Source organism: Psittacula echo (assembly GCF_963264785.1).
Source record: "Psittacula echo genome assembly, chromosome: Z".
NCBI lineage: Eukaryota > Metazoa > Chordata > Aves > Psittaciformes > Psittacidae > Psittacula > Psittacula echo.
Genome location: NC_137742.1, coordinates 37,704,800 through 37,993,157, shown reverse-complemented (window position 1 = coordinate 37,993,157; position 288,358 = coordinate 37,704,800). Strand labels below are relative to the sequence as shown.

The window sequence follows — 288,358 nt, the reverse complement described above, 5'->3', positions numbered from 1 at the left end:
AAGATAAAAGCACCCATGTCATAAGGGATAGCAAATATTCATTTAATTCCTCTATTGCATTAGAAAATACAGTGAAAAACTGCCATTAGGGAAGCAATCATAGAATCATAGAATAGTTAGGGTTGGAAAAGAACCTTAAGATCATCTAGTTCCAGCCCCCCTGCCATGTGCAGGGCCACCTCACACTAAACCGTGCCACCCAAGGCCTCATACAATCTGGCCTTGAACACCACCAAGGATGGAGCATTCACAATCTCCCTGGGCAACCCATTCCAGTGCCTCACCAACCTCACAGGAAAGAATTTCTTCCTTATATCCAATATAAACTTCCGCTGTTTAAGTTTGAACCCGTTACCCCTTGTCCTCTCACTACAGTCCCTGATGAAGAGTCGATCCCCAGCATCCCTATAGCTCCCCTTCAGATACTGGAAGGCTGCTATGAGGTCTCCACACAGCCTTCTCTTCTGCAGGCTGAACAGCCCCAACTTTCTCAGCCTATCTTCATACGGGAGGTGCTCCAGTCCCCTGATCATCCCTGTGGCCCTCCTCTGGACTTGTTCCAACAGTTCCATGTCCTTTTTATGTTGAGGACACCAGAACTGCACACAATACTCCAAGTGAGGTCTCACAAGAGCAGAGTAGAGGGGCAGGATCACCTCCTTCGACCTGCTGGTCACGCTCCTTTTGATGCAGCCCAGGATACAGTTGGCTTTCTGGGCTGCGAGCGCACACTGAAGCTGGCTCATGTTCATTTTCTCATCGACCAACACCCCCAAGTCCTTCTCCGCAGGGCTGCTCTGAATCTCTTCTTTGCCCAACCTGTAGCTGTGCCTGGGATTGCTCCAACACAGGTGTAGGACCTTGCACTTGTCATGGTTAAACTTCATGAGGTTGGCATCAGCCCACCTCACAAGTGTGTCAAGGTCCCTCTGGATGGCATTGCTTCCCTCCAGCATATCAACTGAACCACACAGCTTGGTGTCATTGGCAAACTTGCTGAGGGTGCACTCAATCCCACTGTCGATGTCACCGACAAAGATGTTGAGCAAGATAGGTCCCAACACCGATCCCTGAGGGACACTGTCACGGAATGGACTCAGTCGGAGATCAGTGTGATCAGACAAAAGCCATTTATTATAGAAAAATAACTCTTTATGTACTATTGCTTAAAGTTGCTTACAATAACTTGGCCCATTGTGATTGGATACATATCTTTCAGGCCCTTAACAACTAACATATAATTGGTTAAGCACAGGTGTGAGAACCTGAGCTTCAAAGCTTGCCCACAGTCCACAATTTAGCAACTCAGTAAATTCCAGCTCCTTCTTATCTTGCTGGGATTGTTACTCCCAGCACCTCACTCCCATCCTCCTTCACCTTTAGCTGTCCCTTGGTTCATGTCGAACTCCACGTAGGCACTTGCTGATATGGGTATGTGGCAGTTCTTTGCCAGAAAATCATCCACAGGACACCACTCGTTACCAGTCTCCAGTCGGACATTGAGCCATTGAGCACAACTCTTTGCGTGTGGCCATCCAGGCAGTTCTTTATCCACCGAGTGGTCCACCCATTAAATTGATGTCTCTCCAATTTAGAGACAAGGATGTCGTGTGGGACAGTGTCAAAGGCTTTGCACAAGTCCAGGTAGATGACGTCAACTGCTCTTGCCCTGTCCATCAGTTTCGTAGCCCCATCATAGAAGGCCACCAAACCGGTCAGGCAGGATTTCCCCTTAGTGAAGCCATGCTGGCTGTCACCAACCACCTCCTTGTTTTTCATGTGCCTTAGCATGCTCTCCAGGAGAATCTGCTCCAAGATTTTGCCAGGCACAGAGGTGAGACTGACTGGTCTGTAAGTCCCTGGGTCATCCATTTTCCCCTTCTTGAAAATGGGGGTTATATTTCCCTTTCTCCAGTTGTCGGGGACTTCACCTGACTGCCATGAGTTTTCAAATACGATGAACAATGGCTTAGCAACTTCATTCGCCAGCTCCTTCAGGACCCGCAGATGGATTTCATCAGGTCCCAGGGACCTGTGAATGTTTAGGTTTTTAAGATGGTCTCGAACCAGATCCTCTCCTACAGTGGGCCTAGGGTCATCATTCTCACAGTCCCTGTGTCCGCCTTCCAAGACTTGGGTGATGTGCTCAGAGCATTTGCCAGTGAAGACTGAGGCAAAGAAGTCATTAAGAATCTCAGCCTTCTCCAAATCCTGGGTAGCCAGTTCTCCTGATAGCTTCCGGAGGGGGCCTACGTTGTCTCTAGTCTGTCTTTTATTCTCTACGTACCTATAGAATCTCTTCCTGTTATCCTTAACATCCCTAGCCAAGTTCAAATCTAACTGGGCCTTAGCTTTCCTAACCTGATCCCTAGCTTCCCGAGCAACATCCCTGTATTCTTCCCAGGCCGCCTGTCCTTGCTTCCACCTTTTATAAGCCTCTTTTTTCCTTTGAATTTTCCTGAGCAGCTCCTTATCCATCCAAGGAGGTCTCCTGGCCCTCCTGCTGCACTTCCTTCTAGTTGGGATGCAACACTCCTGAGCTTGCAGTAGGTGATCCTTGAATATCATCCAACAGTCTTGGGCCCCCCTGCCCTCTAGAGCTATATCCCATGGAACCTTACTAAGCAGGTTCCTGAAGAGGCCAAATCTGCTCTCTTGAAGTCCAGGGCAGTGAGCTTGCTGCACGCTCTTCTCACTGTCCTGAAGATCTCAAATTTGACCATCTCATGATCGCTGCATCCAAGGCTGCCCTGGAGCGTCACATTTCCAACGAGTCCTTCCCTGTTGGTGAGCACGAGGTCAAGCATGGCACCTCTCCTTGTCGGCTCCTCTATTACTTGCAGAAGGAAGTTGTCTTCCACACAATCGAGGAACCTCCTGGATTGCTCATGTGGGGCCTTACCGTCCCTCCTACAGACATCAGGGTGGTTGAAGTCCCCCATGAGAACAAGGGCCTGCAAGCATGAGGCTGTTCCTATCTGCCTATAGAGCGCTTCATCCACAGATTCCTCTTGATCAGGCGGTCTGTAACAGATTCCCACAGTAATGTCCCCCATCGCTGCTCTCCCTTTAACCCTGACCCACAAACTCTCTGTCAACTGCTCACCTGTCCCCAGACAGAGCTCCATACTCTCCAGCCTATCCCTAACATAAATAGCAACTCCCCCTCCCCGCCTGCCAGGCCTGTCTTTTCTAAAGAGCAATATGTGGTATTTTGCAGTTGTCAGAAAGACATAAAAATTATGCATATAACTTTATGCTTTAATATAAGCTTTAGTGTTAATGCCCCTGGAATGAATACATATATAGGTAGATGACTTTTTAAGGGCAGATCTTTCTTGCATGGAATTGAACTATAGAATCATGGAATGGTTTGGCCTGTAAGGGTCTTAAAGCTCATCTAGTTCCAACTCTCCTGGCATGGGCAAGGACTTCTTCCACTAGTCCAGGTTGTTCACATGACAAACCAACCTCGATTTGAACATTTTGAGGGATGAGGCAGCTACAACTTCTCTGGACAACCTGTTCCAGTGCCTCAGCACCCTCATAGTAAAGAATTTTTCCCTAATATCTACCTAAATCTCTTCTATTTCAGTTTAAAACCGTTGCCTTTTGTCCTGTCACTACCCCAACTCTCTCAGCGTCTCTTCATATGGAAGATTGAAGATCAAATAATCTTTCTAGAATAATGATTTTAGATCTACCTGGAAATACAGCTGAGCTTCGTAGACCTATTTCCTCTTCATTCTAGGTTAGAGTGGTCTGTGCTTCAACTACAGGCAGAGAAATAAACAGCAATCTGTGCTGCAGCTTATCACTCAGATAGCTCTTCCGCTCATTACTTTTAATGAACAGCTTGTTTCTGAATTAAGCAATAAAGATAAATGGTTAGAGGAGACTGCCTCTTGAATCATGCAAGTGATGCTTTACTCAGTGCAATTATCAAGAAATTGGCTGAGTAGAGAAGAACGATTTGTTGTTATTAAAACAAAACAAAACAAAACAAAAACCTGTAAACCTAAGCTGAGTGCCAATCTATTAACACAGACAAGAGGATAAAACACCTGTACCACCTCTACCGTTGTAAGAAGTCTGGAAGAGACAGTCTTCTGTTTTTCTCCCTCTCTACTGTTTATGACACCCAGGAAGGCATCTGCAGCTCTTCATCGAGGTGGAAACATGTAAAAGACTATTCTTTCTTTAATGGCAAGAGGCAAGAAAGAACTTGTGTGTCTGGGAGATACAATGAATATGAAGAAGTTTACCTGTTTAAGTCAGTAGAAGGATTAAGGTCATATAATGATTACAATTTGGAAAAAAATACTTGAGTATGATTTATGGAAACAGGTGTAGCAGTATTTTTTTTCTTGAATTATAACCATTTTTATTGATTTCATGATGATTGTAATATGTTATGTGTATTTTTGCAAAAGTGATACATCTCAATGGCACTTCAGGCCAGTTTTTCAGAAGTAATAAACGTTGCCACTAAGTGAAAAGATTTCATCCTATGTTATGCATTTTATATTATTGTTCTTACTTAATTTACTTAATACTGTCATAGGTGATAGGGTTTCTTTTTTTTCTCCCACTGGCAGTACCTCCAATCCAAAGTTGCTTAAGCAACATCAAGGCATCCGAAGAGTTTGCTCATGTGAATAATTGAGCTCCACTTAATTTATGATTTTTTTAAGCCTCCCAAATACCTGTATGTTGAACAAAAACAAAGCCCAAAATAGTGTCATAAATCTGCCTGTTCATCAGATTGACAGACTGGGAATGAAGCCAACCACATAGCAGTGGCTGCAACAGCAAAACAAAAGTAGAGCCAGATCTCAGACTAAAAAGTAGTTTACCTGACCTCTTCATCAAGACATAATCACCTACAGAGAATTGCCTTTGCAATGACAGATGTTTGCACACGAGGCTGGTGAGACAGCAAAATAATAGCTTAACACTAGCTTTCACCAAAATAAAATCAAAGACAGGAGCCAGACACAGTCCTAGTGCTAAACTCCTCTATTATATGGCCTCTGTTATATAGGGAAAGAAAATGGCAGTATTTTAGAGTGCTTTTTGTTTTCTCTATTAATTTCTCTACCCATTTATTATCAGGATTCAGACCTCTGCTTTGCTGGCATTGATACTAATTATTGCTCAGTTACTCATAAGGGGGAGAAGAGTATTTCATCCAATTATTTAACCTGTTCCCATGTAGGTATTTGTATTTACTTGGCACTTGCAGTCCCTAAGTGAGATTGAGGCCCCATTAAATTAGCAGTGTATATGCTATATGTATATTAAAATACACATAGGTATATTGATGCATATATGTGTTTTTTAATACGCATACACACACATATTTTAATGATATGACATCTCTCCTTACATCTGAATGGTCAAGAGAAAGGTGAGGAGAAAGAAAATATTTTTCCTGACTCAAAATAGGTGGAGAAAACTTAACTGACTTTTGGAAGTATAAATCATGACAAGGAGACAGGATGGCAATACTACTCAGCAGGTCTCTGACCTGTCATTGAGAGTGTTATTTGGAACATGTTACACAGAACATGTTCTTCCACTGCTAAAATACTAAAAAAATAATTAAAAAAAAACCTTTGCAACTTTTCCTTCTAAATACTCATTATACTTCCTGTAGACTTTTCGAGGAAGAGGGATATAATATATTTAAATATCCATCTGAAATAAAAAGAAAGTAGAGAAAAAAAAAAAGACAATGAAGTCATAAGGCAGAAAATGAAAGTGGTGTCAAAAGCATACACAAGGGGGAAAACCTTAAAAACCAAATAATGATGAAAGAAAACTTCTCCTACAGAATAATTATATTTCAAGATTTTGAAGAAACTGGTGCCTAAGAATGACCTTTTCAGCATCCCACCCTCTCTCTCAGAATTTATACACAGGAAAGGAGGAACTTAAGAACTTTTATCATGAATGCTTTTGGCTTAATACAACTTGGCATCATACTATTGTGCACCAGCACTACCTCCTGTCCTCAGTGTAATCACCTTCCTTTACAGCGAAGAAAAGTGGTCAAGAACAGCATGCAACTTTTGGACAAAATGGGTGAAAAATTTCCTCGACAATGTCTAAAAGAGAAAATGTCCTTCAGATTTCCTAAGCAGGTTCTAAAGCCCAGACAGAAAGAGACTGTCAAAGTGGCCATTGAAGAGATCTTCCAACATATCTTCTACATCTTTAGCAAGAATCTAACTCTAGCTGCTTGGGATAAGACAGCTTTAGGACAGTTCCAAAATGGACTTTATCAGCAAATAGAGCAATTGGAGGCATGTGTAATCAAGAAGCAGACCCAGTATTTTTGGAGTAAAGAAGCCAACAGGCTGAAACTGAAGAAGTACTTCAAAGAAATAGACTGTTTTCTTACAGACAAACAGTACAGCCTGTGCTCCTGGGAAATCAGCCGTGCAGAAATGAGAAGATGTCTTCAGTTGGTTGATAAAGTCATAAGGAAGCTCAACAACTAAGGTACAAAGATTTTGACCTCTCATAACTTTAAAAATATTTGTATTTATTATTTGTTCTATGATCTATCTTGTGGCAGTGCTTCTTGTTAGTTTTGATTGTATTTAAATAATTATGTTGCTGAAATTTAATTTCGCAAATGTAATGCATTTAAGTAAATGCTGTGCTTCCAATTCACTTTAACTTACTTCACAAGCTTCTTTGAAATAACTTCTCTGAAGTATCCTAAAGCCACATCGGTTTAAGCATCAGGTGAGGAACCACTTTAAAACTTTTCCTGATCTCCAACCATTAAGAAGAGTATCATTCGAAGTGGTGGTAGTAAAAAGGTACATCTAAACAAAAAATTGACTGGTAGGAACAGCAGCAATGGCATGCCAGATCTAAGGTACCATACCTATGACATGAGTCTCTTTTGCAGGTGTACATACTCTACCCACTATCATTCATGGATGCAAGCTAAAGAAGTGACAAGAGACAGAGGTATCGAGCCTGAAGCTGAAATAGCAGAAATAAAGCCAGCTAAGAACTTCACCTTGGTCCAGAACAACAGAAAAGACCAAAGAAGCAGAGCAAAGAATAAGAGCCGTTTTTCCACCTGGTGACACCCTGCCACAAATATTAAAACTAAATGTGCATTTCTTGGGCTTTGTAACAAGCAGCACTTGAAATGGCCCCACTGCAAGACTTTTTCAGTATTATTTCTGCTGCTTGTTTGGTTCTTTTTACACCACTTCAAGGCTGTAAAAGCACATTCAGTCTACTTATCTACGTATCTTTCTGGTTCTGCTCTCCTAGTTTCAGTGCAGTAAACTGTTACTGAAATGGCCTCATTTTTATTATTATGGAAATAACATAAAATATTTTCAGCTGCTCTCTCATGAAGAATCCCAGTTTTTATTGCCTCACTTGCCTGCAGTGGGAATTCATGGCCCACTAATTGTTCTTAGCTTTCTTTCAGTTCATAACTATCCTTAAAAATCTCATTGCCAAATAAAAATGTTTTGATGTATTTTAGTCAGTGCAGGAAAAAACCCAGAATGGTCACTAGAGGGCAAACTGAAATTATAGACAAGTGTAAGAATTGTAGATGAATGTATATATATTTTGGAAAGACAGTGTTTCAGCTCTTTATAAGCGTGTTGCTTATCAATAAACTGCTATTGGGTTCACAGGAAGGACTTGAAAGAAAAATGAACTATTACCAAAAGAAGGAAATTTCAAGAGATGATAGGCATGAACTCATAAACCAGCATCTGATTTCACTTACTTTTTGGGCAGTTGTGACCTAATAGAAATTACTTGTACTGAGACAGAAGACTCATTTAAAGACGGGGATCCTGGAACAAAGATAGTTGCTGAGCACATAAAAAGGAAAAAGAAAATAGCAAGCCAATATATCTTTGTTTTATTCTCACTTTTTCCAGAAAGGTTAAGAGTCCTTAAGGTAAATGAAGAAAACTGAAGGTGAAGATGACCCTCTCTCTTCTTGCCATTGTAACATTTTGGCACTATCTGTATTTCATCACTGTCATGTTACCACATTGGCTGTATATTATACTTCTGGCTAACTGAAACTCTCTGTTATTTTTTTTTTCCAGTTAATTTTTTCCTAGAAGTTAAACAAATGTAGCAAAATACAGGTTTTGCATACATAATTTTCAAATGTAAATGAGTAAAATAGCGAACATGAAGTCTCAAATCCTGGTTGAAAAATTAACAGATGTGAAGCAAAATCCTTCCAAGATGGGACTGCTTGTAGGTCAAAAAGGTGTCATAAATTTTCTCGAAAGATTGGTGCGGCAGTACTGTGCTGCACAGGTCCCAATCCCAGTTGCAGCTGTTCTCATGGCTAGTCTCACTGCCCTTGTTTACATGTGCTGTACTGCACTTTTGGGGAAACTGCACTAAAATTAATAGAGTTTCATCTACACAGAGTGTTTTCTGGAATGGAGTTATGGGATTGGGGTCAAATGTCTTGTACCCCACATGAAACTTCAGAATAGCTGCAGCAGAACTGAAGAATGCTTGTTCCAGACTTTAGCCTGGAAAAAAATATTTACAAGTCACAGTCAGCTACAGCTTTCCAAAGCAATTCTTCCCTGGTTTTGCCCTGTTCTGTCAGCTCTGGCTTTACTACATTTTTAAATTGGGGTTAAAAAAACCAAAATCAACCAACCAGCAAAAACCAAAACAAACCCAAACCCAAAACAGATTAAAAACCCAAAGCAAACCAGGACAAAAGTCTTCGGAAATAACTCTCCACATAATCATTCAGGATTAGCCCATGTTGCTGGGGAGGACAGCTGTGAACTCCTTCCGAGCGCTCGTGAGGAAGTTGTCCCAGTGCCTGTGGTGGAGCAGGCAGATCAGGCTGAGGGTGTGAGTCAGGAGAGGATCAGGAACTGCTCATGGGGAGACAGTGCCCACAGACTGCTGCATCCTGCCAGTCCTCACCTCAAACCCAGCCTGCCCCTCATCAGAGGTGGTCCTGAACTGTCTTTCTTCTCCCAGTTATGGAATAATGCTGGGCCCTTCCAGGAAGCAATTGGAGGGTAGACCAAGAAATGAGGGTGACAAGCATACAGTTTTCACTAGCAGAATGAATTTACTTTGTTTTAGAAATTTAATGCAAAGCACAAAAAGGTGAACAAAACAAGTAAGATTGCATTTGATACTTCTCAGTAAGGTGACTGTGCTTTTTAATATCCAAAAATCTTCCTGCTAAGCCTCATATAGGCAAGGATGACTCATTTATATCAGCGTTTCCCACATTTCAACTGACATAAGCAAATTCTGGTAAGGAGCAAGAACTTTTCAGTGCTGAGGGTTCCTAGAGGAGCAAACTCTGACAGGGAAAACGAGGACAACCTTTCTTCTCAGCCAGCAGATGTGCAAGTGCTACAGCCCATTCTGCAAACTGGAGGGCAGCTGCACTCCTGCCACTCCTGCACTCCTCCCACTGCAGCAATGTGCTGCCATTTGTTTCCAAATGCTATTTAAGCTCTTCATTGGTTGTGCCCTGGATGGGCTCATTTTGTCTCTGTACAACATTAAATTTGAAGTCCCCAATTCACGTGAACTGGCAACTCTCTGCTTAAATTTCAGGGGAGCCTGAGTGAGGGTGAAGTGGTAAGTGATGAGTATGAGTACAGAAAAATTCGTGTCCTGCCTGAGTTCTCTCCATTAAGAGGTTTCAAGGTAGATTAATTTTCCAAGACCAACCTTCTTGAGCCCAACTGCTTGCAATTAGGATCCTAAACCTCAACCTAAACCTACTAGCTGCTTTACCTTCAACAATGAAGAATTCAATCTTCTAAGCAAATAATACAATCTGCTTTTGTAAGTGTGGAAGTAAACACAGGTAACACTCCTCTGTAGAAAATAGCTGTTAAAACATGGTAATGCATTTGCAAATTCAAAATCCACATTAAGGAGATTAAATACTGAGATTTCAAATATTGCATCTCCCCCCTGCACACCAGTTACCACCATGTCTACTCATTGTAACTCTTTACTGCTGACTGAATTCTTCAAGTTTCTTATCTTGTTAGGTCAGAACCAACCAAACTTCCTCTGGGCTTAGCTGGGCTACTGTGTGTTACAGTTCATGTTCCCAGAAAGGAAGTATCTTGACAGAGAAATTTATATAAAACAGGGAGCTTTTCTTTGGGAGGGGTGTGGGGGGAAAGTGCCTGTTTGACTTCAGATATTTTAGAAATGTTTCTCTCTCTTTAAGCAATTAATAAACTTTCTCTTCCAGTCTCTTTTGGTTCAAGGTGGGCCCAGTTCTGTTCTTCAGATTTGGCTATATCAGAGCTTTTCTTGTGATTCTAATTTTGTAATAGATAAAAATAAGCTTCTGCTGCTTGAAGCAGAACTCATACTGTTGTTCTTGGGACAAGCATTATATCCTGTCACAGCTACTCACATGTATTTAAAAAAGATTTATGCTGAATGTGATTAGTGGTCACTAGAAATATTTGAAGATACTAAAGCCCTTCATTTTCCTTCTTTCAGGTTTGGGTTGTGTTGTTTTTTTTTTCCTTTGAAAAATAGGGCACATCTCTCCTCTTTCCCAGTGCCTCATAGCACGGTAGCAGTCACTATTTGTGCAAACCATTACGCTCATAGAAAATATCAGACACTTTTATCACAAATTCCATTATGAGCGACTCGGTAACGGTTAACACTTAAAAAAGGGAACTCTCCCAACCATCAAGCAATAACTCCTCCTTATTATTGTCGTGGACGGAGTCTTGGATGACATGGTTTAGTGTGTGGTGTCTCTGCCCATGGCAGGGGGTTTGAAACTAGATGATCTTAAGGTCCTTTCCAACCCTAACGATTCTATGATCTATATTTGATGGGCCCATGGGTCTCATTCAGCAATGAAACAAAGTGCAGTGAACTGGGAGGCACAGAGACTGTAGAAGAATGTCTTATTTCAGAACTGCATATGTCTTTGATACTCAATTCTTTCACTGCATCCTTAGCAAAACTATTGAATTTCCCACTCTTCTGAAAAGAGACTGCTTGAGAATGAGAAGAAAGGACAGGAACTGATACTGAAGGGTAAAGGACATTAAAAAAAACCCAACAAAACTACAAGTAAAATGAGTGATGCTTTTTACAATTCTCCCTATAAGAATACTAAATTGTAAAAAATTGTTACCCTAAAAATTGGATTATATTGTCCTTGAACGTGCAGATTAGAGTCTTCAAGAATAGTAGAATCAGTTTATAATGATCAGCCTAAAAAGAAGCCATCCTTCACATCATAAAAAATAAGTTGCTCCCAAGTAGAAACAGTTTTATGAAAACCAGGATTAAGGTATATTACAGAAACATTTTTATCCTATGCTGAGAGCATATTCAGTAGTTTTATTTACCCCTACCTGCAGATTGGGGTAATATCACAGAAGATTTTGGTTAGGGAGGGGACTTTAAAAATTATCCAGTTCCAACCGCCTGCCATGGGCAGAGACACCTTCCACTAGACCAGGTTGCTCCAAGCCCTGTCCAACCTGGCCTTGAACACTGCCAGGGATGGGGCAGCCACAGCTCTTCTGGGCAACCTGTGCCAGCGCCTCACCACCCTCACAGGGAAGAATTTTTCTTAATGTCTAACCTCAATATCCCCTCTGTCAGTTTAAAGCCATTCCCCCTTGTCCTGTAACTACATGTCCTTGTAAAATGTCCCTTTCCAGATTTCTTGCAGGCCCCCTTTAGGTACTGGAAGGCTGCTGTAAGGTCTCTCATGAGACTTCTCCAGGCTGAACAGACCCAGCTGTCTCAGCCTGTCTTCATAGGAGCTACTCTATTTCTCTTTATTCTTCCCAAGTGTCCTGGGTTCAGCAGAAGCAGTCGTTTTTCTCCTTCTTAGTAGCTGGTGCAGCGCTGTGTTTTTGACTTTCGGCCTGGGGACAGTACTGATAAAGCCGATGTTTTCAGTTGCTGGTCAGAATGTTTACCCTGACCAAGGACTTTATGAGTCTCATGTTCTGCCAGGGAGGAGGGGAACCCAGGAGGAAGCAGGGGCAGGACACCTGACCCAAACTAGCCAAAGAGGTATTCCATACCACAGCACATCATGCCCGGGGATGTAACTGGGAGTTACCTGGAAGGGCACTCTCTGCTTGGTCGGGCTCGTTTTCAGCAGGTGGTATTGTATTCTCTTCCCTTGTTATTTCCCTTATCATTATTATTATTGTTGGTAGCAGTAGTGATTTGTGTTATACCTTAGTTACTGGACTGTTCTTATCTCAACCCGTGGGAGTTACATTCTTTCGATTCTCCTCCCCATCCCTCCAGGAAGGGGGGGGTCGGGGAGTAGAAACTGCATGGCTGACTTGCCGACTGGCTTAAACCACGACACCAAGCTACCCATCCTAGCTTCCCCACTCTGTAGGCCTCCTTTTTATGCTGGAGTTTTTTGAGAGCTCTTTGTTTATCTATGCAGGCCTCCTGGTGTTCCTGCTCAACTCCTCTTTGTAGTCTGGGAGATCAGTGCTTGAAAATGATGAATCCCCAAAATCAACGTATTCCTACAGAGCTGTAGGGCTGATTGTGAGTACAGAAGCCAATCTAGAGGCCAGATGATGTGCTCCCTCAAAGACTCCCAGGAAGTGACAAGTAAGGAGAATAAGGCTGTTAACATCTCCTCCAAATGACATTTTGGGAAATCTGACAGAAACTGCCAGGAGGTTCTTGTCTGGCTTCGCTCATCCTTCCTCTTGTCCTGCTCCGGCTGCCACCAGCCTGCCTTGGAACTGAACTGCCCTGAAAGACGGTAAATGCAACAGATCAGTCATAGACCGATTATATTGTCTTTTGCCCAAAGCCAAACAGACTGACTGGGATTTTTTTCCCTCTAGAAGCATTTCCACTCTTCATCCATTTTTCACCTGATGAAATTGTAAAGCTGAAACTCCTGCCAGCTCTGTATCTGTTTGGTGAGCCTTTGGGGCACAATGTTCATTCACCCCGTACTCCTGTCCTCATCCTAAAGGAGCCAGGAATTTTGTCTGGTGTGACTTTGTTAGAGGATGCCAACAAGTCAGCTTCAGCAAGGCAGGACCTGTTTGCAAGCCAGGGGCTCTGCTGAGTTTACAGAATGGCCAGGGTGTACTGAAGCTGCCATGGCTGCTGCTTCCTCTTTTGCCCAGTTTGAGAGTGTAGACAAAAACATTGACGCTCTTCCCTGTTACTTGCTTGCAGTGTGGAGGTGACTTTGCTTTCTCTGCTGCCCCCGCACAGCCTTCCTTTTCTCACTGGCAGCACTGATCACACAACTTAAACACCAACCAGCACTCTGCAATACTCTGCCTGCTAGTGAGAAGTAAGAGTGTCCCATACTGCACCACGTTAGCCCCATGGCGCCTGACAGCCCAGGATTTACTCCTTTAACTGAAGTTATGCTGGAGTGTGTGCTTCCAATTAAGTATGTGTTCAAGAGCTGTGATTTACCAGTGCTTAAACTAGCGTAATCCACTGGAAAAAACAGACTTGAATTCAGGTAGCCAAAAATTCTAATCATGGAGGAAAGGAGACATAAAGTTACCAGTTAGGAACATTGAAAATTAATTTTAAGACACATGGTTTCTTTTCCTAAAACACATCTGCGTAGTGTTTGTATAGCAAGGGTTTGGAAACAAAAGCATAAAAGGAGCAGATGTTTCATTCTGGTGATGTTTCTTCTTAAAGAGAATGAGTTTCTTTCCATTTTGCATGAAACATTTCAGGGCTGCTGTTAATTTTCTGCATACAGCATCTACTTGCACTGGTTCCTGACACAAGCACCATGCCCAGACAGAACATGTTTTTTCCCACCTCATGACACAAAGAAATCAAACATGGTTACAAGCCGTTTAGATTTTGAGAATCAGGCTTAACACATGCTGAACAGTCCTGAAGCTTGGCTTTTTTTTAGAGAGATGCTAGCAGTTACAGACAAGTAATTATTTGTTGCTGGTGAAGTAGTTTCTATATGGAAGTTTGTCAGCAAAAGGAGTTGCTGGAGTAAAAAAACCAAGGTTTATTTTTCAAAAATAAAAGCTAGATTTTTTCCTCCAGGGCTTACTCTAGTCTTCCCATATTCAGCTTAACATGTATTCCACTATTGTCATTTAATATTTGATTTCATCTGAATGTCTTTGCAGCTTACAAAACTGTTAAATGTTTTAAGCATAAAAGCCTTTCTACAAATCCTGTGTGCCTGAAGTGTTCCCACTTCTATCTACTCTAATAAAAAAAGCTGTTACCTCTTGTTACCAATTTTCCTTTCTCATACCTTCAAGCCATCGCACTACAAAACCACCACTGCAAATCACAGAGCTAAAGGGTCCTTACATGTGTTTTCAACTGCAAACTGTACATAGAAAAAAAGCTTGTATTTCAGAGGAGGATTCTGTTTCTAAAAAAAAGGTCTGATTGGACAGTTCCACTACAGCCCACTGCCTGAGTTGAATTCTTCATCTCCCAAAAAAGAATTTCAATATCCATTTAATAGTGGTTTTACAAGCCTCGTACTTTGGCTCCACGGCTGCAGTGCTTTGCCACTCAAATGAGCGTACTTATAAATAGTTCAGGTCAGAAGTGCACCTTTGGAACAGATTTTCTGGTTATTGTCCCTTGCAGTGTCTTGTTCTTCATCACCGGGCAGGCTTGGAGCACACCAGTATCATTCCTTTTGAAGGACAGCATCACTCCTTTCACATGCCATCGCAATGTATTCTTTTTCAGCAAGCAATGGGCATCCGGTCCACCGGGCCAAGCTGCTGGCAAAGAAAATCCTTCAAAATGCTCCCACGGTGGGCACCACCTCCTCAGCACAAGTTGCTCTGCTCTGGAGCCTTTCCTGGGTCAGGGTGCCAGTGGCTGGCGCAGGGTCCCCACTGCCCAGCGGGCTGCAGGCAGCCAAGGCAGCCCCAGCCTCCTGCCCGGCTGTGCCATAAGAGGGCCAGCAGCACAGGTCAGAACTGGTATCCAGCTCACCAGCTCTTGCAGGTGTTCCCATTATCCATGGGAGCTGTAACTTGCCAACTGCCCACAAGAAGGATTTTGCACCTCAGAGCTAGGAGAGCTTTTGTTGCTTTTAGGTATTTGCCTGATGTTTGTAAAGAGTTATTCTTCCTGTTGCTGGATCTTGTTACAGTTGTGAGCTCAACTCCTGCCAGTATTAGTCACACCAGTTGTCCTCCCAGAAGCACGCAGTGTGGGAGCTGTTTTGCAAGAGCTATGGGCTGAGCCTTTCAATAGCTGTTTGTTTAATTGCTTAACCCTTTATTTAAAGCTGATTTATTATTTCCTCCAGAGAAGGAAATAGTCTTTAGCCTAGAAAATGATGATGTTTCATAAGCAGTAAAAGTGAGATGCTGCGCCAGCAGGAAAGCCAGGCATAAATGCATGACCTTTCTGTGAAGGTCCCAGCTGGGAGGTATAACCAAGAAAAACACGGCATCCCACAGTGTTTTTGCCAGGAAACCATCCACCTGTAAGGGAGGCATTTCTCACCTTTCCAGGACACCACTAGGATTGGAGATGGTCTTGCCAAGAGCTCAACACCACTCACCGTAGGGATGAGACTCAGTAGGGCAATTCCCCCCCCCCCAACTTTTTGTACTCACATAACAGCCTATGCTCATTATGACCTTCTTCAGTCATAACATCACATTTCAAGTGTCACTGTAGAATGGGATGTGCTTTCAGCATGAGTGACAGCAGGAAAACTAACTTAGTGGTAGAAGGAAGTTTGTAAACATGTTATGACATTCTTCATCTGATTTATGCTGAGATATCTCAGACACGTAAGGGCAGATGTAAACTATGATACATTTTCTCTGCCAGTAGTGCCCATATTTCACAGACGCATGAATAAATAGACATTTCTAGATAAGAAGTGGAAAATTCTCTCCTCTATGTATCTGAAGTAGTTTAGAGTACTCCTTCAATGCTATGCTCCCAGCCTTCCTTATCATTTGATTGTGTTGTCAGCGTTGTTGTAGTGCTGAAGATTTAAACAGAAGAGAAAAAAGAAGAAATTAATTTTGCATTTCTTCTCTCCAGTAATCCTTCAAAATACTGCTCTGAGTTCAGAGACAAAGTTAGTGGGATTTACAGACCAGCTTACTGGAGCAACAGCAAGAAACCAATTTAGGTTAGGTTAGCTCAGGCTGGGCTAGGCTGGACGAGCAGCAGGACAAATGGGGTGGAGATATTTGGGGTCAGAAACTCCATTCTCGGGAAGTGCAGTGTTTTTTCTGCTTAATGCTGCATACGGTGACGTCGTTCGGTGGGGGGAAGAGGAAAGAGGAGGAGTGATCTAACAAACAGCTGCTGCAGCTGTAAAGAGGAAAAAGGAGAAAGACCAGGAGCAGCAGCAGCAGCAGTGCGACCCCCGCAGCAGGTAATGCCTCTGCAGCGCATGTGACCCACCCTGCTCAATGCATAAAGAAGGGACAGAGAAGTGGGGCGGGATGTGCCTGTGTGAGAAATGTACGTTCTGTGCTGCTGCTCTGCAGCGTTCTGCTTCCCGAGCTCTACCGCTTGCAGTTGTCATCGGGGTGGGAAGGGGTCGAAGTTCAGACCTGTGTGACTGAAAAGGAAACCGTGTCAGTGGAAGGGCTTTTCTAGCAGACCTTTCCTGCAGGAGAAAACCCAGAAAGGAGCACTGCTCTCTGGTTTCAGTGCGAGCGTTGCTTCCTCATGTGTGGCCAGCCACTGTGGGCACATGGGGAGGCAGCAAGAGCTCTGAAGGCAGGGAAGTGCTTGGTTTATGCAGGCCTGGCTGGGACGCCCTGTGAGAGGGACCTGAGTGTGGCCTTCATCCTGGCACCTTGCAGGAGACAGCTAGCCAGGGCAAGGGCTGCCCTGAGCTGGGTGCCACTGCTGTGCTACCTGCCACATTAGCTTGTGGTCCTGACCCCCTTCAGACACTGCAGGCACCTACCCCTGTGCTTACCTCAGGTGATAGCAACCACCTGAGGACCTTCATGCTAGAAGTAATACAATGTAGCAGTTACATTTATGTGACTTTTCTGCCTGTGGCAATACATCAGGCTGGCAGCTCTGGGGCCGTGATCAGCCCTCCAAGTGACACCGGCACGCTGCCTGCCAGCACATCTCTATACTTCACTGGGAGTATGGGGCCCTTCATAAATGCCGACAGAGTGCACACATTTCAGTAGTCCCCAGTACATTTTAAAGAAGATGAGTTCTAACATGCAACAGCTGCCATATTTTGCCAAATTGTCAAGGTGAAGCTGCATTTACAAATGTCTTCTTGCTTACACCCTTTTTAGCTGAGATTAAGCAGTTTAAGAATTGTAAAGACAACAATTTTCTGGCTAGCCAGTGGAGGAAGAGTTAAGAAAATAAGCCCAAACCACTGAAAGACAAGTTCTGAGGGTGAGGGACCAATGTAGCAAACTAAATTTCAGAAGGAAAGAGAAACTGTATGCTCAGCTTGCATTCTGTGCAAAGCCCAAATGGCAGTATCAGTCCAAAGAGAACGGTGAAGGTGCTGACTGGAAAGCCTTAAGATTTTATAACTGTTCCTGTAACTTTCATACGCATTACAGTAATTCCTATCCATCCAGCAATAAGGCTGTTTCTTAAATCAGAACAATGTATGTTCTTAATTTTTTTCCTTTTTGTAATGTACAGTGTCCCATGTTTTTCTTAACACAAGAGAGAACAAAGTATCATTCAGTAAATAAGGCAGATGGGATCTGGGTTCAATATTTACAGAGCTCACTGGAATTTAGTACAATTCAGTTGTATCATACTTTTCCCAAAAGGAGTATTTATGGAATACATTCATTTTTCTGGGTCCTCATATGTCTTATTTTCATAATATCAAAGGCTACTGCTTTCTTTTGGGAGGTAAATTATGTGAACAAATCTTTCTGTGCTTATGGAAGTATTTGTATTAATAGTGGCCATCCTGCAAGACAGGAAAAGAGGAGGAAAGGCATTTTCTACGACCTCCCTGGGATAAACTTAGATCAAAAATTTAGAAGACCAGTTTAATTTAAATCAGTTTATAGAGGTGTGTATTGTTATTTATGGTTGCGGTCCAATAGTGGGAATGAAGTGTGTGCATTTATCATATTTAGATGCTTCTAAACACTGTGTTTGTTAACGCACAGATACAAATGAAACAAAATTTGATGGCAGAGATTTGATGGCACATACCACATGAACACACTGGATCAAGGGGCAATTTAAAGAGCTCTTGTTACTTATTGGGTCAGGAAGTTAATTGCTTAAACACTGGAGATAAATTCTAGTACAAAATTCACAAATTCACCTCCCAGAAATGTAGACAGTTCTTTTGATAGCTGGAGGACAGGCAAGCCTCTCTCTCTGGAATGAATCAGAAGACAGGACATTTATGAAAAATGGAAATTAAGCATCTCAGGAGCCTATAAAGTTTTGCCAAAGGTCAGATAACCTATGGAAATTGGGTTAGAAGGGCTCCAAAGGTTAGTCTTATCAAAAAGGAGAAGATTCACTTTATTAAATGCTACTTAAAACAGAAGCTGTGCAGAAAGACAAAGACCCTAATTTCATGTTTATGTGGAAAACCTGTAGAGCCATTTGGTTAAAAAGGGGAAAGACAGATATCCTCCAGAATGCATGAAATAAAAACAGACTGAAATGTGGCTTTCTTTTCAATTTCTTCACCTACATTTTTATAAATACTTACAACTGCTGTCTGCTGGAGACACCGCAAATTATTTGCATTGTACTTTTAGCTGTCTTGAGTGCATGCTAGAGGCATGTCTTCTGGGAAGGACAGGATTTACATCACCCAGATGGAGAAATCCCAGGGCTGGTGCCTGTGGGAGTCCAAGGCCCTCAGCAGGGCTGCTGTGGGTGCAACCACAAGCAGTCCTTTGAGTCTGGTCACACTGTCAAGACAGAGCCAAACCAACGGGCTCAGGCTTGAATCCAGCACTCAATGGAGTGTGAATCCAGCACTCAATGGAGTGTCTTTGTTCACTTAACTTTTCCTCTGGAGGCACAGATCACCCTGATCACTGGAGGAAACTCAAGAAAATTTTTCTGGGCATATCCTAGGTATAACAACAAAGGGAGCCTGTGATCCACTTGGGAGAATACTGTTTTCGTGGCCACGGGCAGGCACAGTCAGTTTTCACTGATCTGTTTGTATTTCAGCTGTTTTCCTTTGTTTTACTCACATGTCCAAAGAGGGTGCAATTTCTACAGGTCAGAAAGTTTGAACACTGTAGTAAGTCATACAGTTTGCTGTATCATTTTCACCTCCACAGCTTTACCATGAACACCTACCTCTTCATGTATGACTTGATACAATTCTGTGGACACTCCTGGATATTTACAAATATGATCATCAGGTTCATGTCATTTGGAAAAGGTAGGATTCCTTCTTTGTTTTCCTTAAACATTTCAGAAGGCAGTAACACACAGAGACACCAAATTAGAGATAAACTTGGGATTCTAGATAGGTGTATGTCCAGTACTGGGGCTAAAATTTCAATTAGAAAAACATTGTTTCTTCCATAAAAAGGATGGAGAAATTTCTCGTACCTACATTCTGCTTGTACGACATCAGGAATAAAGTTCTTGTTTTCCTAATGACCTTTAATATTCAGCAGCATCCTAGTAACATTTGACTTAGACATAGACCTAAATGTGAGTAGGTTCAGTCATCAGGGTGTATATTAATCTTACTGAAGCCACTAGGAGAGAATATCTTTGTAGATATTGCGCATCAGTATCTCCAAAAATATTACACATCATTCTGTTTCATGGGGTTAAGGCACAAAACCAGAAACCTAGAGACTAGAAATTTAAGATGATTTATAATCATGGACAGTAGGCATATAAAATACCTACTTTGTGGTCTTCCTCTTTTTGGAAGTGCTACGTGTACAGATATACGCAGGAATTCAACATTTCCTCATTGTTTAAGCATTCCTCATACATTTCCTCAACGCGTCCTCATATTGAGAAATATCCTGAAGTGATACCCCTAAACCAATGCATCCTGAACAGTGTTTGCCAATGCATCAAGTGTAGGGGATCCTCTTCTTTTCTCAGCTTCCTGCCTCTGTATCAGAGTCATACACACAGAGTGGGCTGCCTCTTCCCCTCCATGAAGCTTAGTGTCTGCTACCCAAATGCTGTATGAGCTTTATTTCTTGTCATCTCCAGTGGTGATAGGGCAAAAGCAGACCCTAGCTGGTTCAGACTTTTACTATATAACCACCCTCTAATTTTCCTCTTCACTTTGTAGATTCACTGGCAGACACCTTCTACTCCATTGGACTTGTGATGCGCCTTTGCCAGTTGTTATCTGTATTGGAGATCCTACACATCCTCATTGGCATTGATAAAAGCCGTCTCTTCCCCAGGGTTTTGCAGGTATGTTGGATTCTCGAGACCCTCCTTCCACAACCTACACACTTCAGACATGGCTGCGCCTGGGGACATGCCCTGTACTACCCTGAGGGGTCCACCTGCACCCTTCCTTAAGGACCTTGGTCTGCTGATGGTTTCTTAACTGCAGGAAATGAGCCCTCAGAAGTGGGTTGGGAAAGAGCTGCTTTCAAATGAAACTGAGCAGTGAGTGCCCCATGCCAGCCCACAACAGCAGGGACCTGAGGAGAGGCCACCCGCAGAAAAGGGGCAGACCCCATTCCTGCCGTAGGTGGCTGAGGATACTACCTCCCCAGGCAGCTTGTTTACAGCCAGCAGACAACATTTCAGAGCCGAAGTTTCAGTACCTAATTCTTTTCCATGCCATTTACTCTCTGACAAGTGTGTATTTATTTTGTAGACAAGCACAATACAAGATTTTGTGGGATAGCAAAGGGATGACACTTGAGAAAATGACCAGCACAGCAAGTCTCCTGAAACAGGGTTTGCTGGCAGTCATGGAGTGTGAAGGGAAAGTAATTGATAGAGAAATTAAAGGACTGAATAAGAACTAATGCTAGGAGGGGAAAGAGGAGAATTGTCATATTCTTGCTGTAAGGGTCTCTACCCTCTCAAACCCAGATATGGGCAAATTGTGGTAACATCCAGAAGTTCTGATGCTGTTAAGGGTTTTAAGGGCATATGTTCAGCTGTAGGCAGAAAACCAGCTAGAAGATCAGAAAACAAGATGATTCTCTGACATTCTCCTTACCACATTTTGTTTTCTGTTGGGATTTTATCTCAGGTTTTGGTAATTTTTAATGCATTGGAAAAAGTAAAAATGTCAACTTGAGTTTACCTTCAAACCTTTCCAGTCCTTAGTATTTGAATAATGGTGAAACTGGTATTGCTCTCAGCAGTCAGAAGGTAGAAGACTAAGAGTAGTTGGTTATGTTTTTAGTTTTCTGGATAGCCCATTTTTGTAAAATGACGTATTGCATGGGTGAAGATGTTCCTCTTTTTAAATCTCCACCAGAAACTGACTAATACAGATCTCTGATCTTTATGCTGCTCACTAAGTATGGTAGCAAATTTGTCAAAATGCAATCAACTATTTTTTCCCTGCCTAAATCTACATGGTTTTATACTAACTGGGGGGGCTGCGGGGTATCCTACTGAATGTGCCTTGTAACAAATCTCACATCATCCCTTGCAGAGAAGAGCAGCCTCCTAATGCCAATAGATAGTCACTAAAGGAAGGCTTGTCCTGGCAGAGGTTACACGTTCCTCAACTCTTGCATAATCCATTCCTTTCCTACCCAGCCCAACAGGAGCAGAGATCAGGGAAGCCTGCACAAAACCTGCTCTGTGTTGCCACAAAAGACACTAGATCTGAAATGGATGTTTCTGAGCAAGAAAACTGTGACCTTTCTTGGCCAGTGCAGTTACTGTAGTGCTCTCCAGGGCAGCATGAAGAAGGCAGGTCAGAGAGCAACATGGCACAGTGACTCCAAACATTCATCTCACGATAGATTTGGATCCTTACATAGTTCTTTTCCCAAGTGTTCTCTCATCACAAACACAACTCTCTTACATTCATGTTAGCAGTAGTCTTGTGCTGCCCAAGCTAGTTACAAGCTCTTTGGTGTAGACTCTGTTTTCACTTGGGTTGCCCTGCTTTCACTGTGGGAGTACAGATTAAGCAGCTGTGTGCCAGCAGTACTCCCATGTGCCTTGCCATGCTTTCCTCCCTGCCTCTTAGGAAAAAAGAAGATATATTTTCCACAATGAACTGGGGAAGGACAGTTAGAGATGCTTACTTTACTGCCTATGGGCTATGTAGTCAGGGTGCTAGTAAAGCTGCAAGAATTTGATAGCTGCTACCCTCTTCTGTGTTCCCACCACCTGTTCTGACTCTAAGCTTAAAACATATTTCTAGATGCATCCTTCAGGCCATGCACACACATGCGTATCCATCATGAAGTTCATCTCAGGATCTCTAGGGTGAGAGAACTGGTGGCTTTGGCAGTGCCAAGGAAGCACATGGATGGAGATAGGGCCACCTTGAATAAAACAAGCTGTGAAAGCACCCCTGTGGTGGCTGGCTGTTTTGTGGGCATTATAGCAGAGATAAGATTTAAGTATTCTGAATGAAGGATTTCTGCCTAATAACCTATTTATCGCCATATAGTAGCATTTACAAGAAACACTGTGAGATACACGATACAGACAGTGGAAAAGTAAACTCAAGAGGCATTCTCTGGAAAAACCAATTCAGGATGGCCTCATTGAAGGACAAAGCCTCAGGCCACCAGGCATCTCAGTGTTAGCATCAGGACAAACACGTAACCATCGGAATGGTTATATGAGGTGCTTTATTAAGGTGCCGAGAACCAGGGGTACGCACCCAAATCTGGTTCTAACCCCGTCACATCGCGTTCGCAATTTATATGTTAGAAGTTTTGCAATAGGTATCAGGGATTACTTCATCAGTCCTTTACGACATCAGCCTCTCCTGCGCTTGCGCGGCCCCCTCTGGTGGTCGTCTGGTGGTCGTCCTGATGAAGTAAGGAGTCTTCCTCACTCTGTCCTCTTTTTACCTTGTTCTTTGGACAAATCCCAACCATTATGTGGATACGGCATTCTTTTATCTTCCTTTGGTATGTGGTTCAGGCTTAATCTTTGGTTCTGCTAAGTTGGAGTTTCTCAGTATATTCTTTTCTACATTCCCTTTACTTTACAAGGTTATATTTGTTTCTATTCCTAAAGTCACCATTGTAGCGTTTAGTTATAAAGTAGCTAGGATACAAACCAGCACAATTGCAGCATTCAGTGTATGAAGCTCCTCTATTGATTTATGATTTCTAAACACAATCGCCTACTGGAATAGTGTCTAAAATACAGAACAGCAAAGTTACAAAATTTTAACATATGTACAAAGGCTTTCTTTGCAAACTGCAAACTTTTCAAATATAATCACTGCTAGAATGGTTCCAGAAAATTTCACCCTCCTCTAACATCAGGAGGGTTAGGCAGGCCAAGGAAAAGTCACACCAAGAAAGAAAGATGAGTCCTGTGTGATGGTGCTCTGGAGGAAGGGAAGGCAAGGGAGGGTCACATAGCTGGGGCGAAGGGATGTCCCTCCAGGCATTTCCAGCTTGAATGAGAGGAGGACAGGAGAACGTGTCACATGTCAGCACTTTTCTTACTTTTTTTAAACATTCACTAAATCAAAGAGTTGTGTAGGGGTTTCAGGCACCAGGTTAGATACTGCACTGCCATGGTTATTAAAAAACCAAAGTGAACGTGCTGTCTGCTTCTGCCTTAACTTCAGTTAGGCTGATTTGCTCTGTTTCACTTGCTTCAAAAAAATGCCCAGCCTGCCTTGCAAAAATTTATGTCACTCAGAGAACTGTCTGTATCCTTTGAGAAACCAGTGCTGGGAGAGGAAGGAAATTCCAGTTTGACTTTAACAAAAGAACAAGAAGGAATGAAAAATGAAACCACTGTATTTACACTTTGTGAGGTGTCAGCACATACTTCCTTTTTATGAACACGAAAACACAGGACTTCTAGTTTTGTGGGTTTTTTTCTTTTTCTTTTTTTTTTTTTTTTTTTTAAACAAGAGAGTATCAGCAGAGAATGACATATTTTCATTCATGCAAGAACAGATGATCCATAGAAGAAATGAGCTGTGGCTGATTTTTTGCTTTTCTTCATATATATGCTTTTCTTATATCTATGTATGTGTGTATACATATGCATACACATATGTACATGTGTGTATATTGATATGTGTACATGACTCCATGTGTATATATATACAGATATATGTATATACGTGTATATATGCGCAATATCAACAGCCATTTACTGGAATTTCCACTTCTTCAAGTAGCACCCTGCCTTGTCACTTGCTGAAAAGGTCCCCAGCCTCTGTCCAACCCATGCATCTACCTTGGATTTGTGTGGGTTACCTGAAGATGTAAGTGCTATGAGCACAATGTCTTGAAGGGGAATAAAGGCATGCAAGCAAGCAGGCAACAAAAGAGGTAGGATGCTACTCTCTGTCCTCCTGAGGACATCACAATTGCCCTGAGGAGCCAGTCTGTGTCCTGCCCTGCAGGTGTGCTCCACAGCAAGACTACGGGCAGTTTTCAGGTCCAGTTCCCTACTCTTGCAGGTGCTTAACCTACTTTACATAATCAGTAATCAGACTTCCATCATCTGCAACTAGTGTGGCTGAGTGCTCCACTTCCCAAACATGAATCCTTTAATGGAGGAAATCTGCTGAACCCCAGCTAGGTGATACTCACTGCCCTTTGTGCATCTGCTTATGCCCTGGGAAGAGAAAGAAATCCACAGCCATGAGGCTGAATTGTGGGTCTTCATAGCCACTCTGTGGCTCATCCTTTTGAAATGTGGGATGGTAGCCACTGATCTACTGCTTATCCTTTTATTTCACTGAAATGGGATCAGCTCTTGATCACGTGGCCCATGCTGCTTTCTAGCACTTTTCCACTCAGCCACCTCTTGAAGAGCAAGTGGCTGTTTGGAAAATCTGCCTGCCAGCTTTCACATCTGAAAACACCTTTTCATTATCATGGTGAAGCTTTGGTCTCTAAGTGAGACAACTCCCTGAAATATCTCTTAATAACTATATCACAGAACTCTCTCTCCACATCCCAGTCTGATTTCAGGGTTGGTAACAAAATGCCCATGACCACCAACGCTGCACTCCCTTAACACCCTTCACCAAAATGATTTTAATTCAGGTTCTATTTTCTGTATTCTCTCCACACAATCCCACTCAATGCTCATACTGTTTTTCCTTTTGTTTTGATTTCCCTCTTGTGATGATTGTCCCACCATACTTCTTCTAAGTCGGTTGTATCTGGTTTCAGATCCTGCATCAACATTTACAGTTCTTCAGTTTCTTTCCAAGTTCCTTGGCATCAGTGTGCAAACACAGGACTTAGTACCTCTCACTCTCCATTTCCTGGCCTGTCTACACAGAAGACTCTCAACATCTGACCTTCTTAGAAATCAGTTCCTCAGTTAGTGACCAATGGGATCAGCAGCACAAGATGAGAGTCAGGGCAGGGTGAGAGGCAGCAAAACCATTTTTATCTGTTGTGGCCTCTCAGTGCCTTTCAAGATGAGGAACCAGATCCCCGGGGATGGAAAATTGCTCTCACGTAATTTTGCTGAATAGTGAAGTGATGATTGCTTTATCTGACAGATGTGGTCTGAAAAAAAAAAAAAAGTAATAAAAGAAATCTCTAGCCACAATGCTCCATGCAGGAGCTGGTAAAAATTATGTAGCAAAACTGTTCAAGGTAGGACTAAGGGGAAGGGGGAAACCAGTGAAGGAGAATGGCTGAGCTGATAAAAACCATTTTGGCAATCTGTTTTCGTTTCACAACCTTTCACTGACTTGACATCTTAACCCATAAAATTATTAAACATAAGGTACCTTATGGAAGAGATACCAGTGTACAAAAACCCAAACAAACCAAAACAATGAAGCTATACCAGTTCATACCAACTGAATAGATGCATGTTTTCTTTTCCAGCACTTTCAAATAGACTGTAAATTACAGTGAACTGGTACTCTTCTGGGAGAGTTCCACAAGCAACTGTTGGCAGTACTGAACACTACAGATGTATTTATTTTACAGGGCAGGGCATGGAAAACTTGTCCAGGAAGGACAAACTTGTTTTTAATTTCTTGAGCTCTAATATTGCCAAAGTATTTTTGTTTTTAAGCAGAAGATACTGTGTGTTTAATCCACTTTTATATCTTCTGATTTGTAAAGGCATAGCTTGTGGGTCAGGTTAATTTCAATCACTAGAAAAATATTATGACTAATATTATGGCAATAATTCACATAAACTATAAACTTAAACCCACTTCTCCTAGCCAGGAACATGAAGGAAAGAAAAATAAGGAATTCCTTCTCCTTTCTGCAAATCTTACATGAGAGAGACATATTGGGTTGCAGATGTTGAGGCTGTGGCAAGCAGAGATGGGACTGTGAGATCAGCATTGTCTGGCATTCTATGCACCCAAGGGCCCTCTGTATCCCACACCTTCCTGTGCAGCCTAAAAGGAAGCTTACTTCCATGTGGGGCTAAGTTTCTTTGCTTGTAGGCTGCAGTCCTTGCTCCCATAACCTTAGCCAGTTCATCCACAGGTTTCCTGGGCTACAAACCCAAGCCATCCCCATCGGCAAGCAAACCTCCACCCTTACCATAGCAGACCTATGCTGCTGCAGCCAACAGTTTCCAGCTGCCTGAGCTGCAGGCCAACAGGGTCTGGAACAAAAGCAGGCCAAGAAGCAAAGTGATCCCTGACGTATTTGTGCAAAGAAAACTGGATTCAACCTGTGCCCTGCTATTCAGTGAGAGTTACCAAAGGTGCTAACTCACAATTCTTTTTTTCTTTTCAGATCACAGAGAGAATAATTGTTTTATTTGTTGTGATCAACAGTCAGGAAGAAGTTCAAGGGAAGTACATCGTGTGTGTTCTGTTTTTTCTTTGGAATGTATTAGATGTGGTCAGGTAAGAAGTAAATGGCAAAGCCATGAGGGAAAAATGAGTCATTTTTGTGAGCAGAACCTCACCTCTACCGTGCTGCAGGCTCAGTTCATTATTTCAAAACTGGTACAAAGGCATATTATCTATTTTAAATAAAGGCTATTTACTGATTTTTACAAAAATCCACATAGCTGAGAGGCAGAGTGACTTAAAGAAGTAAGTCTTACAGGCTTACAGTGCATCAACATGTGTAGCTCAAAGGCTTTGATCTTTTTAACAGAAATTTAGAAGGATATCACAACTGCTGTCCAGGGAACAGCAATTTCCAAAATAATTTACAAATCTAAAACATTTATTATTTATTTACTTTCTAACACCTTACTTGGATCCAAGACTGACAGCACAGGCAGCAGTGGCAGAACTTCTTACCAAGACAGAGACTGTTCTGGCTTATTTGCACTGTGCGGTACAAAAAATCAAGAGCTCCTGCTACAGAGACTGAGTATTTTTGTGTAGTAAGGCACATATTACGCTGCAGGGACAAAAACATGGGGCAAAATGAACACGAATACAATTCAGGACTTTTATCTCAAAAATTTTGTATGGTGAAAATTCCACATTACTGACTCTTGCATCAATATCTAAAGTCAGTAACATTTCTCAAGTGTAACTTAAGCTCTACTGCCCTCATTTTGTAAACTCACAGCAGGGAAGACATACGGAATTAAGAAGCATTTTAACAAGACATAGCCCTCACTGCAACCTCTGTAATTTTTTTTTTTTCTTTATCTTCTTTCTTTCTGCTCAAAGAGTAGTTTCTGCTATTTTAAATACACTGCTTTGGGGAGCGACTGGGGACTATGGATTCAGGAAGCTTAGGAAGTATATGATATAAAAAAGATCTGAAAAAGGAAACTGTCAGTATTAATAAGAAAGGCTTTAAGTCAGTTTCAAAGCATAGGTACTATGTGTGTTAAGAAACCACTACTTGTATTAATTATTTGGATTATTGCTCCATTCCATTTCTTTTTTGTGTTTGTAAAGCTGAAAGAGTAGAACTTAACTCTAAGCTTTCTATGCAGCTGAAGAGAGGCCAAAAGCATAAACAAGACTGGCTGTAAAGTCCTGTCAGAATAGTTCTATTGCATCCAGTGCACCACTATTTTCTATCTTTGTTGAAGTACACAGTCCAGAATCATAGCAATAACACTTGCCATTTAATAAGCAAGATACTATAGTCTGCGGCAGCAAATGCCCAATCCAAACACATGGTGCAACTCACACAAATTTAGAATTCTTACCTGATTTATTTTACAATTCCTGTGCCATGTCCTAGCATCAATAAGAGGCGGCCATGTCTTAAAGCATACAGGAATCCATCCCAACCCTTAGCCGACTAGTTTTGAAGTATTACAAGTTCCTCCACATAATACTCTGTGCATTATGGCTAATGATACAGTGAGCGCAAATTCTGCAAGGTTTTCTATATCTGATCTTTCCTGCTTATACCATAAGCAGCCAAAGAATGTGTATTGAGAGGAAGTAGCTGCATCCCTTTTGCACTGGGTTGAGATTATGCCTCAAAAGCAATAATAAAAAAAAATGGAGGCACTCCTGAGGTTGCAGAGGGCAAACTTGAGAGTAGATGGTACATTTATAGCCCATCAAACTCCTCGCAGTCCAGGTATGATGCAGAACTATACAAATGAATTAATAAGAAGGGAATACAGGAAGTTTTGTTTAACGCTGGTTCCATCTGCTAGAAACACTCCTGGCTAACAGTGGCTTAAAATTTCTTATTTCCACCTCTCTAGCAAGACCACCGGCCAAAAGCCTTTTAGTTGACCGAAAATGTGATCAGACTTCCATTGTTCCAGTGTTTGGAAAGCTGTGCACCAGTTTTAGATGAAACTAGCTAGCATTAGCTCACCTCCTTGAGTGAAGTCCTAGGCATTCTGGCCTCCCAGTGAGCAACAGTAACAGCAGAGTAAAACACTGCAATACACTGGAGTGCAGTTGCTTTCTTTTGCAGCTACTAACCTTCCTGAGGTCCAAGGGAGGGGCAGCCATACCACAGAACATTTAAGTACCTGCAACTACCTTTACTGTTTAGCCTTCTCCAGCAGTGCTTTAAGCAGTTCAGCAGTCACAAATCAGTCCCAAGCAACAGTTGTGTTCTGCGTGCCCCTCTCAGTGGTAATATTCCTATCTGAAATCCATTTTTCTGATAGACCAATATAAAATCACACTGGTTTTTGATGGAACCTTCCAGCTAGCAGGCTGTTTTTCTGTCTACCTGCTGGCACCATAGACAAACCCCTCTGAAACAATGAACCATCTACTTCCAGCCAACAGAGCCTAAACAGAACTGTTGAAGTATTGCTCTGAAATGCTCTCAGATCAGCAGCTCCAAGCTCTTCTGCAATTCCCCTGGATTGTTCAATACTGTATCTTTATTTTAAAGACACAATCATTCCCTCTAAACTCATCTGCTGTTCCTCTTGCATCAGGTACACTTACAACATGCTAGCAAGGATGGGAATATACTACCTACCACTGACCTGGCTCAACTTCTCACTGTGCATCCTGCTCTATCCTCTTTCAGTTCTGGCTAAAGGTAAGGAGATCGGAAAGGTACCAACAGTTTGCTTCCTTAATTTTCTTCAATAAAATATGATCAGTTCAATTGTCATTTGTGCTTAAGATACTTTTTTATTTTTTATTGCCAAAGTAGACATGTATGTTTATATACTGTCAACCTGTATGTCACCTATCTTCCTCTTTCTGTACTTCTTTCTTTAATAGGGGTACTCTGGGGCTTGTATGTCTTTCTTTTGTTTTGCTTTTTCTTTTAACAAAATGGGAGAACATTAGTTTTTCTGGTACCCCCAGAAAAAAAAACATGGATTCTCCTGTTCCAGACTGACCATCTTAGACAGCAAATCCCAAAGCTGCCTTTTTCCTCACCAAGTTTGACCTTACTGTCACAGGCCATACTTTATATATATGGGACTGAGAATATGCTGATTTATGACTGCTGAACTACCTAAAGCAGCTTATCATGCTTACAACAGGAAACGTGCCCACTGAGATCACACTGAATGATCATACTCTGTGCAACCACAGGAGTGACAGAATTGTTATGGAATAGGAAATACTTGATGATTTTAGTATTAAGAGCAATTAGAACCTCAGACCTACAAAACTGAACTTAAGGAGAAAATGTGCATATGCATACAAATGGCATGGTAACTTTGGCATATAATATAGCTATCTATGCTTTGAAGGTAACTGACTTTTACATGAAGCTTTTTGATGATCTTCCATGTCCTTTTGACTAAATATTTACCATGTTATTTTACAGCATTTGCAATTTGTGTATCACTGCCTTATTTTGAATCCTTTGGCACATACTCCATCAAGCTGCTATTTCCATTTGCCTTCTCAATCTACTTCCCCTATATTCTGAAAGCGTATCTGCTAGTGCTCTTTATAGGTAAGTATCTCATCTTCTAGAAAGCTGTGTCTCAACACAACTTGGATGCCTATGGCAACAAAAAAAAAATCAAATCAGTAAAGATTCTTTCACAAACAGTAATTCTTTGCCACATCTCCTGCACACCACTGCAGGAAAGCTCATCACCAAATGTTTTGATTTCTGATGTCACAAAAATACAAAACAAAAATATAAAAATTGCCTTTGTTGTATCAGTTCCCATCTGATCATACCTTCATTCTGTGCAACCTCTCCTCACTCATTCCTTTTAGCTGGTATGAGAAGTTATATCTAAATGAAGACTTCTACAGCTTGCTTATTGAAAGTGGTGAAAAAAGAGCCACCCCAAAACCTGCATATAAATAGACCCCTTCTCAAAAAACTGCATTTGAAAATTTTGAACTGAATTTGGCTGCATTACAGCCAAGTTTTCATTCTATCATTGGCCTTAAGACCAATTTGAAGGATCTCGTCTTTGTGATACAGTGTTCTGTTCCTAAGTTCATTTAAGGAACTATGCAAGTTTCCAGATGAAGGCTTACACTCTTCTTTCTGCATGAACTGAAGACACTTTGGACTCTACTCCCTTGATCTTACAATGTTTTGTGTTTTGATTCAGGTATGTGCTTTATCATCGAGAACCTCTTCTCTGAAAGGAAGGCACACTTAGGGACAGGCAACATCAAAAAGAAAAGAAGCTAAATTAATACATTGTTTGGAAATAAGAAGTATATTCCCAGTGGGCTGCTGCATAGCATAGGTTAAAAAGAAGTTAGGCAAAGATTTCCGATGCAAAACTCCTGTTTGCATGTTCATCAACTTGTTATTGAACAAGCATAGGATTTTCAGAAAAGGCAGCTCTCCTTAATGCACCTCAGAAATGGAAGAACGCCTCAAAATAACGAGTTACTTTTTAAAGTTTTGGTTTCAAATGCAGGAAGTACTTTTGAATGGATATATAAAACAAATATATTTTTTCTAACATATATTAGAGAACTCTGAAAAAGACTGAAGAGCGTCTCTACTCACAGTCACGCTAACAACCCTGACTTTGATGTTAGCTCTTGCCTCTTTAGCAACAGATATTCTGTAATGACAATGCCATTTAATCGATAAGATTATTTTATATTCAGCCAACATGTATGTGCCTTATATATATATATATAAAAATGCTAAATTAGCTAGAACTGGAATCTCTCAAGGAGCTGAAGCTGGAAACTTTGCAACCTATGCAATTCACATGCTAAATAGCCCCAGGCATTCACAAAGGATCCCTCACATTCTGGCCCAACCTTCACTTCCGCAAACAAGATTACAGAAAATCCAGCTAAACCACAAAGGCAAGTGATCAGGTACTCATGTACTATGTATTCTAGGGGATATTTAAGGCTCAGAACTAAAAACTTATAACTGTGTGTCTGGCGGACATTAAGAATCTCCCACACCGATTTTCTCCCATGCTGAACAGCAGACAGATATGCAAAAGAAATGTGATGTTAGGCCAAATACATGTTATTTAAGGGGAAGTGAATGACTATCAGAAGCCAAATGCAAAATTCTAACCATTCTACTCAAGTGCATTGCTCCTCATACTTCTGTAGGACTGTGAGAACGCAACTAGAGCACAGTCTCTTCAAAGGCTGGGGAATGAAGAATATGGATAGCAACCAAGTCGACTGGCAAAAATGGACAAACAATTGCTTTGAGGCTGGCAGTGGCTTTTCTAATGTTTCATCCATATCGATTATCACCTACATTTGAATTCAAGCAGGTGAGGGAGAAAAGTGAAGATGTCTTTTTGAGCATGACTGAAAACTGGGGGGAGAGAAAAGACTATTGTTGGAAAGAAGAAAATATTTAAGGGGAAGTGAACACTATCACAATATGAAGAGGGTTTGCATGTGTGACTTTCTAAACCATACAGCCTAAGAGGGCATACTAGGAAGACTGAAGCTGAACTAGTTTCTTATGAAAAGGTCACCTATAATTTTTATTTATTCATTTAATATATGTGGCAGGCAGTGCATTCAGACTGTTGTGACCAATGGAGTATTTGCAGACCTTATGCAACAGTAGAGAGTAAACCCCAGATTTTAGGTTTTTTTTCCTGGAAAGCATTACAAACAGAGGTAGGACTTTGGAACTCATTAAAGAAACAGAAGTACTTCCACTTTGGACTTGGGTGTGACTCAAACTGATTTAAATGTGGGCTATATGAAGAAACAGAGAGCAGCTGCACTTCAAATTATATAACATGTTAAGGTCAAACATTGACATTTTTCCCCTTGGAAATTTAATGTTTATCATCCTGCCTGGAGTTAAAATACCTTGTTAGAGAAAACACGGCATTTGCTAGTGTATTGGGTCTATGTGGCAAGGCTTTGGCAGTGGGGAAGCTGCAGTGATAGCCTTGGTAAGAAGAAGCCAGGGGCTTCACCCATGCCGGACATAGCTAGTTCCAGCTAGGCTCCAAAACAGAGCAAATACGGGACACTGCCAAGAGAAACTGCAGAGCTGATGGCAGCTCTGTGAAAACATACTTAATAAAAGGTAAAAAAATGCTATGTGCAGCTGTGAGACAGAAGAGTAAGAAAATTGTGAGACACCAAGGTCAGTGGGGAAAGAGAGGAGGTGGTGCTCCAGGCACTGCAGTAGATGCCCCTGTGGTCCATGGAGAAGACCAAGATGGAGTGGATTGTCCCTCTTCAGCCCACGGAGGACCATGCCAGAGAAGATATCCAGACTGCAGAGTGGGGAGAACCCCGTGCTGCAGCAGGTGGATGTGCCCTGAAGGAAGTTGCAGCATGGAGAGGCCAAACAGGAGCAAGTTCCCGGCAGGAACAGTTCAAAGCTGCAACCTCTGAGAAGAAATTATATTGGGACAGTTCATGAAGGACTGTATCCCATGGGAGGGACCCCGTGCTGGAGCAGGGGAGCAACATGAAGAGGAATGAGCAGCAGAGATGAAGGTTTATGAACTGACTGTAATCCACATCCCCTACCCACCCTGTACTGCTTGGGGAGGGAGGAGGTAGAAGAGTCAGGAATGAAGAGTAAAGTTGAGCCTAGGAAGAAGAGAGGGGTGGAGGAAAGTTGTTTTCAGTTTCGTTTTTGTTTCTTACCATCCTACTCTACTTTGAATTGGCAATAAATTATTACTCTTCCTCAAGTAGAGTCCAGTTTTGTGAGAGTAAATGAGCTACCTCATCCTATCTTCTCCCTGTCCTGTTCAGGAGGCAGACAGAGGACCTGAATGGGCATCTGGCATCCATCCAAGGTCAAAAATACCACACATATTTGTATTAAGCCATATTTATGTGATTATGTTAAAAAAAATTATCAGTATGTGGTGCTCCCCCTGTGCATTGATTCTCACAGCTGGCTGAAACACTGGAAGGAGATATATTCTTTAAAATTCGCTATGGGGAGGCCCCCAAAACCTAAAGTGCAGGCAAATGGCATGAAGTTAGGGACAGAAGACTTTCCCACCTCCTTCTGGTGCACAGGCAACTTGCGACAGGCAACTGGGAGATCTAGGGAATCAGCCTTACCATGTGTGACCACAGCAGGCTACTAACTACAGGTCCTACGCCTTACCTTAGTTTTCTGGAAAAGCTCAGGACTGAACAGGAAAAAGTGCGCTTAAGAAGTTGCCTGAGTCTTTCCACCTTTGGGAAGTTAAATCTTTATTAAAATTTCTATGAGCCTTGAGAACCCAGATCATCTCCATTTAGATCTTCTGATACTGGAACCAGGATAAGTGTTGATCTTACATATCTACATAAACATAGGCAAAAGTATGTACTGTATAGGCAAGGATGAAGAAACATCACTAAGAAAGTGATATATAATTGAAAGTGGTTAGACAATCTCTTTAGGAGCATCTTATGTAGTCAGAGGAGTATCTGACTACATTTGTCTGAAATTTAAAACCCTGTGGAGACATGGTTAGCAAGCAAAGGTCATGTTCCCATGTCTGAGCTTAATTAAGCACAGATTCTGTGAAAGTGAGAAAAAAACACCAGTTGTGTACAGTTGCCAGCAGTGTAAAAACCCTGGAAGTTAACCAATAGAGATAGAAGACCAGCTGGCCAACCTTGTAGCTAAAAATTGTCTGTGAACTAGGAGCAGAGACCTTGAGAGGAGGATGTGTATATGAGCTGGGGAAAATCACCGAGATGCACCTGGAATGTACCCAATGCTGTATATGCCAACCAATCACTACGGGAAGCTGTGTGTACGTGGCAGTTTGACACTATATATACCCATTATTTGAGCACAATAAACGGATCACTTTTATCAATCATATTGATTGCGCATGTGTTCCCTCCGTGCGCGACGACAAAACCCCACTAGTTTTCGTAGAGCTTAGGCACTATGAGACTGAATTCATAAAATATGCATATGAAACACATACAGTGTAGAAAAGAATTACATCTAACTGCTAAGGATAGCAAAAAAAATACCCCTTCTCTTTGCACACAGAACAGCTATGCTGAATAACAAGAACGTGTCCTACCAGTACCTTCACCACCAGCTTTCCTTTGCTGCCTTTCCACTAATCTACAATGCAGTAGCAACTAACTTGCCCACTTCAGTCCTTGAACTGTCTCCAGAGCAACATACTACTCTGAAAGATCACCTAGAAATAAGCCTTATTTGTTTGTCCAGCACTAACTCACAACAGGAGGAATACTCTCTCCATCACAGTTCATCTGTATACTTGCAGGTACAGCAGCCCAATAGGAATGGAACTATAGGGTGAAATGATTTACAATGAGGACCCAACAGCCAACTTACCTCCTTTTAGAGGGTTTTACTTCACATCACCTGTAGTTTATTCCTGTGGGCTGAATGCAGAGTTGTAGAGTACACTAGAGTATTTAGTGCAGAACAGTTCCAGTTGGAAGGTACATACAACAATCTCCTTTGCGTTCCATCCCCCTCATCCTCACCAGAGGTTCCCAACCACATTACCCATAACTCTAAGGGCTGTACAGTCAGAGCTCTCCCTTAACAGACAATGCAACTCCTCCACCTTGCCTGCCCTGCTCATCCCTGCTGAACAGCTGCAGCCCTGATACAGCACTCCAGTCATGGCACTCATCCCACCAAGTCTCACCAGTGACATTGCAGCTCTGGGAACTGACCAACATGTCCAGTTCATGCTGTTTCTCATACTCTGTGCATTGGTGTACAAGCATTTCAGTTACGCTCCTAAACCGCAGTGCTCCCTCGATCTGCGTTAGCATTGCCACCTTCTGGTGGTGCTATGACATCTCTTGGCCTACCATCTGTAAGCCAAGATATGTAATACCTACTGTGTATCACAGAATCATAGAACAGTTAGGGCTGGAAAGGACCTTAAGATCATCTAGTTCCAACCCCCCTGCCATGGGCAGGGACACCCCACACTAAACCATATCACCCAAGGCCTCATCCAACCTGGCCTTGAACGCCGCCAAGGACAGAGCATTCACAATCTCCCTGGGCAACCCATTCCAGTGCCTCACCACCCTCTCAGTAAAGCATTTCTTCCTTATATGCAATCTAAACTTCCCCTGTTGAAGTTTGAACCCGTTACCCCTTGTCCTCTCACTACAGTCCCTGATGAAGAGTCCCTCCCCAGCATCCTTGTAGGCCCCCTTCAGATACTGGAAGACTGCTATGAGGTCTCCACGCAGCCTTCTCTTCTCCAGGCTGAACAGCCCCAACTTTCTCAGCCTACCTTCATACAGGAGGTGCTCCAGTCCCCTGATCATCCCTGTGGCCCTCCTCTGGACTTGGTCCAACAGTTCCATGTCCTTTTTATGTTGAGGACACCAGAACTGCACACAATACTCCAAGTGAGGTCTCATGAGGGCAGAGTATAGGGGCAGGATCACCTCCTTTGACCTGCATACTGCATACCTGCATACCTGATATACTGTATCAGTATAGTTTAACTCAGAGGTTTATATACTGTTCCACTATGCAAACTAAAACACAGCATGTGTGCATTACCCAGAGATTATCTTTAAAATAAAGGCAAATTTTAACGTGAATTAAAAGGCTAATGCGCAAGCAAACTCAGGTGAGTAATGGTGTAAGTTAGCTTGAAACAGTGCACCAGAGATGGCACAATGAAAATGTGACATATTTGGCTTTGTTAGAGGTTACTTAGGAGTGAACACAAATGTAAATGTCACGAGACACTGACTCTGTGACAACTGCTTTTCAGTCAGTCCTTCTGTATATTCACCTGTAGACTGTCTTCTCAGTATACATCTGCATACAGAGCAGTAGATTACCATTACTATACACTACTTTGGGAATACAAGTAAGTACTGTGTTAATCCTCCACACGTCTAATGTCTGAAGAAATGTCTGATCACTGTGGGAAGCTCACTGCCATCCCACAGTAAACTTCTTAAGAGTGGTGAGAAAAACCCATGAAGAAGTCAGAAGAGAATTTATTCCACAGAATATGTTATCCATCCTGAAATGAAGAGAATTCCTGCATTGGGTGGTGACTGCAGATTGTAGTGTGGTAATGTTTCATGCAAACTGGTCAAAATCAACAATGCTTTCATTAGTACTGCTTTGGAAGACATTCACTGACCAGTACCCAAGCAATTATATTCAGTTAATTTTTGTCTACACTAGGTGAGGATTACTAAATACAAAACCACTTTAAAGGTCTGTCTCGAGAAGACTGCAAAGTAGAAAGTTTCTGTATTCCTTCATAAAGAAAAGATTTTTTAATAAGGAAAGTGGCAGGGGCTACTCTGCTTAAGATGGCAAAGGTTGAAAAGAGTTGCTATATTGTCACTTTTGCCTAGAGGCAGAGAAAAGCTCTCCTTATGTGCAAATGACAATAAAGGAGACAAGAACAGTCATAAGTGGAAAGAAAACTGCAACTGCCTTGGAGCTGGGTACATAGCAGCCATTACAATCATTAATTTATCTCCATTATCTTGATTTGTTTCAAAGATCCTGATACAGCTCTTGCAAAATGGACAAGCATATCACCCATTTCATAAACCCCGCTCAGGTTATATAACTTCAATATGCTGAAAGTGTTCAATGTATCTTCTTGCACTACTGTCCAAGAGCATCATGATGTAACTAAAAAAAGGGTTATCAGTTAAAAAATAACGCTCATTTGGAAGTCTGTTACACTAAAACATTAGGCTGAATCCAAACTTTTATTTTTTTTCACTTATTAGCAAGCTTCCATGAGTTTTTCAGACTCCAACTTTTGAGGCTCCCCAGGCGTCACTGAAACAATACAACTGAAACAACTGAATGCGTATTTCTCATTCAGCTTCAGCACAGCACAAACCACGCTAAGTAGTTTGTAAAAGACAACCACCCCACCAGTGAAAAAAACAAGTACTGTTTTTTATCTTGCGAGTCTTCAAAAGGAGGTATAAGAATTAAACCAAACCAAATCAAACAAAAAAACAACCAACCAAAAAAAACCACCACACACACACAAAAAAACCCCAAAAACCAAACCAAAACCAAACCAAAAAACAAAAACAAACAAACAAAAAAAAAATCAAAAACCAAAAGCCAAAACCTCATGATAGGAAACCTCTTTGAAATTTGTTTTCTTGATGCCTGAGTAATGTTATGCTTTCAAAGGATGTGCATTTTTCTTCACTGGACAAGATACACTTTGCAGTTACCACCCATAAGCTCTGGTCCACACTGCTTTCTTCCTGAACTCTGCAACAGACCTCAAGGCCAGAAGTGTAACTGTGAAGACAAGGACAAATTACATTAATTTGTGCAGTCCAGAAAGGACATTAGAGTATTCTCCCTAGTCATTTTACTAACACAGGTATAGATTCAGTTCTCCTTTTCCTGAATCTTTTAATGACTTTTCCACTTCCTGGCCTGACAGTTTCTATCCCTTCCCCACAGTTCAGTCTTCAGTTGCACATGAATAAATTGTTACCTGATTGCTATTCCAGTAATGGAGGGTTTCCAAATAATATGTTGCATTTTATTTTTAAAGGTAACTCAAAAATAATTGACAGATCTATCACTTAAATACGCTTGTATGGCCATATGTACCTTTAGGTCCTTTGGATCTTCAATAGTACATTTTAAGTGTCAGCTGATGAGACAGCAAATAAAAGATGATACAGGAATGCTAATTTACCTGTGAAGGTTTTCTTAAAGGCAAAATATAGCTCTCCTACACATGCTAACAGTATAGATTCATCTCACTTCTTTTAACAACTGGATTTTGAGCTGTACTGTCATGGAAAAATAAGGACCCAACTGAAAATATCCTACCTTTCAGCAGGTCCATAGAAGATTCTGATAATGCTTCCTTAGGACTTTCCATCATACTGATCAGCCAGTCAATAAACTAAACATTGAAATATAAAGGAAAATCTGAATTACAACAGCCTCTGTATCAGAACACCACAAATTCTTTCAATTTTTGCAGCCAACGTCTAATTGAAGCTAAACTCACAGTTATCTATCAGAGGCAGTGGTCAATCAAGCTTCTGCCCAAACTATCCAAATGCCCTAGAGTACATCGTACAATTTCTGCCACAGCTGGATCTGAAACTCCCTTTGTTCCATCTCATTACCTAAGCAGTAATTCTTTGTAATGAAGACAGAACAGTAAATACTTTCCCTTCATCTTGGCTGTTCATGTCTTTAGCATGTTAATATGATCCTTTCTTATCAGGGTCTTGCTCAAATGTTTGACTGCAAATCCTCAGAACTCTTAACTGCCTTTGTCCCTCTTTTGACCTCTCTCATTTTTCACAGTCTTTCCAGCAGCACAGGGTGCCTGGAGGACAATGTGGTATTTCAAACTTATCAAGATGATTTTCAGCGCACAGTCTCAATTCTTTTATTAATTAATTATTAATTATGTATTTGCATATTAACAGCCCACTCCTGCTTTCTTCCCACATTCTGAATTCTGACTTCAGTGGTAACTCTGAGCACAGCCGTGTACAGGAACCAGTCCTTAACAGATTCTGGTTTGCACAAAACAGCTATTAATCTATAGGTTTATAACAATATTTCCACATCTTTCCATCACAAGCAATCTACAATGCCAAATTATGCGCAATTTTCCACATTTATTTAAAAATTATGCTTGACACACACTATAAACAATACAGATCTTTGATAGCCCTAAATTGCCACCATGGAGAAGTCCAACTGCAGAGGGTTTGTCGTTCAGTGTTTAGAAGACTGACTTGCTACCAGCAGCTGCCAACTCTCCTCCTATCCCATCTGTATCCTCTTAAGAGTTTGACTCCCCAAACTGTAATGATTTTTGTTCTTTGCAATTCTCACATTACTTGAGAAACGACATTCATATCTGATTACAGATAAAGAAATACAAGATCACAAGTCACATGCAACAGATATAGAGAAAACAACTATTCCACTGTAGACTTGAGCTGACTACTAAAACCAGGGTGTTTTCTGACCCTTGGAGAATGCTTACTACTACGTGCAATTTTACCTTCTGCGTTTGTTCTTTCCAAGGCTCTTTAGCCAGCAAAAGGCAAATGCTGCTTGGAAGGAGAGTGAGAGTCTCTTGCACAGCAAGCTTGTCAATGGGGTGCTTGTCAATGTGATCCTCAGATAATTCTTGTAATACTGCTTGCTGCTTCCACGGTAACCAGTTAGCACTGAGGCCAAGCAGTAATGGTGCACCATGGTCAGCCCAAGCCACCACAGATGCTGCGAACAGCCACAGGAGAAAATCTATGAACTAAAAAAGAAAAAGGCAAAAATGCAAACTGAAAATCCAGATGATTTTAAATCCAGATGCTCTTTAAACCAAACATCTGAAAATTCAGCTAACATCCAAAATGCAACAAATAAATATATCTTAATATTCTTTTACACTTGAAGAAACATAAGCCTTTTTCTGAACTCCCAATCAAACTAAAATGTCTACAGAAGAAAAAAGCAAAACCACACTTCTAAAAACCATTGTTTAGATTAATGCTGATATACATTTCATTTAAAATGAGGAAATAACTTCTTTACAGCAAGCTGACTGTTAAGGGAAATTAGAGATGGTCACCCTTGTGGTGCTACAAATGGTTGGGAAATATTGAGTCAATGTAATTAATGCTTTTTTGATCTAAACAGCAGCTTGTTTTATGTCCTCAACCAGAACAGCTGAACAGATGTAAGAATAAACAGCTGTTTGTTGTACAATAAACAATATGAGTTCCCTAAAACTGTACAAAACCTCTTAGAAATGGCAGCTGCACAGTTCTGAACTGCTTAGACATTTCTACTGGTGAATTCCAATTTCTCCTTTAATTTTTCTAAATACAGTAAATTTGAAGTAATGATTTCCTTTAGTTGCCTCTAGCTTCTATCATAAATTAAATGCCATGGATATTTTAAAGTATGAGTTTTAAATACATATACATTTACAAAAATTGAGAGTTTCTCTATGGAGGTAAGATGACAATCACCTAAAATATAAAAGCACGGGGAACGCTACTTATTGCTGAGCTATAATTTGAAATACATTGAAACCTGTTTTCCTGAAAGCTGCAAATTATTTTCACAGTATGTACCTCTTTAAGATTGACATTTTCTAAGGGCCTTGACTTGTATGCTAAATTTCTGATGTAGCCCATCAGCTCTAGCATCCAGTCCATTCTTTTCAGCACTCCTAGAAGGAGAGCAAGAACATTGATTCACATAAAACACTGGAATGAACCATTTTTTCATTACAATCAAGCACAGGGTATCACTATAGCAACGAAGCACTGACTGTGGAAGAACAATGATCATGAATACCACTATCACATTTGATTCATGGTTGCCACTGGCAGAAGGAATGTGGGCAATTAAACAGTACAAACCCTTTGCTTATAATACAAGCAACAGGCTGTACACACAGAAAAAGGAATGCTGAGCAATAATTATTTCACATGACAGCCTGCAGGTCCCATTAACCCAGTCTGCATATAGGACCACTACAGAATCTTAAAGCCTCCCTGAATTTTTTGTCACAGTACTTCATTTAAGTCTAGCACTGATGTCACTGTATATTGGGCAACAATGTGGGGAGTGCTGTGAAAATCCTCCTACAGTGCAGAGAGGACCAGTAAAATACAGTCAAGGTATATAAATAAAATCAACTCTCAACCTAGGGATTCTGCTGCCCAAAACCTGTTCTACCTCCTACAAACTAGTAACAGTCTTCACTTTTGAGACCACATTACATCATACACTACCATTTCCTTGTACTCTTTACATGTTGCCTCCTCTTTTACGCGAAGAAGCCTCACTTCACACATTCAAAACCCACTACTGTTTGAAGTTCTTCAACCACAGCTTGCAGCTAAGCATCCAGCAATATAATGCTTTGAAGCAGTTCTGTGAACACTGCCAGCCAAAAATCTTTCTGCTATGAAAATGAGAAAATCTCATTCTTGCCTCTGTTGTTTCTTACTCTTTTATCTTCCTATGTGATTTTTACTAGTTCTCTTGCTCCAGTGCTTTATCAGAGCCTTAGCTGACCCAGCCCAACTCATTAATCCACCAGATACTATCTGATGTGGTTCAAAGATGCAGAAGGGCAATGTTTTCTGTGTTGACTCAGTACAAGAAGCTCAGAAAAACAAGCTGTCTCCTTGGTTCAACCTGTCTTATGGTAACACACCCCTACGTACTGTGTCACACACTGGTAAGTCAGATACCAGATCTGACAGTTATCAGAGTTGCACTATGACTGGTCTCCAATGTGCCATATACATTTCTAACAAACACTATCGTACACTGAAAGTCTATGAATATTAGGAGATACGGATCTAGTCAAAGCTAGATTAAAATCTAGGCTGCAAACCACTCATCTGACATAAATAACTTGTAGCTAATCCACAGAAACAAAGAATCGGAGAAAAACATACAAGCGATGTTTGACACAAGTATTTGACACTAATATTTTTTTCAAATTCTTCCCACATTCTGAATTCTGACTTTAGTGGTATTTGACGAGTATTTAAGAGCACGAAAATTCTGCAGACTGAGTAGTTTCTAGTATGGAGAAATCTGGAAACCCTTGGGTTAAACCATATTAAAATTATTAAACTGTGCATAGATACATCAATATCTATTAATTTTGTTACTGATTCTTCTTTAAACCTGACCTTACCTGTATTTTCATGGCTTACAATACGAGCATGATAGAAACTATGCAACAGCATCCATGAAATATTTTCTTTCTTGTGATATACTGCCACAGTATCAATCACAGCACGCAAATTCATTAGAGGCAGTTTGCCTTGAGAAATTAAATACACCTTCATGAATGTGGCCTTCTCCATATTGCTCTGCAAATGCAATTAAAAAACTTGTTAGATTAAAATGTACCTTTACCATGGAAACAATAGATGTCGTATTCCCTTTTATAGAAAAGGGGAAGAAAATATTTATCCAGCTCATTTTGATTCAAGAAAAATTATGAAACAAAAGACTGTACATAATACTTTTATGTGCTTCTAAATAATCCAGCGAAGTACAACTCAGTATATTTTTACCATTTTCATACTGCTTTAAATTTCCCTTTAAATTGAAATGAGCCAGCCTGACAGTTCTGGATAGGCAAGTCTTTCTGCAAAGACAGATTCACAGCAGTGACAAAAATGGTTTTCTTAAATGGCATTTTCCAGTATGGAAATAAGAGCTCAAAGATATAAGGAAATGACAGTTCAGCTTCCCTAACCTGTTTAAATGCTTGATTCTCTAGTGAATCTGCCAGTAAACAGCACAAAATAGGTTTATATCATCGATTTTTTTTTTATAACAACCTCATTTAAAACCATCAAGTCCTTCCACACATCATTTCCTTAGCACTTCAGCTGCTAAGTATTCCACTGCTAACTGATTCCACTGGTGAGCTAGAAGCTGAAAGCTTTCTATTCTGTTGTTATTCTTAACCATCCTGTCCACCAGGAAACATTCTGAGTGTGAACACAAATATAGCACAGTAAGTCAAGACTGAAAGGTTGTTCAGTCGAAGTATTTCACATTTTTAACAGAAGTGAGGATCCACCAATTTAAGCATATCTAAACACTGGGATGCATTTACAATCTGTTTCAGGTAAGTGGTTATGTTAACCAAAAAGGACTATGATTTGCTGTTTTCATCACTGGTCTGGGATTCAGAAGATCTAACAGCATTTATGTTGTGCTAACAGACCCCTGCCTGAACTTAACCAAGTTACTTAAGACTCCGCAGTTCAAAGCTCCAGGTGAAATCTCCCTGGAGAAAGTTTTGGATATGAGCTCTTACAACCTTTGCTTCTCTCTGCTGCCTGCAAAATCAAAGCCAGAACACTCTTACGTGCACGGCAGATAATCTACACTCCCAATGAGCTAAAACACTCTGGTGACCATAAAAATGGTAAGGCATACTTGTTTCACACAGTTTAATGGTGAAAGACCAGGAGTAAAACATAATTACCTGAGAAATCTGGACAATGCGATCAATCTCTGAATCGGCCATTTCCGAGATACACTTTGCTACATTGACATACATCTCCAGTTCACTTCTCTGGAAACAGAAAAGCAAATGCATATTGAGATGTAAAATTCCAGGTTTCTTCATCATTAAAACTGGTGAGTCTAGGATATTATCATTTTGTTAATTATCATGATGAATATTTAATCTAGCCTCCAGCCCTGTTCTACTTTTGATGGAAAAATGGCCTTCTTCCTTGGAGATGTTTTCTGTAGCTAGACAGTTTTTTTTAAATCACTGTGAGAAGCTGAATATTCTGTGAGGAAAACCCCCCATAGCTTTCTGGTTGTATTCTGCTTCTGTTTCCGTACAATTTATTTCAGTATTCATACTGTATTTTTCCATTACCAAATCATTTATGAGGGAAAAGTGTACACTAAATTTGTTTCACAACTTAGTCATATTCTAAAGAATATCTGAAAGTAACTTAAATTGAAATGACACAGGCATCTTGACTACTATCACTAAAATTTTACATCTACTTCATATTTAAAATCTGATGGGTCACTGCAAAAAGAGGGGACTTAACATCAGTAAAAATATTCAGTTACGATGTTCATACCTCTCATGATTATTCCTTACCTGAACCTCATTTGGTAGAAGTTTAAATATTTTCTCCACAGCCTTGCACAGAAAGCTCCAGCAGTACTGGGCAAGGTCTGGAAGTTTCATTGCTTGCATAAGACCCTGTAAAACACACTGGCAAATTTCTGGGTTTTTTCTGTGGTTCACTCCGAATTGTTGTATCAGAAACACTTCTGTAAAAGACTGTAGTTTGTCTTCTGCAACATGTTTCATCCACAGAGAGAGGGACATGAAAAGGTATTTCTGGGTTTTCATCTGAAAAAGGAAAACTTCTCCTCAGTTTCAGATTCTAGCTCTTTAATGACCTTCAACTACTGTTATAAAGGATGAAATTACACAAAAGTAACTCAAACCACTTAGAAAAGCATTCAAAGTCATAAATACTTCTCAACTCTTATTCCCTCTTTTGATGACTTGCTTGAATTAATAAAATGTTCAAACATGTCAATATTCTATTTTCCTTAAAAACTGAGGAACTTTCTTTCAATGAACCTTGCATCTCTGTACTAGCAGGACAACTGTTATTTCCCTACATGGTGCCCAGCGCATTCCTACATAAAGCATATGGACTGACTAGACAACCAAGGACAGAAGTATGGTACCCCCTAGCACCACTAACACTGCTAGCTATCAAGGAAGAATAAGTAATTGCCTTAGAGGAATCCAAAGCTTACACTTTCTGTTGCCAACCTCATTTTGTGACCTTTAATGCCCATTACAGTGAGAAACTCGTGCTCATTTTTTGTTTGGTACCTTATTAATAACGTATCTTAAAATTGCCACCAAGTGTTTGTGTATCTGTGAAGACTAACGAATTAAAAATTACAAGACAAAAATACCCCTTGAAGTACTGGAAAGATCACAGAAATCCTGATCCTCAACTTGTATAAACTCAGAGAACTGCAAGTGTACCAGGGGATTTAGGGAGATTGATATACTGTATCATGGTGTCTACGTTTTACTTCTGTAAGAAGAACCGCACTGTAGTGGAGGATAAGCCCAAATCTGATCACACTATAGGTTAGTCTATTGACTGTCTACAGAATTAATTCAAGATTTTCAAGAAGTAACACATTGGACTAGATCAAGAGACATTGCTGGAAGAAACAGGTAAGATTTTTGACAGGTGGGAAGTTTTTCTAAGACTCTAAATTCATGTAATAAAAACCACTTTTTCTCCCCTCATGCTATGGCTTCTTACATCTCTAAGTTATCAAAACTATAGCAGGAAAAGAGAGAGAAGAAAAAAGTCTTAAGCAATCTAAGTAAAACCAGTGTAGCAGATCTGCTACTAAATTCAGTCTGCTCCGAATTTCAAGGCCCCAGAATAGCCTTTCTCTCACTGTAAATACAGGCTAACCAGTATTTCTGCAGAATTCTGAACCCAGCAATCCCTTTTGGGTGTGACATCGTAAACATCATCACTGATCAATCTTACAGAAAAGAGGTGCTGAGCTCCCATAAATTTTCTGACATACATACACTGAGACTGTAGACAAGGGGAGATGCCACCCACATCCCCAAAAGCATTGCGGCATTTTGAGATGACTGGGCCTGTGTCACAGCCAGCTGAAGGCAGAGATGTTTTACCTCATCACCTATGGCAGAAGAAAACAAACAGACATTATGAAGAAATTATTTTCACTTTAAATTTGTTCTCAAATCATATAATAAAGGAGCATTACTGTTCTACTAGAGCATGACATTAAAATCTCATTTTCTAGAGACGCTAGTAAAGCTTTTAACACATACATGTTAGAAGTCTCCTCTTACCATTCAAGCACTTTCAGCAAGAAATCTCCGGATTTGACCAAATTAATTTCAATTCACTCAAGAATAAAAATATGGGCATGGTAAGAAAAGTAAGAGTAAAAAATAAATCCCTGCCAAATAAAGAGAAGATTTAATCTACAGCAGGAGAACTGAGTCAAGTATTCCTTCCTGTTGAATGTAGGAGTAATTAGCATTTGTTCACATGTTTCTACTCTTCCATGTACCCCATATTGATCTAGTGTGTCACAGAACAGAGGTTAGTAAATGTTATTGCTGTGGGTGCTTGGTTGCAGCATTCTCCAGGTTAACAGATGTGCCTCGAGGTTATGATGTTTACGGGATCCTTATTGGTTTCTCTTAAAGTCACCTTAATGACTGGTACAGCCTGTTTCGTAATAGAATCACTAGTCATAAATATGTTGAAGAGGTACTTTGAGCAATGGCATGGCTTCCATACAGTTCATAATTGCTACAGCAACATAAGCACAAACAATTTAAGTATTATACCAGCATTCGACCCATTAGACAGAAGATACATTACTGTTAAATGTCAGCATAAAACTTACATTGCAAGTTAAAATGTTTTTTCAGTAATGAAAGTGGCAATCTATATAGCATGACTTTTATAAAGTTTACCAACATTAGTGCATGAACAAAGCGAAGATTTAAGAGTCTAGCATCAGGCTCTTTGAAATATAATATCTTATATGAAAAGTCATTTGCAGAATGTGGAAAGGGTGAAATTGTTACAAGATACTTTGGTAGCCAATTCAAGAATTACCTCTCACTTATTTGGACTGCTAAGACCCAGATTATGATTTGCTTATGACTGTTCAGTCCAGATATCTACTGAAAAACAATCAGGTACTACTTCAATCACATGATATTGTTTCTGCTCAGCAACAACTGCAATAAACCTTATGAGATGGGAAAGCAAACTGTTGTCTTCAATATGTTTACAGATGAACAAATCTTCACAGTAGAATTTGTGAAACATTTAAAGCTCACAAAGAGACATAAATTCTCGGACATGAGTAACAGTAACCTAGAGAATCTGAGAAATTGAGCATATAATCTAATTTTCATCAAAAAAGCAATTTCTGTTCCAGAAAAACTGTTAAGAGTGCTACATTTCCAGGTGGACTGTTAGGTCATAATACAACTCTTCTGCATTATGCTTTCCAGTACAACATGAAAATTGCTCACTAGCACACAGCAAGACCTACTTCTGAATGGATATATAATCACAGAATCATAGAATGCTTTGGGTTGGAAATGACCTTAATCATCCAGTTCCAACCCCCATGCCATGCCTCACGCTAGACCACTTCACCCAAAACTCTGTCTAACCTGGAAGGGTGTGCAAATTTCACAAAACTACATAGTCAAGAGAAATTATGCATAAAAATGTAGGCTATAATGCTGTTTGAAATCAATAAAAACAGCCATAAATGCCAATGTACTGTTTTTTCTGGAATTTCCCTGATTTACAAAATAAAGACTCCTAAGTGAAAAACAGAAATAAGAAAATCCCCCATACATTTAACAAGTTTCAGCTATTCATAAGGTTGCATACAAATTTGCATCAGCATGGACTACAGAGCTCAGTATAGGAAATTTTTTCACTTATTCTTACAAAAGGCTGTACAATCATTTCCAAGAATACCAAGTAGAACAGAAGCTGCAGTTCAAGTACAAGAAAAAACATTTAATATGTAGCTAACCTTTCCTGTATCTAGCACGTAGTTGATCCTCACAGGACAGTTCAATGTTTTCTATATAATATACTATAATAATAATATACATAATAATATATATAATATATAATATAATATAATTATTATATAATATATAATAATATATCTATAATATACAAGCACTATGTATAAGTAAAATAAACACTGGAAAGGAATAAGAACAAGCTTCCATATCCTGGGCTCTACAGCACATCAATTTAAACACAACAGCACTTGCCCAACCTACAAGGCCAGTAATAACAGTTACATAGATCAGGAGAAACAAAACAGGGAATATGGAACTTTGCACAGCAGTTTGTTGGGGTTTTTTAAGGAAATGAGTTTGAAACTCAAACATTTCTATCAAGTAAAACAGGCACCGACAGATATCCTGAGTAGAAAAGTATTACACAAGCTTTCCAACACAACACTTCAGTATCAGAGCTACTTTCCAACACAAAGAAAAAATACTCTTAGAAGCATGGGTCATAATGGAAAAAGGGACATGCTTTTCTCCGTCACACAGTGTAATTTAGCAAAAAAAGTGTATTTCACACCAGTGATAGAAAGATTAACTACAGAGCAACTCAAACTGGTGATAAAGCTGCCTGCAGTCTCTAACACAGGTATTAGACCAGCATTTAACAGGTACTGAAAATAAGATACAATTAGTTAAGTTTCATGAGGGGCTCTTCTTACTGTTCCAATGAAAAATTTGATCCAAATTCACCAGCATTTTAGGGAACTTCTAATACTGCTCAAAATTCTCATCTCTGGTCTTCTCCTGCATTAAAACAAACTGTCCAGATGGTGATCACAAATACATGCTTGCAAAGATTAAAAAGTTGGTCTTGAAAGTATAGTAAACACTTCAACCCCTGCAGTAACTTTAGAGCCCTGAAGCGGGCTCTAAAGTGAAAGCTGCGTCAGTAAAGAAGTTTTGTGACAAGTACAAAAGACTGAAAACTATTAACCTTACCAAAGTTTAATCTCATCAAAGGAGAAAGAATGGATGCCCAGTTTACAGGTGGATACTGATGGTTTTCTCCAACTAATGCAATGGGTGCCAAGGCTACTTTTACCAGCTCAGCTGGGACAGATTCAGGGCCTACAACAGAAGATCCAATCATAGTCTGAATTTCATACACACACATTTTGCTAAGCAGCTCAGGGAAAATGTGTTAACACTGCACTGAAGACCAATACGTAGTAAAGAACTCAAAAACATTATAAAATTACTGTTATATCTTTTTTTTATCTTAAACTATCTCTTGCTTATAATCCACAATTGTATTTTTAACATTAATATCCTATCAAAAAAAGCTTTTTGTTAGTAATAAACTTTTCTTCTCCTTGAGTTAATTTATGGATTAATTACAGCTAATCTTCATCTGATAGGATCGTATTTTTGCTTTTGTTAGGAGAACAGCAAAGTTTCCTGACACTGCCCTCCTTCCCCATCCTGTAGGTGCAGGACACAAAAACTGTCAGACAGATGTTAACTTTTGTTATGTACTGTGTTACTTAAACACAGGGATTCAACTCAGTCCTGCTGGAGGCAAGGCATGGGCTCCTAAAGCATGGGAGTTTCTACCTCCACTGAAAGCAAAGCCTGCTTCATAGGACAGCAGTGAGCTCACTTAAATCCACACAGGAATAATCTCCTCTGCTTTATGCCCCTCAACACTGTACTCAGAGACACCTTTTTACTACCACTCCTCATGTAAGAGCATACTTCCTTCAGGTTCCTCTGCATTTATCAGACAGAAGTAACCTATTTGAATACCACTCTGTTACAGAGAATCTTAACCTAAGATCACTGAAATAAGGGGCAGCATAAAGTTTGCCTGATGATAGAGTATTCCTGACGATATACAGGAACACTTAAAGTGAGTTGACTTTCATTCCAACAGGGAAGATTCATCCTCTCACAGACACAGAGAGAAGGGGAAATGGAAAGTTTTTAAAAACTCATGAAAATCCAGTGGAGAAAACTAAAGCCTAACTATGTAATTCTACCTTATCTTTTTATGTGTTATTAAATATTTTGTTTAGAGATTAAGTATCTCACACTAGTGAAGTTCAAATTAGTATTTAGAAAAGTTTCGGCAAATAAAAGCAGGTTATTAGTGTCACCTTTTATACTCATAACAAATTTCCCAGTGGGATATTTGATCCCTTCTTACCTTTTTTTCCACTTTCAATGGCAAAGTCAATGGCTGCCCTAATAAAGCTGGTTTTAGGCAAGTAGCCAAAATCTGGAGGAACTGTGAAGACAAAAAGTCTCTTTATATACTAAACTGTGTTAGCAGAAATTACATACTTCAGCTCCCATGTAAGTTCAAAGACCAAATTGAGCTATGTTTGGCCTAATTCTGTAGGTGACTCAAAGTGTTTAGACCACAAGATAGATGTATTGGCCTTTCCACTAAGGCAAGTTAAACATTTGTGTTGGCGAGAGGTGCCAGGTCTAAAAAAGCAAATTCATTGACCAACTGAAATACCAGTGATAAGAACTTTCTTAATATTTATCAGCCACTAGGCTTTAAAAAGGAGAGCTTCAAAACCTTAGTAAGTTTAATACAACAGAGACATTCCGTATCCACATAATCTCACTTTATACAAAAGTAGAAATTCCAAGAATCATTCTTCTGTGATGAGGTATTTATCTACATTTCATATTGTTCCAACTTGGTTCACACTGAAGGGAACAGCTTCCACTTCATTAGTTACCTCCTATTACTGGTACTTCATCAATGGTGTAATTCTGCCTTAATTTTACCAATGGATATTGAAACAACATCAGAAGGTAATGATGTGTTGACAGAATATGAATTTCTATGCTAATTGCTACACTGAAAGGGTACAGAACACTGGTTTTTGACTTCAGCTAACCAGAGCAGATCTCTTTTAGAAAAATACTTCTAAAAGTCAGCTTGCTCTTGTTACAGATCAGTTTTTAATTGTTAGCTTTTTTATATCGGAGGAAGTACTAAAAAATATATATATATATATAAAAGGAAGAGTAGATTAATCAGTTCTCAGGGCACAAATACTGTAGATGTCAAACACATGTGCCATATGCAGCATAAAACTTCTTTACAGTTTATTCTATAAAAGAACAAAGACAGAAGCAATATACAAATTTGACTAGAACAACTCAGAACCTTATTTTGATACTGCAAGTAAAAGCAGATGGGGAGAATCCTATTCAGCACATTGATTCCTGCTTCATGTTCCAACCTTTATGTATGGCACACAGGACCATGACAGCCATTAAAAAGCTGTCATGTAATTTCGTAGGGCTTCAGGGCCTAGCCTATATTATCTGATGTGTCCCTTGCTGCCTTTTTAGCTAAGTGCTACCTCTATATGTCCTTTAAGCAGCATCTTACCCGATGATAGATGATAAAGCATCTTACCCAATGCCCTGTTCTGGGTAGAAGACAAACATGACATATGAAGGCGTCCCAAAAGTCCTGCTACATTTGTCTGAAGGCCAATCTGCCCTGAAAGACTGATTATCTGTTAGGACAATAAACGACTAGTTAGACAGAGTTCCCTACATTGCCTCAACTCAAGCTGGACACAGACATTGTGCAGTTTCTTTAAGCAGATTTGGCCTGGTTGCTCAAGGTGTCACAGTACAGTATCCAAAGCAGGAAACAGAGGCTACCTTCTTACCTGTGTAAGGGTTCTGATGACTTCATTCAGCTTACTTTGAAACTGGGAGGACTGAATTCTCTCAGATTTCAGCTGCCAAAGAAAAAAAACGGGGGGGGGGGGGGGGGGGGGAACCAGTGAATTTTATAAAGGAAAAAAAGAAAAAACAAAACAGAGAGCAAGTGTGGAAAAGACAGATTACATTTGCACATACGCCTTTTTGTGGAGGGGTGAAGGAGAAAAGGAGAAAGCCTACATGGCTGTAAGCTTTTCCCCACTGGCACTGCACATGGGCCGTATTATGGCAAAATGGAACAGACCTCATTTTACACATTGTAATTCTATCCCACTTGGTTTATACTCAACATGACTCAGTAGTGCATAAACGTGATGCCCTGGTATATAATCCCTTCTCTAAGGATGCAGAACACGTCATTCCAACTTACCTTCTAGCCAAATTTCTAGAAGAGATAAAGGTATCATTTGCTTGCATGCTCTCACCTGTATCACGCCTCCTTCAGAGCCCACCAGTGCAACCAGCCCACTGACAGCAGCCAGACGCTGCATTGTTGGAGAACCCTAGAAGCATAATTTGGGATCAGCAAGTCAATGCGGTCACACACAATACTGTAGGACAAAACACTTGTTTCTTCCAACTTAAAACCCATGAGGCTTGTCACTTGTACACCCCTCATTCCAACTACCTTTTCAGCTGCAATCTTTATGTGTAAGTTTAGACTTTAATTTCAAACACTCGATTTTTTGTTACAATGAGGTAAGTTAAAATTATTACAACAACTGAGCCACTATAATGTCCATTCTGTTAGTTTAACTTTGTTAAGTAGCACCTAATATCACAAGGCATCTTCACTTAATAACCTAGATTTTACCCTTGGATGTTGTTCCAAATTAGTAAAGATGTACAAATTATGATCTCATTAAGATAAGCACACGCAGAAGAGAAACATTTGTTTTTTAACTTTAGCAAACAGCCCAAAAATGTATTTTTGCTTCCAAATATCAAAAAGCATGTTTGGATAGTCCTAACTTTTCCTAGCATCACTCCTGCAGAAGCAAGGAAAATTACATCCTTACTGTTCATTTAAACTATGCACTCTTCCTCTCCCCGCAAAAAACAGAATATGAATTCCAACTCCTTTACCTCTGCAAGCACAACTTTTATCCAGGCTGGCATTAGTCTGTTACTCAGGTCTTCAGCCTTTCCATGACCACAAGCTGACAATCCGTGTACTATTGCACCTAGAGCTAAAGCAAAGCCATGTGTCTATAAGATGAAAAAGACACATTAAAAAACAGATCTTAAAAATTATTCTGTAATCTTTTAAATATTATTGAAACATTAATTTTTATTTACCTATAATTAGAAGGAATGTCTTTGTATAAAATATTGGATACTTTCTTATTTCAAGTATTTTCTCATGTCAAGTGACATAGTATTTTCTGAGATTAACTACTGACCTTTGGCATATAGATTGATCTGGAGCCTTTATTTTAGACCGCTTTCTAATACAAAATAAAAATCTGCAGCAAAGGTAGCTTGTTTTGACTTTCTGTTTTCCACACAAACATTCTAAACAGTTAATTAGTATAATAACAAGCTTTGACTCAAAATGGTTGCTTCGTGGTTTTTTGGTTCCTTTTTTCTTTTTTGAGATTTTATGCTTGTTTGTTTGTTGGGGTTTTTTTGTTTGTTTGTTTGGTTGTTTTTTTTCCCTTGGCAAGCATGTAACAAAGAAGAACATGCACTGTAATTTGGAGATAATGGAGACTATTTTTGGAATTTTTACAGGGTTACATTAGGAGACTAGGGATGAAACAAGACACCTGGGGGAAGCTGTGGCTGTGGTTATGATGCATTGTCTGGAGGCCAGGGGGAAGCAAAAATTCAGTAGACGTATTTTCCTGGTAAGAAAAAGAATCTAAAGAAACATGTTACAAAGGGGACAAAAACTGGCATGATGCAGAGACTAAAGACATGAGTAACTCAAAAGTACCGACTTCCCTTCTAAATGCAATCAAACCTATAAAATCTATTTTTATTTCACTGTCTGGTAATAGCTATACACCTGTAGACAATGCATCAGTGGATCAAGTGGTAGCCTTGGTTATTGCATGGTATGCACAACACGCTCAGTGTTAGTTAATGCTAAAAGTTAATCCACAACATGCTCAGTGTTAGTTAATGCTAAAAGTTAATCAACATGATTTTCTTGGAAGTTAATAGTCTGGATAAAGCAGTATCCAATATTAAAGAGATCAGAGAAAACCAGCACTGAAGCAAAGCCCGAGCACTAAACTATGACCTGCTGATTATTTTCAACTAAGGTCCGTAGCTTGTTCATGGCCTCCTCAGCCTCATGTGCTTCTATGATGTTAACACTGAAAGCAGAGACACAGGAACAGGCCACAGAATAGGCAAGTACCTGAAAAATAAAAATATTTAATTCTGTTAACTGGTGAGTGATCACATTAAGTGTAGCAGTACACGCTTGGAGCAAGGTGCCAGCATGATAAAATGCTATGACGTTTTCTATTTCTACTTTCAGATGTTGATATCCTCTGAAAGATTCTTCATTGACACCATCGTGAAACAAATACAGCTAAAGCTTGAAAGTACTTCTGGTTTTATGTAGGCCAAACTCCTGGTTTTCCACACAAATGTAGTTATTCTTCTCAACACAAGTGTCTAATTGTTATTTATGTGAGCATACACAGCATGCCGTGATCCTATCAGGGCTACAAGCAGATCCACAAGGCCAGAAGATGAATGTGTAGTAGAACTGTCTCCCACACACAGTGCACTACTACCCTCATGTCCTTGCAGAAGGATTCACAAGTGACACTGCTTTTCTGTTCTTCAGACTTAGATGTGGAGAATAAGAAAATGAAGTTTGAACTTTCAACTGCTCCAACTGGTTTACATCCTTTGCATCAAAGCTAAGCAACAGAACAACACATGGCTTTAAGTGAAATTACGTACGGTGCAGGACTGACAACAAACTGACTTAGAACAAGCAATGCTCAGATTGTACCTCTTGTGGCAGCATGCCAAAGTTACCTCTCAAGTACAGGATTATATCCCAGTTGCTTATAGCTCTCAAAGAGCCTCTTGTGCATTTCATAATATAGTAGTATTCATCCTAGGGTGCTGGTCAAATTTTACTCATGTAATTATCTGTACAATTCCTTCAGAAGCTTTAATTGAAGAGGGTAAGTTTTGCTTCTCATACCAAAGTATCTAATGATGTTAAACAGCTGCTGCCTTTCATCTCAGAAGTTGCTGTAGTGAACCCAGTTTAAGTTCAGTAAAGCACTTTGAGATCTCTGAGGAGAGATAAATGATTTCATAGCTGTAAACCATTTTAATGCATGAACCATAAACTGCAAAAGGTTTTTTAATTCCCAACACACATGTACTGCCAAAAAAAATTAAACTTCATGAATGAAGACCTTTAATAAAGAGCTTTCAGAGCAGTGCCAAGGGAGAAAAAGAATAATACTACCAATCTCTGCTAACTCCCTTAGAAAAAAACAGAAGATTAAGCAACTCGGCTTTTCAGATGCTGCAGGCTTACATACATCAGGTACAGGGTTGTTTCTTTTTTCATGCAAAACACCTGCTTACTGATTCTTTGTTTCTGTTGTAAACTCCAATTCCATCAGTTTTCTTTCTTAAGTTTTATGTCAACAAGTTTACAGACTTAGTGCACAGACCACATCAAAATTTACAGGACATATCTTGGCAAAATAAACTGAAACAGATGTGCAAACTTAGCAGAAGTCAGTTTAATTCTTCAAAACACAGAAAGAAAACAGCACATGGGGCCCTAGCAAGCACAAGTGCAAGATTCACATTAGCTAGAGACAGCAGCTTTCGAAGAAGGAAACAGACATATGAAAGGAGGAAGTATTTGGATTAAGGTTCTCTCTGACGGAAACTTACTATCTGCTTTCTAGTAGATCAGATAAAGTAAACTGAATATTAGACAGACCCATATCCAGTTACTTGGGACTTTCAATTTCAGGTTAAGGAATTAAGTAAGCACTTGAAAGAATGATGTCTGTTAACTTTTTAGGCAGTTTCTTAATGTTTGTGCGGTATTACAGGTTATTCTATTATTATCATTGTTTTATTCAGCAGATATAAAACCATATATTGTGAAAGAAATAACAGAAACCAAGTATTCCAGTACCACAGGTACAAAGCTTCAGTAAAAGTCTATAGTTATTAAAGGGAGGCAATAAAGTAAAAGAAGGTTTATAGTTTACGATAAAATATGTCATACCTCCTGGACCCATCTGCTTTGGTCCTCACTGCTGTCCAGGTATTTGCAGAGTTTTCTCAATGAAGCAGAAACATGCACTCGTGACTCTGTTTGGCTACTGTGACTCATAATCGACAGAACAAGTCCTACTCCCAAGATACATCCAGTGCTTAACGAGAAGACAAAAAAAAAAGGATTAAGTATCCTGTGGTAAGTATGGCCTGGCCTGATAATCAGCCCTGTCGATAATTACTACCACAGTCAATTTTACAGGTGTTTTTTATTTCACACATAGGTGGACGCTTTTCAGGAGACACAGAATGAAAAAGGAGCATAAAAAGGAAATGTGCATTAAAAATAATAAATCCTATACATAGAGCTTCGTTATTTCTTCTTCTGAAGAATTTTTTTCTGATCCCTGAAGAACCAATAGCCCCATCAACAAGCACATCAATTGGTATGAATAAGTATGGATCCAAACTTCTGCATCTGATTTATACCAACACCTCAAACTCTGATATCACAGTTAAAAATATTAATTGCAGGTCCGCTGGCTGTATTAGGGTGTGTTGCCCTCAGATTCCTGCAAGGGGAGGAGGGCAGGGGGGTGAGTGAGCAGCTGTGTGGTACTTAGTTGCCAGCTGGTTTTAAACCATGACAGTCCCTTTTTTGCACCCAGCAAACCAGCAGACCAGCTTTTTGCACCCAGCGGACCAGCTTCAGCAGGGCAGATGTATTCAGCAAAACTAACAGCTTGATGCTGAGGATACTTAAAATTGCAACAAGAACAACATAGCTTCTTGTACATGATTTAACAGGGCTGCTGGCATAAACAGCTTCACAGTCCCTGCCTGTTTTTCAGATTTGACCAGAAATTCCATTCTGGACCAGAGAACTCTTACTAAATTCAGTGCCTGTACTCCCACAGCATTTCAGTTTCCACAGGTCATCAGTCATAATACTGAAGGCCTGTGTCAAGTATTCGCAGTTGTGGCTGCCATGATGAGATACTAAAAGCATAGCAGATACTCACTGCCCTGAAGATAATCTCTCACTGACATGCATATACGATAGTTTAAAGCAGCAGCTTTTATCTAAAGTTGACTTTCCCCTCATGCATCTCCCTGAGCATGCTAATTTCAGCCATCCTATATAGCAAGCAGTCAAATAAATGAGACTAGGATCTTAAGCATTCTTCTAAGCTTCTGCTATCCAACTTAAAAATGGGAAGAGTTATCTTTTTTACTCAGCTCAGTAAAAAAAGAAACTTCTGAAATCAACTTTGGTCATATTTATAAGCTAATGTTTTTCAGCAACTGGGGATGAAGAAGATGAGCATGCCTTGACCTGGATTGGTGTCTTGGCAATTGTGTCTCTTTTTCCAGCAAAGACGATGAAACAAACTTTTGGAATCAATATTTTTAAGTAACTGGCATATTTGAATTCATGAACAGTCAACAAAATAAGGACGTGGCTTACACAATAGTTCTATACACAATTCTACACTATTGTTTGGTGACAAAAATACACATGTGCAGATAAGATGAGCAGCCCTGCTCCTAGAATTGCTGGTATCTTCCCACTGCCTCTCAGCAAGACTGTGCAGTTCTCTATACATGCCCATGGTTTTTACCAGTGTGTTGGCAAGGATTACCTGTAGTGGTCATTGCTTCTTTTCACCTCATAGTAGGGACTGTATGGAAAAAAAACCCTGTGTGTGTTAAATACAGGCACATATGCATACACTCATGTATGTTCATATATAAATATTATACATCTACTTATATATGGACACACTCACTTAGAAGAGATGGTACAAAAAGGAATAAACCAGCAGAAACATCCTGAAATTCAAGAAGCACCAACTCACAGTCCTGCACCTGGCAACACACAGGCTGGGACCAGAGGGGCTGGACATCAGTTCTTGGCGATAGCGCTGGCACTGATGGGCAACAAGCTGAGTCACAGTCAAACATGCACCCAGGCAGGGATGAGGGCTAGCAGTGTTGGGGGAAGACACCAATAAAACCGAACAATTTCGTGGAAGGCTATGGAGGCATTGAGGCTGGAGACCTTGCATGAGAGCAGAGGCTGTGGGACCACAGCTAGTTCATCTGTGAAAAGGGATGGCTTTCGGGGCACCCAGCAGCTTCTCTGATACTGACAGTGCTCACAGCCAGGTTGGACAGAGCCATTGGTGACATGGTCTAGGCTGAGGTGTACCTGCCCATGGCAGGGGGCTGGAACTTGATGATCTTAAGGTCCTTTCCAAGCATAAGCATTCTATGATTGAGGAGACATAGCTGGGCTCTTGCACAGTGAGAGGCTGAGAGGCAGTGGGTGCGCAAGCTGAAACATCAGATGTTCACACAAGGACAGCCCCAAAGTGGAGCTAGGGCCTAGAGATATACTATCTCCAGTCTTGCAGGTTTCAAACACTGACTGTAAAGACGTGGGCAATGCAGTCAAAGTCTATGGCCAAATGTTTAGGGAGGGCATGTACCTCAAAGCCCTTGCTAGCCTGCACAAGTTGGTGATTCTATGGAAGTACTCAGCACAGGCTCTCTTCTTACCCTATTCCTATACCCTTCCGTGTAAAATTAGGGAATACGAGCATAAATTGAAGAAGTGGATCTCAAAATACAACAAAATATCACCTCTAATGAAGGAAATTCACCTGTACTCCAGACTAGTGTCAAAGCAGGAGTTTTCCAGTGCATCCAGGGACTTCATTAGAACCAAGTTCATTTGCTGACCGGATACATCACTACAAAAAAACCCAGAAGCAAACAAACAAACAAAAAATCCAAAACACAGCTCTGCTCTTTAAATCGTACAGGATATTAAATCTCCTGCTGAGACTGACAGTGCCAGTAAATACAGCTCTTTTCTTCCTGTAACAGGTTCTGATACTAGGCTGTAAGCAATAACTGTAAGACTGGTCATGTGTGTCACATTCATATAAACAAACTCATATACAAATTATAAAAACATATTCAGACCTTAACTGGCAATCATTATTGATACAACTCCCAGCACCTAGGATTTGTGGAACATGCCTGACAGAAGGAGGAGGTTACTGATGGAACTTGATCAGAAAATGCATGGTATTTTAAGATACCAGCTTCATCAATCTCTTTTGCCACCTTGCTGCTTAACGTACTGATAAAAAAAAAGAAAGAAAAAAAAAAAAAAAAAGAAGGCATTTACATCTCACTCCAAAGACATCATAGGAACTCCCTCCTACAAAACAAGTAGTTTTCTTAATGAACAGGATATTAATGCAAACTAACTCTATGATTTGATATTACTTATAGCTACACCCCTACAAGTTTTGCTGTTGTTGCAAGTCAATGTTTGGAAGGATGTCTGAGATTAAATTTTGAAATTACACAGGGCAGCAGAAGAGCAGCTGAGTCACAGGCAGCACAGCATCAAGATGCCAGAGCACAAAGATTAGAACAGAACAGTGCTGCACAGTGTTTTAACAAAGGCATGTGTGTTGGAAACATTAGCCTCACTAAGCAAATTAATAACTGACAGCCAAATCCATTTGACACCTGTGCTTGTGCATCAATTAAACATTTATTACAGGTATACAGGCAGACAGAATCCCTAGTGGCAAAGAAGCTGGAGGAGTATAAAGCCAAACCTGCTTCTCAATTTCTCTGGAATCATCAGAAGTTTGCAACTGTAGCTAACCCTTCTGTAAGGAAGGCCTTTTTTACTAACTTCAGAACATTGCTTTGTTGCCAACATAGCTGTTAACAGCACACCTTAAGGACAGCGCATTACTTCCTGTAGCTCCATTCCCATATGCATAACTCACATGATATAAGTGGACACTATCACGTCCCCAGAGTACCACTAAGAAAGGAATGGATGAGAACTGTGAATTATTTTACAACTAAGTATCACAGTATCACAGTATGTTAGAGATTGGAAGGGACCTCAAAAGATCATCTAGTCCAATCCCCCTGCAAGAGCAGGAACACCTAGATGAGGTTACACAGGAAGGTGTCCAGGCGGGTTTTGAATGTCTCCAGAGAAGGAGACTCCACAACCTCCCTGGGCAGCCTGTTCCAGTGTTCCGTCACCCTCACTGAGAAGAAGTTTCTTCTCAAGTTTAAGTGGAACCTCTTGTGTTCCAGTTTGTACCCATTACTCCTTGTCCTACCATTGTTTGCCACTGAGAAGAGCCTGGCTCCATCCTCGTGACACTCGCCCTTTATATATTTATATACACTAATAAGGTCACCCCTCAGTCTCCTCTTTTCCAAACTAAAGAGACCCAGCTCCCTCAGTCTTTCCTCGTAAAGGAGATGCTCCACTCCCTTAATCATCTTAGTTGCCCTGCGCTGGACTCTCTCCAGCAGGTCCCTGTCCTTCTTGAACTGAGGGGCCCAGAACTGGACACAATATTCCAGATGCGGTCTCACCAGGGCAGAGTAGAGGGGAAGGAGGACCTCTCTCAACCTACTGACCACCCCCCTTCTAATACACCCCAGGATGCCATTGGCCTTCTTGGCCACAAGGGCACAGTGTTGGTTCGTGGTCATCCTGCTGTCCACTAGGACTCCCAGGTCCCTCTCCCCTACACTACTCTCTAACAGGTCATTCCCCAACCTATACTGGAACCTGGGGTTGTTCCTGCCCAGATGCAGGACTCTACACAGCTAGTCCTGCTATTAAGCACTATGTGTGGCTTTTAAGTGTATGTGTGGCTCTTCTAGATGACTGTTTTGTGCAAGTAGCTAAGGATATTATGAAAATTAATCATTCATATTGAAAGAATGGCAAAATATCCATGATAGCACCGGGGCAGGGGGTGGTGAAGACTGATAATAAAACACCCCTTTTAAGAAATGTTACAAAGCCCCTCAAGACTCATTGGCCTATGACTTGTATATACTTTGAATTCTTCAGAACTTAAGACTACATGCAGCAAAAAGAAGAAAGCTATTTGCACACCTACATTACATATGGTAATCATTACCTGACTTTTTCTTCATACAAACGTGAGATAAACATCCCCAGCCCAAGGCCCATATGGATTTGAACAGCTTGAGACTCATCAGCATTTTGTTTTCCAGGCAACCTTTCAGTCAGCATATCCAGGACCTCCTCAACCTTCTCCTTGCATGATACAATGAAAACCGGTACCAGGAGAGACAAAGCAGTGGCCGCACAGGAACGAGCTATACTACTAGCAGTATTTTCACCTGAATAGGATTTCTATAAAAACATAAAAAGGATTTTTATTTTCTTTTCCTCTTGGGAGAGGGAAATAAAATTCTTTTCCAGGTAATCACACTCAAAACCTCAGGAATTTATAATAAATACCTATACAGCAAACAGCATCACAGATGTATTGCAATCTGTCAATAAACAATGTTTCATGGAATTGCTTATGGCAACTTTCCCATTTGCCTTACCTTGTAAAAGCTTGAAACTAGGGTATTGCAGAATATAATTTCTAAGTGAAGATTGCTAAGCATGACATTGTAAACAAAGGATAAAGCAGGGTGAATTTAATAGCTACCCTACACATAAATACATTGGTCTATTTAAGTTTTCACCTTCCTTGTTAAAATATCCAGTAGGGTGATCAGAAGGGCAAACAGAAACCAGCCATGATATTAATGTACTTCTGTAATTACAACACACCAAGGATTTAGTGAGTTAAAAAAAGCACTAACTTAAAAGCATCTAGGATGCCAAAATGTCATAAGATCATGCAAGATAACAGGTAGAGATGCTTTCCAGAAGGAAGATCCATTATGAAGGTTTTTAATTCCTTTCCATTTTGAAATGGAAAATCCATACATCTACCTCTACTTATATAGCAATGAACTGATTCTAAGTAACAACCTAATGTATATTTATTACGTCCACATGCAAGTCTGAAAAGGAGCAGAAAAAAAATCCCATCAGGATTCAAGGCACTCTGTAAGACAGCAATTTCTATTGTGCGCCTTAAGAGTTTTACAGACATAAGATTTAAATTTATTTGTTTATTTTTAAACAGAGTGAATTTTACAAATGCATCATTGTCACATTGTTCCATCTCAAAAACACCTTTGTTAAACAGCATTATTTTCAAAGGCAGGAGTCACAGAACAATTCAGCAAGAACTGCCAGTGCCAAACAAGTAGTTGAATCACAGAATCATAGAATCATAGAATAGTTAGGGTTGGAAAGGACCTTAAGATCATCTAGTTCCAACCCCCCTGCCATGGGCAGGGACACCCCACACTAAACCATGTCACCCAAGGCCTCATCCAACCTGGCCTTGAACACCGCCAAGGATGGAGCATTCACAACCTCCCTGGGCAACCCATTCCAGTGCCTCACCACCCTAACAGTAAAGAATTTCTTCCTTATATGCAATCTAAACTTCCCCTGTTTAAGTTTGAACCCGTTACCCCTTGTCCTGTCACTACAGTCCCTGATGAATAGTCCCTCCCCAGCATCTCTTTACGTCTAATCATTCATTTAACACTATAGTTGATTTGGTGATCTACATCCCCTATCAGTGACGGCAGGGGCCCCATGCCATGAAGTAAGAATTACTGGCTCCATAACTATTAGGTTTTGAGAAACGTATTCATTTCAGAGCTCTGAGGAATAGTGTCACAATCAATCAAGCATTTGACAGTGTGGTCTGAGGACAGCCTGCTCACATTAGAAGGTTTTGTTTTGTATATACATGCCAAATATTCCAGGTTTTGACAGAGTTTTGTGTGGTTTTTTGTGGGGTATTGTTTTTTCTGGGGTTTGTTTTTGTTTATGTTTTTAATTTCCTTCATTCATGTATCCTCACAGGTAGTTTTTACTATTCTGGTAATAAAGATAAAAACTCAAGGCAAACCCAAATATAAGCAGAAAACACAATGAAAGAAAAAGCAAGAAAGTTTTAATTCTGCTGTATTACAACTACTACATGGCAAGCAGGACCAGGAAACTCCACACTATAAACTCCAGGTATGAAATACAGATACGCTTTCCTGCCTTTAAGATCACAACACGTACCTGATAGAACCATGGAAGGACTTGACCTCTGGGGCGATAGCGGCTGTTCACAATACTAAAGAGGGTCTCTGTGACCATAGAAATCCAATGTTTTGTGGGAAGAAAATCAGGTTCAGTCTGCAAAGATCAAACCCAAATATTTTTTAGATTTTTTTCTTAAATCTGGTCCTACGTGAACAGAAGCTCAACAGCTGATGTTCCAGTTATGATCCATCAGGAATGAGATTATTTATCATTCTTATGTACAGCAAGTAGAACGATTTGTTTGCCAGTGCTGATCCTTGGGACACTATTTTTTATCAGGTACTATTCAGTGCAATCAAAAATGATGAGAAAGGAGGCTAGCTGGCTTTCTGTGCCCACTAGACCCCTATCTCATCTGCCAAAACCAAAAAATAAATGTGCTGGTCTGGCTTTTCATGTGCTTACACCCTCTGCCTCCTTTTGTGTAGATCACACAGCAGCTACCAGTTGACATTCACTGAGTAGGGTGAAATTTGAACTTCAAAATGCGAAGTACTTCACATCCACTTACCAGCCCACCAAAAACGCTTCCTTACATTCCACTAAGAGAAGAGAAACCTTTTCCCACATTGACTCACCTCAGGCATCCCTTCAATATCTGAGGAAAGGCTGCTTTCATATTTGGCTACAGCAACTGCAAGACCAGTTAAGGCAAAAATAGAGTTTCCTTTCACCACTGGGCTGTCTCTGGACAGAAAAAGGCAAACACGTAAGAAGCATAACAGAGGTGCAGGCAACAAAACATGTATCTTAGTGCATGGAAATTATGCTACAGGTGGTCCAGGAGGAAAGGCCTTTGCACCTAGCAACTCTATTGGGCTGTCTTCTAGCTCAGCAGAAGTCTACTCCACTTCATCTTCAGGAAATAGAGAAAGAATGGGGGAGAGAAGCGTTTCAGTCTTTTTTCTTACTTGTCTTTTATATAAAGCCTAGCACAGAAAAAGTCGTATAAAAACAGAAGCTTGCTTCCACTGTAATGAGGACTGCCACCCTGCAGAGCAAGCAGCACCCAGAAATGCACCATTTGGTCTTAGGTAGTACCATCTCTACATAGGACAACAAAAAAAAGCGCTTCAAACAGAGAATGCTAGACAGGCAGGTGCTGCTTTACTGCAACAGCATCTGTTCAGGAGATTTAGCAGAGCAGCCATCACTGAAATCTCAGTTTCAAAAAATGTTATGAATTACTTTCTTACGCTATGAAAACATTAACATAAAAGGAAAACAACAGGTTTCAAGGAGTACTAAATTCTACCATGATGTAAACCTTTACTTTCAGTACTCAAGAAAAAAAAACCACAAATCTGCCACCTACGACTAAGAGAGAGAATTTAACTTGTGTTCAGTCTCACGAAAAGATAGATGTCAATATCACAGTTACTCCCAGAAAAACATATTGCAATATAATCCTGCTGGAACTTAGTTGTTTTACAATAGCAGCTGAACAATACAACTGTATATCTCTTACAGTCTTATACTAAACCAGTATGCAGTGTACTACACTTTTTGCACCAGTCTTCCATTTCTAAGATCTTCCTCAACTGTTGCTGTAAAAATGTATTTATTTTTCATTTATTATTTTAAATTTAATTTTAAAAGTGAAAATTTTGGCATTTGTTTCCAATCCAAACCCCACCTGATTTCTGGTTTGCTTTTTAAAATAGGACACACAAGTCCTAATCAACTGTCACTGAACTCTCCTGCTTCGAACACCAGAACTATTTCCTTTCAGGTAAGAGATACCTACAAGTAATTACAACTAGGTGCTTAGTTCTTTTAAATCTCCCCATATCTCTTGCCTTAAATAATTACCCAATCTATGTATAGAACATTTGAGTTGTTGGCCTTTTGACTTCAAATAGGTTATATTTCATCAATCCATTTGGAAGCCTGTAGTCACTGGTATTCCCCAGGGATCAATACTGGGTCCAGTCTTATTCAGGTTGTTTATCAATGATCAGGATGAAGGGATAGAATGTACTCCCAGCAACTGCTGATGATATGAAGCTGGGGAGAGTGGCTGGTACACCTGAAGGCTGTGCTGCCATTCAGCTGGACCTTGATAGGCTGGAGAATTGGGTGGAGAGGAACCTAATGAGCATCAACAAGGGCAAGTGTATGGTCCTGCACTTGTAGGAAGAACCCCAAGTACCAGCACAGGTTGGGGGCTGACCTACTAGAGCAGTTCAGCTGAGAAGGACCTGGGAGTATTGGTGGATGACAAGCTGACTATGAGCCAGCAGTGTGCCCTTGTGGCCAGGAACGCCCATAGTATCCTGGGTATCAGAAGAACTGTGGCCAGCAGGTCAATGGAAGTGATCCTCCCTCTCTACTCAACCCTGGTAATGTCACATCTCAAGTGCTGTGTCCAGTTCTGCGCTCCTCAGTACAAGAAAGACAAGGAGCTACTGGAGAGAGTCCAGTGAAGGGCTACAAGAATGATCAGGGGTCTAGAGCACCTCTCTTACGAGGAGAGGCTGCAGGAGCATGGCATGTTAAGTCTAGAGAAGAGAAGACTGAGAGGGGATCTCATTAATGCACATAAATATCTAAAGGGTGGGTGCTTGGCTGAACCCGAGCCAGAGGTGTACCCAGGCAGCCAAAGCGGCCAACAGCATTCTGGTTCATATCAGAAATAGTATGACAAGCAGGACTAGGGAAGTAAAGCTACTCGAGGCTGCTAGTTAAAAAAAGACCTAATAGCGCACATAGCACTACCCAGGTTTTACTCAAAACATTAAGCCTCAGCCTTTCTAATAGACACAATTTGTAGTAAAAATCTCTTGGCACAGGTTGGGGAAGAGTTCCTTTCCTAAACAGCAGTCATGTGAAATAATGAAACTGGCAGATAATCAATTGCAGAAAATATTATCTTACATCTTCTGCACAAAACAGAACTCATTCTCATCTGTAACAAATTAATAGTTCTTACTTGGAAGCACCTTTGATGATATCAGTCAACATATCTCTGACCCTGCAACAGAAACAGAAATAATTTACACCATGTTCATTAAACTGTAGCATGAACTCAGCTGAATTCCCCTTATGCCTTACATATGTCCATTTTAGGTTAACAAATACCTCATTTTGCTATCAGAAGACTTCACACAAATTAATCACAAGCACTGAAAGTGTAAAAGTGCTAATGTACCACCAAACATTTCTTCATTGTCATATATTCTACCAGTGTTTTATAAATGGCTCTGATTTGACTTCATACAACATTTTGTAAAATACAGGTTCTTACAATAGCCATAAATGTGTCCATTGACCTGTTAACATAAGATTCTAGATCACTGTGCTATGTCTTACCTTAATAAAATGAAAATATTTTACCATGATAAGCATAACAATTTATCCAACACTTACTACACTTCTGGAAGCTACTATAGGCAGTTATGCTATTTGGCATCCATTTAAATGAAAGCCATAGGAGTAACTAAAATTTCTTACGCATTACTGTAGCTGATTTATAATAGGCTACTTGTCTGCCTTTGTTTAGTTTTGCATTCCTATCAAGACAGAAGCAGAGATGTAGTGAATCTTCTATATTGCAAAGTTTGGGGGAGAAAAACAGATCCTCTGTCACTATAACATACAGTATCAGCCTTGCCATGACTTTCACCCAACAGAAAAAGATACACTCCAATCACAGGTCCACAGTATGTGATTATGCATGCCTTGTAAAATAGGGCTGTATGTTGTAAGACTGAGTTATTCTCAGGCTGTAAAAGAAACCTACTCAGGCTTCCTTCATAACCACATTGTACTTGCACAGAGTTTCAAACCCATCTACACCAGAAACACACCAACTTAGCAAACATGAATGCAAAATTTCACAGTACTTGCACAACAAAGCACTAATACTGAAGTTTATATCAAGCTGTCCACAATCAGGTTAAACCCAATGAGTAACACAAATGCTTAAATGGTACTGAAGTTAGAGCCCTGAAGCACCAAGCAATTATAGGGCTAGAGTAAGAGATATGAAAGCTAACACCAGGCTCTGCATTCACTTACTGCTTTGATTTCTCTTCTGTTACAGGGAATTCTTTTCATTTTTTATAAATCTTACATTCACACTATTAAGGAAATACAAACTAATACTTTTATGAAACCCTTTAATCTAGATTTAGCTGGAATAAAATGACATAGAATCACTGAATGGGTTGGAAGGTACCTTAAAGTTCATCTATCTAGTTCCAACCCCTCTGCCATGGGCCTGGACACCTCCCACTAGACCAGGCTGCTTAAAGCCCTGTCCAAGCTGGCCTTGAACATTGGCAGGGATGGAGCATCCAGAGCTTCTCTGGGCAACCTGTTACAGTGTCTCACCATCCTCATAGTGAAGAATTTCTTCCTAATGTCCAATCTATATCTACTCTTTTTCAGTTTAAAGCCGTTCCCCCTTGTCCTGTCACTACATGCCCTTGTAAAAAGTCCCTCTCTAAATTGACTGTAGGCCCCTCTGGTTTTATATTCCTGTTGAGTGTGACTTTAGTAACACCTTTTTGCCAGACAGGCAAAGGCCATTTGGATTTGTCTGTATGTACTTTGTTCCAAATGCACTTGTGAACAAGCACAGTTAACAAGTATTTATACTGTCCATGGATATGTAGCTCTTTCTCTCCCTGAAGCCTCCACTTCCCACCTTGTTCCCCAGGCTATGCACATATATGGCTAAATCCTGATAGACGGAGACACTCCTTAGCTGACTGAAACTGAAGTAGTTGAGGATATGAATCAGGGTGTGCATCACTCGGCTGGTTTTAAACAATATCCTCAGATTGAACACGGCCAGCTTACCATACGAACTCAGGTGTGTCTGAGTTCAATACAAAATCCATACCATAGCTTACATTTCTTTTATCAAGCCATTTTCAGTAAGACAGCTCACTTAGTCTCTACAAGTAAATTCTGCTTGCTGCATTTGTTTTGTCACCTTTAATATGAGACAAAACAAACACAATTTTCCATTCCTTCCAGTTGCTTACTCTACAAAGTTTCAGACACTGTAGAGGGGAAGGTACCTGTGAACCCATGTATATGGAATCCTTGGAGACAGTTACCCAGTAGCTTCTTCCCAATCCCCCTGCCCTTCGGCCATTGTATCTAGCGTTTGTTTTGTTTTGCTTTTCAATAGTGCTCATGCAGTCTTCAAACCTGCAAAACTAAAACCTTGAAGTCTTGCCCTTCTCTACCCCTTCACTTGCCATTACAAGTGATGAGAACCAAATAAGCACTTCCTTACCAGAGCCAGGCTGTAAATTGTTTGTATTGCACCTCTTCAGGATTCTCTTTTCCATGTTTTAACTGCATCTCCAGCTCTGCCTGCCTCCCCTGCAGGATTACAGAGTAAGTCAGATCTTCCATGGCAAATCATCATAATAACATTTCCTCAGAGAACACTTAGGTAACAGATGTAGTCTTTCATCGGAGGGCTACTTCGTAAGTGAACTTGACTGCTTTTCAGATGTAATATACAATGTATTAGGTAAAAAATTCATAATTTTTTATTCTGAGTGAGGAAAACAAGCTGCAGATGGCACAAACAGCCACAAATACTGAGACATCTCTCCTAGCCCATGCAAAGATACAAGTTCCCTTGGAAAGGGGTACAACGAGCAGGGAATAAGATTTAGAAGCTTGCTAGCTAACATGGATTGTAAACAGCAAAACATCACTTTTTTTGATTCACTACTTAAAGCAGAATTCCTCATCCTTTTCCTTTCTATCATCTAACCTCCCTGTTACCTCCTACAACAGTTCTTTTTGTACTTTAAAGGAGAGTATATGGATTCTGGCCTCTTAACAATTGTTCTCTAAACATATTAAGCAGCTTTGTTTTAATGTTCAGTCTCCATCTCAATGCAAATTACATCTCAACTTGTTTAGGTTGTCAGTTACTGCTCCTTAGTAGATTATTAAGCTTTAACTGAAAAAAATATAGCCAGGTTCAGGTACTGAACACTTGCAGTTTGGGTATGCAAAAATACCTGAGAATACAACAGAGTCTATCTTGTAAATTTGTATGTCACCCAAAAGGTTACAGAAAGTCTCAAAAACATGCTGAATGCACAAACTGGTGGAAGTGCTTAAGCATGCGAGTAGGCAAGAGGACTTTCAGGTGTCCAAAGGGAAAAAATCCTCAAGCAAGTGTTTTGGTGCACTGGACTCTGTGAATGTCTACCTCTAAATCGTAGAAATGATTACTAAGCTGTTCAGAAATACTGAATTGCGTACTATCCAGACTACTCATACTGCAGTCTCTTCTGTCCATCTCAGATGATACATATTACAGAAGCAAAGGGAGTAAGTAAAGATACTAAATAAAGATACTAAATAAAGATACTAAATAAAGATACTAAATAAAGATACTAAATAAAGATACTAAATAAAGATACTAAATAAAGATACTAAATAAAGATACTAAATAAAGATACTAAATAAAGATACTAAATAAAGATACTAATAAAGGGAGATAGTAAAGTGAGGGACTTCAGAAACAACAAAAACAGGCTCTATTGCCCAGTGAAATGGTACAAGATCCAACAGACGCCTTCAGAAACAAATCTGGTAAATGCCAAGCTTCCTATGTCTTGACTCAGAGGGGAAGTAAAATAAAAAAGTAATTACATGCAAGCAACAATGGCCCCCTCTGTAGTTACAACCTAAAATTACAATTTAAATAGCTGTTGCCTGCGTTGTAATGGGGCTGGCTCACTTAGAATATGGTATTTTGCTGATGGCCAATACAAAATTTGTTTTGAAAATGTGAGAGCAGATGATGTTTTGCCGCACAGCAAAAAGAGGAACAATCAAAGCTTCTAGAATTTGCTCTGCAACCTGAGATGCTCACACTGAAAATAGCTGATGTGGCCTGGAAATACAAACAAATAAGACTTTCTAGTAGCACAAAGAGAGCCTTCTACAAGTCAGCTGTTTGTTAAAAGCTTTTTTGATAATTTTCATGTTGAAAAACCAAATGATACTACTCTGCTCTAGATATCAGGTCAGCTAACCTAATGAAAGAGAGGATTTAAAGATATTGCCTAACCATTAGATAGGAAAAAAATAAAGATAAAAAAATAAAGAGATGAGTCCCTCATACTGTGACAGCATTATATGCTGATGAAGAGAAGTTCTATTTAATGAATCATTCCTTGATAGCTTTTGTCTCCCTTGTGGTACCCTAATTACAAAATTCTTACTCAAAATAATAGGTTAGAGCTCTAGTTAAAATTTCACATTCTAAAAATTCTAAGAATTGGAACATTCTGCAGCTTGACCCAGGAACCAAACGGCACGAACCTAAACTGAAGCAGAAGTTATACTTCTCCAAAGTATCCCAGCTTGTACTGACACTATAAGGCTCATCTTACTTCTTTTTCATAAATTTTACCATTAAACACCTCAAGCTTATTGTAACTTGCGAGAATGCTCTTCCTGGTAAAAATAAAACTCATACCACTTGAATGAGTATTAATGTTCACAATATTATGAACCTCGAAATTACCTGCAGGATTGCACTGTAGGTTCGACTCATAAATCCTAACCAGGACTGCGGCAGCAGTATGGAGCGGTGCCATTCAGAAGGTTGAATGTTAACCTGTGCGACACCAGAAAGGGTAGAATTGGTTACATTAAGTCTAACATAGCAGAATGTATGCACTCTGTGATTTGCAGGCATTCATTTTAAGAACAACCCTATAGGCTCACACCTATGGGATGTTACACATGGGTGTAGGAAACTAAAATGATAATGTACTTTGTTATCTTTCTGGTTAACACACTAAGTTAATTTCAGCTTCATTACCGATGGTTGCTTCAAGTAGGTCAGATAATTGATCCCAGAGAGAGTAGTGGAATTGTCTGTGGCAATAAGCAACACACTTGCCACACTTGGCAGTGCTGGCAGAAAAACACAGAACAAAGATGATGGTGCTGCTTATGTATGTCACAGTTTTTGTAAATCTTAGGTGTTTTTAAAAGCTTTAAACAGACATAAAATAAATACAAGTAGATGACTATCAAAATACAGGGGCGATTATTTAAATTAAGTTAGTGTGCGTGACTGGGGTATACAGAATTATGTTCAAATACATAGTTCAAACTTCAGTTAAGGAAATTGTTAAAAAAAGAAATCAATGACAAGGTTTCCTTCTAGGAAGCACCAGCATAGAATTCACAAGAGAAAAACAAGACCATCTCAGTTATAATTTAAAGAAGTATGCAGCAGCTCTCCCTGCCTGCCTTCAAATCAGGTATGATGGCCTCAACTTCACAACAGAGAAACAACTCAGTCAACTACACAATTTGATAGAGGTGCACAGACCTTCCTCAGGAGCCCAAGGTTGGTCTCTTCAGTAAGTACCATAGCAAACTAACGGAAAGACTTTTTCATGCATGTTTAAAAATAAAAATGAAGTCAAGTGATCTCAGTAACAAGCCATTTCCCAGCCCTTGAAAGCTTAAGAAAGTAATTACAGGTCTAAGGGAAATAGAATGGGTCACAAACTCAAGGCCATTAATGAAGTTTTTCCAGACATCAGAGATCTGCATAATGTATGTCCACTTCTCCCCACTATTCAAATATTATCCAATTTATAAATCAAAATATATTAATTAAAAATTGCGTATCACAACTAATTAGAAGAGTCTCTATTTCCCTCTCTCCATGACTGTCCTAATTGCAGCAATATTTTATTATAGTAAGAGTACAGGTGTTCTTTCCTTTTAAACTGCTATGTTTTCAGACCCAAAACCAACATAAGCTCTGTAATTAAAATGATGCGTGTGCATTATTATATCTCGTATTCAAAGGTGGGCATACAGAATTATTTTTCTTGCTACTGTCCAATTATTTCTGCTTCTACCAATAAGATGCAAAAAATGTCATCATAGCCGTTTAGACTCCACTGAAGTAAGTTACTTAATATCATTGGTTTCCAGGGTAATCAGTACTTAATAAAGGAGAGGCAAACATGTCAGGCTGTGGTGAGATGGATTATTTCAGTATCCACTGCTTAAGCCTTCACATTTTATTTCTAAATTAGAAGAACATGACAGACTCCCCAGGTAATGGAAGAACCCTGTGACCAGAAATTGTGCAAAGCCCACTTAGAGTAACTAATCTTGCCAGGCTCAATCCCAGAAGGTTATTATTTTTCTTTTTTATTCCTCCTGTTTTATTATGGAGACTAGTCACTGTTAAAATGTAAACTACTCCATGCCTCTATATATGCAAAACCCTCCTTTCCCCATCATGTGCTCCACTGGCCTCTCTGTATAGACTGGTTAACCAAGATAAACAACTGAACTCCCTTTGTCTGCTAAGTACCTTCCTAAGTTTTCCTGGTTCATCTTCTCTACTTTATGCCCCTTGTGATGTACATAAAGCAGTCAACACTCTTTTTTGACATGGATTTTATAACAAAAAATATAGGACCATGCTAAAACTTTATGCCCATTGTTAGTGGTAAACCTAAAACGATTTTGCATAAGTACTAATACATCTATACAAATAAATTAAATCTAAAAGTCAAACTATCAAAATAATTACCTACCCTACCCCACAGCCAACGTGATCACACCCTGCAGAAAAAAAGAAATCTCATCTTTAAATGAGTAACATTGAGTAAAGCCAGTACTTCCTTTTTAGCCAAAATTTTATTCACACACCCCTCTCATCTCTGCTCATCAACACAGAATCACAGAATGGTTAGGGCAGGAAAGGACCTTAAGATCACCTAGTTCCAACCACCTTGCCATTGGCAGGGATACCTTACACTAAACCAGGTTGCTCAAAGCCCCATCCAACCTGGCATTGAACACTGTCAGGGATGGAGCATTCATAACTTCTTTGGGCAGCCTCTTCCAGTGCCTCAGCATTCCCACAGTAAAGAATTTCTTCCCTGTATCTAATCTGGAGCTCCCCTGTTTAAATTTGAATTCATTACCCCTTGTTGATAAGCAGTCAAGGCTCTAGTCAGAATTGTGTACCTCAGGTTCCAGAGGCATCTGCAGCAACTCCAGCCTTTCCCTTTGTCTCTGCTCTGGAACTATTTTAGATTTGTGCATTCAGATTTGTCTCATTGTGATCTATGAAGCTCACTACATAATCCATAATTGTGCATCAGAACAAAAACAGGCCTTCAAAACACTTCAGATGCTCTGGCAGGAAATACAAAGCTTTGGGTGTATTGTTACATTTAAAGCAAATTAAACAATATGGTCTAATAAGGAATGCATTATGAGCAACTTGCACATCTTACCTAAAGTTTGCAGATATAGTTGATGACCAGCAGAACTGTTGAGCAACTTTTAATTATTCGACCTTCTTCATGTCAGTAAATATTTACAGAAAGTGGAGTGAGAGGAAGACAAGATGGAATATAACATCTTCACATGACAAAGAACACTCAAATAGATTTCACCTATGACTGAAAATGACTGGATATAGTGCTGAAACTTATCACATAACCAGTGCTGATACCCGCTGTTTCAGTACAGGAAAGCAGCAGTCTTTACTCCTCCTCTATCACTGGATACACAATGACAACAACAACTACATTAAGCATTCATTAACTAATACTAGCAAGTACAGACAAAGCTGACAGTAAGTGAAGTTCAGATTTATCTGAGTGTGCAGTTTATGTGTAAGAAGATATTGGGCAAGTGGGAGGCACAGGGAAGGAAGGTTAAGTGACTTTTGAACCAATGAGTGGTAGTGAAACACTGCCAGACTGGTCCTGTGATGTTCTCAGGAGGCAGCACAGCCAGGCCAGGCTGCTGAGTAGTTTTCAAGGACGACCTGCAGCCTGATACCTGAGGCAATAAGAAACTGCACGAGCTAGGACCTAGTAATATGAGCCTGTTGATCAAAGCTTAAGAGCATGTCTCCCTGAAAAGACACACAAGCATAGACTGAATTGGCCAAACTGCAAGACAGGGAATGCTGGTAAACCACAGGAGATCCTGCTCCTGTACTTCAACACTTCTGAATACACATGGCTCAAATTTTGCATGCTTCTGCAAGACTGAAAAATAATATCAAATGAAACCAGAAGGTCGTTTCCCCTCTCCAATGCACTCCAACTGAAAATCAAACACCATGGCAAGGTTTCTTTCAGCACTGGTACCATTGTGTTTGCCAGTGATCTTTGTGTATTGCTCAGTTGTTTTGCACTGATGCACAGCCAGCAGAGGGCACATGAAACAAATTTAGGGAACAGTGAAATTAAGCCTGTTTCTATCATTTCCCTGGATAGCTAATAGAGAGAATACTGCCTACAGAACTTAGAAATGATCATATCAGTAATACTCATGGCCGATCTTAAAACCTGCTGTAGAGCAGGGAGACTGGGAATCCCAGTGACTTCTTTTACTAACTACAACAGTTTTCCACCTCAGTAGCCCTGCCAACTCACTTGATTCCTAATTTCAATCATCTCTAACAAATGTGTGGGTGTGAAAACATGTTTTAAACAATACCCATATGTCATTTAAATGTTTAGGCACGTATTTAAATGTCCTTCTCATATACGTAGCATATAAACTGCAGCCTCAGTTCACAAACGAGGCTAGCATTACATATTCACATCAGTGAAACAGTGAAGCAGCATCTCTTTTAATTTTGAATTTTGCTTAGAGGCTCTTTTTTAACATACTTGCATGCATGTACTTTTAAATCCTCTCCCAGCATTCTTTTGTGAGAAAAAAATTGTCTGAGTTTCTCCAAGGCACATTAGACTGAGGAGGAAAGCAAAAACCTACAGATTACAAACTTACTTCCTGAATACTGTTTCATGACTGGAGGAGATAACATTCAGTAAATTCAGGAGTGAAAACCAGCACAAAGTAGTTCATAATCTGAACTACATCCACAGAAATACCTTGGCACAAATGAATACACTACATCGAATTTTGCTCCAGGAAATCCAATTATCACCTTAAGGTACTTCACATATAAGGTTTAAATAAGGCCATAAATCTCTTGATCACATCAAAATGAGATCAGGCAGGAAATGTACACAAGGAGTTTCCCACTTCAGTGCTCAAAGATGCATGTCGTGGCAGCATATCTAATGAACACACTTCAAAACAGAAGCAGGGAATGCTCTGTGAGTATACAGAGCACCTAACATGATCATTGTTTGTAGAACACGATTTAATACTGTACAACTCATCACTGGCACCCAATTTTGCAATTGTGTCTGTAAATATTACTAATTATTAGGGCAAAATAACTGTGCTATTTTCAACACAAAGAAAGCACTTGAATATTGAGAAACATGTGAAGGCAAGACAATCCTTCATTCTAAAAGCACTGCATTGGTTCCAAATGTCAAAGACACCATACACCTCATCTGTGCGCCAAAAGAAGGCTGCTGTTTTTTCATATAGCATGAACCATTCTGTTTACCTCCATTACAGAAAGCAAAGATAGGTAGCTAGCTGAAAGCCTAGTAACTTTAACCCAAAGCATACATTTACAGAACCATCAAAACATATGGTACATGATGTGAACATCTGTGACTATTAATCCTAATTAATTTTCACAACACAGAAAAAGTGAAGCTGGTGAGAAATTATTCCTGTAAGCTCCTAGATTTACTCCCAAAACTGAACCAGACACAGGTATTTATTAGCTAACCTAGCCCAGGTGGCTGTGATAACCTTAGGGGACTTCCTGTATAGTTGATCCAGGCAGCTGTAGAGAAAACAAAGCAAACCCATGGCCTGTGTGATTTCTGACCACTGTGACTACAGTAGCTTACATGTCCTCTCAAAGAGAGGTTAACAAGCTCTATTTAATAATCAGTTGAACAGCACATCCCCATTTCTGGGAAAGATGGTCCTCCTCTTTCAAGTCACTAGTAAAGAGCAATACAGCATTTTAAATGCACTACTGTTTATTGAACGTATGTTCTTCCTCCTGCGAGATACCAGTCCAAATGACATCAAAATCGTCTTCTGCACCATCTTAATCTGATTTTGTTGACAGGTATTACAGCTGTATGCACTCCCTCATCTAGAGTAGCACCCAGGAGATAGAATATTTCTGGCCAATTAAGGTTTAATAGTAAATTACCTTTCCATTACTGCTGTTACTGTCAGATCTGAATGGCAGCTAAACCCATGTAGTTGTTATTTGTATGCTTTATAGACTTCTAAACACGCATGCTATGCATACAGACCTCTCACGCAACTAATTTTTTTATTTTTTGGCAGCAGAATCTCAGGCATCACTCTTCTGCACATAAAGAATCTTACAAAAATGAACTGTATAAATATACATGCCATTACTAGCTGATGCTAATACCTAATTAGCATAAACGAATGAGGTAGTAAGACAGGGAAGGAAGCATAATACTTCTGAACAGGAAAGAAAACCAGCAACTTACCTCATGAATGAGGGCTACCAACATTTGCTGGAAATTACGGCCCCTGCTGGCCAGAAATCGATTAATAGGCTTGCCATCTTTGCCCATATGGACTGGAAGGTCGTAACAAGACAACATACCAGCTTAAGGAGGGAGAGAAGGGGAAAAGAAGGGTCAATACCAATACTCATGGTTAATAGTTCGTAAGTCTTGCATAAGTCAGGGGAGAACCCAAAGCAAAGTTAACAAAGCCTTCAACTTAAAAAGCCTATGTAATCATAGCAAGTGGCATAAGACATTGTTTCTTGAACTGATTAACTCTCAGATTCATAGAAATATTTGAGTCAGAGCATGCATATTTGTCTAACTTCAAAAAACTGACAGCTTACCTGCAAGGCCTGGCGTCATGCCTGGTTGTTTGTTCCTCTCATACATTTTCAGCAAGAAGCTCGGAACACCTGCCATGGCTTTCCCCTGGTCTGACCGTGTGGTCCCTCCTCTCAAGGCAGAATTATAGATACCACGGGGCATGTTGGTCATCTCCTGTTTCACAAGTGATGTCGCAAACTCTTCAAGTGCTGGACGAATTGCAACAAAAACAAAACCAAAAAACCCCAAACAAACAAACAAACAAAAAAAAAAAAAAAAAAAAAAGAAGAAAGGGAATGTCACAGACCATAATGACTAGGACCCAAAACAAACCCTGGAAACCCAAAATGATACCACTGCTTCATGGGAGATAAGCTTAGATAGGTTAGTCATGTCAAATATCAGAACTCTTAGCAAGTCTCTCTGACACCACTGCAACACCACACTGTAACTTCAAGAGGCTCTGAGTAAGTCAGATACTAAGGCAGGGAAGAAACATGGTCTTAACTATACTATGAGATATTGATTGCCTTCTGACTACCAAATAAAACTGGCACAAGCCGACAGAATGACAATGAGAAATAAAACTGATATTTACCAACATAGTGAAAAATACTGTCTCTAAAACCAGGTTCTTCTAAAAGAGATTTAAAAGAAGCACAATGCAAAGAAGGTAGATGGAGAGGGAGTGTATATATGCAAACAGCGGATACAGAGAGAAGGAAGAACTACCTTGACTTCTGTTACCATAGCTGTACAAATTGTTAAAGTTCTCTGCTCTCAAGCTATGCATTTTATAGTCTAATCAGGTTTAACACTACACAGAATTAATATTAATTTATTGTTCATTTGTGAAGTTAATCTCAAGCAACTTCTATACACACACATTAGAAAAAGACATGTTCTGTACATGTTCTGCATGTACAATATACGTACATATATACCTGCAAGATATTTGTTACCTCATCACAAACAGTCAGCATTGTACCAGCACCCTGAAAACCTTGTATGTTTAAAAATCTGTTAGTGCTTTTGTTATATAACTGAGTTTTAAGAGGATTTATAACAACTGTTTCACAGTAGGCTTGAAACTTTGGCATACAAGTTCCCAAATTACATGCAGTCTTGCTTTGGCTAGAAACTTGAGGACAAAGGAGACAACAAGGTATTCATTCATCCTTTCTGGGTCCAAGAAATTCCTATAGAAGCTTGGAACAAAATAGTTTTACATGTTTTCATTATGTGTTTTTATACCAGTCGCTGTGGTTTAAGCCTAGCTGGTAAAACTCAGCACCACGCAGCCACACTTGTTCCCTTCTTCCTCCCCCACTTTGGCCGGGATGGGGAGGAGAACTGAAAGAATGTAAACTCCACAGGTTGAGATAAGAATAGTCCAATAACTGAAGTACCACACAAAACTACTACTACTACCACTAATAATACTACTAATAAGGGAAATAATAAGCAAAGAGAATGTAAAACTAAAAAGCGAAGTAAAAACAGGCAATGAACACAAGTGATGCGCAACACAATTGCTCAGCACCCACCGACTGATACCCAGCCTGACCCAAGCAGTGATCTGGGCCTTCCAGGTAACTCCCCCAGTTTATATAGTGGGCATGAAGTGCTGTGGTACAGAATACCCCTTTGGCTAGTTTGGGTCAAGTGTCCTGCCTCTGCTTCCTCCCAGCTTCTTGTGCCCCTCCTCACTGGCCGAACATGAGAGACTGAAAAGTCCTTGATCAAGGTAAGTGCTACTGAGCAACAACTAAAACATCGGTGTGTTATCAGCATTGTTCTCAGACTAAAGCCAAAACACAGCACTGCACCAGCTACTAGGAAGGAGAAAAAATAACCGTCACAACTGAAACCAGGACATCAGTGAATACTAGCTACTCAGCCTGTTCTCTCCAAAGTCCATTTTGGTTTCCCGTCTTCCTGCTAAGTTGCCTATCTCAGCATCCATTACACAGCTTGAGTTTTCTGCCCAGACACATCACTATCTTTAGTTGCTGTATGTTATGTCAGTCTTCCCCACAAAGCTTCCAGAACTTGACAGTTAGCACATCTATCACAACACAGACCCTGCAGGTGAGACTGCATATACTCCAGACTCCAATGCATAGAATATCGAGTGAATGGATCTTTCAGTGAGCCCCCACTGGGAGAAAATACTACAAAATACTATTACTATCCCATGGCCATGTTTACAGGTTACAATCACACATCGACACCTCACGTATTATACAAACAGTGAAATAATCATACTTTTGTCCAGGCACTAACGTAACAAGCTTGTAACTGGAAATGAAAGATAACATTCATGAGAGTAATCAAGTGAACATTCAAAATCCCAAATACTAAAAGTGATTCAACTACACAGGTGTCAAAAAAAGTGCATCAACCAGAGATCATTTGTTGAAGCATATTTTAAAATCAATATGCATCACTAAAACATTAAGCATAGCACTGATCTCTCTATTAAATAGATTTTTGTATACAGCATTGGTTTAATACTATTGATATTCTGTTTATAAAACATTATGGGTTTGGGTGTGAGTCCATGCTGGGCTAAAATACAGAGCTGACTTTAAAAACATCTGCTCAGACTTCCTTATTGAAGTTGACTTCAATGAAACAATGGACACTTGAAGCAAGTAACAAGCAACTGTCTTTTCCTATACGACAGATAACGGATTTTTAACACCATGTTATAAGCATTTTTTCCACCATCAGGACCTCTGACCCACTGTCTTCCTAAAAATGGGTTGGGCTTTAGTTTTCCTCTGAACTTTTGCTTTAATATTTTTCCTGTAATTTGGTATAACATTCTCCAGCTGCACTTTAACATGACACTCCACTATAAAAAAAGTAACCTCAAATACTGAATATAATATACCTCTTAAAACACAAGCTGGTGTTAGAGACAACAGCTTGATGTATGAAGAGCCTGGAACAAAAAGATCTTCTTCTTCTTCATCCATGTCCACCTCCTCTGAAGTGTTTACTTCTGGTCGTGCCTGAGAGGTTTAAAGAAAAAAATTAATCAGCACAAAAATTCAAAATCTATTACCTTTCATGATTCCAAGTGTCAACAAAGTGTCAAATATACAAACTAAATATAAGAAGTTCCTCATTTCATTAGTTTCACTCCATTTTGTTAATTTGAAACTAAAAGAATAAAAGCTTTTCTTCTACCTGAAGGAAAGGCAAAGCTGGTTCATAAAAACCAGATGAGTATGCACATCCATATTTATAAAAGTAAAATTTCTCTCTAAGTGTCAAAACTAATGAACTAATATTACTAAAACTTCATTTTCTGATTCTTCTTCAATTAGAGAAAACCAGTATTTTATATTGACACTTTGGCATACACACGGCGCTTGTGTTAGGCGTTATTATCCTATGCTAGTTTTCAGAATTTGAAAAACTGCAACATATTTACAATGCTTTCAATGAAAATATATTTACTTATTTTCTAACAAGTGTAAAGTAACAGCATCAATAAGAGCTGTGTACTATTGTGAGAAATCTAGTATTCCAGCGATGTTTAGATTTCTCTCATTCTATCTTGTGCTTTTCCATGCAAAATACGTTTTTCAGCTGTTATGTTTGTACTAAAATCCTCTCGTTGATTTATACAAAGCAAGAACGTTTTTTTAATTTTAAGGTTGCTTATTCTGACCTTTCATAATAGCTAGTTACAACACACAGATGGTGCCAATCTTATAATAATGCCAGCAATAAAAACTTAAGTATTTACTACGCCATAAAGTACCAACAGACTACAGATTATTGCCAAGTCTGTCTTAATTTTTTTTTTTTTTTCCAAAAATAGCACCTACTTTTCAAACTGACTTGCCCATTTCAGGAACAAAAGCACTAAGCATGAGGGTGACTGCAACAGATGAAGCAGTAATCAGAAGTGCTGCATAGTGTCAAGACTCAACTGCAACCAATAACAGAAAGGCTTAAAAGGCAAATCAGGTGACCAGAAAATAACGTGCTGATTTAACTAATGCATTAAAAAAAATTACTTTCTGATTGCTTACACCTCACTCTCCATTTGTGCCCTCTCCTAAGTCCTATTTATGCTAATCATACATACTACTATCCCATTTCACCAGCAGTAGCTCATATTCCTTCTATACAGGAGGATGGTTCTCTGGCACAAACCTTTCTCTCTTTTCCAAGAAGATAAGAGGATACAACCCATGTAAAATGCTACCTGTTCAGGAAGATGAAGAATTTTATGTTCTTCACAGCCAAATGCCGAGAGTGATTTGTAAGCTGAAATGGCTACAACAGCATCCTAGAAAATTAACCAGAGGAAAAAGAAAACTGCAAGCACAGCATACAGTACTGCTATCGACTGGAAACTGCACACACAAAGAGCCTATCCACTAACTACTGAATGCTGAAAAAAAACCTTTAAAATAACAATGTTTTCCTGAGGCACATTCTCAATTGCTTACTTTATATACACAATGCAAACTAGGAGGATCCACTACATAAGCTGGATAGTAAACGTCTGACTGCTAAACGCCATTACTGCTGGAAGGGTAGTTTATGTAGCAACATCCAAGCTATGTTTAAACTAAAATAATTTGGTTCCTCCAGTCCTATGGTGATGATGCATTACAATATCCCAGCAAAGAATTCAGTTAGTTCTCATAGCTGCTGTTTTGCCTAGATGCTTCAACACATCAAAGCTGAAGTCCACCACTGGAGTTCAAAGTTGTTTTCGTTACAATTCTCGTTGTGAGTGGTAGATGTTAGGACCACCAGTTACCACCTTTCATGTGCATTACATTGCTTCACAAACAGCATTAAATGATCAATAACAAGAAGAAACCCTATTAGAAATGAGACCCCTTATGAGATAGATAACCTTGTCTTGACAGAAAGGTATAAAACAATATCCAGTTGCTGACACCAGGAATTAATGGTTTTGGCTGTATCACCTACCTTGTTTTGTGTGTTGTTCCAAAGGAAGCTGACAACTTGAGCTTTAAATTTCTATAAAAGCAATCAAAACAGACATTCAGATTTTCTTTAACCAAATAAGCAGCCGAAATAGAGACAGTTACCTGAAACAAACTGCTGCCACATCAACTTGCACTGAGCTAGGAAAGTGGAAAGGGCACATGTTTAAACTTTAGACGCATTCACATATCCCCACATTCTGGGAGAGGGAAAATTGATCAACCTTGCACTGGGATTTCCCACCTATCTCCCATGATTCACTAATGCAAGCTAAAATTGTGAAACTGTATGGAAACATGCATTATGATTAACCTCAATTAGGCAGTGCGTACTATTTAGATACTAAAACCAAGCAGGTACACATAAAACACACATACAAAGATGCACGAAGAGACTCACCTTATTCCATGAACACATACCTCATGTTCGCTTGTATTCACTGTTAATGAGGGAACCAGGGAAAACAACTCATTCAGTGCCTTTAAAATGAGGGGTCTTGTATCACAACTCAACTTTGGAGACAGAGCACTCCATGTAGAACGGATGCAAACAACCTGAAGAAGATTAGGAGGCACCATTGCTAACAGCAAACCCAACTTTATCTAAACATCTCTTTTCAGCACTTGCCACCTTTCTTCCTACTTAGGAACAGGAATTATAATATTCACAAAAAAAAGCAAGCATGTCAAAATTTTATCTGCATTAACAATCTCACAGTATATTAATTGACATCATGCAATAATACTGCACAACAGTTCACCAGATAAAGCAGCTACCACAAGAAGTAAAGAGGATGCTGTTAGCAACACACACAAAGTTGTAGATGTATCTTTATGTAATGTTACTGGTCCAATTCACTTGTGCAGCTTAGTTTAAAAGTAAGCTCTTTATGGGCGTTCAACAGGATGAAAGCAGAAGAAGCTACTGAGGAAACTATGTTTCCTGGGAGCCCTCCAAAACAAAATACTCTTAATCTTTAAACATAATCAAATCCAAAGAGGTCTGCAGAACAGAAGACGACTGTGAAACTGCAGGAATACAACAATTTTGGGGAAAATGTCAAATTAAAATAAACACTAATACCACAGCTTCGTAACCCCTCCACTACGCAGGTCAGTTCTTACAATTTTCAGAGAGAGAAATCACTTCAATGAACAAGAAACATAAGAAAAGTAACTCTGTCAGGAAACCACAGTAGCATTACGCTTCCAATTTTTAACTCGGGAAAAAAAAATATATAATTTGTTTCTATTGTTAATAATGAATTTGGAGTCTTGACATTTGCTTTCCAAGTCCTTAGAACATAGTAACTTCAGCCTTTTAAATCTGCCTTTGCAGAAACCACTTACTCCAAGCCCAAGACTGGTGTATCCCCATGATGAAGAATTCAGGCAAAGGTCAGGAGACCTGCATGGATGAGCAGGGAGCTCCTAGCAAACCTTACACTCAAGAAGGAAATTTATGGGAGGTGGAAAAAGGGACAGGCCAAGTGGGAGGACCATAGGAACATCATCAGGGTACGCAGAGATGTGACGGGGAAGGCCAAGGCCGACTTAGAATTGAGCTTGGCGAAGGACATCAAGGGCAACAAGAAGGGCTTCTGCAAGTATATCAGCAGCAAAAGGAAGATAAATGAAGATTCTCCTGGAGACATGATTCACTTTTCAGAACTCAGTTAGATAAGGCACTCCACTTTTTGCCTAGATTTAAATACACGAACAGTCCACTGAATACAAGATCACTTTTTGTGCTTTATGTACACGATTATCTTTAAGCACTTTACCAAAATACCCTTAATTCTAAGTTACGAGTCTCTGAAATTGTTAAGCAACTTGCCATCAAGGCATTTGAGATACTGTGCCTAAAACATCAGTGCCACACACAATCAGCAAAAAATTTTACAGTATATAGAGAAAAGAGTAATCTTTTGTGTCATATGAAAAGACGAGGAAGCAGACAGAGGATTTTTATTTTGTTGAAGCTTTGGAAGAAAGTATAGGCTTTGAAGTCTCTCAGTGAAAAAAAGAATACTCACAAGGGTGATACAGATTAATTGTTAGAGAAGTATTTTGATTTATTCAGACAGAAGGTTATCCTGAAGTAAAGGTATTACTGCTGCGCATCAATACCAGAGCTGAAATCCAAGCTTTTACTTTTCTCTTTTTCCTGTGAGTCAGCACAGCATGAATATGGTAAGTACACAGGGATTTTTTGCAGGCTGAAAGCAATTACACCCAAATGAAAAAAAACAAAAAAAAAAAAAGAAAAAAAAAAAAGAAAACCACAAAACCAGCACTGTTCCCCTTGAACCAGTAGTTTTTCATGCTCAGCTTTATTTCCAAGAAAACATGGTTCAAGCTTCAGAAGACAACAAAATCTGCGTTATTCAGTGTACTTGCACAGAAAGAAGTCTCCTTAGAAATGTGAATATTTCCACTTAGGGATGCTAAAGAAGTCCTTTCTGTCTACTGCTTATATTCACAATAGTATTTTATGAAGAATAACAACAGCGTACAGGAAGACCTCAGGCTAAGCTGTGACCTGCCGTATAGGTTCTCCTTCAAGACTCAAAATGATTTGAGTACTTTATGCACACTGGAAATTCTTCAGACTCTTCCTCACACCAATCCAGATGTCCTAGAAATCTTGGCACAGTCAAAGCAAATGGCCTTTCTCACCTTGGAACCTGATGAAAAGTGTTCAAGTAGTAAGAGTAATTTTGGTCCTTTTGGAAAGGGAAGGGGACCCAATGAAACACTTGTTTTCAAGTCCAAATCCATTCACAGTTAATACTATTCCCACTATACTTCCCTCATTTCTTCTTCAGTAGGAACAATTTACACTGCAAAACCAGCTCAAACTAACAGTTTAACTTATCCACCTGTTTGACGGTCAAATAAGTACCTTCACGTTCCTCCATGTACTCTTAGATGAGAGCTTCTCTTAAAAAATCATAGTTACTTTACTACTCTGATTCCATCTATACTGATTACTCCTTACCATGAGACCCAAGGTAACAGGCAGCTACTAGATTGACAATGCACCAGATCCGTTCATCTCACAAATAATCTTTTTTGTATGCTCAGGTGTTGCATTCAGCTTCCAGAATTCACACTGAACCCCAAGATCCCTAGTGAAAAGGTCAGCTTTTGTTCTGCAGGAGGACACAGTGATTTCAAAAGCTGATTGCACCAGCTGCTGCAGTGATTCTTTGGTGAGGAAAATAGGGATGCTGCACAAGCCTGCTCTGTATCTGCTCCTTCTGGTGTAGCGCTTCTCAATCTCTCTTTCCCTCTTCCTTTTTTTTCTAAACCATTGATGCATGCTCTTTATTAAGTATAAAAAATGTTATTATTTATCTCTAGGACTGATGCACACTTCAGATGGAAAAGGAGCCTTCTATGTATCAATGCACCCATGTTTCAGAACATCCATACATTCAGGAAGACATTACTGCCTCAGACCCCATTCATAACATTTGGGGCTAGGTGTTTAGAATGTTTTTAAGGGTTAGAAATTATGCTTCTGTCATCAGTGATGTTTTCCACATCCATACTACCTTCTACAAAGCTGAAAGACTATTAGGCTGTAACTGCTACTTATCTAGGTTTTCATAACAACTTAACTCTGTATAGTGAAGAAACTAATGACTACATAGCTAAGAAGAAACTAATGACTACAGCACAACAGCGACACATAATTGGTCCTACTTAGCCCTTCCCGGATAAAAAATAAGCCTCTACTGGCTCATCTTCACCCTTAAAGATCTGTATTGCTCAATGAGCAATCAGTACAATATTTTGAATTTCTAGGCACTGAAAAACACCTATAAAATGCTCAACCAGTGTTGCAGTTCTAGCTGAAGAATTACAGAAAAGTCACAAAAAGAAGTTGTCAAGTTGCAAAGGAAGCTTGACTAAACAGTATTATTGGTTTTAAAACTTTTTTCTTGAGAGACTTTTCCACTTGCTCCTGCTCTCTCTCTGTAAGAAGCCATGTATTCTAGCAAAAACTTAGGTAATTCCCCTGACGCATTTCATCAAACCTCACACTACTCCCTCAGGAAAATTTCACTTTTCAGAATCTGCCACTGTATCTAAAATAATTTTGTCTGGAACTTATCTGTTGCTACTGTTTGTCTCTCAGTTTTCAGGCTCCACTGCAACGAAAACAGCGCGAAACAGGAGGAGCCACAAAGAAAAATAAAAGAGAAAAACAAGAAAACAAAAAACCCCAAACCAACAAACACGACCACCACACCAAAACCACCAAACCACAACAACAAAACCGACAAAACAAAGAAACATACCAAACCTGTAACAATGCAGGCATAGAACCAAAGTCTAGACAAAAAAAAAACAAACCCCAAAATAGCTATGGCAGAGTTAGGTGTGAATTTATATACTCAGCCTTTTAAAGGGGAAAACATACCGGAGCTGCAAACCAAAACTCTTCTTTAAACTATCTGAGCCACAATGTCATGAAAACTTCTTCCAGGTCTATGAAATTAATGCAAAGCAATAGAAGACTCAGTCAAAGATAGATACAAATCCATCTATGTAATGAAATCACATGAAGGGATGTTTATGAGCATATTACACAAAGGCATTGAGAAATATGGTTTTACTGTTATTCTGCACTGAGAAAAAAAATCATCCTCAGTATCACTGAATTCAGGCAATTGCTTAATTGAGCAGTAAATTCAGTGAGTGCAAAACACATTTCAGAGTGCAGTTTAACAAAAACTGAAGATGCCTTTTGAGTTGAATCTTTTTCAGGAATAGCAAACCCATGAGTATGTTTCTATGGTAACAACCATGATGGCTAGCAAGACCTAATTTGATAACATTCTGAGTGAAAATTATGTCTCTCTTTTCCATTTTTCAAAACACACTGTTTGCAAGAACATGAAAATATCTCTTCCAGTATTCAAAAAGACAGACAGCACTTTTTAGCACTTACTAAACTAAACTACCTAGACATTTTAACTTTGTAATGAGCTGGTTGTCTGGAAACAGAAAATACACCTTGTACTAATACGCAGAAAAACAGATTCAAGCTGTTGTGTCTGCATGGGGTCTCATCTGATACTGTTATTTAGGAAGACTTTGAAATTACTAGATAGACAAGATGGTTTAATGTCATTCTTTTCTATGGTATCACGCACATTCTCCGATTTCAGCTAACAGGTGAAAAAAAGGCCATAAAAAATAGTGAGCAATTTAACAGAAGTTTCAGATTCAGCAGATATCCACACCATGCCTAAGCAATGGCAAATTGCACTTTTGATAATTGTTTGGAACAACTAGACATCTTAGCATTTTCAGCATTCAGCATTTTCATCCACAGCAGATGGACCTAAGTCAAATCTGCAGGTACGTCATATATCAAATGTCTTTTTACCAGCTACACTGAAACAACATACTGGTTTTGGACCACGTATATTTGGTATGCCAAAACCACAGACATTAAGTCACATATCCCCAACAGTATTACAACAATCAGATGGTCTCTTATACACTGAGGATTGTTTTCAGCTGCTGCTGAACCCAGGACAGTATCCACCCCTTATTCCATACCATTCACGTCATGCTCAGATCCCACATTTTCCATATACACATAAACATCATACACGCTAAATGCAGTACTAAGTGCCATATAGGATCTAGTACTAAGCATACTGTAGTGAATAAATAGTATTTCAGTAGTTTAGTCAACACCAATACTTTGACTAAAAAAGTGAAATTTTTAAGATTCTTTTTCTTTTCAAAGGGCTTAATTTCTTTATGTACAAAAACATTCATAAAAATGGCAGAGATTATATTAACACATTACTGATTTTAAATCTACTGATATATATCTTCTTGAGAAGTGGGAGGTCCAACAGAAATTAAATTTTTCTAGCAGCTAAAAGAAACATCATGGGTTTCCAAATGCTAAATATTTTATTGAAGAGTATAGGCATCATCTACTCACAGAAAGATGATTCTTCAGTGCAATATACATATGCCAGCACACGCAACTTTTGACCGTTTTGTTTTTGTGATCAATGACTTGCCAGTCTCTAACATGCTCAACATGTGCTGAAACGTCTTACTTAACTGCAACTGCCAATATACTCTCTCAGTCGATATCATGGTATACTAAACATGACATACAGTCCCAAAATACACCATATCTAACAAGTTACATTACTTGAGAAAATAACTCCTTAGGAAAAACAAATCAATCAAACAAAAATGTTAAAATTACATTCATACTTCTTTTGTGGATCCTTTCGGCCTTTCAGAACCAGATGTTTCAGTTTCCTCACTCACCACTGCTCTCGTATTGTTCTTGAGAGCAAAAGGTAAAGAACACCATTTTATCTGCTCTCTTTATTTGTATTTAAGGAGATTGTTCGTTAAGGTTTGTTTTTAAAACAAAGGGAGGTCCAAAAAAATGAAAGTGCTTTAGCCATCAAAAAACTTTGCCAGTGAAGTTTCAGACTTGACCCTTCATCATAACACTGCCACTATCCAAAGCCCTAAAGCAGGGAAAAAAGGTATGAAAAAGGATCTTCATTTTGGATCAGGTCTTCAGGTACTGGCCAGGCACTGAGACAAAATCCCAGATGCAAAGTACCAGCTGCTGCCTGAAATCCAAAGCTGCACAGCTCCAGTCTTACATATGTTATAAACTCAAAGAATTGAAGGCTCAAGTCCTGCAGAACATTTGAGATGCTGGCAGGATGAGCAGCCCAAAGGGTCTTAACTGTATGACAGAACATGGATGTTTCCATCTAATGTATTCTCCTGTCTTCTCAGTGTGTGGCACTCTGGACCGCTACTGGACACAGGATCATCTTCACCACAGTCCCATTAAATAGCTGTGTATGAAGCTAAACAACACAGCTAAGAATCAGTGGAATTCTTCAAAGCCAGTGTTTTCTCAGATTGGAAACGCATACATTACTGTAGCAGCTAGTTAAAAAACTCTGCATTGAGAAACTGCTCACATTTCTAGGATCCACAACCACACTGAGAACACACTGTTCTGAATTCAAACCCCATTTCGCATTCAATTCAATGTAATTACAAAAATAAGCATCAGTCTACATCAAATTCTTCATTCGATGAAACCACAGAACTACAAGGACATTACCATACTTTAAGTAATAATATTTTCAGTTCACAGGTATTCAATTAGATAATCACAATTTAGAACCATTAAGCATGGTTAATTAATTAAAATTCTCCTACTGTATGACGTCTCTGATCTTTTAAGAGCACTAGTAATTTGATGGAAATCCAGAAACTTATCAACACCTTCCAGAATGCTTCTGCTTTTGCGAAGAACACTTGCAATAGAGTTCCCAGCCTAAGGCAGATGGTCCTGTAAAGATGCCTTTGACAGCTGACAGCTCAAACATGAAAACTTAATTCAATAATCCAACACCCAAGTGTCAGATCTAAAAAAGTCCCAAGCAAATTCTGATTCTCTGCAGTTACGGTAAGAATGTTTGAAAAATACCATTGGTACATCCAGAAATCAAAAAATACTAACATTTTGGAAACTACAGGTCTTCAAGAATGCAAAAGGGAAGGTTTTCTAAGTATCAAAAAATAATTTAAGAATAGTGCAGGTGTATGTTTGTGTGTTTAACTCCTCAGTGGATGCCCTTACAATGAAAAACATCCTTCAAATCATTACAGTTTCTTCTGCTACAATAAGGCTTATTTGCATGCCTCCCAAGCAAAAGATTCTTATTAGCAAACCGGAAGACAAAGTTAGAATTCTTTTCTAGCCTTGAGAAAGCAACCAAATGAACTGTCAAAATACATAAAATGACAAAGATTGGGAATAGAAAGAAGAAAATAATGTTAGCACCATTTGCACTACACTAGTATACCACACATCCTAATCAAATGATAGAAAATGAAGTTGCCACTGTAATGAATGTTTCCAAAATGAAGAGAGTTTGGGTGCAGAGACAGGTGCAGAAGGAGAAACTGTTTGTGACTAGATGATTTTTAAAGGTCCCTTCCAACCCAAACTATTGTATGACTTTATGATACAACAATGCATTTGCAAAAGGAAAAAAGTACATTTACATTGCCACAAAATCTGACATTTCCAGTTTTCAAAAATCAGAAATTTCACCTTTGATGAAGGTGCACTGAAATAGATTTTGGTAGATGAGTTGAAGTGGAGGTGGAACCACAGTTTTCAATTCAGATGTGTGTGTGTGTGGGTGGGTGGGTGGAAGGGAGATTAAAAAAAAAAAAACAAAACAAAAAAACCACAACACCAAACCAAGCCAGAATTAAAAAAAAAAAAAAAAAAAAAAAAAAAGCCAAAAGCAGCAGCAGCACTTTTAGGAGCAGTAGCAGGTAATCAGGATAGCAAGTAAAACGGCAAATATTCTTACAGTGGGTGTTCACCAGACGAGTCAGACTGAATGCAGGCCAAGAAGGTTCCAAGTCAACTTATTTTACTCACTTATTCAGTATGTGGAAAACTCCTTACTTATATAAAGCCTGTCAGTTCCTTTCAACAGCAGTCCTACACAGCTAAGAAATTGCACCTACACTACGGGCTAAAGAGTTCGAATAGGTATTATGATGTTAACTACGCACAAGGCCGAGGATATAAATTAAGGCAAAAAGAGAATGAGGAGTAAATGTGACCGGAAAATATCTCAACACAAACCCACCATTGTAAAAGTACAGTTTTACGGTTTTAAACAGCATTCAGCTTTGTAATTCCTACTTATGTTAAACTCAGCCAACATCATTTGTTCTCTCGCAGCTTTTCAGTTCCTTGTATTATTCTGCTATGCAGGTTTCCTTCTGGTCAATAAAATGATTAAATGTGGACTGAGAGAATAAACAGCAAGAAACCACTTCCAGAAAAAGCTTGGAAAGTGGTTCTAAAAACTATGCTTATAATTTTTGTTTTTGAATTTTTCTTAACTTGCATACAGTACTTGGTACAAGAAATCGATTAAATGCCAGAATAGATGTCCTCATAGGAAGTTCACTGGTTTCCGTTGAAATTACTGGGAAAAAAAACCAACAAAATATTTGCCTAGAATTAGGAAATGTGGCTTGGCAAGAACCATGTGTATTTTACATTTTTGACATGCAAGTCACTTGTGCACTATTCATTAAAAGCTACTAGAAAAAAAGAGGGGAGAGCAGCCCTCCTTGTGAGACCCATTAAAACTAAGCTAATATTCTTAATGCTGTTCAACAAAAAAAAAAAAAAAAAAAAAAAAAAAAAAAAAACCACCACAAACCAAAACCACCAAACACAACAAAAAAGCCAAACACAAACCAACAACAAAACAAAGTTACAGCACATTTTATTATAGCATTAGTTTCATAAAGAAGCTTTTCTGAGACTCTCAGAACTTAGCTAACTCAGCTTTGACAAAGCCACATGGTGTATAGGGTTCTATCTTCAACTATGTCAACACTATACATACGAAAACATTAATTTGTTATGCTGGTGCAGAAGTTGACTGAAAATTAGGTGCTCACAAAAATTCTGCACCTAAGCAGCTGCACCCTTTCCCATGGTTGTTTATTAAGACAGTTGTAGAGGGGGAAAGCACCAAACCAAACCCCTCTGACCAACTTCTATGATTATGCCCTTTAAGGTTACTGCACTGAAGACTGGAGTCTAATTACTAAACAAGAGACAGACTGCATTACTTAGCCCAAATGGTTACCTACTTTACCAAACAACAAGAGAATTCTCCATTAAAGTTTAAGTATTCCCAGGTGGCAGATCTGAAAATGGGGAAGCAAAACAAGATGAGAGAGGCATGGAAGAATTAGGACAGGAAAAATTGGTACCTGTCCACTAAGTGATTCCTTCTTTCTTTCCTCCCTGAGTTCCTATTGCTGTCTCAGCCTATCACTTCTCAACAGGGGAACAGAACGTCTGTTCCCAAATGAGGTTTTCGTAGTAGGATGTGACATTTGTCATAGGCCTAGCTCCTGCTTCTTTGCAAAACAAAGTCTAAATATAATCCAGCCTGAGAAAATACTGCTTAAACACTAAACTGCTTAAATACTGAATACTGAGGCCAGCATTCAAAGAATCTATGTGAAATTAAGAAGAGCCAAATTCCACACCCAAAGCAAACACAGTGATTACGCTAAGTAAGCTGGTTCTTATTAGCCTTTGTCTGAAGCTTTTTAACTATATTGAATACTAATGTCTGTGGACTGCTAACCATTTACCATGTTGCTTTTAAACTGCTGACATGATTTCAAACGTATGGCAATGGCTGGATTTTGTTGGATTGGCCTTACTGCAGTAAACACTGCATTAAAAGTGAAGAAGTGGATAAACTTAAAACTGCTGTTTGACAGAATGGATAATTAAATATTCCTGCAGGCTATCATTAGTCCACTAACTGAGATGGCCTGCATAGTCCACAGTTCGTCTATAGTGGGATTCACAGCATGTCTGTGCCTGTATCACCACATCTGGTATGCCACTGTGGAAACAAAGACCCTTGGCTCCTAACTCAGTGATATCATAGGATCACAAGACAATCTGGGTTGGAAGGCACTCCAGGATATTTCTAGTCCAACCTCCTGCTCAAAGCAGGATCACTATGAGATCAGACTCAGTCGCTCAAGGCTGTGTCCAAAAGGAACGTGAAAACCTCCAAGGACAGTGACAATACAATCTCTCTGGGCAGCATGTTCCAATGCTTACTTGCCCTCTTCATCAGTAAGTAATGAATGCATTAGAAAACATAAAACAAAGGCCTCCCCACTAGAAGTGATTTGACATCATATGGATAAGGCCCAGTACAGCAGGCCAGTAAGAAGGTATAAAAAGATTAGATGTTTTACATATTTTTCAGCCAATCAGAATTACGTGCCAAACAGCTGTTCTTTTCAAATCTCATGGAAAATACATGAAAGGATGTCTCTGAAATAGACTGCAAAGCTGACTGAAAATTTCAACCAATGCACTAAAGGACTGTCCTGCTGTAGTAGAATTTCACAGTACAGTTTCCCAGGAAAAAATATACTGATCTTGGAAGAGAGGAATTAAATTTGTCAGAAAGAAGGAAAAAAAATAATAAAAAAAAATTAATCTGCCACAATCCAAAGTACTCTTAAAACAAAAGCCAACTAGGAAAAAAGTCCATGATCCACAAACAGAACAAAACACAACGGCAAGCCAAATTCTTACCTCAGCTTCGCAAAGTGCCTGAAGACCCTGTAACACTAAGGCAGCAGGTGAAGCTTGATCAGGTTTTGTGCATTCATTTAATACCTGGGAAATTGCGGCCAACATGTCTGCTCCATGCTGGTATGGCCTAAAAGAAAAAAACTATGAAGATACAAGCCAATATTCACGCATATGCACAAGTTCTATTCTATACACAAAAACTCATTATGTGTTGCTTTTGTTTAAGTGACAACTAAGCCACATTAAAACTGGGAGGTAAAAAAAGATACAAAGGAGGATATGATAGAAAGCTCTAAAGGCTGAGTGACCTGGAGAATTAAATCAGCACACATTAAAGTGCCAAACAGAACATCACAAAGTGATTAAACAGTGGAAGTTTTTGTCCAAGGATGTTGTGTACACTAAAAGATAACGTCATTCAAGAATTGACTGAGAAGGAAAATCCAGAAAAGCACCCAATCTTTCTTTGGATAGAAAGATAGATTATTAGTTGTTTCTTCTAATGTTTCAACATTCTCTTTTTATAATTTGAAAGGCCTTAATTTTCTACTTTGGATCAGTACAAGATGCATGTTTTGCTTCAGGATGAAGAGATTTTAATTTAACTTTATTTATATGTGTTTTCTATTAGTTATAATATAAACCCCAAACCTTACTAGTTGCTGGGATTAGTAATGTGTGAGTCAGTATCTCATACAGCTAGAAAAATACTACTTGCAATTAATACAACAAAGTAGGAAAAAATAATTATGCAGCTTTTCTGGGGGGAAAAAAAAGTTCGTTTCACTTAAAAAGATGTAAATGGATTACACTTGTGCTTACCTCTGCCTGCATATATCTCTTATACAAGCAGCTTTAGCAATCAGCTTTTCCCATTGAGCATCTTTGTCAACAGACAAAGAAGGCATATCAGACATTGCCAAGAACTTTTGCAGTTCTGGATAAATTCGATCCTAGAAAAGATTAAAATTTAAAGTTATCATCACACCTTTGAAAGCTGATGACAGCATTTTATTTCTTAGCACTTTAATATGATCTGTAAATACCTCTTTTATTGTATACCATACTTGCTTTTCTCCATTAGGAGAACCTAATGCTTCACTGAGATATAAATGGCTTCTGCAGACCAAATCTCTGTTGCTATTTTACGAACATAAAAGCAAATTAATGCCATATAACTAAGGTCTTGTTCTTACTGTACATCATGAAAAGCAGAAAGGTGTCCTTCAAACAGCCGGTCTAAGAGCTCATGAAATGAAAAGCAGGTTACATGAGAGACATACTACTGAAATTTTTCACTAAAACAGTCAGTACAGGCGCCACTCCCACCACTTACTTATTAACACTGATAATGAGCTACCAGTGTAAGCAATATTACAAAATTAGTTTCCTTTCTTGGTTAGAGGCAACTAGTTTTTCAACCACACTTATCTTAGGAACACTACAAGAATTTTCTAACCTGTCTTTCCCATAACGATGTCATCAGCCGCAAAGTAACTGCTCTAAGCTTTGGCACACTCCCCAGCATGTGTATGGCGCGTAGAATTTGAGCAACACAAACCTGAAAGAAAATTTTTAACCAAATTTCACTGTTATTTTTTATGTCTGAGAACAAAGTTTAATCTACAAATGATTATTTTATGACCAAGTACAGTAAGGAGATAACTGTCCAACTGCAATGTCAAATTAATTTTCTGAAAAACTTCAGTGCAAGTCCAAGAACATCTTCTTATGACATATATATAATGATACAGTACAGACAATACAGCATAATGTACATTTCACTCTAAAACAAACGTCATATCCCATCCATGATATTAGAAAGTTATGCTGAAGAGTACAAATCAGTTATTTTAAGTAAGCTATGCTTTGCTCAGTCTAAATAATTTTTTACAAAATAAATGACCTCTTATTGATAGAGTTTTTCTTTTACTAAAAACATTCATTCTGACCTTGTGTACACCCAGTGTAGGCAATGTATACAATACATCCCTGTAAAGTGCAGGCTCCAAAGTTCTTCCCAATTTAAATATCAGAACTGGGATCAAATTTGGGACCTAAATAAAAGAAGAAAATAAACTTGGAACTACGCTGCCAACACAATGTCATATATAAGACAGTGATCTTGTCAGAACATATTACAAACTCCTACCCTTTTGCATTAGTTCTTTTGCTAATAGGAAAGAGAAAGGAAAATTCTTAAGTCTGTAATTTCATAGGATTAACAATTTATTTCCCTTCAAATTATCATTTTACAAGCACTGTGTTAAGTATGTTCATCTGAAATCACTGCAATAATCCGCAAGTGAATTTTTACTTGAAATTACATTACAGGCACATTGAAAGCAACACATAATTGGAAGTGGTACACTAAAATCCATACCAAATGAATGAAGAAACTATTCCAATTCAGTTCCGCCATTACATAGAAATTCCAATGATGATACTATCCTATCACACGAACCTGTCACATACGACTATATAATTTACTGCATTCTTTAATATATGGTACAAAACTCCCAGAAAGCAGTCCCTGAAGTGACAAAAAAAGACGGGAGACATTCACATCCATTCCCTCTTTATTTAGACCAGATTTTCAGTATTTTCATACCTGCAGGTCCTCCAGTTTTTACTTGGGCACATTCACATCATTACCCTGTAAAACTACTTAGGATTGCCTTGCTTTTCCCCCTACTTGATTTCATGGATACTTATAATTAATTACATAGTACTGCTTTACATTCTGCCTTTATACAGTACTAATGATTTTCACTTAGCCACATGGCTTAGTCTTCCACAGATAAAACTTGCGTGAAAAGATAACGTATTCAGCAGTAGAAAGCAGACAAAATTATTTTTGGGTCTTCTGGCTTTCAGAAGATTATTTTCCTTTTGTGGTGAACAGGATACAGAGTTCTCCATTTCATTTCTAGTGTTCACTTCTGAAGTGAGTCACCCCTGGAAGAGATTTTTTCCTCTTTAACCTCAAATTACTGTAACTTTAGAAAACTCATTGAGTAAGGCCAAGACTGGAGGCTTAAAGCAAGAGAACAAACGTGTACTAAATTCTACACATACTGGGCTGAGCTAAAAGACCAAGAAACTCTCAAACCCAACATTTACAGGATTGGATCCAATCTTTAATTCACATTCCTACACCTCCGAAAATTCATCCTGGTAAAACTGCCCCTTTATATATATGTGAGTGGTTTAAAAATACAGCAGTTAAAAAAAAAAACTATTAATGGGAAACTCGCTACAGCAGTCTCTCAACATGCATTTTTACATGAGCAGATGTCTTCAGATGGTAACATTTCAGTGTACACAAGCCTGTTTCAGTACACAGAAACTACAGAGCAAGAATAATGAATAACAATTTAAGAGCTCCGGGATTTTGCTTCTTTCTGTAATTACTGGTTCCAAGTTACAGACAAAAAAAAAAAAAAATACTGTTTGTTCTACAAGACATCACTATCTTTACAGTTGAACAATCCAAATTTGGACCTCCAGAGACCTAAAACCTTTGTCCTGGAATCTGTATTTAATATCTAAGGAAATATCTATAATACTTTTTTTTTTTTTTCCTGGTTTTGCAAATACTACTTGACATTCTTAAGTAGAATAAACCTCTTTATTCTATTTATTCCCCACATTTTTTACTAATTGACTAGTCTCCCTCCCTGTTTTTCAAGGTTGCTGTCGACCATCTGTAGAGGCAGTCATCAGTTCATAACCTCCCTAGACAGATGATTGGCTTTACTGTAAATCTTTCAAAGCAAAATCAATTAGTATGCCTGAGAATTTAAGGTAGTATTCATTTGAGCAGACTCTCACACCTAGGAGCACTTTCAACACAAGACTTGCTCTGCTACCTGTTTATTCCAAACTGAACACTGAAAAACAGAAAAATGAAATGTTCACCCAAACCTTGAGATTTAATTTGCTGACTTACCTTTCCTTCCCATCCCCCGATTGTAATGATTTGTTTAGGCTAACCTATGCACAATGCAGTTGTAGTCCCTGCAATGACTGTAAGAAAACTATGTTCATTTACTACACAGGATGAAAAGTAGAATTAACTTTCTGATTAAATTAAATAGAATTGAATAGAAGAATTGAGTACCAAAGGCTAAACATCTTCAAAGCCAGGACATGGTTAAATCAAGCCTTAGGGAAAGGGAAGCTTGCAGAGAAACCAAATAATACAGGAAGAAAAAAAAAACAACCCTAAAGCTAGAAGACTTGATAGACACAAGCAGTTCTATTTCTGGGCACCTGTTGTACCTTGAGTGTCAAGGAAAAAAGTATCACCTGATTTGCTGTTACCTAAATCTATGAATGACACAGGGTGAATTGCAGGGTGACTAGCAAGCAATAGACATTCCATATCTCTAGGGGTGGGGGCAATCATTAACACTAACACAGCAACCTGCGTCACCATTTTAGAGTCCCAAAATAATTAGGGAGGTCATGCATCCTCCTCTGTTGAAATGCGTAAGTTCTCCACAAAAGTGTTAAAACAACGCGTGAACAGTGAAGAAATGTCTTATAATATTATCCAGACAGTTTTGTATGTAGCAGCATGGTTGAAATATTCTCAGCTCAGATGGTAAGAACATTTTGTTAATTCTTTAAACCATACCCATCACCGATAAATGTTGTCATCGGTTTATCCGTTGCTGGACAAATAGGCTACATAAAACATGAGTAGAGACATCAGATATGTTGTTACAGTAATCAAACTCATTACCTAAGTTTGTTCCTTCAGATCTCTCCCCACAGTAACTCTTCCTTTTGCCAGAGACAGGGTCTTATGCAACTCCATTTGGTCTTAAGCTAGCTCTCTATTCAACAGGCTACTTCCTGTATTCTCAGCTGTAGCAACATTGGACTATACATACAGCAATGAGACTGAATGACAGTCAAAATAAAATACAATCAAAATAAATTATATTCCTAATACTTAGTTATAAAAGCATCCAAACCCTTTAAAATCAGTCACATCAAGCCTAGTTTTTTATCAGCTGTGATGGTAAGCTCATTCTAACTCCTGTGTTGGCATTAATTTTCCAGTTACAAACTTTTTCTACACTAAACAGGTATTAAATGAAAATTCTACAGTGACTTTTACACTAAAATCAAGGAAACAGATACTAACGTTGATTTACAAAATTCTCAGTAAAAGACTAAGCACATGCTTAGTTACATAATTCCTTAAAGGTATTGTCTTTCAAAGTGTACTTGTTTTGACCTTTATATTCACATAGTAAGATAAGGAGGCAGATCAAAATGTTCTAGTAGAGCAAAGCTGCTCCTCTCTCCATCTGCTTCACGTAATGGATAAACAATGCTGGGCCTAATTTCAACATTAAATTTATGCTATATCTTCATCAACGGCTCAACAGCTCCAAAACGCAGACATGATGACTCATTTGCTTCCAGTAGGTAGGAAGCAGCTCCAGAGGTGAGAGAGGCATACTGCCTGGCAACACTGCCTTCTGCATCCCCTACACTCCCAGAGGATGTGTCAGTGAGGTCAAGTAATCAAATACGTATTAACACATAATTTTAAATTCTAGATGTTGGCTATCACTTCACCTTATTCCCACCATACTTTCCTTGCTTGCATGATTATCTTGCTTCTGTCTTTTATTCAGTTCTACATAAATAAATGGTAAATAAGTGGTAAAACAGTGATCAGAATATCCTTTAAGAAAGAGAAAAGCTCATTACAGCAGACTTTTAAAATATTTTGATTCTTCAGTTCCATAGAGCACTTTCTGAAGGATGTAGTGAAATGTGGTGTGAATATATTAGTTATTTGGGTCAATTTTAACAGTAAAAGATCACTCCAGGCCCCCCACAAAAACCCAACCAAAAGGCAGGAAACAAATGTCACTACAAAGTTCCAGGTTTTATTTCTGCAAGAGAGGTAGCAACAATCTGGTTTCCCCATAGGCAAGGCAGTGACATGAGCAGGTTTTCAAAAGCATTCAGTACTCTGGCATTTCTCGCTCCAATGAGCAAGAGGGAAGTATCAAACAATTCACACAAATGAAGGAACCAGTTTTTCAAAAAACTGCACAAATGAAATTCACTTTCTGTTTATAAAAGCTATAAAATAAACTGTTTTCAAAAATTGGAAGCACTTTTTAGAGAACAGAAGCTAGATTTTCAAAGGTTTCATGTAGTGTGGCAGGATCCTAACCAGTAAGTTTCAACCATGAAGATATGACTATAATGTGATTGTTTCCCTACTGCTACTCTCCACAGTACACATAATCAGACATAGAACAATATCATCAGACACCACCTGAGCGAGCCAAATCCAGCTCAACATGTAAACATGTTTTCTACACAAATAAAAACGCATTTTACATTTTGTTTTGTTTTTACACACACTCCCAACCCCCAAAGAGCACAAAATGTATCTTTAGATGGATTTCCCAGAAGCGTGTCATTTACCACTAAAATATTTCATTCCAGCAGTTGAAAGACCATAAAAGACCGGATGTCCTCTAGAGCCTCATAATCCTCTAATAATGGTAATACATCTTCCGCTACTATTCACCAGTGACCTCTCAGTCAGACGATTTAATTTCTTCCCCTTGTAGCACAGCTGCTTTCACAGAGAGTGTAATAACAGTTTTTGCACAACAAGAAAATTTATTTGATTAGAAAAACTGTATTAAGTGTTTCACGAACATCATGTGTCAGTGCACCTTCTGCAGTGATTTAAGACAGACTAAAAGGCCATGTACTACTCTTTATTCCTCAGCCTTTTAAAAAGATTTTTTGATTTTCTTCTACAGTGTTTCAGATCATTACTCCAAAATGCCTCAGCTAAAACTGGATCTAATACAATCATTAACCTTGCACAATAAAAAGGCTCTTACTCAATGGGGAAGGAGAAGATACATACAGAGAGTCCTCTGTAGGTTCCCTTCATGGAAAGGGTAAGAAAATACAAAAATAAAGCATAACCAGAACAATGTCTGCAAAATCAATTACAGTAATTATTTTTAAACCTAGCAAGGTTTTTAAAATGCTCCATTTATTTACTGCAGAAAAAATAGACTCTTTACATGAACACTCAGTGTAGGAATGGGAGATACTGTTCGTGACCCCCCCCTGCGGAGCTGTAATAAACATGAAAGCAATGACGATAGCATTCTCAATGCACATTTTCTTCTGACCCTGTTTTGTTTTGACACACAATTCCTCAGCACAGATTTTGCATGTCAATCACCCTTTTATTCAATTTTCAATTCACCACCCAAAGCTAGAGCCACTAACCATTTGAATCACACAGCAACAGAATTTCACTAATAGCAGAATTACTGATTAACTTCATCACTCTAAAAAAGAAAAAAGAAAGAAGAAAGGAAAAAAAGCAACACATGATTCTTTTTATGCTATGACCCACACCAGGATATCCCAGCACTTCTATATATATTGCTGTCGTACAAGCAGTCTACAGTTTGGCTGCAAAGTTGACACTTTTTCATTTTGCCCTTCAGACATTTTACTTACATTTTGCAGGGCTAAGTGCCAAGATTCTGCTAGCCCAAGTTTACTTTGATTTGATCATGAATCAAAGACATGGAATTCTGAAAATATCTGTATTCACTTGGTTAGACTATCCTTCCATTACAAACACCCAGGTTTAAATCGGGTATTCAAGTGCTACTAACACCAAAGGAAGAGATTCAAGTTAACAGGTGACTGTTTAAAAATAAGCTTGAGATTAACAGTCATTTTTCGTTCTCTTCTTTCCACACCGCCTTTCCACTGCATCCTTCAAAAAGTGCCCTATGAAACTGAAGACTCAAAATATTTTAAAAATTTGCTGTGATGAGCTTTTCACTTTCTTAAAGGAAATTCTGATCACAGTTTTATTTATGTAGAATTTATTTTGTAGAACACTTATTTATGTAGAACTGAATAAAAGACAGAACCAAATAAAGTAACTCCTGAAGTATAACTTTGCCATCAGTATGGTAGTGGTTGTTGCCATCACACCGCCCATTGAGTTTATTAAAGTAATTGGTTGTTTCCCCCATCCAAGAGCTTCAATGCTTTCTCCCCCTGTACTAACTATTGCAATGGCAAGACTGAGACCAGAGGTAATTCCTCATGCCTTAGAGAGAGCATTGCACCTTCAAGAAACAACATGATAATTTTTCAGTGCAGTGCTGTGCCACAGTGTTATAATCTCTGTGGGCCCATTAAGCAGACTGAGAACTAAAATAATTTGTCTGAGCAAGACAGATGCCAGGTGATCCCAAGATCAATTCAGCCAGACTGTAGGTCCCAGTTTTAAAGTGTTAAGGTCTTCTGGAATAAAAAATGTAATTTAAAAGGCAGCAATGTATTAGATATTGCTAACCAGAGCATATTTAGGTGTCCTTGGGTGCACTTAACTAAAGACTGAGAAGGGAAATACCCCAATTAAGCAGAGTATTCTTTTCATGCCAAATTTCCAAATATTACCCAGCAGAACTCCTGCTGTATTACTAATTATACTGATTGCTTCATGTTATAGTATTAAAAAGAAATGAGAATACTCTATATATTTTGCAGAAACGAATTTTAATACCCACAGTAATTTAAAAAACTAAAAGCTCACCATTTACAGTCCTTGTTAGCAAAGTGTGAGCAGTTAGATGATATCAACTGATTGTCATTTTGAGTTCTGCATTTTAAACAACAGTTTCTAATTCACATGGCCTTCTGCTAATCATTAGGGAAAGAGAAAATAAGATACAGTTTGAACTTCACTTTCTCACTGCATTTGGGCATGAGCCATTTTTCCCAAAGCCAGGAAGGACTTTTTCGCCAGTCTCAAGGGATTCTTACTTCTGAAATAGTCAGTGCATCACAGTTAGCTCGAGGCTGCTCCCATCAATCTTACTTACTGCATTGGTGAATAAAAGCTTTGCCTTCAAACAGGCAGAACAAAGGAGGTAAATCCACTCATGTCATGCTAAATATCAAGAAGTTCAGGATAAATTCCTCTTTTGCATGTCTAAAGCTTTGTAACTCTGCTGACTTGCATTTAAATTTGTCTCTAACACTTTTCATTTAAAGTCAGTGGAGTTATTCCAGATTACTCCAAGAGAGTTCAGAAGAGATTCACTCTGTTCATCTGCTAAGATGCCATATTCTTCAGTAATTTTTTTTGTCTGCAATTTATTTCTTTTCTGAATTACTATCAAATTGTATTTTGAACAACTATATCAAATAGTTAATAAACAAAGCATTATGCCTCTCTTCTTTCTGTAATATTCATCATACAACTGATTCATCATACCCTGATGCATCATACAACTCAAAGACCTAATGCAGCAAACCAAGTTACAGACAATCTACACACAAAACCAGGACAGCCACGATAAAAAGCCTGGAGTTACCTTAGCACTTTTCACACCACTAGCTAAGTTAATCACAAGAAGGAAACTGCCTTACTTGCAGCAGTATGGATCAGAACCAAAGAAAAGTTTCATAGGATATAGCAGAGGTATGTCTACTGCAGGTGTTGCAACATGCATTGGTAACTTACCCTTTTTCCTAGATGATAACTAATTCACTTACAGGGCCTGGTTACAGGCTATTTAGTGAATCTGTCAGACTACTCATACTACTTCTGAACGTTGACTTATAGAAAGAGATTTTGAAGAAATATTAAATTACTAATCCCTACAAGCCTAATTACAACACAAAAACATTGAATATAATACTTGAAAGACAAAGAAAATGCAAAATTCTGTCAAATTGACAAAACTATTTTAAAGAAATCACATACTCCCAAAACTATATCAATTTGAGTGCATTATAAAACACACCCACATAAGAAAACAACAAAAGACCACCCTGAAAAAGGTTAGAGAAGAGACATAAAAGGTTAACAGCAGGCAACCCACAACAGATGAAGCTGTCATGTGGTTTAAAATCTTCTCTGGCTTAAGAAATACAGTTATCTCCAAAAGCACTGTATAACACGCCTAGTTTAGCCCAGCATTTCAGTATGTATTCAACAGCAAGCACATCCTAAACTGCTTCCCTGGATCAGACAGTGCTCAGCACTGCAAGTCATCAAGTGCATGTACTGTAAGCTCTATACAACTATTGCGCTGCAGAATATGATAACTCTTTGAGACAGACAAAAATTAAGCAAATAAAGCCTGTCTTTATGGCATGCCTGAAATTCGAAGTAACACTTCCCCCTTACCTATATTCTGTTTAATTTTTCAAATAAGATGTGACTGTTTGTGTATAATGTCTCATGCACTATCTATTATTGTTTCCAAATAGCACCATTTATCTTTCCAGGTTATGTGGATAAGTATATGCATGACGCGTAATTCTAGCTTGAATTCAGTACTGAAGCAGACAAAGACTATGCACATATTTTTAAGCAGCAAGTACACAAATATCGTAAGGGACTTCACAGCCTTCCAATAACCACAAAAGAACACAGAGAATAACTTAAGAGGTCACCAAAAGTCAGAAATGGTTTAGTAGCCTCTTTTTCACTTCATCATTTTGCATTTTCATAGTTACTAGATAATATTAACAAATAATCCAATCTTTTTTTCCTAAGCCTAAACAATTTAAAAAATACTCTAAAACTGAGACATAATACATATTTTGATGTAGAGGTCCAGCCAGCGTGGGGAATACACATGTGCATACGTATGTGCGTGTCTAAGGGTGAGACCACAGTGGAAGTGTCTACTTAGGGGTGAGGGGAGTCCCAGAGAGCAGTGGTGCTCCTAGGGGCAAGAGATGAGTGTAGGGGTGCATTTGTGTGTGTCCGCAGGATGGGTGGGACAGTCTGCACCAGCAACTGCAGCGGAGCTGAGGCCTCAGAGGTTTGTACGTCCAGATGCCAGCAACTGGTGAAGAAGTCACCTACTGTGCACACTAACTGTGTATTCCCCATTGCTGGAAAGCTTCATATTGTATCTATCATACATATCTGTACGTTGTACATATATTCCCACTAGTAGACCCCCATCCTGCTCAGCCAGAAAGTGAAGCAGGATAGGACCTCACGTGCTGTACTGCATTCTTGTGAGTGCTCTGTGCGCTTGCATTATATACATACAAGCACAGGTATGCGGGCATACAGGCACAGTTTTACTACTTGTCAGATCTGAGGTCATGAAGCTGTGGCAGAGTTCTGTCTCTCAGGCTGCACAATCCATCCCAACTCCTGTAACAAAAATCGAGTAACAGTTTTTACCTGAGAACAATCAGCCTTGACTATTTCTGTAGTAGCCTGGAGTACATCACGAAGACTGTCTCCATCTTTTTGGACCAACAGATAAGCCAGCAGAAGAAAAACATGGGCAGGGACTTGCGTGGTGACAGGTAACAGTGATTTAACTGAAGATAACCAGTTAGTAACTGCAGACTTCTCTTTCATGAGCTCTATCATCTTCCAGGTTGTAAACAATGAGCTGTAAGAGCTGGTTATGGGGTAAAGGAGTTTACAGGATACCTGAGAACAAGTGAAACAAAAAATTCTCAATCAAACAACTAAGGCACCAAGAAAGATCAAACTGAAAAACGTAACTAATCCAGTTCTGTTATCCAAAACAAATCCTTTTTTTAGAGTCCTATTACAATAAACGTAAAGAATAAATTGCAATACATTTCTTTACAATTATTTATATGAATTATCATACTAAGGATGATTGAATGGGTTGCCAATTCCCTATTCAGGAGTTTCTCCTTCATTTGGCATCATTCCTGTTCCTTCTGGTAACTGCAGTGCTACTTCCTCACTAAAGTGGACACAGTAAGACAGCAGTACATTAAAAGCTCCTGCTCCTGACAAAGACAGGTGCATCACAAAGTGTGACTATCATCTACGTTATTCTAAGGAAATTCTTCTAACTTTTTATAGTACTTAACAACTCAGTTTTAGGTAAACTGTTTCACTTCTCAAAACAAAATGTTTTACAGATGCAGTCAGAAAAGGTAACATCGTAAGCAGGAAAGTAGTTAAATACCAGTGAGAAATCCTCCTAACTCAGATTTTTATATATGTAAAAGTATGCATATTACAAAGCTCCTGCACATTAATACAAAAGTTCAAAGTTTTTAATTAAAACAATAAAGTTTAATCCAAGAAAAACAATTTCTTTACTAGCAATTTTTTGTTTTCTTAGCAAATGCGCTATTTTCAGAAATGCCTTTCAATTATCAAGAAAGTAGTTGGCAGGCAGTAATCAGATGAAGAATGTTCATATCAAAATCATGGTTAAGAAATTAGTTAAAAAGAGGTCTCCAAACAAACATTAAAAATGGAATTCAGACTCCAACAGCACAGGGTCAACTCACCTTTAAATTACCAGGGAAAAAGAGATTTTGAGTAGCAAAAGCTGCTCTCCATAAAATCACAGAATTTCACTGTTCAGCAATGTAAATTTGTTTTGGTTAATGGAAGTTAGAACACCTCTGTTCTTTAAAACTGACTTATTCCATTACTTACACATTACAACCACCATACGTGAAAAAAAAATCAGCAATCTAGAATGCCAATCCTGTTGAATCATCCTCCTACCTGCTCCAAAAGAAGGAAAAAACCGTGTAACTTTACCAATTCCTTTTTATCCTTCACACCTTCCTCTTGTATAAGTTCCAAAAGGTTTACAGCCAGCTGCTGCCTTGTAATTCCAGAATCATCCTCTGATAGGCAGTCCCCAACTGTTGTAGAAGTTAAGATCTGTAGCACAGGCATCACCAAAGTAAAGGCTGTGGTTGAGATGCTCTGGGTTTCTGAACAGGAAAGGAGCTTGCAGGCTATTTAGGAAAAGGTGGGGAAAAACAAAGATCATATATGGAAGAAAGAACTAAGAATATTTGTACTTTGAGGCATAACACAAACATTTCTATGAAACACACTGGTCAAGCAAATAACAGAGTATGCACATACTAGACCTAAAGTGCAAAAGATTTTTTTATAAAACTCCAACTCTGTTTAGAGACCATACATTTCTGTTGTTTATAACGAAGTACCTGATGGCAGCAAGAAATACAACAATGGAATACAGCACAGTCCTTTGCTTTTATTGGAATAACTCCACTAATCCAAACAGTTAAATCAAAAGCTCAGCCAAACACTGCCATGACTGTCAGGCCTGCTCTCTTAAGATCTGTCAAAAGAAACCATTCAGCAGGCATCAATCTCAGCTGAGAATACCCTATTGTTGACTCAAAACCAAAGCAGATAAGCTTCAAGACAGCCAGGAGCTTAAAATACAGTAACATTCATAAAAAAAGTTAGTGTAGCAGGAAAATTTATTTTTATTGCCATTACATAAAATGTTGCTTTTTAAACTCAGGGAAAACCCTGCTTACTAAAAAAACAAACAAACGAACAAATGAAAAAATCCCCCACTATTTCATCACCCAATCCAACTTCCAACTTCCAACTTCAGGGGAATGCAGCTTTTGTATAAACATAAACATGAAGAAACAACAGACACAGTCTTAAAGAGTGTAGATTCCTCTTTGACAAGAAGAGCTTTACCTAGACTCAGAACAGACTTTTGCTGACTTTTTGGGGTTTGCAGCAGTAGAAGTGCTAGCTCAATTATACACTGTTCCACTGGAAATGCCTGTAAGGAAAAACAGAAGTGGTTCGAATCGCCTTGATTTTTCAGTGTGATTAAACAGTAGAAATGCAGCAACCAAAACTCTCTAAGGAGTTTCTTCATGAATCATAGTGCGTGCACACTGACACAGCACATGTAATAAAGAACACAAATAGCGTAAAAATCATATTTTAAGGGAATAACTACATTTTAATTTGTTACTTTGTTCAAACCATTTTAGCTCGGTTTAAATCAACTCCCATACTAAACAGTTAACTGACATGTACAGAACCAGTTAAGTTTTCACCTTCTAAAAGTCTTCAGCCAAGGAAAAAAAAAAATTAGAAACTTCTCAAACAACACTGGTCACTTGCAGAAGAATGTCACATACCAATGCCACTACTGGGTTAAAAATGACATTCTCTAAATTTAATACAACTACTAATTTTTCCCCCCTGAACTCCTACCTCTTTTAAGAGCTCAAAGTTGTCCTCTATTAACGAGATCAAAGATGAGCATTCTCCCATTACATTTAAGCACACTTCACAGAAGCATAACAGTTGCAGACAAAACTCAGATAACTGAACTTTCCAAAACACGGAATAACGCAGTAGACTGAGGAATAGCTCTTGCAGAAAAAATGAGGCTTCTGTAACTTGCAGTAAGTCTTTATGCTGTAGAAAGGAAGTTAAAAAAAAAAAAAAAAAAACCCAAACAAAAACACATTCTGGTTTAGTTCCACTCCCTATCCACAGAGAACTTCCCAAGTATAGAATTAGTTCTATTAGCTCTGCAATGCTTCCACTGCAAATACTACCAAGGCTTTGAAGAAACGCATTTATAAACTAAACCCAGGAATCTTTTATTCAACTTCCCTGAAGAAGCAATAGATGAACTGCTACTTAATATTCTGAAGTAAAATTAGAAACAAGTGAAAGAATAAAAAGATCTCTTGGTAGCTGTTGAGAAAAGTCCCTTTTTCTGCAAAAGCAATAGCAAATAAATTCAGCTCTCAGGGTTCTCTCAGCAACATAAATCAAATTGCGGGCATTTAATATCTTGTAATGGAAACTTCCTGCTCTAGGGTATTTCCTCTGTAACATAATAAAGATACATTAATATGTGTCACAAAAGACAAAGGCAGTGGTATTTTCTGCTTTTGGAGCAGCACATAATCTACCTACTACAAAATGAAAAGCTGAAGTGTAAAACCCAAAACATTATCTCTGTACCTGGAAGCCAAGTAAAGAGACTTCAAGAAGCAGGCTGCCTCTAAATCCTTATGTGTTAGTAGAGAGCATTTCTGCTCTTGAAAAACACTAGCTACAGATCCAGTTGTTCCAATCCAAATGCTGGAGCCAGCATTAAGGGAAACATCATAATTTTTAGTCCCTTAGAACAAATTCCATGAATAATCTGCTCTAACCAGAAGCCTAAATTCCACCAACTTTTTCATTAGGAAAGTCTGCAGGTGACAAGCTGTACCTTTGACAGCTTGGTTGATATCATCAGACAAAATGACTAGAAAACATTACAATACAGAGGATTAAATAAGGCTAAGCTTAAAAGGATAAGGAGAACCCAAGGTTCAGAGAAAGAGGAGAAGGAATAACATTATAAATCAGTTCATCAAATGGGCTTCTTGAAGTACTGTCCATTGTGAAAGTTGTATCTCAGACAAGACAAAAACATTTAAGTATTAATCCAAGTTTAACAAAAGCCGAACATACTTCTACTAAAAAAAGAGCCAACAAGCATGGAGGAAAGAAAGGTTTGTAACTAATTTGTAAGTCTTCGGTGCCATTTTTATGGCTAAATGTTACCAAGTCAGAAGCTTGGTCATACCTTCAGGACACAAAGTTATACTGAAGTTCAGGTATAATAAAGACAAAATCAGAAATACCCTGTGACTAGAAAAAGTCAGCATTTACCTATCATCACAAAGTGTAGACCCAAATGAAGATAAATGTGTATAATCAAAGTTATTATTGGTCAGAAAGATGTGAAAAGTAGCTACTAGTGGAAAGTAGACTTTACTAGTAAAATTCCTCAGAAGAAAGATGCTACCAAATATCCTCATCAAGCCTGTGTAATAAGGCTTGATGTAAAGCTAAATGCTTTACATTATTGATCTTATAAACTATCTCCCTATGGCCATAATATCATAGCACCTCATGTTTGAGTCACTATAGTTCACACTGAAGATGGTGCTCCAAAATTAAAGAGGATGAAAAAGATATAGATGTACAAAAAAAAAAAGCTTCACCAATGTCACAGTAAAGCATGAGTCAAAGCAGAACCATGAACTTTAACCACTACCCCAAACCCCTAACTGAAAGGGACAGAAAAGATTAAATCCCTAGTCCTAGCAAGTATTACATATTACAACATATTACAGAAGGATTAAGTTTTGTCTTCATATCCACTAATTCCTCTGTTACAAAGAGTGAGAAAGGAATATCTAGGAACACTTGAATTGTGCTTCTCATATAGTTTGTTTCATTTTAGTATTATCCATGCTAAGTTAAAAATTGCATGTTTTCACGAATATTTTAACATTTAACAAAATTATCTCTCTCATGGGTATCTCTACAACTTCACTGTATGTTTACTGTTGCAACTAGAGACAAATAATTATGGTAAATGTGTTTCAATTTATGCCTCATAAGATGTATCAGATTTTAACAACTGAAGAGCCAGTTTGTTAGATTTCTGTACTACCAAATCAGGCCTATAAAAAATGGAAGAGAATGCTGTATTTGCACGCTTGAAAGGCAATAATACTAATAACAGTATCTTTACTTTGATAACATATCTTTGTAAAAGTTGGGGTCAGGCAACTTTTAATGCAACAACTGTACCTGAAGGTGGGGAACCACATCCCACAGAAGTTGAAGAATCTGGCATTCCAGCACAGAGGGTGCTTCTTTGTGCTTCGGACCATGGGGCTGAAGTAAGATCTTAAGTAAACCCATTCGCAGTTCAGCATATTCCCGTAACTGAGATGGTTCGCAATACAGGTATCTTAGAAATGGAGCCATTATGCCAACACATGAACTTTGTGCCCTGCAGTTCAAGAAGCAAGTTTGCCAAGACTGCCTTCTACTGTATACTTAACAAATAAAAAGGAAAACCCAAGCAGTGTAACCTTACCTGAAATAATTTACAGGACACAATAAACAGAAAGGTGTTATGGAAGACACTAGTAAATCTCACAAAAAAACTTGTTAGCACTTGCTAGTATGAAGTACTGTCATGAGACCTTATATAGCAAGGACACAATGAAGTGCAATTAACAAATATGAGGGAATCAAAATTAAAAGTCAGTTTTAAACAAGACTTAGTCCTGATGCAAAGCTTTAAGAAGAACCGGCTAACACATCTACATCAATGTATGGGGGTGGTGCTTGTTGATGTGGTGCTTACATACACAGAATTAGGTTACAGTTGGACTCGATGATCTTAAGGGTCTTTTCTAACCTAAATGATTCTATGATTCTATATTCTCAGCCTGGAATGTATTCCACAGAAACATTTGCACAAAAAGCAGCAAAGAAGTTTAAGATATTTTCCTTCTCAGCAAGAACAATTTCCGTTTCAATTTTAAGCAAGCTACCAGGAAAAAATCCACAGTTCATTCCATTGTTCAGACATCTGACAGGACTCTTCACAATTCCGAGATTTAGTAGCTGAGTGGAAGAACAAGTCTGAAAACAATATTTTAAAATTACTCTGATGAATTAAATAGAACAAAACACACTTTTGCATCAAAGCCTTACTGTGGATCATGTAGTCTAAGACCACTAGAAATTTGAGAGATTAATAAACTTATTTGTTTAATCAGAGCAACAGAATACAGAAGTCAATTTCACTGTAATATTACTCTGCTGGATTTGTATGAGTCTTCCAGAAAACAGAAGAGATACCTTTTATCTGAAGAGCATACATACAGGTATAAAATCAGTGAAAACAGTTGGCACCTAGTCTGCTACGGCATTTGGTATCTGCTACTGAAGCTTCACTGGACAAGTTCCTTCGAAATAAGCACGAAGAAATGTTGAAATTGGTGGCAGCTTTGTTCATTGTTACAGATATTTTATATGAAAAAAACAGTGGACCAGCCTAATTTTTTTTTAATCAAGAAGCATACATTATTTTTAAAGACTTCATCCTTTATGCTGAGATGTAACCATCTCTGCTTTACCTTTATCATCTCACTATTTTGTATAGGTAAGTTATACCTGCATAGCAGTCAAAATATTGACAAAGCAAATACTCAAAATTGCTCGGTGTTATGAATTTCGCACACATTTTTCCACATTCATAAAAATTACATCAACATCAGAGTTTAGAAAAATGTATAAAATATTTGTGATGGATTATTCTAGTACTTCATTCTATTCATTCATTCTATTTTTAACCTTTAAATGGTCTCATTAATTTTTATAATTATATTTTTCAAAAGACTGCTCATTGCAGCTGCCTTCAAAAAAAAGTTACACTCATACAATCCAGTTGCCTACATCTGCTATTTTTTAATTATTCATTTACTTACTTCTCTGGACACTGATGGAAAAATACTGTTATCTGCTGCAGTAGAACTGGCCAGCAATCAGGTCTGTTTTCAAGGACATTGATTAATGGATGAGGATTGTTCCTGAAACACAAAGAAATCACATTTACATCTATAATGCAGAAAGCAAGTGTGCAAAATTACTATCTTTAAAATAAAAGCAGTGTAGAAATAGACAACTTAACCTTCTGGTATTAACTCCCTCTATCAAGTCTGCCAGAACTGCTATGCTGTCAAAATAGCATATTTTATAGAAACTTCAGGAAACAAGACTGAAAAAAAGAAATAAAAAAATCTGTATTTGAAGTCCTGCTCTGATTTTTCTAATTTTTTAAATAAATGTTTAAGGATCACTCTTCAAATGTGTGGCCTGATTCCAGTCATTGGCAGCAGCACTACGCCCTAGCAGTGGGCTCTAAGCAACACCCACAGAAAAATCTGAACCATGTTGACATGCCAGTTCAGTCTTTCAAGCATAGGTACAGATCTTCAGCACCTCACAGCAGTCAATTTGACAATCATCCCACTTACTACTTTAAATCTTACTCCAACTTCTTGCTTTTACTTTTTTTTTTCCAGGCAGCAAAAGAAGCAGGAAAGGAGAAAGGCTGGCATACTGCCAGCCTGGAGATCTCCACTCTACTGCCATCCCTCTAACATTTGAAAAGGTCACTGATGCCTACCCATCACCAACACCTTCTCCACCTCCAAAGTCAATCACTGAAGGCCATCCACACCTCTTAGAAGTGCGATGCTCCTGTAAAAGAGTAACTATCCTTGCACAGTAGCAGGTGGAAGAAAAGCTAGGCAGGAAGAGAAACCTGATACTTCATATAATTTGTTCTGTTATAAGAAAAGAAATGTCATTTGACAGAAGTAAGTCAGCATAAGAAAGGAAAGCAGAACATGAGAGTCTGGACACTGAATTTCCTGGAGATGTGAGAAATTGGGAAGAACTGGTGATGTGAAGGCAGATTCATCACTACCTCCATCACCTCCTTCTGGAGTTTACCCCACTGTTCTTGCTATGACTGGCCCACCTATTCCCATCTAACTGCTAAATGTCTCTGTTTTCTCCCAGCTTCCTTTCCTGCTTCATCCAACTGCATATTCTCTGGGATACCAACAGCTTAACAGCAGACAAAATGATACTTCCCTGCTCTCAAAATGGAAGCAACTTTCCTAATAGCAAGTGAAAAAAGTTGGAAGAGTCTTGCCAATTGACACAGATCTGCTAGAAACACTTGAGAGCAGGGCTGTATGAATAAATGGAAAGGCAACAAATGCATTCCATATGAATACCCCTTTGGCTAGTTTGGATCAGGTGCCCTGTCTCTGCTTCCTCCCAGCTTCTTGTGCCCCTCCCCACTGGCTTAGCATGAGAGACTGAAAAATCCTTGATCAGTGTTAAGTGCTACTGAGCAACAATTAAAACATGGGTGTGTTAACATCATTGTTCTCAGACTAAAGCTGAAACACAGCACTGCACTAGATACTAGGAAGGAGAAAAATAACTGTTACAGCTAAAATCAGGACACTGTCTTTCAAGTAAGTTATTAAAAACATGGAGAAGTTTAATTCTTCTCATGGCTGTCTCATGAAGACATGGAAAAACACATGCTAATAAGCACATTATTAAGCTTATTAGCACAAGATAATGAAGATTAGATTAAGGGATATTGTCATTGCAACCCAAGTACCTTCACTGAGAACAGAAATTTCATAAAGCAACAAATGTCAAGTTAGCATACAAGAATCAGAAGCTGGTAACTGAAACTGGCAAATTCAGATTGAAAAAATAAAAAAATAAAAATATATTTTCACTGAGGAAGAATCAGCCACTGAAACTATCTATGAAGCTCAGACTTTTTTGTTTTGTTTATGGATTTAGGTTTGTGGGGTTTTTCCGGGGGGGGGGGTGCGGGGGGAAATAGATTCTTCTGTTTTGTTTCTGTTTGTGTTTTTTGGTTGGTTGGTTGGTTTGTTTGTTTTGCTGGGGTTTTGGTTTTTGACAGTACCATTTATCGGGCAGCAATCCAGAAGTACTGTTCACATACCATGCCAGGACCTTTAAAGTCCATAGCCTTGTACAGATATCCAGAGTTATAGCAGCGGTTTATTTTAGTAGCTTTGTCATGTTTTTAGAATTAATTACCTTTCCTAATGAAAAGAATGTAATGAGAAGAAGTCATCTAAACGTTGCTATGACACTGAAGTCAGTCAGCACATGCGACGTATCAAGTCTGAAATGAAAATTACTTACTATCCAGAAAAAAAAGGCAAGACTTTTATGACAGATTATGTGTGCTCTAAAATTCACAAAACTGAACTGAACTGGCTGGTGAAAAAAATAAGCCAAGTTCCATATTGAACACTGATTGATAATGAAATGCTAAAATGTGCTGCCTGAAAAAGTTACATTTGGTAATGCTATTTGCAGTAGGAAAAATCAGGTGTGTAGGTATAATTTATCATTAACACTAACTGAAGATTCATAAAATGCACATCTTTAAATAACATTACAGTGCTACTACCCTAATTATTGCCAAAAATATTGGGCTAAGGATAAAGCAAAAATCACAACCAGACACAGCAGCTATCCACCAGTAAATACGTAAGTGTTTAGGGAAACAAAGTTATGTAACGGGCAACAATAAAACAAAAATTACTTCTAACATCATCTAAATGTTCTTGTTACATCTCTGGACAAAAGAGCGCTCCAACCAGATTCAAAGCACAAATTCAGTGCCAGATTGCTTTTTCTGTATGAGGAAACAATGTCTGCTATTAACATATGCAGCTTTGACCCTGGTCCTTTCAGAAAGATGGAACAATACTTTATCAAATACGCATTTTAGAAGTATTTTTCTACCTGCTCTGAATTAATTTTGATTTTCAGAAAGTTTCAGCTCTCCAGAATTTTTAGACAAAACCATGTGTAATCACATTAAGAAGAATGTATAACACTAGTTCATTTAAAAAAAAAAGACAAAAAGAAAGAAAAAAAAAAAAGAAAGACATTAAATAGCTTTCAGCAGATTTATAGCCAAAGCTCTGCACTGACAATGCTGACAAGCACTCCTCAAAAACTCCTCTTCCCTGTCCTCCCACTCAATTCAGCCTGAGCTTAGGTTACTGGACAGCTACATTAATACACATAGAAAATATACAGCTTTATGCCATGCAATAAATAAATCCCCTGGGAATGCTCAGTTCTAGTCCACAATGAGACCAACTTGTAAACTACTTCTGTCTCTGCTACAGCACCTCCTAACTTCATAACAAACAGTGCTGATCATTCCATACGCAACTTTAAAAATCACATAAATTTTTTCATGCATCCTTAAAAAATCCCATCAGATTTGCTTTGGTATTTATCCACCGCTGGAATGCTACTTACTGAAAAAAAAAAAAACCAACCAAACAAAAAAACCCCCCCACAACAAAACCACAACAACAGCAACAAACAAACACAAACCAACCAAACAAAACACAACAAACACACAACCCCAAAAACCATAACAAAACCCAATGAAACAACTAGCTGCATTTACACAGGTTATGGAAACAATTAGGAGTTCCAAAATTCAGTGATAGGAATGGCAGTTTTCTACTGACTTACATGGGTAAAAGGAACATTTCCCACTTCCTGAGCAACAGAGGTAATCAATTCCCTGTTTTCCTTGGTTAATTTGCTTACAGAAAGTGGAGAATCTCAGGATTAGAACTACAGAGGCTTACCCAGATGAAATTGGAAAACCTACCCGGTGGGTTGACTTTGGCTGTCTACAGGTGCTCACCAAAGTGCTCCCCCACTCCCTCTCCTCAGCACAGTGGGAAAAAAACAATATGAAAAACTTGTAGGTTGCGATATAGGCAGATTAATAAAGAAAAAGCAAAGGGCACATATGAACGCAAAGTCAAACAAAAGGATTTACTCTCTATTTCCCATCAGCAGGTAATGCCCAGCCACTTCCTGGGATATGTAGTAGGGCTTCAGTACATGTCTTAACAGCATCTTAATAATGAATGCCCCCCATATCCCCAACTCCTTCCTCTTAGCTTTTACTGCTGAGCACTATGTCCTATGCTATAGAATACCCCTTTGGGTCAGCTGTCCCAGCTATGTCCCCTCCCAAAGTCTTGCACACTCCCACCTTACTGGTACCCCTTTGAAGGGCTGGGGGTGGGCTAGAAAAACAGCACTGCTCAGTAGAAACCAAAGTACTGGTATATTATCAACACTATTCTAGCTGCAAATACAAAGCTCAGCACTAAGATGGTCGCTATGGGAAAAGCTAACTCAACCAAACCTCCCCCAAAACTACAGACATTATTTTCTCTTATTTCTTTTCAGGAACTGTTCATGATACTACATTGTATCAACAGGCAGCATTTTAAAAGTAATTCTACTGTCCAAAATTAACATTAGTCTAAACCAAACTTATTTATTTATTATCCTGTAACACTGGTTTTAAAACGTCCCAACAGAGATCACAATAGAAAACTACTTGAGAACACACTGGTGCTTTTTGATTCTTTATTGATGATTTTTGTATGGAATACTTCTGCATAGTTGATAGCATAATATATTAACACTGCAACAGGAGGTTACTGTTGGTGAGTTATGGTATACATTCTTCTATTTCTTCCAGAAATCAAGTTTTAATGGCACTTGATAGAACACAACTACAAAAATTGCTATGTAACAAGTCACTGAATAAAGACAGACCTTTCTGTACACTAAAAACCAATAGTCTGATCTCAAAATCACATGGCATTGACCTCCTAGATATTCAGAACCAAGCCAAGAAATCTGACTTCTGAAACAAAAGGAAAAGCAAAAATGTACTGGCTCAGTGTTAGTCTGCTGCTTATTTTCAGTTTTCTATTATTTTAAACTATTCTGGATGACCAAGTTTCACCTGCCTTATGTTTCCAGCAATTTTTCTTTTGGTAGCTGCTGGAAAACAAAACAAAAAGTAGTAACATTTCTTCACCTTACTGGGAAGAGGCCATTTCTTCACTTCAGTCACATCCTACTACCTTCTTTTTCACACAGCGCCTGTGGATTGCTTGAACTTAACCTCTTCTACCACAAGACTTTAAATGAGTTTATTTACTATTAAAGTTTCCAAGAGGGTTCCACCTTACTACCCACCCTTCACTACTTGCCTTTTCAGTTATACCTGTTTTATAAGACAGTAGAATTTCTAGAAAGAACTGATACAGCTAGAAAAACCGAGGCACACAGGATTTCACAAATGCAAGCACATCAAGTGCTCCACAGTCTGTTTCATTTTAATTCAGTATTTCATTTTGCTTAAAACACAAGTCCTGTCTTCCAAATAGTGCCTTTTACACCCTTAAAGCGTTATAGTTACAGCCTGCTACAATGATACCTCTTAACTGCATAAGAAGCAACTTGAAAAATGCTTATGACATCTGCCAAGTACATACAATAATGGCTGTTAATGTCAGCACTGACTCCTGGTTTTTCAAGAGCTAGATGAAGTCACCAAGATGTCCCCTTAAGAAGGCTGCCACCACCTGACAAGCAGCTTTATATGAGAGCTCTGAATGCATCTTTAAATCATTTATTTTATACGGCAACTACTTTAACAGTAGAAGCATTTAGGAACCTTATTTGGTAACTGGAATAAATAAGGAAAAACAAGTGAGAGGGAAGAGGTCCACAGTCTTAAAACAAAAGACTTATTCAAAAGGACTGCTAGCAATCATCGAGCTACTATATGTGAACAAGTAACAGCATTTATTTGTTCTTTCTCACACTCAGCCTTCACGTTACCATTGCCCCTTTTGAGCTTATGGTGGCAATCTTACCCCTGTACTACAAAAACTCCTTGAAACTTTCAACAACAACAACAAAAGCAGATCTCAGAATTAGAAAATCATTTAGCTTGGAAGGGTCACCACTGAACAATCATTTAGGCTGGCCCAGGAACACATGCAATCAGGCTTCAGTATCGCCAAGGATGGAGATTTCACTATCTCTGCAGGCAACCTGTGCAGTGCTTACCTACCTGCACCGAATAAAACCAAAAAGAAACCAATCAAACAAAACCAAACCAACCAGCCAAAAAAACCCCAAACAACTAAAAACACAAAACCAGAAAAACACAGGCAGAAAGCCAGTGAAAAATCAGATAAAAAATTATTACGGTATCTAAATAAAACCAACGTGAAACTAACCTGACGCCATAAAGATTCCGGACAGCCTCATTTCCATCTTCTCCCAGTTGAATGGCTTGAATTTGTAGTAATTTCAAAATAGTTTTTACTAAACCATGTACATTCCTGTTGATAAAGAGAAATACATTACTGTCACTTGTAGTTACATTAGTTGATTCTTCCATAAAAGAAGGAATCCAGGAAGAAAACTGACACTCCAGAATCCTAGAGTTCTCCTTAAGGACTTCCTCACATCTGCCTACACAAGTTGTAAATCCATGTGTCTTTGTTCTCCTTTTCATGTAACGAGCAACACAGGAGAGAGTATAATTAATGCATCAACTAAAACTTTTGATGGTTTGATTCTACCGTATCTTACAACTGTATTTGCTGTTTCCAGCTTAACTGAAACTGGTGCTTTTAACATGCTAAAAACTTATCTCTGAATGCAAGTATATAGGTAAACATCACAAATTTCCACCATTCCACTGTCTAGCAAGCAAAAGCAAGAGAAATCACACTGTCAGAAAAGACACTTGAGACATCTAGTTTGTGCTGACTTTTGATCTCAGGAGCCAAGGACTATAAAAAAAAAAAAATACATACACAGCTACTTTATCTTCCTCCTCCTATCTTGTTTAATTGAACATTCAGGAAAATTTAAGAAACAACAGTATTTCTGAAATTTTGATAGGAATTTCCATATTCTGCTGGAGAGACACTAATGAAATTAATGAAGTCCACCACAAGGGGGGAAAAAAAACCTCTGTGACCATGCAGTAAAAAGCTTAAGTATTCAGCTTACTACTGCTTGGCTGAGCTTACATGGACAAAAGGACAACTATCAAAATTTTGCACTCTTCTTCATAAAGTGCTTTTTCACACCTTTGCAACCAGACCATGCCAGATCCAATACAAGACTCTCAAGAAAATAGCCTGGATTCTATAATGAAACACTTTTTGCAAGGTGAAAATGTAGAAGCAGAGAAGTAGAAAAAGTCATGGTCAATGCTCTGACATTTCATCTAGAACATGTTATACAATTGCATCATCACCCCTTAAAAATCAATTAGACAGTATACTACTAAAAATAAACAAACCATAATTACTCCTCACTTTACTCAAATAACAAGCAGAAAGAGCTAATACAATTTTAAGAGATAGTTGTGCAACAAAAAGTTACTTCTATGACACAGTGCACGATAAGGAAGAAAAAGGAGAATTGGGTGCTGGGTTTTTTTTTTTTCCCTGGGGTTTTGGGATTTTTGTAGGGGTTTTTTTTGGGGGGGGTTGTTGGGGTTTTGTTTGTTTGTTTGTTTGCTTTGGGGGGTTTTGCCTTTTTTTTTCAGTTGTTTGATTCATTGATTGAGACTTTTTCCCTTTTTGCTGCTCCCCCTTCCTTTCTTCCTACCAGGAAAAAAATCTGAGAAATCTATTTTTTCTGCAATTCCAATTCTCCATCAATGAATGGAACACTGCGGGAACTCCTCAGATGACAAGCTGTAAACAAGAAACTACGCAGAATTTACGTAACCCTCTCACAGGACAAACAACCATCATACTCATTTAAGACATGAGAAAACAGATATATTGTTAGTTGTTTGACATACAGTGCAGTATACTCTACAATTCCTAAGTTATGAATTGATATACATACATTTAGACTATGTAATACGTAACACAGAAATCCCTCCGACAATCTTAGAGATTACAATGTTTCACAGGTTTTTAATAGATTGATTTAATTATTTATGCTCATTCTTCATTGAATACAGACCACAGTTTTCCCATCATCTTCCACATAGAAAGCTGGAGACCAATCTTAAAAATGTGTAAAAATGTGCATATGTTTACATGTGTATACATATTTTGTATACATGCATACACACACAAACACATATATAAATACTATGTTCCATGAAGTTTAAACTGTTGGGGCAACAAAGAAAACTGAACATTGGGTCTGAGAGACAGTTATGGTACAACAATGTACCAGAGAGGTAAGAAAAGATTCCCATTTGTAAAATGAACAGATAGCATTAATCTTACAAGAAGTCAACTCAGATAAGCACTCAATATTCACCTCTATCGAAGCAAATTGTCTTCCCTAGCACACAGAATTTGACAGACCTGACAAAATGAAACCCACCAGCTGCACTAAGTCCCTGCAAAATTCACCATAATGGAAGAGAGGCAAGAACACAACATGAGTAGTCTTTGCCAATAAAACATTCACCTATCTCCATTCAGCGTTAAAATATGCTCAGCAGTTCCAAATGCCTGTCCACTGGCTGCTAATTTCATATTTACTTTATTTTTACAGACACAGTGCACACAGCACTGTGAAGACACAGAGCAAACCTGGATGAAAATTTGGCAGGGGGAACAGAATGAAGAACAGCAGGCTATAATTCTACGAGTCAATACAAAAAAAACCCCAGTATCAGCACTGAAGTGAACCAATCTGAGGTTTAGTCAGCTCCTGAGTCTACATACATTTTAAACCCACAAACATCCACAGCAGCTTGGGACTGGGATGGCAGCAGAAAGAAGCTGAAAACTCATAAAATGTTCCTGGGTAATTTAACAGCATGTACTAAGCAATCACTGATATGCGTTGGTTTCACATATGGAAAAGATCTAAGAATGATATAGAAATGCCACATATCCAAGCCCATTCATCATAACTTTGATTTTGTTTTTAAGGTTAACTCAATCCTTAATATCCAATTTTATACTTTTTATTTTCTCAAGTACAAAACTGTATTAGCATTTCATTTCCTTACAAACCACTAATGCTGTAACAAACCCTTAGCTGAACAGGAATTTCACATTTCTTAGTCTGCAAGCCATAGCTAATAAACCTTCCCTCCATTTTACTCCACAGGACTCAGGTTTCCATAGTCTAAGCAGAGGTGCTTTTACTTCTTTGTTAACAATGGAGATTCTTCTCTCAACCCCAAACTGAACTAGTTTTAGTTTTCTAAATTTTCTAATTTGGAGGACAGTGCTTTGCAGAAATTATTCATATTATGTAAATATATTTACAAAACCTTTCCTAGGCATCCATAACCACCTACTGGTTGTTACTGTGTCTACTAAGCGGAGAGACAGTATCATCACAGCAAGATCCTAGCTGTAAACAATCAAGTCACAAGGAAAGAAGCAATCGCTTTAAAAATACCTTGTTTCTTAAGCATTTCACTAGTTTACTCAAACCTAACCTCACCTCTGGCTCAGAGTGACCATTAGAAACCTCAGACTAAAACTGATGATGTCAGGGTTAGAAGAGGTGAAAAACATGTCTTGAACAGCATGCTTCTTGCAACCAGCTGTTGAGCCCACCAGCATAATACATCACAAGTGTAGCACCAACTAGCTGGCTTGGCTAAAACTGACTCCAGCATTCTGTAGGAAGTGAATGAGAAAGCTTAGTGCAGAAATCCAGTTAGCTGCCAAAAATCAGAAGAGAAAAAGATAACCCCAAGGAACTTAGTAAGATTGGTATATCTGAATGGAAACATCTTCCCAATCATCACTTGACTTCCCATTTTAAATTTTGTGTGCAGTGTCTTTTTTCCCCCACACCTACATTCTCTCAGTATCTTCCACAGGCCAGTCTAGCTCAAAACACCATTGTGAGATGCAGACATATTTACAGAATTTTGCAGAGCTAGGTAAACTGATTTCTTCCTCAGAAGACACGGAAATAAAATATAGCGCTCCTTATCCCCACTCACAGTCTTACGGTGACTGTATGTGAGCAACAGTTCTAATTTCAGAGCATTAGTTTGAACAGCTAACAATTTCAGCCAACACATGTAGGATACTGTGAGTTTGTAAGTCAGACCCACAGTGACAAACTGCCAAGATGAAAGCAACAGCCTTTGGCAGAGTAACAGCCCAATGTCAGTCCTTAATGCCACAGCTTATCTGAAGACTTTGTAATTCACAGAACCTTTCTTTTTCCACTGTATTTACAAGGGAAAAGCAATGACTGATAACCAGCTGACAAAAGACACAAGATTAGGCAACCACGCATTACCTTGCTGAGGGAATTAGGTTGAGAGCTCCATGAAGAACATACTCTAGCTCAGCATGTTTCTCTGCAACAAGTGCCACCAACCCCTCAGAGCAGGCTGTTCGCAAGACAACGTTCTCACTGCAGCAGTTCTCCCAAAGTAAGTTCAGAGCAGGAGTCTGAAGGCAAAAGCAGGAGAGAAATGCAATGAGAAAGCTGACACTGATTTTTTTTTTCCACTCATCTTAAACATACTTCTAAATAAAAACTGAAGCCTCAGCACAAGTGACGAAGCTGGGTTACAGGCTCGACACCCAAGCAAGGTTTTCCCAGGACAGCTCCCACTTTCCTGCCTCCTCCTGCCTGTGTCATAAGTAGGGACAGGAGTCTCTCAGAAAAGGGTAAGGCAAACAAATTTCTCAACAATTTTACTTTCTTTAAAAAAAATCAAGATGTAATTGGAAACAACTCAGCAACTACTATGTCAGCTCTGTCTACAGCAAGATGTATTGTGGACAGCTACAGGCAGGCATACAAGGGGCTATCCAAAGGTAAGTTGTCTTTACTCATGATACAAAGTTCTCTTCATTCGTTAGCAAGCACAAAGATTTGGCTGTATCCGATAAAACTGTTGCTTTAGTTTTTATACTAAATTTGTACTCACAGGTTCTTTTGCTGACTTTGTAGCTTCCAAATGGAGAAACAAGGGACATTCTGAAATAACTGAACACTGCAAAATACTCCTGTCTAAGAAGAGTAACTAATGTCTAAGCAGCACAATATTCTACTTCTTAATGTTTCAGAAGGTTTCGCTGTATTTCAGCGTAAAACCTTTATGGGGCAGCATAATGGTAAGAGTCAGCTTGTATCTCAGAATAGAATGTCATTTGGGAACACGATCCTGGACTGTTACAGTAGTTTCTGTTAGAGAAACTACACACCCCCTCAACATTTCCTCACATCAAAACTCAACACTTTCCAGGTTTGAGTTTGCTAGTTGGGGATTATTTTATTTATTTTTTAAGGCTTCAGACTGGGAGGAAAAAACCACAAATGATCTTCTCCTCCTTTCTGTGCAAGTTAGCTTTTGGTGAGGAAAAACGGAAGAACAAATCCTAACTAACACTTCTCCTATGTTGCTGTGACACTTCCAAATGCCGGTATTACATATGCCTAGCTTGCATATATACATATATATGCAAGCTATGCATAGCTTGACTCATCTAAAACAGAAAGTATGCCTTTGCACGATGCTTTCTCTTAAAGAGATATAAGCTCTCCTTAGCTAATGTTAAAAATAACACCAATACAGGTACGTGAAATGCCATAATTTTGAAATTTTTATAGTGATGTTAAACACTTTCCTACTTAAGGGATAATGTCTCACCATATGGCACTTCACTTGCAGTAATGTAAATAAATGCAAATAAAACTCTCTTAAACTGGGCAGAGCTAGGTGTTGGTATTCTGCAGAACTAAGACTTCTGCCATTAAGACTTCTGATGGAAGTGAAACTGCTCTTCTGATCACAGAGACATGCTATTTCTATCTGTCCACCTAGACACATATTGTTAACTACTTAAGTTAACTTCTAGGATTTATTACACAGTGGGGAATCAGAAAACATAGAAAAAAATGTAAGCACACATGGATAGGAGAGGAGATAGAAGTGAAAGAATTTCACAGACCTGGTCAGACGCCTGCCTGATTTTCTCTGAAGAAACATTTTCTTTCAGTACTGCAGCAAGCAGATGACCCACTGCCTAAAAGAGAAAAAGAAATAAAAAGAACATACGCAGATCAAGCATTATTTTTTAATTCTCAAATATGAAGAATTTACACTGCTGTTGCATACAATCATTTCACTTAGGCAGTTTATATATTCCCCTAGCATATCTACTGCCAGAAACACTTTATTTACTTTAAACAAGGCATCTGAAGTTAACAGTATTCCTCATAAAGCTATTCAGTGGCAGAGATCATTAACAAGATCTAAATTTTCAAGGTCCTCCAAAAAAATGCTTCTCAGAACAGCATATATTTGTTCTTTTGAAGTTTAAGAGTAAGCATTTCATTCTATTATGATAAAAGGAACATATGATTTCCTCAAGCTGCTTTTAAAAATGTAAATGTGGACTGAGATACTGGAATACTCTGAAAAGGTTCAAGGTGTTTCAATCCAGGCATTTGTTTCCTGACTAATCTCTAATGCCTTACTCTGTCTCGTTTCTTAATTATCGATACTGATACACAGAAAACCCTCTCTGTGAGAGACAAAGACATCTTTTTACAGTAAGAGGACAAAAATGTTTCAGATTATCACTGTACCCAGAACAGCAGCTGCATTTACTCTACGGTAAGGACAGACGCTTACTTTTGGAAAAAGTAAACTAGGAAGTCAGCCAGAAAAAAAGTAATAGCGACATTCCTGGTTTTTTTAGTGTATAAAAAGACACGAACACATTATTTTAAATGTTTTCACATTCCTTCTCCTTTCAGGATTTATTTACACTTCATTTAGATACTAGTTGCTAAGCTGACATAACAAACAATAGTACTCTTGAGATAACAGTTCTCATTTCCAGGAAAGATGACACTTTAAACCGTCCTCGATTATGAAGATTATGCCTTTCAAAGGTCTGGATATGTATTCTAACACTTTTGACTTAAAAAGACTGGTTCTTATTTGAGAATTTTACTATTCTGAGAACAAAATTAGAAAATGGGACAAAGTCAGATATGTGTATCTGTCTCTCTGCAGTTATCCCATTGCAAAAGCAACAACAGCAACGCGCTTCCCAGGCAGACTAGATCTTTTTAGGGCACTTCAGAAAGTGGATCTTCTATTATTTTTAATTTTTCCTGCTTGTAAGGACATTCAGAAATTAATTCACACCCACATTCTTAAAACATTCTCGTTATACTGGAAAAGAGGCTTATCAATACAGTGGCTTTTGCAGTGAGCTATACAGGAAAGTCAAAACGTAGATTAGTCTAATGCACTCCAAAAACCTCATTTCGAATAGAGTGGTAAATTTTTTTGACCTACAAATCATGTTCAAGTTTCTCACTTTGCTGATCCTTGTCTGTGCAGATTACGTGCTCTGCAGAGCAGATGTCTTGGTCTCAGAAAGAGAAGACATCTGCCATGAAGCTGGATCCTGGCCTGATGACAGTTTGAAGATTACAGCACGCTTTTCAAGGGTCATAGAATATAAATGGAAACTACCAAAACAACCAAAGCACAGCACAAAATCAACCAAAGTGAACCAGTAGCCCTTAATGATGTGCAGCTGTTGCGATGAACCAAGACACTTCAGCAGTACTTGTAGCATGGTGATATTCTTCCACACTGAAGAAAAATAATCTGGTTCAAAGGTGCAAAATCCTACGCTTCGAGGCTAGTAGTGATGTGAACTCATAAGCAGTACAAGACACTTCACTAGACCTTACATGAATCCTAGCATTCAGAGACATGACTTCCTTTCCTAAATGCCAAACTGATCACAAGAGGACTTCTCTGTCTCTCTTTCAGACTTAATTACTGTAAAACACTGTAGACTGAGCTGAACTGAAAAGGCAAGAGAAACACCAGGTTGCACAGACTACATACACATCAACTTATTCCATCAAACAAATGGCTACTTATTTAATCCTGAATTCAAAACAGGAAAAGGAAGAAAACAGCGAATTTACCAATGAGCTTATAGCAAAAGAGAGATATTTTTAATACTGAAATGAGACATGGTCAAAGCAAAGAAGGTACATTGTTTAAACAGAGTCTATTTTTTTCTTTGTGTCCATTAAAAATGCTATGGTAAACACTTCATGCACATGAGAAAATTTCAGGTGATTATGACCAGGAGGCAATGAAAATGTATGACCATGGCTCTGAAAATGTTTGTGTCGCTGATCACAGTGGAGGTGAACACAGTTACTCTTTGATGTCAGATAAGACTACAGTAGTCCATCAGCTCTCATCACACAGGAAGAAAGCAGATCAGTTCTGAAGACAGTTCTGTAAAGTACTGTCAAGTATTTTAACCTCACACATGGTATCTGGTAACTCCCGGCTTCTCTCAAGATCACAGGGTCACTAAAAACCATTTGCTTCACTTAAACCTTCCAGTCACAGAAAGTTCCTGATTTTCTTGCAGAGACTTTACAGTGATGAGCAACTATGTCCAATGTCTGGATTACACAGAGAAGGCAATTAGTATTTGTTTATAACTTAAGAATACCCTACTTCTAGGGCTTTCTGCCTTTGGAACAAACCCCCACCCTCCCCAGCATCTTCTTTATCACCTTTTTACAGGCAGGCAGCAGGCCTTGGAACAAAGGTTTCCACAGACAATTCAATTTGCTTAATGTTTTAAAAAAAAATTACCTGTGATTGAATAACTGCATTAGGAAATTCAAACCGCTTCTTAATGTCATCCAGCATTTTGGCTCTGTCATATGACACCACCTCTCACTCTGCAAAAGAGATTCAAAAATATACTTAGGACTAGGAAAGGAAGTACGCTACTTGCCACAAAAAAATACTATACTTAACAGCAGATATAAACTCTAAAGAGTTTTCTTCCCCCTCCTAAGTCTACCATATCACCTCGCTTTATGGGCTTTAACCCATGAAATGCTGAATACTCACTGGACTTGCACAAAAAGTGGGTGATCGACACTTCTTGTTGCTGGAGCAAAATTAAAGTTCCATAAGGCATAGCATATGTGTAGTCTGAGAGCATTTATTGTTGAGAGCCTTTTAGGGATACCTCATTGCCTTGAAAACTGGACAGCTCAGGAGTGTTCACAGTTTCTAAAACATTTCTAAAATGCAAGATTCTCCACAAATTTTTCTATTATTTCATGCAAAACCAGAAGTAAAACAAATAAAACACCCACCTGTGAGACTGTAAGTTGTAATTGTAGTTGGAATACTTGACAAAAAAACTTTTAATCTGGAATATGCAGGCACCCAGAAATACACAGGAACCTCAAGTATTGTGAAGAGGGAAAAAAAAAAAAAAAATACAGCTTACTTTTAATGCATTGTTATACCATCTATTTTCCACACTTACTTTTTGACAGGTACAAAGAGCAGAAAGTTTTTTATCTCAAATACATACTTAATAGAGTATCTCTTTGTAACTACAATGTCAAATGCTATTATTTCACACTAGTAAAATACAAACATTAAATGCTGTTTCACAGTTCTGCTAATCTATGCATATGATTTCATAGTTAATCATCTGTGCAAAACCAAGTCTTTCATAACACTATAAATTATTTGGAATGCTTACTTTTCTCTCTGCTGACTTTGCCCTGCACAGAAACAGGTCATGGAAGATGACTACTGGCAGTGTTATCAGACTACCATTAACATTTCATTCTTTCGAGAAGAGGTAAAAAGTTCACAGAACACATTCAGCAAATTTAAAATCAGCAAAGAAAGGCTGTAAGAAAGTAGTACCCAGTCAAAGGGTGGTGGCTAATGTTCTTTGAAAGCTTTGAAGAGACACGCTTTCACGTTACATTCATGTTGCCATCTAGAGTCATCTGAATTTCGCAGTTCAAGATTTGAATCAGAAAACAGCTATGAATTGCTAAATGCATTCTTGAGCTGGCATACCTCCCCACGATGCTATTTATTAATTTATATCCCACTTCTCAAAGTGTCATTTCCAGTCTTCCCAATAGCAACCTACATGGAAACATCATACACTTATTTGAGCACTCAGACTGATGACAGAATGAGACAAAGCCAGGAAGAACATGTTTAAGAGAAGCACAGCTGCTGTTGTAGTAACTGCAAAGCCAAAAGATAGTAAAAATAATTTCAGAAAATTCCAAATATGATTTATAAAATGGAACCTAAGCACTCCCTAAATATGGAGATAGTTAAAAAAAAATAAATCCCACAACACAAACACTTCTTAATCCAGCGTCTTGTTTTTTTGGCACTGAAGATATGAAAGCTATCAAGATTACGTCAAGACTTAAGACACTGTGAAAAGAAACAAGTAAAAACAAAAAGGTGAGGGATTTTCCCCCCTTCTTTAGTTTAGATAGTTACGTTAATTTGGAGACCACTTTCCAACAATTAAAAACCTAAGATTCTGAACAACTGTTTTGTTACTTTTAGAAACCATGGTTACTGCACACTCTTGTCAATATGCCAAGCCCCTTCTCTACAAAAGTGTAAGCATCACTACTTCTTGCAGTCCCTTTTCCTCTTTCCCAGGAATGGCACAATTTTCACACAATCTGAAGAACTGGAAAAGCAACAGCAAAATAATGTTTCCTACTCTTAAACTGTCTTTTATGACAAAAAACCAAGGAGGGTCAGGCTCGTGAGAGCTGGCAAGTGTTTACAGCAAGTCTTTACAGCCAAGTTTTACAGCCTTGAAAACAACTGGTAAGCTCTACCATAGCTTACAACACTCCGGAGAGCATTCTGTCTCAAAAAAACACTTAACAGAATCTTCTTTAACCTTGAGATACTTGGTCTAGTGGAAAGTGTCCCTGTCTGTCTCAGTGGGGTTGGAACTAGATGATCTTTAAGGTCCCTTCCAATCCATACCATGATATGATTCTATAATGAACAATTTCCAGCATTCTGTAATTTATTTCCAGGTTGCAGCTGACAGCGATATTATTAGCATTATACAAAATAAAATCTTTGCAAAGAAAGCAGCATCACTCTGACAAAAATCTATCCATCTCCAAAATAAACTCCATGCAAGCAGTTCCTTCTCATTTTTCTGCCTCCAGAAGTAAAAAACAGTACAGGAATACTATGAAAGTAAATAATTATCTTGCAGATTCTTATAGTAGTCCTCTCCTAACATACTGCAAAGGGCCCTGCCAAAATAGCTGGTCTCAGCAAGCATACACTGGCTACTAAACATCCCAAAACTTACTCCTATGTATGTCAGCAGCCTACCTAGCTATAACTAATTACACCTCACTCCTCCAGAGATCTTTTTTATTTGTCTGTCCTAAACTTTATTTTTCCTATTCTCATTGCTGAAGTGGTACTCTACACCATCAACCACACAGAAAAAAAAAAACTCACCTCAGACAAAAACCCAACACACTGTCGTGGTTTAAACCCAGCCACACAGCTCGTTCACTCACTCCCCCCTCTTTCCTTCCCTGCTCCTGGAGGGATGGGAAGGAGAATCGAAAGAATGCAACTACCACGGGTTGAGATAAGAACAGTTTAATAACTAAGGTATAACACAAACCACTACTGCTACCACCAATAATAATAATAATAATGATAAAGGATATAACAAGAGAAGAGAACACAACACCTCACGACCCGTCGACCAATACCTCGCCCCCACCCAGCAGTGAGCCAGCCCTTCCGGGTTACTCCCAGTTACATCCTGGGCATGATGTGCTGTGGTATGGAATACCTCTTTGACTAGTTTGGGGCAGGTGCCCTGTTTCTGTTTCCTCCCGGCTTCCCTTCTTCCCTGGCAGAGCATGAGACTCATAAAGTCCTTGTTCAGGCTAAACATTTCAACAGTAACTAAAAACACTGGTGTTATCAGCACTGTTCTCAGGCCGAAACTCAAAACCACAGCGCTGCACCAGCTACTAGGAAGGAGAAAAAATGACTGCTACTGCTGAACCCAGGACACACACACATACAGGTGTGTGCACAAAAGATAAATTTAAAAAAGGCAAGGTATAGGAAAGAGACGCCTGCTTTCCCAACATACTCAAAGTTAACGGTAAGCATCTGTGGTGGGTTGAACTTGGCTGGCTACCAGGTACACTCCAAGCCACTCTATTACTAGCCCTCCTCAACTGGAAACTGGACAAGAGGAGAAAATATAAAGACAGGCCTACAGGTCAAGGCAAGGACAGACAGAGATCACACTGATTACCATCATGGGCAAAACAGACTCAACTCCAGGAAATTAGTTTAGTTTATTACGAATCAAATTACAGCAGGGTGATGAGAAATAAGAATAAATCTAAAAACAAATTCCCTCTACTCCTTCCTTCCTCCTGTGGTCAATTTCACTCACTCCTAATTTCCCCCCCAGGCAGAGCAGGGGAACAGGTAACGACCTCTGTGGTCATGCCCTTTCTCTGCTCCAACAAGGGGTCCCTCCCACAGGAACCAGCCCTCACAAACTTCTCCAATGCCAGTTCTTCCCATGGGCTGCAGTCCTTCATGAACTGCTGTAGTGTGAGTCCTTTCCATGGGTGCAGTTCTTCAGGAACAGGCTGATCCAGTGTGGGTCCCCCGCAAGGTCACAAGTATTGCAGGAAACCTGCTCCAGCATGGGGTCCTCTCTCCATGAAGCCACACATTCTGCCCAGAGCCTGCTGCAGTGTGGAGTCCTCTCTCCATCGAGCCTGGCAGGAGCCTGCCCCGAACAGTAGCCTGCTGCAGTGTGGGGTCCTCCACAGGCTGCAGGTAGAAATCTGCTCCATTATGGCTCTTCATACACTTCAGCGGAATTTCTGCTTCAGCACCTGCTGCATCTCCTCCCCCTTCTTCTGCACTGATCTTGGTGCTCTACCAAGCTCAGTGATGCGCCTGGCTTTGGACAGAAGTGGGTCTGTCTTGGAGCCAGCTGGCACTAGTTCCATCCAACATGGGAAAAGCTTCTGGCATGTTCTCACAGAAGCCACCCCACACCTACAGCCCTCATACTGTCACAGCCTCGCCACTTAAACCTAATAGAGCATCCTAATGCTAAGAAGCCCAAACATTGCTAACATGACTGAGGCAGACATGGGGTGTGTCCTGGTTACTAGAAGTTGTCATTGCCTCACGTTTTCAGATCCTGTCCATACCACCTTATCAGAAGTAATTACGACAAGGTAAGCTATGGTAAATTAACAGAAAATGATCACTAGAAGCAATGAGATCACATTTCCTACATTAACTGACTTTTGCTCATTGTTCAGGACTCCCAGTTCAAACCGGTGCTCCTTTCAAACCAGCAGTGACACCATCTGCAAACACTCCCTCCCACCGCTTGTGTGTCACAGGTGCAATAATTCAAAACTCCTCAAAATAACCAGGTTTAAAGAAAATAAATTAAAAGCCAACCAACCAAAATCCCCAAAATCAAACACACACACACACACAACTTATTAATGGCAGCAGTTGTTATTTCTCTGCTGGCCTGACGCCGGGCCGCTGTGTCCGCCGCGGTGACATCCCCTGCGAGACTCGCGGCCTGATCCAGTACGGCCACATCGCGGCCGTCGCCGAAGAGGGGCCCCGGGAAGAGAAGGCCGCGGCCCCTCACCGCCCAGGCGCGGCGGGACTTCAGCGCCTCCCTAAGCCTCTGCACTAGCTGCGACGCCGGCGCCGGGCCCACCCGCTCGGCCAGCACAGCCGCCTCCCGCCGACTCGCGTCCTTCAACTCACCTCGCCTCGCCCTGTCCCGTCCTGCCTCGCCGATCAACCCGGCCGGCTCCAAAGACGCACCCGCCCCACTCCCAATGAACACGGAGCGGAACGCCAGCGTGATACCCGGCACCCCAGCGGCGAAGGCGCCTGCGCGGCGAGTGACGCATGCGCGCTGCCCGGCTGGAGGTCGCGGCGGGGCGTGGTGGGGGTCCGGGGTCTCTCGGCGCTAATGCGGGGTTGGGTGCGCGGTTTCGGGAGTCTGCCGTAACCAGACGGGGCTGAGTTACCAGGATGATCCTCTGTGCCGTGCCTGTGTCAGCGCACCGTACGGCCGCCATGGCTCCCGCCGCCCAGGCTGCCTCGCCGAGCCTGCCGGCCGTTCCTCCATCACAGGATTTGGCCGGGTTTCTTGCACTTGTACATAAGGTGCTTTGGGCAGAGGCCTGTATGCAGGATGTGAGGTGTGAATTAGGCTTCTAGTACTGGGCCAGCTTCAGACTGTTCCTTACATCCAAACTGAAATGGCGACTTAAATCCAAAGACTTAAGCAGAAGCATAGAATCACAGAATCTTAGAATGATTTGGGTTGGAAGGGTCTTTAAAGCTCATCTAGTTCCAACTGCCCTGCTATGGGCATGTACTTGCCACTAAACCAAGTTGCTCAAAAGCCCATCCAACCTGACCTTGAGCCCAGGCAGGGATGGGGCAGCCACAGGTTCTCTGGGCAACCTGTGCCAGAGCCTCACAACCCTCATGGTGAAGAATCTTTTCTTAGTATCTAAATCTCCCCTTTTTAAGTTTAAAGCCATTCCCCCTGATCTTTTCACTGCATGCCCTTGTAAAAAATCCCTCTCCAAATTTCTTGTAGGCCCTTTAGGTAATGGAAGCTGGCCTAAGATCTCCTCTGAGCTTTCACTTTTCCAGGCTGAACAAGCCCAACTGTCTCAGCCTGTCTTCATACAGGAGGTGCTCCATTCCTTTGATCATCTCTGTGGCCTCCTTTCTTTGGACTTGCTGGAGCAGGTCCATGTCCCTCTTGTGCTGGGAGCCCCAAAGCTGAATGCAATACTGCAGGTGGGGTCTCATGAGAGAAGAGTAGAGGGGCAGGATCACCTTCAATCTGCTGACCACACTCCTTTTCATGCAGCCCAGCACAAGATTGGCTTTCTGGGCTGTGAGCAACTGCCAACTCATGTTGAGCTTCTCATCAAGCTCACCCACCCCCTCCAAGTCCAACCATTTCTGTTCCTGAACACAGAAGCAACAGGCAACTTCTACAAAACACGTAGAACTGAATCAGAATGGCTCTCACTAAAAATTTATTCAGAAAAAATCACAAATATTTTGAAAGGAATTTGCATGAAAAGGGCTAGATTATTCTCTAATGTAAATCAAGAGTATGTACTGTGAGTTGGTTTTAGCTGAAAGTAGTGAAATGCTGACAGATGTGAAACAAAAGTACATACAGGCAAGTCTATCTATTTTTTTAACAGTTTCTTAGTTTTAAAATATTAGGGAATTGCTTAGCATCTTAATGTATTGGTTCCAGGTTCACCAACTAAAGCTAAAAATAGTTTATGGCATCCAAAAAGTCCTGCCCCTGCTTCCACTGAATTGGTGGGAAAGCATACACTGACACTTCAAGAGTCAGAAAAAGCCCAGAAGTGACTCAGAGGATGTATTTGCTTGACCTGCCTGTATGTGTGCATGCACAGTGAGGATACCATAGTCAGATATCATAGATTATGCAGATTGCTTGTTTTCCTATATAAATTCCCCACATCATTAACATTTTGTAAAAAGGCATGTACAAGTATTTGTGATGTGGCTTTTGGTTCAATACACTTGAGCCCAAGATGGGCTCACAAGTCCGCTTGCTGCTGGAGCTGCAGTATCCTAAAATTAGATAACAGGACCAGGAGGAACTTTGAGAGTCATGTATTTCAGTCTGTCTCTAGGTGACTAAGTAATGCATGAATCAAGATGCAGCACTCAGTCTTCTCCTTCTATTCCATCCTTTCTGCTTTATCTATGCTGTTGATAGGTTGTTTTGTTACTGATGTGCTGTGTGATACTTTGAACCTCATATTCTCCGTTTAGTTCTTGAGACAAAGTAAAACATACATTGCTGTCTGAAGTGGCTTGGGCCTGATTTATGCTGCTTGGTAGCCTGTTCTGTCAGTAATTTAAGTGACAGCTAGACTCAAAATATGTTGAATTGGTCAGTGAAGTCACTTAATCTCAAATATGTGTAAAAGTCTTTGATTGGTGTTTTATAAATAAGTATAGATGGCTATATATTTGAATAGTTAGAAAGTCTTTGTGACTTATTACTCAGTTAGGCTAGAGAAGTAAAAACTGAATGGAAAGGGAGAGTCTGCAATAAACCAGGTAATAATTTTGGCCTTTGCTAGTTTTACTTGGAAACCAATGAAAAATACTTTCAGTGGATTTGACTGTTTTCAGGGTTTTGAGATCTTCACATGCTGACCAGACTGAGGGACAACAAGGCATTTATTGTGGGAATCTTAGTGTAGGTTTCCCCCATCACAGTAAATTTGACTTGGTGGAATCGTTGTACAGCTGAGCATTTTCCCAGTAGTGGAGGGTGTGATTTGAGTGCCTGCCTTCTGTACCAGGGAGTGGGGGGCAAGGTGGCTGAGAGAGGTGGTGTGGGGCTCTTTCTACATCTCAGTAAGAAATGCCCAGCAGCAAATGGTGTAATGAAATAGCTATACAACAGAAAGAGGAATGTAGATAGCAAATAACTTCTGTGTCCTTTCAGATAGTGTGAATCCTGTGTTTGTGCAGTATTGGACAGACCACAGATGGATTTTCACTTGGCACATGTGTGCAGCATAACACAGGCCTGAAGGGCACACTAGACATGCAGCGCAGCGGAGTCCAGCACCTGCTCAGGTCAGCTCTGATGTGGATTTGTGACTCCTCAATAAAAATAGTCTCCTGGTAGAATCAATAGATGCCACCCCTTGATCCACATACATGTTCCCTTTCTCAAAGATACTGTAAATTACAGATTATATAAATAACACATGGACTTCTCAGGCCTAAAGCATAAGGTCCAATAGAGCAGACATGGCCTATTAAAGATCACTGACTCCTGACATACAGTGTCTTCTGCAAGACTCACAAAATAACTTGTCAAGTCCCTGCCTGTCATGGGGGAGAGAGTGTGTCAAGTCCCAGCTGCCACCACATCCACTCTTGCAGCAGGAAGACATAGGGAATGTGGATGTGTTTGGTATGCTGCTTTGTTGTTGTGTTTCCCTTTTTTCCTCCACATTGGTAGAGACTGGTTTTGTTTGTTGCCATGTAGCTATGTGTTGGCTGTATGTTTATGCCCAAGAGAGGAGACCCCTGATCTCTAGAGGACAGTGCTAAGTCTGCTGTTGCCCAAATGAGTATTAGCAATATGCATTTCAATTAGATGAAAATTGCAATGAGATCCCTGGAGGATATGGAAGCAGATATCTTTCTGAAATATTTTGATGCTGTCAGTTCTGATCTTGTTGATACTGTGGAGCATTTTACCAGAGTGTCTTCATGCTTGGCATCAGGGTGTCAGGGATATCATGTCTATTCCCGAGATTAATCGACTCTGATGCCTAATTCCTAGCACTCTTTCAAACCCTGAGTTTCATGCAGGTCTTCTGCGAACATTGACGAGTGACTACATTGAGCGTACATAACCCAAAACGCTCTTATCAGAGAGCTTTGGTAGCTCTAGAGACTCAGTCTTGGCTTGAGACAAACAGAATCCATCTCATACGTATGAAACTGTTTATTTTTCTGTGGTCTTGATCTGGTTTAATATAATTTTTTTTCTGATTTCCCTGAAATGGTGTCCCTAGCTTTCAAAGTCTTCCATTAATGTAAAAGAAATACTTTGGAGTAAGAAGGCAGCATCGGTGCCAAAGTCATAACTGGGTTTGATTCGAAACATTTCATACCAGCTGCAGGTTATGCTGCAAAATCTGCTTTCAGTAGTCAAATTTGTAAGAAATTTGACACTTCTGGTGCCACATACTGCCACATATTTCTTGTTGGTCTTAATGTGGCCTATCTGTTGTACAGGAAGCAGCAGAAGTAGAATTCCGTTATTTTGGATTGGGCTGCCAAATAGGCTTACTACGCTTCAGTTCCTGCAACAAGAATGTAAGGGTCTGACTGGAGAAAACACTGGTGCCAGACCCTGTTTCAGTTTGTGATCCCAAGAGTGAAATTTAGACTCAAACTAGGTCAAGTACTGTAATCAATTTGTAAGTTTCATAGAATCATAGAATAGTTAGGGTTGGAAAGGACCTTAAGATCATCTAGTTCCAAGCCCCCTGCCATGGGCAAGGACACCTCACACTAAGCCATGCCACCCAAGGCCTCATCCAACCTGGCCTTGAATGAGGCCTTGAATCCTCCACCGCTAAGGATGGAGCATTCACAATCTCCCTGGGCAACCCATTCCAGTGCCTCACCACTCTAACAGTAAAGAATTTCTTCCTTATATCCAATCTAAACTTCTGTTGTTTAAGTTTGAACCCATTACCCCGTGTCCTGTCACTACAGTCCCTGATGAATAGTCCATCCCCATCATCCTTGTAGGCCCCCTTCAGATACTGGAAGGCTGCTATGAGGTCTCCACGCAGCCTTCTCTTCTCCAGGCTGAACAGCCCCAACTGTCTCAGCCTGTCTTCATACGGGAGGTGCTCCACTCCGCTGATCATCCTCATGGCCCTCCTCTGGACTTGTTCCAACAGTTCCATGTCCTTTTTATGTTGAGGACACCAGAACTGCACACAATACTCCAAGTGAGGTCTCACGAGAGCAGAGTAGAGGGGCAGGATCACCTCCTTCGACCTGCTGGTCACACTCATTTTGATGCAGCCCAGGACACGGTTGGCTTTCTGGGCTGCGAGTGCACACTGCCGGCTTATGTTCATTTTCCCATAGACCAACACCCCCAAGTCCTTCTCTGCTGGGCTGCTCTGAATCTCTTCTCTGCCCAACCTGTAGCTGTTGGATTTACCCAACCTGTAGCCTGGGATTGCTCCAAGCCAGGTGTAGAACCTTGCACTTGTCATGGTTAAACTTCATAAGCTCCGACCAAAGTGTAGGACCTTGCACTTGGCGTGGTTAAACTTCATAAGGTTGGCATCAGCCCACCTCACAAGCGTGTCGAGGTCCCTCTGGATGGCATCCCTTCTCTCCAGCATATCAACCGAACCACACAGCTTGGTGTCATCGGGAAACTTGCTGAGGGCGCACTCAATCCCACTGTCCTTGTCACCGACAAAGATGTTGAATAAGACTGGTCCCAACACCGATCCCTGAAGGGACACCACTCATTACTCTTCTCCAGCCGGACATCGAGCCATTGACCAAAACTCTTTGTGTGCGGCCACACAAAGTTTTTTATTACAAAAAGTTATAAAAAAGGGAAATTATTGTAATAAAGGGGATAGCGATAGGACAGATTGGAAAAAAGGTAGAAAACGAAGCAAGGATTTGGGGTGCAGAGAGAGAGACAGATACCACCAGGGATCCAGCGGTTTTCCGGGCATCTGTTGTCGTCGTCATTAGTGGTGGGAGTCCTTCAGGGTTTGTAGTCAGTATCAGAGCAGAGTGTCCCCCAAGAGTCTGTAGTAGTCATCGGAGGTGGGTATCCTCATGGAGGCATCCTTCTGGAGTCATCCCTTTGAAGGTATCCTATGGAGGTGTCCTGATGGAGTTGCCTTTGTGGCGATGCCTCATGGAGGGTGTCCCTCAGGGTCCATAGTAGTCATTGGTGGAGAGTGTCCTCACAGAGGTGTCCTCCTGGAGTAATCCTCACGGCAATGGCTCCCTGGCGATGTGGCTCTTGGTGATTAACTTTTCCCCTTTTATAATGAGTTGAGGGGAGTACCTCTGTTCTTCATGTCACGTATTACATGTTCCTGGTGGACCAGTTTCCCTGGTCTTGCAGCCATCTCTTCAGCTGCGCACACACACACGCACACACGTGTGTCTCCAGCAGCTCTTGAGATAATGGGTAGCAATTGTCACACCAGTCCTTGAAGTCTTCGCTCTTTCCCACTCATCCGTCAGGCAATGAATGGCGGAGTCCCAGTCCTCCCACCCTTCTCACAGGCAATGGGTATTGGAGTCTTGTCTCAACTCATCTCACTCATCTCTGAGATAAAAAATAGGTGGAATTCCATCTCAGCTTCTCAGACCAGTCTTTGAGACAACGGACAGTGGAGTCTGATTTCAGATCAGTTTCTCACAAAGAATTTTTGCAAAGGTAGTAAATGCATAAAAACTGCCTTGTTCACTGGCCTGTGAATTCTACAAGAATCCTTGTCTCAAGTTTCACTTTTTCTAGTACATTCTGAGTTGTTTTATCAGGGGACAGTCATCCTGTGATGGGTGATCCACTGGTTATACTCTCCAAGAAATGCCAGAAGGTTCTTTTTGCAGGTTTTGTGATTTGCTGTGAGGTCTCCCAGTGAAGGTTATTATCCAAATGAAAATCATACAGCAACCACACTGATAATGACCAAATCTGTGTATCTTGTTTCTTATATGGAGTTTTATCCAATCCAGAAAGCAATTCTAGTTTTAAAAATGAAGGAATGGAATAAAGAAAGTCACTGTTTAGAATATATTGCAGAAATCAGTAGTAGCAAAGCCTGCTATTTAATTTAAATCTACAAAGACTGATAAAGAAATATAGTTTCAGCAAATAGGCCTAGTCAGCTAGGTCTTTAGCCTTTATTACTAAGATTAAGACTTATTTAAAACTCATTAAACTTTTATATGCAGCTGCTTTTACTGCAAACAGTAGTCAGCTATGGAGGGTTGTTGCTCCACACACACAGAACTTTTGTGCACTTCAATAGAAGTTCAGTGTGAGGGTAGAGTTGAGAAAAAAGTCCCTGATTTGTATCCTCAAAGCCTCTTGAGATTAACAGGTGTTGCAATTGCTTAACACTTGCTAGGGAGTGTTCTGCAACTCACAAGATGAGGCTTGAAATGCCTTACTGAACCTTATCCTGTAGCAGTTCATAGATAAAAAGTCTGTTTGGATTGGTGCAAGCAAAGCCCACAGAATAGCTAGGGTGACTGTAACTATACAGCACTTGCTCTGCTGAAGGGTAATGTGGAATGTTTGAGATGTATCCCTGGAAAAGACTAATTGCTATCACTGTTGGAGCATTTCACTGTCACCCTTGATGGTAGTGAGTGGCAGAGAGCATCAAGAAAGCAAGGTATTAAACCCTAAATATGCCAAACTTTTCTCTAAAAGAAAACCAAACCCAAACCCAAACTCCAAATTGGTTATCTTGTCTATTATTTAACCTGATTGAGCTCTCTTGGCTGAACCAACATGAATTAAAATGCATGCATTTATGATTTTTAGTTTTAGTTTAGACATGCCTGTAAGCAAATGCCAAATGACATTATTTCAGCCCTTCCTTGGTAGTTATGTGTAGGAGTATATTTGATCATCTTGTGAGCAAAGGAGTAGTATTTCTTAGTTTCCAGTTCCTCTTTCATGCTCACCAGGGTTTTTTTCTTCATCCAGCCATTATTTGGTCTTAGTTGGGAGCTGACTGAAAATGGCCATTGAACCACTAATACAGAGTTTACCCAGGATTCACTCTGTTAAAGATCCATTTTTGTAACTGAAATGAAATAACTGGTTGCACTACAGGTGAAGGTTACTTAAAGGACCATAGTACCTCTTATATCAAGCTTCCTACATTTCCAGACTCATGACTGTCATGGTTTAAGCTGAACCCAGGACATTCCTCACCCTACTTTCCTGGGTGGGTGTCCTGGGTTCAGCAGTAGCAGTCATTTTTCTCCTTCTTAGTAGCTGATGCAGTGCTGTGGTTTTGACTTTCAGCCTGGGAACAGCTGTGATAACACCAATGTTTTCAGTTGCTGCTCAGTAATGTTTAGTCTGACCAAAGACTTTCTGAGTCTCATGCTCTGACAGGGAGGAGGGGAACCTGGGAGGAAGCAGAGACAGGACACCTGATCCAAACTAACCAAAGAGGTATTCCATACCACAGCACGTCATGCCTAGGATGTAAAACTGGGGCAGTTACCCGGAAGGGCCAGATCACTGCTCGGTCAGGCAGTATCTGAAGGGGGCCTACAAGGATGCTGGGGGATGGACTATTCATCAGGGACTGTAGTGACAGGACAAGGGGTAATGGGTTCAAACTTAAACAGCGGAAGTTTAGATTGGATATAAGGAAGAAATTCTTTACTGTTAGAGTGGTGAGGCACTGGAATGGGTTGCCCAGGGAGGTTGTGAATGCTCCATCCTTGGCAGTGTTCAAGGCCAGGTTGGATGAGGCCTTGGGTGACATGGTTTAGTGTGGGGTGTCCCTGCCCATGGCAGGGGGCTTGGAACTAGATGATCTTAAGGTCCTTTCCAACCCTAAATATTCTTTGATTCTATGATATCGGTAGGTGAGTGGTGAGCGGTTGTATTCTCTTCCCGTTTTGTTTCCCTTATCATTATTATTATTGGTGGTAGAGTAGTGGTTGTGTGTTATACCTTAGTTACTGGACTGTTCTTATCCCCACCCATGGGAGTTACATTCTTTCGATTCTCCTCCCCATTCCTCCAAGAGCGGGGAGGAGGATGGGTGCGGGGAGTGAGAGAGTGGCTGCGTGGCTCTGATTTACAGCTGGTCTTAAACCACAACAGTGAGGTATTGTTTTCCTCCTGGTTTTGTTAATGGTGGCTGTAAAGTGCTGCTGCATTGATGAAGGGCTTGACTGATCAAGTAGAACTAGAACCAGTAGAGTTCTTCCTGATGGACTTCAGACGATTAATGAAGCAAATTATTAATGGAGCAAAATTCAGACTGAGTACATTTCTCTGTAGATTTCTGTAAAAGTAGCCAAACAGCTGTGTGGTATGTAAACCAGTAATATGATAACATATATAAATCAATAATATAATCATGACTGATTATTTTACACCCAGGAAGTAGTGGCTGAGGATCGTGGGTTGTATATTCAGATTTAATGACAAGACAGGAAAACTGGCCTTCAAATGCAGACATCTTGCACTTGGGGTAAAACAGCTTTGGATTTGGAAGCATACTTGTACTGACACCTTGGCTCATGGCCACAAGATGGTTAGTGGTGGGAGGCAGCAGTTTGTTTACCTGGAGTTGTCTAGCCTGATCCAGTTGTAGTGTCTAGTGGGGGGGTCATACACTCACCCAGCCTGTCCTGCCACAACACCTTATCTCCGTTTATTAGATACTGAGATGTTCTGTACAACACAGTTCCGTGTCACATACTGTGTGCAGACTTTAACCTTTCTTGTTGCAGTTTGGGTCTCCTACCGTTGCAGCTCCTTTAATTAGCAACAGGAGAAAGAAGCTTCTAATTTGCAGAGACTAATTTAAATCAAAAAAACAACACAAAACCGAAACTAAAACTTGACAGATAAAGCCCAAACTCTTTTGGAATGACATACGTGAATTGAAAAGAATATTCAGATATGCAGTATTATATAGTTTCTGTTTGCTGGAAGTCCAGCAGTGTAACTGTGACTACATTTACAGTCACATTAAAAAAGATTAACCCTCCCTGGAAGATCCTGAGCACTGTTATCTGGATGCAGCTGAGGATATTTGGCAGTTCAGAGGAACAGCTCAGTCAGTTGAAAGAAGGCTTTACATCATACCACAGAGCAGCTGGAGCAGTGTCCCACAGCATCTGGACAGGATCAGCTGGAAAGGCCAGTGGGGTGGACAGGGTCAGCCACCACTCAGCAGTCCTGGGGCAGCAGCCCCTACTGATGAGCAGTGTCAGTGTCTGGGACCCAGCCAGGAAGCTGAGCCTTTGGGTCAGTCTGCACCAGCACAGTACGAGGCCAGGAACAGACTTGGCTCAGGAGAGCCCTGGGTGAGGGCTGTACTTAAGTGCAGCTCCTAAGCAAAGCAGTGAGGCTCCCACTGAGGGTGTCACACAGCAGTTCCCAGTCAGACCCTGTAGCAGAGCTTGAGTTTGTAACCCCTGAGGAGCAGGAAGGACCTGGCTTATTCTACATGGATGTCTGCTCCTTTATTTGTGTGATTTGTCTTTAGATTTAAGGGTGCCTGGGCATTGTTAAATCATTTATCTGTCTGAGCAATCCCCTGGTGTTTTTACATTTGCTGATTTGTTACTCTCATTTTGGTTTTGAACACATAAAAATTAAAATTGCAAGCAGATTTGGATTGTTGAAGCATAACTAGTTAAAATAAAGGGTTCTCAGGAAGCTTTTAATATTGTGCGAGTTCACTGTAAATATTTCTGCATTTTGAAGTCCATTATTCTTAAAAAACTCATGTTTGATTCTAGCTTTCCTGTTTGTAAAGCTGTGTTTGGCTTTGGAAGCCCATGGTGGCATCTCTGAAGAGTTTTAAATATCCTAATACAGATTTGCTTTTTTAACTGAACTTGCACAGGTCATTCTGCTATTAATGTCAATTTTTTTAAGTAGTTGCTTAAACTTGCTTGTTAATAATTAAATAAAGCTGTCAAACCCAACTATCTTCAGCTGCTGCAAAAAAAAAATGTATTCCTGAAGAATGTATTTCTGTGGAACATCTGTGTCTTTCTCTGTAATCTTAGAAATGCCTTTGTGCATCATGTCACAAGAACTATTATCTATGACCTGACAAACAAAAGCTGGGACTCTTCCCAGAAAAAAGCTGTGACTCTCTCTCTGTTTATATCAGGGCCCTCCAATATGTGGGATCCGAAGCACAGTTATGGTTCATAGCTAAGATGGGGAAGTAATATTTAATGGTAAATTTCAAGACTGCTGTTCAGATACTAATTCTAGTATTTTTATCCCATTTCACAGGTAGGAAACTTCAAGAAAAGAGAGAAAAAGATTTGCCATAACTTCACAGTGAAACTACTGCAAGACACAGTGAAGGTCAGAGATTTGTGTTAGTTCCATATATGTTTGATCCTGACTTGTGCTGAGAGTTACACTGAAAGAGGTGGGTGCCCTGGAGACAGAGGATATAAAGAAGGCAGAGGTGCTGAATGCCTTCTTTGCCTCTGTCTTTACTCCTGCAGACTCTCCCCAGGGGCCCCAGATTCCTATAGCCCCAGAAGGAGTCAGGATAAAGGAGGAGTTTGCTTTGGTAGATGAGGATTGGGTTAGGGATCAGTTAAGCAATCTGGACATCTATAAATCGATGGGTCCGGATGGAATACACCCACGGGTGCTGAGGGAGCTGGCGGAGGTCATTGCTAGGCCACTGTCCATCATCTTTGGCAAGTCGTGGGAAACAGGAGAGGTGCCTGAGGATTGGAGGATGGCAAATGTCACGCCAGTCTATAAGAAGGGCAAGAAGGAGGACCCGGGTAATTATAGACCGGTCAGACTTATCTCCATCCCTGGTGATGGAACAACTTATTCTTGACACCATCTCTAGACATATCAAGGATGAGGTGGTCATTAAGAGTAGCCAACATGGTTTTACCAAGGGGAAATCATGTTTGACCAACCTTATAGCCTTCTATGAGGAAGTAACTAGGTGGAGGGATGATGGTAGAGCGGTAGATGTGGTTTTTCTTGATTTAAGTAAGGCATTTGATACTGTCTCCCACAGCATCCTCATAGATAAGCTAAGGAAGTGTGGGCTTGATGATCAGTTAGGGAGGTGGATCAAGAACTGGTTGAAAGGAAGAAGGCAGAGAGTTGTGGTCAATGGGGCAGAATCTAGCTGGAGGTCTGTGACTAGTGGAGTCCCTCAGGGGTCGGTGCTGGGACCAGTGCTGTTTAATATTTTCATCAACGACCTGGATGAGAGAGCTGAGTGTACCCTCAGCAAGTTTGCTGATGACACGAAACTGGGAGGAGTGGCTGACACACCAGAAGGCTGTGTTGCCATTCTGTGAGACCTGGATAGGCTGGAGAGTTGGGCGGGGAGAAACTTGATGAAATTGAACAAGGGCAAGTGTAGAGTCCTGCATCTGGGGAAGAACAACCCCATGTACAAGTACAGTTTGGGGGTTGACCTGCTGGAAAGTAATGAAGGGGAAAGGGACCTGGGGGCCCTGGTGGATAGGAGGATGACCATGTGCCAGCAATGTGCCCTTGTGGCCAAGAAGGCCAATGGCATCCTAGGGTGCATTAGAAAGGGTGTGGTTAGTAAGTCAAGAGAGGTTCTCCTCCCCCTCTACTTTGCCTTGGTGAGGCCACATCTGGAATATTGTGTCCAGTTCTGGGCCCCTCAGTTCAAGAAGGACAGGGAATTGCTTGAAAGAGTCCAGCGCAGAGCCGCAAAGATGATTAAGGGAGTGGAACATCTCCCTTATGAGGAGAGGCTGAGGGAGCTGGGTCTCTTTAGCTTGGAGAAGAGGAGACTGAGGGGTGACCTCATCAATGTTTACAAATATGTAAAGGGTGAGTGTCAGGATGATGGAGCTAGGTTTTTCTCAGTGATGTCCAGTGATAGGACAAGGGGTAATGGGTGTAAACTGGAGCATAAGAGGCTCCATGTGAACATCAGGAAAAACTTCTTTACTGTGAGAGTGACAGAGCACTGGAACAGGTTGCCCAGGGGGGTTGTGGAGTCTCCTACATTGGAGATATTCAAGGCCCAGCTGGACAAGTTCCTGTGTGATGTACTCTAGGCTACCCTGCTCTTGCAGGGGGGTTGAACTAGATGATCTTTTGAGGTCCCTACCAGCCCTTGGGATTCTGTGATTGGGAAAGATCTTTTGAGGCTCTATGGTTAGCAGCATTTTCCATTTGGGATATTTGGGTGTTGGGAGGGTGCAGAAATGTGTGTATGTTTCACCAGGACATAATGCGTGTACTGAACATAAACATATTTGTCGCTGAAGTTCACATTTAGAAACAAAATTGGCTTTGCTGAATGAGTAATTTTGCACTTACTGTGTGGCTAAAATGGAGTAGGCAGACTTGCAACTATACTGAGAGTTCCTAGTACATTTTCAGAAGAGGAGAGTACTGACTGGGTGATTCCTACTGACAACAAGAATTTTTAAGGTTGAATGGATATTCTTTTGTATTTCTCCAAAATACATAAATGATTTCTATCTCTGCTTACTATTATCCAGACTGTATCCCATTAGCATGATTTTAATTGATAAGTAGAAACACTCTGTACATATATTAATGTGTCAGAAAGTGATATCCATTGCATTGTTTTGCACTGCTAGCCTCAAAGGTTTATGATCCACAGCACCACACCTAATTGGAGACCAGTCACTAATGGTGCACACCATGCACCATTTAGGCACAGTACTGCCTAAATTTTTCAAGACTGACCTGAATCTCATTTGTTCTTGATGGTGATTAATAATTATGGAAAGTCTTTATCTGAACATCAAAATCCAAGTGGGAAATTCAAACTTGGTAAGTGATTTTGAAAAACATTTTACAGCTTTAAGCTGTCAAGTGTTTTGAATATATTTCTGCAGATCGTTGAGACTGCCTCACTGACTACTTTTACATTCCCATCAGTTTATGAAATGCCCTAAACATGTTATTTTATAATTATATTTCATGTAATGGCAACACCTTAATCAAAAATGATCTTCTAGATTCTGCTGATGCCTGGTGGTCACCTTGTAACGTTTAGTTCTTGGATAGCTCATCAGAGCAATATGCCTGTGCAGTTCTGCAAATCGCAACTATGTATGTCACAGGGGAGAACTGTTGTGTCTGCCAGCATAGGCATTTCAGTTATCAGAATCATGCTCTGTGATTCTCTTCCAAGAGCAGCAGAATCTAATCAGTTTCTGTGTCCAAAGGTGAAGCGGTATTTGAGTATTAGCGGAAAGGCAAAATATGTAAAGAATGGTCTTTGTTCCTGTGTGCTTGAAAAGTCCTATTAGGTGGATTAGTTTTATGGGTAGCTTCCAACTTGGGGTAAAGGACAATATTAAGAATTACTGTGATGAGCACTAGTCCCTAGGTCAGGTTTTATACCAAAGACAGAAGCGACAAAGATCTTCAAATGCAGACTTCCTGAGTGCTGTGCCACCACTTTTCTTCTATGCGGTCAGAGTTAGGAAATCATATGGAAGACAAAAATGTGGGTGATGCTTGTAGGGCACAAGGAAGCATTGATAAATGGGAAGGATTAAGTTCTCCTTAATCCTTCCAGTTAATTCATCTTTGGTGGAAGACCAGCTTTCAGTTCAGGACTTCTTTTTTTTTTTTATACAAACTCAAGCCCATTAAACTAAACATTTATTTAAATGGACATTAGTGTGAACCTTTCTTGACAAGTTTTGTGAGTACTTCTTTTCACATAGGCAATGCTTGTAATATGAAAGGGAGCAGCAGTATGAGGGAAGACTAATGACATGAGTGATCTGACTACTGAAAAAAATGTTCAGTGAAACAAACTATTTTTTCTTACTGCATGAGGTGCTTTTGCATTTCTGTCTTTTGCCTGGTAATTATTTTTTCTTTCTGCTCTATTTTCTATCTTTTTTTTTTTTTTTTTTTTACAGCAGTTTACACTCTTAATGGATCTTTTATTGCTGTGCTTCCAATGGCTTTTGTTTTCTGAGCTCACTGGAAAGTTTCCTCTGGTTCTGAGGGAGCATTCTGGAACCCTCGAGATTTTTATCTCATTATTAATAGTCACTTCTACTGAAACAATTTCCAGTGTTTGCAGTAAGATCAATTATAGCAATTTAAACACTGCTTCAACCCAAACTTTCCATCTTTTGATGGTGTTAGGGGAGAAGCTGCTGCCTGAGCATTCATACATCCCCTGAAACTTTTAACTTCTAGGATTGGAGTCCCTTGGCAGCAGGTGCCTCCGGTGAGCTGATGGATGCTCCTTTTGACTCCTCATTCACACACACACTTAACTCTTGACTGGGCTTCCTCCTCCTTCCTGCTTGAGCCTGGGTTTCCTGCAGCAGAGTTTCAAATGTTCATTTCCAAGAAAAAAATAATTTATAATTGAATGGTACAGCAATCAGGACAGCTTAAGCTCGGTGCCTCTGGGAATGGACTCCAAACAAAGAAACCCCTGGGCAGTCATACCTTTATAATTTATGCACTGCTCCCTCACATGCTCTTTAACATCCCTTTTTAGTCCAGTGATAGTATTTGGTTTGGGGTCTTCTAACATTTATGGGATTCTTTCTCCATCTCCATATAAGCAGGCTGTTAACTGTTTTTATCTTGTTGAGTTGCAGCTTCTGCAGAGGGTTGTAGCCTGCTTACCCTCTGGTTTGCACTTCCTGTGCACCTGCTTGCCAGCAGAACATAAGAAAATAAAAAAGTCTTAATGTTGGAATAAATGTTACCCAGCAACAACCAAAACATCAGTGCCTTCTCGTTCTTACAGTAAACACAAACCCAGTACTGTACCAGCTAGGTACTAAGAAAATTCCTAAGAAAATTAACTCTATTCCATCCAAAAGCCTATCTAGGCCAAAGTCCACAGCTGGCAGCCTAAGGCTTCAGCAAATCCAGCTACTCTACACTAAGCAAGTAAAGCTAAGCAAACAGCATATTAAACCTGTCATGGTTTAAGCCCAGGCCGTAAATTAGAACCACGCAGTCTACTTCCCCCCCCACCTTTCTTCCCTCCGCTCCTGGAGGAACGGGGAGGAGAATCAAAAGAATGCAACTCCCTCGGATTGAGATAAGAACAGTTTAATAACTAAGGTATAACACAAATCACTACTGCTACCACCAATAATAATAATGATAACGGAAATAACAAGGAAGAGAATACAACCGCTCACCAACCGGTACCTCACCCCCACCCTGCAGTGATCCCGCCCTTCCGGGAACTCTCAGTTCTACATCCTGGGCATGACGTGCTGTGGTATGGAATACCTCTTTGGCTAGTTTGGGTCAGGTGTCCTGTCCCTGCTTCCTCCCGGCTTCTCCTCCTCCCTGGCAGAGCATGACACTCACAAAGTCCTTGGTCAGGGTAAACATTCTGACCAGCAACTGAAAACATCGGCTTTATCAGTATTATTCCCATGCCGAAAGTCAAAACCACAGCGCTGCACCAGCTACTAAGAAGGAGAAAAACTGACTGCTGCTGCTGAACCCAGGACATAAACCAAACAATATTATAACTCTAAGTGACTTATTCTATTTAAAACTTATTTAAGTTGAACAACTAATATCTCTCAACAGTTGTCCCTACAAAGTGCCTGTGAAACTTACTCTTGCTGAAGGGAGGCTTTAAGGACAAGTAGATCTTGACCACTCTTTCTCAAGACCTGGACTCTGAAAGAAAATTATTTATGATCCAAGTACTTCCTCAAAAGACTTGCAGATATCCTGTGAGAAACTGATCTGAAATCACTCCACTGTCCATTGCCTCAAAGATTGGTATGAGAAGCTTAGATGGAATTCCACCTATCTTTTGTCTCAGAGATGGGTGAGAGAAGTTGAGATAAGACTCCAATACCCATTGCCTGTGAGAAGAGTGTGAGGACTGGGACTCCACCATCCATTGCCTGGCGAATGAGTGGGAATGAGCTAAGACTCTTTAAGTCCATTACCTGGAGGATAGGTGTGAGGAATTGCTACCCATTATCCCAAGAATAGCTGCAGATATGTGCAGTTGAACAGCTAGCTGCAAGACCAGGGAAACTGGTCCACCAAGAACATGTAATATGTGACATGAAGAACAGAGGTACTCTCCCCAACTCATTATAAAAGGGGGAAAAGGTAACCACCAAGAGGCACATCGCCAGGGAGCCATTGCCGTGAGGATGACTCCAGGAGGACACTTCCATGAGGAAACTCTCCTCCAATGAGTACTATGGACCCTGGATAATAAAATCTATTGAGTTCACTGGACCACACAGAGCTTATACGGAAAGGCTTCTGAAATCTGCATGACAAGTCAGAATATGCAGGCTACAACTCCACTGCTCCCCCTCCAGCAGCTGGCAAAGCATTTCCACCACTTTAATGCTGCTTTGCTCCCCTCTGTGACTTCATAAAAATTACCTTCAGCTTCTTTGCAATGCTGCGATTACTAGCTGCCTCCTAAACATGCGTATGTTGAGCAGTCTTGCTTTACAGCTTTCTCATGTGCAATAGTAGCTATTTCTCATTTGTATGGTTTCTGTTTAGATTTCTGAATTATGCCATTCTAGCTCCTTATGCAAATATAGACTTATGCAAATATATATGTAATATATTCCTCAGGTTTTGCAGTGTTCTGCCAAATTCCACTTTTGTCATAGCATTTCTTATTAATTGTTGACCCAGCTGTGAATTTCAGTCTCTCTGTTTTCCCATATTACCTTTGTATACACTTCTTTCCCCCATTTCTTCATTTTTCCATTCTTTTCAGGGTCAAACTTTGTCCCCACCGGGCTTAACTGCTTGCCCCACTTCATGCCTTATTTTGTTGTGCTTGTCAAGTCAATCTCTGGGTTGGTTTTTTTTTTCAGTTCCCCATCCATAAAGCTGGGCTAAAACTGCCTGTTGAGTCACAGTGAGGGCATAATCAAGAGTGCATTGAAAATGAGGACAACTAAGACCCTATGGTTGTATGACTACTTATCATTGCTAAAGAATTCTGCTTTTCCCCAAGAGTTTCTTGCCAAGTTAATGCTAAGCTATTACAGCTTCTCACTTACTTTCTGGTGATACTGGGAGTAATGAAGGTTTGGCTGATTGATAGCTCTTGCTACAGAAAGTGTGAAGGTAGCGTACTCAGCCTTTCTGATACTCATGTAACCAAGCTATAGCATAAGGTAAGTAGTAGTCTATGATGAAGACATACTGAGCATCTTATGTATTAACTCCTGTCTTGGATAATGGTCAATTTACATAACTATTACAGTGGTCAGCTCAAGAACCTGGTGCAAAGTGAGGGTAATCACACAATTCCTTTATACTATTTGGCTGATTTCCAGAGGGGAGATCTCTTGTCAGGCCAGGAACCCTGACCACTGATTTTGGTAAAACGCCTTGCACATGTGATCAGACTTTGCCCTGGCTATGGTTGCAGAAATCCAGAACAGGTTCTCTGAACTAGGTCATTGCACAGGCTTAAACTGAGTACAGAACTTGACTGTGTTTCTTTGGAAATACAGGAGTATTTCCTCTAGGGCCTACACCATTTTGAGGAAATAAAAACCTAAATTCTTCCATGTAGGTCTCTCAGAAAGGCTTTCCTCTCTGAACAGATTTCCTTATTCATCCCTAGAGGCGTTTAAACAATTTTTTTCTTTTCTTTTTTTTTTTTTTTTACCTTCTATGTAATATTGTGCATAGCGAAGACTCCCTTTTAGCATTTCTCTTTTGTCATTACTACATGCCTCTGAGGTTGTTGGTTGTGAGTTATAAACTATTTTATATTGTTTTCTAAGGCATGCAGCACTTGTTCTGAAAGATCTTTTCCACTGACTAGGGGTTTAAAATGTTACAAACTCAAGCACTTCTTTTCTATCTGATTTGTGATTAGAAATGGACAAGCCAATAAAATGTCGCAACAGGCACGCAGCTGGCTGAGGCTGCTTGGAATTTGTTCAGTCTATGCAGCTAACTCAAGAAAAAAAGCCAATCCAAGGAGAATATTTTGCCATTAGTTCCTGGCAGCTAGAGTGTCATTACAAAGCAGCGTATACATATTCTTTATCGTATCTGTAAGATCAGCTGTAGGCTCATTTTAAGTTTTGGCTGTGGTTCAGGCCAGCATCTTAACATTGTAATCGAAGTATCTGGCTTGGATCAGACTGATGATGTATTTTAAAGGCACTGTGGTTTCCTTTATAGCCAGTAATATTAGCTGTTTCAGCTAGTTGGTTGTTTTAAACATTTGAAAACAAGGCCTATGTAAAAGTCAGTCAATATATTTGTGTCACAAAATTTGAACTTCAAATGGAAATCTAAAACAGCTGTGTTTGAAGCACTGAAGACAATTCTGTGTGTCCAAGTGAGCTGGGAAACGGTCTCCTTTTTTGTAACATGAGACATACTTGCCATGTATAAGAAAACAATACAGAAAGGCAGCAATTCCTTCCAGCCATGTGCGGAAATACCAACAGTATAGCTATGAAATACAGCTCTTGTTAGGTCAGGTGCAGTGCTGCACTAAGACAGCTATGCTGCTTCCAGACTTAGCTGTACGTTGGGCAGAAATGTTGACTCATGTTCCATCTAAGTCAGGGATCTGAGGTTCATGCATCACACTTCACAGCATGATGTAGGTATGTCTGAAGGTGTCTGAACATTGGGACTGGTGCCTACTGGGAACCCTACAGCTACATCAGTTACTTCAGCAGACATAAAATGTGCAGGCACTTTTAGCATTGCAGGAGCTGATTACATTAAACTTTACCTAGTTAAAACCTTCAAGAACAGGACCCGAATGTCTCTCATTTTCCAGCAGCTGTATAATTATTCTGTGGTAAACCCTGTTTTAGCAGGAATGGATAGTACTACTAGAAAATTGCCTTTACCTTTACAACTCTGTAGTTCTTTGAGCCAGGGTCTTTGCATTTCATATGCATGTAATTGCATCCATCTGCTGTAATGACATCACAGAATGTTTATTTTAACTGTTAATCCAAAATGAAGGAAAGGGTTGCATCAGTTTGTCACTTAACCAGCTCAAGAACGTTCTTTGATTCTGCTCCTGTCAGCTGAAGACATTTGGATCTTGTGAAATGGATAGATTTTTAAACAGCTGTAATTGCATCACAACCTCTTCAGCTTGAATACGAATGCTATTTTTATTTTGGTTTTGTTTAAAAATCAACATTGCTTCACAACTGACATATATTAAATAACTCCCTTTTTTTTTTTTTTTCTGAATTTGAGCCAGAAACTGCAGATGTTTCAAAGTAATCATTACTCAATTGAGTGGTATCGGTTCTATTAGAAAGAATAAGATGGGTAATAGAAGCGTTTCCACTCTTATACTGTTATTATAGGAAAATGGTTTGTATTGATTCAGTCCTGTTTTAAGTTGAGGGGAAAATACGTTTGTCCGAATAGATAAGAAATAAAAATCAATATAGAAGGACTCCAGAGGACTATCCAGCTCCATTCCATCCTATAGAATCTTGAGTTAGGGAGATAAATACAGAGTGTGAGCCTGTGCCAGAAAACTCACCCTTAATGGATTCTGGAAAACAGAATTGTCCCACTGGTATCTGTTAAAGAAGAACTGAATTTTCCAGTTACTGATAACTCTATTTCATCTTACTCTCAAGCATGACACAAGCTAGAACTATTGAATTAAAAACATCTCCGTTCCACAAAGGAACTCTTTTATTTCCTGTTTCTCCTATGGATAAAATTAAAAATCCAGCAATCCTGATTACACAGCATAGCAGAGACTGTTTACTTCTTGGACACCTTCTCACTTGATAAATAGGTTCAGATATGACCAGCTCTATTAGAGCTACTGTTAAAAGCCAAATAGCTACTCTGTTTGCCTATGCTGTTACCAAAACTATGTAGAAGTGGCCTGAATGTAAAAGCTGTTCTGCTCTTCTACACTCCAATTCTGGTAAAACAAAAATGCAAAAGATACCATAAAGTAACAGGACAACCATTAAAGTGATTATAGTTTTGTGGCTTTTGGTAAAAAATCCCCAGAGATTCAGAAGGGACTTTGGTTTCTTAAGTTCAGCATAAAAGCTAGCAGGAACACAGAGACATAGACTTTGTGGAGACAAAAGACAGTTCTTCTTTCACTCATCTGAGTTGTTCTCTTTTGAAGTATGTACATTTGATGCTGCCAGGCCTAGAAGAACCCTTCCTTTCTCAGAAATCGGTATATATCGGTAGGAAAGAAAGAAACCAAATCTTGTCTTCACAGCCTTCTGAGAAAAGCAGGGCAAATAAAAAAATCTGTTTAGAATTATATCTTGTATAAAAACACGTTGTCATGGCTTTTAATTTGCAAGATGGTAATCATCTTTGCAGACCTTTAAGATGGAGCACATGCTTCCGTCCCTACCATGGACCCTGCCAAATGAACATGCATTCAGGATCTGGCCCGCTGTGGCTTCTCTGTAGCTATAGCTATGGATCATTTGTGTTGTTATACAAAAGGAGAAATAAGAATAAACTGACAGAAAGGCTATAAGGTTGTGATTGTATTACATAATAATGATTTCCACAACAAACTAGGGAAGACTAATTCAAATCTTTGCAGAAGATGAAAACTTGGAAGGAAGTGGACAAGAATTAGAAATATTCCAACTTAGAGTGATGCTTTTATTTTTGTGTTTGACTGCTTTGATTGTTTGCCTTGTTTTTACTGAGACAAACAGGCCTGTGGGGTGATTCATACATAGAAATTGTCCGTGCTATTTTTTCCATTCAACTTGAGTTTAAAAAAAAAGTGCTGTACCACCATAACAAAATGTAATGTATGTTTTACACAGAAAGATGGTGTCTCTAACTCCTGCCCCAGAATAGGAAGCAAATATATTCTTCACAATGTCAAACTATTATGAAAATAAGGAAGGAAAACACAAACAGGCAGTCGAGATTTTTGACGAGTTGTCTAGAAATGTAGAGAGATAATATAAAAGAATTTACTTTCTAGCTAGCAAGATATATTGAGTTCATATATAATAGTATTTTGAACCGCAGTGATTCTGATATAAATTTCCTTAATAAAATAATGCCTGTACCTGGATATTTCAGGACAGCATTCTGTAGCCTCCAGTCTTAAAATTGTGGGTACAGAGAGTTAAAGAAGACTCTTATGGCTGATACTGTAGTCACTGAATATGGAAATAATTCCACAGACCCATTTCAGTAACGAATCAGTATCACAGAGCATGTTTATGCTTTCGGCATAATTGCTTTCATCAAGATGTTCAACGTATTCAAAATATCCATGAAACTATACATGTATGAGCTCAAATACCCACAGAGATATATAATTTTAGTTCCTTATGTTTAAAATCATATAATCTTTATGGACTATCTTCAGGTTTGCCCTTTACTAATTTAAGTATGTTTGTTTAATTTTTAAAAGGCAATCATAGAATCATAGAGTCATAGAATTGTTAGGGTTGGAAAGGACTTTAAGATCATCCAGTTCCAACTCCCCTGCCATGGGCAGGGACACCTCACACTAAACCATGTCACCCAAGGCTCTGTCCAACCTGTCCTTGAACACCACCATCAGGGATGGAGCAGTCACAGCTTCCCTGGGCAACCCATTCCAGTGCCTCACCACCCTAACAGTAAAGAACTTCCTCCTTATATCCAATCTAAACTTTCCCTGTTTAAGTTTTAACCTGTTGCCCCTTGTCCTACCACTACAGTCCCTAATGAAGAGTCCTTTCCCAGCATCCTTGCATTGTAATTGTCATAAAACATGTATCTGCCATGCCAAGAATGAAGTGGTGGCACTGTTTTGATAGCAGAGAAGCACATCTTCAATTTTTTCACTGTGAATTTTATGCTCAGATTAGCAGTGTAACATGTTGGAATGTAGATGATGGGGTGGAAGAGGGGTGGTTTGGCAATGATTTAAATAATAATAAAGCCCAGTTACTATTGTAAAACTGTCAGTGCTTCAAATTTATTTGTTGGAGTAAGAATTAAACAGTACTTCCAGGAGTTGCATTACTTGATAATGAAAGGTCACATACAGTTTGATATTAAATATGTGGCAGTAATGAAAGGCAAAATAGTTTTAGTGTATGTATTATTATTATTTGGAACATGTTCCATCCTCAATGCTACACTAACATTGAACAATACATTGTAATTAGGAACCAAAAAATTAGTGTCTTTGAAACAGCAAAACCCTTCACTGGCTCAAAAATGCTTAAGATTTCCAATGAAACTGAAGGGATTTGAACAGCTACATGCTCTTGATGATCCATTCTCAATCCTTACAAGACCATTAAGTGACTGAACACTCAAGAAAGGCAACTCAGCCATAGCAAAAATGAACCATTCTAGGAGAGATGCCGGGGATCCTCAGCCTGCGGGTGCTTTGTTCAGATAGGCCCTGACACCTGGAAGCTCACTGCATTTAGAGTAGTAGTAGTCCAGCCTTGCTGTCCTTGCTTGTGCACATATTCCTGACTCTAACAAATAGCATCAGTATCTTTTTTTTACTCATCTTGCATATACAAAGTTTAAAGTTATCAGAATCAGCTTCAATGATGGGCTCACCAGTTGTTCTTACGCATGCTGACTTGCTGACTAGATCACTGCAAGATTAGTAATGTGTGACTATTAGATCTGCACGTAGCAGTTTTAAAAGATGGCTATTCATATACATCAGGGCTTAATGTTAATAAATTTCAAGTCACATTGTAACTTGTGGAATTTGTGCAGATTGTCATCATCCTTTTGAGTTGTGAGTACTGATTTTATTCATTAAGGCTTACAAAAGCTGTAGGAAAAATATTATGCATTCGAGTGTAATTATTAAATTACGCTAGAATTTCTTTAATGTGCGTTTTTCTAATTCGGAAGTGAAGGTAGGAGTAGTGGTCGGTTCTTCCACAGTGATCAGAGACTTCTGGAGAGGTCAAATGAGGACATTAGCGCAAGGACTGCGCCATCTCTTGGTGAAACCTGGGGCGCCCAGGGAGGGTGTTCAGCGGTTTGCCTGTACGTGCACTTCTCTCGACAAGGATCGCTGTTGGTTGTCTAATGGCTTGTGTTATTCTTACCAGAAAAAGTATAGGAAATATAATTATCGAACAGACAAAAATAGTTTTCAGTGTGGCAAAAGTTACAAGTTTGAGCAATTTTATGGCTGTCAGAAACTACTCATCTCACAGGGTCAGTACCATGATCTAGGAATTCCCAGTAAATCACTGCCAGCTTCTCACTGACATCCTCCTGTGGCGTGAATCAGCATGTTACCTCGTGTAGTACGGGAGGAATGTGGAAATTGTTGACGTAGTACTGTTGTTTTAGAAGAGCATCAGCCCGATAAGGGTAGAAGTGGCAGTCGGTGCTACAAATACACGTTAGATAGCCCCGAGCGAGGGCTCCTGACTGCTGCCCATCACCACTTGGCATTCCTGTGCAACTAGGAGTTTGTTGTTCGCCCTTCGTTTTGGCAAAAGGATTTACTGGGGACTCTTCGGAAATGTGCCTTTATGACTGTACACGAGGCAGAGGCTGAGGTCTGGGGAGGAAAGTCCTTGGTTCTCCGCTCTCTCCACCGGCCGAGTTTAAGGCCGCTACCCCGTTTCTCTTTTGTTCGTTAACTGTCCGTGCTCAGTTTCCCTTCCTGCTTCAGCAAGGCGAGATCAGATGCCGCCGCTCCCCACCCGGGCCGCGGCGCTAACGGGGCACGGCCCCTCCCCGTCCTCCACGACGCGGCCCCCACAACCACTTACTTTAAGGACCGGCGGGAGGGGCGGGGCCGGTCGGAGGGGCTCGCGGCCGCGCCACCGCACCCCATTGGCTGGCCGTACCGAGCCGCACACTGTTAATGTCTGTGTCTCGGTATCGGCCCGCCGCGCATTGCGCATGCGTGGCGGACGCTCGGCCAGCCGGCGGGGCCGCGGCCGGGGCTGCCGCGGGCTCCGTGTGGTGCGAGGGAGGGGAGGAGGCGGGACGGCGATAGACAGCGGGAGCAGCGAGGCGGAGGATGTCCGCCGCCCGCCCGCCGCTCCTCTGCGTGCACGCCGTCACCTCCACGTCTTCATGAATTAGTGTTGAGGGGCAGGGGCTGGGGACAGGAGCCAGCGCCCCAGCGGAACCGGCGCCCCAGGCATGGCGGGCTCGGTGAGTGCCGCGGAACCGCCGCATTGGCCCCCTCCCCTCGCTGCCCGGCGCCGCCGGGAAGGGGCTGGCGTGACGGGGAATTTCTCCTTGTGCGCGGCTTTCGTTGCCTCCCGCTGCCTATCCGCCGCTCCCGACAGCGGTGCGAAGCAAGCACGCACCCGTGGAGAGGCGGCGGTGTCCCCTTAGCGATGTTCTTGCCGCCTCACCGGGAGGACAGAGCGTGGGGGCGCCGGGAGGGGGTTCGGCGCGTCCCTGTTAGTGGTCCCCGGCTGCCCGCGTCCGCAGGACACCACCGCGGCCGCGCCTCCCCGAGCCCTGCCTGTGGCAGGGAGAGCTCTTCACGTCCTCGCCTGTGGGGCCGGTTTTCGGTTGCGGTCGTCCCTTTTTAGTTTTGTTCCTGGTGCCGAGTGTATGGTACCGTTTTGTCCGTGTGTCCCGCTCTCCGCCTGCGGTGAGGCCGGTTCTCCGTCGGGCACCCGCTCAGCCCCGCTTCCTCGGACCCTCACCGGCAGCTCCCCGCCTCTCCCCCCACAGTGCGCCGTTCAGGTGAAGCTGGAGCTGGGGCACCGAGCCCAGGTCAGGAAGAAACCCACAGTGGAAGGCTTCACCCACGACTGGATGGTGTTTGTCAGAGGACCCGAACACAGCAACATTCAGCACTTCGTGGAGAAAGTAATCTTCCACCTGCACGAGAGTTTCCCCAGACCGAAAAGAGGTAGGTAGGGCCTGCCGCGGGTGTCGTTGCCGGGACCCGCGTCCTGCGCCTTCCGCAGACGGCGGGGTCTCTGCCACCCCAGCGCTGCCTACACGGCTCGGAGCGGACGCAGCTGGCGGGTCTTTACCGGTCTCTTTTAGGAGAACAAAAGCGGCTGCCTATGCGGTAGTGGGTTGCCGGTGGCCCTTCCACTGCCTGCCCTGGGGCTGCCTGGGCTCGCAGGGAGCCCCTTTCTGCCCTTCTCCAGCGCTTGGTGCCGCGGAGATCTCCATTCGTGACTGCAGGCGGTCCCGGCTCCAGGGCCGGCCGTGGGTCTGGATCCCGCTCTTCCCGGTCTCTTGCTTGTGGGTGGCATGGGGCAGGCTTCTGCCTCGGGGTACCTCTGCGCCGGAGGTTTTTGCCCACGTGTTGCTCTCTCCCAGTGTACTAAATGCCTGACCGGATAGATGCCTGGAAATGTGTTCCTGCTCCGATTTTGAGTTTGGACGCACACAACCGTTTGTTTTCTGCTTAGTTCTTTAGCTCATTGTCAGGGATTCACCCTTTCCTAAGTACGTGAAAATGTCTCGAAAGGTGTGATGCATGTGTACCCATGTAAATTGGGCTGGGGGAGGTACAAGAAACCTAATGTTTTCATACTTTATTCCGTTACTGCCCTGATTACTGTAGTTGAATTAGTAGAGGTAACAGTACAAGTAAAAAGGGAGCAGGTTTATTTATCTGTGCAGACACTATGGTTAGTAGTTGGTTTTTATTTGATATGTAGTCTTGATTGCCATCTGGAACTCCGGCAGTTCCTTAGAACAACATCATCATAAATCTCATTTTCTTGGAGCCAGGTTTGGAAAAATCTAATGTTCGTAGAGCAAAAGATGGTGTTTTTCAGTGTTGAGGTGATAACGCTTGCTCTCTTTTTCTGGTGAGGTAAAAACTTGTATTTTGATTGTTTCTCAGAAACAATTGAAGATAACCAAACTGTGACTTTTTACATCAATTATTGTGTTTGTTCTGAAATATTTTTCTTCCCTTAAGCAATGGAGTGTAAGAATTGCAGTTTTTTAACTACTGAGGTTATCTTCATAAGTACAAGCTGTTAATTCCCTTCTCTTATTATAGAATTAAATTTTTAAATCTACTGTAAACAAGCACTGAACTGCAGAGTTTTTAGTGTATTGTAGGTAATGCTGAAGTATCTCTGAGAAATTGCCCAGATTACACTGTGGAATTTTCCACCTGTTTATTTAAATTTCTTGTACAGAAAAACATGACTTTTAAGCCAAATCTGAGTAGTTTCATAGAGAAACTCCTGAGAACAGCTCTGAGTGATCTAAATAGGTGAGACAGCATTATCTGTATCCAGTGAATTAGGTGATGCATTGAAGTCAGTGGCAGAAACTTATTTTTTTGAAGCTCTGTTAGCATAGGGCAGTTTGTGATGTGCTTTGCTTTTATTATCCACGCTCTTTTTTATTCATTTATTTAGTTGCTGTCTGCCCTCAGGGAACATGACTCTGCAGCCCAGACTTGGGGTTGGTTGCTAGGTGTGATGTAGAGTTTGCTAATAAGAATGTATTTTAGGAGTTTTGTAAGTGAAAGATGCATGGTTTGCCATGGGAGTGCTTTGTGTCTCCAGCTGCTGAGTTTAGTTATGCAGTCACTTAAGCCATTGTTTTAAAGTGTTGGGTTTTTTTTTTTTTGTTTTTGTTTTTTACTTTTTTTTGGGGGGGTGGGGGTGGGTATTTATATGCATGGGTTTTATGATGTGGCAACTGCTGGGAAAGATGCCAGCTTATATAGCCTGGGAGGGGACTTGTCATACTGTGGTTGCACATGACTTGGATTGTAGAACACCGCGGCCGCTCCCATCCAGCACAGCGTAAGCCCAGATGGCGAGCACTACATTCACTTCTGGGTTCTGCTTAGCCTCCTCAAGCTACAGCAATGAGTGAAAAATAGAGGCTGAAGAAGTTTGAGGCCCATGAAATCACAGTGGGAAAGATGAGCACTGTGCTGCTGAGAGCAGTCTGTGTATGAATTCCCTAGCATGTTTCCTGCTGTTCACAAGTGTTTAGAAGAGTGGTGGTGATGTGTGCCTTGCAAGTGAGAGCGTTTTGTTTGTCTTTCTCGTCTACAAATACAGTTAAAATTTTTGACAAAAGTACTCTAGGTTATCTTGGCTCTGTAAATCAGTGCTGTTAGCTTGTTGACCTTAGATGGCCTTCAGGGGGGTGGTATCTTAAGTGTCACGTAATTAATAATATACTGTGCTTATAGCATAGTCAAACTACCTGTTTTCCATCACTTCCTCTGAAGTTTTATACTTCATTATTTCAGTATAACATAACTTACCACTTGGTGATACTTAGTGAGTTTTCAAACTACTCCTGAAACCATGGGCTTAGCAAGCTGTAGTAGGTGTACAGTATTAATCTAAAGCAAGTACTAGTATACTCATTAGCCATAATAATGCTTAGTTTTCTGCTAAATGATCTTTTTATCTTTGGATTCATGCTGTGAATGGCTGCTCTAACATACATGCTGGCTAGGAGGAGTTCTAATTCATTAAGTCTGTAGAGCTCACAGTTCAGTTTGAAAATAATAAATAGCCTATCATAGGTGTTAGCTAGCTCATAATGTGCTTCTGTTGCTAGATCGCTTTTTACTGGGGGCATAGTCATTTGAAACATCAAAGGAGGCAAGGGAAATGGAAGTATATTCAGTGCATTTGCTTTGCATGTGTATGAGAATAGCTGGAAGAACTGGCTACCATTCTGACTTTACGTGATGTGGCTACAGTAGGGATTTTGGAAATACTAGAGGTCGATTTTGCGCTTGCGAAGGTGTCTCCAAATATTTGTTCTTCTTACAGTTGCTGCAAAACAAGCAAAGTCCTGTACCTCAAATTTGCATCAGTTTTAAGGTGGAAGCATAGCTGGGAATAGTGCTCAGTTGCTGGAATGCAGGGCAGGTTGGTTTGTGTGTGTAGGTAGGATGGGAAGGTAATGATGATTAACAGGAACAAATAGTTTCCTCCATCTTTCATTGTATCTCACCTTAAAAGCTTAAGCCTTTTGGTGGTTTTATTGTTTGCTAATTGCCTTATGGTAATTGACGGCTTCAGTTTATCCTCGCATGGTAGAGCATACAGGCAGTCATAGTGACTGGTTCCCCATCCTTCCTCCCATTTAATGGACTGCTCCTGCCATCTGTCTTAATGAGTGGTTTCATGGTGGGTGGCTACAGGACTGCTTTTCATGTTGAAAAAAGACTCATGGCCAGACTAAGTTTTCAGTATTCAAGACAAATGCTCTCAAAATCAGCATGCAATCACAAATACTGCTATTTTCACATCTATTTTGTGATTCTGATGTAAATTGTTTAAGGGAAGACTTGGAGACTTTCTAAGATTCTAGCTTTATTTCGAAGTTGCTTACCGTTCACTGTGTGAAGAAAATAGTGCTGTGTGTAGAAGTGTAGTATTTTAAAACATGTCTGTGTAACCGGATTTGTCACCAGGCTAGGGTTAGTTTTGATCCACTATGATACTGCCTCTAAGAGGGGAACTGTTGCTCTTGGCTGATAGTCTGTTATTTCTTTGAATGCTAAGCCATGCAGAAATACTTTCTTCCTCTTCTTAATGAATGCTTGTGCTCTGCAACAGCAATCTGACTTACTATTTCTCTTACAGTATTTCATGTGGATAAAGAAACACACCTCTTGTGTTTTAATGACTCATTATAAATACATGTCAAAAACTACTTTGGAACCAGTGTGGCTTGAATGATGAAGTTTGTGTTAATCAGTGGTGCATTTTGTCAGCAAGGGTTTTCTCGTAAAAAAAGGGGTGGGCTAATACTTCTGTGGTAATATCTTAGTATGAAAATGGTGGTTTGGACAGCTGAATGCTGTAAAAAGTAGTAAGTGTTGCTTTCCTCTGCAGAGCTGAAGGACAGTGCTTACTACAGCTCGTAGTTCAAGAAGTTTTACGATGATATGGCAAAGCGATGGAAGTCTATAGGTTGCTATAGGATGGACTGATGTGTAACAATCTTATAGAAAGTCCACATTTCCCATATTGTTTGTTTTCATTAAGGCTGTCCCTTAGTGCAGGATGAGACTTTAGTGGACCATAATTTTTGAAATAGACTTGGCTGCTGTAAAAGGTGTTAATGATTCCTTCTTAGTAAATGCGTTCTTTCTCTTTCCATATGAAAGCTTTTCCAGTTCTGTTTCCACAATTAAGCTAGGTCATTTTCTGAATAGTCTTTGTTGAGAAGTTAAAAAAAATCACCTTTTCTGAATCTGTTGTGTTGTAGAAGACAGTAAGGAGCAAGAAATATCAAAAGATGCAATCCCTATTATCGTTGGCATTTTTTTTATATTGTTAGTTTTAAGATATCTATGCCAGAGGGCACACTGCTTTGGGCCTCAGCAAAATAAGAATCTTTTGGTGTGGGAAGCATGGCATGAAGATTGGTGGTGTGGAGTATACCTGTGGGTCATGGTGTGTGGTGACACATGCTGTGTAAGTTCTGTTTCTGCCACCCTTGTTGCACAGCTGTGCAGTTGCAGAGTGGAAGTTGCATTAAGAGCGTCCTTCAGTTTGCTTGTAAGCTTTTCTTGGGAAAGCATACTTGTGTAGATAACCCCTAATACAGTACACTATTTTATTTAAGGCTTGGAAACTTCTTTTTGATTAAAAAAACCCCCAACCTTAATGGCTTTCTTGTGGTCTACACATGATCTTGAAATGAAAAAATGCCAATCAAATGCTGCTTCTTGCATTTGGATTCATTGTACAAAAACTGAACCAAGTTGACTGCATCAATTGCTCAACTTGTGAAGGACAGATCAATGCAGTTTCAAGATGTAGATAGGCTCTGCCATGGAGATGTTTTGCTCCACCACTTTAAAGGAATATTTAAATTTGGACAAATTTTTCACAGTGACAGCTTAATCCTCTTGTGAAAGCGTATCTCATGCTATATTTTAAAACAGTCTCTAGTGATTTATGTTTTGGCTGTACAAATGCTTCATGAGCCTCCCTAAAAGTATTGATATTATGCTGGCCAAGAAAATCAATGAAATGTCTTATAATGAACTTTGATTAGGAAAAATGATGCAGGTCTTTTTTCTTCTCTTTTTTTTTGTGTATAATTTGCTTTTCAGATGCGTGACTGAATTGGGAGCCTTGTTAGTGGAAGGGAAAGGAGAACCTTAATCTTTCTTTCTTTTCCTAGCTGCATTTTACTAATACGTTGTCCACAAAGCAAGTGCTCTTCTTTAAGTAGCTTTCATGTTGTCTTGTAAAATTTTAGAGAAAATGGCCAAACAATACTTGCTTACTGTTATTGCCTCCCCCCCCCTTTTTTTTTTTTTTTGTCTCTCCATTTAAAGTCAATGAGTGACATATCTCTATTAGTTTTAGTAAATGGAATGGTGTGAGGATATGGACCTGCAAGCAGATTCTTAGCGCATTACTTGAATTGGGCAGATTAAGGTCACAAAGCAGATAGTCAGTTTGCTGCTGGATATTTAACTACATTTGTAAGAACTTAGGTTGATTGTAGGTCTGTTTCATTTGTTTTTTCCTTTTTTTTTTTTTTTGCCTAAGCCTACCCCTCTAGGTATGTTAGGCATGTGAGAATTTCTTTTCCCATCAGTTTTACTGGTACAGGTTTGATCTGCACCTTTTAGGACAGATATTTCTATTTTAGTTACAAAATGGTTGTTATTTGGCATGGATTTACTCATCACTGGATTTCAGTTGTGGCCAAATGAAACTTTTGATGTCTAGTGAAGGATTTTGTTTAACAAAAAACTTTTGAAACAAAAGCAAATTTAATGTTGGTTCTACTTTAATAGAAGGCTCAATAACTTCAGAGTACAGGCATGTTTTCAAGTGCACTTCAGTTCAGCATAATGGGAATGCTAAGGGCATTTCACAGTTTGTTGGGTTTGTTTTTTTTTTTCAGAGTGAGAAGAGTTTGAATATAGGAAAGCTATCAAATTTCATCTTTACACGGTGCCACCAGTAAATAATGCATGGCTTTGATGGTAAGGTGCTACCTGTACAGAAAAAGCTGTTTCTAATAAATATTTCTCCTCCCTGATGCATCTTTAATAATTATCACGTTAAATGTCAGTCCTTACGCTTTGTTTACAAGATACCAGTGTAGTAAGGAGATGATTCTTAGCTAAGGCAATATGCATCTGTTTCATGAGTATACAAATCTGATGATCACTTTCCATCAGAAGTGATACGCTGTCTGTAAAGACTTCCATTGCCAAAAAGAAGTAAAAAGCAAACTGTGAAGTGTGACAATGGGCTCTTACGTTTTCTTAAGATAGGTAGTGACTGTATACAGCCCATAAGTAGCTCATTGTGACAAGATTTGATAACAAGGCTGCTCCATCCTACAGTGTCACAAGCTTACAGTTTTAAAAGCTTAATTGCACTCTTTATTTGTATTTGTGGTTTGTGTTCAGCATGTGTTTTGTTTCATTCTCCTGTGTGGTATGTCTAGTTTTGTCTAGATTTCTTCCCCTCCCAATGTGTTTCTGCAAAGGCAAAGGCTGATTTTTGTCGGAAGTGCCAGTGAGTTCTGACTCTAATTTCTTAACTCTTACAGGATGAATTTATCATGAAGTTAACTTTGAGTAGCACTGAATTGCTAATACAGTATTTTTAGTTTTAAGAAGCTGTGTTTACATCTTTCTAAAGCTACAATATTAATAGTCTGTGATTGTAAATCAGTTTTAGATGGTAGGAAATTAAATACAATTTCAGGGCTATCATACCTAAGATTTTTGAACAGCTGTAGAATAATACTCACTTGAAGTACAGAAAACCAGATTGTTGTGTGTAAGATTACGTCTATCTCATTAGTAAGATGATGGGGAAGATACCTCAAAATGTTTTAATCAGTAGAGAAGTGAACTTGTTAGTATTTGAGAAAATGAAGACAGATGGTTTGTTTGCTGTTTATTGTTGTTGCTGTTACTTACTGCTGTGCAGTTTTTATTGTTAGAAAAACAGATGCGTAAGAAATCTTTAAACCACATAGTATTACAGGTTAGACAATCTGAACTGCGGGTATAATTATGTCTGTTAAGATTTTTCAGCACTGTGTTAGTAAGTTGTAAGATCTTGGAAATTTGGTTTGTTATTTTTTGTAGTGGTGTTCAAGGTGTGAAGGCTATTATTTTAACAGTGCTGTGCAGTATGGTTAAGGTGGTTTTTTGTTTTGTGCTTTTTAAAATTCAAGTTTTGAGGAGAACTGTTGGAGAGTGCTGTTCTGTCCTTGTTCTGATAGAATCTGTGGGAAAGATTGACAATTTGGTAGTTGCAACATGTAAAGCCTGTTGTTGATAACGATTGTGATAGCGGGGAAAGTACAGATTTGTTTATAATTGTTTGATCCAGAAATTTCGCTCATGTGTGATCATTCTGTTTCTTCTCTTCCTGGCAGTGGTTGATAGGCATAAATGAAAAGAAAGGGAAGAGTGAAAATCTAGCACTTTTGTATGTTTGCTTGAAAATTAAGGTTCCTCATCTTGTCACAAAACACTTGGCTTCTAATTGAAAATGTTGATCTTATGTGACTTGGCTTTTTGCTGTGCTTTCTAGTGCATAGAGGGAAGGAAGAACAGACTGGTATTTAAATTATTTGTATGCTTATTTAAATCTCTGTGTGGGAATCCATTTTAAAAGTAAATGTATTATGTTGCCTACTATTAAAAAATATGGCCAAGGTACTGATTTTTGTAATGTAGAAAATAATGTAAAAAACCTGTACACTGCTGAGTACAGGTGAAACTTGTCCAGTACCTGTTAAAAAAATTGTTAACTTCTTTCTGAAGTGCCATTTATTTAAATGGTATTAGTGGATGAGACTCTGCTACTACCATGTGGAAGCAGTTATCAGGAGTTTCTCATCAGTATCCTTGTGATGGTGCTCCCAAGCAGTGTGCCAGTGCTTAACTCTGTCCAGTGCTTGCCAGCTATAGGCTTTGTCATGCTGTTAATCCTAGACCAAACTCCTGCACTGGCTCTGGCTCTCTTGAGGAGCTCAAGTTTGTTTCTTTGAGTTACCTGGACAAGCACAGTGGTGCTGGATGAGTTTGATTTTTTGAAAATATGTGGCATACTGGCAACAGAAGTCTCAACAGCTGTAACATGCTACTGGAGGACAGAAGTTTTCCTGAGGAGTTTTGATTGATAAATATTAAATGGGTAAATAGCACTTGAATTCCTTTTGTGATCCAGTGCCAGGATGTATAAGCAACAGAAAAAAATATTTGCACATTTCACCTTACATAATTTAAATTCTGAATCAGTATTTTGTTGAAGCATTTGGTAAAACCATTAACAGAATGTCTGTTTTTAAGTCATCACAGCACTAACGTCCTTCTTTACTGGAAGGCGGGAGAGAAGAGGATTGGGCTTGAAAATGTGTGCTGTCTAAACATGGAGGTACACAGATCTGGCATAATATTCAAGGGCAGTTTTTAAAAATAGGGTACTGCTTGATGATTTTTATGTGGAGTTTTTTATTTCTTTGGTTTTGTTGTGTGTTTTCATTTGGTTGTGGATTTTATTTTGTTATTTTCTTTCATTCACAACCTGGGGGCACACTTATTTCTGGACATGCATGATGACTTGAAACAATTTAATATTACTACAAGAAAAGACAAAACTGCATGAAAGAGTAAAGTATATTGAAAAGTGAATGCTCATATTAGTGGGACAGAAACAGTTTCAGTCTGTTTGTAAAAAAAAAAAAAAAAACAACCAACAAAAACCCAAAAAACTTAATGAAAATGACTGTTAGAATTATTCCGAAGTATTTCTTTAAATATGATCAAAAGTATAAAGCTGAAGAGCTTTCACTTTTAAATGAACAGCATGCCCCTGAAATATTTTTTGAGCTGGTGTTGTGATGTTTTGCCTCTGTGAGAAGGTAAGATTTTTACTTGGGGAATAAGCACAGATTTTTTTACTTTTAGTCAGATGCAATGCCGAGCCTTCTTCAGCCGATATCCAGTTGATGTCTTTCATTAGGGGACCTCCTAGAACCTGGAGGTACTGCTCAGGGCCAGGGCCTGCATGGGGTGTGCGCTTGCTTGACATGGTCTGCACTTCCCTTGGGGTTTTGTTTCGCTGACCACTGGCTGAACACGCTGTGTGCTCTGTAGTCATATTCACGTGCACCACAGGCAATGCAGGAGCATCAGGCAACCTGTTCTCCAGTAACAGGGACGGTGGGGAGATAGATCTCTATCTACTGCCAGTGGATGACTGTATGAGATCTGTGTTGGAGTACTTAGGAAATGGGGAGGAAGGCTGTGGAAGGGTTTTGGTCTGTCTAAGGACTGAATGCCAGAAGTATTTGTGCAGATTGTTCATTAAATTTAGTGGCTGACCAGGGGATGGAAGTCCAGTTGTAATAGATCAATAATTGGCCTCGCACAAAACAGAAAAACTTCTGTCATCCAATAAATAATGAGTCATGGCAAGTTGTGAGACAGAATCTAATGATGAGAGGAGTGTCTAAAAAGCATGTACATATATTTTGAGAGGGGAAAGAAGGGTGTGTTTTGTAAACATACTATTTTGCTTAGCCTTTAATTTAAAATACAATCTTAAATTTGTATGTTACATGAGAGTTAGAAAATATTATTCTTGTGAATTCCTTAGTAATATGGGAGAGTCCCTTTCTGTTTTGATGCTGCTACTGTTCAGGTTATGCCACATGGAGCTGCTAAGGTCTGCTCTTATGTGTGATATAATCCTGTACTATCAAGACTTTAAAGCTTTTTGACAGCCAAGTTGTTATTTCTTTACTTGGCTGTCACTAATGTGTCTACAGTGTCTTGTAAGTGTGTGGCTTATGTGAGTCTGTGAGTATTGCTCACCATGTGAATGCTTCCGTTTGTATCTAGCAAATACTCCAGAAAAATGTTCAGCTATTTAAATTTGGTGAGACTTTTTTTTTACCCCTTTCAGTTCATTACAGTGAGGTTAATAGAAGCAGTTGCACATCCTCATTATCTAAAGAATAAGGATACTTTAGGAAGTTTGACTTCTCAGAGTGTAAATAATTATTTTTTTTTTTTATTGGCCTTGGTGTGAGAACCAGTGCACTCCCTTGCTTAATACAGAGGCAACTAGAACACATAAATTTATTCTGTATTTTGTGGTCTTAGCCTCTTCTGCCTCTTCTGTGTAAGTATGGGGAGGTGGTAGCCCTTAACTAGTCTCTTTTAATTTACCATTCTTTCTTATAAGGATGTTGGCTTTAATTATGCTTTAGTGCTATCCTGTCTATAATGCTTCCCTAGATACAATTTTTTTTTTTTTTTTTTTTAATAAAGAAACTGGTTGAATCTGACTGTTACAACTGTTGTAAGGTATCTGTGTGTAAATGACTGTGAAGCAACTCCATACAAGTTCTTTGGGTGCCTGTGGCAGTCTTGTGGGAATACATCAAGACCACCCCTTGAACCTAAACCAAATAAGGTAGCCCAGCAACAGTAAAACGCTTCAGTTTGCTTCTGCAGGCAATGCTGCGCTGTCCTAGCACCGCTCCTCCCAGCGGGTGGCTGGAAACACTGAGGTATGAATTCCCTCGATGGTCTGTACTGCAGTAGAGGTGATGATGGAAAAGGCTCTCCAATACAGTGGTGCCCGGAGGTAGAACCTGCTTCACTGCTGGGGTGAGTTGCAAGTAATTCCAGGGAAGCAGCAGTGACCTGAGATCCTCAGGCTGGACCCAAGCGAACAGATTGTTCTGAGTGAATCCGGTTACAGCACCTCTGTAGCTCAAACCTAATAGGAGCAAAGACCAAATTATTTTAATGGGAGGCTAAACTTCAGGAGCCCACTGCAGACAAAACCATGTATGTGCATTTGTGCACACACACTTCTTGCAAATACTGAGTGCTACACAGACATGGAATGGTGTATCTGTGTGGATTCTGTAGTTGTCCAGCACTTTGAAATGTGGTGTACCTGTGTTTGAATGCCAGTGCTTTAGAAAATTGAAACTGTTTGCACTGATGTTGCACTTAATCAAAGGCTGTTCCTAAAATGGTAGACATCAATTATTTTAGTATTTGGTTCACGCTTTGTTGTTAAATGTTGAGTCATCTCACACTGAATTTTATTTTTCACTTACAAAATTCTTTCCAAACTAACTAAATGTCTCCATTATGTACAGGAAAATGAAAGTTAATATTTGACAAAAATAAGGTTGTCAAACAGTGGATGACTTCTAATTTTGTTATCCTTTATTGCCTGGAAACTAGAAACAAACTGGTTTCTGTGAAGCAGATTTACAGTAGATTGCTTCTTTGAATTTTGGGTGTAATAAGGGCAGAGTTAAGCAACCACTGTAGATGCTGCAGGTTTTGTAAGAAAAATTTAGTTGGTTTAGTCTGTTAATCTTAGTCTGCAGGGATATTTCCTGACGTTTCCATCTTGTTGCCTGACCTGCAGTTGTACAGGAGCTGGAATACCGGTAGACCACTTGTAGATTGACATGTTGAGTGTGTAGTCAGCATTATCTATTTAAATAGTTTTGGTTTCTTTTTTTGTGTGTGTGTGTGTTTGAGTAGCTTGAATCTGGGAAGTTGCCAATTTGCGTGCCTAGGCAATAGAAAATTTTGTGTTTTGGTTTTAGTTTCTTCATTTGTGGTCTGTCCTGAAGTCTAGATAATAGTAATTTTTTGATTGAAATCTAAACTAACCTCTGTTTTTTGAATGCATTTTTTAATGATGCATTTGATATGTATATATTAAGCCATATAGCTAGGATATCATCTGTAAATGTGTCTATTGTAGTTTTATAGGCATAACAAACTTATTTTTTGTTAGCTTTGGAATTTGATGAAGTGGTAAGATCAGTGTGTTTGCCTTGAGGCTTCAATCACAGTCTAAAAAACCTCAGAAAATATCTACAATATTCTTTTTTTGGAAATAAAACTATTCAGTAAGAGAAAATGGGCATCTCTTCTTTGTATGAAAAATGCTGAAACAAAGTAAGCATGGCTAAGACTGGCATGCAGGTCAAGCACTAAAGATAAAGCTTTTTCTTCCTCTTCCTCCTGCTCTCCCATGAGGGTTGTTTTTTTCATCCATTTTATGCAGCCTCTTATACTGTACATTAATCTTATAAAACTGGTCTCTAAACCATTTCTATGGTAGTATTCCCGAAGTCAGTGTAGGGCCTGATGGTTTAACTGCAAATTAGGGATACAGATTACTTCCAGCCAAGCCAAGTGTGGGATTAAAAGGGGTTTTGCCACAAGGGAAGAATAATGGATTTCAGAAAATGATGCAAAATTCTAAATGATCATGAGAAGCATGTTTTTTCGAAAGTGCCACAAAAGAATAGGAGGAATCAGGAAAAGGTATGGATTAAAGGTTACTTTTCCTTTTTTGTTTATACTTTATTGACTGTTTCCCTGCTAGAGATTGCTGGGTTGTTGGCTATTTTTACAAATGAGGAGTTAAAACAAAATTTGGGATTTTTCCTTCTTTTTCTTTTTTTTTTTTTTTTTTTTTGGGCTGACGCTCAGTTAAATATAGTACCTTTAGAGCCTGTGAGGCTTTCCACCACAAACCAGCAGCACTGAAAATATGCAAAGAGTTTAAGGGTGTTTTGGATTCTTTCATGTATCTTTCAACTAATTTGTTTCATACTACTCTGATAAGGTTTTTGTTGGCCAACATGGAAGTTTCTCTCCTGCAGAGAAAGGTAGTAATGAGTCTTCAATTTATTCAGTTTCGTGTCTCTAAAATTCTGGGTCACTTGAGAGGTAAAAGCATTGCTGATGCTATTTAAAGGACTTAACAGTATTGTCCACATGCCTCTCTCAGAGGTGTTTCATGGCTGTCATCAAGAACTAGCTCTCCCTGCTTATGTGAGAGGAGGACTCTTTCCTAATAGAAATAACAACACAAAGATAAAATACAGCTATATAAATCCTCAGGTACTTGTGATAGTTGACTTTCAATGTATTTATAATTTGTTCCTGGCAATATCAGTACCTGAAAGGCAAAGATAGTATCTTTGCTTCATCTTCAAGCTCAGGCAGTTTAGCTATTTGCCTTTACTGTTTATGATTTCTGACTCCTGTCTTTGCCATTCACACAAAAATGGGTGGGAGGTGAATACTTAAGCAGGAAAATGTGCTTCCCAACTTGCAGTAAGTGCTGGGGAATCTGAGGCAGGTGTAGTATGCTCCCTATACTGCTTTTTCAAATTCTGTTTCTACCTTCTGTCAAGCTATGTTGATTTAAACTGTTGCTGTATCTTAACTAATTGTATTTGCTCTGAGCCACTTTCCTTTCAAACATAACCATCCTAGTGCTAAGATTTTGGTGTGTTCATGTTTGAGCATGTGGGGATTGAAATGCTTCATTTTCCCTCTGTCTTCTGGATTTTTAGCATTGCCCTAAGATGTCTTTGAAGCGCTATGGACAAGCAGAGATATCAAAGGGCTACAGGAATTCAGCCATAATTGTTTTATAGCTTGCCAGAAATCAGACCTATTTGTATAGGTAACATAGAAAATAGCTGTGATTTGACAATTTGGTGCCATTTATATCCACCATAAAAATAATGAAAAAGTTAAAGGAGTATTTTGGAAGCAGGAACTGAGCTGTAAATGCAAATTGCTTCTCCATTTTCTCAAAGGAATGAAAAGGCAACAGGGTTTAGGAAGCTTTGTATTGAAGTTGACAGGGACCCTGTACACTTTAAGGATATTTAATGTTGTACTTGCACTGTGAAACTGCACATTTGTGTGTTCCTTTAGTACAAGATCACATTGTCCAAATAGTACAGATTAGAACAAACATAAATATTAATAAACAAGAAGGAAAATTCATGTTAACTTCTGCAGCAGCATAAGTAGTCCAAGTAACCTCAATTCTGGAAAATTGAAAATAGTTCATTTTTCTGTCGTGAGCACAAGCATGATGCCCTTGCTGTCTTCTGAAAGTCTTGCTTCCCGTTACTTGTCCAGGTACCATTCGTGACTGAACAGTTCTGTGTGCAGACCTGAAACTCTAGTGTAGGATACTTTGTCAGTTGCTTGGAGAAGCCATCTTGGAAATGCGTTGGCAGTCTCTATTTGAAAATTAGGGGTTAGGAAGCACTGGATCCCCACAGGGAATTTTTGGGTGTTCTGCTGCTTTCCAATATGTTGATAAGCATATGGTGACAGTAATTTATTGCGTTTGTCTTGCTTTTCACTTGACTGTACAGAGTACTTTGAACAGGTGAGTATGTTTGTGGGGCTATCCCAATGTCCTGTGTTGAGTAGTGTTGTAGGGAAGATGTGTTCTCAGAGCTATGTTCAGTGGCTTGTGGTAATAGCAAGTGCTGTTAGACCTTCTTTTCTTAGGAAAAAGCAGCATTTGAAAGGTATGAAATTGGTGGTGTCACAATTATCAAGTAGGAGAACCCATCACCATGTCTTCTTATGTGTCTGAAGAGATCTGAAGCTGCAGGTCATTTGTGAAAGTGACAAAACCAGTTGTTAACTGATGAGAATTCCAGTACAAGTACAGGAGTGTCATGGCATTAGTATTGCTCAAAGTGTGGTCTCTTGAGGGTGGTTAGCGTTTAGCTGGCAATAGCCTCTACTCTGTACATTTGGCAGAGCATATTGAAGGTGCTCCAACTTAAAAATGTAAATCTGAAGCCCAGAAAAATGAGTGATTCAGTATGCCATGCTGTGCATATGTCCTGGGTTCAGCAGAGATTAGAACTACAGAGGTTAGCAGTTCTGTTACAGCAGTCTTCCTCGTGTTGATCTTGGTGAGCCTGCTGACACCCAAGCTATTTTCATAGATCAGTTCACATCTGATTTCTTTGTCCCTGATCTCTTTCTAGTTGTTGAAAGTGCTAATGTCCATCGGTATGCTAATATTGTTTAACAAGCTGTGCTCGAGTTTCAGTTCCTGGGTTTGTGACTGAGCTACCTATGTCCTTGATGAGATGGGATTACTCTACAGTAGCTGGTCAGTTTGGATTCTGTGAGCTCTATATGGCAGTGAATGTTTATCCCATTTCCTTTTTGAAAAGTTTTGCCAGAAATTAAAACCATAGTTGATCTAAGATGAACGCCAAATAGCTGGTGATTTCTATGCAATGAGATGTGAGCAATTGCAAAACTTACTGCACAGTTTGATTTGTAATGTGATTGCCATTCAAGTTGTGTCTTCAGAGGATTAGCACTTCAAGTGACTTGAGTGCAACTTGGAATATGGTTGGTTGAGCATTGTATACCTTAAGATGGTTTTGTTTCTTGTCTCATTTACATTCTAAATTGCTATGAAGTCTTTCAGTTGTGGAGCAGTGACCAAGTGGAGACTTTGGACAACAGACTTGTGGCACACCAAAGTCAACTGCCATATGAACAGAGACTCTGCAGCTGTCTTCTCTAACAGCACAGCTATAGCCATTTGACTTTGAACAAGTTTCTGGCAATAAATATGTTTGATATCTTATTTGGGTCATGAAACAGAATTTATTTAAAAGGTGATGGAGTTCATTGCAATTTGTGGGCATCTCTCATTTGTAGCAAGTCCATTGGAGAAGAGGAGTTGCATCTGTTGAGTATTTTCTGCTATATGTGCTCTCATGATCTCATGTGGTTTCTTTCTCTTTCTGCTTTGTGTGGAAAGTGGCCAAGGAACTCTACACAGCATGTGGTAGGTGAAGTGCCTTTGTGAGTTTTCCGTTCCATAGTCTCCCTATTCTCAGCTTCTAAACCAGCAATAATGTGGCATTTCTTTTTATCTTGGTATCTGTGCACTTATTGAAGCATGAGAGGAGCTCACTTTCCATTTGCTAGTATGTGTTATCCAGTTGTGCACAAGCAGTATAGTTCTTAGGGAAGAATCTGAAGTGCATCTGTTCTTACTGGAGCTCTAGGAGTGCCTGAGAAGCTTTAAATGGTAATAGGTCCTTACAAGAGGTATTATTTGTACCACTCCTTTTACCATGCTGCTGCTATGTCATTATTTCTTATGTAAAGTTTATAGAAAAAGGAACATGATCCCTTTAAAACATCTATAAAACAAGATGTCTACCTGTAGAAAGTGGATTTGCAGCTTGTGAGCTTGTCTGCCAAGCTGAACTCACCCTGTATGGCGAATCTTGCTGTGCCTTAATTGAGGCTGAAGGTAAACTTTTTCAGAGTTGCTCACCACCTCACTTAATGTAGTTTGTTCTCCTTTTTTCTGAAGGACCGCTGCCCCAGTTGCTATTTTTATTCTTGGAGCTCTGTTGAATACATTTTGATTCATACGGAAAACAAACAACTGACTAGAATGCAGTTACATGGTATGTCTTAATAGATCTGGGTGCAGCCTGCTGCCAGAAATGACAATGCATCTCTCATTTGCGTGCTGCTGCAGTTTTCCATGTGACACTGATGTGAGCTGGGCCAGCACCCTGATTCAACAGAAGACAACTTCCAAGCCTCTCTTACCTATTCTGACTCTCAACTCTGAAAAGTTAATTTTCTGTTGGATCGCTAGGCTGAACTGACTCACTCTAGAGCTACCATGTCATCCAGTTCAAGTAGGAGAGTTGGCAGTGCATGTCAAAGAGTGGAAGGAAAAGTTAAGACTTTCAGTGGCGGCTTGCAGTCACATAAGATGAGATACTGCGTTAAGACAAAACACATCCTTAAGAGTTCTTGAATACATAAGTATTGCTTTGAAACTGTGGTTAATATATTATGGTCTTGGCTTTGACACTTGTGCCTTTGGGCAAGGTCCTTTAACTCACTGTTGAACTGTACTCTTGGTAAATTTCACTTACTTGTAAGTGCTGTGGACTTTGCAGCATGTTTGGGAGGTAAATGGCACTGCAGTATTATTTTTTTAAGATCCAATGGAAATTGCAGAGCTTGAGGAGAAGTTTACATTCTGTCTGATAGAAGGAACCAACTGGGAAGCATGCGAATGTGTAACAAAAAAAGGATATAATAGAATGCTTTATTTTTCATTCTAAAAGGAAACAAATAGTATTTTTAAAAATTTTTGCTCCTCCAGTAATACATCTTGTTTGTCTTTTATCTCTACAGTTCGTGCAATTCTGAAGGCCAGTGAATTCCATCTTGGGGTTTTGTTTGGTTTTTTGAATGCTCGGAAGTTTACCTGTATGCAAGGCATGCAGTGGTACTCCAGAAAACTGTCCAACTCAGAGAGGGGTTTAAAGAGAAACTGTCTAAATAAGCTGAGCTTACTACTTCATATATATGTATGCGTTATCTGTGCAACTCTGTTCTGGCTTGTTATGTTCTAAGTACATCCTTGGTGGGTTTTTTGTTTGTTTGTTTTTTTTTTTTTTATGATAGCATTTGAACTATCTAATTGGTTTCTTGACTGGTAATCTTGAAAACCCAAATGAATAAATCAGACCACTGTTTGGGTTTGGTATTTGCAGGGAAGAGAGGAAAGGACCCTGACAATCTTTTGTTCTACAGTATTTAACCAAAATGAGCAAGTCTTTATATCTTGTGTCTCCAGAGGCAAAACTTCACAAGGCAAAGCTCCACAGGCAAAAAATTCACAGAGGTGGATTACTGCAGTGAGACTTGAAGATATGCTGCTTACTTTGATACACTGTTCGAAGACCTTCTGCTTGGGATAGTGGCAGTCATAACAATGTTCACCAGCTGAATGGCTTAGTAGTCATAAAAAATGTTCTTCCTGCCCAGCTTCAAGAATTCTCTTTGCTGCAGGCCTGTAGGCTTTTACTTAAAATACCAGGCTTTTACTGTGTTTTGGTTGAAGGTGGACATGTAATTAAAATGTGACAGCTCTACTGATTTGGTATGTCTGTGATTATATTTACCTGGATGCAAACTATAAAATTTTTCTTTAGATGTTGGTCTCTTAAGAGTAAACAGAAGAGGTCAGCACTGACTCAGGCTACTTCTCATGGTCTTGACAGTTGTGTACCAAAACTGTAGACCTTCTACAGAGGAACTGATCCATACAGAACTAACTTTTCATTTTCCTACAGAAATTTATAACTTGGAAACAGTCCTGGCTTCATAAAAGCGGTACAAACATCTTTATATCTAATAGTATTTTTATTGACAACTGACCACTTTGACTCATCGAATAGGCCTGAGTTTGGTGGAAATCTAAAGTTGAGAGGTTCTCAATTGCTGTCAGATCTTTAAAAATAAAGAATTGCTTGCTTGCTTCTTCTGCAGAAGAGTATCTTCCAGATCCAAGTAAGTAAACCAAATTTTTGGTCTTTAATCTGCAGGACGTTAAGATGTAGTGCTTACAGTGCTGCCTCTGGCACTTGTGGCACTATGTCAGGGACATCTAATGACCCTTCCACAGTATTCCAGCCAAGGAGCGGCATTGTCAGGAATCCTGGGGTGTTTTTCAGGTTGCTGGCAATGGTAGGACTTGAATGGACTAGAGTACTGTGGACACTGTTCCTTCATGTAAACCTGAGAACTTGTGCCAGTTGGTTGGCAAAAACTAAATGCTCTTGTCAAATTGCAGAGCAGCAACTGTTTACTACACTTGCTTCTGTGTTTACCAGTCCAGAGGCCTCTGCCATATTTATGCCTGTCTCAGAATGCATGATTTGATGCTCCAATAAAATACTTTTTTGAGAAAAGATGTGGCCTTCTCTTAGTTTAGTTGCTGTGATCTTTTAGCTTAGGATTTTTGTTTCTTCACTAGCAACAGAAGAAAAGTCTTGACTTCTGTTGCTGAGGGTAGGCTCAAGTGCTGGGACTGTTTTCTATTTAGTGTGGGCAGCTTTTATCTTCAATAAGTATTAGAATAGGTAGAATAACCTGTTTCCTTCCCCTTTTTGCTTGCTCCAAGCTTATCAGTGTTCAAAAGACTGTAATGTGTGACATCAGTCCAAAGCTGAGCAATGGAAATTTCTGGTGACATCAGGATGGGGTTAATGTACAAATATGGATGCAGAGGTGCTTCATTTAAAGGAAGGTGGAGGAGAAGAAAGCATTTTAAGTCTCATGTCTAACAATTTCTGTCAGAATGGTAAATCTGCTTATTTTGCATCTATAGTGATATGAATAGGGCCAGATGCAAAAATTTGACAGTTTTTCAAAAGATCTGTTTAAAGTGTTTTTTATTCAGAGAACAGTTGAACTCATGTAATCCTTCTCAGTTTACAGCAAAGTAATTTGAAATTTAAGCTTCCATCATACAAGCCCTTAGAATCCACCTGTCCATAAGGCATGGAACTGCATTTATTCCTTTTCAGCATAGCAGATAGTTGGAAACAAATTGATAGGACTGTTCAGAAATGAAATACATGGAGTGTCAATACAACCAAACCCCCTTACCAGGCTCTTGAATGGATTAACTTGAGAAGGCATGGCCTTGGAATAGGCAAGAGTGCAGACAAAAAGAGGTGGAGGAGGTCTTGGTTGTCCAAAACATGGGTGGTCTGCAGTGGTTAGCTAGTGTTGATCTTCCACTTTTCAGATTTTAAATGTCTGGGGAAAAAAAAAACCAAAAAACAACCAACCAAAAAAAACCTCCAAAACCCCCCCATTTGCTGGCTTGTAGAATTGGCTTAGATAAGGTAAGGGAAGTGATGGCCGTTTTTATGGAAGTGTGTATAGTAAATGCTTGTACCTTCTATATTTCCTCCTTCATTCTTGTCCTGGGTTCAGCAGTGGCAGTCAGTTTTTTTTTTTTCCTCCTTCTTAGTAGCTGTTGCAGCACTGTGTTTTTGATTTTTGGCTTGGGAACAAAAAACTGATAACACCGATGTTTAGACTGACCAAGGATTTTGTGAGTCTCATGCTCTGCCAGGGAGGAGGAGGGGCCGGGAGGAAGCGGGGACAGGACACCTGACCCAGACTGGCCAAGGAGGTGTTCCATACCACAGCACGTCATGCCAGGGGATGGAACTGGGAGCTACCCGGAAGGGCACGTCCCCTTGTCGGTCAGGCTGTCTTTTCCGGCGGGCGGTATCGTATTCTCTTCCCTTGTTATTTCTCTTGTCGTTGTTATTGTTGGTGGCGGCAGTGGTGATTTGTGTTATACCTTAGTTATTAAGCTGTTCTTATCTCAACCCATGGGAGCTGCATTCTTTTGATTCTCCTCCCCGTCCCTCCAGAAGCGGAGGGAAGAAAGGTGGGGGGGGCAGTAGACTGCGTGGTTCTGATTTACAGCTTGGGCTTAAACCACGACAATTCTCTGGAGGGAAGGCATACTGTGTGCATTTGTCAAAAGCTGAATGCCAGGTGAAGTATGTGTGTGTGAGAAAAATGGTGGGCACAGACTGATCAGTAGAGTAGGGAGACCGGGAGCTTCAGGGTTGGCACTTTTTCCTCAGTGTTAGGTGCAGCAGTCTTACTTAGTTGTTTAAGGAGTGGTGGGTATCCTTTGACTTACATGGCTCTGGATTAACTCTCCTGTAAGAAGCAGAAACTGCTGTGGCTGTCTACAACCGTTCCTGTGGTTGTGAACTTGGTTCTTCTGTGATGAATATGCCAGTTTGATGGGGAGAGAGAAATTTCTGCAAAATTTTAGAAATTTGAAACATTGAAGAGTAAGAAAGTGTAGAAGACAGAGTGATGGAAAGGTAGAATGAAGATTTCCTTCGTTAGATCCAACTGGTTGTTCCTTGTCCCAAACTTTTACCTTCTAGAAGTGAAAATACCGGGCATAATGATGAGATAACCTGGTCCTAGGACGGAGGGAAGAAAGCAGTTCCACAGCAAAATTGAATGGTGTAAATTAACACTTCTTAAGCAGATTTGAGTGTCATGAGGAAATCCTCTTGCAAAAAAATGACACAAAATTTTGTTCAACCATTTTGTATGTTGTGAGTACTTCAAGCAGATTCTTCTTTCACTTGCTTTGTTCTAAACAGATGTTGTAATTTCAGGTTTTTAGTGAGGGGAGGGGGTTTCTTGGTGGTGTTTTTGTTTGCTTCCCTCACCCCCCAAAAAACCCCAACAACAAACCCCCCCAAAAAACCCCTTAATACTTAAGTTATTTTGGCTTTTTTTCTGCTTTGGAAAAGATCAAAACTGTTAACATCTGTGTGTGGTATCAGTGGCAACACTGTCTCCTACATAGAATTGTCAGGCAGGTTGTTCATGCTATGTGTGTGACTAATCCTGTTTTCTGATAGTTAAGCTTCTGTAAAATGGGAGTCTGAATTGCCTTTTCTGAGGTTATGGGCTGTTGTGGGCAGCAGCTTGAATTCAGTGAGAATTGTACTTTGACACTTGGATGCTGTTTTGAAAAATCAGCAGCCCTTCCTCCCTTCTGCCTTCCCTCCCCACCCCCCCACCCCCCCAAGCAATCCTAAGAGGCTCACACAGTGAGTTCGTACTTTTTACTTGTTTTGAGAAATTTGTCAAAAATGCTGTGGGGTTTGGTTTTTTTTTTTTTTTAGTATTATTAACTTACTGAAAACTTGTGTGTCTTTATTCACATCATCTGCTTCGAAACATCAGGTTTCTTTTAACTCAAAACCAACAAAAATCCCAACACCTTAGGTCCTGAAATTACATATTCTTGAACATAGCAGTAAAACCCTACAAGTCGCTTGCATGAAGCTGCATACTTGCTTAAGTATTTGCAGGCCTAAAGCTTTTGTTTTAGAAATTGACATGTGTTCCTCTGGCCTTGCCTTAGATTCTACCGGTAATGGCACTTAAGTTTATTCTCACAATGCACTATTCGGTAATTTACTCTGTTTAATTTCTATAAAATACGTAAAAGATTTTAAACAGCTTGTTCTTAATGGAATACCTAGACATAGTTCAGGGTTTTTTCTTAGCCCTCTTCCAGTACCAAAAACCCGTCTTTAACCTCTTTCTGAAATCTGTTATTTTTGAGGTTATTCTGTTTCTTACCTGTCTTCTCCTCACAGTAGTCTGATGTTAACAGGAGAGAAATAATGTATTATTACTGAATTTTCAGAGAGAGAGAACTCTGCATCACATTTCATTTCATACTTACCAGGCATCTTTGAATTGCCTGATTTCTTGGAAGTTGTTTGAGAATAATTATGATATAAAGATAATTTTTGTTGCTGAAATATTTAGAGTTTACATTGTTGATGTAGTTCTTGTTGTGTTCATCTGTTCAGCCTATTTATTTGCTACGAGATACCTAAGATGTTGGTTTAGGCTTTGCCATTATAGTACTTTAACAGGAAGGAAAAATCCATGTGTATTATGTCATGGGTATGTTTTTGTATATCTAACAAATAACTGGAGTTCATGGGAGGCAACCCTTCCTAGAAAGTTGAAAGTATCTGTATATTAAGTTTCATTTTGTGGCCTTGATGGCTGAAGGTGTTGGCATTAGCCTTAATGTATTTAAAACAGTTGTTGACATACAGTTGTTGACATACATGTTAAGTTACAATATATTGTAACTTAACACCATTCAGTGCTCAATGTCTTTTAAATTTAATCGCAGAAAATGTAATCAAGGTAAGGGAATGTAACACATCATTAACAGAGAAAAATACTTCTGAATGCTTTCTAATTTTAATGGTAAGATCAGCATTGATATTGACGCATTTTCCAGTTTTGTTACCTTAGGTCACAACACAATAGGTGCTCAGTATTGCCCTAGGACAAGAGGCAGTGGGCACACATCAAAATATAGGTAGTTCTGTTCAGACAGCGCTTTCTGTCTTTTCGTCTCTTAAACTGTGCAGATGGACAAATGGTGGACTAGATTGCTCAGGGAGTTTGTGGGGTCTCCATCCTTTGAGATATTCAAAGCTTAACTGCCAAACTCCTGGAGGGAGCTGCTTTTGTTGGGCATGGTTATAGGAAGGGATAATGAGGCTGACCAGAATTCAGGATAAAGGAGGAAATCTTGAGGTGCCCTCCAGCCTCAACTGCTCTGTGATTCTGTGAAGTAGCAGATGTAGATGGAGGCCTGATGTTCATGTAAAAATGATGCATGCAATCCAAAGCTGTTTACCCAGTTTCACACCCTGTCAGAAACTGTAGTTTGAAATTGACAGCTACAGTATGCTATGGATGTCACAGGCTTGCACATTTTCAGAAAGGGATGAAAGAAATTGACATCAGGAAAGGTGACCAAGGGGTTACAGCATAGCAGTTACTGTTTACAATATATTATTAAATGCTCAAAATTTGCTTGTTTAAATTCTGTTGTAATTTTCAGGGCTGCTTGATTTCAGATTGGTAAAATGCTTTGTTGTTCCAGTTTTCTTCTGACATTCATTTTTGGCTACTGCCACAGAAGGGATAATGTGTCCTGCAACCGTTTGGTTTCACCAGCTATTGGATTTTTGTATTGGGTGTTCCACTGCATCAGCAGAGATCACAAGGGAAGCCTCACTTTTCCTTCGTGCTTATTTTCCAGATTTGTTCAGGCTATTTTGAGTTAGCAAGCCTCACAGTACTTACGGGTTGTGGCTCTGAATCTTAGGTATTAGCATTTCCCATTACAACTTACAGAAGAGACTCTCACACTTGGCACAGAGAAATCTCGGGTCTGTAAAAGGAACAGAGGATAAATCTGTTGCTAGAAAACTTAGGGGTTTTTTTGGAAGGTTTTCTAGGAAAAGAGAAAAGATAGGAAAAAGTTAAATAAGAAGACAGAGAAACTGGAATGTGCTGAGAAATCACATCTATAAGATGTGAATTAAGAGGCACTGCTGCCCCAGAAAATTCTTTGAGAATAGATGTAGATGTGACAGTGTCTTAATGATATTCAAGATAAATTTCCATTTTTCTTTCTTCCTTTTTTTCCTTCCTTATAACTCAGTTGATTTCAGCCTTGGATTGTATCTGTCCTGTACTTGATGCTGAAATTGACTGTCTAGAGAATGAAAGCATTTCATGTCTAAAAAGGAGTTCTCCAACTATTTAAAAAAAACCTCCTAAAATCCAAATCCTTCTTATCCTCTTTTCTTACCTTCTTCTTTTTCTTTTTTTTTTCTTCCTGCCTGTCAAAAATGGTGGTTAACTGTGTTTGAAAAGCTGCTGTTGAGATTTGCAGATATTTGATGGATTGATCCCTGACGAAGGCAAATGATACTGAATGTTGAGAGTCCCTTTACATTAAAGGAAGATCACAGGATTGAAGGGGATAACATGGAGTTGTATAGGAATACAAATTTGTGCTTGTAAGGTACGATTATGTGCATTTGTGGATGAAGATAAATCTGCCCAAATTCTTTGTGTTTCTATGTATTTTGTGTTTCTTTCAATAAATCAAGAATTGCCTGTTTGAGAGGGCTTTTTTTTTTTTTTTTTTTTCCTCTTGCTGCTTTTCACCTGGTTCAGTCAGTTTCTTGTTGAAATGAGCCTTTTTTTTTTTTTTTTTTTTTTGGCTGAATTTGGGGGGAGAAAAGCTGGGAGCAGAGTACAACTGAATTTCAAGGGAGTACCTCAGTGCTGTGTTTGTAAACAGGATCTTTGTATTTGTTTAAGTTGTCAGAAGGTTAAATCGTGCTTTATTCACTTGGTATAAGAAATCATTTTTTTAAATTCTGAGGATGGGATTAAATTAATGCAAGACAGACTGAGAAAACGAAAAAGCAAATAGTTTAGACCTTGAATGAATATACTATTGGAAAACTTGATTTAATGCAATATATGTGTGTATATGTACACATGTGTGCTTCAGCATTATATATATGAGAAGATGGCAGCAGTCCATTTTGTACTTAGTGATTAGTAGTACGTTGACTAGCATAAGCATAGCTCAAGAGTTCAAAAACTTTCCTTTTCTGGTTTGGTCTATATACTGGAATTTATTTAATTGTAGAGGAAATCTAGTCTTTTTACATTTGGTAGGGAAAATATATTTGGGGCATTTAGAGGAAGTATGGGTTTTGTGAGCCAGTATAATATTTTTGTGGCAACTTTTGGGTACAGTTGCTGAGGTTGAGCAAAATGGGAGGAATTTGGAGTGTGCAAAGTTTTGTCTGGAAAGCTAGAAGAATAAACAAACAGAAGTTAGGGGTAGATATCTACAGTGGAGTGGAGTACAACATTTTCTCTCTGAAGAGTGTTCTGCAATATTTACTACTTGGTACTGGTGTTACAGTTGTCATTGTCATTACATAATGACAGTCAAGCACAAAATCTGTTAATCCTTGCTGGTGTCAGGTCTTTGCCTCAGCAGACTGGAGATGTACTCAGGGCCCAGTGGGAGAGGAGGTAAAACCACCAGGCTTTTTGCTCTGGCAGAAGCTTGGAGACAGCGGGAAGTACTCAAGACAGAGAACTACAGACTTACGGAATCAGTCCAGAGGAAACCTGAGTTCAGATGAGAGTTTATTAACAGGACTGCTGCATGCAGGCATGCTTTGTGACCTGTATGTATTCTCCTTTGAGCTTCCAGATGTGTTGAAAATGTAGGAATATTGCAGTGTTGCTCTCCTAGACAGCATTAGGTAAATGCTGAAGCATGGAACTTACTGAAACAGAAGCGGAGGTGTAGGCCATTTTGCTTTGTTATTGATATGAAGATTTGAAGAGACCAAGCTCTTCTTGGCAATTCCTTTTTTAACTTTAACGCATAGAGAAAATTGTTCTACCTCCATTGCAGGACTGCCAGTCATGCTATGTGTCTTTTGTGCTGTAAATGGATACCCTGGACTGCAGTGACTAGCAGGTCGAGGGAGGTCATTCTCCCCCTCTACTCAGCTCTCATGGGACCCCATCTGCAGTGCTGCATCCAGCTTTTGGGCCCCTAGCACAAGGGGGACATGGACCTGCCTGAGTGAGTCCAGACAAGGGCCATGAAGATGTTGCAAGGGCTGGAGCACATCTCCTGTGAGGGAAGGCTGAGAGCTGGATTTGTTCAGCCTGGAGAAAATAAAGCTTTGGGAAGACATCATTGAGGCTTTTCAGTACCTAGAAAGGGCTTATAAGAAAGATGAGGACAGATTTTTAGTAGAGCTTTTAGTGACAGGACAAAGGATAGTGGTTTTAAACTAAGAAGGGAGATTCAGACTAGATGTAGGGAAGATTTTTTGTTTGTTTTTACAATGAGGAACAGGTTCCCCAGAGAGGTGGTGGGTGCCCCCATCCGTGGAAACATTCAGGGCCAGGCTGGATGGGGCTTTGAGCACCCTGATCTAGTTGATGTCTTTTTCGTTGCAGGGGGATTGGACTGGATGACCTGGAAGGGTCCTTTCCAACCCAAACTGTTCTGTGATTTTTTTTTTTTTTTTTTTTTTTTTTATTTTTTCTACCTAAAATCTTAGGTTCATAAAATTTTTCTTTGTTCATCTGAAACACTTAATTTGAAATTTTGGATGAAAAAGAGTTGATGAATTATCTTAGAGGATAAAAGGAGGGAGTTTTTAAGTCTGTGTTACTCTCTCTTAATAGAATAGAAAAGCCAGGTAGACCACTACTCTTACTACAAATAACCTTTAGCCAGTTAACTTTAAAAATCAAACTCCAGAGGGCATTTCATGTTTTCGGCAATAAGTTATCAGTCTTGGTCTCAACATAGGCAGTGGAACTGCCAAGACCACCACTAAACCTGGTCAGTGGGGGACTCATCTACATGGTTTGTGAACACTTTCAGGGACAGTGATCCCACCACTTCCCTGGGCAGCCTTTTTCAATGCCTTACCACCCTCTCTGTGAACAGATTTTTCCTAATATCAAATCTAAACCTCCCCTGGTGCAGCTTGAAGGCCATTACCTCTTGTCCTATCACTTGTTACATGGGAGAAGAGACCAACACCAGCTTCACTTATAACCGCCTTTCAGGTAGTTGTAGCGAGTGATAAGGTTCCCCCTAAGACTTCTCCAGACTAAACACCCCCAGTTTCCTCAGCTACTTCTCGTAACAGTTGTGCTCCAAACCCTTCACCAGCTTTGTTGTCCTTCTCTGGACCTGCTCCAGCACCTCAATGCCTCTGTTGCAGTGAGGAGCCCAGAACTGAACGCAGGATTTGAGGTGCAGCCTCACCAGTGCCCAGTACAGGGGATGATCACTGCCCTGGCCCTGCTGGCCACACTACTTTTGATACAGGCCAGGATGCTGTTGGGCTTCTTGGCTGCCTGGGCACAAGCTGGCTCATGTTTAGCTCCATCAGTCAGCATCCCCAAGTCTTTTTCCACTGAGCAGCTTTCCAGCCACTCTTCCCCAAGCCTGTAGCATTGCATGGGCTTATTGTAGCCCAGGGTGCAGGACGTGGCCCTTTGCCTTGTTGAACCTCATACCACTGGCCACAGCCCATTGATCCAGCCTGCCCAGATGCCTCTGCAAAGCCTTCCTACCCTTCAGCAGATCAATGCTCCCAGCCAACTTGGTATCATCCACATATCTACTGAGGGTGCACCCAATCTCCTCATCCAGATAATCAGTGAAGATATCAAACAACACTGGGCCTGACACTTAGCCCTGAGGGACACCACTAGTGACCAGTCTCCAGCTAGATGTGACGTATTTACCACCACTCTTTGGGGTCAGCGATGCAGCCAGTTTCCAAGCCAGTGAAGAGGACACCTATCCAGGCCATTAGCAGCCAACTTCTCCAGGAGAGCACTGTGGGAGACAGTGTCAAAGGCTTTACTTAAGTCTAAATACGCAATGTCCACAGCCTTTCCATTGTCAGCCAGGCGGGTCACCTTATCATAAAGATAAGTTTGGTCAAGCAGGACCTGCCCTTCATTGGCCCACATGTGCTTTTATGATCTCACCATAAGATCATCTGCTCCATGACCTTCCCTGGCACTGGGGTCAGGCTGACAGGCCTGTAGTTTTTGGAATCCTCCTTCCTGCCCTTTTTGTAGGGAGATGTCACATTGGCCAACCTCCTGTCCTTTGGGACCTGTCCACTAGACCAGGACTGCTGATAGATGATGGAGAGTGACTTAGCAAGTTAAGCTCTTCTGCCAGCAACTTCAGCACTCCTGGATTGAACCTGCCCAGCCCCATAGACCTGCGTATGTCTTAAGTGGAGCAGGAGGTGGCTAACAATTTCCTCCTGCATTATGGGGACTCCAATCAACTCCCCATTTCTGCCATCCAGCTCAGAGAACTGAATACCCTGAGGATGGCTGCTGTGACTATTAAAGACTGAGTCAGAGGCAGCAATTAAATACCTCAGCCTTTTCCTCATCCTCAGTCACTAGGTTTCCCCTAGTATGCAGTATAGGATGGCCCTCCTTTTATTGCTAATGTATTTGTAAAAGTACTTTTTATTTATGGCAGTGGCCAGATTTAGTTCTGTCTGTGCCTTTGCCTTTCTAACTTTCTCTCTGGATATCGTGACAACATCCTTGTATTTTTCATAGGCTGATTGTCCCTTCTTCCACAGGTGATAAATTATCTTTTTATCCCTGAGTTCAAGCAATATCTTCCTGCTCAGCCAGGCTGCTCTTCACTGTTCATTTGACTTTTTTGGCACATGGGGACCGCCTGCTCCTGCACCTTGAGGATTTCATTCTTGAAGAGTGTCCAGCCTTTCTGGACCCCTTTGTACTTCAGTTATCTTCCCCAAGGAATTCAGTCAGCCAGCATCCTAAACAGGCCCAAGTCAGCCCTCCAGAAGTCTAAGGTGCAGGTTTTGCTGACCTTATTCCTGACTTCTCCAAGGATTGAAAATTCAGTAATTTTGTGATTGCTTTACCCAGTGAACACATGTAAAGATCTGTAGCCTGTAGCACTGAAGCTAATGCACATATAAGCTCTGCCACTCACAACCATTTTGTGTCCTTACAAATATACAAGTTTGCCAACTGTCAGACAAATTTAATATGGGGCATTTCAATATAGCACCCATTTCCACATAATCATTCATAAGACCATATAATCTTCACACTACCTAACAGAGCATTCTGTTTCTGTTCATTGTGTTTCCTTTCCCCATTCATGTGTCTGAAGTCAGTTACACGTGGGTTGCTTTGTATTCAAATTTACGCTGCCTTTACAACCCTTCTCGTTCTCATAGCAAAGAAGACCCAAATGCTTGTGCTGGGTGGTTAATAAAACACCAGAATACTGCTTGCCAGATTTATGTGGGATTGCTCGCACAGCTGTCCTCTTTTCTAAGCCAGTACATGGTTTAGAAAAGACTTTGCCAGGTTTGCCAGGCAGTTCTTAGCTAGTATTCAGTATGTTTAGCATGGTGGATACAGCTGCTGGCCTGGCAGATGATTAATGCTAGCTGTTGCTGGCTCTTGGGAGGAAAGAAGGGGAGTAGTGGTGTCTTGGCGTATACCTCTCCTTTCTCATTCCTGATGTTCATGGTTCTGAATGTTTCTGACTGGAATTCTGAACAGGAGGTTGCAGTGAAGTTTGCTTGGAAGTTCAGGAGCAAGAATATTTTTTTATTAATTTGTTTATCTGAGCACAGTACAGGATAGTTGAAGTGTTGGTAGTTATCTCACTTGTCAGCTATGATTCTCTGGGGTTCAGCCATGATAATATTCGGTTCATGAATTTTAACTCTGTAAGTCAAAGCATTTTGGAGATGATGTATATCAAGTTACAGGTACGGAAATCCTGAGACACAGTGGAAAATTGTCCTGGAAGACCAGTGGCAGAACCAGGAAGAGGCCAGCTCTGCTGGGCACTGAGTCCATGGTTCCCCCTACCAGACCAGGTGAATGGAAGACCTTTACCCCATTCCCCATTTCAGTTACATGCTGCTGCAGGGTAATTTCATGGTGTTGCTTTGAAATTTTTTAAGGGAAGGGGTTGAACTGTTTTAACAGCAAGCATGAAAATACATAATCACAGGAGTTGCAAATCTTGCTAGTCTCCTACAGAGAATAGTATGTTTCTTTTGTGCATGAAACTCAGCCCATACCCATAACCACAGTTAATGTTTGTTGTGGTTTAAGACTGAGACATGCCTTGTTGTTTTGCAGTTCTGTGTTTCCTCCTTTGCTCTCAGTGAAAATGTGTTGCTTGCCGTCTGCTATTAGAGTTGGGGGAAAAGATGAAGAGCTTCAGGTACATCCTCTTATTTTGATGTGATTTATAAGGATAGGCAGTGTTCTAAACTTGCCTGTTTTCTGGGTCTGTCAGCTGAGTCTTGCCATGCAACTTTTTAGGTGCTTTGACCATCATTGCTGCAGCTCACTACACATCTGTTTAAATGAAGCTTCACATAGAACCCTGTTTCTTTGTGTCTTGAAAATGGACATTGCTCCTTTTCAATAAATATGTCTCTAAGAGGTTGGCTGGAACATCATGGTGACCTGAATGTCTGTCGCTTTCTGATTTTCATCTTCCTTTAGCTTTTTTTCTTGAAAGGGTTCTTTGCAAGACTGTGATTTAACAACATAGTGAGATGTGGAAGGCTTGTAAGGAGGCCAGGGAAAATGAAGCCAATGCCATGAATTAAGTTAGGTGTATGTTGTACTTGTGGAATCTGAACAAGAGATGTTAGTGCCTCTCATTCTTCCCTTTAAAGTGAGAGATTGGGCGTAGGGTGTGTTAAGCAGTGACTGACCAATTTTTCTTGTACCACTGACAGCTAAGCTAGTCTTTGTTTATGTGGTGCTCCCTTTCTTGTTTAGTTGTATGCTTAGAAAATATTTTCAAATATTGCTTAGGAAACACCAAGCTGATTTCACAGCTGTGAGGTCATAGTCATGAAACAAAGTTGGAACTTCTGAAGCTGTGGATATGCCATACCTTTTTCAGAGGTAGATGTTTCATATGTTTATCTTGGAGAAAGTGCTAGGCAGTACTTTGTACCACACAGTACATAAACTATATTAAGCAGACATGGCAGCAAACATATAACAAGCTCACTTGGTATACTAGTTCTTTGTTTGTATAAGCTCCACTTGGAAGGCTCCTTGCTGCTGCTTCTCCTTCAGAAGCTATGTTTGGATCTGCAAAAAGCAAGCCAAGTACTAACAGAGTAGCTTCCAAATACACACTTGTAAGGATCACAGAACATCCTGGCAGACTTTAACTCTTCCTCTAGATTCTGCTTTTTTCCTGTCAGAGTTCATGTGAATCATTCTCTAGCTCTATCAGCTACCTACCATACTTAAAATGTGCATGAGGTTCATGGGGCAGGTGCTTCCATTACACACATAGACCTTGGCAGATACATAGGCAGTCGGTCTTAGAGTGGAGTGAAAGAACTGCTCAGTCCTCCTTTTGTAGGAGTCAGCAGGACAGGCATGCCCATGAGAGCATAGTGAGGCAAGAGGAGAGTGGTGTTTGAACACATTGTATTTCTGCCATTTGATCCAATTAACCTGAGTTTTATGTCTGTAAAATAAAATTGGAAAAAAAGGTATTCTAATAAATACTGTTGTAAAATCATCTATTGTTGTGGGAAAGCTCTGGCCAAATTAGTCTCAACATTTACATTATCATATGGGGGTTTCTCATAGAAGAAAACAACTGGTGCAAAAATAGGAGTAAGGACTTTGGGGCCTGGCAGTATGAATTATCTTGAATTACAAAATATGGAGGTTTTCATTAGAGTTAATACAAACCTTCAGATTTTGCTGTTACAATTGCTACCAGTTTCAGTGTTGGTTAGGAAAATGTATTCTAGTTAAGCTTCTCTGATCCTTAGTTTTATATGTTTTATTGGTTGTAACATGAAAAGGTTTGTTAGAGATGCAAAGCAGTAATGTAGCACAGAATATGGAAAGAGGAACAGTGATAGTAACACAACAGGTCTTCATTAGTATGATCTATCCAATCTGTCCAGCTCCCCACATGTACCAGCCCATGTAGTGGCTATTAACAAAAGGTGTCCTACTGCTCAAGAGAAAAGATAGAAGATACAGGAGGTACACACCATGGGGCACCCTATGGTTTTACCTGTGGCATCACAGAGAAGACATGAGGAAGTGGGATGGAAAAGCTACCTCAGCTCTGCAGGAACGGGTATGTGAATTGAAGAGGAGAGCAAAAGTCAAGGATGATCATCCCATGAAAGCTGCTGCTTCAGTCTCTGGTGAGCAGGTTTTAAATAGAGTGGAAGAGCTGATTTTTACTCCAGCTCCTGTGATAAAGAAGACTAATCCCTTTCTACAAGACGTAAGTGGCCAATGTTGTGATGACTGTTAGAGGGGCCCTGCCTCCAGCCAGGTGGAGGTAGGGGACAATCGGATTTACTGGACTGTGTGGATCGGATGGCCTGCCACATCAGTCCCACAGAAATATAAGGCTCTAGTAGATACCGGTGCACAGTGTACCCTCATGCTCTCAAGCTGTCAAGGGGTGGAACCCATTTATATTTCTGGAGTGACAGGAGGATCCCAAGAATTGACTGTACTGGAGGCTGAGATCAGCCTGACTGGAGAAGTGGCAAAAGCACCCCATTGTGACTGGTCCAGAGGCTCCATGCATCCTATATCTTTTCTCTCAAGTAGTAGGATGCCTTTTGTTAATAGCCGATATGTGGGTTGGTACACGTGGGGAGCTGGATAGATCAGATAGAGCATCTCTCAATTGTTTGAACTCCTGGGACAGTTTTTCCACAGCTGAAATGATGGAAGGGGTGAGATTGTCTTTGAACTCCTGGAGCTGACGAATCAGTACCACCAACAGTGGATGAAATAGCTCATTCCAGGTTGTTGCTGCCAATGAGTGGGCATGTGATGGTGTACTCCGCATAAATTTCCCCCACATGCGTAGTGTACATTCAATTTCATCTGGATCTACAGGTGCATTCCCAGCATCTGGCCTATGATAGGTCATCTCTACAATGGCTGATTCCCTCAGAGCTTGGATGCCTTTCTCTGTTGTGATCCAGTTGGCTGAACGACTCATAACATTGTCCTTGTACAGAAACCTTTCTTTCACAGCTGCCAAGAGCTGCCTCCAAAGGCTGAGGGACAGTTTCTCTTTTGAAATTGCTTTGTCAATTCCCCCTTCTCTAGCAAGTGATCCCAGCTGCTTGGCTTCCATACCTTATAGTTCGTGACCATTGGCCCCATTGTTCCGGCATCAAAGCAAGCAGGTGATGATGTGCTCCCTTGGATGGCATTTAAAGTCTTTTTGGCTATTCCATAGTTCGGTTGAGGCCCAGGGTTAAGTCACCTCTTCTTGCTCTTCCTCTGATCTACATAATCATAGCTCTTGTTCAGATGCTGTCCTGTGTAGTAAGTGCATTGGTTCTTCATCTTTCATCAGTGTACAAGTTTCTTTTTGTGCCTCTTATTTGCTTTTCCCCTTGGGTACAGAGACAACCAATATTGGCATGAATTGGTCCTCTGGTTTAGCTGCAGTGATTGTTGCTGTGGTTGGAGTGGCTGTGGTATCTGCTGTCGGGGTTGGTGCAGCCGCTCTGCTTGGGGGTTGAATAACACCAGCTGCTGTGCTGTATTGCTGTCACAGTTTGAGTAGCTGCTGTACTTGTCACTGGGGTTGGTGTAGCTGCTGTATTTGGAGTTGGAGTAGCTGTGTTGTCTGTTGCTTTGCCATCAGGTCCAGACACATCTTTTTCCCTTTGAAGGTGCTGGATAGTGTTGATCAGGGCTCTGTAAGCATAGGCCAAGCCTCAGCACATTGCCATGATTTGTCCCGCTCTGGTATGACCAGGATGACAGCACACCTCATGTAAGTGTTTTACTAGTTTTTCCAGATTTTGCACTTGTTCAGCAGTGAAGTTCTAAAGCATTGGAGGGGCTCACTGGCCTAGGTACTTGCCCATACTATCCCACACACCCTGCCACTCATGGCTGTCCAGCCTTGAGGAAAATCTCTTGGTCCTCCTGTGTTGTTGTCTAACCCTAGAAAAGACCCAGACCCGACTCTACTTAATTTTCGAGATCAGATGAAATGGTCGTGTGTAAAGCACACTCTGTATGTGTGCCAACATGGTGATCCCCATCACAATCAGCAGGGAAGTCTCAAGGGTACCCAAAGGCCATTCAAAACCTTCAGAACTCTCAAACGATGCTGTAAATAGTCTGGTGGGGGAGCTGGGAGTGTAAGGGAATGTCTCCTTCACAGGTTGACCACCCGAGGAGGGGAAAAAAAAAGATGTGTAACTGCTAAACATTGCCATTATATACCTCCCAAAGCATAGAGGTGGTGACCACACTGGGAATGCAAGCCAGATCAGTTTCATGATCAATGAGTCTATTGAATTACAAGCCATTACCACAAAGTACAGGGAAACAAGAACCTTAGCCCAAGGTCCCCAGCCGAGAAACACTAACACGGCAAATACTGGCTGTAAGTAAGGTATGACATGCTGAAACTCCAAGATCAAGAGCAACAACTTTGAGAAGCAATAAATCAGCATTGTGACAAGTGAGTATTAATCCAGAACAATAAATGCTTATCACAAATACAATTAGACACACTCTGGTCAAATCTGTTGTAATCTCAACCTGTTGGGCCCCACAAAGAACTGGCGTGGTTTAAGCCCAGCTGGTAACTCGGAGCCACGCAACCGCTTGCTCACTCCCCCCACTTCTTCCTCCCCCGGCTCCCAGAGGGATGGGGAGGAGAATCAAAATAATGTAACTCCCATGGGTTGAGATGAGAACAGTCCAGTAACTAAGGTATAACACAGACCACTGCTGCTACCACCCATAATAATAATGATGAGGGAAATAACAAGGGAAGAGAATACAACCACTCACCACCTGCCGACTGATACCCAGCCCAACCTGAGCAGCAATCTAGCCGTTCCGGGTAACTGGCCCCAGTTTATATACTGGGCATGATGTGCTGTGGTATGGAATATCTCTTTGGCTAGTTTGGGTCAGGTGTCCTGTCTCTGCTTCCTCCCAGCTTTCCCTCCTCCCTGGCAGAGCAGGAGCCTCGGAAAGTCCTTGGTCAGACTAAATATTACTTAGCAACAACTAAAAACATCGGTGTTATCAGCGCTGTTCCCAGGCTGAGAGTCAAAACCACAGCACTGCACCAGCTACTAAGGAGAAAAATGACTGCTACTGCTGAACCCAGGACAGGAGTTGCAAAACATTTAAGTGATAAGCCTTTTTTTGCCTGTGGGTGACATGTATATGCAGGGTTTAGAAGGTTCTCCTTTACAGCTGTCTTTTGCTTGATTGACAGATCAGTTTATTGTTAACCATATCAGATGTATAATAAATTCAATTACTAGCTTAAAGCAAAAAGCTGCGGGGAAGTCACTGCTGCATAAAACAATAGCTGAAACAAAATTGCTGATTGACCAGTCTGCTGAGACCTAGGAACACTTGCTAGACAGTATTATCTCCACTAATTCAGGTATGTCATGAGTAATAATTTTCATCTGCCAGCAACACCAAAATGGATAGGAAGTGTAGAGCAGGGGAAGCATAAATCAGATTGGTTAAACCCAGGTAAATTGAAGTGAAATTAAAATCTTTAGAAATCAAGATGAACATCAGCCAGAATGGATTCTGAAACAATAAATCATGTTTCCATGTTATATCACTCCAGGAAAGAAATCAAGGGGGGAAGGGTGTACTGAGTTCAATATTCAGTGCTGCTGCTGCTACTAGTACTACTACTACTTTAGCAAAAAAAAATGTTTTACAATTTCATTTGGAGGTAAGGGACTTTACACAGCAAGTAGACATTCCCACCATCTTTCCTAGGTGCATGTTTATATGAGAAGTCTGCCTGGTAATTTGTGTTAACAGCAGCAGAACAGAGGTTTTCTCTCTTGCCAGAGATTTCTTAGAATTTTTTTAATTCACATTTTAAATGCAGCTTTTGTTTCCTTGCTGTTCCTTTATGTGTGGGCAATGGAGGACACATCATCTTTGCTACAGGTGCTAGCGAAGTGGTATTGAAAGAAAAATGGGGGCTTACTTGCATTGAGTAAGTGGAGAGCAAAGTCATTATTAAATAGGAGAAGGGAGGAATAAGAACAGGAGTAGAAATGCAGTTCATTGAGAAGTAATCTGAAATCAAGGAAGGTAACTACTGTTGTAAAGCATTATGACTTGTTTGGTGCTGGACTGGAAGAAGAGATGATGCGAGAGGCTTGTAAGTAGCTACCTGAAAGGCCGAATGTCTCACCGTATGAGATCTGGTGCATGGAAGGGGGTACTCAGGGAACAAGTTTCTATAGTGATTTGGCTGTATGTTGTGGTTTTCCTCCTTTCAGTCAAAAGTAGCAACAAAGACAGGAGAAGCTAGTTATGCCTTGACAGCCCATCTCTTACATGGTCTTGTTAAAAGCATTTATTCGTGCTTTGTGTCTTTCAAAATATGGTATCAGTTCTCCCTGCTTAGTTTTTCTAAGTGGCTGTGAACTGTTTTTTTCAAATTGCCGTTTTGGAAGACAGCAGTAATTGCAGTAACAAAGGCTTGTGAACCTCTAATAAAGGCTGGTAAGGGATTTAAAAATAACAGTTCAACATAGTGAGAAATCTTGTTGTTGCTTTAAGAAAGACTGAAAATCCTCCAAAAACGTACCCAAACTGATTTACAGAGAGGGGAGAAGTATGTGTTTGTAGTGACCTTGGGACTGAACACTTGCTTTGGAGATTAGACAGGAATGGTTTGCAGATCAGAGAAATAAAAAACATGTGTAGTAAGTATACAGTTACATTTGATGGCAGAATGAAAAACAGAACTTCAGCTCTTATTTTAAAATTCTCTGCACTTCTTTTTAACTACAGAAATAGTGATTGTCATTTATTTTGCAAAAGTTATTCTCCTGTTCAGTGACAGATGTGCTTTTAAGCATCTGAAAATACCTGTGGAAGTGAGAGAACAGCTGGACATACAGTGTGCCCTATCTCTATATTGGTATCCTTGTAGAGGTTTTTCTCTTTTGTTAGTTTGTTTTAAGCTAAAATAATTTACATGACTGTGCTTGCAAGCTTTTCATAATAAACTGTATACCCCATAAAGGAAGTAGGAGAGGCAGGAGAATAAGACTGTCTATGTAGTGAGTACTGAGGAATGGTATTTTTCTTTGGATTTGTATATCAGTTTATGTAGACCGCAGTATTATTAAAACCTGGAAGAAACCAGCACTGCAGAAGCATGTGCTTAGGCATTTCAAAAACCAGCGTGCAGTGTACATGCTCAGCTGAACACGGAATAGGGTTATTCAGATTTCGTCTCTGTTGATTATTTGTCATATGACTTTGAAGATGCTGTAGGTTGAGCAATGTTTGTTTTAGAATATAAAGCAGTTTCTATTTGATTTTTCTCAAAGACAAAGGTGGATTCTAGATGGTCCGGTGTTCCTGGTTTGCCTTCTGAACCTGAGCTGGGAGATGCTGATACCCTTCGCTAGAAAATCCCTATCGTTAGAATATTTTGTTTATTGCACATGAAAGTAAGGTAGGTAGTTACAATTGTAAAAGCACGTAAACCCAGCCAATTCTATAAAATGAGTTTTATCCTGTACTATCGTTAATTTATTATTCCTGCTTAATCTCGTAGGATGCTGTGAACTAGAATGTATTGAGAAGTAACTTAAAAAAGTTTGTCAGTAAGGAGATGTCCTGGCTTCAGTAGTAGTAGTAATTTTTCTCCTTCTTAGTAGCTTGGTGCAGTGCTGTGTTTTTGATTTGTCAGCTTAAACCTCTACAGAAGAATGTGGAAATGAAGCATCATGCCAGAGAGACATAGAAACAATAGAGAACTTGGAATGAATTCAGGTTGCCAAAACAAGTGGGGGACCAATTAAATCATTCTCACCAATAACTATTATGTCATCTTTGGGGATAGGCTGTGAGGTGGTGGGGGAAGGAGGTGAGAAAAAGAAATATTCTCTATCTGCATTAGTGTTGAAGAACATGATTGAGTAATGTTTGGCATTTTCTTTTAAATATCCTGTGAAAGAATGTGCAAGGTGCAAATGATGACCCTGAGAGTCTGCCTTCTGCAGTCTTCCCTAGAAATGGAAAATGGTATGCTTTGAATGCATAAAGATTGCTGTCATTAGCACTTCTATGTAGGAGACAAGAATTACATTGCATAGCAAGCATGACCTTTTACAAGGTGGAAGAAAAATTGGAAAGCCATAGTTGAAAGCTTTTGGGTAGGCAAAACCAAATCTTGTATTGAGATAACCCCAAGCTGTCAGTGATTTTTTTTTTTTTTTTTTCTCTTCTCCTTGCTTTTAGTTTTGAAAGTTAGACTAGCACAATCGTGAAATGAAATCAACTTTTTATCCACTTTCTACTCCATCATAAGTATGCTATTCACATGCCAGGACTTTTAAGTTTTATGAGAGAACCTTTGCTTCCATAGCCATGAAGATGCAGACACTTTCCTTCTTTGTGGAAACAGTAGCACATGGAGGTATGATTGCAAAAATTTGTGGGAAGGCGAAGGGAATCCCCAGACAAACCAACATTTGAACATTGGTTTTGCATAGAAGCTTGAGAAGAGAGAGAGTGAAAGTTTGGAGTAATTATGGAAGTGAGTGATGAAAGGAAGGGCCAGGGATGCTTTAGCAGAACCATGTTTTTACAAGTGAGCCAGCTGTGAATTTGCCTCAATATTTATGGCTCATACTTTCCAGCTTCCAACAGTAAACGTAAAGAATCAGAATCACATATGCAAAGCTGTAGGATGGAAAGTGGGGAGGAAACTACTTCTGTTTTTTTACCACCTTCTATTGCAGGCTGTAACTAGGAGAAGAAAACACCATATCTTGACTTTACTGTGCTTTGCTGCAACTTGTTTGATCCCTCTAGCAATGCTGGTTTCTTAATCAAAAACCAGATAATTTCTGCAAGTATGTTATAATCACCTAAACTATGAATTCAGCTGTAATCCTAGCTTTAGATAAGACCAAGTGTGTGGTCCTTTCCTAAAGAAAGTGCTTTTCAGTTTGTGACTGTGCTTTCTTTCAAGAGCATTGCTCAGTTGTAGTGTGTTCTGTACTTGTTGTACAGGCTATTAAAAGCAGTTACACCGACGCACTTACTTTCATGTTGGGTGCAATATGTGGTTATTGATGGCAAAATGCAAAACTTCTCACTTGTCTGATCTGCCCTTGCAACAAATGATTACTTCACAGTATCACAGTATGTTAGAGATTGGAAGGGACCTCAAAAGATCATCTAGTCCAATCCCCCTGCCGGAGCAGGAACACCTAGATAAGGTTACACAGGAATGTGTCCAGGCGGGTTTTGAATGTCTCCAGAGAAGGAGACTCCACAACCTCCCTGGGCAGCCTGTTCCAGTGTTCTGTCACCCTCACTGAGAAGAAGTTTCTTCTCAAGTTTAAGTGGAACCTCTTGTGTTCCAGTTTATACCCATTACCCCTTGTCCTATCATTGTTTGCCACTGAGAAGAACCTGGCTCCATCCTCGTGACACTCCCCCTTTATATATTTATATACACTAATAAGGTCACCCCTCAGTCTCCTCCGAACTATAGAGACCCAGTTCCCTCAGCCTTTCCTCATAAGGGAGATGCTCCACTCCCTTAATCATCTTAGTTGCCCTGCGCTGGACTCTCTCCAGCAGGTCCCTGTCCTTCTTGAACTGAGGGGCCCAGAATTGGATACAATATTCCAGATGCGGTCTCACCAGGGCAGAGTAGAGGGGAAGGAGGACCTCTCTCGACCTACTAACCACCCCCCTTCTAATACACCCCAGGATGCCATTGGCCTTCTTGGCCACAAGGGCACAGTGTTGGTTCGTGGTCATCCTGCTGTCCACTAGGACCCCCAGGTCCCTCTCCCCTACACTACTCTCTAACAGGTCGTTCCCCAACCTATATTGGAACCTGGGGTTGTTCCTGCCCAGATGCAGGACTCTACACTTTCCCTTGTTATATTTCATCAAGTTTCTCCCTGCCCAACTCTCCAGCCTGTCCAGGTCTCGCTGGATGGCAGCACAGCCTTCTGGCGTGTCAGCCACTCCTCCCAGCTTAGTGTCATCAGCAAACTTGCTGACAGTACACTCAATTCCCTCATCTAAATTGTTGATGAATATATTAAATAATACTGGTCCCAATACTGACCCTTGAGGCACTCCACTAGATACAGGCCTCCAACTAGACTCCGCCCCACAGACTACAACTCTCTGGCTTCTCTCCTTCAGCCAGTTTGCAGTCCACCTCACTACCTGATCATCCAGACCACACTTCCTCAATTTTAGCTATGAGGATGCTGTGGGAGACTGTGTCAAATGCTTTGCTGAAGTCACGGTAGACCACATCCACCTCTCTGCCATCATCCATCCACAATGTTATTTCCTCATAAAAGGCTATGAGGTTGGTCAAGCATGACTTCCCCTTGGTAAAGCCATGTTGACTGCCCCTCATAACCCTCTTATCCTTGACATGCCTTAAGATGGCATCAAGGATAAGGTGTTCCATCACTTTCCCAGGGATGGAAGTGAGGCTGACCGGTCTATAGTTACCCGGGTCCTCCTTCTTGCCCTTTTTGAAGACTGGAGTGACATTTGCTTTCCTCCAGTCCTCAGGCACCTCTCCCGTTTCCCAAGACTTGGTAAAGATGATGGAGAGTGGTCTAGCAATGACTTCTGCCAGTTCCCTCAGCACCCGAGGGTGCATCCCATCTGCACCCATGGATTTATGGATGTCCAGATTGCTCAACTGGTCTGTAACCCATTCCTCATGGACTAAGGCAAACCGCTCCAGTGACCTGACTTCATGTGAGGTCTCAGGAGTACAGGGCTCTTCAGGACTGCCTCCGGCAGAGTAGGCTGAGACAAAGAAGGCATTCAATAACTCTGCCATCTATGTATCTTCTGTCACCAGGGCACCCATCCCGTTCACCAGTGGGCCTACCTTGCCTCTGGTGTTAGTTTTATCAGCCATGTATTTGAAAAAGCTCTTTCTGTTGTCCTTGACCCCTCTTGCCAGATTTAATTCTAAGGAGGCCTTAGCCATCCTAGCTGCCTTCTTACATCCTCTAGCAGCAGCCTTATATTCCTCCCGAGTGGCCAGCCCCTCCTTCCATGACCTGTAAACTCTCCTTTTCCACTTGAGCATACCCAGCAGTTCCTTATTTAGCCACGCAGGTCTCCTGGCTCTCTTTCTTGACTTCCTACATGTCGGGATGCTCTGCTCTTGAGCTCAGAATAAGCAGTTCTTGAATGTCAACCAACTATCTTGGGCCCCTTTACCTTCAAGCAGCCTTGCCCATGGGATTTCCCCTAGCAATTGCTTGAAAAGGCCAAAGTTTGCCCTGCTGAAGTCCAGGGTTGCAATTCTACTTGCTACTGTACTGGTCCTACCACACAAGATCCTGAATTCCACCATCTCGTGGTCACTGCAACCAAGGCAGCCCTCGACCTTTACTGCTTCGACCAGACCCTCCTTGTTAGTGAGGGTGAGATCCAGCAGCGCTCCTCTCCTGGTTGGCTCATCCACCATTTGGATGAGGAAGTTATCATCCATACACTGGAGGAACCTCCTGGACTGTGGCTGGGTTGCTGAGTAGTCCTTCCAGCAAATATCAGGGAAGTTAAAATCCCCCACTTTCTTGATATGTATTAAGCCCCTCAAAGTATAAAACACAAAATATTTCTGCAATTTGTGCATAGAATAGAAAGAAAATGGCTTCTTGAGTGTGACTCCTCTCTTTATAAAACAAGCAAAGATAATAGAAAATCGCTAGCTTCAGCTTTCACTTATCAGCTTTATGCTTGCAGATCTTGATTACAGACTGCTTCCCAATACTTTCTCCTTCCACATCTTCTTACCATCTGTTAGTAAGCACCAATGTAGAGTGGAGTCAGGATGACTTTATCATTGCAAATGCAGTTCACCTCAGCAGAGAGAACTACACAAAATCCTGTTTCTCTCTTGAAAACCTCAAGCTCCCATCAATGTCAGCCCAGCAGTACCATAGCTTCTTGAATTTCAGTGGATTTGAAAAAAGCAAACTTTTTCTTCTGCACTGAGCTGAATCCCATTTTTTGTCTAATGAAGTGTTTAATAGGAAAGAACATAAATATCTATTGTCATTGATTAGGATTCTGTCTTCCCGTTTAACATTTGTATCAGAATCTTGGAAAATTACTTTTAAGAAGATGTACCTTACCATATAGGAATATTTGAGCAAATATTTTTTTTAGAAAAATGGTTTAGTAGAGTGAGACTTGCAAGTAAATTTTACTTAGAAACAAAATTGTCACTGTTTGACATATTGCTCAAACAAACCAGGTAGGAAATCTGTTAGTTATTTCCAGTGTTGTCACATTTTGGAGAAAGCTAAGTGCTCCCTACCATTTAACCTAACCCTGTGCAGTGTGTGTGTGTATGCATACCTAATACCTTCACTGAGTATAACCGCATTCCACTGTTGCTGATCGTCTGGTGATAATTATAGGTCTTGTGCTGTGATTTAAGCACATGTTGGATTTGTTGTGGTCTACCTCTCAATGCTTCATTGTCACTCATTTGTTAAGACAAATTCTGTGCTGTTCAGAGAACTCATACTCTAAATGTTTTGTTATTATTTTTAAAGTACTTGCCTTTTTGGATTTAAAAACATAATCCGTATCTTACTGGCAGAATAGGTTTGTTAGCTTTTAGTCAAGGAAGATGTCTCATATGAATCTGCTGTGTTCAGAACTACTATAGTTTGTCACTTAATAATGCTAAAACTGGGAAAATGTATGCATGTGGTTGTATAATATATGCTCAAGTGTTAGCTCAAAATTTTAGGCTTGCTTTGAAAGTTGTGGTAGAAAATGTCAGAGAAATGCTGCTTAGAAGGCATGTTATGTTCAAAGCAGCTTAGGGGCTGATGTGCCTAAAATGTTTGCTTTTGTTGATTTACTTTGTGCCTTTTGGGAATGTTGAATGTGAGGCCAGGCTGAGGTTCAACGTCATAAAGTCTAGCAAAATGAAAGTTTTATACGAATAGAGCCATGTGTTAACGGTAGTCAGCAGCCCTTGCATCTGTTCTTGACTCTGCTACTGATGTGTTTGATGACTTATTACAAGGTGTTTCACCCCCCATGAATCCTCTTTAAGTTGGTGCCAATAATACTAGCTTCTTTGGTCAAACACTTTGAGGTAAACTTAAATTATTACTGTATTAGTCTTCAAGTGGCTTAAAATGGGCTCTCATTTCCTGTTCAGCTGAATACAAATGTGATCAGATTCCACATTAATGTCATCCTTATGGTGAAATGCTGCCTTTGTATGTTTTGGGTTTTTTTTCCCCCAAATTGGTGCTCCTCTGTTCTTTCTAAAATTGGTATTTCTTTTTTTTTTTTTTTTTTTTTTTATTGGAGTAACTTTTCTCTTTCTAAAACAATGTCCCAGTGACCTGCAAACCTTTCTGGAAATTTTTTTTTTAGGTGGGTTGAAGTACTGTGAGTACTAAAATGTGCCCAGCATGCAATAAATAAAATAGGATTTTACAAACCAGTCACTGGACTAATTATCAAACAGTAATTAATTAACATTTGATAGTTCATGTAAAAGAAAATAGCAGGGCTGGACTGTGCTTGCCTTAAGGCATTAAAAGATGCTAATGATCTCTACCTTTGTACTGATGGGATGAAAATTAAGTGAAATCTAATGTGTTTCTTTGCAGCTCTTGGGTTTTCCTCAGTTCAGCTGTAAGGATGGGATTTCATGTGACATTTTTTTATGCGGGTCTCTCTCTTTTTTTTTTTTTTTTTTTTTAGCACTTTCTCATATGTTTTAGACCCCAAGTTCAGCAGCATTTTCAAGGAGTTTTTTCTTATTATTAGGTTGATTCTTCACTATCTTTTCATACTTTTCTCCACAATATTAAGATGCTCAGTATAAGCACCAGCTGTAGGTTGTCCTGTAGAGCTGTTTTTAATAAGCGGTGCTAGTAAACATGTAAAGGCAGAGTTGTGCTGTTTAACTCTGGCATTAATTTTGCTGTCTTGCCTCTAGTATGAAGTAGGCTCAGGGAATTACGCTCCTTCAGAAAACTGTTCAGAAACCCAAACTTAGTTACTCCTGTCTTTCATTTTATTTCATAGATTTCTGCAGCGGACATTTCCAGCTACAGTATTTCACAGTAAGGCTCCTTAGTGCAAATAACTTGCATCTGTGGCTTACCCAAACTAAGTTCTCTCTATCCTGATAAACTCATGGATATAGAGAGGCTACACTGTACTCAGGATCCTATAAAATTGAACAGTGATGATTCTGAACTCAGTGGGATATCTGCAGATAAGGAATCTGCAGATAAGGAGAACTGATGAGCATGTGTGTGTTATATAAGAGAAGGGTAATAAAGAGAGCAGCAAATACTGTCATGGAAAGTCTCCAGGTTGCACAGAGCCTGTAGTTTGCTCATGATCCAAACCCACAAAAATAAGTATTGGAGGTACTCTGTTCTTCTCTGTTCTTTGGTACTGTAGACTTAAGGTACTGTGTTAGAGAAAGCAAAACACATTAATTCAGCCTATTTGTATTGATAAAGCAGCATACTCCATACTTTCACCAGGGGAGAAAATAGTTTCATAAAGTTTCCCAAACGGAGTTTGTTAATCTCTGCTAGATAACAGCTTCCTAAGTTAAGCTTCTATTAGCTTGAGTTGAAAAGAAGCTTTCTTTCTGCCGTTAGTCATGTTAGTAAGAGGATGAATGAGTCAACTTTTAAAAAGATCAGAATGACTGTGGTCTAGGAAAATACACTGAATAAGGTATGTAACTTCTTTCATGTAACATCTTAATACCACTTTTGTTTCTGCAGCTGGTCATGCAGAATAGCAGCACAAGACATTGGCCAGTGACTGGAGGATATTTCAGTAACAAAAATGATTAGTGCCTACAGGCCTTTCTTGAGGGGCATGTTTCTATCTGTGGCCTAACTTCAAGGTCCAAGGGGTTAAATGTATTCTTAATACTTTACTGCAACAGCTGATTCAACCAAGAAAAAATGTGTAGGTGCCAAGGAAACTCTCAGAAGTTGAATAAGCTACTAGCCTCTGGGAATTTTATCCTGATACACATGGTACATATTAGGACCTCATGTGGGAAAATTGTATTTTATAGAATGTGAAGGAGAAAACAGTATAATTCACAAGATGATCAGAATACAAATACTTTGTTAAAGGATATTTTTACTGTAACAAAGAGCAGGCAAGCAGGGGATCAGATTCAGTGGGAACAGATGAATTAAAATTTAGGTTATACTTCAAACAGTGGATAAGTGAATCTTAACCATTATGGCTGGCTAGAAGAAATGTGTAAGCTTTACTGTTCTTTGAGGATGAAGGCTTATTTTCTCATTTTTGCATATCCCCATGAAAAGTCAGCCAGTTACAGCCGAACTTGACAAACGAGGGAGTGTCTTGAGGATGATAAGTTATTTTATAATAATTGGTACCTTGTGGAGGGGAGCACGTACTCATATTAGCATCACAAGCGAAGGACAGGCAACACAGAGTTTGGTACTGGCCTTAGAGCTTAAATACATTAGATGGCTTAAAGGACTGACAGTTGCAAGGCAGCGTTTACCAGCATGTACTGCTCAGTGTCTTGTTAAGGTAGCTGCTGTGTTCTGAAGTCACAGTAATTGGTACTTAATATTGGACAGTGTTGTGAGATTGCTTTGGTAAGAAAGAGCTCAGACTGTAAACTGAGAGAAATTACTTTCCTCTCTTGAGGTAAGGCTTCAGCTAGGGCTTTGTGGAAGGGCATGCGTCGTTAGTTGTCTTAAATGGCTAGGTTTTGCAATTATGTTGAAGTTGTGTCAAGGGCATTTTAGGAGCGCATGATCAGGCACCCTGTTTATGTTACCAGAATGAAGTGTGTCATAGTTTTAACTCTTCTTGGTGGTGTTGCAGTTCTTGGGTTTTTATACTCCCTTCAGGTTTTTCAGCTTTTCCTGATTTTTTATTCTGTGTTTTAAGGGATGGGAAGGAGAAGATCAAAACCTCATGAGTAGTACAGAAATTCAGTTACCCACAGTAATTGTTACACTGTAGAAGAGCAATTCAGCTGAAATAGTCAATCATCCAGTTTACTGGATTCATACTGAGATTGCATTGACTTCGTATGTTCGTAAGTAGGTTATAGGGATACTAAGTGATAAGTACTTAAAATGGACTTGCAGTTTAAATGGTGTCCTTTTAAAACGTGTATTATATGTTTCTCTCTACATTGGTTTCCATTTGTTATTGCCTTGTTAAGTGTAGCAAGTTATGTTAAGTCACTTCATTTTCTTCATTGTGCTCAGTTGGAGGTTAACCTGATTTTCTTTCATCAAGATGTTTTCTTCCCAGTAAGGCTACCTGTCTTGCATTCAGTCATTAATAAATGCTGTGAATAGCAGTCCTATATTGAAAAAATTATCTCATTAAGAATCATGGAAGTTTTAACAACCTTCCTGTTTAATAAAAAAAAGAAAAACAGAGGTTGCTTTCTGGTGTGAGTGTTCTATATTTATTCAGATTCATGTTTTTTTTTTTCCTGCAGTACATTATAGCTGCTTGTGCTGCTTCCCCAACCCATCCTAATACTTTTCATGGTTCTGAAGTATTCAATAAGAATAGGTTGTCCATCATGACTCTACATTTGAGTTTTAGACTTGATTTTAGACTGCCTTTGCTATGTATTTTCTGTATTACATGACAGTTCTCTTTTTCACTCTTGTCTCTGGTGTCGTAAATATTTAAGCTTACTATGTCTGTGGGAAAGCTTAAGAGTGTGTGGTGCTCGTGATTGTCCTTGAAAGAAATCAGATTGCATAGGGCACTGTTTATTCAGAGTATTATTTTCAGTCTATCTTTGCTTTAGTTAAGAGCAAAAGTAAAATGTTTCCTGCAAGGAAAAGATGCTGTTAATTTCTCCTTTCCCAAAGTCTGCCCTGGAGCAGGAAACAGTTTGATCTTTTGTGCTGTCCTAAGAGGAATGTAAACAGTTGGGACGAATAAAGAATGTACAGTTTTTACTCTTATGTGGATGTTTAATATAGCTTAATTGTTTTTTATCATTATGTTTTTTGCATGCATAAGTAAATATTCTTTATAAAGTAACTTCAGGACATTTTGGAAGGTAGTAGTTATAAATGTCTAAAAAAAATAGGTTTTTTGCTATATATGTTTTCAATATTTGTCCTTTCATTGCTTCCCTTAGTCCTCCTTTTAATTACATCAGGTCCTCCTTTTAGTTATGTCCAAGGTTTTGCTTGGAGGAGTCTTAAGGAGCATCATTATTAAATAGCAGAGATTTGCAGAGATTTGGCTGTGTGTGTCATATCTCAGAATCTTCAGAAAGCCCTTTTATCAGTTCCTACAGGTGACAACTGTGTGACTGATTTGTTCTGTCTCCTTCAGCGTTTCCTGTAATCTCAAGTCTGTCTGAATGGCACTACATATTGGCATGTGGTATCCTGGCAAGCAGCCATGGAAACGTTTTCAGTTTCTGAAGCATGTGGCTGAAGTTTCACTACGGACAGTAAATAAGTTCCTGAAGGAGGAGGTGGAAGTTGGGGGCTGGAACGAAAGCCTTCTGCTCACTCCGCTCTGCTTTGTGGTTCTCTGAACCTTTCAGCTGCAGGGCTCATACTGCCATGCATTACTGGCTTTGTTTCAGGTTTTTGTACTTACAAATGCTGTGAGTCTTCACAGCTCCGATTTTATTATTGCTAGCATTTTCTTTGTAGTATATTGGATTATGCATGTGGGGAGGGTTCTTCAGTTCTTGCTCAGCATGAGGCCATGGGTAGATTTGTTTCTGACACTGTGACCTTGTTACTGAAGAAAAAGGCTTTTTTTGTTATTGTTCATTTCTCTCAGATGACTGTAATTGGAAGTAGCCCTTAATATAGCTGGCAGCAGGGAAGTGATGGGGAGCTCATGAGTGCTTCTGTGTGGTGTGGAGCAAGAAGGCAGTCTTGAATCTGGGCCCAAACTGGGTTTCCTCCTGCATGGGGGAACCGCCTTTGAGCACCTGCACCCCCAAACCCGGAGCCTGCAACTTGTGCAGCTGCTAGGCCGACTTTTGGGTCAAATGAGATTTTTTTGTTACAGTCTGTTCCATCTTTCTCTTCTGTTTGCCCAAATAAAGACATGTACTTCTCGGCCACAAGTTGTAGCTTCCTTACTGTTCACATGAAGAGGCAGAAGTCTTAACGTGACAACTGTACTTACGGGTTGCCATCCTTGGGTCTGAGTGCTCACTGGTGGCTCCCATCTGTTATATGTCTCCAAAAGAGCCCCAAAGTCTCCTGTGTAGCCTACTTGCAGTGGAGCTGTGGTAAGTGACAACTGAACACCATGTTAGAAGAAGAGAAAAAAAAAAAGGGGGGGGGGTTTGGAGAAGGGGGGTGTTTCAGGAAGCAGTGTTCCCAGTACATTGTCTAGCTTGGGATTTCTAGCTCTAGGTTGAAAGGCAGTTTTAAAGAAAGGCAAAGACAAGCAGATGCTGTAAAAATGAAGCAGTCAAACTTGTGCCTGCTTCAGGCCCTGTTTCGTGCTTACTTGTTTGAAATTAGTAGGACTATTTTAAATTTAAAAACAAACATCACCTGTCTTTGATGTATCATGGTATTTCTAAAACACCTGATTGGTGGAAAGACCTTCTGAAAACATCTGGAAAGAATGAGTGGGGAAGCTTGCTTAAATAAGTTTTGCTCTGATTTGGCTGTGTTTCTACAGGTGCTTCCCTTTCTCTTTTTGTTTTTCAATTCAACAGTGTGTTGCATGCACTCTGTCCTTGGAGGTGCTCTTTTTTCAAACCTGTGAAGATCAGACAGGGATTAAAATCTAAGATCTGTCTAGTCAGTTTCCTTTGGCACTTGCTAGTTTAAAAGCACCAAACCAAACAAAAAAACCCCAAACCCTAAAACCAAAACGACAACAAAAATACCCAAACAAAACAAAAAACAAAACCACAGAAACAAAAACAACCACCACAAACAAACAAAAAAATCCCCATCCAGACCCAAAAAAACCCCAACAAAAAATAAGAAAGGTGAGGAACTTCCAGAGTTAAACGTGCCAGATATTGAAAGCCCTTTTTGTGCAGTTATGTATTGTCAGTCAAGTCTACTATGGCAAACAAAGTTTTGGATAAGTTATGTTGAAGCAAGGAAGTCTGCTTTGATATAGAAAAGTTGTGAGCATGACTCCTTTGAAAGCACCTGATACGCTAATATGAAATACCTTTTTCCTTTTTGACTAATTACATGTTTGCTAGGGAATGTGTACTCTGATTCCAGAAACAATTATAAATGATTGTTAACTGGGGGATATTTTGTTAGATTGAGGCAAATTATTGTTATGCATGCATGATTTTGAAGGTTTGGAATCTTCACCCAAAGTAAATTATTGCATTCCTTTCTTCAAAACTGAACAAAAGTGTCAAGTTTTCTGTTCGTCTGAAGTCTCCTTGAATCATGACCACTAATGAAACAATAGCGGTATAAGATTACTTGTTTCCTGCATGTCTGGCTGATGTCATGCACTTGAATTTTTATTCAAGATGTTTACACTGAATTTATTTCTCTGTTTTTCAAGCTGTTAATAATCAAAATCCATGAAGAAAACAGAGGAATACCAAGAGAAGAGAAACACATTGCAATGAGTAAAGGAAAAGATTGCAGTTGAAGTGATTGATAGCTCAGATTCAGAAGGTCAAATGATGAATTGCAAGAGGTGTTTCAGAGTCCTTTTCCTGAGCTGTTCGCTGTGTTCATGTGTTCTTTGGTTAGGTTCTGTTTGAACATGTAATTACATTGCTGAGTAGTTTTCTACTCCAGTTGAATGAATAAAAACACAGAGTTTGGTGCAGACCAGTATCTCATTAATTCAGTGTTTCCTTATGTTAATTTCACTGTAAATCTGCAAGGAATAATGTGTGATTGAAAGGGAAAAAAAATCCGTGTTTTGTGCAATGCTGGGTTATTTAAACTTAAGGATCACAATTTAGCTACACTTAGTGCAACCCTAATAAAGTAAACAAGGCTTGATTTGTTTTGAGGGAACAAAATCTGATCTAGAAAATCTGTCAAGGGTAATTTTAATTGACATTTTAGCATATTATGTCCAAGCAACCACCTCACATTTGGCCATTCTCTTATTTCCAATTGGTGCATCATTTAATGAAGAATTAGAAAGTTGTTGAAGATACGCAGGGAGGCATGAGTTTTCTCCTGGAAACATTTTGAGTACCTGCTGTATAGTTACTGTCCTAGGAAAAGTCCAAAGGCATGGAGTTTGCTCTTCAAAAATACCATCAGACTTCAGAGATATTCAGCAGTTCTTTGATGCTCATACAGCGTAACTGAATTCCTGTTTCATCAACTTAAATCTGGAGTGACAATCCAAAATTTAAATTATTTCCTCTAAGTTTTTTAGAATGAACTGAAATGTTTTTATTGATACAGCTCATTTGTCTGTGTATGGCTTTATGCATAGCATACTATGTAGTCATACAAAGTCCATGTGTTATGCAGCTTATTTCAGCTTTGCAAACACATTTTTTTTCCACAGGATAACTTTGTAATGACATTTTAGTCAATTTGAAACACTTCGGAAACGCTTCTGTTTCATTGACGTATTCGTTGGAGTTCTTCTAAAACAGTTTTGTAGAAGCAGAACGCATTACAGGTTAGGAGTATGCTATAGTTTTTCACAAAACCAAACTTGCATTTGCTAGTGATTCTGAATTATTTTTCCTATGAAAATGCTGTCTAAACACTGAAGCAAGGTTTAGAGTATTTGGAACAAAAATTATTGTTAGCAGCTTGCATGTGTTAAGGTCTGTTAGGAAGCACCTCACTTGTTTTTCAGATCTGCACAACTAAAACAGTTAAGAGCCCCTGAAATGTTATGCAGAATTATCAGCAAAATTATTTATTTGTTACCTGATGCTTGCAACTCAACAGTGGAATGATAAAGGTATCACTGACAGGAAAACTGGAAACAATGCTGTATGTCTGTTCTTTCAGAAACAATTAGAGGCTAGGGATTGCAGATGAAATTTTTTATTCAGTAACATATAAACAAGTAAAACATTGCTACTGTTTCAGTCAGTAGTTTTCTGATTTGTTTTTTTTATTAAAGAAAATCAAACAACAAACCAAAAAATAACAACTTGCAAATGCTATTTTGTCCTCTTTTTTTCCTGACTTTGAAAAAAATTGAAAGATTGTAAACAGATACCTTTGAATCCTAGTCATGATCTATCAAATTTGTATTTGGACATCATGGTCACTTTATTGTTACTCTTTCCATATTACCACCATATTAATAGTGCCGATATGATCTCACAAATGTAGCATTTTTTAAGATGAGGAATTTTTAAAATTTATTGTTCACTTTGTGATCTAATTGGCCTCGAACAAAACCATTTTTTCAGGATTAGACCATGTACCACTCTGAGGGTTTTCTGCTTTTAAGCCCAATATACGTATCTTCCCTATCCCTTTCTGTTCCGTGTACAAAGGGGAGTATATCAGTAGTATGCAGAGCTGCAGAGTTGGAGAAGAAACATATCTGTGGCTGGCTGGAATTAATATCTTGTACCTTTCAAAGTATATATGTCTTTCATTATATCTGAAATGCTTGTATACCAATGCACAGAGTATGAGAAACGGCATGAACTGGAAATGTTGGTCAATTCCCAGAGCTGTGATGTCACTGGTGAGACTTGGTGGGATGAGTCCCATGACTGGAGTGCTGGGATCAGAGCTGCAGCTGTTCAGGAGAGAGATGAGCAGGGCAGGTGAGGTGGAGGAGTTGCACTGTCTGTAAGGGAGAGCTTTGACTGTACACCTCTTTCAGTTAGGAGTGATGTGGTTGGGAGCTTCTGGTGAGGATGAGGGGGATAGAAAACAAAGGAGATGTTGTGTGTGTCTGCTGTTCACTCAGCCATGATGATAGCATTGATGACTTATTCTGTAGAAACTTAAAGAGAAATCTCTGGATTGGTAGTCCTTGTCCCTGCTGGAGATTTCAAATTCCCAGACATCAGCTGGGAATACCAGACCGCTGTGACAAGCAAGTCTCGGAAATTCCAGAAGTATGTTGAAGGTTATTTCTTGTCACAGGTATGCAGTAAGCCAACTAGAAAAGGTTTCCTCCTACACTTGTTTGTGAATAGAGAGGAACTTGTGTGAGATGTGATGTTAGGTGGCTGTCTTGGCCACAGTGATCATGAAATGGTTAAGTTTTAACGTTTTCAGTGTAGTAAGAAGGAAGGGCAGCAGGGTTATTTCCCTGAATTTCAAGAGAGCAAACTGAGCTGTTCAGGGAGCTTTTTAGCCATGCCACTTGGGAATCTGCTTTTGAGGGCTTGGGGGATCTATGAGAGCTAGTCAGTTTTTAAGAACCACCTTTTAGAAGCACAGGAAAAGGTAATTACATTGTGCTGAAAGTCAAGCAAGTGGGGAGAAGACCATCTTGGCTCAGCAGTGGAGCTTCAGAGGAAGAAGAAATTGTGTGATATCTGGAAGCGAGCTCAGGCTTCACAGGAAGAGTTCATTTATGCAGGGAGAAGACATCAAAGGGCAAAGTATAGAGCTGAATCAGATAATAAGAATGGCTTTTTTTAAAGTATGTCAATAGCAAAAAGAGGTCTAAAGAAGTCACTGGACTGATACTTGAAGGTGGCCTTCTGACTAATAGGGATATATTAAAATCAGAGGCATTTAGTATGGTTTTTCAGCCTAGGGTGCATTAAGCACAGCAGAACGAGCTGGTCAAAGGAGATGATTACCCTGCTGTATTTAGCGTTGCGCAGCCTCACCTTGAGCCCTGTGTGCAGCTCTGGGCCCACAGTTTAAGAAGGATGTGAAGGTTCTTGAATGCACGCAGAGGAAGGCAACAAAGCTGATGGAAGGGCTGCAAGGCGCATCCTGTGAGGAGCAGCCGAGGGCTCCGGCCTTGTCTGGTTTGGAGAAAAGGAGGCTGAGGGATGAGCTCATTGCTCCCTACGGCTTCCTGAGGAGGGGAAGTGGAGAGGGGGGTGCTCAACTCTTCTCCCTGCGATCCAGCAACAGGATGTGTGGAAATGGCTCAGAGCTGCCCTGGGAAGGTTTCGGCTGGACATACGGAAGCATTTCTTCACCAGGAGGGTGGTCAGACACTGGAACAGGCTTCCTGGAGGTGATCAATGCCCCAAGCCTGTTTAAGAGGCACTTGGACAATGCCCTTAATAATATATTTTAACTTTTTTTCAGGCAGTTGGACTGGAGGATAGTTGTAGGTCTCTTCCAACTGAAATAGTTTAGTCTACCTTCTTAGGAAGAAAAAGCTGTAGGTATGCTGTAATGGTCAGAAACCCCATTGCAATTTTTATTATTTCACTTCGAAGCAAATCTTAATTTCTGTGCTCCTTTGTTATAAATCACTCATCATTAGTCTCATGTGGCTACCTGTTCTCCTGTTCTCTTTCCTCAGAATGTCAAACAGCTGAATAGTATAATTGCTATGATCATTACCTGCATGCCAACAGATATAACATCTGCATTACGTGCATGCAAACAGAGCTCTTTGGTTGTGTTTATGCCTGGAGCATACATTTGTATCATATTAATTATAAATGTGTTTGCACACAGACTTCAGATCTCTGTACTTGAGGGTATTTTTTGTTGTAGAGCATTGTATTGGTCTGGCACACAGTTAATGCTAAGTAAAAGCCAGAAAGAGCAGGCAGATTAATGTAAACATACTATGTAAATAATTGTTTCAGCCTTAGCAGTACTCTTTTAGAGTTTTAAGCTCATGCCATGTTAATGTTTTGCTTAAATTAGGATAGCATGCTTTATTATATTTTCCCAATTGCTAATAAGTGGTGTTAATAAAATGTGCTTGAGGAGATATTTTTCTTTTCCTTCTCTTAGTCTCACTCTCCAATTGCTAAAGTAACCCCAATATGAAGTCTGGTGCTCGTGATCTTACATGTAGCTGCTCTGAATGGCATCCGGTAGGCAGTGGTAGCAAAATCGGCTATCTTTCCCAATTTATTAAATATGAAGAAACAGTGCCATTAATATTGAAATACTTGCAATAAGAAGTATTTCTTTCGTAAGAAGCAGTTTCCTGATGTCCTAATTTAAAATACACTGCAGGCTGAAGGCTTACAAGGGCAGTAAGGGTACATAATGTGTATTGTTCCTCCAAGTGAAAAATGCCATTGCAGTAGAGATATAATGAGGATGTGCTAGCACCATTGAATTACTGTGTAGCTTTTAGATACTAGTTAATATTATTTCAAATACAAACTCTGTATTCAATGTAAACAGTAACTGAGTTATGGTAATTTCATGGGGGTGTTCCCATGTCTCCTATCTCAGTTTCATAGTTTTAAATACTTCATTTCATGTTCTGTGAAGAGAAGTTCTCTGTCATCACTTGCCTTTTACTGGAGAGTGCTGATGTAGTCCAGAAGCTGTCTTAGCCATTCAGAAATCCACTCACTTTTACTACTGGAACTACTTACGAGTTTATTCTTAAATGTCATGTAAAAAATCAACTACATTTATGAAGATAAGACATAATGATGGATGGTGTGTGCAGGAGCAGATTTTGTTCTTTACTACTGTATTTTCCAAGAAGTTCTACCAGATGCGTTAGAGACACAGATTCTCGTCTCTTGTCTCAATGCAGTGGAAAGATTACTGCCAACTTAGAGCTTTACACGGCAGCCACTTTCTCCGTTTTTAAGCATTCCCAGATAGGGAAGATGCACCTTTGCAGGGCTGACGCAAACGTAGATTGCATGTGACACTGTTCTTTACAGGAAAAATGTTCTGATGGTTTTTTAAGTTATTGTATGTGCTCCATAGAATGAAAACCCTTACAAATAAAAGAAAATATATTTACTTGATCATTAATGAAGTAACATGATCATTAAGAACTGAGAAGTTTGATGGAAAAATTCTTAGCCTTGGCTTGCAGTTCAACAGAAACAGTTTAACACAAATATGGTATCACTGGAATACAGAGTAATTTCAATAGCTGTGAAAATATTTGTTCCCAGTTTAATTTTGCATAGCATATTGAACTTAAAATAGAGACCCCCCACCCCCCGCCCCTTCTCTCTCATTCCTATCTTATCTGGAGGAAACCTGAGGGAGCAGACAGATGGGATAGGAGGCATGAATTATAAATAGTCGTAGACATCTCCTGTAACTTTCATGTGGCTCATTGAAGATTGTTGTTTGTGTGTGCAGTGCAGAATACAGCTGAACAGCTTTCTGTGTCCATAAGTCAAGGGGAGGACTTCTGCATCATCTGCCACATGTAGTGAAGTCTGAAAGATTGAAGGTACCTGAGGATCTTTTGGTGTCTGTGGTAGGGCAGTCAAGAGAAGTGCTCCTCCTGCTGGAAGTTCCGGAAAAGGGTGGAAAAACACAATATAAAACGGCATTTCAAGATCCGGTGGATGTTTTGCTACCAGCCAGATTCTAGCAAGTGAGGTGGAGCTTTAAAATCCTTTCCTGCTGCATTTGCATTTTAGCAAAGCAGGAAGATACTAGGCAAATAAGTTGTGTGGATTTGAACCGTATAACTTTACACAATAGTGAATTTCCAAGTTAGGTAGCTGTTGCTGTTGTCTGGCAGTGCAGGCTGCTTTCTTCTTTATTGTTAATGAGTGAAGGTGCATTCGTTCTCATCTGCAGCATGTGTACATCAAATGGGCCTGCATAGCATTCTGAAATCAGAATAGCTATCTTAGGTCCCCCTTCTAATCCCAAACAGCTTATGTCAAAACAGTGACTGTACTTTAAAAGGCCAGGAAATATTTTGTATGTGCTACAGAGAAAAAAAAAAAAAATACTAGGAACTCTTGCATCTGTTCAATTTACAGTTTCATGTTCTCAACTGCTTGTAGGACCTGCAGATGCATAGTATATGTGCACTGAGAATTAGTAGAAGAAACCAATAAATTACAGAAAACCTTTAAATTTACCTAAATTGACAGCATTGTAAATGTGAAACTGCAGGTTATGCCACTTGAATCAGTAGATGTAGGAAGCTCGCTGCTGTATTTCAGAAACTGAAAATTGTGTGTTGAAGGCTTACTGCTGTCTTCATGTGCTAAGAGTTAGGAGGGTATATGTGGCCTTTTAACTGTATAAAACACTCAACCAAACAAAAAAGCAACCACCATCCCAACTCCCCCCCCCCGAAACAAACAAACCAAAACAGAAAAAGAATCCCAAACCAAAACCCTAAGCGAACAAAACCTCAAAATAAGCAGAACAAAACACAAGTAACCAGAAGGCCCCCAAGCAAACAAACAAAACCCCCAAACCCAACCACCAACAGAAAACCCAAACCTTATCTTTGTTAGTCTATTTTTATATTTTTGTTCTGACTGATAAGAAATTTGTGAGTGGGTGCTCACTGTTCTCTCTGTTGGTCTTTTGGCAATGTTTAAAGGCCAGTGCTAATGACTCCCGAAAGACCTGGATTTGGAAAACCTTGTAGGGCACGACAAAAGTTTTTTCCCCTTCCCTGCCCTTCTGTCTTGTGTATCAGTTTGATCTGAATTGATGAAGCTGTCCAGTGGTCAGGGAATAGACACTATTCAGAAAACATTACACTGAAAGTTGGATTAGGATTCACTTTGTTTAAGGAGTTACAAGCTATATCTTGCTATTCTGTCCAGCTGGTAGAAATTATGGGCTTTTGAGATGTGGGGCAGGGAACTTAATAAGGTTGCAAATACAATGCTAAAAGCTCAGCCTTAGTTCTGTGTTGGTGCCTGCTATGCTTTCACTTCAGGGTTGCATCTTTCTCATCACTTACTTGTCAGTGTAAGGAGTTAAGCAAACGAGAATTCCTTACTCCTAATGGAGGAGATACTTTATAACCCACATTTAATTTAGTAATTTTTGCTAGCTTTTGTTTGAACCTGCCTGGCAATTTGTTGGAATTAATGGCTGAGGTGTACCTTGAAGGTACCGCATTATGGACCCATGCTCTTCTGGGCTGTTGTTGTATAGAGTCCAAGTACAGCAGCTCACCAGCTGTCAAGGTGACCTACTGAGTAACAAAGAGCTTAAACAGAAATCAGAGCTGAATACTTAAAGCTGACTTCTTGCTGCAGGAGGGATTTGGGATGACAGTCTGCCTTCCTCTGAATGTGAATGCCACCCCTTTATTCTGAGACTTCTTTTAATGAAGATGGTGATGAATTGAGAGAAAAGTTGATTGAAGGGTGACCAATCTGAGCAAATTATAGGAAAGAATCTATAAAATACCAGTGCAGAGAGTTACAGTGTCATGGTTTAAGCCCAGGCCGTAAATCAGAACCACGAAGTCTACTTCCGCCCCCACCTTTCTTCCCTCCGCTTCTGGAGGGACAGGGAGGAGAATCAAAAGAATGCAACTCCCACGGGTTGAGATAAGAACAGTCCAGTAACTAAGGTATAACACAAATCACTACTGCTACCACCAATAGTAATAATGATAAAGGAAATAACAAGGAAGAGAATACAACCGCTCACCAACCGGTACCTCGCCCCCACCCTGCAGTGATCCAGCCCTTCCTGGAACTCTCAGTTCTACATCCTGGGCATGACGTGCTGTGGTATGGAATACCTCTTTGGCTAGTTTGGGTCAGGTGTCCTGTCCCTGCTTCCTCCCGGCTTCTCCTCCTCCCTGGCAGAGCATGAGACTCACAAAGTCCTTGGTCAGTCTAAACATCAGTGTTATCAGCTCCGTTCCCAGGCCGAAAGTCAAAAAACACAGTGCTGCAACAGCTACTAAGAAGGAGGAAAAATGACTGCTACTGCTGAACCCAGGACAGTATCCACCCCTTATTCCATACCATTCACGTCATGCTCAGATCCCACATTTTCAATATACCATCACTTTCATCTCAGTGCACTCTTATCTTAGTGCACGGACCAATCCCTGTAAAACTGCTGAGTCCATTCGGTCCATGATGGTGGGCTCCATCTCTTGTAACAGTCTTTCAGGGCAAGAGAGGCCCATTGCAAAGTCCACCCCTCAATCATGAGTCCATCTCTATGTTGCATCTCTGCCCTGATGGCCTGAAGTGTCATGAGCCCATCAGGCTCAAAATAATTCACCCTCCCCTGCAGCAGTCTCTGCAACTTGTCGTCGGGGACCCCACGCAGCTGCCTTCCGTCTCCAATGCTTCCAAAGCACTGGAGGGGCCCAGTGGACTAGATGCTCGCCCATACTGTCCCACACACCATGACACTCATGACTGTCCAGCCTTGGGGAAAACCTCTTGGTCCCCCTGTATTGTCTAAACCCAGACCAGGCCCAAACCTGACTCTGCTTAACTCTCGGGATCAGACAAAATGGCTGTGGGTAAAACACACTCTGTGTGTGTGCCAACATGGTGATCCCCATCACAATCAGCAGGCAGGTCCCAAGGGTACCCAAAGGCCATTCAAAGCCTTCAGAACTCTCAGATGCTGCTGCTGTACTTGTCACTGGGGCTGTAGCTGCTGTGCTTGAAGGCTCTCTCATCACCAGCTTCTCTTCTTCTGAGTCCAGATCTTCCTCCTCTGCATTGCTGGAAAGTGCTGCGTGGTCTCCTGCGTCCTCCTGGGGTTCAGGCTCGCGGGGCTTGGCGGGCAGCTGCTGGGGGATGCTCTCGGCTGCCGAGGGGCTGAGCTCGGCTGTGGGGCTCGGCTCCTCCGCCGCCTCCTCCCGCTGCTCGGCAGCTGCCTCCTTCCCCTCCTCGGCAGCCGCCTCCTTCCCGGCCTCCGGCCCTGCTCCCTCCGCCCCTTGGTCCCCGGGGCCCCTCTCCCGGGCCGCCTTGGCCGCCGCGTCCCGGTGCTGCTCCCCCTCAGCTCCCCGCAGCCTCACGAAGACGGAGGCAAGGACGAGGGCCAGGACGGTGAAGAGCAGCGGGACGGCCAGGTACAAGTCCACAGCCACGTCCATCCCGCCCTGCTGCCGGAGCTCGCCCGTATTACAAGCCATTACCATAAAATACAATGAAACAAGAACCTTAGCCCAAGGCCCACACTTGATAAACACTAACACAGCAAATACTGGCTCTAAGTAAGCCACAGCATACTGAAACTGTGACATCAAGAGAAACAACTGTGAGAGCAAATAAATCAGCATTGTGCCTTGGTCAGATCTGTTGTTATCTCAACCCTTCGTGCCCCACGTTGGGTGCCAAAAAGAACTGTCATGGTTTAAGCCCAGGCTGTAAATCAGAACCACGAAGTCCACTTCCGCCCCCACCTTTCTTCCCTCCGCTTCTGGAGGGACAGGGAGGAGAATCCAAAGAATGCAACTCCCTCGGGTTGAGGTAAGAACAGTTTAATAACTAAGGTATAACACAAATCACTACTGCTACCACCAATAATAATAATGATAAAGGAAATAACAAGGAAGAGAATACAACCGCTCACCAACCGGTACCTCGCCCCCACCCCGCAGTGATCCAGCCCTTCCGGGAACTCTCAGTTCTACATCCTGGGCATGACGTGCTGTGGTATGGAATACCTCTTTGGCTAGTTTGGGTCAGGTGTCCTGTCCCTGCTTCCTCCCGGCTTCTCCTCCTCCCTGGCAGAGCATGAGACTCACAAAGTCCTTGGTCAGTCTAAACATCGGTGTTATCAGCTCCATTCCCAGGCCGAAAGTCAAAAACACAGTGCTGCACCAGCTACTAAGAAGGAGAAAAACTGACTACTGCTACTGAACCCAGGACATACAGTTAAACCAGTTCTCTCTCAAAAGGCTTTTCTTCCTCACAGCAGCCACCGGTGTTTCCTGCAGGGTACAAAAAATATATGTGAATTGTTGCAGTCATTATTTTGCATCGTCCTTATGTTGTATCAACATCTGCATAAAAAAATCTGCCTTTCCTTACTCATTCGTACTGCAGTTTTAAAAAAGGAAAAATCTATTCACAATGAAGTATTTAAATGGTGTTGGAGCAGCAAATGAATCTCATGTTAAAGCTTTTAAAAAGCATAGCTCTTATTAGAATTTTGTTACTGTTATCTCCGAAGGCCTCAGTGTGGTCACTATTAAATGCATTCTCATGGCTTGATTTGCATCTGTTCCTTAGGTGCCAGTTAATGTCTGATGCAGCGCATGGGAATGCATGCTTCAACACAAAAGAAAAAGCAGCGCTTCACTTGTGGATTAAAGAAGCAAAATGTTTGAGATAAATGATTTAAGCCACTTAACATGAGCGGTAGAGAAAGTGTATTCCCCTGAAGAATAGTGAACAAATAATCTACTCCTCATAAACTCCTGTCCTAGCTTGCTGTGATCTTGGTTAACTCATTATGCTGGCATTATCAAAAGAATTGAGCTGTAAAGTGCATTGAATGAGAATGGAGACTTGTGTCTCTTTCTTATATGTAGAATGAGTATAATAGGCAATTTTGCTGACACAGATGCTGAATCTTATGGAGAAAAAAAAAATCCTTGTGAATAAAATTGTGTATTAGTAATGATAATGTTGTTACTAAGCTTCATTTGAAGATGCACATTGATATCTTGCATTTGGTCTCTGGAAGGCACATTTTGTTTGAGAAGGCACATTTAAATTTGTGTCTCTTTGAAGGCACATTTAAATAATTAGCTGCGAATTACCGTGCTTACCTATCGCATGGCTGGTCAAAATCAGCATAGCCATTATGCTGCTAAATATTCCTGTTCTTTGTGAACTGTTTGTAGTGAAGCAAGGGTGGCAGCTGAGTGCCCAAATAGTCCTCTGTTAAGGGCAATTAAGTGACAATATATTGTGATTGAGTACCTGAGAATGTGCACAGTACTGGAAGTCAGTATTTGAGCAGTTGCACGTGTGTGTATATGCTTCCCCAGCATTATAGAAAAATGGTATGCCACTTATGAGAACTACTTCTTGTCCTGGGACCTGAACCTTCTTGCCCTAGCTTCTACACTACTTCGCTATAGTTAGAGCCCTGTCAGATCTAACTTTGCTTCTGTGGCAAAGATGTTCAAATACTGAATAGAAGCTTGAAATTATATGAAACTAGAAGACTACGTAAACTGTCAAATGATGGAGGGAAGAAGGGAAGGTGTAGAAGCTAGGGCAAGAACGCTCAGGAGGAGCAGGAAGGCTTTTCTGTCTTTGAAAAAGTTGTCAGTATTTATTGTGTGCTTACCAGAATTATTATACTTAAAGTTTCCAAGTGCCCTAGTAAGGGAAGACATGTCAGAATAAGGTGAAATACTACTTCTGAGAGGTTTAACACGAAATGGTTGGTGTGCAACAGAAAGCAATGTTTCATTGTACTTCGGGGTGAACATTGCTGTAACTGCTTTGGGTTTCTTTTTCTGGTTTTGATCTGTTGGTCTGTATTTGCAATTTGCTTTTGTCTTTCTTTCCTTTTTCCACTACATCTAGTTTTTTCTTCCTACCTCTTCTGTGGTTTACCTAACTCTTGCGACTTCTCCAGTTCACAAACCTTGCTAGGATGATTGCCTGTTGGCTTGGCTAAACCACACGTCATTGCAGCTCTGGTTACTACTTGTGGCAGTTAACAGAACAAAGAGCTTACGCCAGTGAATGTTGGTTCAGAGTGCACAGAGGTGCTGTTTCTGCCAGTATGTATAGTAGTGGATTCTGTAAGAAAGGTGAAGCTTTCACTTTTATTGCAGTCTACATGTTTGCAAGAGCATGAAGCTTGCCTCAGTCTCTTCTTTTCAGGACAGTTTCATTCACAAGATTGTAGTCTTTTTCTTCTAGTAAAAGCCATCTTTCAGCTTGGGAAGGCACCCAGAGTAGTTTCGTTGTGATAAAGTGTTTTGTATCCCATCACCCAAGTTTCAACAGAGTCTGCAAGTATAACAGACTTTGTTTTCAGAACTGTAACGAGAAACTTTGACAAGGTACTATTCAGTATGGCTAACAGCTGTGTAAATCTGAAAGAAGGGATGTTTGAGGGGGAGAATGAAAAATATTTATGCTGACAGTGTTTTCTGCACCAATTAAGTGCTCAGGAAGAAGTTGACCTGATATTTATTTAAAAAAAGGAAAAAAAGGAAAAAAGTGATTTGTGACTTGTCAAGTAATGGAGCCTGAAATCTCTGTAACAGTTAATTTATTATTACGGTTTCTAAAATTTCAATGTTTCCATATGGATAAATACTTGCTATATAATCATTCCCTGGTTTTATATAAGTGGATTTCAGTCTTCTGAACCCTGCATGGCCATTCAATTAATACTGGGAAAGCTGTCTCCTCAAGTTTTCTTCTGAGACAAAGGAAGAGCAGGAGGGCTTCTCTGTCTTTGAAAAAGTTGTCAGTATGTATTATGTGCTTACTAGAACTATTATACTTACAGTCTTCAAGAGCCCTATTAAGGGAAGACATGTCAGAATAAAGGTGAAATACTACTTCTGTGAAGTTTAACACAAAATAGGTCACTGTCCAAGTTCAAAGCTTTGTAAGTCTGAAACCACCTCTCAGATTTGACCAATCATAATAAAGTTTTTCTTCAAAATCTTTCAAATTCCACTTTATAAACTGTAAATTCTCTTGTTTTTCTTGTCAGGAAAACCAAACTAAATTCTATAGCTGTAAGAGGACAGTGTTGCAAAAGAGTTTGGAAAAGAGATTATTCTTTCTTCACTTTGTCATTCTTTTCCTTTTCTGTTGACTGCATAAAGTGAACTGTGTGGTGATAATCAACTGCAATAGGTGAGCAAGCACTTGCCATTTTCCTCATTCTTGAAATCCTTGTGTGGATATGGTGCTAACAGAGGAGGAAAGTGGCAAGATAGTAGGAGAAAATTCTGCTTTGTGCATTTACTTGGAGATTAACCAAGTTTGTGTGTTCTCAAAAAGCTGATGAGTACCATATTAAGGGAAGACATGTCAGTATAAAGTGAAATATTACTTCTGGGAAGTTTAACACAAAATGGTCACTGTTCAAGTTCAAAGTTTTGTATGTCTTAAACCATCTCTACTATTATAGAATCACAGAATAGTTGGAGTTGGAAAGGACCTTAAGATCATCTAGTTTCAACTCCCCTGCCATAGGCAGGGATACCTCACACTAAACCATGCCACCCAAGGCCCTGTCCAGCCTGGCCTTGAATACCAGCAGGGATGGAGCATTCACAACTTCCTTGGGCAACCCATTCCAGTGTCTCACCACCCTCACAGTAAAGAATTTCTTCCTTATATCCAATCTAAACTTCCCTTGTTTAAGTTTGAACCTGTTACCCCTTGTTCTGTCACTACAGCCTCTAATGAAGAGTCCCTCCCCAGCATCCTTATAGGCCCCCTTCAGATACTGGAAGGTTGCTATGAGGTCTCCACGCAGCCTTCTCTTCTCCAGGCTGAACAGCCCCAACTTTCTCAGCCTGTCTTCATATGAGAGGTGCTCCAGTCCCCTGATCATCCTCGTGGCCCTCCTCTGAACTTGTTCCAACAGTTCCATGTCCTTTTTATGTTGAGGACACCAGAACTGCACACAATACTCCAAGTGAGGTCTCACGAGAGCAGAGTGGGGGGGCAGGATCACCTCCTTCGACCTGCTGGTCACGCTCCTTTTGATGCAGCCCAGGTTACAGTTGGCTTTCTGGACTGCGAGCACACACTGAAGCCAGCTCATGTTCATTTTTTCATCGACCAACACCCCCCAAGTCCTCCTCCGCAAGGCTGTTCTGTATCTTTTCTCTGCCCAACCTGTAGCTGTGCCTGGGATTGCTCTGACCCCCGTGTAGGACCTTGCACTTGGCATGGTTAAACTTCATAAGGCTGGCATCAGCCCACCTCTAGAGCGTGTCAAGGTCCCTCTGGATGGCATCCCTTCCCTCCAGCGTATCAACCGAGCCACACAGCTTGGTGTCATCGGCAAACTTGCTGAGGGCGCACTCAATCCGACTGTCGATGTCACCAACAATGATGTTGAACAAGACCGGTCCCAACACCGATCCCTGAGGGACACCACTCGTTACTGGTCTCCAGCCGGACATTGAGCCATTGACCACAACTCTTTGCATGCAGCCATCCAGCCAGTTCTTTATCCACCAAGTAGTCCATCTATCAAATTGATGTCTCTCCAATCTAGAGACAAGGATGTCGTGTGGGACAGTGTCTGCCCCTGTCCATCAGTTCCGTAGCCCCATCATAGAAGGCCACCAAATTGGTCAGGCAGGATTTCCCCTTAGTGAAGCCATGCTGGCTGTCACCAACCACCTCCTTGTTTTTCATATGCCTTAGCATGCCTCCCAGGAGAATCTGCTCCAAGATTTTGCCAGGCACAGAGGTGAGACTGACTGGTCTGTAATTCCCTGGGTCATCCATTTTCCCCTTCTTGAAAATGGGGGTTATATTTCCGTTTTTCCGTTGTCAGGAACTTCACCTGACTGCCATGAGTTTTCAAATACGATGAACAATGGCTTAGCAACTTCATTCGCCAGCTCCTTCAGGACCCGAGGATGGATTTCATCAGGTCCCGTGGACTTGTGCACGTTCAGGTTTTTAAGATGGTCTCAAACCAGATCTTCTCCTACAGGGAGCCTAAGGTCCTCATTCTCACAGTCCCTGTGTCCGCCTTCCAAGACTTGGGTGGTTTGGTCAGAGCATTTGCCAGTGAAGCCTGAGGCAAAGAAGTCATTAAGAATCTCAGCCTTCTCCAAATCCAGGGTAACCAGTTCTCCCAATATCTTCTGGAGGGGGCCTGCGTTGTCCCTAGTCTCTCTTTTATTTGGAATGTACCTACAGAATCCCTTCCTGTTATCTTTCACATCCCTAGCCAAGTTCAATTCTAACTGGGCCTTAACTTTCCTAACCTGGTCCAAATCATTGATCATATTGATCATGCTATTGAGAATGTGGCAGCAGTTGTATTCCTGGATGTGTCTGATGGGCCTTGTGATATTTTTGGGATGATAGAGGGTGGTAAGTGCCTGTCTGTGTTCTTTGTTAAAAAAAAATTTGGTATTCAGACCTTTGCACAGTTGATTGCAAAACACGCGTTTTGTAAAGTATAGTTTTAGTTGCACCCGATACAGTGCAGCTACCAGGCAATTCTAAAGAGAGTTTATATTTTACGAAATGATGTTCCATCTGTGAGTCTGAATTATATTTTTTTATTCAGCAAAAATTGAGGTAGCTCGAGCAGTTTTTTTGAGGAAGTCAACCCTTTGTGTACAAATTGCATCATTTTACCAGTCTACAACAGAGTACCTGTTAATATGATACTGAGATGGTAGTCCATATGACATATATTGTCACACATATCAATGCAGCATTTGGAAGTGTGGTTTCTCAAGCTCAGGCTATGTTTGTGCTTACATGTTACACGGGTATGAATTCTGTAATGGGGCTGTCACGCAGCCACATGGGAGAAGGGAAGGGTGGCTTCTGTTCTGAGTTCTGTAAAGACCTGCTTTTTGTCGCTGGCTGAAGTTGATGGGCTAATGCCACTTTATCCGTAGAGCTTATGTTCAGCACTATGGGGATTTCATGTAAGTAAAAGCCCTTGCATTAAACTGAAAACTTGAAGGAAAAGATTGTATATTGCAGCTAGTAATGCTTACTGTAATGTTAAAGAAGGCTGAATCCTAGAGTAAACCTGGTTACTGTTTTAGCATAATACAATACATAATCTTCCTGAGATTCTGTGCTACATACTGGAATATTATGCTGTATCATCACCCTTCCCCCAGTACTAGAGACTTCAATTTTATTTGCATTAGCTCTAATTCAATTAATTTATGAAAAGCTACGTTACATAGAATTAAGATTTTATTAGTACTAGGTCATGAATACATAAATGGCAGTTCTACCCTCCACATGTTCAACTTTCACAGGATGGAATTCTATGTACTTTCCATTCCTAAAACAAGCCTTGGCTGCAGTGTGTATGTAGCTGTTGTGGGTACTCAGTGGGTCCACCTGGTGATGAAGTCCCTGGTGTCCTGCTTTAGCAGTCTGAAAGGACTAAGAAAGTGAGGCGTGGTGGGCGAAATTGCTATGGCTAAGCTGTAGGTTATATATAGGCAGGAACAATTTGCTTGTAAAATTCATGTTGAGTTGTGCACACATATGTCCTACTGTGTATGTGTGCAGTTTTGTAATGGTGCTGAACTATTGTTGCAGATTATTTACTCATATGTTTTGTGCATTTAAAATGCTTTTTTGTTTGTGTGTTAAATACAGTTTTTTCTCTTTGTTTCAGTGTGCAAAGATCCACCCTACAAAGTTGAAGAATCTGGGTATGCTGGTTTCATTTTACCAATTGAGGTTTACTTCAAAAACAAGGTATAGAATCATATACTTTGCATTTAAAAGAAAAATAATGTGGAAGTTAGGGTTTTTTAAAGATTTACAGTATAATTCATAAACTCAGTTAAAAATTAGGTTTAGTTATCTAAATCAGTGCTGTTCCTCAATTCAAAGTTACTGTAACTTTTAGAAATCTGTAACTGTATTTAGCAGATAACTATGAAATTAGGATTACCTGATAAAATAAAGATGTTGAATGTAATTATTCAGAATTACTAGCCCTACTCAGAATTGGACAGACTTTAAATAATTCTTAAGGAAGTTCACAAACCACTTAAACTTTAAGAAAGGATACTGATCTTGATTATGTCAATTTCATAATGAACTCAGTGTTCTATTTTAGTATTGCTGGTCTTTTTAGTTTGTTCAGGGTTTTATCTTTCAAAACAGTCTTTTTTTTTTTTTTTTTTTTTTTTAATCCTGCATCTTCAGTCTGAAAATCCTTTATTTTAGACTTCATGGGAACGTTGACTTTACTCAACATTACCAGGGGCACAGTTTTAAAAAAAACCAGTGCCATTCTACAAAGCTTACATTATTGTCATATCTCTAATTGAATCTTAAGTAAATGCTGCACTTACTATGGGTCTCTTTGCGAGCAAATACAGAGATTTCCTTTAATGTACATAACAGGGTCTGTACTACTGTTAACTTGTTCAGTTGAAAAGAATCTTATTTGGGTGGAATTAAATAGCAGAAAGCTTGCAAGGTTTAATGTACAGAATGTTAACTGCAGTATTTTAGGTTTGTCATGTGCCTTGGTGGAGCTGCTGTTACTCTTCACATGTGCTTCTAAGAGAACCTGTGTTTTTATTTTATATTGCCAAGATGTAGTTTAATGGAATTATTTTAATCAAGTCATTGCTGCATCTTTAATGTGTTAAATGCTTGGTGAAAAACTAAAACTGAAGGAAAATAGAAATACACATTTGCTGGAACCCTGGTCACTTAAAATTCATATTAGAGTACAACTTTGTTAGCTGTGTCTACGTTCAACCAGATATTCCAGTCTTCTTTGTCTTTCACAGAAAATTCTGTCAAGGTGCACGGTGTGGATAATTCTGCTCAGGCACTTTTTAAGTTGTAGGTTTCAAACAGGTAATGCTGAAATGTTCCCTGGATCAATCTGTGAAGAGCAGGGCTTAGTCTACCCTGTTTGCAGTTGGAAAAGGAAACAGAACTGCTTCAGTGAGTTGACTGGCTTTTTTGGTGTGCTTTTTAGGTCTGTTTCCATTAGGGAAGCAGTTTTGCTTCATTCAGGAAATCTAATGAAAAGCAATCCATTCTCTTTAAGTCCTCTGTTAAGAGTTCATCCCAAAACTCGGCAGACAAAGTCAGAAGATAGTGAGTCAGTCGTTGAAGCATCTCTACAGAAGGCTTCCTGCCCGACGTTTCTTCTTTTGTTTTTCACTCAGACTTATGGCTGCCTTTGCTGACTGTGGAGACCAGGAGGAGTTGTGGCTTAGACTGAGATCAAGAGGGCAGCAGTGATTACAACTCACCTCACCCTCAACCAGCATGTGGAATTAGAAAGTTTGCAAACATCTCTCACCCCTATTTTGGTGTTATGGAATGCGACAAGCAGCAGTTGGACTGTGAGTCAGCTAGCTCTTCACACAGCTGCAGCAGCATGCACTTCCCTGGGGTCGGTACAATACAAAGGAAAAGTGGCACAAAAACTGAGCTGGAATTCCTGAGGCAAACTGCTGCTTTCTCCTGGCTCAGCTACTCTTCCTCCCCTAAGCCACTTCACAGGTATTCCAGTGCAGAAAAAGAGGAGATAGACAGAAGGAGGAAGAGGAGACAGACCATCATCACTTATTCAAGGTAGACAACTTTTCAATTTCTGATTCAGAAAGTACCCTCGTGAATAGAGAAGGCAAGGGTACAGGAAGCCACCTGGACCATGGAGAATTACAGGGTGGCTGTTCCCAGGACTAGGCAGAAATTGGTAGAAAATCTTGGCTGTTCCCAGGACTAGGCAGAAATTGGTAGAAAATCTAATTGGCATTTCATCTTGATGGAAAATATCCAAGCTTTAAAGAATTAGAGAAATGATAAACGCACGCACCCTCTTCCAGGTTCATCATCAGTAGACTATAGTTGTTAGCCATGGAGACAAAGTCCTTGAAAAATGCTTTTAGTCAAAAGGCTACTACTCTGGAAAATGTAGTCCCTTTAGGAGGATCATAAACAGTAGTATATTCTGCCTTCGCTATCACACCATTTTGAAATAATGGTAGTGGTACTGGGAGTTGTTTGTGTAGTGAAAGTCTTCTTTGAAATCGCTGGTTATGTTCATCTGACTTTCCACAGAATTCTTTGAAGACTCACATTTGTAAACTCTTACAGCTTTGCTTTTATGGCGTACCAGCCGTTTGCCTGTAGCAACATCACACGTTTTCTAAGCAGACTAGGGTGTAAATCTTCCATTTTTTTTTTCTGCAAAAAATCCTGTGTTAATCTTTGTAACAGTAAGAAATATCTTCATCCATGGTTGCTTTTGAAAATGGTCCTTCAAGAAAAAAGTTCATCTAAGGTAACTACTATCTTCTGTCTTCAGGAACAGAAGAATACTGCAGGCTTTTTATTTCGAGTGCTCTTCTGTTATCTCTGCTCTAAGTCTAGAGATGGGATGAGACAGATGTCCCTTGGCTGTGTTTGAAACCTCTAATTTTACTTTTAGAATAACTGAGATTTCTACACATTCAGTTCTTCACATCCTTGGAATCCTGAATCGAAGCTAAACATTTTTTTAATGTGAATTTTTAAAGCATCTGTCACTGAGTAGAGCACACATTTTGATTATGTGTAGTGTTTGTGTTAAGATTTTGACCTATCTTTGCCTCCTCTTCCTTTATAGTTCCTTTTTACTAAAGGTTTTTCTAAATTTGACCTTTTACTATGTTCTGCCTTAAGACTAACATTGGTTTCGTGGCTTCTGCTGCACATCAGGACCTTTGGAGGAAGGGTTACTTAATATTGTCTTAAAAGAACACTTAATTTGTATTCAGCTTCTAAAAGGAACTGTGTAAATGCGTAACATGAAATGTACGTAGTATCTTTTTCTCTGGTATTATAAACTGAAGTCTGTTCAATACCACTAGTGTCCTTTTTCAGCTAAGGCATTCTCCGGGCAGTAGAGCATTAATGATGTTTTCTAAAATAAATTTGCCTTTCCTGTTCTTTCTCTCTCCATATTGGTACAGGGAACATTCAGTTTCATTTTTTTCACTGCAGTGGCAGAGAATTTTAATCACTTGGAAGCTATAGTGGAACACTTGAAATCCAGCTGGCCACACTCATTCAAGGCAGTGAAGTTTAATTAATTAATGAGACCCCTTATAGGAGATCTAATATAGTGCAGCAACAGTTTCATTCTTATCCTTTCCTACAGCTCATGAAGAAAACAATAGTGTTTGGCTTTGGTGGATGAATTTGCATTCAAAACCTACTGCAGTGTCTTCAGTACTATCTAGGGATCAGAAATGTGATTGTGTTGGTGACAGTTACCTTGTGTCAGCTGAATCATGATACTTGCCTATGTGTTTGTCTGTAGCCTGTGCCAAACGTAACACTTTCAATTAAGCCTTGTCAGGACAACTTGAAGTTCACTGAAGTTCATGCACTTTACTGTGTGTTACCATGGGCCAATACAAGTTTCTCTGAAGTACTATAGCTCAGCTGACACTTGGTAAATTCCATCATGTGTCTGAGAACAGAGAATGGTTAAAAATTACAAAATTTTCATTTTAATTGACAGTCTTTACATAGCCCTTGTTTGCAACTTAAGTTAGGTTTGGTGCTAGATGTTTCTATCTGGTTATTTTCAACCCTCAGGAAGAACCTAAGAAAGTTCGATTTGACTATGACTTATTCCTGCACCTTGAAGGCCACCCACCTGTAAATCACCTCCGCTGTGAAAAGCTCACATTCAACAACCCGACAGAGGAATTCAGAAGAAAGCTGCTAAAGGCAGGAGGGGTGAGTCCTGCACCCATGTCAAAAGCCATCACAATAAAGATGTTACTGCTTACTGTTTGTGCATGATTAGTATAAAAAAGATTGTCCTGACAGTGAAACAAAGTAAAGTGCTTCTGGGATTAACTTTGTGTAAGAGCTCAATGCTTGTCTTCAAAGTGAAATGGGTGAGCAGATGAGCATGTTCCTACCTTAAATACATGATTAGATAGCTATGTCTTCACAACCAGGCTATTTGTGTTTCCTTCTGCAAAAGCAGAACTTAGACCTTATACATAAAACATTGCTTGCTTGACTTCCCAGAGATAAATACAACAGAGCTACTGGGGTGGGAGGAAGTAATAAGAAAATAAAACACTTTTGATTCAAAAAAGGAACAGTTTTATATTAAACAGAATAAAATCAGTAGTTAGAATGTAGATAAAGTTAGAAACTGTAAGTTTAAATAAAGCTACTTAAACTTACATGTTACACAGTCTGAACCAGAAAATTTACCAAGACTTCTTTACATGTTGGTAAAATTAACTGTTGTGAAAAAGCCCAAAGGACGTTTGACCATTTGGAGGGAGGAGACAGCAAAACACTTAGGTTTACACTTTGTTAGTGGAACCTGTTCTACTGTGTTTCACACAGTGACAGAATAATTCATGCTGGTAGGGACCACGAGGGGCTCAGCCATGGGGTCTGCTCAGAACGTGACCCTTCCTTGCAGAGCTGTGAGAAGCCTTCCCTGGCCTGGGCTCTGCCTCCACTGCTGGCCTGTCTTTGTGGGCAGAGGCTTCTCTTCGGCCTCAGCCTTTCATGTCAGTTTATGCTGCTGTGTCTTGCCATCCTGCAGCATACCACTGTGAAGAGCCTGACTGGCATCCCTATTTGGCACAATTAGACAACAGTAGATTCTGGGCTGGAGGTAAGAGATAGTTAATGTGAAAATATTCAGTCTGCTGAAGAAGATCTTTGAAAGTAAAGCACAAATAAATAGCAGGTGTAGTCTGACAGACCTTGTTATGCTCCTGGAGAAGACAGCTATAGCTGTACTGAAATAGAAGCTGTATTTTCTGTTTGTATTTATTAGGTACAGGAAGGTATTGATGTCTGGACAATGTATAAGCTTTTTAGTGTGTTTGCAAATAAATCATCAAGATTGTACTCAGGAAAACTTCATGAGTCACTGCCTTAATGCTAGTTGTGTCAGGCCAGTTGTCAATGACAAGCTTTACCCACAGCTGTAATAAATCTAAGTGATCCCAGCAGGGACTTTGGGCAGGCGGTTGTGGTTAAAAAGGTAAAAAGATTAAGCTTTTTAATTGTTTGTTTTCTGTGCCTTCTAATTATAGGTTTCTTGAGCTCACAAAAGCAGAAATGTTGCCTAATTAAAAACAATGACATGGGGGGGGAGTTGATCGAATTCTTTCCCTGAATATACAAGTGTGGTCATTTTTAAAATGCGTTGTGTCAGTGGCTTTTGTCTTCTGGAGACTACAAACTGCTTGTTTGGTTTTTTTTTTTTTTTCCCTTCTTTTTATTTCTCAAGTTTTCCAATTCCCTTTCAAGAAACGGGTTCCTTTTTTTGAAACTATTGGTGTTTTGTTCTTCCCTATATAGGCTTTCTGACATAGGAATTTGTCTGATCAACTTGGCAGAGATGATGTAATAGCATTCTGTCTGTCTTGTTACTAAAAGCCTGTGTGAAGGGCTTATGTCTCCCAGGATTGAAGGCCTGTTACACCTTCATGAAACGGTGTACACAGGCTTTTCTTTGACTGTTGTAGAAGTCGTGGAAAGCTGGCTCTTGCTTTCAAGTGTAAGCAGCTGAACGCATTCACAAACATTAACTCGCTTGGAACTTTAATGCTTCAGGCTGAGAAAGGCATTTACAGTATGTGATGGGTTTTGCACTTACTTTGAAGTCAAAATAATGCTCAAGAAAAAGTTAAAGTAACAACTGAATTTCCTTGACAGGCAACATGGCAGGCAAAATGAAGTTCATGTCCTTCAAAATGAGTGAGTTAGCTTATTAATATAAAAAGCTCAGTGGCACCTTTGAGAAAAAGTACTCATAAGGTGATGGACTTTTGCTTACATGCTTTTAAGTAATGGTGTAAATCGCTTGATTCTGTACACCTTGAAATCCAGATGTCCAATTAGTTTTTCTCCAAGCAGAAGTCCTGGGATGTGTTGTTCCACTGATGTAAATTACTAAATATGATTCTTTATTTCACATTTGCATAAATGCGTGTATTACCAATTGTATGTCCTTCTGAAGGGAAGAGTGCAGACTCACCTGGCACCTGCATGCTGCCACATTTAGTATAGAGTTGTCTATGTCTTTGTCTCTTGCTGCAGATTCCTTAAATTATCACTTGAGTGCTCACAACTCTCTTTTCCCTCACACATGTGGCATCCCAAATGCAAACTAGTCAGGGATACTCGGTACAGCCAATGTTCTTTTGTCTTTCAGGCTAAAAACCCTGTTTTGTTGTTTTAAAATTAAGTACTAGTAGTTTGCCAGTGCATTCTCATAGTTACCCTTTCCCATCCTTCATGTGGCCAAAGGTCAGGCTGGTTATCCTGCAGTTCACTGGGAGACAATAAGAGTAACATTTGGACATTCTGAGTAATTAAACAAGTGAGAGCACAGCTGTGGCACAGATTTGCAGTGCTGCTGCAATCACTTTAGTTAAGGCAGACAGGATACTTAGGGTGCTGCCGATCTGGTTAACTCTGTGGACTATTTCTGTCTTAGCATTTTATTTGGTATCACCAGAACTGAAGCATGAATGCGCAGTCACTAGCATTAATAGAAGCTCACCAGCTTGCTGATTAGTCTTCCAATCCGAGAATTACTTTTTAAGCCCATACAAGAAGAAGAATTTGTTTTGGCTTCAGAGACTGTATTTCTGTGGTCATGAAAGTAAATAGGAACCTTCGGTTCTAACTTACAAAGGCCCTATCTAATTTGCAAAGTTCATTGTCAGCATTTTCTACTTTGAGAAAGAAATTTTCTACACTGAAATTCCCTTCACTCCTTGAAGGGCTTTAGTTACTCTCAAGTCCCACCTCTACCATTTGCCTACTTTCAGTTGACCTTGTTCTCATAAAAGTAAATGTTTACAGAGGAAATAAAATATTTTCAAGAGTATGCTGGGCAAATTCAATCAAACTATTCAGAGTAATTGTTTATGTTCCATCTCTTTGCATATATATTCTAAATGAAATTTCTTTTACAAAAGCTTGCTGTGGAAATTGTGCCACTGAGAATTTTTGCACTATTTACGCAGTATGGTACCAATGATGTGAAGCTAACATATGACTCTTGAATAGTAAGATATGACTCATGTGAATTAGCAGTGTATACCATAATCCAATCTATTGCTTGAAATCCCCAAGGACAGTCTGTATACAAATTATGACTTTTGATTATTCCATTTTTTACCACGCAAATTGTCAAGCTAACTTGTGCTGACAGGGCTATGTAGATGTAGTCTCCTGCAGAGCTCATCCTCTAGGCACAGCATAAAATTGTGCATGATTAGGATTGAAGTTTTCATCAAGTAAACACCTGTAAGCATTGATTCTTAACATGGTCATTCCTTCCTAGATTTGTCAGTTACCTACCCTGATTACTTTCAGCCTCTAACAGTGAAAGAGCCAGAGGAAAAAGAGGCAGCACTATGTTTCCTGTGTATGGATAAGGGAAGAGGTATGACCCTGGGAAATTGTAGTCATTAAAAATAATCTTCAACTTTGAAATAGATTTTGAATGTTGAATCCCAGTAAAACCATATATAAATCAGTGGTGCTGGCTTTATTGCTTTTTTGGCTTGCATGTATTTCAATTTCAAGAAAAAAATTAGAATTAAAAACCCTGAAAATTACACTTAATCAGCTTATTGAGAAAGTAGAAATAAATTAATTTTGAAGATGCTGATAAGAGCAACCTAACAGTTAAATTGAATTTTGCTTCTTGAAACACAGACTTGCTCAGACACTACTTGTTTGAATATGATATTATGAATAACTTCATTCTTACAGAAAAAAAAAATACTGCAAATAATTTCAGTCCGTAGCTGTGAATATATAAAGAAAAATGTTTGTACTGTGTAACAGTCCCACCTTTTTGGAAGGAGACCCATAATTCTTTGTTTAATCCGGGAGTACACAGCATTTAACAGATGAATTTTCTTTCATAAGAGGAAAAGACTTATAGATGCCCCTTAAGAGACAAGTTAGCTCTGTGGACAAAAATAGTAACATTCATAACATCATTACAAGTGCACATGGCTATTTATGATAAGCTGGAGTTTTCACATATAAAGAATGCAAGGAATAAGTTCACTTTTAAAGTAGTAATGATTCTTTTTATCAAGAGGTGTCTCTTTTCTGCTTTCTGTGGAATTAGCTTGGAAATACAAGCAGCTTGTGTAGCATAGCAACTCCTTGAAGGCAGTTGATCTACTAATGGGAGAGAGAATCATTCTGAGAGGGGTGCAATTATTATAAAAATATACCAAGGTAAAAACACAGGCTTTGCCAAAACCCAGTGCATTCTGTTGTTTGAGGGTTTTTTGTATGGTGGTGGTTTGTTGTTGTTTGGTTTTTTGGGTGGGGTTTTTTTGTTGTTGGGTTGGGGTTTTTTTGTTTGTTTTTTCAGTTACTTGAGATGCCTGCATAACGCCTGTTCTAAAACTTATGTCTCTGATCATGTAACAAAGATGAAATCATAGGGATTTCCCTTTTTTATTTCTCTATCCTACATCTTTCCTTACAATTCCTCTGTGTCAGTTGGAATAGGTGGCTTCTACCAGGAGCCAGCCTTGGATATAAGGCCGCTCTAGGGAAAGGATTATCTTTAATCTTGTGCTTTTCATAATGAAGTAATTGAATTTTCTTAAACTATGTGTTACTTTACTTTCAAGAAAATAGCTTAAAAGAATTCTACAATGCTTTCTATTTCCTTATGTGGGTTTTTTTGTTTTGTTGTGGGTTTTTTTTTGTTGGGTTTTTTTTTAGCCTAGAGGGCAGGGGGGCCCAAGACTGTTAGTTGATATTCAAGGATCACGTGCTACAAGCTCAGGAGTGTTGCATCCCAACTAGAAGGAAATGCAGCAGGAGGGCCAGGAGACTTCCTTGGATATATAAGGAGCTGCTGAGGAAACTTACAGGGAGAAAAGAGGCTTATAAAAGGTGGAAGCAAGGACAAGCGGACTGGGAAGAGTACAGGGATGTTGTCTGGGAAGCTAGGGACCAGATTAGGAAAGCTAAGGCCCAGTTAGAATTGAACTTGGCTAGGGATGTGAAAGATAACAGGAAGGGATTCTGTAGGTACATTCCAAATAAAAGAGAGACTAGGGACAACGCAGGCCCCCTCCAGAAGATATTGGGAGAACTGGTTACCCTGGATTTGGAGAAGGCTGAGATTCTTAATGACTTCTTTGCCTCAGGCTTCACTGGCAAATGCTCTGACCAAACCACCCAAGTCTTGGAAGGCGGACACAGGGACTGTGAGAATGAGGACCTTAGGCTCCCTGTAGGAGAAGATCTGGTTTGAGACCATCTTAAAAACCTGAACGTGCACAAGTCCACGGGACCTGATGAAATCCATCCTCGGGTCCTGAAGGAGCTGGCGAATGAAGTTGCTAAGCCATTGTTCATCGTATTTGAAAACTCATGGCAGTCAGGTGAAGTCCCCGACAACTGGAGAAAGGGAAATATAACCCCCATTTTCAAGAAGGGGAAAATGGATGACCCGGGGAATTACAGACCAGTCAGTGTCACCTCTGTGCCTGGCAAAATCTTGGAGCAGATTCTCCTGGGAGGCATGCTAAGGCACATGAAAAACAAGGAGGTGGTTGGTGACAGCCAGCATGGCTTCACTAAGGGGAAATCCTGCCTGACCAATTTGGTGGCCTTCTATGATGGGGCTATGGGACTCGTGAACAGGGGCAGAGCAGTTGATGTCATCTACCTGGACTTGTGCAAAGTGTTCGACACTGTCCCGCATGACATCCTTGTCTCTAAATTGGAGAGACAGTATCTTCCAGTATCTGAAGGGGGCCTATAAGGATGCTGGGGAGGGACTCTTCATTAGAGGCTGTAGTGATAGGACAAGGGGCAACAGGTTCAAACTGAAACAGGGGAAGTTTAGATTGGATATAAGGAAGAAGTTCTCTACTGTGAGGGTGGTGAGGCACTGGAATGGGTTGTCCAGGGAAGTTGTGAATGCTCCATCCCCGGCGGTGTTCAAGGCCAGGTTGGACAGAGTCTTAGGTGACATGATTTAGTGTGAGGTATCCCTGCCCATGGCAGGGGGTTGGAACTAGATGATCTTAAGGTCCTTTCCAACCATAACCATTCTATGTGGGGTGCTGCAGCCCAGGACCACACAGAGAGGTTCCTGCTGATGCGTGATGAATACATTTCATCTGCCGTGCTGCAGAGACATTGTAGAAATGGTTTGCTTTTCCCAGAATTCTAACAGGTATTTCGTATGTCTTACTGAAAGTGCTATTTGAAATTTTTCTGCAACATATTGTGGGGAACCTTACCAACCTGTTCTGTTGTATGAAGTTGTTCTTAAATTACCAGCTCAGTAAATGAAACAACAACAGTTAACTTGATGTGGATCTATTTGAAGCAGGATTGTTCCAGCTTTGTATATGGCCTCCTTTCATTCAGGAAAATGAGAAAGTAGGAGACAGACTATAGCTTTTTGGTAGTGATTCATTACCCCCAGAATCTCTAATGTGGCTTAATAACAAGATCATGTTGATCTGGAGAACTGTGACAGCTTGTGCAGTTTCTGACTATGTAAGTATATATGTGGGGTGCTAGATCTGTAACTGCCATGCATCAGGGATAGCATGATGTGAGTTTGTAGAAACTTGCAATTAGAGAAGACCATGGAACTTGTTGAGGCTGTTCCTCATTCTTTCTCTACTGGGATCTTAAGAGCAGAGCTTTGTGTTTTGAAAGTGTGTGGTTCTTGTTGGGTACCTGGGTGCTCTAAACTGCCAAACATGTGTGGGTAGATAAATGTTATCTTTGACAGGACAATTTTTTGTAAGTAGACTTCTGTATCAGTTGTTAGTAGGTTTATGTACATGTATAATAATTTCATAATTCCCAAATTACTGGAAAAGAGATAGTAGAAAAGGGTTCCAAATTACATTAAGATAATTGGTAGTGCACAGTTGTTGTTCACTTATCCCTTCCTTTGCTCAGCAGTGTATGGAACTACATAAATTAAATACATGGAACTTTTTCATTGCATAGCACTCTAGTCCCAGTCCCTACTCATAGTCTTGATTAGCAGATGGAATGCCCTTAGCAGGTATCTGCAATTCAGGTACTACGGAGGCTGGTTATTCAGGTTGATCAAGCAGATTGACTCCTACCCAATAATGTGAAGACCAATGGATTTCCTCCACCCAGTGTATGGGAGGGGGAAGTAAATTTTCCTTTGCCCTTGGTCAGGAAGCTGTCTCTTATTTCATGCATCTGGTAGGTAAGGGTTTTAAATACAAGCTCAATAGCTGCAAGCTAATGAAGTGGGTGTTTGGTGAGCTAGAGGCAAGATACCACTACCAGCAGATCAGTTTGACTTTTTGTATGCATGATGCTTTATTGGCACATGTGACAAAAAGAGGAGAATCATCCTCTGTCAAGAAAAGTACTGGGGTTGTGGGCAAGGAGGAAAGGAGATGTTACACAGCTGTCCATAACAGCAATGAAAGTAAAAATAGCTTAGGTACGTTTGTGCTTCTGCTCTGTGTTAGGAGTTGTTTGGCATGGTAGATAATAAACAGCATGATATTCATACTGCATTTGTGTGCTCCAATATGATTTAGTCTTGCATTGTTTTTATAAAATTTTCTTATATGCTTTATTAGGATGAGATCTTGTTAAAACTTAACTTGGATGTTATAATCTGTTCCCTAAGTTGATCTAAAACTTTTATGGAATAGCTTATTAGTGGTGGTGTAGGAAACCTCCCAGTTACAGTGTAAACCAGAAGAAAGTAGAAGAAAGGTAACTTTCTCTTGTCCAATTTGAGTGTTTTATGTTAAGTAGTTGCCCACACTGAAGTTCATTTTCACTAGACTGCATTCTGGCCTTCTTGGGAGGTTTACCTCACCTGCTGATCTAACATGTTTTCTTCTCTTCCTGGAACATCCTCTAGTTCAACAGTCATGTTTGTATGGTGGAGATTGTGCTGGACAGCACAGGGTATCTCTGAGAAGAAGTTACCTGTGTGTCATCTGTGAATTTGTTGAGAGTTCACTCGATCCCACTGAATTGTTAATCAAGACATTGAACAGTTTTGTACTAAGTGGTGATCTGTCCTGGAAGAATGGTGGTAGTCACTGTCCTCTAGCTGGACCTTGAGCAGCTGAAAGTAATAATTTGAGTCCAGTAGTCCAGACAGTTCTCCACCCATTTCATAATCTGTCTGGTACATATCTCATGGATCTGGCTGTAAATTGGGCAGGATTGTTCTTGGTAAACCTGTGCTGACTGCTTTCAGTCACATTCTTGTCTCTCCAGTGGCTGGAAGTAGCTTCCATGAAGATTTTCTCTGTACTTCCAAGGGACTGAAGTGAGACTGATGGGACTCCTGTTCCCTGCATCTTCTTTCTCGAAGATGAATGTGATGTTTACCTTTCCCTAGCCATCAGGAAACTTTCCTAATCACCACAATATTTTGAAGATGATGGATGTCCTGGGTTCAGCAGCAGCAGTCAGTTTTTCTCCTTCTTAGTAGCTGATGCAGCGCTGTGGTTTTGACTTCCGGCCTGGGAATAATACTGATAAAGCCGATGTTTTCAGTTGCTGGTCAGAATGTTTACCCTGACCAAGGACTTTTTGAGTCTCATGCTCTGCCAGGGAGGAGGAGAAGCCGGGAGGAAGCAGGGACAGGACACCTGACCCAAACTAGCCAAAGAGGTATTCCATACCACAGCACGTCATGCCTGGGGAGGTAACTGGGAGTTACCCGGAAGGGCACGTCCCTTTTTCTCTGTCGGGCTCATTTCCGGCTTGTGGTATCGTATTCTCTTCCCTTGTTATTTCCCTTATCATTATTATTATTGGTGGTAGCAGTAGTGATTTGTGTTATACCTTAGTTACTGGACTGTTTTTATCTCAACTCGAGGGAGTTACATTCTTTTGATTCTCCTCCCATCCCTCCGGGGGGTGGGGCGGGGAGTAGACTGCGTGGTTCTGATTTACGGCCTGGGCTTAAACCCCGACAATGGAGTGCTGCCTTGCAATGAAACTAACCATCTCCTTCAGTACCCCTGCATCCAGTCTTGTCTCATGGACCTTAGTGTTTCTGTGGATGAAGTTCACCTGAACTCAGTCCTCCTCTATTGTGGCACTGACTCACCACTGAAGGCTCTGTGAGGATGCTCAGGTACCTTGGAGGCCTGAAGAAACAATATGTTACCAGTGTAAACAGAGGCTAAAAGAACACTGAGTACATAAGCCATGTTCTTTGTTAGGAAGTCTCTTGCCCCTGGAGCAGTGGGCCCACATTTACTTTAGCCTTCCTTTTATGGCCTGTCTGTTTTTAGAAGCCTCTTTTTCTTGTAATAGTATATTAGCTGCTTCCTATAGGTGCAAAGAATTTCTGTTCATGAGAATTACAAAGTTCTCACCAACAGGTAAACGTTAAAATATATATTTTTTTTTAAATTAAAAAAGAAAGAAAGAAACCCAGCGTGAGTACGTAGAATGATAGAATGTCTCTAGTTGTAAGGGTCCCATAAAGATCATCAAGTACAACTCCCTGTTCCTTGCAGGACTACTAAAAATAAACCATATGATGAAGAGCATCATCCAGACGCTCCCTGAACTCTGACAGGCTTGATGCCACAACCACTTCCCTGGGGAGCCTGTTCCAGTGACCAGCCTCAGTGAAGAACCTTTTCCTAATGTCCAATATGAGCTTCATTCCATTTCCTAATGTCCTACCACTGGTCACCAGAGAGAGGAGTTCAGCGCCTCACTCTCCACTGCACCTTTTGGGGCAGTTGTAGACTGCCATGATGTTCCCCCCAGCCTTCTCTTGTCCAAGCTGAACAAGCCAAGCGATCTCAACTGCTCCTTTTAAGTATGGCCCTCAAGACCTTTCACCACCTTGGTCACCCTCCTCTGGACACACTCTAATAATTTGGTGTCCTTATATTGATGTGCCTAAAACTGCACAGAATACTTAAGGTGGTGCTGCAACAGGGCGGCACAGAGTAGGACTATCACCTCCGTTGACACATTTCTTAATACAGCCTATTTGGTAATTCCTACATCATTCGTACCCTGATATTAAAGTGTGAAACTTTTCTCTTTACCGTGTTTTTCATGCTTATCCAGTACCAGGTACTCAAATCCACTGATGGTTTTTTAAAGCCCTCTAATGCTTGTGAAGAAGCATGTTTAACTCCCTACTTTTACTCCTTACTTTTACATGGCCTGTTACTGTCACTGTTGACTACATCAAAGACCAGCTGTGAGATTAGCTAGACCTCTATTCTGCTTAAATATAGTCAAACTGTGTTTTTGAGGGAACAGCAAAACTGTAATCATAACTTCATGCTTCACATACGGGTGAATTCAGAGTCTGATTACATGTCTGTTTAAACTGATTTGTTTAGAGCCCAGATGTTGTCTCACCTTGCTTTGTTAACAGCAGCACGGTGCCTCACTCCACCAGTTTGTCTAATCCCACTGAGCTGTTGACTTGTGGAAGGGGCTGAGGGGAAGAATTAGTAATGTGCCTGGGTTTTCTCACTGAAGTGATCCCTTGTGGGAGAAGCCAAGTACAAGCTGTGAGTGGTCTTGGGTGCCTGGCTTCAGCATGGGCTCTGGCAGTGTCCTGCACTGACGGGATGTGCTCTTTGCAACTGTAAGCTAGCTGTAGCCTTATAGTGCAGAAGGGAGGAATTGAGTAAAAAAAACCAGTGCGCATAGCATGGCTGGACTGGGAGAGCTCTTGCTATGCTTCTGATTAGCGTGCAGTCCTGCTGCAGAATTAGCAGCTTACTGCAAATGTGGTCATTTCCCACGTTTTGCTGTTCTGGTAGCCTTGTCTTAATACAGCCATATACATAGACATGCATACACACACTTAAGCAGTAAATGCTGTGCCTTTGATGTAAAGGTGGGGACTTGCTCTAGAAGCTGGTTGAAGTGCATCTCCCAGCCTGTGTGTTTATGTGCTTGACTAATGAGAAGTGGGCAGTTACCCACTGCAGAAGTTGCTATAATTCTGTCAGATGAGCTCTTTCAGTAAACTTAAACGGGATGTATAGCTGTCTCTTTCCTAAATTTAGCCAAAAGGGAAATGCATCTCAATTCTGTAAAGTGTTTCTAATGCAGGGACTTTTTATACATATGATCTTGGCAAGAAAACAAGTGTTTTGGAAGAGTTTCTGAAGAGTTACTGAATTCTAGTATTAACTTTATTCTGTGAGAAGGAGGAGGAGGCAAGTGATTTAGTGATTTTTTGTGGGGTTTTTTTTGCTTGTTTGTTGTTTTTTTTTTTTTTATATATAGGTTATTTTAATAAGGACCATATCGTTTTTCTGACAGAAACAAGTTTGGCAGTCAGAGATGTGGTTTGTATCATAGGGGCCAAAAAGTTAAATTTACATGAGATTTTCCTGGTCTTTTATCTTCTCTACTGACAGTAAAGTCTGCAGTTTGAATTGAAGTTCTGTCTTGCTGCATACATTAATCGTGCTAAAATTTTGAATCCAAGTTTTTCATATTTTTCATAGGGTTTAAAATGAAATAACAGACAGCAGGGTTCAATATATTTGATCTTTTCAGGGCTCACAGTTTGGACTGTTTAGATTTTGTTGTCGTTATTTTTTCACTGAATGGAACTGGATTTTCCAAGTCTGCCAGACCTCAGATGTCCTAATTCTGCTCTTCCTAACCTTCTGATGTAGTTTACTTGAGGCATGGAATGTGTCAGGATCTCCCCAGCCCCAGTGTCAGAGGGTGTTTTGGCCATGGGAAGAGGTGACCACACACAGGCCATCCACTAAACCAGGTGCAATGTTGTGCATGGGAATGGGTGGAGAGAGATATTTCTTTGTAGGTACAGAGCTCTGCAACTTCTTGCCAGCTTTGCAGGGCTTGTCAGACAGCAGGTAAGCTGTCTCTGGCATTTAGGGTTTGAAACAATAGATAAATGAATAGCTGTGCTAGGAAGTAGTAAAATTCAGGCACTGCAGCACCAGAGTAGAAGACAGGAGATAGTTAAGCTACTCTCAGATGGAAGGCATAACCTTTACATACCTAGTAACTGCTCTGTGACAGTGAACTTATCTGTGTAAATGTACTGAAGAGTGCTTAAACTCAAGGAAGGGAGGTAGAACCTTGTTATAGCAAAAATGCTGCCTGCTCAGCAGCCATCCAGTTTACTGTACTCCAGATAAGCTAGAAGCTTGAAGTTGAAGATAGAGCTGCACAGCTTTCACGTTAAAACCTTAGGCTGTTCTTACACTGTATATTTGAGGTGGGTTAAGCTGGTCTGGGTGATGAACTTGCACCTGGGCACTTGGTCAGTCTGCTTCCTCGACATGGCAGGAGTGAAGATAGGAGAAGAAGGCTCATGGGTTAAGGTAAAGACAGGGAGATTGCTCACCAGTTACTGTCATGTGCAAAACAGACTCAACTTGGGGAAAATTAATTTAATTTTGTTGCAAATTAAAATGGATTTGGGTAACATGAAACAAAGTAAAAGAAGAAAACACCACCACTGCTCAGCACCACCTTCCCATGCTCACCCTCACCCCTTTGTTCAGGACTTATCTATCTCCACCTCGCCAAGCAGCACAGGGGGATGGCGTTTGCAGTCAATCTGTAACAGCTCCTCTCTGCCTCTCCTCCTCCTCACACTTTCCCCCTGCTGTAGCATGGGACCTCTCTGCGGGCTGAAGTCCTTCAAGAATTGCTCCAGCATGCGCTTTCCATGGACTGCAGGGAAATACCTTTCCCAGCGCCCAGAGCACCTCTTCCCCTCATTCTTGGTGTTCCCACTGCAGTTTGTCACCTCCTCTGCCTGTGCGGTGTTTTGCCCTTACAACTATTTTCAGTGAGGCACTGCCATGTCCTACAGTGGGTGTGTGACAGCCAGCTGTGTCTGGCACAAGGGACTCCCTGGCCTCTCCTCAACAGAGGCTGTCCCTGCCACCCTAACCTTCCTACCTGTACCCATTACAATCTTCCTTCACTTTGCTTTAGTAGAAAGCAAAGATTACTGCACATCCTCATTTATAGGATGTCCACAGCCTGCAGAACAGTTTAGTGCAGGTAGGATGAACTTCCAAGGGTACTGGGCTTGAGAGAAAATGTATTGCGGACTCAGGTGTCATGGCATGTGTCCTGGGCTCAGCAGCAGCAGTCATTTTTCTCCTTCTTAGTAGCTGGTGCAGTGCTGTGTTTTTGACTTTCAGCCTGGTAACACTGATGGTTTTAGTTGTTGCTCAGTAATGTTTACTCTGACCAAGAACTTTGTGAGTCTCATGCTCTGCCAGGGAGGAGGGGAAGCCGGGAGGAAGCAGGGACAGGACACCTGACGCAAACTAGCCAAAGAGGTATTCCATACCACAGCACGTCATGCCCAGGATGTAGAACTGGGGGCAGTTACCTGGAACACTAGATCGCTGCTTGGGTCAGGCAGTGATATCGGTCAGTGAGTGGTGAGTGGTTGTGTTCTCTTCCCTTGTTATTTCCCTTATCATTATTATTATTGGTGGCAGCAGTAGTGATTTGTGTTATACCTTAGTTACTGGACTGCTCTTATCTCAGCCCGTGGGAGTTACATTCTTTTGATTCTCCTCGCCATCCCTCCTGGAGCTGGGGCGGGGCAGGGGGGAAGCGGGGGTAGAGTGAGCAGGCAGCTGCATAGTTCTGAGTTACCGGCTGGGCTTAAACCACTACAGCATGTAAGGAATAGAACAAGTTACGCCATTTTCTGAGGGGCTTGCATTGTATTTACATGGAAATGGAAGGATGTGATTTACTCATTATAAATAGAGTATGGCAGTGTGTTTACCTTAATACATGGGTACTGTTTGCTGGAGAGGTTTTTTTGTCATACCATTGTGATATGCTCATTTTTAGGCAGGTGAAACTCTTCCTGTCTCTGGTAAATGTTTGACTGACATGCTTTCCCTCTTACAACAGATCATGGTAATGCCAGATGGCACATCGTTGTCTTCAGGACAGAGCCTACATCTCCCCAGCCTTCCTAGTAACCCCATGTCTTTTTCGGAAGTGAAGAAGAAATTATCTCATGGGCCAAAGGTGAGAATTATTTTGCTGGAAGATACTTGAATTAGTGTTGCTTTCCATGGGAATTACTAATATTTCTAGGTATTTTTGCAATCTCATGACATAATCCAATGATAATAGGTCTTTTTATTTCTTTGTTGTGCACTTATCATATTAAAATAATACAGAACAAGGATTGCTGTCAGAATAGGTGTCAGTGAAAGTATGGCTTTTCTGATTATTTTACATATGTAATTGTTTTCCTCCTTTCCCAGGAGAAATTCTGATGTTCTGTTGTAGAATTGGGGGATTCTGGTGATGGAAGTGTGAGCTACTGAAATGTAAAGAATGTGAGAAAATATAATAATTGTTTCATTTATTCGGTATTTTTTTAATACTTTTAGAGATAATTGTGTAAAGTGAAACTTGAAGATGTGTTCTTTAGAATTTTTAATTTTGTTTAGATTTCAGGGGTTCGTTCTTTGCTAGGTATTTCAAAGACAACAATGTGTCATCAGTCTCTAGAAAACAAAATTGAATTCCCAACCTAAAGTATGGTAAAAAGGTGTAGTTCAATGAACCTTCTGAGTAATACAAGTAGACCTTTCTCAAACAGCAGGTAATTTCTTCACTTTGGCAGAGTGAGTTAATGGTGTGGGAGAATAAAGAGAATCTTGAAATTTATTCAGATGAAATGCAACACAATGACTTGCTTCATAAGTGAATTAGCATGTATACCTTTTCTCCATTCTGTTAAATCGTTTGGGTTTTGGCTTTCTTTCTTAGCATCTTATCCTATGTATTTCAGATCTTGCAGTGTGCATACTGCAAGGGAGTGTACACATTTTTATCAATAACTTTCATGTTTGATAGCTGTGCCAATCTTGTATCTTGTAAGAATGGTCAGATAATGACTATGAGTATGCTTAAGTGTGTCCATTAACAGGAATGTGTCACAACAATAAGAATACCTTGGAAGTTTGTCAGCATTACTTTCCTAATGAGGAGCTGATGTAAATTCTGAGGATTGGACTGAAGTTGCTTACTTTGACATGCTAGAGTGACTGCTTAATACATAAAAGGAAGGCATGTGGCTAAACCAGGTGCTGAAGATAACTTTTTGAGTGCTCTACTCAGATACTGAAGATGAGTTACTTCAACAGCACCATTTATAGTAGGGGCCTTATGAGGTTGGGTAGCACTCTAGAGTCCAGTTTCCAATCACTTCTTCAGATTCAGCTGTAGTGTTGTTTCACCCATGTCCTGCATTGTATGCCAGAGCAGGTATACTGAGGTTTGGCCTAAATAAGCAACCCAAACACCTGCAGAAGTATTTCAGGGAGGTACAGACATGATACCAAGTCATACACTAATGCTCTATCTAGTAACTGTACATGGTAGTCTTGAATCTCCAGTGTAGATTTTTTTGTAAGCAAATGCTGCTCATTTTTTGAACCATATTCAGACAATGAACTTTTGACTGGTGTAGAAACCTGACAAGTGTAGAGTGTGGTTGGGGCAAAGCATGGTGAAGGGAGTATTGCATGTTTTCTGCACTCATCCTTATGAATGAATGTCTGAAACCTTTCAGTTGTGCTGAAGCAAGCCAGCCACCTGCGGAGAGTCTGACCCATAACTGTAGGAGGTTAGACATGCATCACATTCCACTATTATATTCAATATCTGTAAAATTGTTGCCCAAGTTTTGGGTATTTTTTAACTGTGGTTTCAAAGTACGAATGTTCAGCAACAGTGCTGTTTATGTGAAATCACTCTTTTTTCAACCTTCTATGCTGATCACTGGAGTTTTTAACAGTGGGAAGAGATGTTATATCAATATACTGTTTCTCGCCAGTCAGTATGGACACACAGTTTTTCACCTCCTTCCAACAGTCTGTCTCTTCCCGTCCAACTTGAAACACATACTAATAAGTAACAGTTCTTTTTATCTCATAAAATCATAGAATGGTTTGGGTTGGAAGGGACCTTAAAGATCATTTAGTTCCAAACCCCTGCCATGGGCAGGGACACTTTCCATTAGACCAGGTTGCTTACAGCTCTGTCCTGTCCAGCCTTGAATGGTGCTGGGCCCCAGGGATGGAGCAGCCACAGCTTCTCTGGGCAACTTGTGCCAGTGCCACACCACCCTCATATTGAAGAATTTCTTCCTAGTATCTAATCTAAGTCTACTCTTGTAAATAGGTTTGTAAAAGAAATGTAATTTCTAAAAGAGTTGTAGACTTGGAAAAGAGTTGTAAATATCTGCCTTAGGATCATCAGTTGTTTTTGAGAAATGGAGACACGAAGTAACCTTGGGTTTAGCATAACAAAGAATTTTGAGTTTTTTATTATAAATCCTAGGAGTTGAGAAGCCTTGGAGTTTTGTCTTACGTTTTTTGTTTGGTTTGACAGCAGGAGAATTCCAGACAATGTGTAAACAGGTTTTTGGTTTTGTCATTTGGAATAGCCCTAGTGATGGAACAATTTCAATGTCTTAATTTAATTTAAATATGCCTCTACAATAGGAGCTGTAGAAAGGTCTTGGTAGCTCTTGGTTTTAAGTTGCCTGTACTGAAACTGTGGGTGCATGTAGTCCCTATGTCTGTACTAGATGATTTGGGAATTTTTCTTCTGCAGCAATAGCCCTGTGATGTGCTTCGCTTGATTTTGATTTTTTTTTCTGTCTGTGAATGTGAAAGTAAGCTTTGAGGTCAGTTTTAAGCTTTAAGTATGGAAAACCAGAACCTAAGAATGTTTGATTACCCATTTGCCGTTACAAAGCACCACAGATGCACACACATTACAAAGGACAAAGACTTTCTGGTTAGAGAAGAATTGCAGTGGAGGCAGTAAAACCAGTGCAACCAAGTGGTATTGTTGGTTTAGCATTTACTTACGAAAAACAAACCAATGCAGTATGAAGTAGGAGAGAAATACCAATCTGCTTTCTGTCACATCCTCTTCTGAAATAATTATTTAAAAACATAGATGCTTGTATTTCTGAAGTTCCATGATTTTGTGTTTTAACTTTATGCAGATGGTATTAGTGAGCCCCAGTACTGTGATTCTGAAACAAAGCTTTAATCTTGGAAATACAGAAGACATGCGGAAATGCATGAAACCTTACTTTATGCATTTTCTCAGAATATAAAAAATAGCTGCCGACTAGCTAGTGATAACTTGTGTTGGCTTTAAATCAGTGGTATTACTGTGCTTGTTTGTATTACGGAAATACTACATACACACAATACAGAGAAGCAGCTTGATTAGCTTTGTTGGGATGATTGTCTTTTGGAATTAGTGTGGTGTCAGCTGCAGTGAAATGAGGTTTACTGTATAAACAAAACCCCAAAAGATCTTATTCCCGTGAGTGACCAGGAAAAAGAAATAAAATTGTTTTATGCTCCCCCTTTTGGATTTCTCTGTCAAACCAGTGAGCCTTGTAATTCTCCATCTGCTTCTAATTCTCCTGATGTCCTTGTTCATAGTAGTTTGGAGGGCTGGACAAGCTGAAGTGTGGAAAGCTTTCTAAATGTGTGACACTAATAATATGCAAGAACTAGCAGTAGGTAAATTTGTCTACAGCATGCAGCTAGCAAACCACAGTATTTGTGGAGGCTTTCAAAGTGTTGTGGTTTGGATTTTGTTATGGGTTTTTTCACCTTTTTTTTTTTTTTCACCCTTCCTAATCAGTGTTTTTACCAAATAGTAAACACATTTGTATTCAACAGTAACCTGAATTTCCCTGAGTGATTTTTTATTTTCTTTCTCTTTTCCTCTTTAGAGCAGGGGGCATATTTTAGATTAATTCCAGTCCACTGGCTTAACATAGACTGATCTTTCCAATAGGCATAACATTATTTATTGCAAATGAAAATAATGCATATTTTTATGACCACTAGTACTAAATTGTAGGCTAAACCCAGAGTAAAGTAGACTGGCATGGCCATAACAGTGTGCTCAGTTTAATGACTTCATAAAACTTAATGAACCACCCCTCTTCCCCCTAACTGCTTCATTTGCTAATTAGGTTCCTAGTGTCTTGTCAGCAACTGGATAGGTCTGAAATGATTTCCAGAGGATACTGCTTATTCAAAACCATTTCAACCAACCTGGGAATTATATTTCGTGATGTGAAGTCAGAATCCCACCCTGCAAGATACACAGAAAGTTCAAACTGTTTTTTGCCTTGTAGTTAAAGAGTTTAGTTTTAATCTGCAAATATGTTATCTGTTGAGCAGCTGTCACAGTCCTTTTGCATATCTCAAATTTACAGAACAACATTCTCTGTGATTTAAGTATTATTTCACAAGGTTATTAAGAAACACAACAAACAAACACAAAAAACCCAGGGCTCTATCTGCTTTGTCCAGACTGGTGAATCATCATGTGAATTCATTTGTTCACTGCTCAAGTTAAGATTCCGTAACTTACAACTTCTAATGTTTAGTCTGTGCATTTAGGAGAAGGAAAAAGGAAAAAAAAAAGGGGGGGTGGTGGAAATTAGTTACCTAGCCATCATAGTTTAAGCGTAGCTAGTAACTGAGTACCACACAGCTGTATTCTCACTTCCCATCCTTTCCTGCCCCATGCAGGGCAGCATGGGGATGAGAATTGGAAGGAGGTACAACATGAGGGTTGAGACAAGAGCAGTTTAATAATTGAAATTAAGTAGAACAGAATAATAATTGAAATTAATATTTTGAAATAATAATAACAATAATATTAATGTAATGGGAAGAAGGAAAAATGAAAGTTCAGAAAACACGAGTGATGCTCACCACCTGCTGACTGATACCCATCCTGTCTTGAGTAGTGATAACCTCCACACCCATGCCACTGCCAACTCCCTCGAGTTTATATACTGGGCATGACATGCTGTGGTTTGGGTCAGGTGTTCTGTTTCTGCTCCCTCCTAGCTTCTTGTGCCCCTCCTCACTGGCAGAGCATGAGAGACTGAGAAGTCCTTTATCAGGGTAAGCCCTGCTGAGCAACAGCTAAAACATCGGTGTGTTATCAGCATTGTTCCCAGACTAAAGCCAAAACACAGCATTGGACCAGCTACTACAGAGAAAGTTAACTGTATCCCAGCCAAACCCCTTATCTGTATAACACTGGTGCGATATTGTAATGCAATATATTTGTTGAAGTGTGTCTTTCTAAAAGTTTCTTAGATGATAGGCAATATATAGTTAAAAGTGCTTATAATCAGCTTGGAAGTAAGCAACCTAAACTTGAACAGCTTGACCATAGGTTTCTGTAAATGGAAATGTCACTTTGCAGATTGAAAGTCATATAAAAATGAAGCTTGTTTCTGGAGAGAGTACTACAGGTGATTACCCTTTATAACAGTGCAGTTAGGCTACTGGATATTTTTGAGGTTCTGAGCACCTACTGCTAGTAGTTTTAAGTGGAAGGTAGGCAGTGCTGGGGCTATCCTCATCTTTTTGAGAATTCCTAGGTATTAATTCTCAGAAGAAAGGATCCCATATGACCCATAGCATGGGGTTCAGTTCTGTTCTTGCCAGCTCTAGCTACAGGTCACCACTTTCCTTCTCACTTTGACTTTCAGATTCAACTGAGTGAAGAATTCTGCTCTTTCTGCTTTTCCCTTTAAGATCTCTGAGTCATCACCCTTTCAGAAATCCCTCATGTTTAGTTGATTTTAAAAAGTGCTATCAAATATTCAGCAGAGACAGCAGCAATAAATACAGAGGAGAGCTTTTTTAGTCAAGGAGGTTTTCCATAAAAAACATGAACTGCTGAGATGTTTTGTGTCAAATCAAATCTTCCATATCCAGGCTGGACCCAGAGTTGCTATTCTGTATGAGGGAAAGGATCTGGCAAAAGCTGGAAAGACAATCACAGTAGAGAAGTCAAACTCTGCCTGCAGTATAACAGGAGCACGTTTCGCTCTAATCCTGAAGTAATTCTGTTGGCAGTATATGGTTCTTAGCTTGATCTTTCCTTACAATTTTTTTTTTCTCATAGCTAATCGACATGGTTAAAATTTCCTAAACCGTCTTTATGTTCATCTTACAATGTTTCTTAAAAAACATAGCTAATTCTTAAGATAAAAAATAACTTATCTTGCAGATATTGACAAGCATGGTAACTGCTCATGTTCTACCGCTATCGCAGATAAGTTGCCCAAAATGATGGGGTTTGATCTGTTCTTAAATAGGCATTTGCATTTTCTGGTTTTCAACCTGCAGTTCCAAGTTTTTAATGTGAATTTTGCATCCATATTTTGTCTGTCTTTCAGAGCTTTAAGGGTTCTTTTTTGGGGTTTTGTAAGTTAAATTTTGTATTTCCCTTTTGCAGGACCCAACTAGGATTCTGAACACAAGTAGCAGCAGTAGTAGTAACAGTTTTTCAAAGACCTACAAGTTAACAAAGGAGCACAAGGAAAAGACTTCTAAAGACTCAAAAGAACATAAAAGTGCCTTCAAAGAACCTTCCAGGGAACACAACAAATCTTCCAAAGAATCCTCTAAGAAACCCAAAGAAAACAAACCACTAAAAGATGACAAAATAGTTTCTAAGATGGCCTTCAAGGAACCCAAACCTGTACCCAAGGAGCTGAAATCTGAAAACACCTCCATCCTTACAGTAACAGGTGGGCAGCAGCAGGAAAAGAAGACCCTCGCAAAAAGGCCTTCTGTTGTGGACTCTGATGAAACTTCAGCAAAAAAAAGAAGAAAAAGTGGCCCAGATTTCTTATTTAAAAGTTTCTCTAGTGCCCCACCACTGATTCTTACTTGTTCAGCTGACAAAAAACAGACAAAGAATAGATCTCAGCCCAAGGTGGGAAGAGTCAAAACTGAAAGCGATTCACTGGAAAGGAAGACACCTACTCTGCCACCGTTTGATGATATTGTAGATGCCAGTGATTCTGATGTGGAGGAAAATGCATCCTCCAAATCTGAAGTAAGTGGTGTTTGGTTTTGCTTCATATGTGTTTAGTCACAGTCTGTGGGATTGTGCAGTGTTCGGTTTTTCCCCTTCCTTTTTCCTGTCTACTGGCAGATTGTTCAAACTGAAGGATGCTGACTGCTGGCTGTTCAGAGTTACACATTCTCTCATTGAATTGTATTGCATATTCAAGTCTACTCAATTTATACATCTGTCAACATTATGACAAATGAGCATATGGGAAAACGCTATAAATGATATTGCTCTTTTGATCTTGTTCTTTTGAATTGCATGCCTCTTCTGAGGGAATAGGAAATTGATTTAAGTGCTTATATTTCACACCCTAAGTCTGTGTTCAGGTATTCGAGAATTGAGTAAATTCAGGAAAGGGTTGCATTAAATCTGTATTTGTTATTTTTCAGCTAAAAATAGCAGTTCTGTGAATGATGCCACATTTTTTGGAGGAGGAAGAGGAGTTCCTAGAATCTTTCTTACGCAAGAAGAAAGACAGCTTTTGTGGAAGTTTGCTTTCCTTAAAAAACTTGTCTACCATGCCTGCTCAGCTGTTTCAAACACTATTTGCTCTTGATGATTAGGATTTTAATAATTCTCCTAGGACACTTGGTTTTTAGAAGCGTCTTTCAAAAAGACATGAGTAGAGAACGAAAGGGATGGGAAGAGGAGGATTGTTTGGTGCTTTTATTTGTGCTCATGACTGAAGGTAGTGTGCATGGTAGAGAGGAAATTTTCCCAGCCATGCCTGTTCAATTCTCTTATTTTTCTGGTTTCTGTTGTGTGTCTCTGTAACTGCCATGAGATTCATAGCCCTACTTGCCCTCTCTGGAACAGACAATAAATACACTGCTGTGTGGAGGTGTCAACATTAGGTTTTTATTTCACAGAAACTTGCCACAAGGGAGAAAGTAATTTATTTCTCAAGTGACCTTTTAATGACTGGTCCCTTAGGGCATGCAAAGGCTGTAAAATTTAGAATGTGTAGAATAGTACAGAGGCCTCATTACAGCATGGCACTGCTGATACTGTGGTTGGGGTGACATTCTCATCTGGCTTAGAACTTAGACATTTGTCTTTAAATCTGAAAAAGGTTCACACATGTCACTCTTGGTGTGAATTAATTTTTGATGTCTTCAAAAGAAACTGAATATTCCGGTTTAGTTTAAGGCAGTATCCTTCGGACTTGTTACCGCTCCTCAGTATAGCTAGATAATTGGCATAGATTTTGCTTTCAGATTTCTTGTTCTTTCATGTAGGTGCCGTGTAGTGGCACATTTACTGGCAGCAGTGGTTCTTATCTTTTTTCAAAGACAAAAAAATTGAGGGGAGCAACTGCAATGCAACTGGAATTTTACAAATGCAGGCACCTCAGACGTGTGCTGCGTAGCAACTTGCAGATAACTGATGTGTGAAGGATATGGATGGTCCTTAAAACTGATCCTTTTAATTGTTGACATGGGTTCCCTCTGTCTTGCAGCTTCTTGCCCATTACCAGTGGTATCATGGTATGCCCTTGTGGTTTTCATAGGATGACACAAGTCCACTTGCACTGCTGTTCATCATTTGTCTGCAGTTGACCTGCAGGACCTAAGGAATTCCTTAATTCTGCACTAAAGCGAAAAAGCAGTTTCAGTTCTGTGAGCCACTGTTACTGGTAAGGTGCTGGAGTCCACTCAAAGAGAAACAGATTCTTCTGGTCTGGGCTCTGGTGTATTTTAATCTTGACATATCGGATCATGTAACTGTCCTGGGTTCAGCAGTAGCAGTCAGTTTTTCTCCTTCTTAGTAGCTGTTGCAGCACTGTGTTTTTGACTTTCAGCCTCGGAACAGAGCTGATAACAGTGATGTTTAGACTGACCAAGGACTTTGTGAGTCTGATGCTCTGCCAGGGAGGAGGAGGGGCCGGGAGGAAGCAGGGACAGGACACCTGACCCAAACTAGCCAAAGAGGTATTCCATACCACAGCACGTCATGCCCGGGGATGTAACTGGGAGCTACCCGGAAGGGCACGTCCTCTTTTCGGTCGGGCTCTTTTCCGGCGAGCGGTATCATATTTTCTTCCCTTGTTATTTCTCTTATCATTATTATTATTGGTGGCATCAGTAGTGATTTGTGTTATACCTGAGTTACTGGACTGTTCTTATCTCAACCCGTGGGAGTTACATTCTTTCGATTCTCCTCCCCATCCCTCTGGGGAGTGGGGGGGGGGAAGTAGACTGCGTGGTTCTAATTTACAGCCTGGGCTTAAACCACGACAGTGGTCGACCCCTCGGCTTTTGGAGTCGGGGATACAAAGGATCTGAGGCCAGCTATACCCCAACTGAGAAAGAGATACTGGCAGCCTATGAAGGGGTTCGAGCTGCTTCGGAGGTGATTGGCACTGAAGCACAGCTCCTCCTGGCACCCCGGTTGCCCGTTCTGGGCTGGATGTTCAAAGGCAGGGTCTCCTCTACACATCATGCAACCGATGCGACATGGAGTAAATGGGCTGCACTAATTACACAACGAGCTCGAATAGGAAATCCCAGTCGTCCAGGCATTCTAGAAGTCATCATGGACTGGAAAACTGACTGCTACTGCTGAACCCAGGACAGTATCCACCCCTTATTCCATACCATTCACGTCATGCTCAGATCCCACATTTTCCATATACCCTCACTCTCATTTCAGTGCACTGTTATCTTAGTGCACGGACCAATTCCTATAAAGCTACTGAGTCCGTTCGGTTCATGATGTTGGGCTCCATCTCTTGTAACAGTCTTTCAGAGCAGGAGAAGCTGTGTGCAGTGTTGGATCGTTGTCTGCTGATGCTGATCATTCCTTTACTGTAGAACTCATCCGGTTCTATCAAAGTTCATTCTCTGTTGGGATGATGGTCGGAGGGAAGTCAGGGCCAGTCGCTGGTGCCCTGCAGACTTCTAGTTGATGGCTATAGCAGGCAACAGCGTACAATTGAGTTCATTGGCTGTTTTCCCCTAAAATCAAATCCCCTTGAGGTACGCATCGGACTTCCCCATCTTCCTGCATTACCCACCAAGTATATCCAGGTCCCTGAGCAAAAGCAATCCCACGAGTGGGTTTGCCTTTACCTGAAGCAGGAATAACCCAGCCTGTCTTCCCCAGCAAATTCTTCATGTGCACCACAGGAACTTTGTCCCCCTCTACAATATGTAAAAGTTCTGACTGGGCTGGGCCAGCCCTGTTGGCAGATCCTCTGGTGTTGACCAACCAGGTGGCCTTTGGTAAGTGTGTACCCCAATGCTTGAAAGTTCCCCCACCCATTGCTCTCAGTGTAGTTTTTAACAGCCCATGGTACCGTTCGATTTTCCCAGAGGCTGGTGCATGGTAGGGGATGTGATATACCCACTCAAAGCCATGCTCTTTGGCCCAAGTGTCTATAAGGTTATTCCGGAAATGAGTCCCATTGTCTGATTCAATTCTTTCTGGGGTGCCATGTCACCACAAAATCTGGTTCTCAAGGCCCAGGATAGTGTTCCTGGCAGTGGCATGGGGCACAGCGTATGTTTCCAGCCATCCGGTGGTTGCTTCCACCATGGTAAGCACATGGCGCTTGCCATGGCGGGTTGGTGGGAGTGTGATATAATCAATCTGCCAGGCCTCCCCATATTTGTACTTCAGCCATCGTCCTCCATACCAAAGAGGCTTTAACCGTTTGGCTTGTTTAATTGCAGCACATGTTTCACACTCATGAATAACCTGGGCAATAGTGTCCATTGTTAAGTCCACCCCTCGATCACGGGCCCATCTGTATGTTGCATCTCTGCCCTGATGGCCTGAAGTGTCATGGGCCCACCGAGCCAAAAATAATTCACCTTTATGTTGCCAATCTAAGTCCATCTGAGCCACTTCAATCTTAGCAGCTTTATCCACTTGTTGGTTGTTCTGGTGTTCCTCAGTGGCCCGACTCTTGGGTACATGGGCGTCTACATGGCGTACCTTCACCACCAGGTTCTGCACCCGGGCAGCGATATCTTGCCACAGTGCAGCAGCCCGGATGGGTTTACCTCTGCGTTGCCAGTTGCTCTGCTTCCATTGCTGCAACCAGGAGGGATGGGAAAACCATGCCCATACTCCTCTCACGTTTAATTTGCTCAAAGGCTCGTTGTTGCTCAGGGCCCCATTTAAAATCGTTCTTCTTCCGGGTCACATGATAGAGAGGGCTTACAATCGAACTGTAATTTGGGACGTGCATTCTCCAGAACCCCACAGCACCCAAGAAAGCTTGTGTTTCTTTCTTATTAGTTGGTGGAGACATTGCTGTTATTTTGTTGATCACATCTGTGGGGATCTGGCGACGTCCATCTTGCCATTCTATTCCCAAAAATTGAATCTCCTGTGCAGGTCCCTTGACCTTACTCCGTTTTATGGCAAAACCAGCTTTCAGCAGGATTTGGATTATTTCCCTCCCTTTCTCAAAGACTTCTTCCGCTGTATCACCCCACACAATAATGTCATCAATGTATTGCAGGTGTTCTGGAGCTTGCCCCTGTTCCAGTGCATTCTGGATCAGTCCATGGCAAATGGTAGGGCTGTGTTTCCACCCCTGGGGCAGTCGGTTCCAAGTGTACTGGACGCCCGTCCAAGTAAAAGCAAACTGTGGCCTACACTCTAAAACTGACTGCTACTGCTGAACCCAGGACAGTATCACATAGATCTTCAGTGGGACTTATTTTTAGTAAGGGTATCTAGAAAACCCCGAATAATTTCCTAAGGTGCCCATGGATTCACATCATTGTTAGTGCTGTGTGAAAAAGATCTGGGCAACCTGGTTAATGAGTGCCTACTGAATTTCAAAGAGTTGTTCCTTCTACACTTTATTGGCTTTTGAAGCAGGGCTGCCGACAAAGGCGATTGAGTAGTGCAGTAGAGGTCATTCTGTATGTTGGAAAAAGTAGTTCAAACTTTTTATATGTGTTGGTGGGTTCCTAAGCATGAAAAGGAGTGCTTGTCATGCTTAGCACTCCTTTCAGGAGAAGGAATAAATTTTACAGCCAAATGCATAAAAGGTATATCCTATAAATAGTAATATAAAACAAAAAAGTTGCAATGTTACATAGAGAGAAAATATGATTATGCTTTTGCTATACAGGAATGATTATTTCAGGTCTGTTAATGCTTCATGATGCTAACCGACGTAGTTGCTTGAAGTTGAGAAGGCACTTCTTCAGTGGCATGTTATGACACAATAATACACTATAAAATTCAGCCAAATGTTGTTTACCGCTGTGGTACAGTTACAGTGGTGAGTATTGTACCATTGATGAACAAAAAATATATCATTATTTAGGAGTATATATATGTATCCGTTAATAAAGTATCCAGGGTTTACTCTGAAAGTGGCTTTAAAAAAAACCAAAACCACAAAACCCAACTCAGCAAATTTGGATTAGATATAACAAATCAGTTTAGAAATCAATACCTAAAAGAAGATTGTTGGGATACCACAAAAATACTGTCTTTGAATCGTGCATGTTTTTTTTCTAGTTTAAGTTATATTTATGACATAGTGCAAACGTAATTATGTATGGATTGTAATAAAATTATTAATAGCTGTGAAGACAGGCATCATTAAACAGAGGTGCTTTTTCACTGGGTGTGTGCCACAGGAAGGCAGTGCTGCTGCTCCCCTGATTTCTTCAGATGCAGCTTATTCACTGGGTTGAGATGGGGTGTATCCTTTCAATGAATGGACTTCAGATAGAAAAGCAAGATTTGCTCGATCCTTCTCAATATTGGCATCATGCTCTCTACCCAGTTCTAGACATTGCCTTGAAATATTGGCCTTGGCCTTCACGAAGTGGAGGACATAAAGGTTTAGCATCTCTGAGGGAGGTGGATTCTGTGTCATGTGGTAGAGCGTGTCTGCCAATGGCTAATCCATCCTCTGAGGTGTCCCTTAAAATTTGCATTTGGGAAGGCAGCCAGGTTAGCATACAGTTGCCTTGAGTGCATTTCAGAAAGCCAGACACTGTCTTCTGATATCCTGCTGTCAGTCCCTCGTTTGAGTTCCAAATACCTTTATCAAATTACAGTGGGAAATAAAGTAAATCACATCCATGATTAGTGATGAACTTTCTGCCCTTGTTTAATAGCTTTTCTGTTTATGACTTAAAGAATAAGACCACAGATGCTCATTTCTCTGTGGTCTCTTTGGCATACGCTGTGGTGTGGTGCACTGCTGTATTTTTTTTAGCTGTGTTTTTCTACTGACTGAGCTGTTGGCAAGTGAAATATGTGTCTCCATTTCTCTTCAAGCTGCTTTGTTGAGTATCACTTTTCAAATAAAGTATGTTGCACTTTAGAGTTGCTGGTAGACTTGGTGTTCAAAGCAGCGTGGGTCTTTTTGGAGTCATATGAGCTAGCAAAGCTATTTGGGAGTGACATGTAGTATATCCAGTCAGAAACTATATGTAAAGGCTGAAACATTATTTTACTGGCTGTGGTATGAAGCATGTAAAGTAGGGTATGGAGTGAAAGCATGTCAGATCTAGCACAGTTCACTTGAAAACTCCACAAAGATTTTGCTTTTGAATTTAATGTCAGGGTGTATTAGTTAAAACTCCATCTGTTTGTTTCCTGTGTGGGACGGTGCAGCAACATGGTAAAAATCCCACAAACTCAACCTTCTTGACTTTACTGCCTGTCTGGTCATGAAGCATGATGATGTTCTCATCACATTTGTGTGAACTGCAAGCTGGTGTGTGTGAGATAGAGAAATAACAGTTTTGCATCTGGGTGAGGTGTTTTCCATGGCCAGAGCATCCCTTTCTGAGCTGTGGAGCCCTTGCAAAAGGGAGCCATTGCAGGTTTGATAATTTCTGTTTTATTACCAGTTTTTTTCTGGGTAGGGAGCATAAAATGGTGCATAGCTTTAAGTGAAGCTGCTGCAGCAGAAAGGCGCAAAATAGATCAAGCAGACCTATTTGTTTAGGTGTTGCCAGTGTTCTCAGTGTATCTCCAGTTGCAGCAATAAAATGAAAATAACTCTTAAAATCTGTTATGCATGATAGTGGTCTGTTAGTGGATTTTTTACAGAACACGTATGGCTCTGTTGAATGAATTTTTGCTCCTGTTGTGATTATTTTGCATGTGATATATGTTCTCTTTCCCCTTCCTGCCTATATATTTCCCTGCAATATTAACATTGCTATTAGTAATAGTAGCAGCCTTTTGGCATGTTGAAGCCTATGGAAATACAAACTGAAATGCATGCAAGCAAATTATGAGAGCTCAAGAGTAAAGAGTTTCAGTTATTAAAAGCAGGGTACTCTAGCTGGTCTTTTGCCTTTGGAAAAAATGCCAGCTACTTAGGAAGTCTGTTACAGAACAAAGAAAATAGAGCCGTGATTGCAAAGGCTATGGGTTTGTACTTAATTAACTGCTTGTGTATCTTAAAGCAGTCTTAAAGTTACAATAGAAGTGCATTTTTAAAATAATCCATGAAATGCCACTTTGGATGTGGCATGTGATCTATTAATTTGACTCCCACAAAAGTGGAAGAATACTTTGAAAATCCCCATGGTCTTGTAAAACCTCCAGGCCCTTGTTAGCTGAAAAATCCTACTTTCTGCCAGGGCTCAGAGCCAAAGTAAGATCTCTTTCAGATAATATTTAAAGTTAGAAATAAGAGTAGTGAAATAGTGTTCTGTGTGGAATTTTCCTTTGGTTACCCCATGAAGAAAGAAAAAAAAGGAAGCTAAGTTTTATTTTTTTTGTGAAACTGACCTTAATGATGCAGAACAGGATTGATGATATCCTTTGCTGCAGGCTGGGCACCATGGATTTGCAACCTGTTGTATTCTTAAAATCTTTACTTTTTTCTTGGTATTTTAATGCATTGGTTTTGCATTTGATTACTTTTAGTCCAAGGTGGACACTGCTCTTAAAACGCTGCCAGCCTCCGTTGTGGAATTATGTGCCCATTGTACTCCTGTGTTGAGGAGGTAATGCAGTAGCCGCAAATAGGTGGGTGTTAGCAGGTCATGTAAATACTGTACTGTCCAGTGTGTTCCCTTTCAGATGTGTGCTCTGAGAGAAGTAGTGGCCTGAGAATTATCAGACCTTCTTAGAAATGGTCATGGGTACAAGTATGCTCTGTGGCCGTTGGCATCTACTGTAGTATATGTCGCCATCCAGCTGCTATACTAAACCTATTTTTACTAGCTGTTACTATGGAGGGGAAACTGCTTTAGCTTTGCTCACAAAAGCTTAGGTGCATAATAAGTTAGTCTGTATGTGGTGACGTGAACCATTGCTGGATGAAGAAGCAGCAAGAATGACAGGTAGTGATTTCTCTGTGGCAGCAAGCTTGGATGTTAAACTGAGGTACTTTTGTTACCATGGTATGTTAGGAAATTAGTGGAGAGAAACTGTGTCTACATGGTTAAGTGTCCAGTTTGCAAAGATGATGTGAGACTAGGGGCATTTTTCATTTCTGGGGCAAAGTCATGGGTATTGAGATGGGTTTGATTTTGGTAGGTGTTTTTTTTGTTTGGGTTTGTTTTTTCAATTTTAGGAAATACCATATTTTGAATACAGAAGTAACATCATACATTAGGCTACTGGTTCAGTGTGCAGTATTTTACTTCATTCACAAGGGTTGGCTACATCCATTTCACTACTTACGTGGATTAACCCAATTATTTGCATAAATTAATAAAAATATTTTATTATTTAAAATAAACATTTTCATTTCGGGGTTGAGGCTTATTTTCTATATTTCAACCCTAGAAAATTCTCTTCATTTGTTAGCCAGCAGAAAGAAAGGATTTTAACTGGGTGTGTGCAGTGCTAATATTTTAATGATATTCTTTCTTTTGTGGCAAAAAAACCCTTTGTGTCTGTCCCAGTAAAGTTATGAGAGTTCCACGAAACCAAGGGGATTGCAGTATGCTAAAGATAGGGTATTTTAATTCTGATTAGGTGAGATCTTCTTGATATAGCTTTCATTGCTTTGAAGTTGCTCTCTCTACTTACATACATTATGTTGTGATACAAAGAAATAGCTCCATATAATTAAACTAACACCTGTTAGTTACCAAATGAAATCGTTTGTCTGCAATAGTAAGATCTATCTATGACTTTTATACCCTTTTTATTTTTTATGCAGAACCATAAAGTTTATGGTTGTTTTCTATGGCAGAAATGGCATGTTTTACTTGTGTACTTTGAAGGTTTGCTGCCAAACTTGCCCTGAAATTCATTAGGTAATTTTTGTAATGCTTAGCATTCAGAAGCTTGTAATCTGATGACTGATGTGAATTCTCCAGGACACACCGTAAACTCATAATTTGATTTTTACGTTTCAAAGAATGGTAATCCCCTGAAGTTTAGATTTTGTTAAGGCAGGGTAAAGGCTACCTGAAATCACTAGTACCGTGAATCTTGTATCATGCCTGTGTAGAATTAATGACAATACATTGCCTGCTGATGAGGGACTGCCATTTAGCTCTCCCTGCTGTGGTGCCCTGCGGTTTGTGCTGGATGTTGGTATTTGATGCTGCAATACCCGGGCTTCCTGGGAGACCTTTTGGAATGCGCAAGGGATGCTCTTGATGAACGTCGTGTGCCTACCTCATACTCAGGGGTGTTTATGCCTGTGTGTCACTGTTCTTCCAGTATTGAAATGTGCATATAGCCCTGGTACATGGAATAAGTGAAAGCAGATGTAATCTAGTGATTCTCTGTCTTTCCCTCTGTGTGAGTGTCAGTTCCCTCACAACAACAGTGCCCACTCCCCTGCAAAATCAGGGCACTCCAGGCAGCAGTTACTGTCTAGGGAAAATCTCATGACTAATGAATTTTAACAATAATTTTGGTGTTTGCTGAGGGTGGTCCTGTGTCAACATACCAGCAATAAAAGAACTGTCCTTCACCTAAAGTTTAAGAACTGTTGGTGTGAATTTGGTTTAACTCACTGGGTCATTATTCTTTGGCAGAGGACCATTAGGAGTAGATAAAATTTTGTGACCTAAATGTTACAATTTTAGTAAAAGAGCTTGTTGATGCAGTGGTTCAACTTAATTTATTTGTGCCATTTGCAGCCTTTTGATCCTTTGAACATGGTAAAACTCAAGATTGATCAGGGTTGTAGTACATGAGATCTTAATTTAACCAATATTTTAAATAATGATTAGCCAATATTTTTAAGAACTTCAATTACATGCATGAATTATTGTAGAAATATATTACGCTACATTATAAGAGTTTGAGTAAATGTAGTTTAAACATAAAGAAGCATGATTTTTTTTAAAGAAGTTGTTCTTATCTTGTGCAAATAACTTATTACACCTTATGAATCAGTTGCATAACTTTATACTAATGTAGAGCTGAGATCACATTATCAAAAATCTCTTGAGTCGGTGGAGCACCAACAAGGAGCTTTAAATGAGTATTATTTTTCGCGGTAATCAGTAGAAGTACATGTGTAAGCAAAATCACAGCAAACAGATGTGTCAGCTGTAAATGGTGAATGGACCCTCAGGTCTATTTCTGCCAAGCTGCTCTCCAGCTGGGTGGCACCCAGAATACGTTGGAGCATGGAGCTGTTCTCCCCCAGGTACAGGACTTCACACTTCTTGTTGAACTTCATAAGGTTCCTGTTGGCCCATTTCGCCAACCTGTCAAAGCCCCCCCCTGTGTGGCAGATTGACACCCTCTGGCATATCTGCCGCTTCTCCCAGGTTTTTGTAATCGGCAAACTTCCTCTTGCTGAAGCTGTGCTTATTACTCCTATGATTTTCTTATCCTTAAGTGCTTGGAAATGATTTCCAGGATTAGCTGCTCCATCACCTTCTGAGGGATCAACGTAAGTACCCTGTAGTACCCTGTTCCTCCTTCATGCTCTTCTTGAAGACAGGAGAGACATTTCCTTTCCTTGGATGTTTGGGCACTTTTTCCAGTCACCATAATCAACTGAAGGTTATTGAGAGTGTCCTCATAATGGCATCTACCAGGATCCCATCAAAGCCAATGGACTTGCTCAGGTGCCAGATAGAGAGTCCACTTCATCAACAAATAACCTCATCTCTGTCAATGATATGAAATTTTTGTTTAAAATTACTATAAATAGTAAAGGCAGCTAACTGTATCAGTACCTTAGGTCACATTCTCTACCAGATGACTGTCTCTGCCTCTTCTTAAAAATCAATAATCTGGAATTCCCTGTTTAAATTTCACATCTCCTTGATCTTAAATTACTTCTCTAAATAATTTAGTTCTTTAAATGTTGTAGTTATGAATAAATATTTCAATTTCTACAAGAAAATAATTCTAGTTCCCACTCCATAGCTCTGTCCTTCAGTCTAAAAAAAAAAAAAAAACCGAGATGTGGTGATACAGAATTTGGGCTGGGTGCAGGCACCTCATGGTACCATGGTCACTGCCCTTTGCAGTGGCAGGTGTGTGCACTTAGTGGATGAGGTGGGGCTGTTCTGTCCTTTGAGCTACAGATGAATTGGATTACTTTGGTAAAGGCTGAGGCAGTGGTCAGTGCCAGTGCACTTAGGAGTCTGTAGAAGTTGTGAGTACAGGTGTTCTGTTGGAAAAGAAGTTTTGTCCTGGGGAAGCATATTCCTCCCTGTGAAGCTAACTTCAGACGAAGTGGAAGTAATACTCAGCTATAAGCAGTTTTAAGTGGATAGACTTTTCAGTATGTATGGCACAGGGAAACATAAATCTTTAAGACTATTGTGCATAAAGGTAGGAAATATATAAAATGGCTGATACGAAATGGGATATTACTATACCATTTAAATTTTATTTCAGGAGACAATATGTGAGCTTCCTTTAAAAACTGTTCAGGGGAAGGCAAGAGAAGCCATTCTCACCCACATACAGATGTTTTCAATTTTCAAATCTAAATAAGGAGCTTGAAATGATGGGGTTTATTTTCAGGAGAAGTTGTTTGAACCAACCATGAAATATACAATCTATCTCTATTATATTCTGTGTCATAAACAGGTGAGTTTGCCTGAAAATTGTTTGCAGGTCAAGAGTAAGTTGTACTGCTTCTAAGAACAGACAAGTTTGGGAATGACAGAAGACAAGTGATTTAGAACTGTTGAAAAAAAGTCTCTTTTCAGGGAAGACTTGAGCCAAAGAAGAGTCCCTTTTCTTGCAGAACAGTTCAAAGCACAGAATCCTACAACCAGGCCTAATAAAGAAGCCTGTGTTTCCACTGCATCAGTGTGAGAGCAGTAAAATTGCTCAGACTGTCTAAGAATGCAACAAATCATGTTGGGTCATTATCACTTTCTACAACTACCTGAAATGTTATAGTAAGGGTTATAGTAAGGTGGGTGTTGGTCTCTTCTCCCAAGTAACAAGTGATAGGAAAAGAGGAAGTGGCCTCAAGTTGTACCAGGGGAGGTTCGGATTGGATATTAGGCAAAATTTCTTCACCGAGAGGCTTGTCAAGCACTGGAACTGGCTGCCCAGAAAAGTGGCTGAGTGACCATCCCTGGAGGTATTTAAAATGCATTTAGATGTGGCACTTACGTAGCTTGGTCATGGCCTTGGTAGCATCAGGTTTACGATTGGACTTGATGATCCTAAAGGTTTTTTCCAACCTAAATGACTCTGTGATTCTGCTGCACTAATGAACAGCTTGGGTCAAATCTTATTTTGTTGTCTGCAGGAAGAGAAAACTAGTAAAACAGGAAAAGGACATAGGAGAGAAGGTCTTTGCTGGTACTGTCTTAACACTTTTATTGTTGTGAAAGACACCCAGTAGCTAATTTCAGATCTATTAAAAAAGAATTAAAATCTGTTTGGTGATTAGTAATCAGTGGATAAGAGCAGAAAGCCCATGTGAATAAAGCTATAATACCAAGGTCCTTGGGATAGCAGCCTGTAAAACTGCCAAAAAGCATTGCTTAAGTGACAAAAGAGAGCCTCTGGTAACTAGAAGCATTGATGCCGTTGACACTAACCCATACTCATATATTGAAGGCCTATTTTTAGTACCTTCTAAAAAGGCAAATCTTTTCTGTTAATGATGTTCATGCTTATGTTAAAAGCAGCTGTTTCCTCTGGGTGTGCTCTCACCCCAGATTTCCCATAGTCAAAAAACCTAGGTTTAATTTCCAGTACTTAGCAGATTCAACACTTATGCTAATCTGTATTTCTTGGAATAAATTTTCAAAGAGGGTTGTTTAAGTAAATAATGTAAATTGTTTTAAAAAGCATTAAGAATCCTTTTTAGAAACAGTATAGATCATAGAATCATAGAATAGTTAGGGTTGGAAAAGACCTTAAGATCATCTAGTTCCAACTCCCCTGCCATGGGCAGGGACACCCCACACTAAACCATGCCACCCAAGGCCCTGTCCAGCCTGGCCTTGAACACCACCAGGGATGGAGCATTCACAGCCTCCCTGGGCAACCCATTCCAGTGCCTCATCACCCTAACAGTAAAGAATTTCTTCCTTATATCCAATCTAAACTTCCCCTGTTTAAGTTTGAACCCGTTACCCCTTGTCCTGTCACTGCAGTCCCTGATGAAGAGTCCATCCCCAGCATCCTTGTAGGCCCCCTTCAGATACTGGAAGGTTGCTATGAGGTCTCCACGCAGCCTTCTCATCTCCAGGCTGAACAGCCCCAACTTTCTCAGCCTGTCTTCATACAGGAGGTGCTCCAGTCCCCTGATCATCCTCGTGGCCCGCCTCTGGACTTGTTCCAACAGTTCCATGTCCTTTTTATGTTGAGGACACCAGAACTGCACACAATGCTCCAAGGGAGGTCTCACAAGAGCAGAGTTAGAGGGGCAGGATTGCCTCCTTTGACCTGCTGGTCGCGCTCCTTTTGATGCAGCCCAGGTTACAGTTGGCTTTCTGGGCTGCAAGCGCACACTGCTGGCTCATGTTCCATTTTCTCATGAACGAACACCCCCAAGTCCTTCTCTGCAGGGCTGCTCTGAATCTCTTCTCTGCCCAGCCTGTAGCTGTGCCTGGGATTGCTCTGACCCCCTTGTAGGACCTTGCACTTGTCATGGTTAAACTTCGTAAGGTTGGCATCAGCCCACCTCACAAGCATGTCAAGGTCCCTCTGGATGGCATCCCTTCCCTCCAGCGTATCAACCGAACCACACAGCTTGGTGTCATCGGCAAACTTGCGCACTCAATCCCACTGTCCATGTCACCGACAAAGATGTTGAACAAGACCAGTCCCAACACCAGTCCCTGAGGGACACCACTCATTACTGGTCTCCAGGTGGACATCGAGCCATTGACCACAACTCTTTGCTTGTGGCCATCCAGGCAGTTCTTTATCCACTGAGTGGTCCACCCATCAAATTGATGTCTCTCCAATTTAGAGACAAGGATGTCATGCGGGACAGTGTCGAACGCTTTGCACAAGTCCAGGTAGATGACATCAACTGCTCTACCCCTGTCCACCAGTTCCGTAGCCCCATCACAGAAGGCCACCAAATTGGTCAGGCAGGATTTCCCCTTAGTGAAGCCATGCTGGCTGTCACCAACCACCTCCTTGTTTTTCATGTGCCTTAGCATGCCTTCCAGGAGAATCTGCTCCAAGATTTTGCCAGGCACAGAGGTGACACTGACTGCTCTGTAATTCCTCGGGTCACCCATTTTCCCCTTCTTGAAAATGGGGGTTATATTTTCCTTCTTCCAGTCGTTGGGAACTTCACCTGACTGCCATGATTTTTCAAATATGATGGCCAGTGGCTTAGCAACTTCATTTGCCAGCTCCTTCAGGACCCACGGATGGATTTCGTCAGGTTCCATGGACTTGTGTACATTCAGGTTTTTAAGATGATCATTTGTATTTCACTGGGACTTTCTATGGTTTGGCTTCTCAAAGTGATCTTGCTAAAGCAGAGCAAAATTTTTCCAGGAAGCATTTAAAGTTTATGTATATTCGTATCCCTTCCTTATTGTTATCCTTTCTCAATTAGTTAATGTTGAAAGAGAATTTTGTCACAGAGGAATTCCACTGATGTTTGCATGCCTTGTAGTGTGAATGAGACCAAGCCTTTTCCTTTTTCGTTTCCAGTAAACTAGTTCAAAAAGAATGTAGTGAAGTCTTGATAGTGAGAAATACCTCTGCACTGTGTGATTTTTGTTTACCCACCCCCTACAGTTTTAGCCCTTCTTCAGGTATTTTAAACTGACTATCATAGTCTTCTGGTGTTTGCTGCTGTAAGTAAATGGATTTTACAGAAGTTAAAGTTCATGGTGCAATTAATAAAGGATAAACACAGCTAATGGAAATCTGCAGGAATAGTTTTCAGCTAGTGATTTTTCTGCAAAAAGCAGAAAGTGACAGATAAACCAGATGTTTTAAGAGTAACCTGAAGCTGAAAGACTGATACTATTTTCCAGAATGGCGATGTCGTTAAAGTTTACTTTGACTCTTATTATTCATCAGTGCATTCTTTTTCATGTCATCATGATTATTTTACTGCTAGAAGTCTCATATAGTTTTACAGTTCAGGCTTTTTTAGCCAAAAAAAGAAAAACCAAATTTTTCAGAATAACTTGATTTTTAAGGCAGTGTCAAGTGATGCTGCAGTGCCATCCAAAAAGGTCTAATGCTGTGAGCCATTTAAGAATCTCTCAGTACTCAGAAATGAGTTGTGTTGTTGATTGGGTTGGGTTTTCTTGCACAGGCTTGGTTCACTGTATACAGTTGGGTCCAATGTTTGTTTTTTGACTGTGTGCGTGAGAGAGCTGGAGATGGTGTTGATTTGAGGAGAGCAGATGTTAATGGTGTTTTTCTCAAGCATTCTGTTGCCCAGATAGGCATCTCTCATTGTGAGGAAAGGCACTAAGAGGCTGTAAAGCTGTCTGCTCATTTTGAAAGGCAACAATAGACTGATTTATGGAGGAAGAGCAACTGTTAGGTTGAGGTAGCTTGTGTGCCTGAAAACTGTTTCACAGTGACTGGAAATTACTGCTCTTATTTTTGAGAACAGCTTGGTTCTGACTTAATCATGAGTAGTATTGAACAGGCAAGGAGAGTCAGAAAACTTTTGTTAGCCTGGGTAACTTGTCACAATAACACATTTGAAGTGTAAGCAGGTTTTCTTTCCAGTCCTAGGTTCTTAGAGTGTTCCTACCTAGCCTGATTTTCACCTTTCCTTCTGTGTGGACACTTCTTTCATGCTTTATGTTCTCTGTTGGCATCCCCTGTGCCTGTGAACCTGTGAGACAGACAAAAAAGTATATGGAGATACGCAACATGGCAGCAAGAAGCAAGATTTCTCAGTATGTCCCCCGTAAGCCTTAACCACTATTATGAGAAAAATTATACAGATTTTTTTATGCAAAGTAATAATTCTTTCTTAGTAATATTGTAGAATTTTGGAGAGGAATTTATACATTTTAAGCAACAGTGGAGAAACAATTTATAGAACTGTTTGTTAAATAATATAAACTGGTTGTAACAACTCTGTTTTAAAAACGTAGTTCTCTTTTGTAATCTGTGGGTTCCAGCTAATTTTTCTGTGTAACAAGGCAGTCTTTCTGGTTCAGTTTCTATTATAATCTGTAGGGTCTTAATACATATAAAAGTTGTTGGAATGAGAAATTCAATAGCAGCAGCAAACTTTAATTTGAATCGTCGTCTTAACGCTTGTTTTCAAAGGGAGAAGGAACACTGAGGTTTTTTGGCATTTAGTGTGGTCTGCGCAGGTCTTCTGGTTTTTGATTCTACTTCATCCTTACTAATTTGGAAAATGATGCAACTGCAGTATGATGAGGACACCAGAGCCTTAGGTATATCGTAAACTCATTTAGGCTCTCATGCTCTATAGCCTTTCAGACAAGGCACTGGGATCTTTTTAGGATATTGGCTTTATTAAAGAACTAGACATGATGTAATAGTGTGTATGTACTTTGAGTACGTAGCAATTTTCACAATGTTTGCCTCACTGACACCTGAAATAAAGGTTTTTGTGTATTATTCTGTTCTATAGATCTTACTTTAACTTGCCAGCGTGCCTTAGGTGGTAACTACCAATAAGAGTTTAAGGCAAAAATGTTCCTTACAATGTTACTTACTTTCTTTTTTGTCTTTTTCTCTTAAGTCTGAACAGCCCAGTCCTGCCAGTTCCAGCTCCAGTTCCAGCTCCAGTTTTACTCCTTCACAAACCAGCAAACAAGGTACCAACAAAAGAAAAGAAATTGAAAGGAACGTGTGAAATGAAGGGGCCAATAAAACCAGAACTAGTGGCATTTCATTACCACTTTCCTGCTGTCTTTTGCAGCCTGAACTGGCCACAGTTTTGCTTTAGAGACTTTTCCTGAGGTGAATTTCAGATGCATCTGTAAGGGCAAAATAAAAAGGGAGAAGATACGTATCTGAGGAGAGAGTGTGAAGGATGTTTGGTTTGGAGCATAAAATTCAAGCCAGCCACTTAACAGCTGCTGAGCTCAAAAGAGCTTCTGTTTCTGAGGTTGTCCTTTTGCAGGGGTAGGTAGCATGGCACCTGGCTCCATCTGAAGCCCTGCTCAGGAAGGTGTAGTTTCCCATGGGACACCCGAGCATGAGTGCATGTGGATCATGCCCTTTCAAATGCCCATGATCTTCCCATACGAACTATTAGAAAGTTTTAAGAGCATACAGTATTTGTTGTACCTACGTGTCAGGGGAAGATGATGGTTGGACTTCAGATTGACTTTAAATTTTCATTTTGGCTAATAATTATGGTTTACTTGGGGCTCTGTAAGGAAATGCATTTTTGTTCCCAGAAAACTTGCAAAATCAGGTTTTCTGTAAATAAACTGAGACTCAATCTACATGATCTATTAAACTACTTGCTTCCTGCTTGGCCTTTTTCCCTGGGTTTGTAAGATTGTACAACTGATACATTCTTAATCAGCTTTTGCTTTGTTCTTTGGATCAGGAGCATTAAAAAAGCAGCTTCTGACTAATCAAAATTGTGTTTGTTGTATCCATTTATAGTCCTCAGTGGCAGATTTGATTTAAGGTTATGACAACACGTTAGTGCCTCAGGGAGACTGTTTTTAAATAGATCTACGCATGATGCATATCTGTCCCTTCTGCCTTGCTGTAGATGGCTGGTACTGATTTTCTAATGTATTCTGGCAGCATTACTCCACGTAAAGAAAGCAAGAGCTGAAGTGGACTGTGGTTGACTGGCTTCAGGCATTTGATTTTTACCTAAGGCTAAACAGAACCCCTTCTTGCTGAAACCCCATTTTTGCTGTCATGAAAACCTCATTAGTGGTGTGGTCCATTAGAAACCAAAAGACTTGGACACCCATTCCTGTATATGTTATCTTGTGTTCAGTAGAAACCTGTTGATGTAGTATGGTCTTCTGAGCAGACGGGATCCATCCATCTCTTCTGGGTCATATAGAAGATATCACAAAATGTTAGGTTTTTGTACCTTCTCAAGAACAGATGGGAAACTTTTCCTGTGGTATGAACAACTGCAGAGGTGCAGGTGGTGTATACATACGCTCTTTCTGGCCACAGTAAATAGTGGTTACTGCTTCTTTCTGGGAGTTCCAATTGACTAAATGCCGTCACTGCCCAGTCTGTACATTTGTACATCAAAGACCAAGCATGGCATGTTCACACTGTGTTGTGCTCTGGTCAGAACCCATGCTTTTTTTCCCTAACTAGAAGTTACTTGCCTGGGCCATTGCTCTTTTCCCATTGCATTCAAATTCCAGTGCTCTCTCAAGTGTCAGAAAACCACAGCATGAACTTTTCTCACCTCTTTTTGCATAAGCAGTGAGCTAAGTTTAAGGTTCTTCAGGCTCTTCTGCTGCTGGGGCTTACTCTTGATACTTCTCTGTTTCCTTACCAAAAACGTTTGCTTGTGGCAGCTTCTGCTTTTCAGTTTGTCCTTAACTAATCTGGCTGTTTGGGAGACAACTTTTCAAAATTCCGTGTCAACGTTTTTAAGGGTTTGAGGTGTTAGCAAGAAGCAGAAGATTAATACTGACATTGCTATCAGTGCTAGAAATGAAAGACCTAAAAATTAAAGCTTCGTTAATTTTTAGGAAAATTGACTGAGAAAGTTAGCTAGCTTGGTACAGAATGCTTCTTTAGTCCCAGATGTAGTCCTACTCTAAATGAAAACAGCTGAATAAGAGGTTGTTCAGTGCCAATGGGGCTGTTAGTGATGGGTGTGTCTCAGGAGTCCAAGTTCCTTTTTGTCCGAGAAAGAGGAATAGGCCTGTTGTCAGCTTGAGACAGGACTGCCTGATTGTCACAGAACACACGAAGGGAGTATCAGGGGATAAGGTGGCCCTCTGCTATTCTTAGGGGAAGGACATTGGCAAGAATGAGTTAGCTTAAGCTTGGGAGAGGAGGCTTGTGCAGGGATCATGAGGAATGCATGCTTATTTTCTTCCTGCTTTCAGTCAGAAATGAAATCAAGAGTTATGTTTCGGGTGACTTGCAAGCACAGCTACCAGTTTCCATGTTGGGGAGTTATGTGATGGTGCTTTATCTAAGATCAGCTATTCATTTGCCATACTAATTTCATTACAAAATTAGGTTTTGGTTTATTATTTTACCTTCCCTTCCAGTGACCTTTTCCTTCGCTCTTTCATCAAGATTATGATGATGCGTTCATCTGTCCTTTAGCAAGTCTTTTCTATCATTTTCTTCCTCATGTACATTGTGGAGAGGAGACGAATGCATTCTCAGACACTGGTTTTGGCCTGTGGAGTAAAGTGAGACTCCTCTGCTCTCAGTGCAGGCAAAAATTACTGTCTTCAGCGGGACTTTGGTCGTTTTTAGTGTCTTTGCCCAGTAAGTTGTAAGGAAACTAGCCCTTTCTAGACTGAGCCTGGCCTGTGGAAATACCCTTGTGCTCTACCCTTTTATCTCTGTTTAAACGTGGAATCCTTCCTATAATTATAATTTGTCTTTTCTAATCCTTCACCTCAATTCATTTAGTTCCCTATGCCATGTCTATCATTCACCCATCTCAGCAGTCAAGCCAGCCGAAAGAACATTTCTCTGAAGATCAAAATGGGCAAATTCTTTCTTCATCCCTGTGGTGATGCTGCTGTGAATCCTCTCTCTCCTCTCTTTTAAATGAAATATGTTTATTACTGCGCCTATTAAAAGCCAAGGAAGGAGTCCTTTCCCTCTTTCAAGGGTCAGATGATTAGATATTGTCACACTAAAAGTTACCGTTTGTAAATGGCTGAGATTGTCTGCCTGAGACCAAAGCAGAAACAGAAAATGGAACACAGATCAGCTGTATTTGCAGATCAGTGATGGTTCCATGGACAAAAAGCACTTCAGTACAGCTCTCATTTCCCTGCTGCCTGGACAAGTGTCTGTTCCACCAGGAATTTGCCTATCGGCACCATCTGGGCTTCCTCCCAGCCAGCCTTCGTGTGTAGAAACAGAGAAAAGAAGCCATTGACCTGAACCTGCCCAAACTGCGCCAGTTTATGAAGGTTCTAGTGCAAAGCAGTAAATCATTCTCAACATCAGTTTTGAAGACACTTCAACAAAACTAGTCAAAATGTCTGTGGCCTGAGCCTTGCTAGGTCTGGAATAATCCATAAAGCCGTTCCTCCCATGAACTGAACACCCTTCCTGTTAGGAGTGTGACCTTGATAGAGGCCTTTAGTCTCTTCTGGCACTGATCAGGGATGATGGTCCTTGACTGTGTTTCCAAAACAACTAAGATAAGAGTTGGAAGCTTAATCTCCTATTGAAGGGCACTCTGAAGATCACTTCATTCACATTAGTAGTCCGTTGTTTCCTGAAGGAATTACAGAACTGTAATAGTAATTGGTGTTCCTGCAGCCATCGCCATTGCTTTTACTTGCTGCTTTGTCTCTCAGATGGGCTGCACTTCAGAGCTAAATGCCCTGTGGCATCAGTCTTGCTTCCTTCCCTCTTCTAAACTGCTGTTGTCCATTCTTATTTCAAGCGGCTGCAGTTTTACATTTCCCAGATACATTAAGCATATTTTCTCTCTGTAATTGTCTTTTACAGCAAAATAAATTGAGTAAAATCATAACAAAATCCCAAACTGAGTTTAATGAAGTTTTAGGAGCAAGTCCAGCTTTGTACCTTCTCTTAATTCAGGAAAAGAAATAGGATGATGTTGCCTGGGATTGGTGCACATTTTACATATAAACATTGGCAAAGTGTTTGCCTGCCCTGAAATTGACTCTTGAAATAAAGGTTGCAGCTAAAGTTAGATATGTAAAAAAACAAGAAGATAAATACTGCCTTGTTCAGTACCAGTCAGAATGATTTGTTAGACTCTGTTTCTCAGTACATGGATTAACCTAATATGTGTACTATTACTGATGGGTATGTCCTTGTAGATCCTCACTTGCATATCATATCATTTGAAAAGACAAAAACTGCTAAAACGCAGCAATGCAAAAGAATCTTGCTTCTGTTAATAATAGGATAATAGTCGATTCCTTCTGGCATGACAGTATTTTACTTACTTCAGCTATGATCCTGGGGGCCAAATGCACAACCTCTTGAACATATGAGTCACTTCACTGACATGAGTAAGTCTGTTGAAGCTGTCTGTGGAGTTGCTAATGTGAGTAAATGCTTCATGGATAAGTCCCTACAGCATAAGCCCCCAGTGCATTACTTAATTTGTTTAATGTTTAAGATTCTCCCCTCCCAACACTGTGTGGGGAGGGTAGTTTTCTGTCATCTGCAAAACTGGGTCAGTTGCCTGGAACCCTGAAAACTGAACTTGATTTATGTGTTTTGTTTCTGTAGTTTCAGGTCCATTGAGGTCTATAATGAAAGATCTGCATTCAGATGATAATGAAGATGAATCAGATGAAGCAGATGAGAATGACAATGATTCTGAGTTTGAACGACCTGTAAATACCGGAGGAGGAAGCAGGAGTCGAAAGTGAGTGTCTTGTGATTGCAAGTAGCCTGGTGACCAAGACATTATGCTTGTTAGTAATGAGGTGAGGTCTTATGATTTCTAACAGCACAGAATAGCAAATGGGCAGAGAATTCAGACTCTCTTTTTAAAACGTATGCATGTAAAAGTGCCTCTTCTAAAAGCTAACAGAATTAGCCATTCCCAATGCAAACTGTTTCCATACTAATCCATGTGGTTATGATGATCCTTATTCCTTTGACTTTCCTTGATTCATGCCATTGTGACTTAAGAGGAGTAGTTAGAATTACTCTCTGCCATAAATTACTTTCTGACATAAATGAGATAAAATTAAGTACTTTTAATTGCCGGATGAGCTATTCTGTACATAGTATCTCATTTTCAATATCTCTCTGCTTACCAGTTTTAGATTAGATTGTTAAATTAGATCAAAATCAATGAAATTTGACTTTTAGAGTAATTTCTGCACTGCATGCAGTATGTCATGTGTAGAAGTGCAGATAGAAGGTAAAGCAGGCATCTGTCACAGAAATTGCTTTTTGAAAAAAGCTTCTGTGTCTTTGCAGCAACCTCACAAGAGTGTTCCAAAACCCCTTTATTCCTTGGGCAGTTTGAAGCTTCATCTGAATGTTGTTAAAGATTATGGAAAATAATGGAGGTCTCTCACACCTTTTCGTAGCGTGTTCTTTATCTGAGCCACAGGATTTAGCTGTGAGTGCACACGCTCTGAGTGCCTGTGTCAGCTACTGCTTAAGTGGGAAAGTGATAGGAGAACATTAATGAATGTCAGCTTTCTTGGTACACTTCAGCAGCTAGACTCAAGGACAAGACAACCAAGATGACTGGTAGTTTGAGAATTTGTGTCAATTTGTATATTTTGTGTCAGATTATATAATGAATTGTCTCAAACTTGACTTGTATGGAGATTCTGTTTCAGTTTTTTAAAAAAAACTTGAGTCTAATATTTCTCTATCTCCTTTTTATTCCAAATAACAATTTTTTTTCTTCCAATAAATAAATATTCGCTGTTGTTCCTAAGTAAATGAAGGGTGAGACTCTCAAGGAGCTAAGCATTTTCATGTGACCTCTCCTCCAGGACTAGGTTTCTGTATTTTAAAAAGAGTGCTTTTTATGATGAGAAACAAGGAACTTTTCAGTGAAACACTTGTCCAAGGAGGAACTGCAGCTGTTTAGAAAGCTTTTAGAAGAGCAAGAAAGTAATAGAGCTATGAACCAAGATATGGATTCGATCCAGGAATGTTTGGAACAGCAGTTTAATGGTCTAAATATTTAACTGTTTTCTGTAACGCTAGCTGCTGTTAACTGACATGTCATCTTAGCCAAGTGCAGGCAGACAGCCTTGTTCTTCATGCTACACAGAGCTTTTTTTCAGAGTGCAGCCCTGCTTGGATGCCTCTCTTCCACATGACCTTGGTTAATGATGGCTTGCTTAGCGAGGGGTCATTCTTAGTGTCCTACCTCAGTGAAGCTCAGCTAACAGCCCTTTGTCCAGAGGTGTAATGTCTTGGCTCTATTTTTCCATAGGGTTAGTCTGAGTGATGGCAGTGACAGTGAGAGCAGTTCAGCTTCCTCTCCTCTACATCATGAACCAGCACCACCTTTACTAAAAACCACCAACAACCAGGTAAAGTCAGGATTTGTAAATGAAGTTTTGGGGAGCTGATAATTACATTCTGATTACTTCAGTACAGTTACTTAGTTTGTAAATCGACATAAGAGCTTTTTGGTTTTGTTTTTTTTTTTCCAGGAGAAGTGTTTTGTCTAGCAAATACTATACAGCAAAGTAATATTTTCATCAGTATTTTAAGATGTGTCCTTTCTGTATGAGTTAGCTTTGTAAGGTAAACAGTACAAACTACCTTTACAGCATCAGTTGTACAATTTACAAGTTTGGATTTGTATTAGCAGTAAATACAGTTCACATCAATAGGCACATTCTCAGGAGTTCATTCATTCTTCTCTTCCCCTGTCTTCCACCAGCGTTTATCTAGAAGATACTATATTTTGTACTTCACTAGAAGACACAATAGTTTTTACTTCACTCTCAGAGTGAGTATCAATATTAACAGCCCATTCAGTCACATCTTTCATGTTCCTTTCCCCTTTGGTGATCTAATAGAAGGTCTACCTGTGCATTTAGACACTGCAGATAGTAGCAGTGTGCCAGCTAAAACTGAATGTTTTGCGTCCTTCCTCCATTTTTGTACTTGAGCTGAATTTTGTAACTGAATTGGAAATCAGAAATTTAGGGAAAGATTGTGAGAATTCAGATTGCACAGACTAGCTGTATTTGAAGTCTCTGCCTGGTAACATAGTGCTGCTTGTCAGGATGATGACTTTGACTGATGAAATCAGCCTTGTATTGACTAAGTCTGTTCATAGAACTAAAAAGCTGTACAATATTTCTTTAAGCTTCCTCAGATGTGATTAGTAGTGGGCCTCATTTAAACAAGAGAGCTTAAGGTGTTAGATTTTCACTACACATCAAGAGCACTGTCAAGAAGCAACTTTTCCAAGTACACTGTGTTGTTGCTAAGGTTCTATTTGAAGCCAAGAATTTTCTTCTTTTAAAAACAAGAAAATCAGCAAAAAGTTACTGGATACATGCCTTGAGCGATGGGTTTGGTTTTTTTTGTTGGTTTTGGTTTTGTGGGGTTTTTTGTTTTTTAAGAAGGACTTGTTCTTCCTCTGACCTACACATTAGTAACTCCAGGGAGTGTTGAACTGAAGAAATGGTATTTTTCTTTGTAAATGTATGTTTTGCTTTCTGGTCATGCATCGCTCTTGGCTAAGTGAATCCTTACATAAGGTTAACTCAGATTTGCAGTCACTTTCTCTATTTAGGGAAATAGCTGCCTTCCTGCTGTATTTTTATGATGCTGGTCATCCTGGGGACCATATATGCAAGTTTAGTCATTTCTGCCAGGGGAAGTAGGAATGAGAGGGAGCTAACAGAAAGCTGACAGTGTGTCTTCTTGCTAGTCTGGGACACTTGCTTTTACTGGCTGTATTTCCTCGTTTTATTTGCTGAATTTTGTCCTGTCCTGTGACTGTCCAGTGTGGTTTTGGAGATAATCATGCTTGTGATGCTAGTGTTACTTACAGTGAAATGTGAAACAAAATCTCCCATCATCTGTGATCATTTGTTTTCCTTTGATGATCATATTCCAGGGAAGAACAATCAACAATTTTTATTTCCCCTAAATATTCCTCACTTTAGTCCTAAAATGTTCGATTTAAGCATGGTTTTCTGCTGCTTGTTGACATGCTGTTCTTGACTGTGGTTCAGTGCTGGATGAAGGATTCTTGGTTTGTGTATGTGGTGGTAAATGGCCAACAAGGGTATCATGTGAGTGCAAGACAGATTACCATCAAACAATTTTTCTTTTTTTTTCTTTTTTTTTTTTTCTCTGTTAGAAGTCATGCGGTCATGTCAAACACTGTGTTTCAAAACCTCTGTTGTAGAAGAAAAGAGGCAGCACTGGGAAGGAGGGGGAAGGGAACCGGAAAAATATACTGAGCATTAATTTGAAAGGCACTGGAGAGTCCCTCAGCATCATTTTGTATCTGCAGAATCAGACCTCTTGTCTTACCAGTATGCAAAAGATACAAAAAAGTGTTGAGAAGGCTTTAAATGAAATTAATTCTAATTCTTTTAAGGATTGATAACATCATTATCACTTCATTCCAGCAACTCATCATTTTCTATTGTAAGCTGCCTTTTTTCTGAAAAATATGAGCAGGTTTTATAGATTAAAGAATGAAAAGCTTAGTTTTGAGGTTTGATTACATTTTCTCCAGAAAAATGTTATAGTCTTTACATTATTAACTTCTAGCAGAATATTTCATATGTAACTGTATCCAATGATGCATTGAAATTTGACAGTTTTCTTTCTTTCCCAGATTTTAGAAGTGAAAAGTCCAATAAAGCCAAACAAATCTGATAAACAAATAAAGAATGGGGATTGTGATAAGGTAAATGAGAATGAGGTAATAGTAAACTAGTCCAGAACATGATACTAATGTATTTACTAAACACCAACCTTTGTTACAGAATGAAAATCTTAGTGCATCCTTGCGTTGGGCTTCCTTTTGTGCAGATCTTTCTCTCTTCATTTCCCCCACCCCCCCCCCCATCATTGTTTCTTCTTCTGTGCTATTTTGAAAGTATTTTTCTCCTCTTCAATACATGTGGTGATTTGGCAGATGTCGCCACTTGGGAATCTGCCACCTATTATTTATCTACTCTACACCATGAGTTTGCATTGTGCTTCACAGTGAAGCTTTTAAAGAGGAGAATTCACAGGTCTGTTCCTAGCCAGTAAATCAATCAATTAAAATAAAAAAAAGGTATATTTTCCATATATCATTTCTGAAAGCTGTGCGTTAGGAAGTGGCAGTGTGATTTAGCGAGTTAGTTAGAAATAACATGAAGCAAGATTTACCATTTAACATTGAGACCATTTTGTTTAAGATCATTTCAGCAGGCCATAGGTAAGAGCTCTAAGTCCTTGTGTGAGTGAACATAGCACAGTTTCCCAGTGTGGACAAGTGTCTCTGAAGGTTCATATTTTACAGGTATTGATGTCAACTCTGTGATAACTTGTGGCAGGCAGTGAAAGGTTCAGTATCTGTTGCTAAATTTTCAATGGTGTGGTCCATACACTTTTTGGTTTCTTAAGCTGGGTGCCACATCTCTCTCTGCTTAGAAGAAAAAAAGGTTTCTTAAGGCTCAGGCTGAAGGAGAAAGCTGATAACTGGATGGAGAGGCGGGACATGCTTGGCATCCCAGGAGAGAGCACAGTGGAATTTGCCATTGAACTAACCATGCTTGATATTTTTCCCCTTACATCTTCTTGTTGACACAGGAAATTAATTACATAGTTTAGAGAAAATGAGGGATTTAATTGTAAGCCTTTTTGCGTTTGAGTCTTACGTGGAAAGGTAGGAGATGTTTTTTAAAGATGCTGTTTTAGCATCCCTAATCTGTTTGACACTTTTTGCCACAGCTGAGATATAGGCATTATCTTGTACAGCAAAGGACTGCATGGTAAGATTTTCATTGTCATGAAATATCTAAGCAAACCCATCAAAAACTTGTATTTGGGTTGTGTTATGCTAGAGTAAGCCAGAGTATTAAACATGAAAATTTAGCTCTAAGAAGATTCAAAATAAAATTCCCATTTGTACTGTTTTTGAAGACATCTGAAGTTTTTGAAATATGTAACTATGACTTCATTAACAAGTTATTTATGGGGGGGATTTGTTTCTAGGCGTATCTGGATGAACTAGTAGAGCTCCACAGAAGATTAATGACTTTGAGAGAGAGACACGTACTGCAGCAGGTGAGAAGCTCTCTTATGTAATATCATGGTGTACTCATTGAATTAGTGAAGTCACATCCTATTTGTTTGCCCTCATCTAAAACTCTGTAATCAGATTTAAGAGCCTTCAAGCCTTTATAATCTATATACAGCCCATTACCACTTTGAGTGTAGCTTAGAGAATTTTTACACATTCTTTAAATTATGTTGCCACACTAAATAACAAATATAAAAAAAATGCCTGAGCTAAAGTTTTCACCAGTTCATTGTTACGTTTCTCAACATACTATATAAATAATTATGAAAACAAGATGGGAGAAAATACGGCTGTGCACCATGACCTGATAAAAATATTATTGCTTTTTCCTGAAAGTGACCATCATTTTCTCAGAAATAATTAAAAATGTTTTCTATGGCAAACAGAAAACATGGAATTCAAAGGAAAACTCATTTTGGGGAAAACCACAGTGAGTCTTCTGAAGTCACAGAACAAGTAAAATAGGAAAAAGTGCAAACCAAGAAGGCTCAAAATTTATTGAAAAGTTATGCGATAGTAAGAACAAAATACTATTCTTTGGGTGCCATTGGCAGGTACTACTGGATTACAAACTGAAGATTAAACAATAAGCACTGTTAAGAAAACAGATGTAATTGTAGCACAGATGCTTTTATTATATTTAGTGCAATTTTGTGGCAGTTGTGGACATGCTGTAAAAAAGGAAATATTTACCACTTCTGAATGATTGCAGTCATCAAATTTCTCAATGCTGATCCAGGTGTGGTAAAATATTTTGTATGCTGCAGCATTAATCTGTTTATTAGTTCAGGCTCAATATTGGGGGTAAAGGCGAAAGAAACATTGAAGGATCAGTGAAAAGAGAGACCCTGGTTAAGGATATTCTTACTTAAAGAGGGATACTGGTAGCTTTATTACATTTCATAAGTTACAGTACACAATGATGCATTTTTATGTACATAGGGAAATTACTGTGCAGGAAAAAAGGTAGGAATTGCAACACCCTATCCACTTCACATTATTGATTAATTCTTAGACAGTTCACATAAAAAGCGAATCTGTAAAAGCCATTGTATTGTAAGTTCACACTCTAGCACCTAGCTAGGACGTGCTTCCTCAGCGCTTACTTCCCCATTTATCCAAGGCATAGCTTTTGAATGGTTTTACTTCTGGTACTCCTGTAGTCAGTATTACACAGTTACCAGCCATCAGTAGAGAGCTGCACCACTGTCCCAGCCTGCACTCTGCAGCCGTAAATTCAGCTTTCACTGGGGCTGTATCAGCAGAGCACAGGGCTTATGCGAAATTTTGAAAAACACCCTCTCAACCTGTTATGCAAAGATTTAAATAAATAAATAAATAAAAACAAAAAGCAAAAACATCACTTCCCCCTCCCTCCCCCCAAGGCTTATCTAGCAGCAGAACAGAGTTCTGTAGAGACTATGCTGTCTCCATTGTTCAAGCTTTTAAAATCGTGATTGGGTAAGCCTGGAGCAGGCTGATCCAGCCCTATGGCTGAGCCTGCTGTGGGCAGGGACTAGGACTAGCAGCCTGGTGTGTGCATGTTGTCGATACAGCCCTAGTGAAAGCTGTATTTATGGCTGGATGGTGCAGGCTAGGACAGAGGTGCAGTTTTGTGCTGATAGCTGGTAACTGTAAAACTGGCTACAGACGTCTTCCAGAATTCAGTGGAAGAGCCAAGATAATTACCAGTTGTCTGTTAGATGGCACTAGCAAATGCTCTACATTGTTACTAAATAATGCAGTTTAGTTTTAAAGCCTTTAATCCCTTAATTTTCTGTGATTCATTAGTTCATATAAATTTATCAATTACAGAAATGCATTCAGAATATTGAATGCATAACTTGTGGAGAATCAGTGCTTCTCTGCATTACAAATAAACTGTAGTCTCAGCTTAATTGTCCTTACTGCTTCGCAGCTATTTAAGTAATGTAACTACTTCCGGTGAACACAGAAATAGAGTACAGAGCTGAGAAAGTTTTTAGGAATGAGTGTGAAACTTCTAGACCGAGAAATACAGGTATGTAGAAACTATAGGAAGTACAAAGATCAGGAGAGCAAGGAATAAAACTGCATAAAGATATGGTGGCTACTACATGAGAAGAGGGATTGAGTGCAAAAATATGCAACAGAAAACTGTAAATAGCTGCAAGAGTTTTAAAGATGGTGGTGGTGGTGTTGGAATGGAGTGGTGGTGGGGTTGTGTGTTTGTGAGTGGCGATGTAAGCTCTTTAGTTCATGTTAGGGCAGACATGTCACATGTCAGAGTCTGCTACCCGCAGACTCTTGGGGAATTTTGAATTTCTTGGGGAATGCAAGAAAATTGCAAGAGGAAAATGAAGGCACTGATCACTCAAAAGCACTAGCATTCAAAACTTAAGCTGAGGGATGTGAAGAAGAGAGGACAGGTTTTTGCAGTCTCAGTTGTTACCAAGTCCATAGGCATGACAGCAAGTAGGAATGCATCCAAGTTGGAAGTGAGAAAAATGTATCTGAGAATGCGTCTCGTTCCCAAGGGAGGCATTTCTCTTTGAGGCATTTTGTTAAAGGAAGCTGAAATAAATCTGCAGAAAAGAGGAGAGAGGCAGGAGAGATGTGATACTGAACTGCAGGTACCTGGATATGTAGCTAAGTAATCCTGATGTAAAATGATGCTTATATAAGAACTGACCAAGAGGGAGAAGGCCAGTGAAAAAGAAATTTGACCAAGAAATTATTTCTGTGAGAATCACTTGAGCAATTTTTATGTGAGTATTGGACCATGGCTAGACAAAAATTGGTCTGAAATCACATTGTAAGAAGAAATCTGTCTCCCACTTCTTTCACTGTAAAGAAAGGGCTTAGGTTTTACAGTGATGAGACTTCTTTTTTTTCCCCCTGTTGACTCTGATTTCCAGTGATATAGTAGGGATAACTGAATCTGCAATCAGATATTCATGCTGCATGTCCCATATATTCAAATTTGGCTGGCTAAAGCTGGGTTCTGAAGTCTGCATTTTCAGTGCAGATGATCTTAGTGTGACCCCATGAAAGGCAACAAGATTTTTGTTAAGACTTTGCCTCTTATTTTGAGGTGTCAGAAGTCATATCTTCAGCTGGTGAAAAATCTCCTTAAAGCTGGTGTACTAGACAGCGCACAGGCATGAGGGAGAAATTGAGTATATGCAGCACTGCTGAAAATTATGTTGCTCATGTCCAAAAATTGCTTAACTTCAGGTATCAACTGTTGTCAGAATTTTCTGCAAGGAGCAGCTTGCAGGTCTGGAAACCACATGGCCTAAAGCCTTCCATAAATTGAAAAATTACTTACGTCATTAGTTGCACTTTGGCTTCATGAAACACACACACTCATTTGCTTGTTTAAAGCCAAATAAATAGTTTTACTATGATGGATAATGATGAAACTGAGCTAGAAAAACATTATATAAACAGAGATGTACATTACAGCAGAAAAGCAAAGCTTACTACAGCAGGAACAAATGGGATATTTTTGTTCTTTGCAACCTGAGCTCTTGGAATAAAACATTTTAATGCTTTGTTTTTAATATTATAACTGTCAGACTTCCTGGCAACTAATCTTTTATTCTTTTTCAAGTATTTTTGAATAGCATCAAGATGCATGTGCTAAATACTCTGTAAGTCATGAATTCCTCATTGACTGACATACTGGCAGGTGTTTTTCATTGAGCTGTCTGGGTTTATCTTGATAAATTTTTGCACATCCATTAAAGCTGTTGGGGTTTATTGCAGTCTGGTTTACCAGGTTATATTTCTGTATTTACTGGCTGTATTTTTTGAAGGATTGGTTGAGGGATATGTTTAAAATGTTTATATTTCCCTTGGCTTAGAGCTTAAGCCTGAAGCAGAACCTTATCAATAGAAGCCTGTGTCAATTTTTTAAAATATACTTATTTTTTAAAAATAATATAGTGTTGATTAAAAAATACATGTGTTAATACCTTTATGTAATACTTGTTTCTAAAAGCAGGTATTTTGCTGTGGGGGTGATGAGGAGTGGTATTCTTCCACTATAACACAAGGAAGCATTAGACAGAATTGTTCATCTTCTTGGCCTCAGATTCTGTAAACTTTTTGTGCAACCAGTTAACAATCAGTTTTGTCCCATTTGATTTTTTTTTCCCTCCTGTTTTAGTTGTAGAACAGTAGGAGATGTAAAAGTGTTACAAGAATCAGCTAGTCAACAAGTAGACAAATGGAGGTGACCATCACAGATTAAAAATTCACATATGGAAAAAATCTAAAGCCAAGAACACAGATTTAAATGAAGTGTTAATAACAGAAGGATTGTTCCTAAGTACTTTCAGAATGTTGGACAGCTGCAAACCAAATTAAACAGGGTTGGTTTTTTTTTCCAACCTGGAAAATGGAAGGTGATGGGAAGGGGGATTTTTACTGTAACAGGCATTTCCTTCTTAGTATTTTGTCTTGTTTCCAATCTGTTTAATCCATTGTGGACTGGGTGGATGAAACAGAATTGTCAGTTCTCTGCCTGACAATAGACACGAAGTTACTTCATTTGTCAACATAATCTTTACTTCTGTGATCAAAAGAGAAAAAACATCTGTTCATAAAATGAAATGGGGAGCAGAGAATTACAGAATATTTAGTTTAAATTATTTTTTCTTTTTCAAGTTAGTGTAATCCTAACAGATTTATCACTTGAGGTATGCTGTGTAATACAGATATATGTGGGCATACATCTCTATCTTCTCCAGCTATGGAAAAGGAATTACACTTAGTGTAATAAAGCTCAAATAAGCAAGGAATATCTAGCAGCAATGTTCCAGTGGAGATATGTTTGGGAGCTCTGCAACTAAATGGGCTTCAAATTGAAGGGTGCAAACAGGATATTGAGCTGAGCCTGGGTGCCATGGAAGGGATGGTTGGAAAGAGTTGAGTAGAACAGCGTTCTGTCAGTCCACGACACTAGCCAGAGACCCACTTCAGGGTGGGATACCTTTTTGTGTGCTCCCTTGGGATGTCTGTCTCTTGACATGAAACAGCACATAGGAGATTCTTAGCCATAGTGTGCTGGCACTGTTAGCCCCATCTGACAAATAATGCTTTGGCTTTCCAAGATGCTGAATGGGTATTTTAGGTAGGTGCACATCCTAGAACTACCTGCGGTTACTTGTTACAAAAAATTGGTTGAGTATGACCACTGTAAAAATGTGAACTACATTTCAGACACTAAAAATATAAAAACTGCAGAAAGGCACAAGTTAGATATGTCCTGTTGATTTCACATGATCATAGAATGGTTAAAGTTATTAGGGACTACTGGAAGTTAAATGGTCTGACAGCCCCTGATCAAGCAGGGACACATAGAGGTGGTTGCCTAGGACTATGTCAAATGGCTTTTGAATATCTCAGAGGATGGGAACTCTGCTGTCTCCCTGCGCAGCCTGTGCCAGCACTTGGTCACCTTCACAGGAAAAAAGTGTTTCCGAGAGAATCTCCTGCATTTCAGTTGCTGCCCACTGTCTCTGGTCCTATCGCTGGGCACCACTGGAAAGAGCCTGAGTCCATCTTCTTTACACCCTCCCTTCAGGTATTTGTATCCACTGATAAAATCCACCCTGAGCCTTCTGTTCTCCAGGCTGAAGAATCCCAGCCCTCTCAGCCTCTCTGCATAGAGAGATGGTTTAGTCCCTATTCTTCTTAAGAACTCACAGCAGCTCTTCTGTTTCCTGTTTGAGTGATAGCTGTGATATATATATTAAACACTCAACACAAGAAGTGATCTTATGCCATTTGTATGATTATTTCATGATCAGTTTGGTTTTTAAAAAAATTATGTACGTCTGTTACTCAAGAAATAACTGCTGGTATCTGAACTAACTGTTGATGTGAGAGCTCTTGAGTACAATTTTTATTTGATACAGACCAGATTCAATAAGGATTTATTTCTTTCCCTTGCTTGCGGAAAGGCTTATACCAAATATTTCCTAGAGTAACCTGCTTAGGAGCTATGCACACATATGTGCCAGACAGCAGAGATTTACCCTGGATTTTTAATTTGTTTGGGACTGGAGAGGAGGGGATGTTGTGCTTTTTGTTCTTTTTGTTTTGTTTTTTTTAGGACTTGAATTATTAAGGCTTAGAAAATATGCAGATTTTCTTTTAACCTAAGGAACTGTAGTAGTCTGAACCATAGTTTGTGTCAGAAAGAAAGTGAATGATAAGTATGATGGTTTAACGAGCAAATCGTGGGGCAATTTGGCTTATTTTATGCCTTTCATATAATCCGTAATGCCATATTAATACACTGAGGGGGCATGTAAAGCTGCTGAAATTGTCAACTGCATCTTTCCTTTCAGATAGTGAATCTTATAGAAGAAACTGGACACTTTCATATCACAAATACAACTTTTGACTTTGATCTTTGCTCACTGGACAGAACCACAGTCCGTAAACTACAGAGTTATCTGGAAACATGTGGAACCTCCTAAAGATTCAGCGTCTTTCTGCATCAGAACCTGTTCTTTAAATGACACATTCAGAATGATGCAACCAAAATGGGGGTGGGGAAAGAAAACAACCCTCTTCAGCTTTATTTTTACTTAAAGCCAGTGATCATCTGTTGATAAGGGAGAAGAGATGTGACAAGACTCTGAGGACCACTCTTCTCAAGAAGAAAATGCTCCAGAAGAGTTTGCCTGGATAGCCTTGAAAATCAAATACACAAAACCAAACAAAAATACTTGGTCTTAATGAATGTGTGTGGTATCATGTATCTCTCTGTGGTGTTCCAGTCCACAAGATGAATGCATGTTCAACACACTGCCTTATTACGTAACTGATCTATTTATTACTGCATACATGTATTCTAAAGTTAATGAGTCATTGAATGGTACTACCAGATGTTGCAAGTAGTGAAGTCCCATATGTGGTCTTTTGATGCAGTACTATCAGAAGCATAGTAATCTTACGTTAAAAAGCCACTTCTTGCAATCTTTCTCTAGTCTCTAAAAGCACTACAATCTTGTTTCCACTCCTGCAGTTCCAGGAAACAAGATACAAAGTTGGGGATCAAACAGTAATCCTATATTTGTTGCTTCTCTGCCACAGTGGGTTGAACCACAGTCAGTTGGACCGCAGGTCCTTGGTTCTATCAATTTATTGATCTTCACCGTGGTAGGAAGTGCACCAAACAGGATTATATGACTTGCTGTCTAGCCTTAGTAAATAAACCAGTAGGACTTTTATCAAAAAATGTTATGTATACTGTCCTGAATCCAGCAGCTTTTGCAGCCTACATTCTTGTGTCTGATTTAATGTTATAAAATTAAATATATATGAGTGAAGGTGTTCTGCAGCATCATTATAAAGGAAGAAATACTGGTCCTGTCTCTAAGGAGATGTAGAGAATTCTTAATTTGCAGCTATTTATTACTATGAGTTTCAGCACTCCTCTGCTGCCAGTGTGTGACTCACTTATACCATAAAATTATTTGCATAACTTTTTTGTTTGTTCATATAGTATATGGTCTGCTTACTTTGTTTTGAGGTTTTGTTTCTGATTTTGTTGGGGATTTTTACAACTACTAAATTAAAATACTTTGAAAAAAAAATTATACAGTTACATGTTGGAATAAATACATGGTATATTGCATATATATATGTGTGTGTGTGTATACACGTAGACATGCACCTGCATATACATATATATATATATACACACACACACACGCACATATGCATATATGCTTTTTACACTTTCCAGATTTTGGTATTTGTTCAGTAACCTGCTTGTGTTTCCAGAAGGATTTCTTGTCTTTAGAGATGAGTATTCTTTCATGCCATCCATTATTCCTTAAAAATCAGAATCCCTGTTTATGCATGATAAAAAGAGAGCATGTGTAGTCAGTTTCACATTAAACCTCCATGCTTTCTTGATGAAGTGATCACCCTTGTCTTGGGAGTTCAAATCCCCCGATGAAAAGGGAAGACAATTTTAAAAAATACTTCTGGATGCAAAGATTTATTCAGGTTTATTAGCCTTAAAAATGTATCTTGTTTCTGGACAGGCCAGTATGTCATGTGTATGCTTATATGCCACATGTAGTCTGTATGTGTAGAGCTAAACACAGTATCGGTATGAGTTCCTGTTTCATGCACATGGTCTGTGCAGCACTGTAAAACTGAATTTCTGCTGGGGTTATTTCTTATTCAGATGGTAAATCCTAATACCGTTTCTTTAAGTCCAAAGAAAATTTTACACTTTACTCTTTTTGAGAGGGTGGGATACAAATTGGGTTGGGGAACTTTTTTCTTATTTAAAATGTTGTTTGACCACACTCCACAGGAAGTCCTTTTCAGGCTTCGCAAGAATAAGTGTACTTTTTCAGTAATGTTATGACTCTTATTGATGATTGGCATGAAGCATACTTGAAATGTTATGTTCTTCTAAGTCCATGTCTTAATGTGCAATTGGTGGTGGGGAGGGGAGGGGAAGTGTAATTCGAAACTTACTTTTGACATAAAGAAGGTGATGATGGGGTGGGGATAGGGGTGCATGTGAAGGGGATAAACTTCAATTTTTATTGATTGTTTTCTATGGAATGTTTGGAAATCTAAAAGCAACCTTAAAACATTTGGTCTACTGGTGTGTGTTCAACTTCTTGTCTTTTAGCTGTATCAGACACATATGGAAATTTGTCCATTTTGACTTTTTACACTAAGCTTTGTGGTAGAAACTCACTGAGTTTCAGGAGGGGAAGAATCCAGTTATGCTTCTTGTATGACTACACTGTTTTTTTAGAAATGGTGAAATGAATAATTGGATCCATAAAATAACAGATAAGCTTTATTATACACCGAGAACTAGGATGGAAGAAAACAGCAAGTAGCAGAATAGGCGTGAAAGGGAGATGACATCAATTACAGCATCAGTTACTGCTGAAATTCATGCAAACTGTGGATCATACTTAAACTCTTACATTTTATAATTCAGTGGGAAAGGGAAGAAGATAGAGTGAAGTTGTGTGTGTGTGTTGACTTTTTCATGAAATTCTGATAGTTACTAAGTGTTGATCTCAATTTTAAAATACAGCTATTTTCATCTGATTTTGTATGCAAAACCAAAATAAATCCTTGTTCACTCTATTTCAGACATTCATATTTCTCTTAAAGAAAAAATAGTGAGATACCTTTTCAAGTCTTTCATGTATATAGGCACTGATCTTTGGGTCAGATTAAAGTGTTTGGACAATAAATGTTTAGGAGTTTGACTTAATATCAAGCTGTTTAAAACAAAGTTGTAGAATTTGGGTTATTTCATTGAGTGGACTAGCCAGGTTAGCAGTAAATTGCAATAGCTAAAACAATCATTTTCAGCGTGAGTCACTGCTACTCGAACAGTGTTTGTGTCTAATAGTAAGGACAGTTTTCATCTTGCCACTTAACTTTTGATCTCAGAAAGTAATGTCCAGTTGGGTAGACAAGTTTTAATATCTTTTTAAAAGTTTGAATCAATTGAGAGGCTTTATAGAAGTTCAGTATCATCTAGATTTAAAGGCCATCTTAGTCCACAGTAAAGAGAGAGCAAGAAAGGAGGAAGTGAGGAGAGTCTTCCAAGATAAAAGAAAACCCATGTTCAGTCTTCAGCTTTTGGATCATAAGAAATGGTTGACTGTTTCTCTTCTATTTCGTTGGGTGTTTTTAGGTGAAGTCTACACTTTTGAAGTAGTGTACGCACAGTACAGTGCATTTGGAGATCCCAGAAGTTCTTGGGTTTTGCGTGATCCGTTGTCCTCTCCCATTCTCACAATGAAATAAAGTATGTTCACTGTCTGGTTTAGGTCCCCGGTAAGTATCATCTTGTTTTCTTAGGAGCTATGCTAGTGTTTCGTGGCCTCTTGAACAACCTCTTGATTTCAGTCCCCATTACCTATTTTGCAAAATTAACTGCCCTGTTCAGTTGCTGTATGCATTATTTTACTCCAAGCACTAATGGTAGGATATTTGATTTGCCTTATACTGTCTTTGTTCATGCGCATCATATCCTGTCTTTTACTACTGGCTGTTTAATGGCAAACAGTGTATCTTTTAGCAAACTATTGTTTCAGTCAGTAGAGGAACAGGCTGTTTTTATGTTTGCTCATTAGTCCATTGATGTGCAGAGTTTATTGTAGTGCAGTGCACTGAAATTGAGACTCATGGTGAAAATCCTGTCAAGACTTTCAGCTGCAGTAGGAGCCAGCAGAAACTGCAAAAATAAGCAATGTAAAACATGTTCCGAAGTCTAACAAGTGCAAGGCATGTGTTTTTGTGAGGCTCATTAGTGTTCCTAACTGTTAAGCAGCATACAGTAGAATGTAGTGTATACCGGGAAGCTATTCTGTATACTGTACTAAAAAACTGTACTGTTGAGCATAAAAGGCTTATAAATAGATGATGGGGACTAAAACTCATATATCTGCAGTGCTTTTGTGTGTGCTTGGGAGTTAATCAGTGCTTTAACACAGCTAAAGTAAAGAGTTGTGGTCAATGGTTCAGTGTCCGGCTGGAGACCAGTAACAAGTGGTTTCCCTCAGGGATCGGTGTTGGGACCGGTCTTGTTCAACATCTTTGTCGGTGACATGGACAGTGGGATTGAGTGCACCCTCAGCAAGTTTGCCAATGACACCAAGCTGTGTGGTTCAGTTGATACGCTGGAGGGAAGGGATGCCATCCAGAGGGACCTTGACACACTTGTGAGGTGGGCTGATGCCAACCTTACGAAGTTTAACCATGACAAGTGCAAGGTTCTATACCTGGGTCAGAGCAATCCCAGGCACAGCTCCAGGCTGGGCAGAGAAGAGATTCAAAGCAGCCCTGTGGAGAATGACTTGGAGGTGTTGGTCGATGAGAAAATGAGCGTGAGCCAGCCGGCTTCAGTGTGTGCTCGCAGCCCAGAAAGCCAACCGTATCCTGGGCTGCATCAAAAGGAGCGCGACCAGCAGGTCAAAGGAGGTGATCCTGCCCCTCTACTCTGCTCTCATGAGACCTCACTTGGAGTATTGTGTGTAGTTCTGATGTCCTCAACATAAAAAGGACATGGAACTGTTGGAACAAGTCCAGAGGCGGGCCACGAGGATGATCAGGGAAGTGGAGCACCTCCTGTACGAAGACAGGCTGAGGAAGTTGGGGCTGTTCAGCCTGGAGAAGAGAAGGCTGCGTGGAGACCTCATAGCAGCCTTCCAGTATCTGAAGGGGGCCTATAAGGATGCTGGGGATGGACTCTTCATCAGGGACTGTAGTGATAGGACAAGGGGTAATGGGTTAAAACTTAAACAGGGGAAGTTTAGATTGCATATAAGGAAGAAATTCTTTACTGTTAGGGTGGTGAGGCACTGGAATGGTTTGCCCTGGGAGGTTGTGAATGCTCCATCCCTGGCGGTGTTCAAGGCCAGGTTGGATGAGGCCTTGGGTGACATGGTTTAGTGTGGGGTGTCCCCGCCCATGGCAGGGGGGATGGAACTAGATGATCTTAAGGTCCTTTCCAACCCTAACTATTCTATGATTCTGTGACATTTACAAGGCTGGCTCTGTGTCTGAGCAGATAAATAAACATCAAACCACAATCACATAAGAGCCTTGCATTTATTTGAGTAGCAAGAAATGCAGCTGTGACTGGACAGGAAAGAGAAGTATTGCCACAGTGAGAACAATACCCTTGTGGAGGGCTGGGATGGGGTACAGGAACAAGACTGGGGAAAAAAAAAAAAAAAAGAGTAAAGAGGTCCCTTACTAGCTGCATGTGGTCCTTATGTTAACATAGAAAATACAGTTTGCTGGTCAGCAGTTCTGCCTGCTGTAAGGTAATGGTGAGAGCTTGCAGAATGGCAGCTTCTTTCGTTCACTGCTCTAATGACTGTGTCATTGCTGATTTGATGAGAGATGTATTGCAGCATCATACAAACTTTTAAGCTGTCTTACTATTTGAGATGCTAATGTCTGTTTAACGTTTGTTTGAATATTGATTCTTACTTAAATTCTCTATTTTACCTCAGTCAGACTGATTGTGCTGGAAAATTATAATCTTGCATTTTTCATTCTTCATTTAATTTTCCCTGTCTGGAAATATGAGCAAACTCAAATGTAGGTCTGTGAATACAGCAGAAAATATATTTTCGTCATCAGTATAATTCTGACTAGAAGTAAGCTTTTCCTTGAATGTTACATCAAATGAGTCATTTTCCTATGTTCCTTCAGACAACTGATGCTATAAAGCTACAATTTTCATTAGGAAACTTTACCCTTCTCATCCCAGTGAGGAATAAATGATTACCATTATAATTGCTTACAGGGGGACTGAATTCAGGGTCCGAGTCCTTTTTAGGAAACAGTAGGTCTGTGAAGCTGTCAGTTACATCTTTTTAAAAAGACCAAGAAATAAAGCCTATTTCTTGTGGGGAGGAAAAGGTGAGGAAAAAATCTGCTAAAAATACTTTCACTCTGATAATGATGGTGGGGGTTTTTTTCCTGTTGGCCATATTCCCATTTCAAATCCTTGAGCATCTAAAGGTCAGTAGACAGACTGCATACAAACCATTAAGGAATCAAAGGTATTGAAAAGGTAAAGCAAATCAGTTGTATTAAAAGCTTGGCTGCACAAGTAATAAGGTCACAATACTATTACGGCTTTCAGTGCAGGGCAGACATTCCAGCACATGTGGTTCGTGTATCCACATCTGAGTGGGTGGTCTAGAAATCAGTGTAAAATGCTGCAGGAGGGCTTAGTTTTTGAGTAGTGCAGAGGAGACATTCAGGATGGGCTCAGCCAGCACCACCCAGGCTCTCCACCATAAAGCTGTTTTCTTTCAGTTTTCATGAGCAGCTAAGTTTTCACTTTGCCCATTCATCTAAATATTTGAATTCTTTTTTGCAACTGTATTAGTCCTCACACATAAGTTTGTACTTGATAGGTTAGTGCTTGTGGTTAGGTTTGGGGTGTGAATATGTTGATACAGTTGTTACTTTATTTCAGCAGACCATAAGAAGGTAGAAGTGGAATGTGGTAGTGGCTTCTTTAATACTATTTTTTTATTTTCTACTTCTGTCCAGCAAATATAAGTCTCTGAAATATTTTCTTAAAAAAATCTCTTGCATGTGGGAAGAAGTTAATACTGCTTTCATCAGTGTCACTTTCTATTAACACAGTGTATATATATTATAATAGGATGAGTTAAGATGAAGCCTCTGTCAGAGTGTACACATGTAAGATTAGATGTGGCTTGATGGAGTGTTTGATGGTCTGTTGGACCACTGCAAGCAGGGCGGCATAGGAATCATAGAATCATAGAATAGTTAGGGTTGGAAAGGACCTTAAGATCATCTAGTTCCAACCCCCCTGCCATGGGCAGGGACACCCCACACTAAACCATGTCACCCAAGGCCTCATCCAACCTGGCCTTGAACACCGTCAAGGATGGAGCATTCGCAACCTCCCTGGGCAACCCATTCCAGTGCCTCATCACCCTAACAGTAAAGAATTTCTTCCTTATATGCAATCTAAACTTCCCCTGTTTAAGTTTGAACCCGTTACCCCTTGTCCTATCACTACAGTCCCTGATGAAGAGTCCCTCCCCAG

At 40.1% G+C, this 288,358-nt stretch overlaps 4 protein-coding genes across 4 annotated transcripts; 3 read left to right on the top strand and 1 right to left on the bottom strand.

The window, feature by feature from the left end:
- Positions 1-5,212: 5,212 nt before the first annotated feature.
- LOC308231430 (interferon alpha-2-like) lies at positions 5,213-6,506 on the top strand (the record flags this gene model as incomplete). The annotated part of the gene is made up of 1 exon (XM_080636801.1): positions 5,213-6,506. The coding sequence occupies exon 1, from the start codon at positions 5,952-5,954 to the stop codon at positions 6,504-6,506; it is 555 nt and encodes a 184-aa protein (XP_080492927.1). The 5' UTR covers positions 5,213-5,951.
- A 12,799-nt stretch (positions 6,507-19,305) lies between these two features.
- Positions 19,306-33,615, top strand: HACD4 (3-hydroxyacyl-CoA dehydratase 4). Its single transcript, XM_080638437.1, has 6 exons — positions 19,306-19,405; positions 20,288-20,415; positions 26,862-26,974; positions 29,461-29,567; positions 30,315-30,446; positions 31,066-33,615. The coding sequence occupies exons 1-6, from the start codon at positions 19,309-19,311 to the stop codon at positions 31,146-31,148; spliced, it is 660 nt and encodes a 219-aa protein (XP_080494563.1). The 5' UTR covers positions 19,306-19,308; the 3' UTR covers positions 31,149-33,615.
- A 3,699-nt stretch (positions 33,616-37,314) lies between these two features.
- Positions 37,315-130,923, bottom strand: FOCAD (focadhesin). Its single transcript, XM_080638068.1, has 45 exons — positions 130,806-130,923; positions 126,305-126,395; positions 125,790-125,878; positions 123,091-123,165; positions 121,427-121,581; positions 117,403-117,507; positions 111,172-111,273; positions 109,478-109,682; positions 107,084-107,290; positions 106,553-106,640; positions 105,620-105,822; positions 104,258-104,515; positions 94,962-95,066; positions 94,469-94,570; positions 93,832-93,962; positions 93,010-93,136; positions 82,227-82,361; positions 81,790-81,840; positions 81,050-81,133; positions 79,721-79,841; positions 76,842-77,030; positions 76,474-76,595; positions 70,584-70,676; positions 68,319-68,407; positions 66,000-66,041; positions 63,646-63,754; positions 63,044-63,160; positions 61,008-61,246; positions 58,689-58,778; positions 56,033-56,180; positions 54,050-54,169; positions 52,888-53,010; positions 52,227-52,304; positions 51,747-51,818; positions 51,485-51,587; positions 50,249-50,329; positions 49,042-49,170; positions 46,036-46,151; positions 44,551-44,808; positions 43,912-44,001; positions 42,601-42,778; positions 41,015-41,112; positions 39,937-40,188; positions 38,736-38,811; positions 37,315-38,189 (listed from the first exon to the last, which is right to left on the bottom strand). The coding sequence occupies exons 3-45, from the start codon at positions 125,844-125,846 to the stop codon at positions 38,116-38,118; spliced, it is 5,397 nt and encodes a 1,798-aa protein (XP_080494194.1). The 5' UTR covers positions 125,847-125,878; positions 126,305-126,395; positions 130,806-130,923; the 3' UTR covers positions 37,315-38,115.
- Positions 130,924-155,934: 25,011 nt separating this feature from the next.
- MLLT3 (MLLT3 super elongation complex subunit) lies at positions 155,935-281,234 on the top strand (the record flags this gene model as incomplete). The annotated part of the gene is made up of 11 exons (XM_080638300.1): positions 155,935-156,238; positions 222,205-222,287; positions 226,152-226,295; positions 240,489-240,608; positions 246,900-247,505; positions 264,577-264,652; positions 269,244-269,382; positions 270,925-271,024; positions 273,304-273,375; positions 274,674-274,745; positions 281,103-281,234. The coding sequence occupies 11 exons, from the start codon at positions 155,935-155,937 to the stop codon at positions 281,232-281,234; spliced, it is 1,848 nt and encodes a 615-aa protein (XP_080494426.1).
- Between the last annotated feature and the right edge of the window lie 7,124 nt (positions 281,235-288,358).

Coding starts and splice junctions, on each gene's coding strand:
- FOCAD (XM_080638068.1), bottom strand. CDS start 125,846: ATGCTGGATGACATTAAGAAGCGGTTTGAATTTCCTAATGCAGTTATT. Junction 123,166..125,789: donor ATGCAGTTATTCAATCACAG/GTAATTTTTTTT, acceptor TTTCTCTTTTAG/GCAGTGGGTCATCTGCTTGC. Junction 109,683..111,171: donor TTCCATCAGTGTCCAGAGAA/GTAAGTAAATGA, acceptor CTTGAACTGCAG/GGCACAAAGTTCATGTGTTG.
- HACD4 (XM_080638437.1), top strand. CDS start 19,309: ATGAACACCTACCTCTTCATGTATGACTTGATACAATTCTGTGGACAC. Junction 20,416..26,861: donor TCTTCCCCAGGGTTTTGCAG/GTATGTTGGATT, acceptor TTTTCTTTTCAG/ATCACAGAGAGAATAATTGT. Junction 30,447..31,065: donor TCTGCTAGTGCTCTTTATAG/GTAAGTATCTCA, acceptor GTTTTGATTCAG/GTATGTGCTTTATCATCGAG.